Genomic DNA, 288,358 nt, shown 5'->3' on the forward strand with positions numbered 1-288,358 from the left:
TTCAGTAGGACAGACATATAGGGAGGGAAATTGGCAGACTTCATCACCAGATGAGCTGGAACTCTGATGCAACCAGCAGGAAGTGCTGCTTCACACTCAAGCCCACCTGACTCCATTTTAATACTTCATGCTAGGTGATTATTACTGAGTTAGATATTAGGGCTTGTACGTCTTAGTTAAACTTAGACACCATTGGACCCAGGCTGCAGTGGGGAAGAGTACTTTTAGTTAGTGGGGTCACCCATTCAAGATCCTGGCTGGACACTACAAATATCTTTGGTCTTCTGCTATAGATATGGTGGTTCCTAAATATCACCTTTACTTGCATCGTTTGTCACCTTTGTATCTAGAAGATCTACCACAGGTAAAACTGGAAGAAAGGCAGCTGGTTCAGAAACCATATTTTGAATGTGATAAGACATGAGGTGTCCTAATGTCGTCATGATGAGAATGGAAGGAACAGTGACGTTCTTCTCTGACATAGCACAGAATTATAGACGTGTAGGGCTGGGAGGGAATATGAAGCCATCCACTTTATACCCCCGTGCTGAGGCAGGACCATACCCACCTAGATTATTCCTAAAAGGTGTTTGGAAAATTTTAACAGGTTAAACAATGAGGGGGATTTCACAATCTCCTTTGGTAACTGTCAAGATTTCTTTCCCCACTTTGAACTTTAGAGTACAAAAGTGGGGACCTGCATGAACACTTCTAAGCTTAATTACTAGCTTAGATCTAGTACACTGCCACCAGCCAGAATTTAGTGTCTGGCACACTTTCTGTTCCCCCAAAACCTTCCCTGGGGAACACACATCCAAACCCCTTGGATCTTAAAACAAGGAGAAATTAACCATTCCCCCTCCTTTCCCCCCCTGGGTTGCCTTGAGAGGCTTCACACAGATCCAAACTCCTTGGATCTTAAAACAAGGAAAATCAGATTCTTAAAAAGAAAGCTTTTAATTAAGGAAAGAAAAAAGTAAAAATTATCTCTGTAAAATCAGGATGGAAAATGCTTTACAGGGTACTCAGATTTATATAGACCAGAGGGACCCCACCCCTAGCCTTAGATTCAAAGTTACAGCAAACAGAGGTACAAAGCCTTCCAGAAAAGAGAAACATTTACAAGTTGAGAAAAACAAACATAAGACTAGTCCGCCTTGCCTGGCTATTACTTACAATTTTGAACCGAGACTGATTCAGAAAGATTTGGAGAGCCTGGGTGTACGTCTGGTCCCTCTTAGTCCCAAGAGCGAATGACAAACAAAACAAAAAGCACAAACAAAGACTTCCCTCCACCAAGATTTGAAAGTATCTTGTCCCCCTATTGGTCCTCTGGTCAGGTGTCAGCCAGGTTTACTGAGCTTCTTAACCCTTTACAGGTAAAAGAGACATTAACCCTTAACCATCTGTTTATGACAGTAACCTATTTGAGTATGTATAGTTAACAAGTTTTTCCTAACATCTACCCTAAATCTCCCTTACCGCAGCTTAAGCCCATTACTTCTTGACCCACCTTCAATGAACATGATGAACAATTGATCACCATCTTCTTTATAACCACCCTTGCTGTTTGAAGACTAGCACAGCCCCGCTCAGGCTTCTCAAGACTAAAGCTGTTCAGTTTAACAGGTTTTTCTAAACCATTTATCATTTTTGTTGCTCTCTGCTGGACTCTCTCATTTGTCCCAATTTTAAAGTGTGGTGCTCAAAATGGACACAATACGCCAGTGGAGGCCTCATCAGTCCATGTCCAAAGTGCTGGGACAGGTCTAATGATCAAAGTGTCCAGTAAATTCAGGTTAGCTGCCCAATGGAGTGTTTCGTGGCACGGAGCATCTCAGCACTTGAGGAGTTTCCCAATCTATGTTCTGGAAATTACTGCTAAGATGTGGGCCAGATGGATAGCTAATGAGGCAGCACATTCCTGTAAGGAACTGGGAAAGGCAAAAGCAAATTCTTACACACTGGCTGAAAGCCAGGGAGAGAACTGACTGTGGTAGAGGTCTGGGTTATAAACTGGTGTGATAGCTCTCTTGGACAATGAAACATGAGCCTACAGGGGGTAGATGATATTACTGAGTAAAGTGCAAGAATCCCTCAAATTATTAAATCCCCTAAACACCACACTCTGCTGTGGGCTGGTCACTCTTGCCAATTACCTCCTAGCTCTCTAATCCTCCATTTATGGAAAAAACCGAGGCTGTTGCAAAGCAGCTTTGGTATATTCTAAACTTTTGAGCATTTTCAGGGTTAGCTGGAATAGAGACAGAAGGTGCCCGTTCATGACTTCCTGGTGATAAATGAATATCCAGGGCTCATGATTTTGGACCCATCAGCACCCTTTGTCACCACTAACTCTTAGAGGCTGGTGCCAAAGTGGTGGATCCTTGGCAGCATAGGGATTACAGCCCAGTAGCTCTATTCTTCTGAGGGAGTGGATCCAAAGAAGAGCACCGAGCAATTTTTCTGCCCTGGGAGTTCTCATACAGGCTTTTATTTTTATTACCTCCACTGTTCAACCTGCACATGAAGCAGCAAGTTGAGACAGAGGACTGGGTCAAGCTGCAGTGCTGCTATGGTACAGCTAACAACTCTACCTCCATTTAATTGGCTCTGAAAAGCAGGGACACCTAGTCCTCTTTTCCAACCTATGCCAGAGATTGGGGGATGAAAGGTAGTCAACTGAAGCGCATCGCAGCCAAGCCTGAAATAATAGCACTGAAGAGAGTTTGTGGGAAGCAGTAGGGGGAGTAAGTGGTGGACACTGAAGAAGTCAACAACGCCCATCTGGGAGCTGGCCACTTCCCATGCCCCAGCTTCAGATAAGAGGCCTTGTTTGAGTCTTCACTGCTTTTGGGTGCCTGAGCAGCAGCAATGGGCAAGGAACTCTTGGCAGGCAGGCCATGATTTCTGTTTCAATTTGTACTGACCACAGCCCTCTCAACATGTTTACATGTTACCCTTCAAAATACCCACATTTAGACATCCGACACAGAGCCTATTATACCTCCACTTAAGCAAAGGCAATGGGGTTCAGTTTGTTTCTGGCAAGTCACGGTGTGCTATTCCCTGGCCATTGAGCTCAAAGAAACCTTGGATTGCCTTAAAATTCAAGGGGCTGGAGGAAAGGTAAACTGACTTCTGTAACTCACTTTCCCTCTTTATCTATCTGCATCTCAGAGACCTTGCTGCAAGCAAATCCTAACCCAATCAATTTGCTCAGGCTGGGAAGCTGGGATGAACTGAGGTCTACAATTCTTTTCAGTTGCTGGCATTTAGCCATTTTTACTACCCTATGTAGCCTAGAGAGCGCAAGTGAGGAAAAATTTTGCACCTTTCAATCTTGTCTCTTTCTGTTTGCCAGCCACTAGTGTCTTCAATTTGAAGACTTCAATAACTTGGACATAGGTTAGGGGTTTGTTATAGAAGTGGATGGGTAGGGTTCTGTGGCCTGCTTTGTGCAGGAGGTCAGACTAGATGATCACATTGGTCCCTTCTGACCTTAAAGTCTATGAGTCTATGAGTCTAGCTCTTATTATGCATTCTTGGAAGGAGAGCAGTTTTGGCACCATTTGCCTGTTAGTTATTAAATAAAGACAGCAATCATGATATAAAGTATTGAAAGTTTATTTTCAAATAATTCAAGGATTTTAAAACTTTTTAAAATTTCTTTCAGGGTGAAAAACACTTACCCTACTGATCACTGAGCCAGGCTGTCAAACTAACTACGCAAAATCCCTTACTTAACTTTAGAACTCCAGACAGGTGGAGTGAGGTGATGTATTAGATTTATTTATTGATTGCAGGGGCAGATGTGGGGAATGCATGCACATATGCTGGAATAAAGAAAAGGAACCAAAAGTGTCTGCTTCCCAGGTGTAAAGTGATAATTTGGGACTATACCACTGACAGCATTTAGGGTGCTACATTAAAAAAAAAAAATGGAGATGACTGGAGAATTACCTTTTTCTGGACCAGTTTTAAACTTCTCCTGTAGTAAGACAATACTTAGAACATACAGGAGCCCGTTTCACATTAACAATCTCAATGCTTAAATTCCCCACAGAAAACTAGACATCGAAGTGGTCTAATCAGTGAGATAAAAGTAAATTGGCAGCTGTCTTGCATGTATTTGCTCAAGCTGGGAGAAGCACACAGCACTGCAGAGGGAGCTAATCAAGATTAATGAATGGACATTACAATTAATATTAAGTTCAGTGTTGGCAAATGCACATTGGAGGCAATAATTTGGGCTATTCACACACCTTACTATGCTAAATTAACTATCAGCTCAGGAAAGACACCTAGGTATTGAGGACAGCTCAATTGACCAGTTATCAATATGCAGCCCGAGGGCAAAAAAGAAACGTATGCATAAGGAATAGGCTAGATAATATGGAAAATGCTAGTCTATAACTCAGTAACAACCTCACCTGGAATACTGTGTTCAGTTCTGCTCACCCACTCAAAAAATAAAACCAAAGAACCCGCGAAGAAACAGGTGGTTGGTTCAGTGCTGGGTTCCAAGAATAATTAAGTACATGAAACAATTTCATATGAAGAAAGATTGAAAAGACAATGCGTGTTTGCCATAGAGAAGGGAACAGGCGATTGAGGTCACAGTTTAGCAGGATGCAGAAACAGACTGGACATTTGGATGGAATACAAGAATAGCTTTTTCACCCTTTAAATCAGACTTTTGGAAAGGATACAAACCCTCATGCTTCAAGGCTTAAACAAAACATCTAACTAATGGAGGTTAGCAAGAAACCTTCCCTGAGGGACTGGGTTTTCCCTTGACAGCCTACTGCAGGGCTTCTTGTATCTTCCTTTGAAGCAGCTGGTACTAGCCACTGTTAGGATACTGGACTAGATTGGCTAAGTGGTCTAATGCAGCATGTCAGCACCTCTGAACAAATTTATGAAAACAGGCTAGTACTGAACTGAAGGAAATAGGCGTAAATTTAATAAAAAATTTAAACCTGTTCTTGTTACACCTGGCTAGCCCAAGAACTTTACATTTATCAGCAGTAAAGTCATAAAATGTTCTTATACATATGGAAAATAGTAATAGTGCAGGGGAGTGGTGCATATTTACTATCTTCTATTTTACTTCCTCCTCCCACATCCAAAACAGTTTAATTTGGCCACAGTATGATTTAATTTGAAGCGAAATATGCTCACTACATCCTTAAAGGCCACACAGTAAGGATAATACTGTCTGAATAAAAAACAAGATTAAAGTATAGAAATCAAAATGTTACGTTCACTCCATCTTGAATATTTCTCAGTTCTTTCACTGGCTTTTACTGCTAATGTTTAGACTAGGTAGGCCTCTAGGTGGAAGGCCGTTGGAGACAATCTAGTTTTTCGTGGGGAGGAACAAGGACACAGCACTAGTTATATAATCATATGACCCTAGCAGTGTTGTTCTCTTATTCCATCCAGTTGTTTGTTAAATTTTAGGAGCTGCAAAGGGGTAAATAGTACGGTTAAAAAATAGTTTTAAAAAGTATGGATTGGATGAATGGATTATAAGGTGGACAGAAAGCTGGCTAGATTGTCGGGCTCAATGAGTAGTGATCAACGGCTTGATGTCTAGCTGGCAGCTGGTATCAAGCAGAGTGCCCCAGGGGTTGGTCCTGGGGCCGATTGTGTTTAACATCTTTATCTGGATGACGGGATGGATTGTACCCTCAGCAAGTTTGCAGATGACATTAAACTGGGGGAGGGGGTGTGTGTAGATATGCTGGAAGGTAGGGATAGGGTCCAGAGCGACCAACACAAATTGGAGGATTGGGCCAAAATAAATCTGATGAGGTTCAATAAGGACAAGTACAGTGTCCTGCACTTAGGACTGAAGAATCCCATGCAACACTACAGGCTAAGGAGTGACTGGCTAAGCAGCAGTTCTGTGGAAAAGGACCTAGGGATTAGTGGATGAGAAGTTAGATATGAGTCAGCAGTGTACCCTTGTTGCCAAGAAGGCTAACAGCATATTGGGCTACATTAGTAGGAGCAATGCCAGCAGATCGAGGGAAGTGATTATTCCCCTCTATTTGGCACTGGTGAGGTCACATCTGGAGGATAAAAAGTCTTGTACCTACTACTGTGCATTAAGGATTTAAAGTAGAATATAACAACTAATATATGCTAGCAGTGGCACAAATTACTGAAGCATTTATGGCTACCTACAACAGGTTCTCAAATGAAAAGTTGTTCATTTCTACATTATGTTCCTTTTAAAATTATAATTCAAACTCAAGTATGGACAGAGTAATTCTGAAGGCTACTTAATGATCACGCATTTTCCAAGTATGCTAGAAAAACATTCCACATATTCGCCACCTTTCCTTCAAGTTCAGACATGAGAAATGCTGAAGAAGGTGCACTACTGCATTACTATAGTCAAAGAGCTGATTTTAGATTTTGTTTCACACTAATTTAAAAATTCATGCTCTAGTTCAGGGATCAACCACCTCTGGCACGTGGCCTGCAAGGGTAAGCCCCGGCGGGCCAGGCCAAGCCCCGGCTGGGCTGTTTATCTGCCGCGTCCACAGGTTCGGCCAATCACAGCTCCTACTGGCTGTGATTCACCGTCCCAGCCAATGGGGGCTGCGGGAAGTGACACAGGCCAAGGAATGTGCTGGCTGCCCTTCCTGCAGCCCCCATTGGCCTGAAACAGAGAACCACAGCCGGTAGGAGCTGCTATCGGCCGAACCTGTGGATGCAGCAGGTAAACAGCCCAGCCTGGTCCACCAGGGGCCTTCCCTGGTGGGCCGCGTGCCAAAGGTTGCCAATTACTGCTCTAGTTATCACAAAAAATAAAGTTTTTCACAAACAAACCATCCAGGTTCAGACTGAAAGCATACTTTAAACTGTCACCAGGTGACACTTGTGGATGGGTGCATACCAAATATATGTAAGCATTATTCCAGTTTTACCAAAAAAACCTTATTGCATGACTGGATTCTGCAAGTTTCTGAACAGTGTTGCTATGTGCATTCTGGAACAGACAAGACATGGGTGTACTCCTACAGGCATATGTGGTCCTTCAACACAGGTCTTTTCTTAAATGTAAAATTAGAAAGTTTACCATACAGAAAACTGCTTCCTACCTTCTGAACTTTTGAGAAGAGTGCACCAAGAAAGCTTGCTGCAGCTCTATTTTACTCATATATGCAAAATAAAACTTTCTAAAGCAATAATGCAATTTAAGGGACCAAAAGTCCAGATTAAGTTTATGCAAGGAAAAAACCAAAGATATTGACAATTTCACATGTATTTTACAAAATTTTCATGACTTTACAATTACATAAACATGTGGCATGGGGTGTCTGGGTACAGAGGACTTTACCCCACCAGTAAGTCACTTTTGCTGGTTAACAATACAGAACAAATAATTCTGGGCATCAAAGAGGTCAGTTATCTCATGTGTAATTTTCAGAGAAGCTAACATACATACTGTCATTGGACAAGAGAGCTCAATAAACATGGACGTAAACGTATTTTTAATACAGTTTCTCAGAATTAGGGCTAATCTAGTAATGTGGACCTGATTTAATACAAGCAAAAGGAAGCTACTACTTTGACTTGGAAGTTAAGGAAATGCACATTACTACATCTAGGGAACAGTATCTAGAAATTGTAGGCCATGTGATTTCCTGTAAGTGAAAACCATTAAATGCAGTGTGCAAGTCATGATTGTTACAACCCTGTGCTGGAGTCATTTACAGACTGAAATACAAAAGGAATATGATGGAACGCAATATACTGCCAATACTTAAGATTGGAAAAGCACTACCCAACCACAGCACTTAACATGCTCAAAAGAAGGCTACGTTATTTCTGGTATTCTTTATTAAAAATACTGCTGTACACATGAAGAATGAAAACAGGATTAAAGATGGGTAACATATATTGGGATCATGACAGAACTTAACATACTGGTGCTTTTTAGGGGAAGCTGTTGACAACTGAATTACTGAAACAAGGGCCAGAAAAAATAAAAATACATAGGTACTCTCAACAAAACATTTACAGCGTAGTAAATACATAGACAGAATTTAAAACAGGTGCAAAAATTAAAATGACCAACATCACATGATTTCAAAAGGTTGTCCTTTCTGTGCTTTTAGCTGTAAAGATAGGAAGATCACAATTTCCCACATGGAAGGGTATGTCCTGGGTGGTTTTTGTTTTTTTAACTATACACATACAGCTCTTCTTCGGAATGGAAGAGATTATAACTTTAGGACAACCTTCTTAATGGAATTAAAATGTGGTAGAAGGGCTCTCCCCAAAAAACACCCAAGCAGACTTCAGACTGTTCAAATCATTCCCAAATATGGACCAACTGAAATAAATAGAAAACAAAGCTCAACAATTATTTCTTTTATGTATTACCTGACACCAAATGTTTTCTGGCTGACATTAGTTACTTATGAAAACTTATTAGCTGTCTACTTTTTTTTTTTTTTTAAACCAAGTCCTGAGGTTACTAGGGGCTGAAGCAAATTGACATTATGCAAATACATGTAAGTTTGCATTCTAGACTTGTCTCACAGAGGATGGTTTGCTGGTCTAGGAGGGATGAGAAATTCAAGCCTTACTTTACCCCTGCCTGAACTTTCACAATATATTGGTCCACAAATTAAATTTTCCAAAGGTTCCCAAACCCCACAACTGAACAGATGATCCCTTTTCATTTTCAAAGAAAACAATACTGGAAAAAACCTCAGCCCGCTTATAAATTAAGCATTTCATATTTCTTCTAGTATACAAGTACTTTTTTGTACAAAAGAATTACAATATGATTTGTCAAAAAACATATAAAAGACAGCTGCTCTTCCTCAAATACATGAGCTAATGATAAAAGACTGTTTTGCATGTTCACTTCTCAAAGTTCCTGTTCCTTTTACAAGAAAAAGAACAATATTGTGGCAATTGTCATCCTTTGAATATTAAACATTATGTTCCTTTTAAAATTCACTCAGAACAAATGCAACAATAATTGATTTTTAACTCAACAACTGATGCTACCAAATGCGGACAAAACCACATTTTCTAAAATATGTAAAGCATGTCCCTAGTCTTCAAAGCTTTCGATGTGAAGAGAGTTGCTTTTCTTGATGCAAGCCTCAAGGCGGAGAATCATTTTAAAGCTTATAAAAGTGGACAGAGAAATATTAAAAACTTCTCTGGAAACTACAAATATTGAGAATTATTAAAATTGATGCCAGTAACATCAGTTGCAAGTGCTTAGAGTCTGTCCTGACCTTTTGAGTTTCCACATTTTCTTCATAGTGAGCACCCAGTGCTATTAAAATATTCAGTGCTGGGAAAGGATAGATACAGTCTTCACTACTGCTTTACGAAAGGAAATTCCTACATATTTGGCAGTCTTCAATATCAAAGTGTAGGTGTTTATCTTTTACTATAAATCCCAGGAAAACCCAAGTTTGGAGAGACAACTGCATGTCCAAATATTAGAAAGTTAATTGAGGAGGAAAATTCCAGACTGAATTACTTCAGGAATATTCATGTGTTGAGTATTATCAAAAGTAATATTACTTTGGGCTAAGCAGTGACTGCAAAGGCACAGCAGATCATTATCCCTCCAGATTCAGGTTGTAAAACTTCAAAAGCTCTTGATGCCAGACAACTGCTGTGTTTAATCTTCTTAACAGTGTCTTTGTTTCTGTATCCAGTGTAGAGTACCATAACAAAGCTGTGGTTCAAAGAACAGAACTTTATACAAAAATTATACTGTAAATAACCTAAAGTAATACACTCCCGAAACTTCAGGCATTTAACACAATTTCTTTAAAAAAAATTCTGTTAAAAAAATTGCATAAATGTAAATGCAGCTGACTAGCAGGAAAACATACAAACAGTTTTTAAAGGCGCTGGTTGTGTTTAGAGCAAATCTGATATGCCCCTTAAATTATAGGTGTTTCAAAGGTTGCTATTTTGTCACGTTGCTTAGACAAGGCTTAAATGAGAAGGGATTTTATACATGTCAATTCACTGATACTTGATTTTTTTGTTTGTTTGTTAAATATGCATCTTCCGGTTGGTTTGTCAACTAACAGTGGGTGGCATACAGAGCTTGCATACAACACACTTTTACAGAGATTACAAACTAAACTCTAATTTATAGAGCACAATTTCTATGAAATTATTTCCCTGGTCCTTTATGCTATTCTGGGTGCAAATAATATCAAAACGAATAAATTGAGCAATATCCTCAGTGACAAAAATATATCCCAGAAATGTCCTTGCAAAGAGTTTCCCTTAATAAGTATACAATGTGGCAAAACATCAGAGATCAGAAGAGTCTTAAAAAAATTAAAATTAGTGCATATACAAGTGGAAAAAATAAAAGCAGGAACATCATGCACCTGATGTGTTCCTTAATCTAAAATAAATTCTTCACAGATAAAGCCTCCAATGGCAGCCATAGCTCTAGGATAAATGAAACATTCTTCCCTTCAAGTAACAGTGTACCTGACTGAAGTGCAAGCAGCTTTGCTCATCTCCTGTTTGTTTCCCAAATATGAAATGAGATGACAACAGTTCAGTTGTAGTGCAATTTGCTATTGGTTAAGTTCCTCAGCAATGTCCTGCATGCTTTCAGCAAATACTACAACTGACCATTTGCGGCTGCAATTAGTTCTTGAAAAGTATTTTCAAAGCAGCGTTTTAAATCGCTGTAAGTTACCACAAGTACACTCTTCTCGTCTCTGGAAATGAGGCTTATTTTTTCTGGCACACCAGCATCTAACTGTAACAAGAATGCAAAAGATAAAATGTGACAAATGGCAATACAATCATTTTCTTAAACACAAAAACAATCCGGTTTTTAGCAAGTGTGTGAGTATGAGTCACAGAAAGGGGAAGGTTTTTCACTTTCAGCATAGACAGCCTGTTGACTAATCACAGGTTTGAAAATGTTTAACTCAAATCTGACCCTGAATCAGATTCATGGTCAAGAACCATCAGTTAAAATAACATTGTAGAAGATGATGAGAACTTGGTCCAATCCTTCTGAAATACCATCCCCCCTTAAAAGAACCAAGCAAGCTAGGGAGGGATAATCTCTTTATAGACCTGAGCCACAGCATTGAATTTCTGTGCAAGTTACCTGACAGGTTCATCAAATGGAAAGTAAGGAGGGATGGATCTTTGACATTTTAAACAAAATTACATGAAGTATCAGCACCTGAGCAATTTTGGCTACCTATTCCTGTGCTCTGTAACAGCTGAAACTGACTTCCAAATTCAAACTGGCTAGTGACAGTGGGAACAAAATTAACTGGCTAAAATTTTTTGTAAGGTATCCTCCTTTTTCTTAGTCTAGAATGCAGACATCATCTAATCCTCATTGCTGACAGACAGTTAATACAGGCTGTCAGAAGAAAAACAAACCCCGCCCCCGCCCCCTCCAACATACATCTCAAGTTTTTCTTCTGATTGATTAAACTACCATTGAAGCAGCATGGAAAATAACTAACATCTTCAACTGGCTTCCACATAACTTGTGTCACTAATACTTGATATTTCTGCCAGCAAGTGGTGTAGAAATCTCTAGGGGAACTTTGTACATGGCAAGCGGTGTTCATTGATTTGTAACTTGCAGACTCTGCTAAGTACAATGGGTGCTGCTTTCTTTTGAAAAATAGTTTAAGGGATCTTCAACATTTGTTTTATACCTCAAATTCTCTTGTCCACAGACAGGCTTCACTGTCTGTATTATGGTATATAAAGCAACACTTTGGAAACATACCCCAGGGGATGATGGGAGTACTAGTAGATTTTTAGATAATATGGTGATGAGTGCTATGGAAACAGATAAATATACTGTTATGCCTGATTGAATAGAGGAAAAGGAGCACTAGGTTAGCCACTGAGTTCTTGTTTAATAGGGTGTTCGCAGGAGCAACACTGTAAGATAGAAAACATCTTGTAGAAAGAGGTGCAGCATACTGGTCTGAACTCATAGCAATAAAAGCTAGAACCTCCCAAATTCTAGACTCAGTGTTGTGTGAGGCTTCAGGCAAACTAATGCAGAGAGACTGATCAGTTTTCTGTTCCTGTAAAATGAGTATAACGCTGCCACCACCACCCCACAACACTTACCATAGGGTGTTATTAGGATTGATTTGCAAAAAACAGTTTGAAGACAAAGAGTACTAACTATAAATGCTATATATGATCTATCTATCTATTGTTCAGGTAAGTGCTGTACACACACACAATTTGAGTTATCCTACTGGATTTGAAACACTGCAGATAAACAACAAACAAAGCCATGCTATTGATCATGTACTTCACTACATGTGGCTTTCTTCCACTGGTCCTTAGGTAAACAGGTGCACAAAAATGTTGCACTCGGATATAAAAGTTCTTTCTCCTTACGATACTTGAATAAGTTTGAATCTAACAAGGACATTTCAAGAGCGAAGTATGAAAGCACAGATACCCCATTTTACTACGATCCGTTTTCCAACATGCTGCTTTCTGAAGTTTAAGTGGTTTTTTTTAGAGTGCCTTTACTGCCAAGATATTAAGGTCCTTCAGCCCTAGATAGTGATTCTTCGCATTATGGGTCCACAACCCTAGACCTAACCATTTGTTTTGAGGATAAGCTACAAAAGTTTCTAGCACACAATATTCTGCAATATATTCTTTCCCCTGACTTACAGAATTACATACCCCAAAAATCGCTGTAGCTCTTTACCTCCTGTTTGAGCATCAGCATACATTCCTTTAATTTTCACCTGGCCATTAGAACACACTCCCCTAATCTCCTTTACTTAGCCTCATCAATCCCTTTACATCAGGATTTAAAGGGACTGATAAAATGAAATTAAAAGTAAAAGGAGATTAAGGGAGTAACCCAGTGATCAGATAGGTGAAGAGCTACCAATAATTTAGTGGAAGTTTTGGCTGAGGTTAACTAGTAGTTGCTAGTATCTAAGGATCTGAGTATGGTCAAACTTCTCTGGAAAAGAAAGGTGGTTTTGGATTGCTAAGGTTTGGTAAAACATCTGCAAAGCTGAAGTACAAGCTACAGGGAAAAATTAAGTCTATGTTTTTTTTTTATTTCATTTATGGAGTAGGACAGAAAAATTTTCCTCTGCTGCCATTCATGAGAGTGCTCAACTAAAGTTTTGTCAATGATGCAGCTAAAATCTTAGAATACTGCAAGTGGCCTCTTTAAACCAGTTATGCACCCTACCACTGCTGAGCTGCTCTGGGGGCTGGAAAGGACTCTAGCATAATTTAGACAAGCCATGGTGTCTGGAATCCGTGCAGCACTGCATGCTATGGCACCCCTCCGGATACAACCCTTTCACCCCAGCCCTGCCCTTCCCTGGCAAACCCCCAACAGCAGGGTGTGTGAGGGCATCTTCAGGAGACAGCCTTATGGTGGTCTTCCACTGTGCTTGTGCCAGAAGAATCATACCTGGTTGATTACAAGACTTCTACGGTTCCTTTAGGCTATTCTTTAGCATGACAAAAAGGAGCATCTGTACAGAACTCTTCAATGAATTCCCATTTTAGTACTGCTAATTAAAATATCTATGAAAGGTTACACGCTAGTTTAGTGGATAATCTATTCTCATCCAGATTAGAAAAATATCAGATAAATCAACAGAATTAGCCTATCAGTGACGCATCCATTTTCTTTCAACAGTGGAACATCACAAGAAAGCTTCATCAAATCAAGCTTTAAAGAAAGAAAACAGATACAGGTTACCTTGTTAAGACATGAGATAATGTGACTGAGGTCAATCCAAGGAGTGCCTGCTTCTGTCACCTGATGGAAAAGATGATCCCGAAAGAGCTTCAGTAGATATCGGTCTCCAGTTTCTGACCAAGTTGGGTCTTTCTGAAATCTGGTGTAAAACGAAGCTTGACATTAACAATCAAGAGTTAAAGAGATACATATGCTCACTAACTCTTCAGAAAAATCACTGTCTACCTAAGCTTCGCTACGTAACAAACTTACTACCAAGTAGTAGTGTTTTCTTCCTATCACAAAGATATAAGAAGCTTTTTCCAGAGTTCCTCAACTAAAGTACCTGAAGTTAAATGTTTACTAAAAGCCTGCAGAAAAGGGATTGGGAGGAAAATCATCAAAGTTACCAGCCGAATGCTAAAAACTAGTTCTACTGTAACTTAAATCTGCAGTTACCTAACAGAATATTAACTGATTTTGAAAATACGCCAGTGAAAAGTACGTTGTTTCATATTAGCATCTGACAGATAATCAGCACAAAACTATGCCCATTCAAACTCTTTTGAAACATTTTACTATAATTACGTGTTGAGGTAAGCCATAGCTTTGTATATGTGCTCTCAAACATAATAAACTCCAAATACCATATACATGCTAAATATATGGTAAAGAAACACAAATATATATGTTGAGATAGGAATATTTTTCTTTTCTTTAAGTTAAAATTCTGATTACAATTGCCTCAAGGTGTCTTTACTTCTCACTTCTTCTAAGGCATAATTGGAGATAGGATTATTCAGATCATATCTGTGAGGGTAGAAATCTTGAATTATAAATTGGATTTTATACACTGTACTATGAAAAAAAGTATTGCATCTCTTACTCTGGTCTCTCATTGATTGTTCCCAATTTTGCTAGAAGCCTAAACAACCTTCCATTCTGCACCTCCTATAACACAAGAAATGTATGATTAGTTTAAATTTGGGAAGAAACACAAAACTTAAGACACTGATACATGCAAAAGCCTCAGTGCAGCAAAACTGATCTTGTGCAACAAAATTGCAAAGACCGATCAGATTAATTTTGATGAAGATGATTAATCTATTTCTAGAAAATGTAGACCAATACATGGAACTGCATACCCCAAAGTCATAGTGTTATTGATCTTTATACTTCATTTTCTTCCTTTGCAAATCTCCAGTTTGGCCAGCATCCAGGCCATGTTTCTACCCCAGCAGGGCTAGACCAGGGGTCGGCAACCTTTCAGAAGTGATGCGCCAAGTCTTCATTTATTCACTCTGATTTAAGGTTTTGCGTGCTAGTGATACATTTTAATGTTTTTAGAAGGTGTCCTTCTATAAGTCTATAATATATAACTAAAGTTGTTGTTGTATGTAAAATAAATAAGGTTTTTAAAATGTTTAAGAAGCTTCATTTAAAATTAAATTAAAATGCAGAGCCTCCTGGACTGGTGTCCAGGACCCAGGCAGTGTGAGTGCCACTGAAAATCAGCTCACATGCCGCCTTTGGCATGTGTGCCATAGGTTGCCTACCCCTGGGCTAGACTATCAGCTTCATTGCCTCATAGAGCACTAATGCAGACTCCAGCTATCCCATTTGTATAGGATACCATACGGTGGATACTTTTTTTAAACAGTATACTGGGTTTTAAGATGGAGCTGGAGCAGGGTCTGGACATCAGGACCATAAAAGAAGAAAATGCCTAATTTCTTAATTGCTTCATAACCAAGATAAAAGAGGAGGGGCATCTGGGCATTCAATTTAGATTGCTTTGTTTTCTTCTCACACTTTTTTGGGGTTTTTTTTTTTTTTTTTTTTTTTTTTGCTAGCCACTAGTACTATTACCATTAGTAAATAGTACATTTACCATGAGTGAAAGGTGTTTGGTAATACTGGTAAATCAGATTGCAGTTCAAATTCCTAATAAGTATCAGATCTAAGACCAGTTTAGACACAAAGCACATCTGTTCAAAAGGAAAACTATAAACAAGTGTGTATAACTGAAGTAGCTGAAATCCTGACACCATCCCAAACAAAGATAGCAACAAAATCAACACAAAGTATAGAATCACTTCAATTTGGGGTTTTTTATGACATATACACCTGATAATTCATTTCACACACTGCTTTCCATCCCCATGGAGTGTTTGAGAGAAAAAAATTGTTCTGACTGTATCCTAGTTTACAATACATTGTGGATACATGCATATTTTATTTAAGTAGAGGCTTTTCAAATCAGGCTTCCAGAAGGATAAAAGGTTCTAATAATATGCCATTATTAAGCATCTCAAGACCCAGTTACTGCCATCCAGACTCATATGGCGTAGCAGCTTACTCCACACACAATGCCACTGATTTCAGTAGGATTACTCTTGAAGTAATTTACTAGTCAAAACGAGTAAGGTTGGCAGAACCGGGTCCGAAATTTGGTAAATGAAGTCATACTGTAATACATTAGTGTGACAGCTTGATTTGAAAGACAAGAAGAAAAGGGACAACAAGATTTATACTCCTCAGTCTCCTGGAATACTGTGGAGCTGTTTGTATTGCTCCTGTAACTGTATTAATGCCTGATTATGAAGTGGCAGTGCAGCCTCCTACTATGTCCAGCTACAAGGTTTTGCATGCAAAATATATAAATTAAAAAAATAATAATGCTTAATGATTACATAGCACCTTTTATCTGTAGATTTCAAAATGCTTTACATAGGTGGTCAGTTTTATTATCCCCATTTTACAGATGAGGAAACCGAAGCACCCAGCAGGCCAGTGACAGCCAGGAATAAAATAAAATAAAACTAGGAGTCCTTGCGGCACCTTAAAGACTAAGAAATTTATTTGGGCATAAGCTCTCGTGGGCTAGAGCCCACTTCATCGGATGCTTGAAGTGAAAAATACAGGAGCAGGTATAAATACATGAAAGGATGGGGATTGCTTTACCAAGTGTGAGGTCGGTCTAATGAGATAAATCAATTAACAGCAGGATACCAAGGGAGGAAAAATAACTTCTGAAGTGGTAAGAGAGGCCCATTACAGACAGTTGACAAGAAGGTGTGAGTAACAGTAGGGATAAATTAGTATTGGGGAAATGAAGTTTAGGTTTTGTAACGACCCAACCACTCCTAGTCTTTATTTAGGCCTAATTTGATGGTGTCCAGTTCGCAAGTTAATTCCAATGAGAAACCGCAGAACTGGAGTCTGTTTTTGAAGTTTTTTTGTTGAAGAATTGCCACTTTTAGGTCTGTAATTGAGTGTCAAGAGAGGTTGACATGTTCTCCAACTGGTTTTTGAATGTTATAATTCATGACGTCTGATTTGTGTCCATTTATTCTTTTGCATAGAGGCTGTTCAGTTTGGCCAATGTACATGGCAGAGGGGCATTGCTGGCACATGATGGCATATATCACATTGGCAGATGTGCAGGTGAATGAGCTGTGGATGGTGTGGCTGATGTGATTAGGTCCTATGAGGGTGTCTCTTGAATAGATGTGTGTACAGAATTGGCAACGGGGTTTGAAGTAGGGTTTGGTTCTTGGGTTGGTGGTTTTGTTATGTGATGTGTAGTAGCTGGTGAGTATTCGCTTCAGATTGGGAGGCTGTCTGTAAGCAAGGACTAGCCTGTCTCCCAAGGTCTGTGAGAGTGAGGGATTGTCCTTCAGGATAGGTTGTAGATCCTTGATGATGCGCTGGAGCAGTTTTAGTTGGGGGCTATAGGTGACGGCTGGTGGCATTCTGTTACTTTCTTTGTTGGGCCTGTCTTGTAATAGGCGACTTCTCTGTACCCTTCTGGCTCTGTCAGTCTGTTTCTTCACTTCAGCAGGTGAGTACTGCAGTTTTAAGAACACTTGATAGAGATTCTGTAGGTGTTTGTCTCTGTCTGAGGGATTGGAGCAAATGAAGTTGTATCTTAGAGCTTGACTGTAGACAATGGATCGTGCGATGTGGTCTGAACGAAAGCTGGATGCATGCAGGTAAGTATAGCAGTCAGTAGGTTTCCGGTATAGGGTGGTTTTTATGTGACCATTGCTTATTAGCACTGTTGGGCCTAGGAAGTGGACCTCTTGTGTGGACTGGTCCAGGCGGAGGTTGATGGTAAGGCGGAAATTGTTGAAATCTTGGTGGAATTCCTCAAGGGCCTCCTTCCCATAGGTCCAGATGATGAAGATGTCATCAATGTAGCGCAAGTAGAGTAGGGGCATTAGGGGACGAGAGCTGAGGACGCATTGTCCTAAGTCAGCCATAAAAATGTTGGCATATTGAGGGACCATGCAGGTACCCATTGCAGTCCCGCTGACTTGAAGGTATATGTTGTCCTCAAATCTGAAATAGAACTCAGATCTCCTGAACCCTTTTTCGGTGCTCTTTCCACAAGGCCATACTGTCTCCTTTCAAAAATATCTGTATAGGCAGTGGGATTAAGGGAAACACGACAAAGTTGTGATTTAAGCCCTTAAAACCTTAATATCCCACTTTGACTGAAGGATTAGAGTTTGTCCATGTTTTGTCACATGACAGGGAAGACGCAAAAGCCTCCTACCATGCATCTTCGTCTGAATCTTGCTGGGAATTTGTAATCAAAGTAGGAAGAGTAAAATCCTCTCTACAGCAGTATTCTATAGTAATAGGAAAGTACACTTTTTCTGGAAGCTGTATAGCAGATAGTCAATCAAATTCAATCAAGACATGTATTGCTAAGTAGAACAGTATGAGCTACTAATTTTGTTGATGCGAGAGTGACCGCTGGTAGCTCTACTATTTTTCATTTGTTTTACAGGAATTAATACGGGGTAAGGAGAAAAGTAATGGAATCTGAATCTGAGGAATCAAACAAAGGTAGTATTTGCAGTTGTGCCAATTTCTAATACGAACTATTGAAAATGTTTTGATGTGCTGCAGATTGTATCTACTCAATCAGGAAAGGAATCTTCATTCTATAAGGTAAGGATTTAAATGCACAGAGAATACCTCTCAGCTTCTCCTAAGTCTGTTGGTTCAGCAGAATGATGGTGCTTCAGCTAAAGCCCACATCAAAATGCCATCATCATGCACTGACCAACTCCCAGAGAACTGACCACCAGGCTTTTAGGTTTACAATCAATTAGGCAGACCTCACACTCTGACTTGTTAAGACTACACAGCCAGCACCCGGGTCAGTCAAGTGCTTTCATTGTCCCCAAAGACATGAGTTACTGAGGGACTGTATTTATTTCAACATTAGAATTTCGTATTTAGCACTAAATTCTAGTTCTCAAAAAGTCAATGACAAAACTCAACAAGAGCTCAAGAACAGGATTCAACTTTATAGATTGTAGATCTACCCTCCGCAGGATACTTATGTTCAACCTTTTACCACTGAATGATTTACCTTTGCAAGGTCTTCCTCTATAACATCATTTCTCATTTGAGCAGCATCCAGTTGAGTATAGAATCGTGCACCAATCATAGGCATGATATCATTTACACTGCGAAGCCTATTTTGGTCAGTCAGCAAATACCTACCAACAAACCAAATAGATTAATTGAACATATCACATTTAAACAGAGATGCCACCATATTGTTTTAACCAGATCCTATTTTCTGCTTCAGATGCTATTTTGAGCACTAAACATGCAACTGGCTCTGAAGATGTCACTGTGTTTTCTTATATAAATGTCAAGCAGCAGAGAAAATGCTTGTTGTAACTTACCTATATGCTGTGCTTCCAGTCAATCATTGAGAGAAAGCACTCAGTAAGCTAAAGAGTACTCACATGGCAGTGCAGAAGTAGATCAATGCCAGAAAGGGCAGGATTAAAAGTAGGAGATATATGCAGATTGTAAATTTTCAAGTGATGTTTTTTCAAATGAGGAGCAGGGGGCAAATACTCCCATTTTTTCTCTCTCTAACTGTAAGGGTGGGTGAGGAAAATAGTGACTACATTTATGAACACAAAAAAACCAAATCTTATCTCTCTGGTCAGAAAGGCAGCAACCCTATTAATAAAAAACGGACAGTTTCAGGAACTAAAAAAAGTGTGCCTATACTTTTATAAAGAGGTAGAACACAAAAGTTAAGATCTTAATGCAAATCCAATTATTCATATGCTATTTCTCTGACTCTTGAAACAAGAATTTTATGATATTTTGGTCAGAACACCTTAAACACCACTTACTGAGGAAATATGGGAGTTCATATTTACTACATATACTCTAGAAAATATATAAAGCGGTCCCTGAATAGCAAGGGTAATAATGTATTTTGTCGGTTCCTTATACCTACTATGAAGACAATTCAGTACCACTTCTTAATGCTGTACTTTTAATTTGAAATTATCTTAAGACACTACAGAATTTAACGCTTATTTATGTCTGAAAATATGAACTATTCATTTGGTAACTTCAGCTATATATTATCTTGCATTTATGTTTTGCTACTAACAAATTTCCTTCAACTTAAAAAGCAGCAACAAAAACATGCTTCAATCCATGCTATGATACTGAACTTACAAAATCAGATTCTTCAGATCAGAGGAATAGTTGATTGTCACCAGTTCCATAGCTTTCTGCAAATTTTCTCTCTGAATTCCTGACAAAGAATTGCAAGCCAACGCCAACACAACTTTTCCTAGTGAGATCAGATCTGCTTGCTAACAGAAAAAAAAAAACAACTTTACTATGGCACTTTTTAAAAGTACTCGAAAGAGTTTTTTTTTTAAAATGAGTATCTAAAGTAAATGCTTTTTAAAGCCCACATTATCAATAGAATTTTTCAAAATATGTTTAGCGTGCACAAAACAGAAGTCTGTATTAGTAGCAACTGGTAGGAACTACATGCATCTTTATTAACACTTAACATTCAACTGCCTATTTCTATTTTGCAATTTAAATTTTAACAAAAGGAGAGTGACAGGGAAGAATTGTATCTCGAGAAGGGAAAGATCCATTCTTGTGGCGATCAGAAGCTTTGAAAGGAGTTGTCTTTTCTCCATCCACCCCCTTCCACATCCCACCCCAGCAGAGTGAATGAACTGGTGACAAATAGGATAAGTCTTCCAGCTATGACTTATTGGATGATTTACCAAGGATTATTTGTTATACCAAGAATATCCTCCGGTAAAGTATATTTTTTTTTAAATGAAGTAGTAAAACAGCAAGGCTATGGCATTTAGAGAGAAGGAGGTGCAAATACAATAATCTCATAACCCAAACCATCCACTGTCAGAATATCTGACACGTAAAATATAATAATGCAACGTTGTTGATTAACCCTAATCAAGCATGTGATACCATCTTTTGATCTCAGTTGCCAAAGAATATGGATTTATTTTTTTGTGTGGAAAGAAAGGGTTTGCAATAGCAAAACACTGAGCCTTTTAATCTTTGAGTAATTTCCTGTGAGAGGCTATGGGCCTAATGCCCGAAACTACTTAACAGGACAGGTTAGTGAGGTTAGTGTAAGAGTGGCATTTTATTCTGTGCAGGTTCTAACCATATAATCCTGTCACTTAACACCTTGATGAAAAGTAGCATCAAACAGAATTGTTCACATGACAGAAGTGCCACACACATATGCTGTCTAACAAGGCAGCATAAAAATAGTAAATTAAGACAAGGTAATGCTTTATCTGGCTTATGGGAGACCTTCAGGTATGTGTTTTATTCATTGCATTACAGCTGATTAAGAAGTTGTTGGCAGGTGTCAGTGATCTATCCGTCTGAACTGAGGACACTTCTAAATAATTAAATAGAGAATCTCCAGACAGAACACATTAGCTTTACAACACAGTGAGCATTAGTATACCTTAAACAACCTGAAAAGGATTATGACTTATACAAACAAAAAGGATTCAGTTGTTACTTATCTGTACAGAAACTGATGTTCTTCAAGATGTGTAGTCCATATACATATTCCACATTAGGTGAATGCACATCCAGTGAGCATGCAGAGACTTTTAGTCAGCAGCATTCACGGGGCACCATGTGCACCCTCACTTCCCTTGTGCGTCTTACAAGGGCATAACAGGGGAGTCATCTCACTGAGCCCAGTTCCGTCACCACTGTTTGACATCAGGACTCTGAAGTAACGGGGATGGTGGGTGGGATGTGAAATATGATATGAACTACACATCTCAAAGAACATCCATTAACATACAGGTAAGTAATTGCTTTCTTCAAGTGACAGCCCACATACATATTCCATATCAGGCACGCTCCCTAGCAGTAGCCCCTACAAGGAGTCTCTGTAAAAATTGATTTCAAGACAGATCTTCTAAGCCTTGTATCACCCACTGCCTGCCTATAGTAGCGCATAATGTTTTGTGAATGGATGGATGACCAAGTCACTGCTCTGTAAATGTTCCAAATAGGAAGGTGTGCTAAACAAGTCAGAGATGGACTGAGCTCTGGTGGGCTGGCCATGCACCTGTTGGGCTACTAGTTGATAGTATGATCTAATGTATTGAACGATACACTTAGAAATTCTCTGAGTAGAGATGGTTTGTCCTTTGAACCTCTACATAGACAAGAAAAAACCCAGACGATTTTTGGAAGAATTTTGTTCTGTCCAGGCAGAATAAAATACCTCTGCATACATTTAGAGCACACAGTCTCTGCTCCGATTTGCCCACGTGAGACTTGGGGAAGAATAAGTGGATGGTTTAATTAATGTGCAATTCAGACACTACCTCGGGAAGAAATCTGGGATGCAGTCTCAAAGACTTTGTCCTTATGACTGATGGTACAAGGTGCCCCGTCATCAATGTGTGCAGTTTCCCAACTCTCCTAGCAGATGAAATTGTCAAGAAGAAGGCCATTATCATTGAAAGGTAGTGCATAAAGTGCATACAGCCACTAGTTGAGTGGGTGTCCATAAACTTTGAAAAGGCCAAATTGAGATCTAAAGTTGGGGTTGATCTCTGACCAATAGGAATATCTTTAAAATACCTTTAAACTTTTTTTTTATCATCATAAGGTGAGAGAAAACTGGTCAATAGGGGGGTGGACTGCAGAAATGGCTGCAAGGTGAACCTGGAGTGAGCGCAGTGAGGGACCAGAGTTCTTCAGATGTACAGGGTAGTCAGAATCTCTTGTATTCCAGAGTGCATAGGAAAAGTCTGATGTCATAAGGCCCAACTGGTAAACCAGTCCATTTAGAGAGGTAGTGGGATCTAGTGCAATCTTCCTGCTATCAACAGGGTTGCTCAGGACTTCCTGTGAGCAGGCCAACTCCACCGGTATCAACCAGCAAGCATCCACATCATCAGGTGGAGGGAGTAATGGTTCTGATGCAAGACAGAAACCCAAATGCAGACTAGAAGGTTGGGGATCTAGGATAGGGGAACTGGGGAATAATGGTGAGGTTGTGGAGGTCCCTGAACCACATTTGCCTGGGCCTCAGTAGGGCTATTAGGATAACCCTGGATTTCTCTTGTTTGATCTTCCACGAAGTCTTTAGAAGCAGAAGGATGGGAAGGAATGCATACAATAGTCAGGGGAGGAGGAAGGCCTCTGCCTGGATGTGGTCTCCTCATGAACAAAATGAGGACACTTGTCCTCTGCAGTCACAAAGAGATCTGTGTGGGGAGTCCCCCAAAGGCAAAAGATGTCCTGAAGACTTCTGGAGTGACCACTGTCAGCCTGAACAGAATCTTCTGTCATAACTATCTGTCCTTATGTTATCAGCCCCCAGAAACAGGATTGCTGACAAGGTAATGTGCTGAATGGCAAAATCCCAGAGCTGAATGGCCTTTTTGTATAAGGTCAGGGATCTGGCCCCTCCTTGTTTGTTCAGATAAAAGACAGCTGCCACGTTTCCAAACCTGCATAGTCATGAATGTCTGGAAAGAAGGGCTATACGTGCTCTGTATACTGTCCTGAATTCTAAACCACTGATAAACAAAGCCCTTTCTGTAGGGGACCACAGACCTCAAACCATAAGGTTTGCCCATGTGTGTGGCCCATCCAAGCATTGGTAGTGATAATCTGAGGGTGGGTGGGTGAGTGGGAGCGAGATGAATGGAATGTCCCTCATACATTACACTGGTCCTTTCAACAATCCAGAAACTGGAGGTTTGTCAGGGAGACATGAATCAGTTTGTCTAGGTGGCGTCTTTTTGGAAGGCAAGCTCAGCAAAGTCATGTTTGAAGTGACCGGAACAAGAGCCTTGCATATAGAACAACAAATGTAGATGCTGCCATGAGACCCAGCAGCCAGGGGCATATCCTTATCCATGTGAGTGGGTGGAGACAGGATGTGAGAGCCAAGCTCTTGCATAGGCCAAAACCTATTGGATAGCAGTAGACTATCACTGTGTCCACACTGAGCCTGGCTCCGAAGGCTGGATGGGATTTAATTGTAGATTTTTTCTCGTTTGTTCACCTGAGATTGCAAGTGGATGCAGGAAAGCCAGCCCCTGATCAAAGATGGAAAGACTTGGATGCCAGTCCTTCTCAGATGAATTGCTACCACCACAAGCCAATTGGTGAAAACACAGGGCACTGTAGAAAGCTTGAAGGGCGAGACTTAGTATCTATAATTTTTGTGGTTTAACACAAACCTTAGTAAGTTCGTGTGAGCTAGATGAATTGCAATATGGAAGTACACATCCTTGAGGTTGAGGGCAGCATACCAGTCTTTCTGGTCCAGGGAAGGAATGATGGATGTGAGGGAGACCAGCTTGGGTGCGAGCTACTTGCTATAGGTGTTGAGAGCTCTGAAGTCTAGAACCCAACCATGACTTGTTGGATGCAAGAACATACCTTGAACAGAATCCCTTGCCCCTGTGCTGAAGGGGAACTTCTATAGCACCCAGAGGCAGAAGAGACTGAACTTCTTGTTTAAGCAGGATCTTGTGGGAGAGGAACTGGATAGCATAGCCTCTCTGGACCACCTCCAAAACAAATGGTCTCAGGTGATGTTGGACCAGGTCTGTTGGAAGTGAGCCAGACTGTTGTTCAGTGGAAGAAAGGGCAGAGAACACAAAGTAACTGGTATCCTGTCCTCAGGCACTGAGTCAAATGTGCTCCCTGGCCAGTGCCAATGCAGGGAGATGTGACTGAGATGTGACTGAGATGTGACCAGAATGTTTCCTCCTTAAAAACCACCATCTGTGCCCCTAGAGATCAGGTGGTCTGAATTGGAAAAAAGGGCGGACTTTGCTCTGGAAGTTGTGTGTGTCATATCCAAGGCAGTCTGCAGAACAGTTCTGGTCACCACTGGTTGGCTGGGTGGTAAGCCAACAGGTAACTTTTCACATTTTTAAGAGACAAGTTTTCCATGGAGTTCGGGGGGTGGGGGGGGGGGACTGGTGGGGAGAAGGAAAGGAAGTGGCCATTCTACAATTTTCTTTGTTGGAGGGAATGAGAGGTACAGGGTGACTGGGAATCCTAAACAAAATTGCCAACAACCCTTCTCTCATTTGTGTTGTATCCCTAAATTGTTGTTGGGTGCGCAGGCAAATGGAGACTTTACAGCCTCACCTGGTCAGAAGAGTGAAAATAAAATGAATATTGAACTTTACTAAGATGGAAACTCAGTCTTGGTGCTCTGAAGATGCAAAGTGGGGCAGAAGGGGTGCAAAGAGACAAGCTTCAGACTGCCTCTATTTATAACATCTCCTGCACTAAACACTTAAGAGCACTTTTCTGGATCAGCAATACAGTAGGAGCAGCTTGATGTTAACAAGGGTCTAAAAGAAATGCCAGGTCAGGCAACTCTTGCCTACTAACATCCTCAGGCTACTAAGCAATTAGTCATAAGTTGAAAGCAGTGCTTAGCATGGAAGGTCCACCAGACAAGGGTTTTTGGAAGAAACGCGATAGAGTCAGAATAAAAAGGGCTAAATAGATAATGGATTTTATTAGCCATTTCTTTTCTACTAACTGATTACAAAGAACACACAACAGGAGATATCCAGCTAAGAAGAAATAAGAAACAAGTTAATGAACACTGGTAAAGTACACTGAGAGCTGTTTACTCTATCACTAACAAAAAGCTGCTACATTTCTCAGTAGTTTTGAGCTTTAGCAAGGCAGAAACCAGCTTATTCAAACTTCCCATTTATTACCCTGTATGTATAAATAAGCAATTCTCTCAGTGACTAAGCTTGTTTAATGAAAATAAGCTAAGTCTAATTCCCTACTGTGGTCTTACACTACCAGTGCTGACAGGAGACAAAAATGCTCTGTAGACAGAGTAATCATCCCCAAGGGGGAGTTAGGGAAAGAAGTACTCCAAATAATTATGGTGCAGCACTCATTGACTCTAAAGGGAGTCTTCCTAACCCAGGAAGTATGTGTATAAATGTTGGAAATGGGGTTGTGGGAGAAGTCATCCTTGTTTAAATCCTGATGTAGTGAGCACATTTAAGGATGGTGGAGAGGAGAGGAGAGGAGACAGTGCACGTATAAATTTAAAAAAAATTTTTAAGCTATTTCGCCCTTAGCATACACACGTTTACTTCTGAACTATTCCAGCTATAACAGCATGAAAATGGAAAGCAGAAACAAAAAGTACAAAAGGAACCATTAATTGTTCATTGACCTCATTTTCTATTAAAACCCTACATGACACATGCGTCCAATTCTGCAGTAGCTTCATGTACACATCACATCCTAAATTTGTTTTCCAGTATTCACTCAAGTTTTCATACTAAATTTAAAAGATTTTTCCTTCTTTTAAAAAGGAATCCATTCCAACCAATTCTGATTTTTATGGTTTTGCAAAATAAGCTGACCTATGCTTTGCTTGTTGTCAATATACAAGTGCTATATTATTTCTGAAGTTTCAACAGTAACAAAATGACAGCTCATGTATACAAATCACAAATAAATGCACACAGCTTAGGGAGGAAAACATAGGCCAATACCAAAGATTGTTAAAAAATATATATACACTGAAACCTACAAATGTAAAATGTCTAGGCCTTAATAAAAATTAATGTTTCAAATGGAATTAAGAGTTGTTCCTGGCACGTATTATCTAATCTATTATAAAGCAAGTATGGCACTATAATCCTACCTGAAACTGAGCCATTAGTGCCAGTGGATTATTCTGACTGTTATCAAATGTTAAAACATCAAAGACTCCAACACAATTCACTCGTAACCTTTGAAACAAACAGGAAATAGGGAAGAGATTTGGTAAGATTTTATCTTTGATGGTTAGTTTTTTTCTGACATTTATCATATAAAATACAGGGTAAGATTTCAAAAAAGTCATCTAAGATCTCCTGCTGCCAATTAGCTTACTAAGATTTTTTTTTTTTAAATGAAAACAACATATGCTGCTGATAAAAGCTTTCTAGGTAAGAACTTAAGTGGATAGATCCACAAACATGCATGCCACTTACTGGATGATTTCAGAAGGCAAGATGTAAATCCTTCTAAACTTAATTTAGTAGAACTTGATTTCTAGCATCAAACCTTTACCACTTCATTAATCTTGGGCCAACATAAAACATTTTAGTCAAATTATTAAGTTGTTTCCCCATATCTGGCAGACGCATGTAATTAAAAGCTATCGTTGCACACAGATCTTAACAGTCAACAATCTAATTTGAAAAGGCTGTTCTCCATTACCTTGTTTTGCCCGTTACTAGAATCTTTGTTGGATCCATAACTCGACATGCTAATCCTGCTGTATGAATGGTCCTCAGTGCAGAGCTGAGCTGCACAATATATGCCCAAATAAGAGACTCTGGTAGTAACCCAGCATGCTGCCGGGGCAGAGGACCATCATGCTGACCTAAAAGCAAAATATTATAGTATCAATGAACAAACAAAATGCAGCCATCTTTAACTTCAAGAATAGTATGTAAAATTTAAGTGAATGTATTTTGAAATGAAGAATTGACCAACATACCTTAATTTCATTCTACTCTAAGGCTACGTCTACAGTACGAACTAGAAGTGTGATTCTCAACTTGTGCGCTAGCAGAAGTGTGTACGCATCTGAGCTAGCATGCTAAAAATAGTAGTGTAGCTGCTGTAGCACGGGCAGTGACAACACGGTAGCTGCCCAGAGTACAAACCCACTGTAACCCTGTGGGTACATACTTGAGTGGCTAGCCTGTGCTGCTGCTGCCCGTGTGTACAGGAGATGGGAACCCCACTCCTAGGTTGTAGCGTAGACATGTACGCTTACTGAAAAAGTACCACCAACATTTTAAATGGATAATTTTGAATGGTCAAAATAGATCTTTAAAAGGTGACAATTCCTTCAATAGATATTACAACTTTTGATTCAAATTCATGAAAATTAAGTCATTTTAAAAGTTAGGATGAAATTCAGTATGAAAAGACAATAGGTTTAAAAAACTGATTGTTGCAGTCTGATTGTTGATGCATCACAATACTCAAAAAGCAGAAACCAAAAACGTTCCAAAAAAAAAAAAAAGCATACACCACAATAACTACTGCTTATCTGCAATTAGTACCATTGTGCTCTTATGCTATACAGAGAATAGAAAGGAGTATAAATTAACCCTGCCCCCAATCCCAGAGTGTACAGACAAGACAAACAAGTTAACTTCAAATTCCATTAGGGAAATAAGAATGAAAGATTGTATGGTTCAACAGAATTGGAATGCTGAGCCTTATTACCCCAGATCATTTGTTTCATTGTGACCCAAGTCACTAGTAATTCAGTCATTACTACAGTATTAATGTTCAATGGGCCCTGTAAAAGCAACCTGATTTCAATCCATTTCCAAATCATAGCCCAAAAGCCACTCTCCTAGAACAGCAACATACACAGAGTGCAGATCTTAGTGGTTGATTTTAATGACTGACCTAAAATTACTACTAGAAATAGGGAGACTGATTTTTTGTAGAGAGGGGCAGGATGTTAATACTGAAGACACTCAGCAACTAAAAGATGTTGCTGTTTGTGAGGCATAAAGAAGGGCTACAGTGGAAACAATACTTCCAGAACAGGAATACTAGAACTAAATTTGACTATAAATCAGATTAGCTCTTTCAGACGTTTCACTAGGCCACATTAGTGCTTGTTTTGGGAATATCAGGGTCATCAATGTGGCTCTTCTTAGTAATGCCCGGATTCAAGAGTGCTCTTACATATGTGCCTCAATGCTGAGAAATTTACAAGTATCTTCATCCTTTTCCATATAAATGCCAATTTTCCCTGAGGAATGCATCAACATTTCTGGGAAATTGCTCAAGACTGTAGTTAACAGCCACTGTTGAAAAGTAAAAAAACACATTGCTGTAGATGATCCCAGATGCAATGTTACTGTTGGGGGGGGGGCGGGTTTATGGGAAGACCAGTGGGCTGCAAATGTGTCTTACTTTCATTTCTGTTAACATCTTTATCTTTAGTTCACTTTTGGTGGCGAAGGTTCCTTTGGTTCAGATTTTGAAGGACAAGCCACTTCCTCTTCTAACCCACAGAACTCTGGCACACCACATGGAGGCTCCTGATGATTTAATTTTAGAATTTATTGCCCTGCTGATGAATCAGTAATGTGAATCATCCTCCACAAACCTGTTTACACCAGTAGTCTTGCTTTGCACACATTTTTAAAATATCCCCTCTTCATCATTCATATCGATCACGGTTTCATGTCAGGGTGACAGGATGTTCCCTTATTGGGCAAGTCTCTGTCACTCACACATGCACTTTATTTCATTTTATACTCCTTTATATATGGTGAACTGCAGCAGATGTAATACGCATATGGCCCCTTTAAGACAGTGAGTATTACATCTATTTAAAAAACCAACACTAAAATCAAACGTAATTTTTGTTATATTCAAAGGAAAAGCACAGCCAAATGATTATCTTCTTGGAGAACTGCAGTTATTTACATCACTGTAGCACCTAGGAGCCCTAGACATGGGCCAGAAATCCATTGTGTGTGGTTCTATACAGAAACAAAACAGTCCCTGCTCCAAGGGGCTTACAATCTAAGTATCATAATGGGAGCAATATTTTCCTTTTGATACCCAAGCACAAAACACTAATGAAAGAGCACTCACCATATACTGAGAAAGTAAAAAAGATCAAGGAGAGATCACTCAACTAAAATACAAAACTTTATTTCTGCACTAGAAAGCTGGAGTTTTCTGTGCCAGCTAGCTACTTAAGCAGTTGCTGATCTGATAGGCTTGACAGGGCCCAGGCCAGGCCCCACGTGGGGCAGGGATGGAGCAACACACTTCCAGCTCCGCTCTGGTCCCAGATCAGCTCTGCCCTCAACCGCGTTCAGCCTCCAGTCCTCCTCTGCCTCCACGCCACATCTGCCCCCAACCCGAGCCCAGTTCTGGCATCATTCCTTCTCCGGTCCCAGCCCAGCTTCACTTCTAGCCCCAGCTCCTTCCCCAACCCTAGTTCCATCCCCAGTTCCGCCTTCAGCCCAAGCACTGCCACTGAAGAAGCTTAGGCTGTGCAGTAGTGGAGGGAGTTGTGGACAGACAGTGATAATGGAGGGGAGAGGGGCAGGGGAACACAACTGGAGAAGTTTGCTCACCACTGGCCCATGGTGAAAAGTTACTTTGAGTGTTTGAATTGTAAACCTCTGTAATTGTGTATTTCACCAAACAGGAAAAGCAGCATTAATTAAGGTAAAGGGCTCATCCAGTGTATAAGATGGCCCACAGAAGGCAAATGAGATATTGGGATAGCACTGAAAGAAAAAGCAGCAAAAAGTCCTGTGGCACCTTATAGACTAACAGATGTTTTGGAGCATGAGCTTTCGTGGGTGAATACCCACTTCGTCGGATGCATGTAGTGGAAATTTCCAGGGGCAGGTATATATATGCAGGCAAGTTAGAGATAACGAGGTTAGTTCAATCAGGGAGGATGAGGCCCTGTTCCAGCAGTTGAGGTGTGAAAACCAAGGGAGGAGAAACTGGTTGTGTAATTGGCAAGCCATTCACAGTCTTTGTTTAATCCTGAGCTGATGGTGTCAAATTGCAGATGAACTGAAGCTCCGCAGTTTCTCTTTGAAGTCTGGTCCTAAAGTTTTTTTGCTGCAGGATGGCCACCTTAAGGTCTGCTGTAGTGTGGCCAGGGAGGCTGAAGTGTTCTCCTACAGGTTTTTGTACATTGCCATTCCTAATATCTGATTTGTTGTTTTTCCACAATTTCTGCCTGTGCACGTTGGTAGAAGTATTCAACGTATAGGTCCAGATTGTCATTTCGACCCTCAGGAGGAGTCCATGTGGAGTTCTTCTTCTTGTGCTGTTGGTGAGAGGGTACCTATGTATCAGTGCGCTGTTCAGTGTTGTCCTGAAAGTATTCTTTGATTCAGAGACGGTGAAAGTAGGCTTCCAGATAGCCGCAGAACTGGATCATGTTGGTGGGGGTGGCAGGTCAGAAAGAGTCCCCGAGATAGGACAGACTTCTTCTGGGCTGAGTGTGTAGTTGGATAGATTGACGATATTGCTGGGTGGGTTAGGGGTGCCACGGTTATGGCCCCATGTGGCAGGTAGGAGTTTAGACAGCTTACAGTCCTTTTTCCTTTGTAGAGAGGTGAAGTGAGTAATGTAGATCTCCTGTCTTACTTTAGTAAAGTCTGTTTGTATGGAAGTTTGGTTATTAATGAGAGTCTCCAGGTTGGAGAGTTCTTTTTTGCTGTTTTCCTGTTTGCTGTATAGGATATACAAAAACCTGTAGGAGAACACTTCAACCTCCCTGGACACAGTATAGCAGGCCTTAAGGTGGCCATCCTGCAGCAAAAAAACTTCAGGAAGAGACTTCAAAGAGAAACTGCTGAGCTTCAGTTCATCTGCAAATTTGACATCATCAGCTCAGGATTAAACAAAGACTGTGAATGGCTTGCCAACTACACAACCAGTTTCTCCTCCCTTGGTTTTCACACCTCAACTGCTAGAACAGGGCCTCATCCTCCCTGACTGAACTAACCTCGTTATCTCTAGCTTGCTTGCATATATATTCCTGCCCTTGGAAATTTCCACTACATGCATCCGACCAAGTGGGTATTCACCCATGAAAGCTCATGCTCCAAAACGTCTGTTAGTCTATAAGGTGCCACAGGACTCTCTGCTGCTTTTACAGATCCAGACTAACACGGCTACCCCTCTGATACTTGACACTGAAAGAAAGAGTCCCTGTTGATTGCATTCCTAACTCCCTCCAGGAAGGAGAGACCTACACATGAACTCATCCCATCACTTTGGGCTCTCTAGCGGAGAGAATTAAAATCCATGACAAGGGGAAACTGAACCTCTTTTATGCTGTTTGGACTATTACCAGGGCTGGAGCTAAGAAACAAAAAGCAGAGATCCCCAGGGTCAACTTGGGTTAGTCTAAAAAGACATTTGGTGGACAGATTACTACACCTCTGTCACCTTTTGGAACCACAGACTGACTCTTTTGTGCTTGTACGTTGCCTGCTTTAACCTGTACGTAACTTCTTTTTTCTAGTTAATAAATCCTAAGTTAGCTTACCATAGGATTGGCTAGCAGCACTGCCTTTGGTGTGAGATCTAAACTACAAAATGATCTGAGGTAAGTGACTAGTCTCTTGGGACATGGGGCAAACTGAATATACACCTCTACCTTGATATAACGCTGTCCTCAGGAGCCAAAAAATCTTACCGCATTATAGGTGAAACCGCGTTATACTGAACTTTGCTATGATCTGCAGGAGTGCCCCCCTGGAGCACTGCTTTATTGCATTATATCCAAATTCATGTAATATCGAGTCGTGTTATATCGAGGTAGAGGTGTATTATGATTTTTGGTGTAAGTGACCATTTATCACTAAGTCTGTCTTGCCTGCATGGCAAGATAGCTCAAAATGCCCAAGGGAATTGTCTGTAACTCTAGGGTAAGACTGTTACAGTGATTCAGGAGTTCATATTTGTTACTGGATTGGTGAAATCTAACAACAGAACATACCACCAGTTTGGGGTGCTTTTTGACACTCTGCCCTCAGGCTGGCACTCACAGTTGTTAACCACTCCAGAGTGCAACCCCAGTGTGTATGATGTTGAGTAGATGCATCTGATTATGGCTTTGCAGTGTGGGGCCACTCACACCTGAGCTAGGTCTGACACCTGGGCGGGCTTAAATGGTGATCACTTGAGTAAACAGAGTTAAGCACTTAGCTTTTTGTCAATACATGCTTCTGGATCTTATTTAACTAGTTGTTTGAGAGGCGTACTACAATTCACAGCTTGAACAGGGACAATAAAAAAGAAAGTTCTCCCTTACTGTAAGGATGATGCACCTTCTGCCTATCTACAAAGGTCCTGTTGCACCCATTCTTCTCCCATCCCTCCCACTGTTCCCCACCACCCTGCAAGCTGAGTCTACATTCTGTAGTACTGTGATATGGATTTTCTGGAGCAGTTTCATTTAAATTTTAAAAAGTGAGTTTTTTAATGAATCCAATACAAAAGTACAATGGATACAGTAGCCCCTCTGCAACCAGTTATTCAATTCAGTTAATTTTACACTGTCCCTACCTTGCCAATCAATATACTGCAGAATTTTTGTACTGTTAACGAATAACTGCATTTCACAAAAGTTGTTAGCAATACGGAGGTTTCAGGAGATGGACAGAGAGTTGGGACTTCTGAACCCTGAACAGTCACAAAGGCAGTTCCGGATCGTGAACCAATCAAGTCAGCTAGATATTTCTGCTAAACAATCAGCAGCAGTGAAATAGTTAGTTTCCATCTAAAGTGGTATCTTTAGGTTTCAGCGTCAACTTGCTATTGCGACAAAAAGGTGCAGTTCATACCTCTCAAAACTATTAGTTTCTGCTTGTTTGTTGATACAGAAAGATTATATTCGCATCAACTTACAATGTTCAAGTTTTCAAGGTCCTCAATTGTGAGGACTAGAAACAGTTTAAAACAGACTACATTCTGGGGAACTATTCTGAGGCAGGGATGGGAGAGATATGGATTCAGTTCCAAATTATGTTCTTATAGCGTAAACAGATTCCTGCCTACAGGTCAAAAAGGGGTTTGTGTGTCTTTGCTGATAAAGGACTGTATGCAGAAAAGCAATCTGTAGCACTGAAAACTAATGTTCAGAGCCTTTGGAGGGGATTGTTAATAAGTATAGATAACTCAGAACTTTTTAATGCATTGATTGGAAGATTATATATATATATATATATATATATATATATGAATGAGAGAGAAGGCTTCTTGTCTGTTTTTTCTTCTAAAGTAGTATTAAACTAAAATCAATTGGAAAGAAATGCCATCCAATGCTGCCAAAAAATGTTATTTCTAATATTGCTGGGATTTACTTTAGCAAATGATTTAAAATATGCATAATTTTGGTGGAGTTTATTATTTACAACAATCTGATACTTAATTTGTATTCATTGATTATAATTCATTCAGGCAGAGTAACAGTTCAAGGTACTTTTGAGGCCAGGTTGCTACAGTAAGAGGAATTTCAGCTGGTGTAAAAAGAGATGTGAAAAATTTTCATGTCTTGTACTATTTCAATATATTAAGTAATATAATCACTAATAAAAAAAATGCTCTACCAGAAACTCCATAACAATAACTATCTCACAGAAAGATGACAAATTCCCTTCTTGGGAATGAAAACTGATACACAAAACAAGCATCAAGACTCAAAGAAACTGGAATTGTACAAATAAATGAATTCTAAACAAACAGAATGCTTTGTCTGTTGAAATATGTACATGCTTCATCTTTAAATCTTATCCACATTATAAAAGAACCTTAGATTATCACAGTATGCTACCAGAAACAGAAGATACTTTATGGAATAAAAGACACCACATGGAAAGAATTAAAAAAAAAAAAGGAAATAAAGTACAGGTGTTCAGTACATAAATAAACCATAGTTGTTCGTTTGTTTTTCCCCCCATCTGTCACGAGAAAGCTTTACACCACATCCCTTCCAAAAAAATTCTGGAACAGTAGTTGCAGATGACATGGCAAAATAAAAAAAGACTGACCACACAGACACCAGAAAGTGACATGTGAAACAGCTATGTAACCACAATTCTTTTCATTTAACTGTCAAAAACTAGCTTTGCTAACTGATAAGACAGAGACAAAGAAGGTTGCATACCTGAAACCAAATTCTCTTAATTCACTATTTCCACAGATTCACACCAAGTTGTGCATCACATTGTGGGGATTCTAAAGCTTTAAAACTAATAGCACCATTCAGGGCCTCATAGTGCAGCATGCTCTTTAGGAATTTATAGAAAGAAAATCTCAACTTCAAAATCCCCTGCTTCAAGGAATCTGTGAAGTGGCTGTTCAGAAGAGTTCGACAGTAAGGACTAGATGTTACAGATATTGAAAGCTGCTCTAGCAGTGGTAGAATTAATTTAAATACCTTCCTGAAAAACAACTTCAGTTTTGTTATAACAATACGCTACATAATTGTACAGAATACCTAGTTTCTGTTTAAAAAAAGATGATTACTGTTTTTCTTAACTGCTAGGCCTGCAAACTTGTTGCAGAATTGGAAAATCAAAGTGAGTTCTTTCCCTTTGGAACATCACCATCAGTCATGATGATTCTGCAAGTCACTTTTTAATTTCATACCTGAGAACTATATGAAAAGATAATGGGGACTATTTGATGATCATTTTGAATTGCATCTTTTAAAGACTTGCAGGTTTCATATGCTGAAGATCCACTAGGTCCTGATTTAGACAACTAAGTCAAATTTAAACATTTAAATTAATAACTCCAAAACTACCGGTTCCAGTTTCAACAAGCAGATGTAAAAAGAGCAAGTTTGGGAAGAATCTGTGGGTCTATTTACAGAATTGCTTTCAGAGCCAATTAGAGGCCACTTTGAGCTGTGAAATCCATAACCACTGATTTCTTTTCTAAAAAGTAACAGACTACGGCACGGCTTGCAATTCACAGAATGTGGATCTGTAGATACAGTATGAAGGAAAAAATATATCTAGGAATATTAAATGTGCAGAGATTTTAAATTTGTTTCCTGTTCTTACTAACCGTAGCTTTACCTTTTCAAAGCACCATGCAAATGTTATTGGTTCTCATAACCCCTTTTAAAGCAAGTAAGAATCCCCTTTTACCAAGGGGGACCTCTCAAATACAGAGATTAAGGGAGAGATTTTCAAAGGCACAATGATTTTAGATGGTAGTTAAAGCACCTGCTATCTGTGCCTTTGAAAATCTCACTGGTAAGTAATCTGCCATGTGCCACCCAATGATAAGAGTTGGGATTAGAGCTCAGGAGAGCCAGACTCCCAATCCCATATTCAATCCAGTAGCTGTTGTAGCCTATAATTGCCAGCTTTCATGCACTAAATAAGCACCCCGACTTTCATAGTAAGCCAAAAAACAAGCTAATCCCATTTCAAAACAAGGCCAAAACAAGCCAATCCCTAAAACCCCCAACACTCTATGTGACTAGATCCCCCCAGCGTGTATCTGGGGCTGTGGTGGGCCCGCTGTGCACCCCTCTCTTCCCCCACCCCAGCCCCTGCTTGTCCCTTGCCCCTGCCTGCCTGGAGCCGATCAAAAAAAAAAAAGGCAACAAACTACAAGCCAAACGAGGAACAAGCTACAAGCCAAAAACTAGCCAACAAGTAATTCACAAGACAATTAAGCCAAAAACAAGTCCAATTTCTGCGTTTTTTCCCCATGGGTTTGGCATGTCTGTTGTAGCCTCCTTACTCAAGTTTCTTGTGCATTTTCTTCCATTAGGAAAATAATCATTGCTCAACTGGTTCAGTCTATTATTTAAAATACTTCCTATACATTTATTTTCATGTAACACCTACAGTGTGCTAGGAATTTTACAAATAAACTAGGAAAAGAGAAGTAAAGATCCTTGTCTGGTGGTACTTACAATATAACTAATATCTGACTAACTAAAAAATGATGACGCTGAACTTAACTATTTCTCTGCCCAACTAACTTTACACCTCAGATATCTGAAATAGTTTCTAAAGTGACAGTTGAATGCATTTTCCTTACCCCATTTCCTTTTAGTAAAATAGGCATCAGCACTAGGGTCATTAAAGTGTCTGCTCATCATAGTCTCTCCTCCAGCATGAAAATCGTATGCAAACACAAGAGCTTAAAAATAAAAAGACTTATAAGTGACAACAATTAACAACACTAATACAGGGTTTCTCAGCCTATAACTCATGATCTAAAAGCGGGTTGCCGGAATGCATCAAAAGGTTGTGGGGCTGGCTGAACTCAGCTCCCCACTCAATATTGTGATCTGGTACACAGGGGCACAGAGCTGCTCAAGTTTGGCCCAGCTGCCCCTCTGTCATGACAATGGGGGGCCAACAAGACCAAATTTGAATGTGTGATGGCTGCGATTCCAGGCACCAGGTCACAACACCACTCACACAAATTTGTCCCTGCTGGCCCCTCACAGGGGAGACAGGCCAAACCTAAGCGGTGCTCTGGCTCCAGAAATCTTAATGTACACAGAGTATAGAGCTGAGCCCATGCAGCTATACGAGACAGTAGCTGTGAGGGAGCGGCAGGTGTCACATTCTCTGGTAACTACTGGCCCCTTGATGTACTCCCCCACCCCACAGGAAGGTGACTGCCTGTCTTCCATATCCCATCCTGGCCCCCATCCCAGACCCCCTGATGTACTCCTCCTCCCACTACCAGGCAAATCCCCCTGTCATACCACCCATCATGGTCACCAGCTACCCAGCACTTCCCCCACTGCACCACCAGCCCCTTCTGCCCCCAACTCCTTCCCTCAGATCCCCACTTTACCCCAGAGATGAAAAATCCCCACCTCACCCTTTTGCCCCACGTGTGGGGGCTGTGTCCCCAGACCCCTCTGTCCTCCCTCTGTCCAACACTGCACCCCACACCCCTCTGCTCCTCCAATTCCTTCTCCAGCACCCCTGAACCCTCAACCCCTTCTTCATTACACCTCAAGTCCCCAAATCCCCTTCCAACCCTGTATCCTCTGATACCATAGGTGGGGGGAGGGGGGATGTTTTTTGCAGGTGTCAGCTCACTGCCAATCCCCCAATTCCATTGTGGAGCATCTGGAATCTTAGCTCCGAGTCCCCACTCCCACCAGTGGAAGGGGGGTTACCACTGGATCTCGGGGAGTCTCGGGGATCTCTGTCTCATGACAGGCCATCAAGGGTTACAAATGGTCCTCAACCCAAAAAAGTAAGGACCACTGCCCTAATACTCTCAAAATTACCTCAACAGTTCAATTCCCAGAAACTTACAATGTTCTCCAAATGCTTTAGTGGTAAACACTTCACGCAGAGTTACGATATTTGAGTGTTGAATTTTTTTCCACATGTCAACCAATACCATGCACTTTGTGTTAACAAGACGGAAACCTGAGAAGAGAATAAAACCCACACAGTTTAATTACATCTATTCAATGATTTTAGGATCCATTAGATTTGTTTAAAAAACTTTGGTCTCTGTTCTGAAAGTACTGAGCTGCCACCAACAGAGGCACACCAATATAAAACTTTGCTTGCTCATTTCCAACACTATGGACTGTTATCTAGGCCAAACCCTGCTCTCTTATTCCAACAGAATGATTCATTTCAAAGCCAATTTAAGATTTATGCGTAGTATTATAGAAGTGCAAATGTTTTAGGCTTAAGTATAGGTAGCATTGAAGTTTAAAAAGATTACAACTTATTATTTCCCTCACCATGTATCCTCCGAAGGCAATATGGCAGATCATCTTTGCTATTTACAGCTTTGTAGCATGATGTAATGTACCCAAAGTTGCTTGTTTTCTGTATCCGATTGGGTGGTGGCAGTGGTTCTAAAGGGAAAAGGCTGTGGTAGCTGTCAACTTCTGTAGGGACTGCTAAAGCAGTTTATAGAAATATATTAGACACTAATTGCATTTGTAAAATAAATATTACAGTAGGAAAGAAAATTTGACTATTAAGATGTCAAACAATACTTTGTGTTGTGTCTCAGATACATGCAACAAAGTTAAAATTCATAATTCTATCTTTGGCACAAATATGGTTTCCTGTGAGATATTTTTGGATAACAGATATATGTGCTCTCTGAAAAACAGTCTTGCCATACTAAAAGTAAACAAGAGAAGTAAAAGCACTGTGTGCCATGAAGTACCAGCTTCATTCTAGCATTAAACCAATTCATCCATAAATAGTGGGGAGCTGTACATTGGCAGCTCTCCAACAAATTGGGATCATCTTTTGGTCTGCCTCAAAAATTTACTCTTTCTTGCAGCTACTGATAATGAAGATATGAAGGGACATGGATGACCCTCAGTACCCACACAAGCCTTGTGAATATAAAGCCCCCAGTCAACTCTTGACTTCGTTACAAGAACAGCAGAGAATAGCAAAGACAGTTTTCAGAATGAATACACTATTTTGTTTGAAGAGTGAGGGGAACTGGACAGCTTATAAGACATCTAGGAGGACAGTTGAGACTAAGAAACTAGGCTGTGTTTTACGTGTCATTTAATGTGCTAAAGCTTGTATTTTAGTCCCAACTTTGCACCTAGACAGGGCAAACTGAATAAAAACACGTTAGCTGACTGCGGTCAGTGATAAGTTTTTCAAAAGACTGACCACAATGAGCAACTGCACAACATCCCCAATCTACACTAGGTGCAAAATCTGCCAAAAATCATGTTAATTAGCATTTTAAAACACAATCTATCTTACTAGTCAAGACAGAGTCTTGGAAAAACAAAGTCTTCTAAACAAACCCACATTTACCAAGGCTTGTCTACATGGAGACTTAGTGAGTGGCAAGCCAGGCTGTGAATACTTAGCATACAAGCCTGCTGAGCACTAAGTGGCCATGTGGACTCTGCTATCATGCACTAAAAGTTCTGAAGTGAGCTTTGACGTACTCTTGTTTCAAATGGCAGTATCAAACTTTAGAGTGTAGTAGCAAGGGCCAGACATGCAGTTCATGTGGAGCAGGCTAGTATGCTGTGGATATACATCCTGGCTTGCTGTGCACTAAGTCTCCCTGTAGATAAGCCCTAACTAGTAAAGGCACTGAGTTTAAACAAGGTTTTACTCCCTCAACTCATCTTCCTCTGTTTAAATCATTTAGTGAAGTCAATTCTGTATGTATCTATGCAGGAGGAAAAACAAAAGGACAAGACAACAGGTCGATGGACTTCACAAGCACGGAGGACCACTGGGCTCAAGCAGAAGCTGGGGGAGGGCTTGCTAGGGAGAAAGTTCTTACTAAAAAGCAAATACCTTTGAGTAGTAACAAATATTATGGATGTTGGTTGAATGCCTTTATTTAGGAAGAATTTCTCAAAAGTGATCCCATGCAAAAAAGTTCCTCTAAAGTATCACAATAAATGCTTACTACTAAACGTGTGGAATTTTACTTGTTTTTCCTCATTAAAATACTGCCTTGGTCTGATTTTATACATACAAGCTCTTAGAACAGTTCACCTATTTCTTGGTAGTGAAGTGGCACTCTAAATATTCCTTCATCTAATGCCTCTCAAGATCTCTGAATACAAAGGAAAAGATTGCTCAAGAACCCCTACCATCAGCATAGGTAATGTCTACACTGAAGTGTTGCAGCTGTGCTGCTGTAGCATTTTAAGTGTAGTCATACCCGCAGTACCCAAAGCTGAAGCCTAGAAACATAGTCAAGTTGATGGGTTTAAAAGTCCTTCTCCTGATGATCTGCAAACATATTCACTTTTGAAAAAGTAGGCCTTAGCTGCTGTAGTCACCCAATAGAATGCGTGAAAGCAAACCATGTTTAGAGCCAACCATGCCACTAACTGGATACAAAAATCAGTTACAATGTGGATTGAGGACAGGATCTAAAAGTGAAATCTGCTCAGTGAAGTTAACTGCTTACTTTTTAAGCACAGATAAATGGTATTAAACAGAAAACCAGACTAAGTCAGCTAAAGAATTTTAAAATAAAGAAAATATGCAGAAGAAACGGTGAACAGTAGAGACCTTATGTTTGTAAAGTGCTTTGAAGGGGCAAAGTATTAAAACTATGACGACATCTGTTATTAACAGCTCTAGTATAATCAGACCAAGTCTTACACTTCATAAAAAATTAAATTCACGAACAGTTTTGCTAAAACATGCTGTTAATACATATTTATTTTTAACAAAGTTAGTAGTGCTATGCAATTGTGAGAGCAAACAAGACTTGCTTAGAATAACCACAGACAATTATGACTGACTTTCTAGTTACTTACCAGGGATATCTGCTTGATCAATTTGAGCCATTGTTATTAAATGTCGGTTGATCAGCTCCTGAGGAACAAATTATGTAGCCTTACAGTACAGAACATAATTTAGTTGATCATCTTTGCTAAATTTACAGCATAGTACCTAGGAAAGGTCAGGTTTCAACACTAGAATAGCTAGTTGACTTTTTAGGAGAACTCGCATCACCAGCTTGGAAAAATAAGGGGTTGAATCTATGGACTCTCCACCCAGATAAAACCTGCACAAAAGGGAGGCTGCTTCAGGACTACTGCTTCTCATCGGAAGGAGGTTACAATTGAGACTTTTTTTTTTTTTAAAGGAAAAGTTGCATGGATGAAAGCTGTAAAAGGAGCATGAAAAAAGCAGAGGCATGATACCAAGAGACACCATAACAAGTCGGAGCAACTCCAGGGGTGATCGCTATCCTGCCCCAGAAGACTAGCAGGTATGCTGAAAATGCTAAGGCAGTTAACTTTACACCTAAACTTCATAATACATTTAAATATACCAAAGGAATAGAACTACATACTCTGTATATAAAAACACAAAAACAAACCACATAAATGAACATTTTCTTGATTATACTTCCACTTCAGTTAGCTGTATTCTAATCAAATTTAAAATAAAACCCCAATGCCTCACAAAATGTTTAGCATGTACAGAAATTCCAAAAAGTTTCCAATAATACATTTCTCTTCAGGTAACCTTTCTTGATAAAAAGATGTGGCATGCAGAAGGCATTACAGTTACAAGTACTGTAATTTTGTTTTTTGTGGTATGTGTCACGTGATTACATTTTTAAGTCTGAAATGAAGAGAATTGTCTCAGTGGTTTTAATGTGCCTATTTCCCTTTTGTTGTTTGTAGTGGCTCAACTTTCTTAAAGACTATATGAAGATATTTAATCATTTCTACTTCAACGCTATGACAGCTTACCTGTCTGAGTTCGTCTGTCATGAAGAAGGAAGGTGCATTTGCTTTGGGCTGCATATAAGCAACATGAGGTGCAGTGGGAGGGTAAATGTGATAGCTTGGAAATACCTACAAGGGAAAAAAATAAGACTTATTTCCTTTAGAATTTGGAACATTTATCTGATTTTGATATGTGTTTATTCTGAGCATTTTTTGACCTGCGGACACAGTACGTGTGCTATGAATGAACTTCTTGCATTCTCTACATTTTTCTAACATGACATTCACAACCAATGCAACTTCAGATGATTTTTAAATGATCTAACACTAACTGTCCTTCTTTCCCATCCGTAAATGCAAATTTCTCTTTATCTTGCAGAAATGAAAGATGATTTTTCTTGGAGGTCAACAATTTTTTTTAAAATGCTTTCTTCTTGCTGTTGTGTGAAAAACCCCACACAAATGGAAACAAGCAAAACAGACATAAGTTTTCTCATCTCTTTCAGTTATAATCTTAGCTATTACTTGTAAGTTGTAACACTAATACGTCAGCTACTCAGACAATGTGATTTTTGAGTTGACAGTACCCTTTTAATTACCCATGGATTTTTCCTACCATCTTTCCTTATAATTCCTATACTTAGTTATAACTTTTAAATTAATGGAAATTTCATCAGGAAGTCTTGTGTACATATAACAGACCAGATTCAGTAAAACATAAGGCAACATAATTCTGAGTTGTCATCAGAACACTTCCTCTCTAGTCAACCTTTTACTAGAATTCTGCACAAAATTGTAAGTTCCAGTTTGCCATTTAATTACTCACATTATGCAACTATTTAGGGTCTTATGTGACCACCCCACCCATCATCACAGAATTTTAGCATCTACATGATAACTCAACTCAGTAACCTACTCCTAATTTCAATTTTTGATGAGTCCCAATACACTGCCTTTTTTGGGGGGGCGGGGGGGGAAGGGGGAAGGAACTTAACACGTTCAACACAGGAGTGCAGGAACAGAATACTCAGAAACAGCAAAGGAAAAAAAAAACTGCTCCATAGTGCTCTCACATCACTTGAGTAATACCCCTCAAAATTAAGATTTGGCAAGAGAAAGTATCCAAGTAACAGCTTCTGTGCCAAGTTTCAATAGAATACAAATTAGTAGCAAGATTAAACATCACTCAAACATCTTCATTTTATGAAAAAGCTAAGATAGGGTCAAAAAGGTTATGAGGGTATCAAAACCAAACATACCATTCCTGTGAGAGGGGCTGGAGTTGTATCAGTGTAGAAATATGTTGTTCCACCCACAGTTTCCTTCTGAATCACCTGGCCAGTAGATGGAGGCTGGGAGACAGCATTAGTAACAGGAGTAGAGGCACTAGTAGGCACCATATAATTTGCTGGGTTTGGAGTATGACTTCTTCTTCTAGGAGCAGGAGATGTGTGAGGAGTAATTTTAGGAGAGTGAAGAGGAGAAGATCCTGCAGACAGTGACATTCCTTAAGAAGACATAAGAAAATTTTCTTGAACAAATACCTGCTTTGTGGAAATGTAAAACTAACTCAAGGCTTGAAAAACCTACCTCATCTACTTGTTCAAGACAAAATGAAATTTTGGTAGGTCAGAAGGGCCAGAAAGCTGCAACTTCCTTCTGCAGGAAGGCATGGAGCAGAAAGGCATAAGCACCACTATTTCTTTATGAAGCATTAAGAGGACGATGTAGCAGTACAGATGGAGAAGATACATTTTTCCCAGGAAGAGGACAGACACAAAACAGTCTGAATCGTTGCTGCTTTTAAAAGGAGAGCAGGACAGTTGTGGTGGGGGACTGGAGAACATGTGGCCTAGATGTAGGTGGAGGAATTAAGATGGCACACGGAATACAATATGTCAAGAGGGAGATAGGACTGAAAGCAGAGTTTGTAGGGGCAGAACTGGTTTAGTTGTGTGCAGATAATATAGGAAATGAAAATGTGTCAATATATATTAGCACTAATTTTTACACAAGGTAGTCAAGTAAACAGGGAAGTTTTTCAATTTAAAGCAGTAAGCGCTTTAAAGAAGCTGCAGTAAGTGCCACCAAGACCCTACACCCCCTCCTGTACTCCCAACGCCCTGCCCCAACCCCGAGTCCCCTACCACACCACAAATCCCTTATCTGCAGCCCCATCCAGAGCCCATATCTTCAGCCAGAGCCTGCACCCCCCCTCCTGCACTCCAACACCCTCCGTTCCAGCCCAGAGCCCCTTCCTACACCCAAACCCCCTCATCCCCAGTCCCATCCCATAGCCTGCACCCTCAGCCGGAGCCCTCAACCGCATCCTGATCTCCAAGTCCTACAGACAAGTTTAGAATCTCAGGGCTGATGAGCACTTTAGTGCTGCAACTGGAACAGACAGGGGCACCCTATGTTACATTCATGCTTTAGTTAATGAGCAACTTCTCATTCAAGAATATTGCAGATAGATATACAAGACATGAATATTCCCTGTTCCCAAATATCTTTAAATTCATTAGGAATAACAAAAAATTTCATCCAAGATTACTTTGATATTTTGAGATAGTAGAGCATTTTCAGAAAGTATAGGAGTGAGTGCCAGCCTACAAAAATAATTTCAGAAGTTTGTTCTATTGTACCCAACTACCTCATTTATGAGAAAAACCCCTGGAGTTACAGACAGAACATACATCTGGGTGAGCAGGTTAAATACAAGAAAGGCTGGTATTAGAGTGTTCCCTTTAATCTCTCTCACTTTAGGAACACAGTTTCCCACACCAGAAACAACTTTAACCTTTCCTAACATGACTAAAGTAAGCCTTTCCAGACTTAAATATCCTCTCTGCAAAACTGTACCATAGTACCAGCTATATTTACCAATCCACATGACGAGCTACAAAAGTGAACATATATTCTACCACGTAAAATGCAGCCCATGTTTCAATTCTGTATAGCTGTCAAATATGTTAATAGATATACATTTAATTTTTTATCAGAAAGTCACCAAAAGTTACAAGACAGATTATGCTACGCTGTGGAATAATGTAAACTTTCTTGGGTTTTGAAAACAGCTAAAATTTCATCTGAAACAAGTGTATTCTGATGGTACTATTAAAAGCTATTTACTAAATTTGAACTCTAGCTTTGGTTCTAGTAAAGAATTTTTAGGCAGCTCAAAAGACATGCATAATAAATTAGGCCTATTTCTTTCTGTCAACAAAATTGGAAGATTTCCTCAGAAAAAAATTGATATTTCTTCTCTCTTTCACAAAAACTCTGAAAAAATCTTGTGACTCTCCCAAATTCCAAAACATGATTATCTTTAATATGTCATCTTACATATTTTTTCCACCATTGCTGAGGTAAAGTCTACCAGTTCATTGTCCTTAGGATATATAGGATGCAATGTGAGCCATATTAGATTTCTGGCATGGCACCATGCTTTATTGTGGCAATACATATTGTATTTTGTGTAATCAAAAATGGAAATTATAGATAGGTACTTCTGAATGATTAGATTCCGAATGGCTAAAGTTAATACTTTGAAGTATTCCTAAGAGGAGCTATATGAAACCTTCCATAGAGTCCTGATCTGTTTTTTTGCTCTTTAAGTATTTCAAAACAGAAAGAATAAACCCTGCCTAAATTGTACTAGTTTGTTCCAGAATGTGTGATTACAATTCAATTAACTCTTCCAGCACAAAGTATTATGCTATGAAGTTAACATCCATATTTATGCTGCAAAGAAAAGCAAAATTTCTCCACTAAAACAAGGAGCACCCACCAATACCTAAAGTGATTGAACAGTGGTTAAACAATTACTGCATATTATATTAAAAGACTATAATTTTAACAAGAGAGCAGATATGAAGGTTCTGTATTTTCTCCCACTTTAATGTGGAGAGGAGATAATGATTTCATAGGAAACAATATACCAAGTTAAATATGGAAGGAAACCCAATCAAATAATGGCCTACAAAATCAAAATGAATTTCATACAATTTATGTCCACTACACAATTCTTTAAACCAGGGAGAGATTTGAGTACGTCTCTTCTATCCTGTTTCAGTTATTTTATGCCATAAAATGTTTGACAATTATTTATTAATTAATTTATTACTGAGTGATCCAAAACTATACCAAAGTAATTGCTTCAAAGAGTTTACTGAAAGAGTACTAACGGAAATAAAGTGTGCAGTAGTAGATTGGAAAAATGGTTGCCACCACTTAATGAAATAATGTCTAAGACTGCTTTATATGGTGAAGTTTAATATAGAATATCTGTAAACAGCAAAAGTTACATTGTACTGTATATCTTGTTGGTTTGGGTATAAATATAGTCCAGGGTCTGTGTTAAAAGTATGCTATGAACATCTGTTGAAAGTTTCTCAAAACCATTCTCATGGGGCCAATAAAGCAATGTACCACCCAGCTGTGGTTATTGGTATAGTTTCATCCATTTTTCGAAGTTAACAAGATATATTTCCATTTGCAGTAGTCAAATTAATACATCTAATGTTTAGAAAGTTATGTTTATTTAGCAAAACAAAAAAGAGAGGAGGGAAGGGAAACGAGAAAGGGATGATTATCATTATACAATTTTGCATACTGTATTATGCTTACTAGTCAAAATCTGAAATGCGCATGAAGTTCTGCCTTGCACTTAGGTTTCAGGAATTTGACAGCTTGAAGGAATAAACTGGTGGTCAGAGTATCCAGCCTGGAAACTAGACTCACAGAAACTCTCTCATATCAAGCCCCCTTACTGGAGTGGTAGTCTATTTTGCCAATGCACATGTTGAGTGAAACAGTTGGAGATAGAAAGGGTTTTTTTAAAATCAGAATCCTGTGGCACCTTATAGACTAACAGACATTTTGGAGCATGAGCTTTCATGGGTGAATGCCCACTTCGTCGGATGCATGTAGTGGAAATTTCCAGGGGCAGGTATATATATGCTAGCAAGCAAGCTAGAGATAACGAGGTCAGTTCAATCAGGGAGGATGAGGCCCTGTTCTAGCAGTTGAGGTGTGAAAACGAAGGGAGGAGAAACTGGTTGTGTAATTGGCAAGCCATTCACAGTCTTTGTTTAATCCTGAACTGATGGTGTCAAATTTGCAGATGAACTGAAGCTCCGCAGTTTCTCTTTGAAGTCTGGTCCTGAAGTTTTTTTGCTGCAGGATGGCCACCTTAAGGTCTGCTATAGTGTGGCCAGGGAGGTTGAAGTGTTCTCCTACAGGTTTTTGTATATTATCATTCCTAATATCTGATTTGTCTCCATTTATCCTTTTCCGTAGAGACTGTCCAGTTTGGCCGATGTACATAGCAGAGGGGCATTGCTGGCATATGATGGCGTATATTACATTGGTGGACGTGCAGGTGAATGAACCGGTGATGGTGTGGCTGATCTGGTTAGGTCTTGTGATGGTGTCGCTGGTGTAGATATGTGGGCAGAGCTGGCATCGAGGTTTGTTGCATGGAATGGTTCCTGAGTTAGAGTTACTATGGTGCAGTGTGCAGTTACTGGTAAGAATATGCTTCAGTTTGGCAGGTTGTCTGTGGGCGAGGACTGGCCTGCCACCCAAGGCCTGTGAAAGTGTGGGATCATTCTCCAGGATGGGTTGTAGATCTCACACAAAAGGACTTCACTAAAATAAGACAGGAGATTTACATTACTCACTTCACTTCTCTACAAAGGAAAAAGGACTGTAAGCTGTCTAAACTCCTACCTGCCACATGGGGCCATAACCGTGGTACCCCTAACCCATCCAGCAATATCGTCAATCCATCCAACTACACACTCAGCCCAGAAGAAAAGTCTTCCTATCTCGGGGACTCTCTTTCTGACCTGCCACCCCTACCAACATGATCCAGTTTTGCGGTGATCTGGAAGCCTACTTTCGCCGTCTCTGACTCAAAGAATACTTTCAGGACAACACTGAACAGCGCACTGATACACAGTTACCCTCCCATCAACAGCACAAGAAGAAGAACTCCACATGGACTTCTCCTGAGGGTCGAAATGACAATCTGGACCTATACATTGAATACTTCCGCCAACGTGCACAGGCAGAAATTGTGGAAAAACAACATCGCTTGCCTCATAACCTAAGTCGTGCAGAATGCAATGCCATCCACAGCCTCAGAAACCACCCTGACATTATCAAAGAGGCTGACAAAGGAGGTGCTGTTGTCATCATGAACAGGTCTGACTACCAAAAGGAGGCCGCCAGACAACTCTCCAATACCAAATTCTATAGGCCACTTCCCTCAGATCCCACTGAGGAATACTCTAAGAAACTGCACCATCTACTCAGGATACTCCCTTCACTAACACTAGAACAAATCAACATACCCTTAGAGCCCAGACCAGGGTTATTCTATCTACTACCCAAGATCCACAAACCCGGAAATCCTGGACGCCCCATATATTGTCTCGGGCATTGGCACTCTCACTTAAGGACTGTCTGGTTATGTGGACTCTCTACTCAGACCCTATGCCACCAGCACTCCCAGCTATCTCCGTGACACCACTGATTTCCTGTGCATTGGTGACCTTCCAGAAAACACCATCCTAGCCACCATGGATGTAGAGGCTCTCTACACAAACATCCCACACACAGATGGAATACAAGCTGTCAGGAAAAGTATCCCTGATGATGCCACAGCACAAATGGTTCCTGAGCTGTGTGTCTTTATCCTCACACACAACTATTTCTCAGGGATCTACAACTCATCCTGGACAATGAACCCACACTTTCACATGCCTAGGGTGGCAGGCCAGTCCTCGCTCACAGACAACCTGAAGCATATTCTCACCAGTAACTGCACACCGCACCACAGTAACTGTAGCTCAGGAACCAATCCATGCAACAAACCTCAATGCCAACTCTGCCCACGTATCTACACCAGTGACACCATCACAGGACCTAACCAGATCAGCCACACCATCACCGGTTCATTCATCTGCACATCCACCAATGCAATATACACCATCATATGCCAGTAATGCCCCTCTGCTATGTACATCGGCCAGACTGGACAGTCTCTACGGAAAAGGATAAATGGAGACAAATCAGATATTAGGAATGGCAATATACAAAAACCTGTAGGAGAACACTTCAACCTCCCTGGTCACACCATAGCAAACCTTAAGGTGGCCATCCTGCAGCAAAAAAAACTTCAGGACCAGACTTCAAAGAGAAACTGCGGAGCTTCAGTTCATCTGCAAATTTGACATCATCAGCTCAGGATTAAACAAAGACTATGACTGGCTTGCCAACTACAAAACCAGTTTCTCCTCTCTTGGTTTTCACACCTCAACTGCTAGAACAGGGCCTCATCCTCCCTGATTGAACTAACCTCGTTATCTCTAACTTGCTTGCATATATATACCTGCCCCTGGAAATTTCCACTACATGCATCCGACCAAGTGGGTATTCACCCACGAAAGCTCATGCTCCAAAACGTCTGTTAGTCTATAATGTGACACAAGATTCTTTGCTGCTTTTACAGATCCAGATTAACACGGCTATCCCTCTGATACTTTAAAATCAGATATCAGAGGGATAGCCGTGTTAGTCTGGATCTGTAAAAGCAGCAAAGAATCCTGTGGCAGCTTATAGACTAACAGAGGTTTTGGAGCATGAGCTTTCGTAGGTGAATACCTACTTCATCAGATGCATATGACGAAGTAGGTATTCACCTACGAAAGCTCATGCTCCAAAACCTCTGTTAGTCTATAAGGTGTCACAGGATTCTTTGCTGCTTTTAAAATCAGAGTTTCTTTTTATCCTGCTGGAACAGCAGACTTGTTTGTTGCAAGAGACTTGCAAATCTACTTTTGGTTCTGTGGGTGATTCCAGTAGGCAAGGAGTGTCAAATATCCAGCACATCTGATGGATTTATAAGGCTTGCATTGTGAATTCAGATTTTACATCATCTAAACTTTCATTTTTTTTTAAATGTTTCCAGCCTTCATGGTAGCAAAGAAAATCATCCCAATGTAAGCAATGCAACTAATGTAGTGCTGTCAATGTGAGTCTGCAGACTGACTGAACCTAGGACTCAGGGGTGTGAACTCCCCTGGCCACCACTAACGTAACTGAGGTGTTAATTAAAAAAAACAACAAAAGAAAAAGGACACTAATGTCAACAACTAGTGAAATGGAAAAGAGGGTAGAAATAAAGCTCACTGGGAAAAGCAGACACCAAGAGGTGCTGCAAAAAAGGAAATGTGGAAGTAAAAGAGGAGAGGAAAAAACAATGACGTACAGAAACCAGTTTAGCATATCTTCCCATTAACTGATACTGAATGCAACAATTAAGGCACTGAATAAGCAATAAGACAGATTGTGGAGCCCCTGCTCCTGTAAGCAGAAGCACTGGCTTCGTTACACCTATTTACTGGGTAAGCGCTCATCTATGTGATTAGGGGGTTGCACAATCTATTTTTAAAGGTTTCATAAGTGCAATATTCTACTCTTGATCTTTACACAAACCTGCCACTGACCATATTAAGAAAATAGTAAAGCAATTTCCATCTCCTCTATGGGAGAGTTTAAAGGTCTGAGCCCTGTGAGTGATTAACTGGTAGTAGGAGCACCAAGATATGAACTTTGAAGAAGCTGCTGTCAAGCTGTTTTTTTCATTCTCAGTGGGAGAAACCAATTTTGTCTGATAACGGAGAAAGCTGGAAGAGAGCTTCCAATTTTCATCTCTGCCTCATAGTAGCCTCATCTTCTCGCACATTATGTTCAAATGCATCGGTAAAGTCTTCTGGTGAGGTACGCTCTCTCTCACAGCTTATCTTGCTTCATTATCAGTCACATTTGAAATATGATCCATGTATGCTTTGCTAACCTATACTTCTTGGTGAGAGATTTCAGAATGTATTGACTAGCGTAACTATTTGCAAACTGATCAGTGGTCCATTGGAAGTCTGCAAGGAGCTGACTGGCCACATGCCACTAGCCCTCCCCCTTATTTTCAGCTGCTAAGCCTCTTCCCTAGTATTTACAAGTACAGTACCTACACAGGATTTGTGAACTGGAGGGGAAGTAGGAGCTATCCATCACCTGAGGAGGTGGGAGTTAATATTCACATGGGAAATCAAAAAGTGCCTGTTACTGTTAAACTTTCACTTCTTATATTGTTTTACATTTTCCAAGTTTCATGGTAAGTGAAGAAAAGGGAAGTGACAGGAGCGAGGAAAAGCCAGCATACTTAAAACATATTCACAAATTGCTGAATTGTTGACAGTAATCTAAAAATGACTATTAAAATATTTAAATTTGTAGCCAAAAATTTAACATTGACTTTTATACAAAGTACTTGATTAAAAAGCTGGAATTCTGCAAGTATTAACTTCTACACCCACAACTACCTAGTATTAAAAGACAGTAGAGCACAATATTCAACTTTGCATGCTAGGGCCATGAAAAGTATGCCTTTATGGGCTTGTTTAATCAGATCTAGTATTAGTAGTTGTATAAGTTTCAAAGAATTGCTACCCAAGTTATATAGTTCAAATTAAGAGATATTTTCTTCATACACATTCTTGTCACACAGTTACTTTTGCTTTTTAATAAAAGGACTAGTTTTATACTACAACAGTAAAAAAAAGAGCAGGGAATGAAATATTGATTTTATCTTCCTTTTGTATTACAATTCACTTGCCTCTAGGCTCACAGACAATTCATGGGATGAGTGTTTTAAAGCTCTATTGTTCGCATTTAAATATTTTAATTAAAACAAAGTGTTTTTTGACTTTGAGGATTCATATGGATAAACTGGGACCAAAAAAACACATTAGTTTTAATGTATTCTTCATTTGAGACCTGGTCCTAAAACTCTCTGAAGTATATGGAAGTTTGCTAGTCAATGGGTGTAAGATTCAGCCTTTAATTAGTACTTCATAATAAAGCAGATGCAGTTTAGCTACAGCACGTGAACATTTTTTTAAGTGGTGCAATTGTTTTAAAGCACCACAAAGATTTTCCACCAATTTTCTTCCTCTCGTCCACAAATTTACACTGGCACTCACCATAACCACAGCCTAAAGCTAAAGAAACCCATTAGTGATGTCTCCAGCAATTGAGACATTCACATTTTTTTTTCCCAGAGATCAATCAAAAACACTGTATAAATTGTTAAAAGCTTCACCGGTATTCTAAATCACGGTGTTAGTTAAGGACATTAAATTAAAGAATGTTATAAAAGTTTTTTTAAAATAATTTGAAAAAAGTTTTTGCTACAGCAGCTTTAAATACAGAAGAGATTGATTTGTTTTTATCTTAAGGAATCCGGCGGCACCTTAAAGACGAACAGAATTATTTGGGCATAAGCTTTCGTGGGTAAAGATAAGTGGGTTTTTAACCCACAAAATAAATAAATCTGTTCGTCTTTAAGGCACCACCGGACTCCTTGTTGTTTTTGTGGATACAGACTAACACGGCTACCCCGATACTTTTTATCTATTTCCACAATGCCCATTACCACAGTAGCTAAATGAGTGCAAGGTAATTATATCTGCATGCACTAGGTTCCTAGTGAACTTTACAGTCTTCTGCTCTTCTTCCTTTCCTGCTATGAGATAGTTTTGCTTGAGATTATATAAAATTTTATTCTCTCTTTTCTTCTCCCTCACCTGTACCCTTCTGGTATGGTTGGTACGCTCTCAAACTGTAGGGTGTTGCATCATACCTTACAGGTGGTCAAAAGAGATTACTCTGACCTCCTTTCAGAGCTCAGCCCACAGTCAAACCCCTTCAGCTGAGAACACTTTCTCCTGTTGTCCCACACTGAGATTTGTGTAGACATACCCAAGCTAGCTTTTATCTAGATCGATCAAACAGTAGTATAGCTGCTGCACCATGGATGGCAGCATGGGCTAGCTGCATGAGTTATGTACCCATGGTCCTAAACACGGCTGTACTCAGGGGGCAAGTCTGTACCAATGTCCCTGCAGCTACACTGCTATTGTTACTCGATCAAAGCCTAACTCGGGTACACCTACGCAAGCTGCAAATCACCTCTCCTAAGTGCAGTATAAACATACTCTTAATCTTGGGCTCTGTACATTTCATTCTCTCAGAGGTGCTCAGTTGTCTTGGTGGGTCAAGGATGGAGATGCAGTTTCAACAGAACAGGCCTCTGCGAGCACATCACCTTTGTGTTCCCCCTGCTAGCACCCAACATGGTTCTGTTGTCAATTCAAGGTCCTGGTCCATTATCTATTTGATGGCTTTGAAGACCACTGGTCTTGAATAGTCAACAAAACCAGATTGGAAAACAGTGAAGGAATTGGAACATGGGGTGAGGTATTTGCAGAGGCCTGGCTCATTGAAAGGCAGGCTCCTGTATTCTGCATGAGCTGAAAGCCTCTATATTGTTTACACCTTCAGCTCCAGAAAGAGGAAGACGCAGGAATTTAGACTGGAGGTGACAAATGCATCAATCACTGGTCAGATTCTTGTCTGAGCAACATTATTTTAAGCAAGCCAGAGGTGAAAAAGACAGTTACTCACCTTTGTAACTGTTGTTCTTCGAGATGTGTTGCTCATATTGATTCCAATTAGGTGTGCGTGCGCCGCATGCACATTCGTCAGAAGATTTTTACCCTAGCAACACTCGGTGGGTCGGCTGGGCACCCCCTGGAGTGGCGCCACTATGGCGCCGGATATATACCCCTGTGGACCCAACCGCCCCTCAGTTCTTTCTTGCCGGCTACTCCGACAGTAGGGAAGGAGGGCGGGTTTGGAATGGATATGAGCAACACATTTCGAAGAACAACAGTTACAAAGGTGAGTAACCATCTTTTCTTCTTCAAGTGCTTGCTCATATCAATTCCAATTAGGTGATTCCCAAGCCTTACCTAGGCGGTGGGGTCAGAGTGAGATGTTGCAGAATGCAAAACTGCTGAGCCAAAGACTGCATCATCTCTGGACTGTTGAACTAGAGCATAATGTGAAGCAAAGGTGTGGACTGAAGACCAGGGAGCTGCGCGACTTATCTCCTGGATAGGTACACGAGCCAGGAAGGCGGCAGATGAAGCCTGAGCCTGGTAGAATGCGCGGTGATGTGGCTTGGGGAAATATGAGCCAAATCATATCAAGTGCGGATGCACGCCGTCACCCAAGATGAGATCCTCTGAGAGGAAACAGGTAGGCCTTTCATTCGGTCTGCAACTGCGACAAAGAGTTGGGGCGTTTTACGAAAGGGTTTTGTCCGCTCAATATAAAATGTGAGCACTCTACAGACGTCCAGGGAGTGCAATTGTTGCTCCCGTCGTCTTGAGTGTGGCTTCGGGAAGAAGACCAAGAGAAAGATGTCCTGGTTAACATGAAAGGCCAAAATCACCTTAGGGAGGAATGCTGGGTGTGGTCGCAACAGCACCTTGTCCCTGTGGAACACAGTGTACGGCGGATGCACCGTAAGAGCCCTAAGCTTGGAGACTCGTCTGGCTGATGTAATGGCTACAAGGAAAGCTGTCTTCCAAGACAGGTAGAGTAGTGAGCAGGTTGCTAACGGCTCGAATGGAGAAGAAGTAAGTCTGGTTAAAACCAGTTTGAGGTCCCAGGTAGGGGCTGGGCGGCGTACTTGGGGGGGTATAAGCACTCCAAGCCCTTGAAGAATCTCTAAACAATACGGTGTGAGAACACGGAATGGCCACCTTCCCCTGAGTGGAAGGTAGAGATGGCTGCCAAGTGTACCCTCAGTGACGATACTGCTAGGCCCTGCTGTTTGAGAGACCAGAGGTAGTCCAAAATAGAGGGAATCAAGACCTCCGTGGGAATAAGATTATGCGTTTCGCACCAGCAGGAGAAACGCTTCCACTTGACCAGATACGTTGACCGGGTGGAACGTTTCCTGCTACCCAGGAGAACTTGTCGTACTGATGCACAGCAACATAACTCTGACTGCTTTAGCCATGCAGCAGACACGCCATGAGATGAAGGGCCTGCAGGTCTGGGTGGCGAAGTCTGCCGTAGTCCTGAGTTATGAGGTCTGGCTGGAGTGGCAAGGTAATTGGTTGGTTATCAACAAGTCGAACAATGTGGTGTACCAGTGCTGCCTGGGCCACGTTGGAGTGATCATGATTAGGCACACTGTCCCTGAGGAGTTTTAGCAGGACCTTGTGAACCAGCAGGAACGGTGGGAAGGCATAGAGCAGCTGGCTCTTCCACGGCATCATGAAAGCGTCCGAGATCGATCCCGGGGAGAGACCTTGGAAGGAGCAGAACATCTGGCATTTCCTGTTCGCGCGGGAAGCGACCAGGTCTATGTGGGGAAATCCCCACTTCTGGAAAACAGAATGAATAATGTCCGGGCGGATCGATCATTCGTGAGACAGAAAGGACCTGCTGAGTCGATCCGCCAGAGTGTTCCGAACCCCTGGGAGAAAGGACGCTACCAGGTCTATCGAGTGGGCTATGCAAAAGTCCCAAAGTTGGATGGCCTTCTGACTAAGGGGGGAGGATCGTGTCCCTCCCTGCTTGTTTATGTAGTACATGGCTGTTGTGTTGTCTGTAAACACTGAGACACAACAGCCTTGTAAATGTTGCTGGAATGCCTGGCACGCCAGGCAGACTGCTCTCAGTTCTCGGACATTTACGTGTAATGCCAGCTCCTGAGATGACCAGAGGCCTTGAGTACGAAGGTGTCCGAGGTGAGCACCCCAGCCGAGAGATGACGCGTCCGTCATCAGGGACATTGAGGGTTGGGACGGATGGAACGGCAGCCCTGTACACACCGGGGAGGGAGTTAGCCACCAGTCTCGGGAGCCTAGAGTGCTCTGGGGAATGGTGACTACCATGTCTATTGGGTCCCTGCCCGGGCGGTATACAGATTTGAGCCAAGCTTGGAGAGGACGGAGGCGGAGTCTGGCGTATTTGGTTTATGAACGTGCAGGCAGCCATGTGACCCAGGAGACTGAGAAAAGTGCGAGCTGAGGTCGTCGGGAAATTCGGATGATTGTTGCCATCGCCTGAAACCATGGCTGTGGTAAGCAGGCCCTGGCTAGACTGGAGTCCAGGATAGCTCCTACAAAGTCTAATCTCTGCGTGGGAACCAGAGTGGATTTTTCTATATTGATCATCAGGCCTAGACGCGTGAATAGGTCCTTGACGATGTCCATATGCTGGGTGTCTTGTGTCTCAGAGGCCCCTCAGATGAGCCAATCGTCCAGATATGGAAAAATGTGTATCTGATGTCAGCGGAGATAGATGGCAACTACGGCCATACACTTTGTAAATACCCTTGGGGCTGCAGAAAGGTCAAACAGCAGGACCGTAAACTGGAAGTGCTGACGGTTGGCTACGAAGCGGAGGTACCTCCTGTGCAGAGGAAAAATGGCGATGTGAAAGTACGCGTCCTTCCTATCGAGGGCGGCATACCAGTCTCCAGGATCCATGGACGGGATAATGGTCCCCAGGGATACCATGTGGAACTTCAACTTTATCATAAACTGGTTGGGTCCTCTCAGGTCTAGGATAGGTCTGAGACCTCCCTTCGACTTGGGGATTAGGAAATAATGGGAGTAAAACCCCTTGCCCCTTTTGCCCTTTGGTACCTCCTCTATAGCTTCCATGGCGAGCAGCGTCCGCACCTCTTGCAAGAGGAATTGCTCATGAGAGGGGTCCCTGAAGAGGGACGGGGTTGGAGTGTGGGAGGGTGGGGCTGAAGTAAATTGGAGGTGGCACCCATACTCCACCGTGCGTGGGACCCAGCGATCTGAAGTTAACTGGGACCACGCCGGGAGGAAGTAGGAGAGACGGTTGGAGAAGGGAGGAGAAGGATCCTGGCCTGTAACTGGTACGCCCCCCTCGGGTGCACCTTCAAAAGTTCATCTTTGGTCCCGCTGGTGGTTTCGAGAGACCTTGATTTTGGCCCCCTTGGGGTCCTGACTGTCGTCTACGACCACCTCGGCTGTGCCGCCTACCAAAGTCCTGTCTTTGTCTAGGCGCAGACTACGGATGGTGAGGCTGAGGACGGAAAGGCCTGCGTTGGGTCACCGGCGTATGCATGCCGAGAGAGCGCATTATGACCCTGTTGTCCTTCAGGTTTTGCAGCCTGGGGTCAGTCTTTTCCGAGAAGAGACCTTTACTATCAAATGGCAAGTCCTGAATGGTATACTGCAGCTCCGGTGGGAGGCTTGAAACCTGAAGCCATGAGATGCGCCTCATGGCAACACCCGAGGCCAGAGTCCTGGCTGCTGAGTCGGATGCATCCAACGAGGCCTGGAGGGAAGTTCTGGCCACCTTTTTCCCTTCCTCCAAGAGGGCAGTGAACTCTTGGCGGGAGTCTTGAGGGAGTAGCTCCATAAACTTACCCACCGCCGCCCAGGTGTTATAATTATAGCGGCTAAGCAGGGCTTGTTGATTTGTCACCCGGAGTTATAGGGCACCTGCCGAGTACACTTTGCGGCCGAGTAAGTCCATTCGCCTAGCCTCCTTCGATTTCGGGGCTGGCGCCTGCTGGCCATGGCGTTCCCTCTCATTAACAGACTGGACAACTAGTGAGCAGGGAGGACAACTAGTGAGCAGGGAGGAGGATGGACATACAAGTACTAATACCCTTTAGAGGGCACCATGTATTTACGCTCGACTCCCCTGGCCGCAGGAGGGATAGAGGCTGGAGACTGCCATATAGTATCGGCATTGGCCTGGATGGTAGGGCCATTCTGGTGGGGGCATCCACAGACAGAATGTCCACTACCGGGTCCTCTACCTCCAGAACCTCCTCCACCTGGAGGTTCATATTGAGTGCTACCCTCCTCAGGAGGTCCTGATGGGCTCTCAGGTCGATTGGAGGAGGGCCCAACGAGGATGTTCCTGCCACCACTTCATTTGGAGAAGAGGAAGAGGAGATGCCGGGGATGAGCGGGTCCTGTGTGGCCTCTTGCTCCTGGGCGACCTCCTGCTCCAGTGGAACCTGGGAGTCCGGTGGGTGAACTGGGGCTTCCTCCATAGCAGTCGGAGGGGGATGGCTAACTGTTGCCTCTGGCACTCGGTGCTCTGATGGAACAGAGCAGGACAGAACTACTGGTACGCCTTGGGCCTGGTGGTAAGCCCAAGGTGTCCAGAATGACCACTGATGGGGGCCTTGGTCCTGGGCCTGGGTCTCTTGGAAGACTCTGGTGGGCACATCGGAATCGCGGTCCTGTGCATAAGAGCTGTCTGTGTGGGTGTCATAAACAGATAGCTAAGGGTTAATGTCTCTTTCACCTGAAGCACCTGACCAGAGGACCAATCAGGAAACTGGATTTTTTCAACTTTGGGTGGAGGGAATTGTGTGTCTGAGTCTTTTGTCTATCTGCCTGCTTTCTCTGAGCTTTGGAGAAGTAGTTTCTACTTTCTAGTCTTCTGTTTCTAAGTGTAAGGACAAAGAAATCAGATAGTAAGTTATATGGTTTCTTTTCTTTGGTATTTGCATGAATATAAGTGCTGGAGTGCTTTGATTTGTATTCTTTTGAATAAGGCTGTTTATTCAATATTCTTTTAAGCAATCGACCCTGTATTGTATCATCTTAATACAGAGAGACCATTTGTATGTATTTTTCTTTCTTTTTATATAAAGCTTTCTTTTAAGACCTGTTGGAGTTCTTCTTTACTTCAGGGAAATTAAGTCTGTACTCACCAGGGAATTGGTGGGAGGAAGAAATCAGGGGGGGGAGATCTGTGTGTGTTGGATTTGCTAGCCTGATTTTGCATTCCCCCTGGGGGAATAGGAAAGTACTTTTTGTTTCCAGGATTGGGAACAGAGAGGGAGATTCACTCTGTTTGGATTCACAGAGCTTGTGTCTGTGTATCTCTCCAGGAGCACCTGGAGGGGGGAAGGGAAAAAGGATTATTTCCCTTTGTTGTGAGACTCAAGGGATTTGGGTCTTGGGGTCCCCAGGGAAGGTTTTTCAGGGGGACCAGAGTGCCCCAAAACACTCTAATTTTTTGGGTGGTGGCAGCAAGTACCAGGTCCAAGCTGGTAACTAAGCTTGGAGGTTTTCATGCTAACCCCCATATTTTGGACGCTAAGGTCCAAATCTGGGACTAAGGTTATAACAGTGGGATGACACTGATGTGTGTCTGGATGGCCATGGAGGGGCTGAAAAGCCCTGGGCAGAGTCTCTGTCTCTAGTGAACCTTGCTCTACTCGGCATCGGGGACCGGTACTGGGAGGCATACTGGTACCGGGAACGAGATCGGGACCTGCGACCAGAACGTGCCGGGAGGTTGACTGAGATCTCGAGGCTCAACGTCGGGAGCGGCTATGGGAGTCACGATGCCTGGAGCGGTGCTGAGAGTAGCGGGCCGGCGAATGGGATACTGAACGGTGCCGCGAGTGCGACCAGTACCGAGGAGGAGAACAGTGCCGGGACTGCGAGCAGCGTCGGGAGTGGGAGCACTGACGAGACCTAGAATGTCTGCGGGACCGTGATTGTGAATGGTGCCGCTCTGCTGTGCCGACAGAGGATGGTCTTATCAAGGCAGGCTTGCCGATAGACTGTATTACCTGCACCGGTGGTGCCGGGGGTTGAGGCAGCGTCGACTCTGTCATGGCAATCAGATCCCTCGCCATTGAGAATGTCTCCAGCTTGGATGGAATAGTAAGCTCAACCACGGCTCGTGCCAGGGAGCTGACAGACACCGGACTCGACGGCCGTTGTGGGACCAGAATCGACGGTGCTGACGTCGTCAGTGCCGGGTGATCTGACTTAGACGAGCTCTCTGGCTGCAGTGCAGGTGGCATGGAAGCAGCAAGAGTCTTAGGCTCTCTCGACCTCGGGGAGAGGGAGTGGTGCCAAGTTGACTTCGGTGCCGGCGACGGTCGGTGCCGAGAGGCCTTGGCAGTACTGGTGCGGTCCGGTGCTGAGGAGGCGCTTCTGCCCGCCGATTGTCCAGCACTCGGTGCCGAAGGCGGAGGGGTAAGAGCCGCCTCCATGAGGAGCTGTTTTAGCCGAAAGTCCCGCTCCTTTTTTGTTCTCAGCTTAAAGGCCTTGCACATGCGACATTTATCTGCCAGGTGAGATCCCCCGAGGCACTTAAGACAAGAGTCGTGTGGATCTTGTCGGCATTGGCTTGTGACAGGCCGAGCACGGTTTGAAACCCGGTGAACTGGGCATGGGCCCCGGCACTAGGTGCGGGGAATGGGCTAATCCCCGAGCCCCTCTTAACTATAAACACTAACTATGAACAATAAGAATTAACTATAACTATATAATTTTGAACTATATACACAAAAATAACTAGAGAATTATGAGTAGCTAGGGAGATGGAGGTCAGTAAAACTGCACTCCACTGTTCCAACGACCGACACGGGTGGTAAAAAGGAAACGAGGGGCGGTTGGGTCAGCAGGGGTATATATCCGGAGCCATAGCGATGCCACTCCAGGGGGCGCCCAGCCGACCCACCGAGTGTTGCTAGGGTAAAAATCTTCCAATGAACGTGCACGCAGCGCGCGCACACCTCACTGGAATCGATATGAGCTAGCACTTCGAAGAAGAACAAGGAGATTTTCACCATTGATGCTATGTGGTTCATGTAGGCTTAGTGAAGAGTCAAAACAGGACTATGAGGTGTTGCACCACTTTGATAAGTTGAAAAAAGCCTTCAATGAAGGGGAGGATAACACCCTTGCTAATTCTTCAAAGCACTTCCTCTTTCTGACCAGCATCCCTTTGGTCTTGTCCAGAATGAGTCTGAACCAGCTGTTCTTCATCCAGCTACTGATCTCAGACATATTTGTGATGGCATTGGTTGCCTCTAGAAATGAGCTGTACAGCTGGGTGTCACAGACATACTGGAGGCAGTGGGGTCTGTGGCATATTACCAACTCTAAGTAGTCTCATGTAGACACTGAAAAGGAGGCCGGTCCAGGATATTTTCTTGTGAAACTCTAGAGGGGAGAGTTTAAGAAGAACAGCAGCTGCTCATCATCATTTTCTAGGTCCCATTGCAGAGCAGTAACTGGAACCATTGTAGTTCAGCAGTTTTCTCCAACTATAGCATGTAAGCAGGTCAACAGCATTTTGTGGCACTACATTTCAGCACCTGTGTTGAAAGTTGTAGAGATCAAGTAGTCTAGGTGCTAAGATGTAACCTGCATCCATTGTCATGAGTAGGTAACCTTAAAGCTCTATTAGTCTGGTCTCCATGGTGCACCCAGTACAGAAGTTGTGAAGCAGCCACGAGTTGAAAAATGTGCCCTGTTTGATTTTGGCTGTCACTACATTCTCAATGGTTTTGCTTAAAAATCAGTTGCAGAGGTTTTCTTCATCCAGTGTTGATTAAGACTGGGTAAACAAATGCAGATTTGAAGGGACATTTATACTATTTTGGGAATAAATTCTGACAAATGCCATATCTCAGATATGTTTTTCATTTACACTTCTTAACGCAAGGGAAATCTCAGAATCAAAAATTAAACAGGAGAAAGATCTATTTGGTCTTCTTTTTCCATCCTCAAGGGATGAGCAAATGCAGGACTGTTCCCTATAGAATGCTTTATCAGCTTTATTGTTCAGTGATTCAAATAATGGAGATTGCTCTATTTCTCTTGGGATACTATTTCAAAGTTTAACAGCAATCACTGCTAGTACATTTCCTCATCCCACCTGGAACACTCTTGCTTAATGTCTCTCAATACTCCTAATACCACCTCTCTGAATGATCTCAATGAATTATTACTTTTCAACATTTAAATCCTTCACATGCCTTTTGAAAAGTATTCTATTCCCCCAGACAACACATATACCACTTAGTTGCTTTTCAGTTAAGCTGTATATTTTTTAAAAAAATCCCTGACTAAAAAAGCCAGCCCATACACATTTAACTTTTGTTGCTTTTTTCCCTGAGTTCCCTCCAATTTGTCAGCATATTTCTTAGACTGAAGTGTCAAGGAACAGTTTGCAACATTTCAAATGAAGTTCCAACAGGACATAAAGAGACCACTTAGCACCTTAGTTTGTAACTTGTTTCTAAGTGTGCTACTCAGAAATCACTGCTTATTTTTATCAATTTCACAACAGAGTTCATTTTCTCTAACTTGGTGTCCAGTATGACTTAGGACAAAGATTTTCAAAAAATAGGAACCTAAAGTCAAGCTTCTATACTCTTCTTCAGGCTCTTACAAAAAAGTGACCAAATTTTCAGAGGTGAGAAGCAGAGAATGGACAATAGGAGCTGTTGACAGATAAGCACTTCTGATGCATCATGCCACTTAGAAATCTCAATAAGGAGGCTAAGTCTAATGTTGTATTTATATTTGAAAACTGTGGCCAGATCTTTTTCAGTACTAGTATCTGCTAAGTATCTATTATGGAATCGCTTTCCCAGATTTAGGCATAATCTGATTTCATGCTCTATCCACATTTCTAATTTCTCTGCCTTCAATACTATTGCTTCTCCCTTCAAATATTACTAAAAGATGTTAAAGAAGGACCATGAAGGATCCTGTGGCAACCCACTGGACAGTTCCCAAAGCAGATAATCATTTATTATATTTTGCTCAGTCTTCTCAGTAGTTTTCAATCCAGATGACAATGTTCATATGCATACCAAAAAGAGAGTTTTCCAGTCAGATTGCGTGGCACTTTATACCTTACTAAAGTTCACATATAATTACTGTATTATGTCATCCATCACCTATGTTAATTTGATCAACAAAAATATCAAAATTTTTCTCAACATGATTTGTTCTTTGCAAAGCTATGCTATTTAGTGCTTATTTTTCCATTATCGTCAGAACAGTTACAGACAGTTCTTCCATTATTTTACTACGGACTGAAGTTAGTCTTGCCAGATAGCAACTACCAAGACTGAGCATTACATACAACAGTTGCTCTTTTTGATTCCTCTAGTACCTCTCTAGTTCTCTATGACTTGTCAAAAGCAATTGTCAGGGGTTCAAGTATGTACATTAGCAAATACCCTTACAGCCCTGTCATGTATGTTATCCAGACTTGCTAATTTGTACATATTCAAAATGTCCAAGTCTTCCCATATGCGCTTTTTATCAAGAATTAGAAACTAGTAAGATCTCTTTGCTTTATCCAACTTTGGAAAACTAACGTGCGAATTGCTTGAAATTTTCTGACTTTTTATTTCTAGAACACCTTTGAATTCCAGGATTTGCATGGAACACATTTTTATAGGAGTTTTTAATACTGAAAATAATTGGAAACAGACCCCAAAATATGGGTTGCAAACTGAGATTATGCAATAGGACAAATAGCAGCAGCAGAATTAATTTTTAAAAAGGCAAGTGATTTTAAGTCTCTCTTTCTTTGGTGTTATAAAATAAGAATTTTCTTAAATCTTTAGCTTAAATCTAGGGGGTTGTCTACACTTACCAAATGATCGATGCTGCGGTGATCAATGCATTGGCAGTCTATTTAGCGGGTAGTGAAGACCTGCTAAATCGACCACCAATCACTCTCCTCTCGACTCCTGCACTCCACCTGATCGAGAAGACTAAGGCTCTCCCGTCGATGTCACATAGTGTGGACCCCGCAGTAAGCAGATATAAGCTACATTGATTTAAGTTACATTAGTCATGTAACTCAAATTACATAGCTTAGATCGACTTTTCCCTTTAGTGTAGACAAGGCCTAAGAGTCAATGTATTATTACATCCTCAATACCTACCCTAGAAATAAATAAAAAGCATTTATTGTATACAGTACACACTTGCTATAACAAGAGACCCACTGTGGGGGGAAGGAGAGGCAATAGCTCCTCCAGCCTGTCGCAGCAGTGGGGCTCATGGTGGGATCCAGGACTGGGTTCATTGTATCTAAAGGTTTGTTATTATGAAGGGCATTATAGCGAAGGTGTGCAGTAGCAGTAGTAGTAAATTAATTGGAAAATTATTTCAAAATATTGTACTATTATTGGTACTACGGATTTTAAATTAAGAGCTAAACCAGGAATATACTAAGCTTATATACACTGAAAACTTTACTCCTAGTTTTAAATGGGTTAAATTTGAAGTGTAGATTAATAATAAATAGCTGTACTGCAAATCGTTACTCCCAACTTACCTGGAGCTAGTCCAGCAGTAGCAGGACTTCCCATGGAGGGGTGAGAGAACAAGGCTTGAGAGAAGGCAGACATACTTGACTGAGACACATTATTCAGCCTGGAAGTTGATCCTCCTTTTGGAATAAACTCACTTGCAGTAGGATTTGGTGTCTGTTTAAAAATCAAATGCAGTAAGTTAATGTTTATTTCAAGTGTGAAGATATAGACAATACCTATTAAGCTCAAAAAACTTTCTAGCCAAGTATATAAGAGGGTATCAGACATTTTAAAGATTTGCATACAGCTTGTCTGAATAGAGATATATATATATAGAAAACAACTTTAAAATCTGTTTGTGCAGTGTAATCTTCTACCTTACATCTTAAGTAGCATTATTGTGCTAGCCTTATGAACATCTGAGTTATAAATTTATATAACACCTTTTCAAAAGATTTGTCAAAAATCTCTTCTAGTTTAGTATTATGGACCTTTCGAGAACTGAGACTTCGTAACACCGCTGCACAGACTGGCACTATTCTGAAGTGTTTTAGGGAACTTGACTGCTGAAAGTACCTCAGAACTGAGAAACAGTTTCAAATTTAAGTTGTAAAAACCACTTCTACTAAAGAAAGGTCATTTCTGTCTCTGTTTCAAACAAGTTAGTATGTTCCTTTTTTGGGGAGGTACAGCTTCCTTCTGTTTTAGGCCATTTCTACACAACCACTTATGTTGGCAAAACTTATATTGCTCAGAGGTGTGAAAAAACACACTGAGCGGCATAAGTTTTGCTGATGTAAGTGGTAGTGTGCACAGCGCTATATCAGTGGGAGAGCTTTTCCCACCAACATAGCTACTGCCTCTCATTGGGGTTGGTTTAATTATGTTGACAGAAAAGCTCTCTCCCATCGGTACAGAGCAGCTAAACAAGAGATCTTACAATAGCAGCTGTAAGGTCTCCAGCGCAGACATAGCACCTTTAACAAACTGCTAGGTGGTACACCATAGACCATTGGCTCTCAGATTTTTTTTTTTTTTTACTGGTAACCCCTTTCACACAGCAAACCTCTGAGTGCGACCCCCTTTATAAATTAAAAACATTTTTTTATATGTTTAACACCATTAAAAATGCTGGAGGCAAAGTGGGGTTTGGGATGGAGGCTGACAGCTTGCAACCCCCCGTGTAATAACCTTATGACCCCCTGAGGGGTCCTGACCCCCAGTTTGAGAACCCCTGCCATAGACAATATGATTAGACAGGTAACAGATGAACACCTTAAAATGAGTAAGGCATGTGAACACTTACTCTGTAAAACAATTAAAATTACTGGTTTTGAACTTGCATTTTAAAAAAGTATGTTTTTCATAGGAGAAAAAATATAAACTGGTTCTAGGTGGGCATAAAGTACATTAGAGGATATCCATCTAAAATAAACTTAAATGGACAGAAAACATGTGAAGTTAAGAGTAGGAAATAAAAATAAAAATGAACAAAATTCTACAAGTGGAGGTGTATAACCTGAAGATCATTAAGTGTTAGTTGGCAAATCAAAGGGAACTGCTGCAATTGCCTGAATAAAAGAGGTAAAAAGAGTGAAAAATCAGAAAGAATGCATTAGCAGTGGGACTTTGAATGGACGGCAGGCTGTCGACAAAACAATGGTTGACAAAAAAACAAAGCAAAAAATCCACACCCTCACAGCAATTAAACCAGGTATAGACCATACTTTTTAAGGTAGTTGAAATAAATTACAAGTTTTAAAATTTAGATTAGTTAAGTTACTAAGTTGTACACTTTTCCACAAAAGTGAAAAAAAACGAGTCAAAGAAATTAAGTTCTTCATTTCACACACATTAAAGGAAAGACATGACAACAAAGACTGACTCCAAAGAAAATTATTTGAAGACATTGTTTTAAATTCTTTTGGTATTAAAAATAAATTAAAAGAAATGTGCCTCCAATTAGACACTTCAGCCAAACACTATGGAATATAATATTTGAAACTTCTAGAAAGGAAGGTTAAATCTGGACATTGCAACAAGGTAGATGATACTCAAAAATTTAAAATTACAAAAAATAGTCCAACAGCCAGCAATGGATTTGGAATGGAGCTCCACTGCATTGCTACATTTCAGCACTACAACAAAGATAAATTCTTATAAAAAAAATAATCTGGTTGTTTTAGGTAGGAGTCAATTTGTGCATGTGTGTGAATATTAAATTTGAAACACAGAATAGAGAACTGTCCTATTTTAGTCACAACCAAAAGCGCAGACAGGAGAATTAAAATACCTGGACTCATAAGGGTATAAAGATGTTCATCTACGATGCTAAAGGAATTGCAAAGTCTGGGTAAGGAAAAAAAATCAAAATCTAAACCAAGACAGGAAAATAAAATGAAAGTTAATTATAACTGGCAATTTTAAATGCATTTAAACACAATGGGAAAGTACTAAACAAACACCTGCACATTTTAGGTAGAGGAATAACTGTAGAATGAAATGTGCTTTTGAACAGCCTGAAGTAAGATCAGGCAAACAGTTATGTGGTCAGTTAGATGAGGAGACTGGAGAAAGTGAAGAGAGGATGCACTGAGGGGAAACAGTTTTCAAATACAATACTACTACCATGAATTTATCAAGCAACATCATTCAAAGTGTCTAAAAACAGGTGAAAAACTTGTAGAATCAAATTAAATTGCATCTCAAAGAATCACATAGTCCATAGAAAAATAGTTTCTTACAGTTACAAGTAGATCAGGGGTCGGCAACTTCTGGCACGCGACTGGGCCGGGCCAGTTTGTTTACCTGCTGCATCAGCAGGTTCAGTCGATCACGGCTCCCACTGGCCGCAGTTCGCCATCTCAGGCCAATGGGGGCGGCGGGGAGCCGCGGTCAATGGGCCGCTATCGGTTGAACCTGCTGATGCAGCAGATAAACAAACTGGCCCGGCCCACCAGGGTCCTTAGCCTGGCGAGCCGCGTACCAGAGTTTGCTGACCCCTGAAGTAGACCATAAATGTCATGTCTACAATATTGTGATGAAAATTCTACCATGTCAAAACATTTTATGAAATTAAAACACCTATACTTCAGTGAACGAATGAACAAATGAACAAGCAAGCAAACACAATGCAGGCAAACCCAAAAATGAATCCAAGAAACTCTGATCAGCAAAAATTCCCTCCTGCTTCCTAAAAAGTGGGCAACTTCCAAAAACGCACAACTGATTAAAATTTAACTATCTCAACTCAAGTGGAAGTCCATTCCACTGTCTATAAAATCATACCACTATAAATTCCTAAATATATTCCACAAATTTAGGTACCCAAGTTCTGGTTTGTAGAACAGCCATCAGTAGGTTCAAACATTTTAAAATGAAATTCTACTCCGAATGTTCCCACTTGTCACTCTATACTTTGGTTTATCTAAATTAGGTGGCTACACCTGGATGCTATACTCCATATATTATCTAAACAGTACTTTACAATGAAACTGCAAAAAATACCCTTGATTTGACATTACATCTCTTGACGAACAGCAATATCCTATTGGCCTTTTTGGTCTCTCTCTCTCTCACACACACACACACACGCACATGCATACACGCACGCCTCTTCTATGCTGGTCAAGGAAGAGATTTGAGGATTTAAACATGCTTCCAATTTCTAACCCACTTGGCTCCATACCCATTGATCAGAAAAACAAGTAAGTTATAAACCATTATAATCAGAATTTGAACATAAAACATTCTACGCAGTCAAACAAGCAATATTTTCTAATAAATTTAATATAGCATGATCAGAAAAATCGGACGTTTAGTTCCCAAAGCATGCTTAATTGCCATGTTACACGAAAGTTTACGAAAGCTTAAGAACAGATGAATTTCTTGAATGTGTAAGATCACAGCTATAGTGCCACATTATATTAGTGTGATTTTTCTGCATCTGAGTTCCTTGTTACATGTGCATTTTTAATTTGTAATCACTTGAAATCAATTAAATTTCATTTCATTTTCTGGCTTTCTAGATATATGATCATGTTTAAAATAGGCAGCCACAGTATGTATAGTGTACACATTCAAAATAGGCAAGGAAGTGACATATCACTGTTACTTGTCTATAATTGCTATTCATTTAAGTGTTCTTTTCCAAACTTCACAAAATGCATTCAAACCCAACTATCAGGTATATGCCAATTTTGAATGCAAGATTAAGAAATCAGTTATTAATGCTCTAAATAAGTACCCAAGAAGGTTCTTATACCTGAAACAAACATCCTTGTCAAACTCTGGCAACACAAAACACCAAATGAAATTTTAAGAAACTTTTGATTCAGTTTGGCTCAATGATAAGCCCAAGTCAAGAGTTTTCAGCCCAAAAGGGGATGGGATTGCTTTAAATAGTCAGAAGGACAACAAGTGCATCATTACAGTTTTATAGGGATTAGTTTAACCCACCATACTGAAATAAGAATGGTTCCACTCTGAAGGGACCTTGACGATATGTGGAAATTGCACTGGTTTAATTTAAGGTGTGATTTTTAGAACTACTTAAACTGCAGAAAGGCTGAGAACATTTATTTTGGTTTAAGACAGGCTTGCTGCACCTTAGTTTAAGTCTCTTCCTAACTGAAAGTGAAGGGAGGGTTTATGTCTTTCTTAGATACAAAGAAAATTTACTTCATTCCAATCTGTTACACTTAGGATGCTCCACTGAAAACACTGTCCTTTTTTTGTGGTGATGTGCACAAACACAAAGAACTCAGTTTAACCCTCTGAATCCTGGTAGAGGGTGCAGGATTGGCAATTCAACATATTTGACACAAAGATCTCGGACACACAATACAGAAACTCAGTCATTTTTACAGTTTTCTGAGTGGAACTTAAACTTCTGTCAGAAAGCTTGGTAGAATAACATCCTTTAGATAGAGAGTAACCAACATGTATTTGGCGTTAACATGTTCAGAAAGAAAAAGAAAAGTATTTCCTAACCAGATTTCTGAGATACTTTTTTGAAAAATTTTAATAGGTTCTAAATTTCCTATAAGAGCTGTATAAGCAGAGTCACGCAGAGCTCATGTTCAGCTGCTTATCCACCACCACCATATTAAGAAACCTGATGGTAGAAGGGGGAGCACTTTATTGTTAGCTTCTCTCTTGAAAGTTTAAAGTTTTTAAATTAAGAAATAGCAGCACAAGGAATTTTACCAGTATCTAAAAACTTAGGTTTTTTTGATAATCATTAAAAAACAAACAAAACAAAACCCATAATCAGAAGAGAGGACAATGTTGTAAAGAGGAAGATTAAAGATGCTATCTTGCATCCACAAGATTACGACAGAGGTTTGCAAAGCATATTATTTTAGTATCTCTTTGCCTCAGATTAAACAAACTCAAGAATTGGGGCTAAAACTGCTAGTCAATCGAGTAAGAGTAACCTAGAAGCAATAAAAAGCAGTGTGACAATGGCAATTTCCTACAGATCCTTGGAAGACCTTATTGAATTAAGGTCAAGTATATTTGGGGTCCATTGTTTTAAATGAAGGGTTTATGTAGGATTGTGTACTACTCCCAGCGGGAGGGCTACCACAGCTCCTCCAGGAACTAAAAACAGTGGGTGCTGATTAACGTAAACCAGTCAGGTTATAGCCCCACCTCACAGATGCACCACCTCCTGGGGCAGCTCTCATATATTAGGTCAAATTGGATTCTCCACAAACCAACAGACATAGACAAGCCCTTTGGATAAAACAGCTTGATTTTCAACTAACCCAGGGCCTTCTTTCTGATACAGCAAACACATAGGACCTGCTGTCCCAGGAGGAGTCAAAATCCTTGCAAGTATCAGAGGGGTAGCTGTGTTAGTCTGGATCTGTAAAAGCAGCAAAGAATCCTGTGGCACCTTATAGACTAACAGACGTTTTGAAGCATGAGCTTTCGTGGGTGAATACCCACTTCATCGGATGCATGACATGCATCTGACGAAGTGGGTATTCACCCACGAAAGCTCATGCTCCAAAACATCTGTTAATCCTTGCAAAAAAGGGTTGGAAGGACTGACACCTACCGGACCCTTGAGTTGGGGGTAAGCTTTTCAGCATGTGTGTAGCTTCTTTTCTTGTTTTTAGTATATTTTCTCTCTTGTGCTTTCACCTTAAGAATAATTGTGCTTGCTTCAGAGATTTCAAGGCCAGAAGGAAACTCTGTGATCATTTAGTCCGTCCTCCTACATAGTACAGGCCATAGGACTACCCCAGAATAATTCCTAGAATGTATCTTTTAGAAAAGCATGCAATTTTCATTTAAAAATTACCAGTGATGGAGAAACCACCATGACACTTGATTAACTGTTCCAGCAGTTAAATACTCTCACTGTTAAAAATGTATGCCTGCTTCTAGTATGAATTTGTCTGGCTTCAACTTCCAGTCATTGAATTCTGTTATATCTTTCTCTGCTAGACTGAAGAGCTTATTATTAAATATTTGTTTTCCATGTAGCTACAGACTGTAAAACAAGTCATCCCTTAACCTTCTCTTAATTAAACTAAAGAGATTGAGCTCTTTCAGTCTAATCACTATAAGGCATGTTTTCTAATCCTTTACTCATTATCATGACTTTTCTCTGAACTCCCTCCAATTTCTCAACATCCTTCTTCAATTGTGAGCACCAGAACTGAACGCAGTACTAAACCAGCAGTTGCACCAATGCTGAAAAGAGATGAAATAACATCTCTTCTCCTACTCAAGATTCCACTCTTCATATCATAGGATCACATTAGCTCTTTTAGCCAGAGTCACACTGGGAACTCAATTTCTGCTACTGATCCACCTCCACCACCAAATTTTTTTCAGAGTCATTATTTTCCAGGATATAGTCCCCTACTTCATGAGCAGAGCCTATATTTGTTCCCAGATGTATACTTTTACATTTAGCTTTTACATTAAAACACACATTTGCTTCTGCCCAGCTTACCAAGCAATCCAGATCACTCTGAACAGCGACCTCTCTTCTCATTATTTACCACTCCCCCAATTTTTGTGTAATCAGCAAATGTTATCAGTGATGATTTTGTGTTTTCTTCCAGTCATTGATAAAAGTATTAAATAGCGTATGGCCAAGAACCAATCCCTGAAAAGATCCTCTGGTCAGGAGGGAAACAGAAGTGAGTCTCTGCACAAGCAAGGTGATGGCTGAGGAGCCAGGAGCCTACAGTGGATGTCCTTAATGGACCAGGGAGGAAGAAGAAGCAGGGGAGAGGGCATACAGATGCAGTTGCCCCGAACTGTGACAGGAAGGTAGAAGAAAAAAAATTTACAAAGCCATTTACTGAATATATTTGGAGAACATAACAGACTCAGACTTTAAGGCCTGAAGGGACCATCATGATCATCTACAGTGGATGTCACTGCTCAAACAGTATGGATAAAGTAACGGAACAGTGTGACTTTAAAAAAACCCTGAAGTTCTGAAATTTCAATCAAGCACCCAAAGTAAGCCAACACCACCATTTATTTACTATCAATAGAATAAGGGCCACATTTTCAGCTAGTGTAAGTCAGCATAGCCCCACTGACTTTAATAACTAATTGTTTAATCATACAACAAGCCACATGCCACACACCATTTCTGAAGGATTTTCATTTAGCAAATTTTCTACAGATTGCATGATGTGAAAACAGTGCTATTGAGTACGCTACAAACAGTAAAAGAACAGCACCCAAAAATAAAGCTGCTGATCAATAAGTAGATCAGCTACTAACAACCATCATTCTCTTCCCTTCTCCTCTCACCTTAGATGTGTCACAGTTTCAGTTCCCCTCATCCAAAGTATATTTAAGATATTGCCAACTTATTTTAAATCTGCTGAAGAAAATAATCTAGGTACTATCTGAATGCACCAGTTGTTTCTGTATTAAGTATTCTTGCCAATACTATTCCAGAATAAGCTGATTTCACCAAAAACAATTACCTCCAGATTGTTTATATCTGGCCTAAATCATAAAAGTAACAGAAGGTACAACATTAGTGAGCTTGATAATTAGGTTCTGCAAGACTCAGGGATTGTCTACATGAACATTTAGTTTGTGGCAAGCTGGGATGTGAATCTAACCCATGCTAGTTTGCTGCAGACTAACTGTCCGTGGGGACCTTGCTGACATGCATTAACAGTTAATTAATGAGCTTGGATCTAGTCCTCTTCAAAATGGAACTCAATCAAAGCGTATTGATGAACTGTAAATGCACATCAGCAGGGTCCATGTGGCCAGCTAGTGTGGTGTAGAGTCACACCCCGGTTTGATCTACCTTGGCTTGGTCTTGATCTTGATCTTCCACCTGCGCTTGTAGCCAGACAGAGCACCAGAGCATGGATGCTTCTACCCAGATACTGGTGAGGTTTTGCAAAGACTGTAACTTGCAATTTCCACTTACTGATATCTAGGCTTGGGGGGGCATCCAATGTGAAAGGTGCCTACTGGTGGAATCTCTCAGGCAGCAGGTGGGAGAGCTATAGGAGGAGGTGGCTAGGTTGAGGAGCATACATATCCATGAGCAATTCCTGGACAGTGTCCATGTGGAGACAGCTGACATAGCTGTCCCAGTTCACAGGACTGCCGACACACCACTGGTGGAGGAGGAGATGGCTCAGGGTGGACACTGGCAGCTGGTTACTTCTGTCAGTGGGCAGTGCTCCACCCCCGCTGCGAACCCTCCCGCCTTGGTAATAGGTAAACGTTATGCTCTTCTTGATACAGGAGAGAAGGAATCACCCCCTACAGTAAAGGAGGAGAAGCCTCGTACCCCTAAGGCTGGGAGGTCTGTTGCCACCACTGAAAATAGGAAATGTAGGGTGGTGGTGGTCGGAGACTCTCTGCTGAGGGGGACGGAGGCGCCCATCTGTCGCCCTGACATTTCATCTCGGGAGGTATGCTGCCTGCCAGGGGCCCCGTATCCAAAATGTTACAGAGGCATTGTCGAGGATTATCCGGCCTTCTGACTACTACGCCATGTTACTCATCCATGTGGGCACAAATGATACTGCGAGGTGTGACGCTGAGTGGATCAAGAGTGACTACAGGGCTCTGGGAGTACGGGTGAAGGAGTTTGGAGTGCAGGTGGTATTCTCTTCGATTCTTCCTGTCAAACGTAGGGGCTCAGGCAGAGATAGATGCATCATGGAGGTGAATGCCTGGCTGCGAAAATGGTGTCACCAGGAGGGCTTTGGCTTCCTCGACCACAGGATGCTATTCAAGGAAGGACTGCTAGGCAGAGATGGCGTTCACCTTTCGAGGAGGGGAAAGACCCTATTTGCACACAGACTGGCTAACCTAGTGAGGAGGGCTTTAAACTAGATTCGACGAGGACAGGTGAGCAAAGCCCACAGGTAAGTGGGGAACATGAAGACCTGGGAGATGGGTCAGAAACAAGAGGGAGCGTGGGCTATAATGGCAGAGAGAAAGGAGGGTCAGGGCAAAACTGGGAGGCAAGATCAAACCAGTATCTTAGATGCCTATATACAAATGCGAGAAGTATGGGTAATACGCAGAATGAACAGGAAGTGCTAATAAATAAGTACAACTATGACATTGTTGGCATCACTGAAACTTGGTGGGATAATACACATGATTGGAATGTTGGTGTGGATGAGTATAGTTTGCTCAGGAAGGATAGACAGGGGAAAAAGGGAGGAGGTGTTGCCTTATATATTAAAAATGTACACACTTGGACTGAGGTGGAGATGGACATAGGAGACAGAAGTGTTGAGAGTCTCTGGGTTAGGATAAAACGGGTAAAAAACAAGGGTGATGTCATGCTAGGAGTCTACTACAGGCCACCTAACCAGGTGGAAGAGGTAGATGAGGCTTTTTTAAAACAACTAACAAAATCATCCAAAGCCCAAGATTTGGTGGTGATGGGGGACTTCAACTATCCAGATATATGTTGGGAAAACAACACCGCGGGGCACAGACTATCCAATAAGTTCCTGGACTGCATTGCAGACAACTTTGTATTTCAGAAGGCTGAGAAAGCTACGAAGGGGGAAGCTGTTCTAGACTTGATTTTAACAAATAGGGAGGAACTCGTTGAGAATTTGAAAGTAGAAGGAAGCTTGGGTGAAAGTGATCATGAAATCATAGAGTTTGCAATTCTAAGGAAGGGTAGAAGGGAGTACAGCAAAATAGAGAGAATGGATTTCAGGAACGTGGATTTTGGTAAGCTCAGAGAGCTGATAGGTAAGGTCCCATGGGAATCAAGACTGAGGGGAAAAACAATTGAGGAGAGTTGGCAGTTTTTCAAAGGGACACTATTAAGGGCCCAAAAGCAAGCTATTCCGATGGGTAGGAAAGATAGAAAATGTGGCAAAAGACTACCGTGGCTTAACCAGGAGATCTTGCATAACCTACAAAATAAAAAGGAGTCATATAAAAAATGGAAACTAGGTCAGATTACAAAGGATGAATATAGGCAAAACAGAGGAATGCAGGGGCAAGATTAGAAAGGCAAAGGCACAAAATGAGCTCAAACTAGCTATGGGAATAAAGGGAAACGAGAAGACTTTTTATCAATACATTAGAAGCAAGAGGAAGATCAAGGACAGGGTAGGCCCACTGCTCAGTAAGGAGGGAGAAACAGTAACAGGAAACTTGGAAATGGCAGAGATGCTTAATGACTTCTTTGTTTCGGTCTTCACTGAGAAGTCTGAAGGAATGTCTAACACAGTGAATGCTTATGGGAAGGGGGTAGGTTTAGAAGATAAAATAAAAAAAGAGCAAGTTAAAAATCACTTAGAAAAGTTAGATGCCTGCAAGTCACCAGGGCCTGAAGAAATGCATTCTAGAATACTCAAGGAGTTAATAGAGGAGGTATCTGAGCCTCTAGCTATTATCTTTGGAAAGTCATGGGAGATGGGAGAGATTCCAGAAGACTGGAAAAGGGCAAATATAGTGCCCATCTATAAAAAGGGAAATAAGAACAACCCAGGAAACTACAGACCAGTTAGTTTAACTTCTGTGCCAGGGAAGATAATGGAGCAAGTAATTAAAGAAATCATCTGCAAACACTTGGAAGGTGGTAAGGTGATAGGGAATAGCCAGCATGGATTTGTAAAGAACAAATCGTGTCAAACCAATCTGACAACTTTCTTTGATAGGATAACGAGTCTTGTGGATAAGGGAGAAGCAGTGGATGTGGTATACCTAGACTTTAGTAAGGCATTTGATATGGTCTCGCATGATATCCTTATCGATAAACTAGGCAAATACAATTTAGATGGGGCTACTATAAGGTGGGTGCATAACTGGCTGGATAACCGTACTCAGAGAGTAGTTATTAATGGCTCCCAATCCTGCTGGAAAGGTATAACAAGTGGGGTTCCGCAGGGGTCTGTTTTGGGACCGGCTCTGTTCAATATCTTCATCAATGACTTAGATGTTGGCATAGAAAGTATGCTTATTAAGTTTGCGGACGATACCAAACTGGGAGGGATTGCAACTGCTTTGGAGGACAGGGTCAAAATTCAAAATGATTTGGACAAATTGGAGAAATGGTCTGAGGTAAACAGGATGGAGTTCAATAAAGACAAATGCAAAGTGCTCCACTTAGGAAGGAACAATCAGTTTCACACATACAGAATGGGAAGAGACTGTCTAGGAAGGAATATGGCAGAAAGAGATCTAGGGGTCATAGTGGACCACAAGCTAAATATGAGTCAACAGTGTGATACTGTTGCAAAAAAAGCAAACGTGATTCTGGGATGCATTAACAGGTGTGTTGTAAACAAGACATGAGAAGTTATTCTTCCGCTCTACTCTGCGCTAGTTAGGCCTCAACTGGAGTATTGTGTCCAGTTCTGGGCACCACATTTCAAGAAAGATGTGGAGAAATTGGAGAGGGTCCAGAGAAGAGCAACAGGAATGATTAAAGGTCTTGAGAACATGACCTATGAAGGAAGGCTGAAAGAATTGGGTTTATTTAGTTTGGAAAAGAGAAGACTGAGAGGGGACATGATAGCAGTTTTCAGGTATCTAAAAGGATGTCATCAGGAGGAGGGAGAAAACTTGTTCACCTTAGCCTCTAATGACAGAACAAGCAGCAATGGGCTTAAACTGCAGCAAGGGAGATTTAGGTTGGACATTAGGAAAAAGTTCCTAACTGTCAGGGTAGTTAAACACTGGAATAAATTGCCTAGGGAGATTGTAGAATCTCCATCTCTGGAGATATTTAAGAGTAGGTTAGATAAATGTCTATCAGGGATGGTCTAGACAGTATTTGGTCCTGCCATGAGGGCAGAGGACTGGACTCGTTGACCTCTCGAGGTCCCTTCCAGTCCTAGAGTCTATGAATAGGCTTTCAACACCTTCAGTAGTCATTAAATGCCCTCCCTAGTCACTACTGTTTAATCATCATCATCCTACACTACTTTCAGACCAGAAAAGCTATTTCTAAACTACATATCTTCAAAATATTGCTAAGGCACCAACTTTATTTGTGGATTATGGACATGCTAAATTAGGACACAGTCAACTTGAAATCTCAGTTTCAACGTGTTAATTTAAAGGTAATTTCAGGTACCAAACAATTACTACTGCCTATTTGTAATTTAACAGTTGGTTTCTAATTTTTAAGAATATTTTTTTCCTCTTTCCCTCTTGCATGAAAACAGAAAGAAGTTTAATATCGGTACTTTCAGAGTTACCTCCACAAAAACTCACTAGAGCCTCAACATACTTGAGGAACAATCTTGTTATAGAATTCAACCAAAGCTGAAATTCAGCTTCTCATGCTCCACCTAGGAGGCCCTACACAATTTTGCTCTCATCTACAGTCTGCTCATCATTTCATTTTCCTCTTTCCTACTCTATGCTTTTCACCATATAATTCCTTTTCTCATCTTCCTGCTCTGATTCATGTATTCTGCCCTCTACATCTGGAATAGCCTTCCCTTCCTCATCCACAAAGTCTCTTTCGCTCTCTCTCTCAAATCCCATGTCTCCAAGAAAGAATGCACATTGTAGAATGCTCAGCATCACGTCCTATTTGCCACATTAATAATGAACTGTTGCACTGGTCCTATGTGCAGTAAGGAACTTGGATATATGGAATACTGTTCCTCTGCCCTCCCAAGCCCCTTGCTGCAGTCCCAACCCATTGCCAATTTAAACTCAAAGACTTGGAGACACTAGTAGGATCAAAGAGCCTCATTCTTTTACAATTCAGGAGTGAAAAACTTAGAAGAGAAGGGTGGCAGGAAGGAGGCCTGAATATTTAGGGTTCTAGTCCACTGCCTCCCCCATAGGATTTCTAGCATTCTTACTCTAGAGCTGAGCAAATGGACCAGATGAAAGTCCCAAATTAAATTACAATGGAAAAGGAGCAGAGGTGGCAACTGCAGGAGCAGGAGGGAGAAAGAGTGGAGAAATGCCTTTCTTGCCTTTCCCTGTTGAGTCTGGAGATGCGAATTCTGCCATTCCATCTCTTCCTCTCACCTAGCAGGTGACCTCTAGTGAATTATGTGAGGTTTGCACCCCTACCAGTCACAAAACAGAGTGATATATTGAACAAAAGCCCAAGAGCTTCAGAGTTCTAATTCCAGCTCTACCACTGATTCACTGCATGCTTTAAGCAAGTCATTTAACCTTTAATCTTTCTAATTCAAATAAAAAAATAATACCTCAACACCGCTGTGAGGTAGAGGACTGTTCTCAGAGCAAATATTAATCGCAAGTGTTACGCACGTTCTAAGCAATAAGAATTACGACTATGGTTACCACCTCTGAAATACAAAAAAAGAGCCCCGCTCCCCAACAACCCACAACCACAAGGCAACTTAGTAACACTCGCCCCTTCAACAGCAACTTATAGTATCTAGCGAGAAAACACACAGATAAGATTGATAACATTATTTTCTTACTTAAACTGTGGAAGTGGGAACACTGCAGCATCTTTAGCTGGACACAAACTTTTAACATTAGATATTCGAGTGTATTGTAATGATAATGCAAATCTTTAGTCCCACATTAAAAAAAAGTCAGATTAAATTATTTTTCTGGCAACTGGCAAATCCATAAAAAACCAGCCAGGCTTGTTGAATACTGACCAGGTGGTAACTCTAGTTGCAACACAATAGTTAAGGTTAATATGACCATTCCATTCGAAGTACCTTTTTTCGGTTATAATATTATCAAGTTTATACAAGTCTTTAGTTCAAATGCCCATTGGAATGAATTCTTTTCAGAAAATAACCATGACTTTCAACACTGCGCTATCTCTCCTCTCAAAAATGTAGTTGATGGTAATTCGAGTGGTGCAAGACTATTAATACAATGTCGAATTTGACAATTTAAATGCACAAGACAGGCAGGAAATTAAGAAGATTCAAATAAAGTTAAATTGTTAAGTTTTCTGATTTTTGTGCATTTAACTTTTCTACTTTAATATCGTAGGCTTTTTTGCATTGAATATTAGATGTTTGCGATGGATATATCTAAACTTTTTCCATCAGAAATATTCCTCACTCAGGAATGTAAAGTATGGTGTCTTATTTTTAATAGACTTGCATTCTTTCTAATCTGTTATCTCCTCCACAAATTAGAACATTAAACAAAAAAAAACAAAAACAAAACCTCTGAATGGGAGTTGGGAGAGACAATAAAATGCCAGAGAGCACTTGTCCTGGAGACTGCTACACTTATTTTATTGTTTAAGTGTCTGGCCCAATTTCAACCCCTGCTTTTGCGTTACTGCTTTTAACATTTTTTAAAATGTAAAACAGAGCATCCGAAATACTGAAAAGTGACTAGTAAAAAGTAATTTTACCTGAAAATTGTTTTCTGTGACTCTGTTCCACCAAACCATATTGATGGGTACTCCTGTTTTACACCTGTCAGCCAGACAGCCAATAGCGTTCTTTGATTTTCGTGCCTTTGATCCCACCGGAACTATCCTCTCCTCCAGCATCCCCAGTCGATACTTCCTTGGCTACGAAAAAGAAGGAGAGAAACCAGGCCACTCCTAACATCCCTCAGTCTAGAGCTAAGCTAAAATAGGTAGAACATCTCAGGATGATTTCTGGATTGGTGGAATAGGAAACAATTTGCAAGTAAAATTTCTCTGAGACTGTTTCCCTTCAATCCCGACTACGAGGCTCTAACTAACAATGCCTTGGAAAGGAAAACAAAACAAAGGCAGAGGTAGAGTATCTGTAAGCAAACCGTTGCAACAGAAGTCAGCCACTGAAGTCTGTGCATACAGTTTGGTGAATTTCATAAAAATGAAATATTGTGTTTTGCAAAAAACTCTTCCGTTGACACTTCCCTATTTTTATCCAACAATGCAGACACTGTTGTGACAGAACAAGTGTGGAGGTTTTACAGAGAGACGCATGGTACCTTCCAACCTATATTCCTCTCTAGCACATACCTTCAACCACATCGTGATACTGAACTCTGACACTTCCCTTGGGAAGGGTCAAAGGCTTCCATCAATCAATAGGAAATCAGCTTTACAAAAAAACATTTAAAGGCAAAACAAATATTTAAGTTCAAGGCTGCCACAGCACTTTTTTTAAAAGCATGGGGCCTTAAAGGAAATTTCAAAACATAAAAGATAGTTTTGAAGCCATTTACAACAGAACTCAAGGAACTATACAAAAGGTCTTCCATCTGTCCAAATTAATATTCACAAGACTAATTCCAACTATCTTCCTAGATGAAGACAGACATGAAATACAATAATGGAAGAGTACATGAAATGGACTCCAGTGACTCAAGAAAGCAAACCACGCTTTTAAAAAAAGCAAATATGTAAAAAGGTGGTTGTGACTCAATAATAGAGATAACCCTAGTGCCCTGATTATGGAAAACCAGTAGATGACTCTAAAGCATTTAATTGTTATGAAAAGAGCTCTGGAAACTGAAGTCCTTTACTCAAAAAACAGGCAAAGCACAAGGGCACTGCAAACTTCCCCATGATGTTTACCAACGTATCCTAATCTAGAGAGCAAACACCAGCAGGGACAGTTCAGAGTTTAGACTTATTTAGAGCATGGCTTCTTTACTGCTGCTACAATCAACTGGGGACTAAATTTCCACACTTATGAGCGTGGGTTTTAGTGTGGCTGCTGGGCCACTAGGATCTGGATTGTGACCACCAATTACTTAAATCTTACACTGGTCACCAAGCAGTTCTAAAAACGACTTTCAGAACACTTCTAGTTTGGGTAATAGGCTGTTGCCTGAATGTGAAGAATGTTAGAAGTCTAGGATTTTGATAAGAACCTGCTGTCAACTTCCAAAATGATCAAAGGATGTTCTGCTATGGTAAAATCCTCATGACAATGAAAGGGAGGGAAAGAGCAGCTAATCTATTTTAGAATATTTTGCCCACATAGAATGAAGGATGTAAGCTTTTCAATAGTCTCCTCTCTAAAGCAGGCTTGCAGCAAGAGTCATTTTGCATTGAAATACCCAAATAGTTCTGAATATTTGTTACACAAAGAAATATGAAACAGTTTAGAATCAGACCAGCAAATCTGTTATACATGGTCCTATGTAATGACTCCACAGATAGGAGACACTGCATGGATATGGATCAACTCCCCTGGGTTCCTGTTGTTACTTCCTTCTATATTTGTAATATGAACTCTTAAACCCATGGAGAAAGTTGATCCTTATTCATAAAAAGTCTTCCTTTTGGGGTATCTACTGAACTAGGTATCAACTGGCAAATGTAGGAAGGTTTTACTGCGATCATGTATAGAGCAAGATAAAAAACTAAAAAAAACTTACTCACCTTCATGAAGAAACCTACTTAACTAGTCTCTCTAGGAAACTGAATGACTTGTAACTGGACATGCACGGTAAAGATTGTTCCTTGCAAGACAAAATGAGAACGTCATTGGAGGAGATTCTCCCTGTTCATGCAAACTCACCAACAGTGCAAGGTGAGTCTAACTAGACTTTCACAGAAGGCTGCAAAAGGAGCCTCTGTTTATGGGGGGTTCACCTGACAACTTATGAGTCACACTAGCCAGTCTAAACTCCTACAGAATTCAGCTGGCTTTTTGCTTGAATAATAATTCCAGGATTTGGCCTCCTCACATTCATGACTCTTGCTTCTGATAAAAATAGTTCAAGTTAAATAGTAGAAGATGAAGGATCCCAACTTTGACCTTTAAGTTATAAAGGTATAATGCTGTTTAAAGATCAAGTAATTTGAATCCTTGACATACAAAAAGAGAATAAGTGGCTTCTGCAATGTCTCTAGATGGAAATATATAAATTGTGTGATGACAGGACAACACAGTCTCCCCAACATTTTGAGTATGAGTTCATTACAGTAAGGCTAATGATAAGCCGCCCATTTGGAAGACTGGAAAGAGCAACATGTTTGAAATTCCGAAAAGGTATACTAAATACATTTTATATGTGAGGTCTTTTGGGTGAGGCAAAAAATGTCTTTTCTCTGCGTCAATGTTGAAAATTTTACTGTATTTTTCCATGATGGGCGTGTCTCAATGTCCTTGACCAAACTAGCATCCTGCCCTTCACTGCTATATCAAGTACTATGCCCCAACCATCCAATCTCCTCCGTGTTGAAGTTTACGTATGTTAACAAAAAGCTTATGGATCCTTCAGAACGAAAGGGGATCTATATTTATAAGTATGTTGAAAAGGGAAACTAAAACAAAAGAGAAACTGAGCCAAGCAGTTAAACCAGAGGGAGGCAGTTTCCTTTACAATTAGCTTCAGATTCCAGAGCAGTACAGTGAAACTGAATTCAGGCTTTATGAGGGGTCACAACCAAAAACAAAAACACACACAATAGCCAGTTGTATGCTACAAACAATATAGAATCCAGTCTGGACTGATAAGATACCCCTAATTCATAGCCTTCCTAACAAGACTCAGGAATTAAAAGACATCTGCATGTAACAATATTTAGATCTGACACTAGAGGTAAGATTTTCAAAAGCACCTAAGTGACTTAACAGCCTATATCAAGGTTCTCAAACTGGGGGTTGGGACCCCTCAGGGGATCACGTTATTACATGAGGGGTCGCAAGCTGCCAGCCTCCACCCCGAACCCCGCTCTGCATCCAGAATTTATAATGATGTTAAATACATCAAGTGTTTTTATTTTATAAGAAGGGTTGCACTCCGAGGCTTGCTATGCGAAAGGGGTCACCAGCACAAAAGTTTGAGAACCACTGGCCTATATCCAATTTTCAAGTGACTTGGCTTGTCTACATGGTAAGTTACTGAATGGCAGGCCAGGGTATGAATCTATAGCGCACAAGCTTGCTGTGCAATAATTCACTCCATGTAGGCATTTCAACAGCACAGTGGAAGTCCTGGAGTGTGGACTAGACCTTACGCATTCACTGCAGTGTAGCAGTGTACACATAGTCAGCATGCAGCAAGATGATGTGTGGTAAATTCATACCCTGGCTTGCCACGCCATACAGACATGCCTGAGTCACTCACTTTTTTTTACCCAAGAACCCGAACTTCTGCAATGCCAGACAGACATAAAAGCCCTGTCAACATTTTAATGAAAAGTTCTGAGTAACTTGCATCTAAATATCCCAAGTTTACCCTCAAACTATTCCATCAACGAAAGCGCACCCAGGTCAGGATGTACAACCGAGTATACAGGAAACTAGAAGAAAGGAAAAGGGAAAAAGGAATTTTTGCAGAGAGAGTTGGTAGGTAAGGTTAGTAAATCTACTGAATAGTCAGGACAGGAACACCAAGATTGCCATATTCTTGCTCTCTGTAATTTTATTTGCTACCACAGGTAGAGGATTATGCCTTGGATCGAAGGCAAGGACAAAAGCAGCCACTCATTAAGCTTCTAGGAAAACAAGGTTACTTGAGAATGTCTTCTATGGAAGTTATGACATCCTATGAAGAGATGATTTAACCTGCCCAATAAAGCTCATGAGCTACTTGATGAAAGGGCAATTCCCTTGGATGACTATAAAGATGACTGAAAGAAAAACTCCATAAGGAAAGAACTGCTCAGCAATAGACTTTTTGCATACTTAGACATCTGTATAATGTCTGTATGTTTTAGGAAGGCAACTGACATTTAAATACTGACTTAGTAAACAATCTTGAGAAGCAGAGAGTTCCTACTAAGAAATGTAGTCACATCAAAATACTCTGACAGATGAGCAATCTTGAATCACCATATGCTCTGGAAATGGTTCCTGATGCCAGCCCATCTGTTACTTTCTCCCCATTCATCCAATATAGAGTTCCAGAGAACTCTAGGAAGTCTATTAACTTGCCCATTTTATTCTACTAGATGGACGGCTTGCTGTAATTTGAAACCTGTAGGATACAACATGAAACTTGTCTAGATTTATCCCTGTGAGACAGAGAAAAAAACCTCACAAAGACTCAACAAGATCCAAGGTTTCCCTGTTCTAATAACTTTCATTCAATGATAGAATCTGCATTATCTTCAGTGCCTGAGGTTTTCAGTGTTGTCAGCAGGATTTGAACACTGGGAATTAAGCCACCATATTCCACAGAAGCAGCAAAGAGTCCCGTGGCACCTTATAGACTAACAGACGTACTGGAGCATGAGCTTTCGTGGGTGAATACCCACTTTGTCGGTATCATATTCCATAAGTAATTTTGGAAAATCTAAGCATAACACTTGCGTGTATGTGGAAAGATTTACTCATTTTCTGAAATGCATTTATTATACCACTGATGATAACTCGGCATTTTAGAGATGTAATACACTACATGTTCCCAGAATCCTACAATCTAATTCAGTCACGGAAACATTGGACTATGGTGGGTAGAGAAGATGGAGTACACAACAGTTATCAGTCAGTAGATAATACAGATTTTTGGACAGTATTGTATTTCAAGGAAAGTAGTTCAAATGTGTATTTTTGTTTTACCTAGTTACTTTTGAAGCATTATTTTTATACAAAACACTAGACTGGGAACAGATCATGCCTCAACAGAGATTGGGCAGAGATTAACGGTGGAGAGCTACTCAAGAAGAATTTGAAGATACTAAGCCATGTTAGTCTATTGGGACAGAACTAGCTTTTCCTACGTTGCCTCCTAAAAAGTGACCATTAAACACAAGGTGGCAACCCATAACCTGCTAGATTACACAAAAGCGCTCTGAACAACTCATTATCCCACAATCCATAAGACACCTCTTTCCCCCTCTCTTCAGGGTAGCCATAACCACTATGTTATTTTCATTCAATAAACCATGATGTGTTATCTGGATCAGAAGCACACACTTCAAATGAACATTACCGGTAACTAATATGTTCCACGTGGAGCTATAATTGAAGACTACTCAGTGGTAGAGTTGCTACAGAATGCATCATCCTCTTTGCTCTGCATGCCAACTATTAGGGGGATGTCTTCCCCAGCAGAGGCGTGCAAAGGCAAAGGCTCAAACAATTCGAGAGGTACCAGACATGGTACCACAGAGGCGCCTCAGCCCTTGTGTTTTTTTGTTTTTAACTTCTCACTCTTTTTTTCTGTCATGGAGCCCTAGCCTTCTCTGTAACTGCTTCCTTCACTTGCTCTCAACTGACCTTATAGAAGCATTCCTGAGCTCTGGCTTAGTTTCACCTGATATAGCTCCAAGTTTCACAGAGATATTATGACCTTTGACCTAATTTCTCAGTTTCACAGAAATATTAGCTAAACCTTTCACACACTCAGTCACGAAGAGCTTGGTGGGTGAATTCTTATGGTCAACAGTGATTTCCGCTATGAATACCTACATAAGAATGGCGCTCAAAAGTACAAGCTACAACAGGCCACTGAAAAAGGTCAGAAAAGTGCAGGTGGTCTATATAGTTTCTTGTAAAGTGAGATGTCTGACCATGTTCCCGGTTAACAATCATCGGATGTTTCTGCTACTTGCACTTCTGAATCGTCCTTAGCTAGTGAGGATGTTGATTTGGGTTTCTCAGGCTTGTCAAGTGCTGGAGTATCTGATTCTAGCACAGAGCTTGGTATTGAATTGTTGAACCCTAGAGTTTGAGTCTGGGACAGAAAGTTACCTGTTGGTTGTTAGTGCAACAGTTATGGATGTGGATGCTGAAAATGGTTTGATTATTGAAAGCGTGGGAAAGAATTTTGACTCTGACAAGGCAGATCTGGCTACTTAGCCACAAGTGACAGATTCTGTTGTTCACTATTTTTTGGTAGAAAATAATCTTGTTAATTTAAAACAAGAAAGGCAACTATTAAAATGGTGATTCTTTGCTAATACTCCTAATGTATGTTAATTGCCAGTGATCTTCATTAATGTACAGTTAGATGCTTGTCTCCTTGTTCCATTTTACTTGTTTGCTTTTTCAGCTAAATTCCTCATCTTCCTTTGGGAACCATAAAACTATGCACCCAAACTTTTTTCACTACAGCAAGTGAATGCCAGCACAAACATCTGAAGGAATATATGGAGGCAAATCACTTGCTGTATGGAACTTGCAGAACAGTTGGAAAAGGACTGCACAATTGTAAAAGGTATGCAAACGTGCTACAAGATGCAGAAGGGCATACGGCACAATACTCTGTCATTTCTTGGGTATTTGCAGAATTTAGGTGAGAGATGTTAAACTTTGAGAGGTTCAAGTGAGAAATTAGACAGTCTCTTGTAATGGTAATTTTTTTAAGATTTACTGGAATTGCTTGCAAGGTATGGATAGTGTGTTGCAAGATCATGTGAAAGGTATTAAAGCTGGTGCCACAAAGGTGATATACTGAAACTGAATTAAAAATGTATTTTAGTAGGATCACAAGAAAGGTATGGCAGGCTATTTTTTTACAAGATTAATAAACCTGATTACTTTTCTATTATGTTTTATTGCATTCCAGACCTCTCCTGAATGGAACAAATATCTCAGGTGTTTGTGTATGCTGAGGTTTTGAAAGAAAGAGCAAAAGGTTCTTGCAAATTTTGTAGATTTAATTGATATCCACACCAAAACCAGGGAGGATATTATTACGGAAGTTATTTAGAGGAGCTTAAAAAACAAAAAACCTGTTTAGATCCAGCTGATTAAAGGGGACAACGCAATAAGAACAGAGCTAACATGGCTGCAGCACACAAAGCCGTTCAAAATTGAATTCAGTGGGTAAATCAAAAAGAGTTTCATCCTACATGCTACCCGTTCACTGACTCTTGTTGGAGAAGCAGCTGCAACGATTGCTCCAAGTTGTTTCATTTTTCTGGAATTGTTCAAAGGATTGTATATTCTGTTTTCCATTTCTACTAGTGATTGGGATATGTAGAAAAAGCATATCAGTATTACATTAAAATGTGAAAGTACAATCTTATGCCAGTACTTAATTAGAAGCTGATAGCTTGCAAACAAACATTACAGAGAGGTTTGTTTTCTTGTTTTTGCTGAGATGCAGAATACTATCTGGTCAAAAATTAATGCTGTGAGCAAAAATTTTCAGAATTCAGACCTTGACATTAAAACAGCTAACCATTTACTTGGTGGCCTTCAAGATACTTTAACAGAATTATAGTCTCCTGGGTTTGTTTCATGTAAGGAAGCTGTTGATTCACAGGCTGAAACATTAGGAATATCCACACAGATCAAAGAGAAATGATCTCAAAGGGGAAAATAATGCTAGGTGAACTTGCAAAAGGATGAAAAGAAAGGTAATTAGATCTTGAAAGTTTTGAATGCAAGGTTTTCAACTATATTTTAGACAATATTAACAGAATTGGATGATAAGATGCGTAAGTACAAAGTGGGAGAAATGTTTGCTTTCTTTTAAAAGACGAGTAACTGAAAAGCAGCAGTGACAACCTGAAGAGCCATACTCAAAACTTAGCAAGCAGCTATTCTTGTGGATTTAAACCCTGAGAGTTTTGACAATGAAATGGAGCTCTGTCAGTTTTTGCAAGCAAATCTTTAAGGATGACTTGGAAACAAAAGCACACATTAAACTATTTAGTTACATTCTAAAAAGATCTTTAGATGAGAATATCCCTAACAGAAATAGCATTGCATATATTTTACTGGCAGCTAATCAAAGGAATTTCAGCAAGCTAAAATTAATCACTTAGAACATCGATGGGGCAAGAAAGGGTATGCAATCTGGTAATTATTTCTAGAGAGAAGTCAAGCAAGGTGGACAGACTGGGATCAGTTAATGAGATTGCTTTAGAGAAGACTAAGGAAGGTCCCCTTGTAAGAGTATGTAATGGTGATTTTAGGGGGCTTTTTGGTGGGAGGTGAGCTGGCAGTGGGAGGCAAGGATGCCTATATTTGAGTCTTCTAACTGGGCCCAGAATATCCCTGGCACAGCACTGTTTCCCAATCTCTTTCAGGTGAAATCCAAGTTGCTGATATGGATCCATACAACTATGATTTGGATCCTAGTTCTAAGAGCTCTCTCTCCCTTCATGTTCCACGAACGCCAGTTCAAATCAATGCACTCTTGCCTACCACCCCTATATCTGAACTTCTGAGGGCTGGAAACAGTGGTTTTCAGCAATGGGTTCTAGGTTCAGGAATTAATTGCCCTCAATGGGAAACCAGAAGAAGAATCGCTTGACCTTCAGTCCATGGGTCAGAACTCATCTCCTACAGAGGTGGTGTATGCTGAAATTTACAATGCTGTCACTACGGTTAAGACTGCATACAAGTTTCAATTCTATCCCCTACTTTAATTTGCTCATAACATTCTCAAATTTTCACCTTTTGAGATGAAATTTTCACTAGCTGAAAATGACTTGGGGAAAGTGATCAAAAATGGTTGAGTTATTTGAGGGCAAGTGAAACATAGTTCTTGTATTATAAAAAATTCTTGATACTTGCAGTTTGGTACAGAAATAACCATCATTTGAGGGATGTGCCTTTGAGTATTGCAGGAAAACTAGTTTTGATCTGAGTTATAAATGTGAATGTTGCATGCTGCTGAAATACGACATTTTGTATTTTGTTTTAATTCACAACATAGGAACACAGCACAGGCAGGTGTTGGTTGGTTGGTTGCACAGCAAAAAAGAGTCCCTGCAGACCTTGCAAGCACCAAAGTAGTAACAGAAGGCTGCTGCACTCTTAGATCAGTCTACGCTCAAAAGTTTAGCAACATGGTTACGTTACTTAGAGGTGTGGTTTTGTTTTGGGGTTTTTTGGAGACATAGCTATGCTGGCAAAAGCCTTACCGCAGATGCCGTGATACTGGCAAAAAAGTACCTTTTTGCTGGTCTTGCTGGCACAGCTCCATGAGCAAAACTTCAAATCTAAAACCTTGTCTACACTTCGAAGCAAAGAACCATGCTTAGAAATGCACCTTGGGGACTCCATAGTTGAGGGATGCAAAAAGTGCATTACTTAGCTGTAAAATTTCTTAAGTTTAAGGGCCTCTTATGATGTCTTACAGTGCATAGAACAGAACATTATGGTTGTGTGTAACCAAACAGTTCCAGATGATGGAATTTACACATATAAGAAAGTAAAGTTTAGAAGTCTAGGAAAGTGAAATTTGGGTTTTTCTTTTTAAAAACCCAAAGAATATTATATATAAAAATATTGAAAAAAGTTAAAGATGTATAATGAAGCACTCAAAATGCAGGGAATAATAAGGTCAAGGATTCATATGCAACCTTTACTCTGCCCCTTGTGCTCATGCATCATTATATAGTAGCTGTGTGATCACACTCTTCCTCAATAATGGCGTTCTTCCTGCCACTTTAGATATAAATGTAGTATCTTATATCACGTATGGAAGTCTAGAAAATCTCTCTCTATTCATGTTTCGTTACAGCCATACGAAGAGTTCATAGCAAGTCATTTTTACTGAACACACTACATATGTATTAGACCTAACTTAAGTATAACAGAGAAATCTTGCAAATACACAACAGCCACGTCAATGCTCACCAGAGTTAGCTTTGTAGTTAATTACCTCAGCCCTTGAATTGTAGCTATAGAAGACTGTGTGCCTGGTAGAAAAGATATGTAGGTGATGAGTGCTGACAAACCTATTAAATTATCCTTTTCCTAAGGTACATCTCACAGAAAGACTAAGTCAATGAAATACTCCAGTCATAAGATATACTGAATTTATTTAGGTATAAATAACAAAACAAGCAATAAGATGTTTTTTTAAAATCACTAGTTAAGATGAGAGCTAGAAGTTTGTTCTTTCAAATAGAATAAGCATTTTGCTCGGATGAACTTATACACATCATCAATTTCTGAAACTTTCTGTAAGTAAATGTAATTTTGAAAAAGTTTAGCTTCGTGAAATAATGTAGGGTGCCCACCTACCCATAAATCAAATTCAACCAGAACAAAAAAAAGTATTTAAGAACACACCACACTTACACAAAAAAGAAAGAAAATATCAAGTCATGTCTGTTAATTAGTAAATATCAATTCTGTGGAACTCTACTGAACACTGAAAACTGGATAACAGAGTTCCATAAAACTGTAAAAAGGAGACCAAATAGTATAGCAGTCTTGATACACACCTTGTAGTCAATAAGTCAGTTTCTCCATAGTAAAGAAAAACTTTATTCTAACTCTTTCTGTAGGAGGATAAACTTGTTTCCACATTTGTGCAATAACCTTCTTTACAGAAACAAGCAAGTGATTGCCTAACTGTTTAATAACAGTTTATTATTACAACAGTATGGTACAATTGCAGAACAAACGTCATGTTTGAAAGAAAAGTTTAGTCCAGTAATGATCTGAAGTTTTCTCTGTAGCCACAATCCTGAAAATTACGAGTGATGACACAAATGTGGGGTTGCTTGGTAATGGGTATTGATCTACCCCTAAATGTGGTTTATGTACTGGATTTCTGAGATGGTGTGTTAGAATGTCAGAGGGAAGTAGACAGTTTCAACACACTCCCACATAGTTAGATACAGTCATAAGACCAGAGAATGCAAACCATTAAGGCTGAATGGATTTAACTGCCTAAACAATGGAATATGGATGGGCAGGGGCAGCTCCAGGCACCAGCGCACCAAGTGCGTGCCCAGGGCGGCAAGCCGTGGGGGGGCACCTGCCAGTTGCTGTGAGGGCAGCAGGAGGTTGCCTTCAGCGGCATGCCTGCGGGAGGTCCGCTGGTCTTGCGGCTTCGGTGGTGGGTACACTGAAGACGTGGGACCGGCAGACCTCCCACAGGCACGCCACCGAATCCACATTATCAGCAGACCTCCTGCAGGCGCGCCACCAAAGGCTGCCTGACTGCCGTACTTGGGGTGGCAAAATACATAGAGCCGCACCTGTGGATAGGAACATTCTCCTAGAGTGACTTTTTTCCCCTTCTGGTTCAGCCTTGCTGGCTGACTTGGGGAAGACATCACATCCTTGAGGGGACCATTTGGGGACTGGTCCTGCTTTGAGCAGGGGGTTGGACTAGATGATCTCTTGAGGTCCCTTCCAACTCTAATAATCTATGATTCTATGATCTTATCCCTGTAACAAAGAACATTGAGCAACATGGTAACTGGTGTCAGAGACACAGAGGGAAGGGGAGTTGACTTCCTACAAGAATGCTGAAGAAGTGCTTTGCGTAGCTCAAAAGCCTGTTTCTTTCACCAACAGAGGCTGATCCAATAGAAGATATTACCTCATTCACCTTGCCACTACAAGAATGCAAGCTGGTTCTGTTCTTTTCCTGTAACTAGGGTGGCCACTCTCACATTCTCAGAATACAGGACATTCCAGTAGTTGTGGGAATGGAGTGGGCCTGCCCCTGTCCCTGTCAGCATGCGGGGTGCACAGGAGCCCACTGCCCTGCCCCCACCAGTGTGATATCGCATGCACCATGTGAGAGAGATCAGGCCGGAAGAGCTGCACAGTGTGCTCTTCAAAACGGCATCCCCTTGTCATCCCCCGGCATCCCCGGTTTTGTCTCTGTTCAGTTCAAAACCAGATGAGTGGCCTCCCTACCTGTAACTCAAGAAGGAAACATCTTACTTAGCTTGCAGAGAAGCACAAGATTAGAGGAGACTAAATATGCATGTAGGCTGTTTTGCAATCTCTCTCTCTAAAGTTTTGTTCCTACTGCTGAATAAAATATTTGGCTTTAAAGAAGTTGGTCCGTCTCATTGGTCACAGGTCTGTGAACTTTGCATGGTAATACATGGTTGAATACATGGGTATCCCAATCTAAAAGTGGAAAAACTGCAAAATTCCATCCCAAGTCAGGGAAGGACAAGAGCCCTCACACCTGGGGGAGCAGGAGACTCAGACAAGAATGGGAACAGAGGTGCAGCTAGACCTATAACCATGACAAGCATGTAGTCCCCCATGTCTGTATACTGTAAATTGAAGGATTAAGGCCTGTTTTAGTAGTAGCCAAAAGGAAGACGTTTCAATGCAGTACACTACATTTGTAATCGTGTGTCCTTTTCATTGCATTTTTCCAGCAAAAGAGGAAACACATTTTCATTAATTCTTGATAGTTTGTTGGGTAATACATAATATACACCTCTACCCCGTTATAACGCCACCCGATATAACACAAATTTGGTTATAACGTGGTAAAGCAGCACTCTGGGGGTGGGAGGGCTGTGCACTCCTGCAAATCAAATCAAGTTCGACAATGTGGTTTCACCTATAACACGGTAAGATTTTTTGGCTCCCGAGGACGGCATTATATCAAGGTAGAGGTATGTTCTTATTATCATCTTAACCTGAGTTAAGATATATGAGGGGTTCTAAATTAGCTATTACCAACCAAAAAAGATCTTGGAGTCACTGTGGATAATTCTCTGAAAACTTCTCTTCAACGTGCAGCAGCAGTCAAAAAGGCTAACAATATGACATGAATTATTAGGAAAGGGATAAAGAAATAATACAGAAAATATCATAATGCCACTTATGAATCTGTGGTGCACCCACAGCATCAACACTCTCTAGTTGTGGTTGCCCTGTCTCAAAAAAAGATATAGTGGAACTGGAAAAGGTTCAGGGAAGAGCAACAAAAATGACTAAAGGTATGGAACAGCTTCCATACAAGGAAAGACTAAAGATTAGAGCTGCTCAGCTCAGAGAAGAGACTAGGAGGAAGTAATAGAGGTCCATAAAATCCTGAATGGTGAGGAAAAAAAGTGACTAGAAAAGTGTTATTTACTGTTTCCCACAACATAAAAAGCTAGGGTCACCCAATAACATTATTAGGCAGCAGGCTTAATACAAACAAGAGGAAATACTTTCCCACAACTCACCTTGGAACTCATTGCCATGGGATGTGGTATTGACCAGAAGTATAAGTGGATTCAAAAAAAGAACGTATGCATAAAACTGGAACAATTCAGTGAAGGAACAGATCCATGACGACAGTTAACTAAGGGTAAATATAAAAAAATTGAACTATAGAAGAAATGCTACTTTATAGTATGTGATCTCAAAGACTACTGTAATACATATGCACAAGCTAGCAAAGCAAAGATTGCTTGTTGAAATTTCACTTTTGAGCGCTTAACAGACTTTTATGGAATTCTATTTAATTTCATATTAGTCAACTAATTTCTACAGTTTAAGAAGTGAGTTTACATGACAAAGAACAAAATGTGAGGAGTTTATTTTTTTTAGATGAAAAAAGATAAAAAGAGAGAATTCCCAGATGAGTGCTTGCTGCTGAACAACTCAATGCTACAAAGTGCTGGCCCCAATAAAGCAGAGGATGTAGGCATATATGATCATTAACCACATGATTAGTCCCTTAGTCCCATTTAAATACGACTGAAGTCACTGCTTCAAGTTAAGCATGTGCTTAAGTGTTTTGCTGGGTCGGAGCCAGAGTGTTCAGCACCCTGCAAGATGAGCCAATAACGGTTTCAAGGCAGTGTACACATACAAGTGGAAAGCTGTATAGACCACAGTAAGAAGAAAAAAGTGCCAAAAATACACTACTGCTGTCAGCAACTGTAGAAACATGGCATGAGCAGAACTAAAATGGAAATTAGGTCTGGTTCTGAGAGACAAATATTCCAGAGGAAATTTGGAATGGATTAGGCAAAGTTCAGCTCTTCATGCAAAGAATACTCTGTGTAATAGACTAGCTAAGCATGAAGTCTGGAAGATGCACCAAATTTAAATAAAGTTTGTTTCTGATTAATCTCAATCCGGATAACTTCTCCAATATCTTCCACTGTTCAGTCCAATTTGGAGAAAATCTTTTGTTCCTAACTTCCAGCTATCCAGGGCCAGTGAAGAGACATTCTGAAGGAATAGAACTCTCGATATACAGCTTGTGGTATATGTAGACAGACTAGTACAAGCAGCACTGAAACATCCCAAAAACATGGCCAAATGGAATCACAGGATGGTTCACTCATTCCAACCACTGTACCAACAGTTGTCGTCACATCAACAATTATCACTACTGCAGGGTATAGCTACACAGCAATAAAAAACCCACAGCACTGAGTCTCAGAGTTCAGGTCAACTGATTTGAGTTCGCAGGGCTCAGACTATGGAGCTAAAAATCACAATGTAGACATTTTGAGCTTGGGCTGGAGCCTGGGCTCTGAGACCCAACAGGATCTCTACATTGCAGGGTCTCTGCATTGCAATTTTATAGCCCCACAAACCCAAGTCAACTGACCTGGGCCAGCCACAGCCATGTCGCAGATCTTTTAGCACAATGCAGATGTACCCATAGAGATCTTCTCTAGTTCTGACTCAGATCAAGAACCATTCAAAAATGGAAATAAAACCAAGAAAATTATTGGGAACCATTGAGGACAGTTCAGTTCCAATGGGTTTGAAGGTATGAACAAATAAATAAAAAAAGCAAACAAACGGTATTTCCTGATCTTCCAGGCCGACTTGTGAGGATAAGCGGTAACCATAAGTCTGGATTGGTGGTAACAGTCTCAGAACCAGTTTACACAAAAATGTCACTGTGTTTTTCTTTAAACTTATAAAAGTGCCATCCCCTTAGCATCAGTGATTACAATAAATTATACCATACATATGTTATGAGCTATCAAAACAAATTACCAAAGGAACCAGAATAAATTCAAAGAGCTTTTCCAGGCTGAGATAAATAATAATTTATGCTAATTTAAAATATAATCTTTCTAAAAAGAAAGTATTTCAATACATTAATGTTGAGACAAAATGTAAAACTCCAAGGAATCCAAGTTCAGGATGACACTCCATCCTTAGCAAATGGTATTATGCATTTTGGAAGACAACAAAAGAGGTACAACAGCATTAAGTTAAGGACAGAGTGTTAATCTAATATTGAATATCCTGGCTCTTGTTATCATGCACCACAAATTTGTTATTTGTGTACTGTAGTTTGTAAGAGAAAACTGGATTTGCTATAAGAAATTTTCAAGTAGCTACCTAACTGCATTTAGGGTTATGACATTCAAGGAGGTTTGGGGTTGTCCAAACCTTCACATAGACTGCACCCACATAAATATTCAGCAAAATTGAATTTTTTCATTTTCAGTATTCTGTAAAATTTCTTAAATTTGTATTTAGATTTACTGTAACTTAAAATTGTAGTGCAGCATTCTAATAATTACTTGATTGGTGAAAGGAAAGACTTTACAGTTCCAAGTAAGTGTTTATCAAAGGCCATTTGAAGGTAATTTTTAGAATGTTAATGTAAAATTAAGAAGTTGGGTTAATTTTTAAAGCCAATCTATAGCTGTCTGATTACAGCTATTTAAAAACATTTAATGTTTTAAACTCCATTATTATAAGCACCTCAAATAGCCCCAAGCACACAAACCTATTATTTCCAAACACTGTCTGCCTACACAAAAAGCAAGGAAATTCATAGTTAAGGTTACCAAGTCCATCCTTAACTTACTTTGCTGTAACCAAGTATTGCAGTTCAAAAGTAGTATAGGATCACCCACTGTTCTGAGGACTCTGATAGGATCATATGATCAGCAATATCTAGGCACAATAAGATTTTTTTCAGATGGAATAAACTCTGAATTTCCTTGTCGAAGTCAGCTATTTAATAAATATTTCATAGAAACCTTTATGAATTCAATACTATTAAGACATCCCCTTTTGGAGAGGTAAGCTGCAAAGCTTTTATAAATAGTTGAGTATTTTAAGATTCCAAATTGCTAACTTTTAAACAAACTATCTGAAGAGCAATTTCTCCTTTACTCACTTACCAAGGCCCCATTCAGGGTGTTATATTTGTCTTCCAAGTCAGTGATAATGCAGGAAATGCTGGTTTTAGACAACTATTTTCAAGCTCTTTCAGGACAAGACAAAATAAAACCCTAAACTTGGGTTCTTGGCAAGTAAACACATGTTTTTCAAATAGCTGTGTTCAAACTGTAAGTGCATATGAACTTAAGGTCTACAAAAACCATTTAATATCCCAAATCAATGTACTTCAAACGGTCAAAAGCTCTGCAATTCACCTTACAAATGAACTATATGCTACACAAACCCCAATAATATGAACATATGTATTACAGAATATTAACAGTATTTAGAGAAAAAATCCATAGCTCTCTGCTTTTGTATTCTCTGCAGTCTGAAGTCAGAGGATAACTTTCTTCTGCATGAATTGGCATTAAAATGCAGCAGCTACAATGTATAATCAATTAGTAATATTTCAGAGGTTTCTATTTTGTATTCCAATTAACAGAAGTGCTAAATTAGTTGTAAAAGTGAATGATGAGTTAATTTGCATAAACCACTCTTTCTGTCGAAGACACCATTTTTGTGACTATGGGTTTAGAGCTGATTGTTCGTGGAAAAACAGGAACAAGCTAGGAACTTATAACAATTTCAAGTTTTGCTTTGTATTTGAAACATTACATTACCAGCCTGCACAAATGAGATTAATTATAGGTAGGCCAATTAAACAACACATAGCACTGTAGCCAGTTGGCCTTATAGTATACCTCTACATAATGATTCAGTCCTTTTTATTGTTGTGTGTACATTTTCATTCTCACCACTTTCGGCAAGTAGTGAAAAGTGCAAGATTATATGCAGCATTTAAAGAAAGTTGTTGGTACATGACAGCTGGCATTAAGGAATAGGACAATTCATATGCCAAACTATATCCAATATTAGGAAATAGACAATCTAACATTTTATTTCAAGGAACACTTATTTGGTGGGCCAATTATGGTAGTTTTCATTTCAATCCTTACCTGCAGGAACTATCCAAAAAAACCCACAACTTCTAGTACATGGTTAGAGCTACAGGAGAAAGCACAAGCATGCTGAAGTAGCGTGCTTGCAAGACAGTGCACCACTCATTTGGAGGAAATTAATGCTCATGTAGGTGGCTTGATATTAGGGAAAAGATGTGAAACTGGTCAGTGAAAGTAAATTTTGACTACTATCTGGGACAAGTTGGGTTGCCTTTCTAACAAACAGCTGCAGATCACATAGAATATATGGAGCTCTGGTGTAACCCTGGTTTACAGAAAAAATCTGTTTCCTAATTTTGTAGATGTTTACATTTTTTCAAACTAATGAATTCTGCAAGAATCACAGAAGTTCAGGACCCATCCTCCATTTGAAGATCTTATCACAGAGCCCTGAGGCTGTGAAGGTGCAAGAATGAACACCTGCAAGCCTCTCCTCTCAGCATCATAAAAACAATTTATTTTAAAGTTCAAGGGGCAGGTCCTTGACATCCATGTTTGAAGCATTCTTATAAACGCAGTCTGAAATATGTGCCTGGAATATTTCATATTAGCAGCAACAGGCTGGTCTGCAATAGCACATCTTAAAGATATCATCTAACTTCTTTATGTAATGAAATATAAAACAACAAAAGTGACACTAAAATAGCAATACCCATTTAAAACAATCTAATTTCTTGGGTTCTCTCTGTTCTACCCTCAATTGCTCTTTTGTCAGTTACAGATACGCCACCTTCTAGAGTTTGGGTGTTGCCTACCTTTCTCCTTTGAGATAAACTGAGGGCAGCAAAGTCATTAAATAAGGAAGAAGCTGGTGAAGTCAGTGGGTCTGTAAAAGAACGTCAGAAACATCATTACTACTATATTTTATCAGCATAAACTATTTAAAAAAATAAACTTCAAATAATTTTAAATGTAACTGGAAAAAAGGCAAATAAGGGTTTCTTAATCATCCAGAATTAAAGCTAATTTTAAAGTCATAACTGCTAAAAGCATAGCAGTTCATCAGATTGTGCACGGGTACATAATTAAAATAGCACTTTAGCAGAATTTTAAAAGTTACCCATTGCCAGTTTAAATAATTATGTGCTGTACTCCATACCACTTAATTCTACAAAGATTATGGATGTTATCTGTTTTGCCAACTTTTTATTTAGAAATTTAATCAGGACCCAGAGGCAGTCAAGATGAAGATTTTACAAGTAAATTATTATTTCTCCCTGTCCTTACACTTCACCTCCAGGTCATAAGTATCATAATCTGGAACTCAATCACTACAATCACCATTTAAAAAAGAAACTCCAGATTGAGCATAGATTAAAAATATGGATGTCTTCTAATTGCCTGGTGGATGACATCTGCTAACACACTAATGTTTAAAAATGTTTCTGTAAACACGAATCTCTTTGACCATGGTCAGTATGCCTTCAAAGTGCAGGTCTATTCTGAAATGTGCCTCAAAGAGAAATTTGCAGTTCCTTCTCAATAATTTCTTATCAAGTCTGTTAAATTTACATAGCCAGTCTAGCAAACCAAAAGTCAATCTGTTTTTTCCCCTCCTCATGTATTGCCACCAATAGTGGATATTTTACAGATAAAACTTAATCTCATTTACACCAGCAAAACTCCACTGTCTTGAACAATCAATTGTTTTCAATGGGAGCGTAGAAGTATAACTCAGGACAAAACATGTTCTGTAAAATAATTATTACTAGAAATGAAGTACAAGGAGGAAACAGCCACCTGACTTTCAAATCTCAGGTTGCATTTGCAGAATAAGTCCATGGTACCCTCACATCTTGAATGCTGCATACAGATATGGTCACCCCATCTCAAAAAAATATATACTGGAATTGGAAAAGTCTCAAAAAAGGGCAACAAAAATGATTAGGGGTATGGAACCACTTCCATATGAGGAGAGATTAAGAAAACTGGGACTTTTCAGCTTGGAAAAGAGACGACTAACAGGGGATTTTATAGACCTCAAAGATATTATGACTGGTGTGGAGAAAGTAAATAAGGTAGTGTTACATCTTCTCATAACACAAGAAGTAGGAGTCACCAAGTGGAATTAATAGGCAGCAGGTTTAAAACGAACAAAAGGAAATATTTCTTCACACAATGCAAAGTCAACCTGTGGAACTCCTTGCCAGAGGATGTTGTTAAGGCCAAGACTATAACAGAGTTCAAAAAAGAGCTAGATAAATTCATGGAGGGTAGGTCCTTCAGTGGCTATTAGCCAGGATGGGCAGGGATGGTGTCCCTAGCCTCTCTTTGCAGAAGCTGAGAACGAGCAACAGGGGATGGGTCACTTGACTCCTTGTTCTGTTCATTGCCCCTGGGGCACCTGGCATTGGCCACAGAAGACAGGATACTGGGTTAGATGAACCATTGGTCTGACCCAGTATGGTTGTTCTTATGACTAATCATTAAGATAAGTAAAATTAAAAAACCTGTAAACTGACAAGTGAATTTGCTATGGAATCTAACACAAACACAGAGCTCCACAACACCTCTTTTGTAATCCCTTTCAGAGGAGGGTCATGTTTAAATGCATGTTTCTGCAAATTGGAAGTGGGAGCCAATTCTTAAAGTTGTTAAATATTGAGATATGATTAAGAAGATGTGAAGAAATCTGAAGAAGTAACTAAAAAGACTATTGCGAGGTTCAGTATTCTCACTGGATTTAAACATTAAAATTGCTCAAGTTAAAAATATTTCCCTTAACTAACAGCATTTCAAACAACTTGGGATCTTCCAGACGTTGACATAACCAATAGTGATTTTTAAGCAGAAAATGCATTAGCAGCTTCATAACACAAAGATAGGCCTATAAAATATAGCCATTTTTTGTATGGATGGAAGTAATATGAAACAGGAAAGTGGGAAAAGGACAAGGTATTACTTAAAACATGCTGTGTAGAAATTTTAAATTCCAAGCTCCAAGTTATTGGGCATATGTCACAGAACTCAAGATCCAAAATTTATTAGATTTCTGTTAGTGCCACGTTCCTGTCCTCTGTTACCAGGAATTTTATATCAAATAGCCTGTTCTACTTTGGCTGCAGGGAAAAAAGTGAAAAACATGAGGTGATAAACTTACTTCAGTTTGTAAATAAAACAGACAAAAATGTGTGAATGTGTATGCACATATCTAAAATTTAAAAATTAAAAAAATTACATATGTAATTCCATTTCACTTTTTCCAACAATTCTTTTTAGTAAGAAGCATTAAAAAAGGATTATTGTATTGATGCTATATAAACAGTTCCTAAAGCTAACTATCAGGGCTTTATAGTAGACATCCAAATAAGTATTTTGCTTGATATAACTGAGCAGTAAGACAAATTTATAAGTTTTTCCCTTTAAAATGAAAGGCAAGCTGAGAGTTAGAAAGTTCACTAGTACTTTGGTTTGAAATATATAGTAATAAAAAAAATTGCACAACAAAAAGTCCTATCACCTCAAAATCAGACTAAAGGGAGGACTAACTCCCTTGAAACTATTTTTTTCCATAGGGATAGCTTTTGAACATACCTTTAAACATATTTCTTTAAAAGTTCTTACCATGGCCTGCATATTGCTTGGCACTGTCATTGAGAAGGCTAGGGGAACTGCTGCTATTTGTCATCCTCTGCAAAAAGTGAAAAACAAAATTGCATGAATAAAATGAAGCTATTAAGGCTGAAGACATTGAGCTAATATTAAAGACTTTATTAATACTAATTAGAAGATTAACATCCTGATGGCAAATGTCTCAGGGTAAGAAGAAGATATGTGCTTATTTCCAATCTAATAAATTGCTCTACACAGATTCTGATTGGTAGTGAACAAAAAACGTTGAGCAAATGAGAGAACAATTCTAATGAAAACCACACAGCACAAAACAATTGTATATTATAAACAGCATTATCTACATCAACTACTTAAGTTTAGGAAGCCCTATTGCACCTAAGGTTCTCCTCCTTTCTCCTATAGTTTTTCAAAATGTTAGAGAAGGCTGTAGCTTTTATTACTTGAAGATTCCTTAATGCTTCACTCCTAGGACAACTCCTCCTTTCACATTCTATGCCAGTATCACCATACGAGACTCTTCCCTTGTGGAGAACTGTCAAATTAGCATAGCATTTGGTGGCATCTTTTGAATGATGGAACCCAGAGAATTACCAAGCATAGTGAGGCTTTCAGGAAAACTATACAATTCCTGTAGCTGTGCAACATGTTGAAAGGCCAGCAATGGTTCTCTTCAACTCTTTCAGCTATTATCAGGCTGAACCCCACTGGTGTGCAGTAAGGGCAGGAATCTTGCTAAGCAAGAACTTCACCCAAACTCAGCTCTCTGGCCACATAGATCAATATTTTCAGAGTAGGGCCTAAAACGAAGGGAAGACAAATGGCATTTTGAGAGCTGCCTCCTTCCTGTACTGTTGTTAGAAATACATCTGCAATGTGAAAAGATTCTCACCACTTTCCATAAAACAACTGAAATTAGAAGTCCCTGCAGAACTTTAATACTCACTTCACCAAAAACATACAAATGCTTGAGTTATATTAAAGAAGAATGGAAGCAGGTTTTGTAAAATAAGTACAGTAGGACCTCAGAGTTACAAACACCTCAGGAATGGTAACTGAGTTGTTGGTAACTTTGAAATGTTCGTAACTGAACAAAATGTTATGGTTGTTTTTTCAAAAGTTTAAAACTGAACATTGATTTAATACAGCTCTGACATTTTACTATGAGGAAAAATGCTGCTTTCCCTTTTTTAGTAGTTTATGTTTAACACGATACTATACAGTATTTGTTTGGTTGTTTCGGGGGCGGGGGGGAGGGGTACTCTGGCTGCTGCCTGATTGCGTGTGGCTGACTGGTCAGTTCGTAACTCTGGTGCTCGTAACTCTGAAGTTCTACTGTAAGACAAAGTTTTTACAACTAACTTATGCGTATGATGCCATAAAAAGAAAGGACAAAACAAACACTAAATTATAGAGTACTTAGTAAAACCATTTAGGCACATTACCAGATAGCAACTTAAGATGTGACCCTCTCAATGAGCTCAGTCAGTTGCCATGCTAATCTCACTCAATTCCACCTACTGCATTCTGTTGGGATGCTACAGCATCAAACATTCTGTTGTCATGGGATCTATTATGTTACTACCCCTTCCTCCACTCCATCCCTATGAATCTCCACACACATATTCTCATAGCCTCTGTCAAGCTGTCTGGCAGTGGTTCAAGAGTAGAAGTACCCATCTCAGGGAAGAGGAACAAACCTCAAATTGGTTGTGACTTCTATACTTAGATTTCACCAACCAAATATCAAGTGTAAACTCCTCAGGCACTATAACAGTGTTAACATGGAATCACATCCAGTCCCCTCTCTGGTCTTGCCACACAGATAAGCCTGCTTTTGTCATAGACTGTCCCTTACATCATGAAACACAGCAATATTCAGGTTATTCCCCATCCCAACAGACCAGTCACTCTGATCAGGTCAACTGCACTTTAGATCTCGCACCAAAAACAAGGCTTGTAGCCAATGCTATAATCAACTATCTAAAGATTTATTAAATAGAAAGAGAAAGCACAAGAATCATTTACAAGGTTAAAGCAAATATACACAAACAAGTTACAGTCTTATGTTTCAAAGGGTAATAGAAGCTTCTATAATAAGCAAGCTCTAGCTGTCCTTTAGGGCAAACCCAGGCTAAGCAGCTGGAGATCCCTTGTTTATGCCTAGAAACCTGGCCCCCATAGTCCAAGCAGCAAATGAGATACAGTTCTTCCTTGTTAGGGGCTTTTATTCCCTTCCCCTCCTTCTCCTTTGAAGCTGCAGATTCAGCTGATGGGAGGAATTCACTTGCAAGACTCATCTTTACTGGGGAGTGGAGGGAGGAGAGAGAAGAGTAAACAACAGTCTTTTATCCTCTTTAATGTTCTACTCTAGTCCATCTGGTGTCAATGGACTTTCTTTGTCAGACAGGACATAACACCTTCTGCTGGAGACCAGCATTTTGCACTAGTTAAAGTCACTGTGTAAAATCACCAGACAGGATAGAGAAAGAAGCTTAAGATACACCTATTTAAATATTACTCTACAATATGGGATACAGATGTTATAAGTGAGGCTACATCTACAGTTGCAGATGTAGAGCACCGGGAATTAAACCAGTCCTCAAACAGCAGCAGGGAAAGCGCTGCTGTGTTCTCACACTGCACTCCTTGTGACTGTGGAGCATGCCCACATTAGCAGCTCTTGGAATGCCACAGAAAGCAGTGCATTGTAGTAGCTATCCCAGTGTGCAAGTGGCTGCAGTATGCTTTGAAAAAGGTTTGCAATGCCTAATGGGGCAAGCACAGCATCACATGATGCAGGTTTCCCAATCCCATTGTTCCATGGGCATCCTACTAGATTGCCAGCTACTTTTCAAATGAGGGGCTGGGGAGTGTGTTGTGTGCATGTGGGGGAAGACACTATTTTGGGGGTCACAGACTGTCAGCATGCTATCTTGTAAGTTCAGACAGCAGCAAGGGGAACCTGACACCAGCTGCGATCCCCCCACCACACTCGCGCACAAATGCCTGCCTCTGCAGCAGGAACATTCCACAGTAATGGTTTGCCTTGTGTCCTGAAGGAGATAAGCATGTGTGCCCTCAGAAAGGAGCTTTGAAAGGGGTTTCCTCATGCCTGGAGCCAAGTTCAAAACAATGACCATAGTGTCCACTTGACTTCAGGGGATTATGGGACATTTCTGGAGGCCAATCACAATGCAGTAATGCAAGACGTCATCTACACTGACACCTGAGCGTTCCAGCCTGGGCGCAGGAAGCTCTGTGCTTCTCGTGGAGGTGGATTACCAGGAGCGCTCCAGCTGCAGAGTCCAGACACTCTAAGTGCTTTGCCAGTGTGGACACGTCAGGAGTTATGGAGCTCAGTGCTGATTTAAAGCACTCTAACTTGCAAGTGTAGACAAGGCCTAATGCATGCAGCAACTCACAAGCATTCAAACACAGTATAACCTCTGAACACATTCTTATAATTCTAAGACCTTTTATTAATATTGCCTAATACTAATACACAGGTGAACCAGGCTGATTTCAGTTAGGTATTTGCCAGAATTCAATTGAGGCATGGAGACCTTGGCATGAGCTGGCATCTGGCCTACCAGTGTCACCACCTCTTCCAAGACCTTTGATTAAACAAGCTGCTGGTAATGATTTTGATTCTGTGGGTATATCATATTGCTGAAGCGCTGAAGTCCAACTCACAATAAAGGGTTATTAGTCAGTGACAGCCAACTGCTTACCATAGACTAATGTCCGTAATGAATTAATAAAATGTATTTATCACCACAATATCAGGCAAACTTTGCAGGCTTTGGACTAAGAGTTAACTTATTTCCCAAATACAGAAAATGCAACATGACACCTGTCCTACCTCCACCTCAAAAGCAACAACATTACAAGGACACAGATAGAGAAAATCTGACCAGTAATGTAACAGTTCAGACATTCTTACTTAACCACTTTTCAGCTTCACTCAAAATTGCTTTTAGCAAGTTGAGAAATACCACCTTTTCCTGTATTAGATGATCCTTCTAATTCTGTCTTAGCTAGTGTATATAATTCTAGTGTCTAAAGCACAATTCCTTCTACCATAAATTACTTTAGGTGTAGAAATGGGATTTATAATATCTAATAATACAGAATGCAAAAGCCAAATGCTGTAGAAAGAGCCAGATTTTTGTTTGATAGTGTATGCAATGTGGTACCTGGTACCACGCCTTGGCTTGGTCAATCCTTTTCTGCCACCTAATTCAACTGGTTAGTTTCAGCATCTTAGTTCTTGGAATTGGCTATGAACTGAACACAACAGCCATACTAGTCTTCTGGTAAGTAACAAAACAATATTGACTTCCTTCTTGAAGTGCACAACAGATGAGCCCCACTGATGGCTGAATTTCTGGATCAATCACCACTCTGGCATCTCCTTTAGATTCATCTCTCCTAATGGAATTGGGCCAGCGGTATGCCTCAAGGCTGATTGATTAAGCATCCACCTATGTAAGCCATATGAGGTGCACCCTGGCTTTGCTGAAACTCATTAATAGAATGCAAGATATCATCTGTACCCTCTGTGTGAACAAGCAGACAAAGGGATCAGGAAAAAAGCCAGAACAAGTTACATGACACAGATGTCAAGAATCCCATCATACTAAAGGAAATTTAAAAAAAAAATCTTGTCTGAAACTACTAGAGAGAGCAGAAATTTGGGGGAAAAAGGCAAATTGGTACTGATCTCCAAATGAGTAAAGAAACATGATCTTGGCAATGACGATCCCATCAATCTCTATTTCTTTCAGTCTGGCGATAAGTTCTGCTGTTAGACACAAGGCAAGAGTTCCCCCCACCACTTTTTAAGTAATGTCCAAGTTCCAGTTTAACCAGTTATGCTTCCCCTTGCCTTCCTACTTATCCAAACATAAGCTCTGTGTAAAAGAGGTTCTCAAGCTAGTATCTGAAACAGTCTAAGGTCCTTAGAAAGTCCATTTTACTTTTTCATTTTATATCAATTAATTTGGTCAATCTGTGCTAGAAGATAGCCATTTAGTTATGTGCATCTAGTTGCATTTCCGAGAATTACTCTCTTAAAAGGCCTCAAACATCAAGGTCATAATAAAGTCATATTCAGTCAAATCTACATCCATAGCACTTGCTGGGGTGGATAAAAGTTTAATTTAAAAAAACCCGCAAGTTTTAAGATTTTTTTTTTAATTTACATTTTAAAATTTCGACTGCTTAGCTCAAGATCCATTACTTACTAAGTCTGTCATGGAAATAAATTGATCCTCCTCCCACAAAAGAGTCAGTTCAAGATGTTGATGCATTATGCAATTCATAGCTTTGAAAGTGTCAGAGTAGGATTCACTGTGCAGTGTTGTTGTACCCAAGCTGGTCCCAGGATATTAGAGAGACAAGGTGGGTGAGGTAATATCTTTTATTGGACCAACTTCTGTTGGTGAGACACAAAAGCTTTCGAGCTTACACAGAGTTCTTCTTCAGGTCTGGGAAAGGGACCAGAGGCTATGTCTAAGCTACAGGGGCACTGATGCAGCTATGCCATTGTAATACTTCTGGTGAATACACTCTAAGATGACAGGAGAGAGCTCTCCGACTGGCTTAACTCCTACCTCTGCGAGAGGTGATAGCTATGTCGGCAGAAGCTCTCCCACCGACAGAGCTCTGTCTACCCTGGCGCTTAGGTCATTATAACTTATGTCGCTTGGGGAGTATGGATTATTCACAAACCTGAACACCACAAATTATACCAAAGTAATTTGTAGCATAGACATAGCCAGAGTATCACAACTAAATACAAGGTGGAACTGATTATTTAACATAATTTGTTAACACATATTTCGAGGGACCATTCAAGGTAAAGTGATCTGTTAGCATCTATCTAGTTATAGAGTGGAACAGAAGGGAAGGGAGCAGCTAAGATGGCTGTTAGTGGATTACAAACATAGTGCATGCACCAGAGCCTATTTTATTACATGGAATCAAATATTTTGCCTGCAGGGCCGATGTAACCATTTAGGCGGACTAGGCGGTTGCCTAGGATGCCGAGATTTGATGGTGCCAAAAAGCGCCCCCAAATTTTTTTTAAATGGTTGAGCAGCCGCTGCTGCTGGGACAGAGAGGGAGTCTGAGCTGCCGGCGGCAGCCGGCAGCCCAGGGGCGGGGTCCCCCGGGTCAGGGCGCCACGGTGGCAGCCCAGGGGCGGCGGTCCCCCGGGTCAGGGCGCCGTGGTGGCAGCCAGCAGTCCAGGGTGTCCGGAGGGGGTGGCAGGCAGCTCCCGTGGAGCTGCCGCAGTCATGCCTGCGGACAGTCGGCTGCTCACGCGGCTCCGGTGGACCTCCCGCTGACACCACTGCGGCAGCTCCACCGGAGCCGCGGGACCAGTGCATGGAGCGGCAAAATTGCCGTCCACTTAGGGCGCTCAAAACCCTAGCGCCGGTCCTGTTTGCCTGCTTAATACTAAGTTTCAATATATTCAGTTTGTGACATTTGGAAGAACTGACCAGGCCTTTGTAATTCAAAAGGCCTAAAAAATTTGCTTCAACAGGTTATATTCATCTACTGTCTGTTTTTTGTTCACTAGTGTAACAGGAAGATTAGCTTTCCTACTTTCTTGAGTCACAAGTCAATAACTGTTTCATATTCTCTTTCATACAAACTATATTCCAAAACACTTTTACAGAATTATTACTGAACTACAGTCTGGATTAGGCTGCTAAAGTACTGGGTAGTTGCCCAGTGACCCATTTTCTAGGACTGGCTAGAATGTCACTCTGTTCTCAGTCCCAGCAGAAAGGAGAGAGCATAGATGAGTATTCAGATATGGTAGAGTTGAGGAAGAGACAAACAAAGGGCAAAAAGCAGATTTGCAGACAAAAACCCAAGGTAAACAAGATAGGAGGTAAAACAAGGATGACAATGGAGCAAAATTAATTTCTCAAATTTAATGCTGCCCTCTATTACTGAAGGAGTGGCTACTTTTTACAAATCAAATTTACTACTTAATAAAAGTGCATCTAAGTGGCAGGGTAGTAACTTCTATTATTTCAGTCAGGGAACAGTATATCTGAGCAAAACAGTACTTATCTTATTTCCAGCCCTAAAAATGGTTGTGGAAAGAAAGACTGAAGTATCAATGCCCATGAAACTAAAGGTAAGAGTTGCTTGTATTTACTAAAGCATAAAAATGACAAATCAGAATTTCACTGCCTGAAAAAAACTATGCTTTGTTGCTCACACCTATCAATAAGCCTTGTCTTTTTACAAGTGATTTAAGTCCATGGATTTAGCAGCCTTGGTTTAAACACTCTGGACAACTGATCATCTGAGACCAATGCCAATTCAAGAGATCTGTACTACAGCCACATGCACTATTTCTTGGACTTAGTATTGTGCATGGACATGCACATGGTCTTTATTAAAGACTAAACTGTTTCTGGATTAAGAGTTGGGCTACTTGGTCACTCCCTTTGGTTCCTTTTATCAGAAAACTCACTTATAGAAAACTTACCCTAACACACACATGCTGAGACTCTACAAACAGGGGAACATAAGAGAAAATATTGAATAACTGAACAATTCTCGTCAAACTAGATTTAGGCAGTTAGCCTGGAAGAGGTTTGGATTTGCAGCACTGTATACACATACAACAGTTTCAGACTCCTATACATTTCATGATCCTCACCACAAAGAAGCTCATGCAGAAAGACAACTCTGTCAACACCAAAGTCAAATAAACAAAATCCCTGCCCCAATGCCACATGGAGGTCACTCAGTTCCACACATATCCCTAATCCCTTGCTGGCTATTTCAATACTCAATATTCCGTTGCTATGGTCCTGATGTGTCATAAAGAACTAGTTCAAAGTCAGACCAAAAACTGATGGCTGTTCTTTTTGCTTAAGTGATATGAGTAAGTTGCCTCTGTTCAAATCTAAAAGAAAAACTGTTGTCAGAGCAAGATCCATCATCACATGCAACATCCAGGGTCTTGTCTACACTGAGCTTTTTCTAAAAAATTCCTTATGTTGATGTTATACTGCTGATGAGAGCAGTAGCATAGTCCAACCAATGGTGTTCTTACTATCTTCCAACTTGCTCTGAGCACTCCCTCCAATGGAAGCTATTGGGCTCTCATTTTTGAATGGCAGACACTCATTTGGAAAAGTACAGATTTAATTTATTTTTAAATCTTCAACGTTAATCTAAGACTTATACACTGAAGAAAGTTTTTCAGAATAGTCACTGTGGTTATCTGAATATATAGCAATTAAATTACAAAAGCGGAATGTAAGTACCATTCAGAAAATCAGTATACTTTTACTGTTTCTTCGCTGTCAAGGAACAGCACAGCTCTGCCCCTACTTACATCTCATCTAAAGGGAAGGCAGTATGAAAGAAGGCACAGAGAGTCAGGTGCTGATGAAAGGGCAAGCAGCCAATCTGTAGAAGTGGAAGAATGAGGAAAAGCTGGCAACAGCAGCCACAGCACACTCTTGCAGCCTCTGGATACTAGTGAGGTCTTTAGACTCCCATTCCTCAGATTTTCACTGTGACATTCTTTCCCTTCTACTATCTGGCTGTTTATCCCAATCCTCTCCTCCCTTTTCCCTCACAGGATCTTTCTACTAGCCTCACCCTCATTGCTTTCTTTGGTATTTACCATTCTACCCTCCCTTCTTCTCTAGCCTTAATTTATTTTTTATCTATTTATCTAGATTTAAATTAATAAAGATGCCTATCCAAGGCTCTCTTTGCCCTAACATACAACATATACACAATTAAATTAAATCTCAGCAGTATTAAAATCAGTTCTGCAAGCACTCAGCCAATTACCCCTTCATCCCAGAAGCATACCCCTCCTGTACTCTGGCTTCATTTATCCTTATTAACCAGTTCTCTCCTGCGTTCCTTCTTCATGCCCACAATACATTTTTAAATATTATACACATACTACATTAAAACATGAAAATTGCAAAAGTCAAGCCCTCAAAAGTTAGGAAGTGACAGAAAAAACAGTTACATACCTGTTTGGTAATTCTTGTTCTTTGAGATGTGTTGCACATGTCCATTTCATTTTAGGTGTGTGCGCACGCCAGTGCACCAAAGCAGGAAAACTTTTCCCACATCAGTACCCATCCGGGCAGCACATACACCCTCTGCACGGACATGCTGCCGGCTTAGAGTGCAAAGGAGCAGAGTAGCACTGATGCCCCTCATTTCCTTCACACCAGAAGCCAGTATTTGCTGGGACTCCAATGTAGAGGGGAAGGAGAGGGAGTCGTGAAATGGACATGTTCTTCTAGACATTGCACATTTACCAGTTATGTAACCATATTTTCTTTGAATTCTTGAACATGTCCATTCCATTTTAGATGGCTCACAAGCAGTTCCACATGACAGAAGAGTGTCGGAGTCTACCTAAACAAGGCCTGCAACACCATTCTCCCAAATCTAATGGCATTTCTTGAGGCATTGGAGACAGTATAATGAGTGGTGAAGGTCTAAACACATGACCAAGTCGCAGCCCTGCAAATCTCAACTGATGGGAACACGAGCCAAGAAAGCAGCCAATGCTTGTGCTCTTGTAGAATGGGCTAGAACTCACTGAGATAGGGGAACTTTAGCAATATTGTAGCACAAATACAGGAGGAGATGCAGGAAGAAATCCTCTTTGAAGTGACAGGCTGCCCCTTCATCCTGTCAGCAAAGGAGACAAATAATTTAAGAGAAATTCTAAACTCCTTTGTCCTTGTCCCAAGAAAAGGCTTGTGCCCTCCAAAGTATGGATTTTTCTTTTCTTTTTTATCATTGGGGGCGGGGGGAGGCTTTGGAAGAAAAAAAAATATTGGTGAGCATATAGTCTGATTTAGATGAAGTTCCAACACTAGCTAAGTGAAAATTTTGGATGTGGATGCAAGCTCACTTTCTCTTTATAAAACACCATATAAGGATGGTCAGCCATGAAAGCCTGAATGAAGTTTTACTACCCTACTGGCCGAAGTAACAGCCACCAAGAATGCCAGAGAGACAGGAGAAAATGAGGACCCAGCTATAGTTTCAAGAGGGGGCTCCATTAAGTTGGAAAAAAAAATATTCAGATCCCATCATATTACTGGGTCCCTAATACTTGGGAAGAGCCTGTCCAAACCTTTCAAGAACCTAACAGTCATCTTCCTTCTACGGGAGGAGAGAACTTGGAGATACCTGAAGGTTCCTCTGTCAGCTAATTGACAGAATCCTTTTTCCTTTAGGTGAAGCAGGCAATCCAGAATAATATGAATAGGAGCCTGTGAAAGGGAGGTGGTATTCTGCTGGGACCAAACAGAGAACCTCTTTGTATCTTGAGATAAGTATATCTGGTGGAGGGTTTTCTGCTATTTAAAACGAACATTTTGCACTCCAACTTAACAGATCACTTCCTGGGGAGCTACCCACTGAACATCCAGCAGTCAGATGTAGACTGAGAAGGTTGGGATGCAGCATCTGACCATGGTTCTGTGAAACTATGTCCAAGCCAGAGACAGAGGTATGGAATTTTGAATAGAAAGGCTCAAGGGGTCCAAGAACTTATGCTAGCTGGCAAGACTGGTGGTGACATCCTGTCTGAGCCTGCTCAAAACTCTTGATGGAATAGGGATAGGAGAAAAAGTGTAATGAAGTTTCCTCTTCCAGGATAGTAGAAACACATCTGACATATCCCAGGCTGGGACTTGCCCTTGAACAGAACTGGGGATTCTTCCTGTTCTGTCAGGTGGTGAATAGGTTTATTCCTGGCATTCTGCAAATCTGAAAAATGGACTTTGCCATGTTCAGTCTGAGAAACCATTCGTGATCATTGCTGAATGATCTGCTGAGATAGTCTACTAGATATTTCAGAGACCCAGGAAAGTGAGATGCTTTGAGAGTAATCTCATTCCTGATTCAGAAAGACCAAAGGTTTATTGCCTCTTGGCAAACAGGGTCATACCTGGCACGTCCAGGTTTGTTTAGATGGAACATCACAGCTGTATTGTCCAGGAGCACCTGAGCAGAACCACCTTTGATATGGGGAAGAAACACTTCATCAGCCAGGTGAATAGCTCAAAGCTCTCAGACATTTATGTGAGGGAGAGAACTTGAGTCTGAAAGTCATCCATGACCGCGGTCACAGAGGGCAGAGTTGCGGCAAAAGAAACACTGCTGCATACACTGGCAGAGTCCATCCACCAGTCCAGGGATGACAAAATACTTGTGAATATTTGAGTCAGCATGCCCAGATAAGGATGGTAGATAGACAAATTCTCCACATGACTGAGGTGAAGTCTGGATACAGATTCTTCTAAGAACAAGCTGTCATGTGACCTAGAAGTTTCAGGTAATTCCTCATTGTTGTACAAGGATATGCCTGAAGTCTTTGTATAGGTCCCATATCACTTGAAATTCTAGCTTGAGGTAAGTATGTAATTGCTGTGGTTGAGCGGAGAACGGTTCCTATGAATTTGACTCTCAGGAGAGGGAGAACTGATCTGTCCTTGTTGATCAATAGATCCACTGACTGAAAAACGGACCAGATCTTCAATGGCCACTATTATTTGCTGTCTGAACAGATCTCAAAACAACCATTCATCCAGATATGGGTACGCCTGGACCTCTAGCTTCTTGAGATATGTTGCAACCACTGCCATGCACTTTGTGCAGACTCAAGGGGAGGACCATAAGCTTATAAAAACATCTGCTATGAGTTTTAAGAAGCTCCTGTGGCTCTGGTGAACAGTCACATGGAAGAAGGAATCATTTAAGCTGAGAGCAGTGAATGAGTCTTTTGGGTCGAGGAACAACAGATGCTAGGGTAACCATACAAAACTGTTCATGTATCTATGAAGATATTGCCTACCTTGGATGGTACCACATGAGGTGCCAGAGTTGACAACTCTACGTCGCCAGAATGTGATATAGGCGAGTTCCTAGTGGGACCTGGCTTACCCCTTGAAGATGAAGAGGGCTTTTTCTGTCTGGAAAAGGTCAAAGTGCTAGACATCTGCTGCTGTTTACATGATACTGAGACAGAGAAGAGTGTCATCTCTCTGAACCTCTTCTGCACAGGGATGCCACCAAGCCTGGTAGAATGTTCCAAGATGGAGTACAGTCCGAATTCCTGCATACTGAGCACCTGGGTTCCAAAACTGAGCACAAAGCTGCTTCCACCAGGATATCTTGACACTGAACTTCCCTCGACTTCTCAGTCCTGATCTTAACCCCTCTACAGAGAGGGCACTTATGTCTCTCATATTCTTCTCCCACACACTTTAAACAGAAGGAGTTAGGCTCTCTGACTTACAGATTAGTTACAGCCATAACAGCACTTAACCTACAAGGATTTAAGCATGGTCTCATACAGAAAAGCTCAAAGAACAAGAAGATAAAAATCAAGTCATCTTTTGCAAATGAGCACCATTAACTAAAACTGTAACAACTATACTAAAGTAACTATTTACAATTAAAAAACCCTCTAGAAAAATTTTCCTAAAGAGAGAACGAAAAAGAAGGTGAGAAGCTCACACATGCTGACTACTGACCATAGGATACGAGATGGAACTGGAGTGGGGGAAGGGCTGTTCTGACCCTTCATAGGCTTGGCTGGTACAAGTGTGCAGAGGGCACATGCACTGCCTCAATGGATACTGCTATGGGAAAAAGTTGTCTGGCTTCAGTGCACTAACACGTGCATACCTATGTGGAATGGACGTGTGCAAGAACTTAAAGAAGAATTTAGATAGCCTGTACAATCTTAACGTGCCCCTCTGGGGTGTATGCATTACAACAGGATCTTTAATTACAGGATCACATGCTAGTTTTTCCACAAGACCCCTGCCCCATTCAGTGTACAGGATGGGCCAGCTGTAGGGATGAATCAAGGCTGTGTAATGAAGGAGACTGCTGTCTTAGTACCCATTTCAGTTGCTGCAAAAGATGAAAGGTGTGTCATGAATGAGGCAGCAGACTGCAGGAAAAGAAAGAATGGTCTCATGGTAAAGAAGACTGAATGCTGCTTTGGAGGATAGGTTTCTATCACTGTCTCTACCACAGAGTTCCCATACAATGTAGTTAAGTTATTTCATCCAAACTTCTCAAAGGTGGTCACTAAACGCGTGTTTCCATTTTCTGACTTGGGACCCTGGTGTCTGATTCGCAGAAATGCTGAGCACTCTCAGCTGTAACTGAAGTCAGCTGGAAGCGTGCTTTGAACATGACGTGCTATATAATGCAAAAAACTCTGAAAAATCCAGTAGTAGGTTTCTCATATTAGTTCGCCACTTGTAAAATGGGATCAATACCCACAGGAGTGTTGTGCAAGTAAATTTATTAGTACTTCTGAAGCACTCTCATGCTACAGTGATGAGCTCCACAGAAAAGCCCATGAGCAAATTGTTTTCAGAACAAAGTTTGAATGGTGTGTGGTAAATAACGTCTGGGGGCCACACACTGAACATGATGAGTAAACAAAATATTGAACAGATGCTTATTAAGTGAGCGCCATCCATTCTGTACACTGAAGGAGACAGAATCTTGTGACCAGTAATTAAAAAACAGTATCACAATGCATATGCACAAGGGAACTAAGTTAAAGCACAGGCAACCTTAATTCTGATATTTCCTTACCAGTGAGTGCTTGACTTTTGCCCTCTTAATGTTCTTTTAACAGATTTGTGTATGAGAGAGTGTGTGAGTGAAAGTAATTTCCTAGGTTCTAAAAAAAGCAAACAAAAAAAATTCCATCATGTTTCATCATTCTCACTCTTGCATGGCTCACCGCAAGGGGTGGAACCTTTAGATAACACCACACAGACCTCTGCCACTTGAGCTAACAGAGTGACTGACAGCAGTAGTAGGCAGTCATCTTCAATGTGCACCAGCACTAAAGGGTTACGAGACACTGCCAGTGAGCTTCACAGACATTCACTGACAGCAGAAGAATGGTGAGTTTTAGTAGTCTTGGGTTCCATTCCAGGTTTAGAGGAAAGCATGCTCTAGTGATCACAGACTCTTCTGCTCTACCCCCTGCCATCTGTCCTTTTCCCAAGCCTGTCTCTTCCTCAACCCTCTCCTTTCCTCAGGCTTTTCTATCCACCTCCTTGCCCAGCAAGTCCTAGTCCCAGTTCCCTTATTCAGCCATTCCCAGTTCCCCTGGCTTCCAGTCGCAGGTGCCATAGTCCATGTCCCAATCTCACTCCCCAGGCTTCTTCTCCAATCTGTGTCATCATCCTGTTGTCCTAGTCTCTTTGCCTAGCCAGTCCCAGTTCTCTACCCATATTCCAGTTCCTCATCAGATCAGCCTCACCTCACCTTCTTGTCCTGCCCCCAGTTTCCCTATCTCCTCCTTCCCCTATCAGCCTCCAATCACAGTCTCCATGTCCCATCTACTCAATCTATCCCTACATGTCCAGCTCTCGTGCCCTCCATACACAAATCAAGCAGCTTCCTCCTCCATGTTTGGGCCCAGTAGAGGGCGGGGCTTCAGAGCACAGGAGAGAGTTCTCAGTTCTTGTACCCAACCTGAACCCAGCACAGTACGCAGCAGCCCAGAGCAGCAAATGCAAGGAAAGCCCCACACTGCACTGGGCCAGAGCATGCCCAGTGTGGATGGAATCTTCAGGAAATTTAACTACTAAAATCTAAAAAAAGTCTATACTGAGCACGTGAAAACTGCGATTTTCAAAGTCTTATAACTTGCTCAAATTTGGGCAGATTTTCACAGGGACAGCAAGAGATGCATCCTTGACACAATGGCCACCAGCCTACCAAATTTCAAATCCCTGCTCCAAAGCACAGGGGCAGTAAAGTTGTTAAAAGAAAAGGTTGCATGAATATATCCATAGCCTTGTTCTTGGAAACAGATGAAAATTTTTGGCAATCTTTTTAAAAAAAAGAAATCATCCTGAGGCAGACAAACAGCATGGAAAATTGCAGCCCAAATAGTTAAAATTTGGCAAAGTTATAAACAACTGAAAATTCACTCTTATAATGAGATGTGTCAGGCAACCTTAATAGGTGGGGCTGGTAGCTCCCCCTATAATTCTTGTGCATTTGTGTTCATATATTCCAGAGACATACACCTCTACCCCAATATAACACTGTCCCCGAGACCCAAAAAATCTTACCGCATTATAGGTGAAACTGCATTATATCGAACCTGCTTTAATCTGCCAGAGTGCGCAGCCCTGACACCCTGGAGCACTGCTTTACCACGTTATATCTGAATTCATGTTATATTGGGTTGCATTATATCAGGGTAGAGCTGTACTTTACAGACAAAACCTTCAGTTTATTGATTAAGTGCAACATCTTCCAATGCAAACCCTAAAACCAAGAAACACTTCTTAACAGTAAGCTTAATGTCCACAGAGCATGTTTTCAGCAATGAAACTCCCCATCTTCACAAGGAACTTTATTCTGACTCCAACAGATAAGAAAACACTATACACAACACTTTAAGGCTTTATGGGTTACTGTGCGAAAAATTAATTACAACCTTAGCAACATTACCAAATATTCAGCATTTGCATGGGCACCCAAGTTAAGTGCATGATGTGTTTCTTAAAGAAGTATGAAATTACAATAAAGGTTGTGTATTCTACAAGGAAAATGTTGCTGTTAAAGATCAGAGTCCAAAAAATGCAAAACTTTGCACTTATATTGCATAGTTCCATGTTTAACTCAGTGCTATCTAGCTCAAATTTCTTCAGAGTACAGGAAAATGATTTTCTAATTTCCAGCCCTGCCAACTCACCTTGAAATATGAGGTCAAGATGCCAATTTTCATCTCCTGCATGGCTGCCAGTATAAAAAAAATTCTACACAGCAAGTTATGCATCCTCCAACCCCATTTAAAATAAGCGATAGAACCTTTTTCATACCATACATGAAAAACAAGGCAGAAAGGGAACACCTAATTCTTTCCCACTCTTTGCTAATTATTTTTATATGCACCATACCTGACCTCAAAGGAGCCTTATGAGCTGGAGTTTCCTTGATATAAAATAAGAAAAAGCTGCTGGAAGGGCTTTCTCCATAAGAAAGCACTCGCTGCTTCCGGTCACCCAAAATCTGGATTTATTAGCTTTCCAAGAACATAGACAGACCATCTTCCCTCAGGTTTTTAAAGAGAGGATGGATTGGGGTTAAAGTACTTTATTTTATTATGAGATTATTACTGCATTTACTAGCAGACCCATACACTTATGCTTTGAAGTAAGATGAGCAGCCCTTTCTAACAGACTGTATTGTATGACTGTTACATTGTCTATGATAACATATAATGAACACCTATATTTGCTATAAAATAAAATCTATTCCAAAAAATTACATAGCAAATGGAGGTCACCTAATTAGTTTATATTCTTTGGGCAATGCCACATAGATAGAGTATGATAGATGTTCACCTGAGAGTTTACATAAGTCAGCATATTAGTACATTGTTACTTTAACAGTTCACACCGTTTCAGAGGCGTAAGGACATTAAAATGTATTTCAATTAAAAATATTTTATAGTTTTGAGTAAAAAGGCTGAAAGAAGTTAGACCAATTCAAATATGATAGACACAAATAAGGGGGCCCTAAAAAGAAACCTGGACAGTTAAAGTTAAGATTGCAGTATATTTTGAACACAAGTCTCAAGAGGATTTAAGGTGCAATATAAAATGAAATCAACAAAAGGAATAGATCTTTCATCCTGAAACAAAAAGTGCTAATAAAAATAATTACAACACAAAGGAATGAACAAGGTTGTTCTACTTTCACCGTTAGATGAAATGGGAAAGCCTAATGTACTCTGACGGGTACAAAAACAGTTATAGAAAGGCAAGTTAGTTTTCTGTTGCTCCTGCCACTTAACTGTTTTCAGTTCTTGGCACAATGTAACATGGCTGTCAGAGCTAGTGCAAATTGATACAATTTACTGCTAACATTACCTGCATCATGGGATATTTTGCTTCAGCAGGACTTCCAAATCCATTAACGCCAATGAAGCTGGTACTAAAGTAGGAATCTGTGAGACTAGCATCAGCTAAACCACCGCCATCTATTCCAGGAACTAAAAGAAAAAAAGGAAAAAAATTTCAGATGATTTTAGTTTAGCAAGTCTGTTTCTTGCCAATAATATATTTGTCTAAATTTAGACGTGCATTCCTAAGAGAAGCAACAAAGAAAACATATTTGTGCATATAATGAAAGGAGCAGTTAGGATGGAGGATGAGTGCAATATAAAATTATAACAGAGGTAGGCAGGGAGGAGGAGTTCAAACAATGTGGAAAGAGTAAGGAACAAGTGATAGTATCAGAATAGGAAGTAATGTGGCTGGAGCATCAGGAAAGGAAGAATTTTTTAAAAAGAAAGGAGAGTAAATGATCTTGCACACATAGTAAGAAGTTCTCAAAGTGTTCAATAATTTATTTCTCAAACAACTATTTTTCAAACAATGTATTCATTCCTCTTGATGGCAACATTCATAGCAAGTTAACAACTTAAAATGATGTGCGGGGAAGAACTCAAACATCTTACAGCACAGACACTATGTTGCCTAAAAGTTCTTCCAGGCTAAGAGCAAGCATGAAAGATTTAATTCCCAAGGCATATTTTCAGAAAGTTAAGTGTCTAGAAACAAGGGCTTATAATAAAAGTAATTCAACTGTACCTATATAAATTTGCTACTACAGTGCAACAAGGATTTTTAAGAATAAAAAAAAAAATAGTAATTTCATGAAGACCTAACACACACTAATTAAACAAAGAATCAAGATTTTATGGTTCTATGGAAGGTATGTTTCAGTAAAGAAACCCTCCACAAAGCATAAATGTGTGATGGCAAGGCACAGATCCAACTCAGAGGAAAGACCTGTACCACATCAGTGCAACTTGAACCTTGGTATCAGCTCCAGCCAGTAGCACGCTAACATGGCTTCCTAGGCATCGTTGTCAAACAGAATGAAATGGATCTCTGTACCAAGCTGAAGGACTGCAGTTGCTGGTATTCACACCCACAGGTGAGAATGTAGGGTTTTGAATGCCAAAGCAGGCTGCATGAGCTGGTTGGTAACTTCCCTGCTTCCAAACGAGAACAGATAGATAGCAGTAAAGTTTTTCCAGAAGAAACAAAGAAGGCATTAGAGTAGCAGCAGCACTCAATGGCACTAACCATCACCCAGCTGGCAACTGACAAGTTGCGCTTGCTCACACTTCAGCCTATATCCCCATTTGAGCCAGCCAACTTAAGTTAATAGCACCACTGCACTTGAATGTCAGGTTGTGTGTGAACACATGGGACAAGTTAAGGGGAACACTTGAGTTATTACAAGGTATCTTTGCAATGAAGACATGCCCTTAATTAAACACATGCTGTCATGACATTAGCATTTAGCTGGCTACTGAAGAGTTTTTCAGGAGAGGTGGACTACAGATGTTGGAGACCCCAACTACATGTCATCATCAAAAAGGACACGAAATTTTCTTCAAGTCAGTTTTGAATCTTAAATTTAAGGACTAAGGGAACAGGGAGGCAGAGCCATATCTGTACCTGCAGCACCTTCTTGGTCCTCTTCCACAACTCCAGAAGAACAGCCAAGAGGGAACTCTAATGAGGCCCCCCTTGCTAAAGCCCAGCATGGAACCAGAACTACTACTCCATCTGCAGTTTGGCCCTATTCTTACCCTACTCTCCCATAGCTGTGTAGGTTGGAAGTGTGAATTCAGAATAATGGAACAAGACTATACCATTCTGTAGACCTATTTTAACGAGAATATTGAAAACTGCAGAGCTGCCAAATACTGTTTCCATCCCCTGTTAGTCAGTATCCAACTTGGACTAGGAAGGGTCAGCTCGAAAGGTGGAGAAATATGCCCCTCTGGCTGACACCTTGAGAGCTAGGGTTACCAGGCTCAGACACATGCGCTGATCATCAGAACCCTGGGCGCATGGGACCCCAGTAACGAGCAAGTGTTGCAGAAATGCAGAATCGGTCAACGCTATGCTTGACTGATGTGGCAACTCATGGTGTCAGATGTCATCAGATGGTCAAGGGACATCTACACAGAACACATCATCAGACATCTGCAATACCAGGAAGGATGAGCTGGAGTGCCGATGAGAAGCACAGTGGAGAAAGTAACTGAAATACTCTTCTCATGGATTGTATTTTCCAAATGGACGACCTACCCTAAATTCTCAATTACTGAGGGACAATCTTCACTCATTGATATATATGCTTTCCACAACCAACTCTCTGTATAACTTTTCATGAGTGATGTATCCAAATACTTGGCTGCTAATATCTAAACTGTATTTTTAAGTTTACCCACTTAAATTTGGGTTATTGCTGATTATGCGCCTTATGTATCTTATGATTTAAAAACAAACTTTGTATTTGTGGATAATCTAAGAACTATATCCAGATGTACAGATATTCACCAAATTTTTTTTTCAAGATGGAAATTTGAGGCTCCGTTTAGTGACAATTAGTTGTTTTCATGTTATTTTTCATTCAAAATTGCTTAGGTTCACATTGTCTACTGCCCTGGAATCACGGGTGTTCTCTGCTTGAATTTCAGTCAGTATTGAAAACTGAGGTACTGCTGCAGTTTTATGCTACACTGTACAAGTTAAATCCATGTCCTTCCTGACTGGTGAAGGCTATTAGCAACTTTCAAAGTTTCAAGAACAGTCACCATTCCAAGACGCACTGTATAAACTCATCGGCATTTCTGCTGTTTCACACTACATTTCCTTCAGAACCCTCGGATTACATCCAATCCTAATGATTTACTGCAATGGAATGTCTCAGACTGCACCCTAAACTTCCTCAAATATTACAATCTGTTTAGGAATGCCACATGGATTTCTTGTGTGAAAAGGTATGCCTGGAATAATTTTTTACATTGTCCTTTATTACAAAGACTGGTTTTACACACTTGACTTCTCTGCTACATTATAGTTACAAGCAACATTCAAGATTACAAAAAACCTGGGAAATGTCAGAGAAAAAACCTTTTTTTCAGTTGGTTACTTTGTGCATTTGTTAGTATTTTTTGCTTAGACATACTTAGAGTATGTCTTCAAAGGGATAAAAGCCCTGTGGTAAGACCACGGCTGGCCCAGGTCAGCTGACTCAGGCTTGCGCTGCAGGCCTAAAAATTGCTGTGCAGACATTTAGGCTCAGGCTGCAGCCTGAGCTCTGGGACCCTCCACCTTCACAGAGACCCAGAACTCAGGCTCCAGTTCCAGTCCAATCGTCTACACAGCAATTTTTCAGCCCAAATAACACAGCCTTGCAAGCTCAAATCAGCTGACAAAAGTCAGCCATGGATTTTTTTAATTCCCGTCTAGAGCGCAATGATGAACAGTTTCTCATTCCCTACAAGACTGGTCACCTACATTGTTCCTCAACACTATAATCACCCATCCTGTTAAACATCTATATGCCACTGAGGAAAAGAATGAAATGTTGTAGTCCCACAAATCAACAATATGCAGATGACCCCCAAACTCTCTCACTCACTTCAATACTGATAGCACTGGCATAATGAAAATATTTTTAAGAGCTGTCCACCACAGCATCTCTCAGGGGGAGTAACTGAAAATGCCATGTCATTCTGTAGTTTGAGAGTTTTCCTGGACTCCTTGGTGCTTCCGGATATTCATAAGAGCTGTAGCTACTCCAGAATATTCTCTTATCTCTACCTGGAAGAAGTCCGAGCCTCTTTTGTAGAGTAATGATCTGGTCGGCTGTCCATGACTTCATAACTTCCTTGCTAGATTACTGCACCTCGCTGTACTACAGAGTAATTACACTGAGCTTTAAAAGATCCTAACCAGACCAAAGCACAATAACCCATGTCCCACACATCACCAGCCACTACGAGCACACGACTATGGTGCTCCACTAACTACACTGGCTCCCCACAAAGAAACATGCTGATTTCAAGGTGGTAGTCCTCATCCATACAGCCTTCCACTTCACTGTACCAAATTACTTAGTAGAACAACTCAACCTTCCTTAATCATGCTCCACAGGAATGATTCAATGAATGACCTCAAGGGTTAAACTCATTAGAGCAGAGAACAAGAGTTTTCCTAGTAATAGCTTGAGGCTATGGAATTCTATTCCAGAGGTGAACAGTGAACCCTGCCTTCAAAGCAAAACCCAAGATTCATTTCTTTAACATAGCCTTCCCCCATCAACAGCAATGACTAAGAAAAGATAGATAGAAAGGGACAACATGCAGATCAAATAGACATACATTAAAAGAAGAGCGAAAAATAGTTTCCAGACTCCTTTCTAGAAGCCAAGAGAAACAAAGCCCACTTAGTCGAACCATGTCTTCTATAAGATTATTTTTGGGGGGAAAACAGTTCCTACAGCAACGGGTGCTTGATAAGCATCTAAATAGATGAGGCAGTTGTCACTTGATCTATTTTCTGGAAGACCACAAATGCTCTTAACAGCTTTTTCTCTTATTTGACTTTGCTTTTGACAACTAACTATTCAGACAAGCTACAGATTTTTTCTCCCTCCTCTGAGAAAGGCCACAACTGTTAAAATTGCCTTTGTAACTGTGTGTCACTGCCAGCCTAAAGAAGGCTCTTGTGCTGGAAGTGGCTGGACTTCACCAAGGATAAACAGTGTTGAGTAACAGGAAAGTAGGTGTCTGAGATCCATGTGTAACAGGCCTGGGACACACCTTTGAACAGATTTTAGAGTCGCCACTTTCAATTTTTATTGACACACATTTATTGAACTACATTAGATTCTGCATTCAAATTGCCCATCTTGATCTTTTCTGTATAACTAAAATTCATAAGTATACTTTCAGATTGTTTAGCATTTAGTACCACTAAAATTGCATTTCCAGTACTGTTCTATTTCTCAAAAGTATACTTTTTAATTAGTTCAGATGAATTGTTTACTATTTTAGGGTGGTGGGAAAGTTCTGAAGTTGGATAAAGTTGTGTTATACGATAAATACATCAATTTGTCTTACGTTAACACTATTTATGCTTCAGGAAAGTGAGGTTAAACAGTCTCAAGATGATCTTACCCGGAAAGAACTAGTGATTTCCCCACAACAGTGAAAGAATCAGCTAAACTAGTTTGAGGAGCAAAGATGGATGTGGCAAGAAGGGGAATAGCAGACTGGGTTTCTCTTTCATGCAATGTCAGCAGAAATTTAGAATGATGAGCAAACTAAGATTTTAGCAAAATAAAGAAAGCAAACATTTAAGGCAAAACACAGATATAAAAAATAGGGCTGTCAATTAATCGTGTGAGTTAACTGTGATTAGCTCAAAAATTCATCATGATTAATCACAGTTTTAATCACACTATTAACAATAGAATACCAATTAAAATTATTAAATATTCTGATGTTTCTCATATATACTGTATTGTGTTGTAATTGAAATCAAATATTTGCACTGTAAAAATGATAAAAGAAATAGTATTTTTCAATTCACCTCATACAATCTGTAGTGCAAGCTCTTTGTCCTGAAAGTGCAACTTACAAACGTAGACCTTTTTTTTGGTTACTTAACTGCACTCAAAACAAAATAATGTAAAACTTCAGAGCCTACAAGTCCACTCAGTGCTACTTCTTGTTCAGCCAATCACTAAGACAAACAATGTTGTTTACATGTACAGGAGATAATACCGCCCTCTTGTTATTTACAATGTTACCAGAAATGAGAAGAGGCATTTGCATGGCACTTTTGTAGCCAGAATTGCAAGGTATTTACGTGCCAGATATTCTAAACATTCGTATGCCCCTTCCTGCTTCAGGCACCATTCCAGAGGATATGTTTCCATGCTGACATGCATTAAAAAAAATAATGTGTTAATTAAATCTGTAACTGAACTGCTTGGGGGACAATTGTATGTTCCCTGCTCTGTTTTACCCACATTCTACCATGTATTTCATGTCATAGCAGTCTTGGACGATGACCCAGCACATGTTTATTTTAAGAAGACTTTCACTGCAGATTTTACAAAATGCAAAGAAGGTACCAATGTGAGATTTCTAAAGATAGCTACAGCACTTGACCCCAAGGTTTAAGAATCTGAAGTGCCATCCAAAATCTGAGGTGGATGAGGAGTGGAGCGTGCTTTCAGAAGTCTTAAAAAGCAACACTGATGTGGAAACTACAGAACCTGAACCACCAAAAAAGGAAAATCAACCTTCTGCCGGTGGCATCTGACTTAGATAATGAAAATGAACATGTATCGCTCCACAGTGCTTTGGACAGTTATCAAGCAGTACCGGTCATCAGCATGGAACCATGTCCCCTGGAATGGTGGTTGACGCATGAGGGGACATATGAATCTTTAGTTACAACAGTGCCATGCGAACACCTGTTCTCACTTTCAGGTGACACTGTAAACAAGAATCAGGCAGCATTATCTCCTGCAAATGTGAACATACTTGTCTGTCTGAGCGACTGGCTGAACAAGAAGTAGAACTGAGTGGACTTGCAGGCTCTACAATTTTACAATATTTTTAATGTAGTTTTTTTTAACATAATTCTACATTTGTAAGTTCAGCTTTCACGATAAAGAGATTGCACTACAGTACTTGTATTAAGTGAATTGAAAAATAGTATTTTTTTTTTACAGTGCAAATACTTATAATCAAAAAATATAAAGTGAGCACTGAACACTTTGTATTCTGTGTTGTAACTGAAATCAATATATTTGAAAACGTAGAAAACATCCAAAACTATTTACATAAATGGAATTCTATTATTGTTTAACAGTGCAGTTGAACATGATTAATTTTTTTTAATCGTTTGATAGCCATAACAAAAAACAGAACATACTTTTAAGTGGCTTGGAGGATCCAAAACATACTTTTACTTTTGGCAAAGCTGGAAACAAGTGAAGGAAGGCAAATTTAGAAAGAACCATAGAACACATTTTTCTACTTTTACAAAGAAAACCATCAGGCAACTTCTTGCTTATGATAACACAGCAGTTAAACTTGATAACTGAAATAAAGAATAAAAAAGTCTTCTCTATGATACTTCTTCCACTGCCACAGCAGGAAACAGAGACTCTTGATTGCATGCACAGCAGGAGAACAAAGGACAGCAAAAGCTTTTTATTTTAAAAAGAGTAATGCCAATATTTTCAGTTACAAACGATTTAGTCACAACTTAGGTGTTTGGAAACCTCAGTGATGAGCCTGGTATAAATGCCTAGTCATATCAAACTTCGAGAAGAGTCAGTAAGTGACTTTCAGCTGGATAAATCACATGCAATGTTGGAAACTGAAGGGCAAGTCTAATATAAACACTAAAAGGTAATATGGTCAAATCTCCCTTTCTACTCCAGGATTACTGAAAGAAGTTGAGAGCAGCTCCAAGTACATCTGCTTAACAGGAAGTTCTGCTTTTCATGTGCTGCATAACTATGAAACAAGGCTTAAAACGGGACCTGAAAGCTAAGCCTAAAGAGTTGGGTTTGTGCCTTTTTTATGTAGTGTAAATGTGGTCTGAAACAAAGGTTTGGGAGAAGATTTTTCTGCTTGTTTTTAATCTTAAAAATAACAAGAATCTAAAATTTGGTCTTCCCTGGCTTTGCTCAAGGTCTCGTATATAGGGAGCTTTCTTATAGATTAATCAAAGGGACTGATGCGTTAAACTTTTAGTAGGACAACCTCTCTCTCCCGTGTTTACTATGTATTGGCATTAAGTAAGTGTTAAACATCTCTGTTTTTGAAGAATGGAATATTATTTTTGTTCCTAATGCTGTGCTGAAAAAATATCAGACTTCTGGAAAAGTAATATCCAGACTGAACCTCGTGTGTTGCCATCACTGCTTATAATCCTCAATTATAGCTATGTCTGCAATAAAAGGTGTGTTTTTACAATGAGATGGCTATCTAGATTCAAAATCCTGTTAGAGACAAGGAACAGGTAAATTTTAACCTCAATGCAGGCTAGTCAAAATTAACCCTCTCACCCCACCCTGCCCCCAAGGTTTTAACTCAATTAGCTACTGTGAGATAAAAACTACAGTGGCTTGTCTCCTCTTGAATTTTACAGAGATAAAAAAACAAATCTATTTTTTTGCAGCAGACACAAAGCTGCTGTGTGAGAGATGTCATTTAAAACTTAGGAAAACTGCTTCTGGCTTCATTAAAATATTATATTTGTAGGGCTTATATCTGACCTACTTTATTCTGTACTGACATTTCTTCTATCTAGAAATAACCACTTGGGTTAAAAATCAACATTTGTGAACTGTTTAATGGCTCTCAAGTACAAGTTATGTGCTTTATATTATGTGGTAAGTGATTCTATGTATTGTCACTACCACTGTTCTAATCTTTTAACTCTGATATCCCTTCTATGCCTGTTTTTAATATAGCATTTCTCAAGGCAAGACTAAAACTAATTGCCTTTATTACAAACACTCCAACTTAGTGATCAGAAATTTATTTGCAAACAGAAAGGGGAAAAACAGAAAATAAGCTAACTATACCCTACTACTACTAACAGGAGAGCTAATCTTCCTGTTCAATATTGTGAAATGTGCATACCATAAATGTGTCTAATCTAGACTGCAAGCTCCTTGGAGAACATGTAGTTTCTTCCTTTTTATTTTTCAAAACCAGTAACACCTCGGCACTAAAATGGTGATAACAGAATTACTCTCTCTCGGAACCCACACTCCACAGCAATTACTCAATCCTCACACCTTCAAAATATGTTCTCTCCAGGTGCTTTCCAAACACTGAGTCTCTTCAGGATATACTGCATCAAAATTCTGATGAAAAGAAAGTAACAGAGAACTATTAAGAATATACAAAATTTAAAGTGTGGGTATCTAAAGGTTAATTTTTTCTTTTCGGAGGGAAGACAGTAAAAATGTTCTGCTGCTTAAGATTACTGTTGGTATTTTCCTGTCCTTATGGCGAGGAGGGACAGCCATTAACCATACAGATTTGGTTCATATTTATGACATATAAGCACTCAAAACAGACAACCTGACTATGGCTTGTACAATCCATGACAAGGGCCTGTATTTCGTTTCCAAAAGTAAATTCTCAGCAAAGAATGTTCAGGAACAGAATGCTTTAACTTGGTGACTAAAATGATTTACTCTTCTCAAATCAGTGAAAGTACAAAGCAGCAAGATGACTTCGACATTCAGCCACACAAAAACAAAGGCAATGCGTTTAGTGCTCCTTTAACTCCTTATGAGTTGTACTATAATACACACACTAGGCAGCCTAGCCCATGTCATCAGCAGTGCAGGACGGTTTCCAACTCTACCTTTTCTAGCGTACGTCTTCACTGCTGACTGAGGCCACATCTGTGGGATCCAGGCTTGGTAACATGCTGTTTCCAAGCCCTCAGTTGAGTGTCCACGCTGCACTGTGAACCTGGGCTTACAATTGCTGGCCCTGGATCTCTCAGCCCTGCTAACAGTTCTATACAAGAGCCTTCTGACTCAGATCAGAACTGCGTCCAGACTGCAAAATGAAAGGGTTTGGACCTAAGTCGCAGAGGGATTTGGGTCCTGACCCCCCTCAACCACACACACACACAGCAAGGGTCCTAAGACTGGATCCTGAGTGCTTGTTGACCTGAGTCAGACTGTTGTGAGTGGACTGAAGAGAGGCTTGGGCTCAAAACTGAGGTAGAGTCCAGGCTAAGAGTGCAGTGTAGATGTACCCCTAGCATCATGATCTATTTTTGTATGTTGCAGGAAATGGAGATTCCACCACTTCCCTTGGAAGCCTGATCATCTCACTGCCCAGATGTTTCTCCTGATCAGCCTAAATTTTTCCCGCTTAATTTTAATCCCATTATACCAAGTTATAGTATCATATATAACTACAGAACTGGCTCTATCTTTGGTCCTCTCTTTCTTTGATTCCACTTTTTTCTTTGCATAGTGTCATACACTCACAGTTCTTAAAGCTACCATTCTCTACACTGATGATTCACAAGTCTACCAGTGTACTCCTTACTAGTCTCCATCCAATTCTGCATTTCTACCCACCTCTCTAGCATCTTATCTTAGAGATCTCACCATCGGCATCCACTAATATGGCCAAATCTTAACTCATCATTTATAGAAATCATAGAATATCAGGGTTGGAAAGGACCTCAAGGAGGTCATCTAGTCCAACCCCCTGTTCAAAGCAGGACCAATCCCCAGACAGATTTTTGCCCCATATCCCTAAGTGGCCCCCTCGAGGATTGAACTCACAACCCTGGGTTTAGCAGACCAGTGCTCAAACCACTGAGCTATCCCTCCCTCATCTCATAATTTCACTAAAAACTATATTTACTGCAAATTAGACACAATATGTAGACTGTTGGGTAAAACGAAATCTTAACCTTAATATGGTGCACTGCAATATAATGTCAGGTAAGAAGCAATATAAAAATAGTTTCAAAGGTAAAAATTACATATTTTAAATAACGCTCAGTTCTGTTACAATACATTAGAACAGTGGGTTTTCAACCAGCTGACCCTAGCTCCCTGCTCTCATCAGGGAATGGGAAGGTGAGAATACTGGGAGGCAGCTGGGCTTCCCATGGGGAGCTGCATGGGACTGAGAGCCCTAGCTTTCAACCCCCTAACACTGCCCCTCTTCAGTCAGTAGAGGTGCTCTGGTGAGGAGGCACATTACTGACAGAAGGAGGGTAGTATGGACCTAACATAGGTCCACTGAAGTCTATAATGTAGACATGGCCCTAGACATGGGAATAAGGGGAACTAGAGCTCAACAATCAACCTAATAGTAGAAGTAGCACTGTTCTCATGGCCAGCTCCTTGCATGTGCATACCTAACACCACAGAAGCATGGTGCTGCTGTCATGGCAGAGCTATGAAAGCAGATATAGCTCCCTATGTTTTTACTTTTGAGATACTCAACTATATTTAAACACAAGATGAAAGAAGGTTAAGAAAAATTTTAACTATTACAATATTTTATAGTAAAAAGCATCTAAAGGAGTTAGCAGATAATTTTAATAGTTCCTACACCACAATCTTTACTAGCATATAAAAATTACACACAAAAAAATTAAAAGAATATTATGGTCACAAAGTTAAGTGCTCAAAAGTTAGGAAATGCCAGAATTAAAGTTGCCATGACCCATGGATGTACGCATAGTGATAGTTTTTGAACATATGATCACATGCTATTTTTTCCATGAGACCTCTGCCTCCGTCAGTGCACAGGGTGACAGCTCCAGGGAATGAACCAGGGCTATGTAGACGAGACTGTCTGTAGGACCCCTGTTTCAGTTGTTGCAGAATGAAAGGTGTGTAGTAAATGAGGCAGGGAGAGAACGAATGGTCACATGGCTAAGACAGTTGAATGCTGCCCTGGAGAACTGGATTTATCCCTATATCAGAATTTCTAACAGTGAGCAAGCCACGCAAAACAAAATTTTCACAGGTGGTCACTAACTGTCCTTATGTTTGGATGCCCAGCTTGAGATTCTGGGGTCTGATTTGCAGAAGCGCCAAGTACTCACAGATGCAATTAACATCAGTGTGAGCTGTGTTTTGAACAAATAAAGCACTTATGAACTTCCCACCCGAAAAACGAGGTTTCTCAGATTAAGCACCCAAAATTAGTGGATGATTGTGACCTTGATCTCTCTACACCTCAGCTCCCCATTTGTGAAATGGGAATAATACTCCCTCACCTCACAGGGGTGTTGTGAAAATAAACAAACATTTGTCATGATATCAGATACTATAGGGATGAGTGAGGCAGAAAGGCCCATTAGGAAATTAATAATTCTGTATTCAGAGGAGAGTTTAAATAGTGTGTGTAATAAATAAGCTACTGAATAGCAGATCATTCAATTAGCACTGCCCATTCTGTGCTCTTATATTTGAACCAGGTGGCTTCCTCCTCCACACTGCCTGGGACTCAGCAGGAGAAGCAATGAGGGCATAGAAACAAGTCTGCCATCTCTCAGTTCCTGTGTCTGGGGCCACAGCAGCAGGGAGCTGCAACTACAAGGAAAGTCCTACTCCAGTGATCCCCAACCTTTTTCATCTGGCGGGCGCCAGACGACGAGCCATGGAGGATGGTGGCAGCGGACGAGCATCAGCCAAAATTCCACCGACAAGTGGCAACGTTAATAGGCATCACTGCCGAAATGCCGCCGACAAATAGCGCCATTCAGAGGCGTCACCACCAAAATACCGCTGAAAATCAGCAGCATTTCAGCAGCGACGCCTCTGGATGACACAAGTTATCTGCAGCATTTCAGAAAACGTTTGTCCACTATCCAGTACGCCGGCACACTTAGACGCCCCAGTGGGTGCAATGGCACCAACAGGCACCGTTTTGGGGACCCCTGTCCTACCCAGTCGCCACTGTCCCGGGCTGGAGCATGCTCAGTATACAAAATCTTTGGAGAATGTAGCTGGTAATTTCTCAAGTCCATACTGAATGTATGCACAGTGAAATTTTTAAAGGCTTATAACTTGGCATTTCTTCCCCCTCACAGGAACAGCAAAAGAGATATCTTTGACGCAAAGGAAACCCTTCTGCCAAATTTTAAATCCTGCTCCAAGCCAGGCCACACTAGTGCTTCTTAATGAAAGGATGTAAGAATTTTGTGGACATTGGAAAAAGAGTATATTTTTCTCCAAACTTTGTTCTGACAAATGGCTGACCCATTTTTGCTGAAACTTTCCCACAAAAAATTTCAAACTGAGGTGGTTACTGGCTTCAAAAATTTCAGTTCCACCAGTTAAAGTTTGGCAAAATTATAAGAAACTGAAAACACGGTCTTATATGGGAAAACGTTCGGCAATCTTAACCATAGATGGTGCTACCCTCTCCTCCTGTAAGAGTACATATGACAGTATTACATTCCTATGTTTGTCAATCTCACATTAACTACCTAGATAACACTGCTCAATGGAACAGGCTCACCATAGTAAATATGAGCAACCATGAAACTTGGCAAGTAGTTGTTATAATTTATTGTTAGATACAAAAACAACAAAGTTCATTAGCAGAGAGATCTAATACTCTCCACTAATGAACAAACTTGCTATCTGTCAGCTATATATCTACACCGTTCATCACTATCTGAATTTCAGAAAAGTACCATGAAAACATTTGATAGTTACAAGTCACTTCATGCAAATAAACTTTAAGCTTATGCCACAAACCCATAATGCAACCAAATGTAGTGTACTAATTTAAAAGGGCATGACAATCTTTTTTAAAAAAGCCTCCACAGCTAAGAAGATTTTGCTATGCTGAGTGCTGCTGCAACTACAGACCAAGTCACTTACAAAGCTAGTTTTCTGTAGTCTCAAGTGCATCACTGATAAGTGACAGTAACTCTGCTTAATATATGGAACTCAGGAACTTGCAATTCTCACTTTTTTGAGGGGGAGGAGGAAGAAAGGTGAGGAAGGCGACTTATTCTGAAACACTTAATAAAAAAAAAAAGGTAACGTCATCTAAGAATGAAGAGCTATACTATGAGTGTATCAGTTGTGAAATTTAAGATTCCCAACAAAAGAATCTCATTTAAAAATTGTCCCAACTTGACTACTCTACAAAGCTACTAGTGAAATAGTTTCTTCATACTAGTCTCTCTTCCAGGAGAACCCTTAAGCAAAAAGCTTTGAGTATCCTGTTTTGACTCAGATACAAAAAGCCTTTACCTGCTGCTGTATGCAGGTTCCGTTTTGCCTACATACTTTTGGATGTCCTGATGTCAGCCAGAAAGTATCTGAGTAAGCTTCTGTTAATTAAACTTTTTTTTTTCGAACAGATTCCAAGTATGAAAAACTGGGAACTGAGGCACCAAAGGAGATTAGGAGTTTTGTGCACCTACACATGCACCTGCAACATGGTGGTTTTGGGGGGACAGTATAAAGATGAAAAAGATATGAAAAGCAGCAGATCATTTCAAAGCATCTGTGAACAAATTAAACCAGTTTCCTTTTACATAGTGCCAAGCTACGCGCACTGAATCTCCCCAACCACCAACCTCAGCCATCACCATTATTGTTTAATATTTGCTTCTGGTACTACCCACAACATGCTAGGTGTTTTCCCACACATTCACATATCTCTGCCACCCACCAACCTCACTGCATACCTAACCAGTATCCAGGGAGGAGACCCTTTCTGGTATCCCCTACCATTCCCCTGCATACCTAACCAACATCCACAGCGGACACCCTCCCTGGTAACCTCCATCACCCCCCTGCATCCCTAACCACAATCCACGGAGGATACCCTCCCTGGCATCCCCAGCTCCACCCTGCATCCCTAACCAGCATTGAAGGGGACACCCTCCCTGGTATCCTCATTTCCTGCCTCTCTAGCCAGCACCCGCGGGATACACACGCGATCCTCCTCTCCATGTATCCGCGGGGGAGGGGGCGGGGGTGTCACCTTACCCAGCATCCCCAGCCCCTTTCCCCGCCCGGGGGCAGGACGGGCTGCCCGGCCCCGTCCCTGCCAGTCCCCACCAGCTGGGACTCGGCCGTTGTCTCCTCCCCTCGCCCGCACTCACTCGCCAGCCGCGGTCCATCCAGCCCCCCGCCGCCGCCGCCGCCGCCTCCTCCTCCTCCTCCTCCGCCGGCGCCGTGGCTGCCCCCCAGCTCGGCCTTCTTAGGCCCCACCGCCGCCGCCGCTCCGGGGGCTGCCCCGTGCGGGTAGCCGGGCCCGGCGGCGGGGACGCTGGGGCCGGGCAGGCCGAGCGGGAGCCCCCCGAGGGCGGGCGGGGGCCCGGGGCAGGCGGGGGCGGCGCCGGGCTCCTCATGCAGGAACTGGCACTCCTCCCCGTAGAAGCAGGTCTTGTCCTTGGCGTAGTAGCGGCAGAACTTCAGCTTCAGCCCCGCGCCGGGGGCCGGGCCCGGGACCCCCACCGCCCCGACCCCCGCCGGGGCCCCCGCCACCGGAGACGGGCCCGCCGGGGACGGGCAGGGGAGGCCGCCGCTGTTCATGGCAACGCCGCCAGCCTCAGCACCATGGGGAGGGGCCCGGGAGCCGCCGCCGTCACCCGGCGCTCCGACTCCGGAAGGGGGGAGCCGGGGGCGCGATTGTGCTTCTCTTAAAGGGGCCGCGCGGCTCAGCCCACCGGGGTGAGGAGCAGAGGCGGCTCGTCAATGGGCCCGGGCCAGGGCTTGTTTATTCCATTTTCCTCTTCCTGAGCGGACGCCCTGCTGCGCATGCGCGGGAGAAGGGTGTTCTGGGTAATCCAGGACGAGTGGGGCGCTGGGGGACCCAGGCAGAGGGTCCCGCGCAGGCCTAGCGTGGGCGGGGCGGGGGTAAGGGAGCGCGCGCCTCTCGTCAGTGGCATGTCCCCGCGCGTGGCATCCTGGCCGTGTCGTGCCTGCTGGAAACACCTCCCAGGAGGCCGCAGCCTGAGCTGCTGCCCTGGCCCCGCGCATTCCGCTGCCTCGGGGGGAACCATGTGAAAGCATCAGGGCCCTCGCAAGTGACGAGCTGCGCCTGGCTTGGCTCAGAGGCTGTTGTACTATTGGGTTTCCGGGAAGTGGGCTGGCGAAGCCTGCCCACCGCTGAAGGATTCCCCTCCCTACAGCCCAAGGGGAGGATCCACAGGACCACAGAACCCACTGATTACGGGGGACAAGTAATAAAAGAACAGGGACAGGAGTGTGGTCAAAGGGTCATAAGAAGGGAGCCTGATGGGGACACCGAGCAGAGAGCCCCGTACAGCACCCACTGCTCCTCCAAGGGGTCAAGGGAGCCAGCGGATGCCACCCAGAGGAACTCCGCCCGGATACGTAAATGGACTAAGGATCGGAAACAAGCCCGAGAGTCACCGGAGTCTCCATTGACCAACCTCCTCTCCCTGGTTGCGTTGATGGCCATTTTAGCCAGGGCGAGGAAGAGGTTGACCAGGAGGTCCCAGGACTTTGTGGGGCCACGGATAGGGAGTGCGTAGAGAAGGAGGTGAGGGGAAAAGTGCAGCCAGAAACATAATAGGACGATGAGGAGCTGGTATAGGGGCTGCAACCTGGCGCACTCTTAAGTAAACGTGCACCAGGGTCCCCCTCACGCCACAGAAGGGGCAGGTATCTGGGACGGGTAAACCGCGCCAAGTACACGCCCATGCTCACGGCCCCATGAAGGAGCCGCTAACTAATATCCCTGGCGGGCCTCGCGACCAGGGTGGAGTAGAGGCTGGCCCACCGGGGCTCCTCACCCTCCAGAGGTGGCAGGAGGTTCCGCCACTTTGTACTGGGGTGGGACACGAGGGTGAGGAAGTGAAAGGTGTGGAGCATGAGGGTGTTGAGCTGCTTCCTTGGCGCGGTTTGGAAACGGGCAGGCTGCAGGTCATGCAGCCGGCTTGCGGAGAAGGGGCAGGGGCCTCAGAGGCTATTACGCAGGGTTGTGTTCATGCCTCCTCCTTTGGTGCCTGCAAACCCCCCCGCACTCAGCAAAGAATAAGTAGCCATTGATCAGCACCAGGGTGCTCCTGCAAGGCAAACAAACAAATCAGGGAGGGGTTTGCAGTGTCAGGGAGGGGTGCTGCAGCCCAGCCCTCCCTCCTGTGGGTGAGTTCTCCGGCCTGTGTTGTTATCTGGGAGGTCAGACTAGATTATCATCCTCCACTACCTTTTAGCATAGTTTACTTGTAGCTAGGTAAATAATGTTTTAAAACACAGCGTCCTTCTGATGGTTTGTTAACACAACGTGAAATCCTGCCCTTGTTCAAGTAAATGGGAAACTCCCAGCTAACGTCACTGGAATTTTACCATTTACTTCAGTGGAGCCAGGATTTCACTCATCACCTTCAAACGTGGCACTGATTCAAAATGCATTTAGGGAAAAAAACTTTCTGTGATATCTCTGCTGTATTCTGTAGCTAAACCCACTTTCAAAATATGCAGACTTAAAGAAAGTGTACCATGTTAGCAGTTTTCTTCACTTGCATTCCACCAGGAGAGAGGCTGCCTTGGCCACACTTCCGCCTTTAAAATTATGAATATGTGAGTACTCGTACTGACCTCAAATGAGACAGGTGAGGTGAGGGCTGTAGAATTATTATCAAGTGACAGAAAATGAGGCATATTATGGTGATGGCAAGGTAATTCAACAAGAAAATCCAGGGTTTTCAATTTTCGATGATATGCGGGTATGGATAAATATTTGGTATGTTTATACAATATATGGTGTGAAGAAAAATATATCCTGAGGATAACTTTAAATGTATATATAGATTACATTATTTGTGTGCAGTGCAACCATGTCTGTCCCAGGATATTAGAGAGACAAGGAGGGTGAAGTAATATTTTTTATTGGACCAACTTCTGTTGGTGAGAGACAAGCTTTTGAGCCACACACAGGTCTGCATCTTGCCTTCCTCACCAACACATTGGTCCAATAAAAGATACTACCTCATCCACTTTGTCTTCCATTGTTATTTATAAACGTCTTGTACTATTGTCTGTTCTAACTCAGTAGGCTACCACATATTGTGTCATGATATCAATTTTTAATCAGAACTCCCCATTCAGCCGCAGCTCCAGGCACCAGCACACCAAGCGCCTGCCTGGGGCAGCAAGCTGCGGGAGGCGCCCTATTGGTCCCTGCGAGGGCGGCAGTCAGGCAGCCTTTGGCAGCTTGCCTGCAGGAGGTCTGCCAGTCCCGCAGATTCAGCTGCAATTTGGCGGCGGGTACACCGAAGCCACAGAACTGGCAGACATCCACAGGCAAGCCGTCGAAGGCAGCCTGCCTGCTGTGCTTGGCGCGGCAAAAAAGCTAGAGCCACTCCGTCCCCATTTTAACCAGTGGCCCTTTTTTAGTTTTGTAGACACTGTCCTAAAATTCTAATATATTCTTTTTAAAGGAGCTAATACAATGTGTATATAGCAATGAGAATATCTCATGTTCTTTCACTAATGTAACCCTCCTCCCATTCTTCCCCATTTCCTTACAGCCTAACCTTGCTGTGTTTTCTCTTATTTAAACTTAAATCTTCTGCCAGGGACCTGTCATTTCTTAATTACCTGAAAACACCATAGACAACTATGACATTATGTAAATACTAAATAATATTGTAAGGCTGTTTCTGCAATGTCTGTTCTCCTTTGTAGATGAAAGGTGGGGGTTTGGACACACCCTCATTTTGAGTTTCATGACAGGATTCGGGAAAGATTTCCAAAAGCATAACTGTAAATTTCATGCTGAAAAACAAACAACAAACTCCTTCTTCATGGATGTTTGAAAACTGACTTAAAATTAATGCAAAATAAGGGATTCTCCCTTTGGATGACTGAGACTGAGCAAACCTGCCATTTTAAAGGCGTGTTTAAAGACTCTAGGGATGAAGAATTTTGTTATGTGGGTTTTCAATGAGTCATTTGCAATCTCAAAAATTTTTAAAAGTCTTTCTGAGTCAGACTGTCTCCACAGTTTGTGACACAGTCCTTGCAATTATATATATAGCAGAAGAATAGCCGTATTTTTAAGGACCTTGAATATTATTTTGGTAAGAAAAACGTTTTCTGTGGAATTAAGATCCCTTTTTGTTTTGCTTAGACTCATTACGCCTCTACCCCGATACAACGTGACCCGATATAACATGAATTCGGATATAACGTGGTAAAGCAGTGCTCCGGGGGGGCGGGGCTGCACACTCTGGTGGATCAAAGCAAGTTCGATATAACGTGGTTTCACCTATAACGCAGTAAGATTTTTTGGCTCCCGAGGACAGCATAATGTCGAGGTAGAGGTGTATTATAAAAAACAGAAAATCGAACTGCAATCAAGATGCTTTGACAGTTTGTACGAAAAGAGATTTTCAAGAATGAGTGGGATTTTAAATGTCACATTGAAACAAATAAAAATACTCCCTCGTCACATAAAGACTTTAAAAACTTTTTTAAAAGGCTGTCTTAAAGTTAAACCTCAGACCACAGTTCTAGCAATTAGCATTATTGGTATTACTTTTTCAGGTGGTTGCAAACCAAGGGAGAGCAAATGAATTGCTTGGTTGAAGAGGTTGGTCAGAAAGATCCAGGCCCATCCTATCCAACCAGTCAGGGTTCTGTTATTTGCTTATTGTATGGTGATCAAGTCATAGTCACTGCAAATGTCCCTTTGTGGAATGCAACTGCAGCCACACCTGCTCTGTGAGATTTGCAACTCACTGGTGTCCATTAGAGTCCCCATTCAATGAATGACATCTGGGTTCAGCCCTTGCCTGGGTTAGCTCCCGCTACAACCAGTCATTGATCTGAGAACACCCCATAATGCCAGAGCACTGCCCATTCGCTGGTGAGGTATCTACATAGTGTACATCCATGGGGATGTTAGACCATGTCCAAATGAAAGGATAAAGTTGTCTGTTGGGCAGGGCCAGCTCTACAGTTTTTGCCGCCCCAAGCAGCGCACCGAATTGCCGCTGCGGACAGCGGGGGCAGTCCGTGTGCCCTTAGGGCGGCAGGCGCGTTTCTGAAGGGGCAGCAATTCGGCGGCAGCTTCTATATTTGGCTGAAGCCACCCCAGACAGCTAAACATAGAAGCTGCCGCCGAATTGCCACCACCGCGGAAACGTGCCTGCCACCCTAACAGTGCACGGACGGCAATTCGGAGCGCTGTTTGGGGGCAAAACAGCAGGGACTGCCGCCTGTTGCAGAATGCCACCCCAAGCACCAGCTTGGAATGCTGATGCATGGAGCCAGCCCTGCTGTTGGGGAGCAGTACAAGTTGGCTAACCCAGTTGTATTGGAGTGGGAGGTCATTCATTTTAACTAGCTTCTAGGGAATTTTCTGAGATTCCCCTCAGAAGCTGTGGGATTTCCAGTCTTATTAGGGGAAACCAACCTACCATTGTGCATCAGATCAGGACAGATGAAGATCCCCTCAACTGAGGGAGATTCTCTTGTTGTTCAGGAATATATAGAAGACAATCATGAACAGCATTACGCCATACAGTACTTTCAGCAAGACATCAAATTTCTAACAGGGCTGTAACTTTATGATTGAACCACAAAGAATGAGTAATGGAAATAACATCCTGAGTCAGACGTGTGACCTAGTGGGTTCTGGCAGATTTCACTTATACTGGAATCACTGGAGAAAATAGCTTTCTCCAGGCTCTTAAGGGTTTTTGCACCATGGCTTTTTGAATACATGGAGCTCCTGTGAGAAGGTTTGAGCTTGCAGAAGGATGTGCAAACATCTTTTACATCAAATGACTATCGACTACATGACAGTAGGTAGGTGGCTCTACCTTTTTAGCAGGTATTGAAACCTGACCAGGAGTTGCAGTTTAATTGCTACTAATTCTCTGGGGCAGTTGTGATTAATTAGATTCCATCCTGAATATAATGAGAGGTGGGATTAGCTAGAATTTATGACAGACAGACCTAATAGAAAGAATCTTAGGAGGGTAAGAACCCAAGGAGAAAGCTTAGACAGACCTACCAAACTTATGGAGAAGGTGCACATTGTGGATTCTGTTGTGTTATTTTGGATTTACAGTTTTGTTAATAAAGCCACGCTCCAGGAGGAGTGACGTTTTGATTCTACAGTGACAGTGTAGCTTTTTTTCAGTGCTGGGAAAAGACTCCAACCTCTTAAAACATTCTAGCAAATATTTTTGATTGGGTATTTCACATTGCTACATTGTTATCAATGTAAATGGCTTTGACATTTAGGGATCAATCTCTTATAGGCTCATGTAGTGACTTCACTGCCCAACATCTGACTGAAGCAGTGGAAGAGTGTTATTTTGTGAAAGGTCTGGTTAGAGAGTCTGATACCGTTTGCACACAGGCCATTTGGTATCTTTTTTTAATTAAGTACAAAATTACTACATCAGTATCCACCTGACTGAATACATCTACATCTGTGATTCAAAATCCTGACTACTCTATTCAATAAGAAGGGAAAGTCAATACAGAAAACAGAGCAATGACTGAAGTGTTAAAGACCTTTTTTGTATCAGTTTACACCAAAACAGTTAGCAGTGACTGGACGACTAACATAGTGAACATCAGTGTAAATGGGGTAAGATCTGAGGCTAAAATAGGGAAAGAACAAGTTAAGAATTAGGTGCCTTCAAGTCAATAGGGCCTGACAAAAATACACTGGGACCTGGCTGAAGAGATCTCTGAGCCATTAGCAATTGTCTTTGAGAATTTGTATCAGATGGTAGAGATAGTGGAGGACAGGAGAGGTCCCAGAGGACTGGAAAAGGGCAAATTAATTCCTGCTTATAAAAAGGGAAATTAGGACAACCCGGGAATCAGTCAGTTTAATGTTGGTACCCAGAAAGACAATGGAACAAATAATCAATTTGTAAGCACAAAGAATATAATAAGGTGATAAATAACAGTCAGCGTGGATTTGTCAAGAACAAATCATATCAAGCAAACCTAGTATCGTTCTTTGACAGGGTAACAAGACTTCTGGATGTGGGGAAGCAGTAGATGTGAGGTATCTTGACTTTAATAAGGTTTTTGATCCTGTCTCACCTGACCTTCTCATAAGCAAATTGGAGAAACAGCCTAGACCAGCGTTTCTCAAATGCAGCCATGGTGGCCACATGCGGCCACCAGGGGCTTTTATTACGGCCACAACCTCCTGGGTGGTGATTGAGAAGTGGTGGGAAGCAGTGGGCCACCAGCAGGAGTTGGTCCCTGCCCCCATTTGGAGCCACAAACACTGTAGGAGCAGGCAACCAGTGTGAGTTTCCCACCTTCCTAGGGCCGGTGTGGTTTGGGCTTTGGGCTTCATCTCTGGGGTGGTGGGCAGCAGGCTCTGGCCATGCAACGGTGGGCTTCATCCCCCAGCTGCAGGGCTTTGGACTCTAGCCCCAGGCTCATACCCTCTATGTCATCCCTGGTCTCTGCTGCCTTCTCCATCCCTCAGTCATGCAGCTGGACCCCGGGATCCAACCCCGGACTCATCCCCCACATTGCTCCGACCCTTGCTACCTCTTTCAGCCCCCCATTGCCCCTTACCCTCCTTACCCACCTCCCCATCGAGGGTTTAATGTGTCTCCCACCTTGCCAGGGATGAGTAAGTCTGCTGTGAAAAGTGATATTAACAAATATACAAATATGGCTTTTCACAGGAGCAGACTTACTAGTTAGCAGTTTTTTTTAAATCAACCAAAAAAAGCAAAACACGCAAAGCACCTTATTTGTGTTTCTATTCCGTTCACATCTAGTAAAGATTAGAGACAACTGTACATTCTTTTTATTATTTACTCTGCAAAAAAACCCTACATAAATAAATAACTATGATTTGGACATGGATATGTGCATATTTATTGTTTTTTTTCTAAAGTTAATTAAGTATTTAAGGAAAAATTATCAGAGCAGCCACCAAAAAATGTATTGTGAGAACCCCTGGCATAGATTAGCCTTCTATATGATGAGTGCACAACCAGCTGGAAAACAGAGAGTAGTTATCAATGGTTCACAGTCAAGTTGGAAGGACATATCAAGTGGGGTCCCACAGGGATCTGTCCTGGGTCCAGTTCTATGAATATCTTCATAAATGATTTGGATAATGGCTTAGAGCAATGGTTTTCAACCTGTCGTCCATGAAACCCTGAGGATCTGCAGACTATGTCTAAGGGCCTACAAAAGGTTGTCATTACCCACAGAACAGAGGTTTTCAACTATTGGGTTCCTGAGGGTCTGCAGATTGTCTAAGATTTCTAAAGGGGTCCACCCCTCCATTCAGTTTTTTTGGGGTCTGCAAATGAAAAAAGGTTTAAAACCACTGGCTTACAGAGTACAGTTATAAAGTTTGCAGATAATACCAAGCTGGGAGGGGTTGCAGTTGCTTTGAAGGACAGAATTAGAATTCAAATTGATCTTGAAAAACTGAAGAAATAGTCTAAAATAAATAGGAAGAAATTCAATAAGGACAAATGCAAAGTACTCCACTTAGGAAGGAATAATCAATTGCACACATACAAAATGGAAAATGACTGCCTAGGAAGGAGTACTGCAGAAAAGGATCTGGGGGTTACAGTGGGTCACAAACTAAATATGAGTCGACAATGTAATACAGTTGCAGAAAGAACAAACATCATTCTGGGATGTATTAGGACAGGTGTTGTAAGCAAGACATAAGAAGTAATTCTTCCACTCTATTCAGCACTAATAAGGCCTCAATTGGAGTACTCTGTCCAGTTCTGGGAACCACACTTCAGGCAAGATATGGACAAATTGGAGAAAGTCCAGAGAACAACAAATATGATTAAAGTTCTAGAAAACATGACCTACGAGGACAGACTGAAAAAACTGGATTTGTTTAGAGATGAATTTGTGTGTGTGTGTGTGTGGATGATGATAGTCTTCAAATATGTGAAAGGCTGTTATAAAAAGGAGCGTGGTAAATTGTTCTCCTTATCCAATGAGGATGGGACAAGAAGCAATGGAACAAATTACAGTCTTAGGAAGATTGTGGAAATCTCTGTCCTTGAAGGTATGGGATAGTCTAGATAATACTTTGTCCTGCTTCAGTGTACGGGACTGGACTAGATGACCTGTTGAGGTCCCTTCCAGTCCTACAGTTCTATGATTCTATGAATGTGTTGAGGTAGAGGAGGTGAACGCCATAAAACTTAGTTGTCAGAATTAAGGCTACATTTTAGTCACTGGTATTTTTAGTAAAAGTCACAGACAGGTCGTGGGCAATAAACAAAAATTCATGGCCCGTGACCTGTCCATGACTTTTACTAAAAATACCAGTGAATAAAACTTGGGGCGGGGGAGGGGGACGACTGCCTGGGGACCCTGCAGGTGCTGGAGGAGGATGACCCGGCTGCTTGAGTGGGGGCAGGCGATGGTGTGCAGCCCAGGACCCCCACTAGTGCTCGGGCGTGGAGTTGGCAGGGCCAGCAGGCTCCCTATATGGCTCCACGCCTCCCCCTCAGCAGCAGCAGAGTTTGGGTGTAGGCGGGGGTTGGGGCACGGGACAGAGTGAGGCGGGCTCTAGGCGGCACTTACCTGGGGGGCTCCCCGGAAGCAGCAGCATCACCCTTGCTTAGCTGCTAGGCGGAGGCGTGGCCAGGCAGCTCTACTACACACTGCCTCCCCCTGCAGGCACCGCCCCTGCAGCTCCCATTGGCCACAGTTCCCAGCCAATGGGAGCTGCGAAGCCAGTGCTCTAGGTAGAGGTAGCATGCAGACCTGCCTGACCATGCCTCTGCCTAGCATCTGAGTGAGGGGAATGTCACCGCTTATGGAGAGCTCCCAAGGTGAGTGCCACCCAGAGCTCTCCTCACCCATCCCGTGCCCTGTCCCACACCCAAACTCTGCTACTGGGGGCAGGGGCGTAGTGGCCCGAGACTGCCCCAGCAGCAGCCAGTGCGCCTGGTGCAGGGGCTGTCTGAGCTGCCCCTGAGCCAGGTGCACCGGCCGCTGCAGAAATCAGAGGTCATGGAAAGTCATGGAATCTGTGACCTCCGTGACAAACTCGTGGCCTTAGTCGTAATCCGTAGTGGTGTTCCTCAGTTTGCAATACCTTCTCTAAGTTCCCAGGAATCCTAGGTTTTTTTCCTGCCTTAGGGATCTTTTTCTTTCACACTCATCTGACTATCTCCCTCACTCCTTCAAATCTCTCCAGCTTCCCATTTCCCGTCACATCATGTTTAAACTGGTTTTCATTTCAACATCAGAAGCCAACATAACTGCCCCAGTCTGCATCTCCAAGCTAGTCTTTTTAACACATTGCTGGCTCTGCTTTGCCAGTGACATCAACCTCAATGCTCTGTTCACTCACTTCTGCAATTGTCTCTGTGAAATTTTCTATGCAATCCTCAATGTGTAAAAGGCCTTCCCAGTTCCGGTCCATCAAGCTACTACACTCTTTTCATTTAAATCCCTCCAAAAGGTTTGTTTTCCATGATGCCCATAAGAAATTATTCAACCAATACTAATAACAAAAATCCTAGTCATTGCTCCTGCTGGGTTTCATAGCACATACTAGCTACACTGAGTCTGTCTTGCTTAGACTGCAAGTTCTTTGGGGCAGGGATTGTCTGTATTTTGTGTCTTGTACAGTGCCAAACATCATCATAATAATAATAATAATAATAATTGGAGATATACCAATCTCCTAGAACTGAAAGGGACCCCGAAAGGTCATCAAGTCCAGCCCCTTGCCTTCACTAGCAGGACCAAGTGCTGATTTTGCCCCAGATCCCTAAGTGGCCCCCTCAAGGACTGAACTCACAACTTATTGCTACTGCTTTATAAATAATGAATAAAATAAGAATAAAATGAAGAATAATGAGACGTTCTGGAACTACACCACCTCCTCTCACTCCAACAATGAGTTATGATATGGGCGCCCTAGCTGAGGCAAGCAGCTTTATTTAGCCAAGCTCCACCTTTCCAGCCATTGCCAATGGACGGGGCAAATTACAGGAGTAATTGAGCTACAACATCAGATGCATATGTGGAGAAAGATATGGAGATGTGATTTAGAGACTAGAGCAAAGGACCAGGATAGGCTAACAGTGAGGGCCTTCCACTTTTAGATAGAATGACTCACTAACTCACTGTGAGAGTGGGCAAGTCAGGTGACCTTTTTTTGTACTCTAGACAAGCAAGCTGTAAAGCAAGCCATGGTAGGTCCTCACAGCTGCTGTATCTAAGTTTGAGCTTTCTTGTGGAGATTAATAGCTTCCTACACCCACCCACACAAACTGCTGCTTTATTCCTGTTCCAGCTCCACTTTCATTGGTAACAAATTTGTCTGTGATATTAGAAACAGAAACTTCTCATTAAGAGTCTTAAACTGAGCAAGTCAGCTGATAGATTCTGACTAACAAAGTCTTAACCATCTGGAAGGGGCAGCTCTCAGTTTTAAAGTTTTCTCCCCCTTGTGATGACAAATGTTGCTGCATATTTCAATGAGACATTTAGAATCTCACTCGGATTTTTGCTTTGAATCTTCCTCTTTCAAATTGTTATCACAGCTTGAATGATGCACCTCCCTAAAGATACCAACAAATTATGTGGACTTTCAGCCATAGACTGAGCAGCAGAAACTGCAGTTGCTTCAAAAATTGGATTGTAATTAAAAGTCAACTCTGTCCAACCTGCCCTGGTATATTTTTATCAACACTTATGAGCTAAGGATTCAGGGAACACAAGAGAGATAAATACAGTGGCACTAACATATCTAGTCTGGTTCACATAATGCAACTTCTGCAATGATCCTTGCAACAGAAGGAAGAGACTCTCTGTCCCTCAGAGAGGCCCCTTATTCCCCCTTTCACAGCCATTTCCTTTGGGTGCAGGTCTCAGTTATATACATTCTTGGGCCTTAAGCTTTTGAAGAAGTGGTTTCATGGTTTAAGGTTTGTGGTCACTGACGCGCACCCTTAAGAGAGGCACCTGCTGCGCTCAGTTTCACTCAGTTGGGTCTGGGGACTGCAGGCTCCAGTCAGGCAGGAGAATCTCTGGCACCAGCAACCATGAGACCACACCAAGCCAGCACCTGCACCAGCAGCAGCCCTCTTCAGCTGCTTGGTAAGGGCACACACAGTACAAAGCCTCCTTCAGTCCTCCCTTACTATTATCTGATTCTTTTCTTCTTTTTTTCTCTCACTTCTGCATCCCCACTCTCTCCCTCTGTCTATCCCCTCCTGCTTCTCTTCTCTTACCCCTTCCATGGCTCTTTCACTCAGTCTTTTCTGCCCATCTCCTTTGACCTCCCTCTCACTCTTTTCCCCTCCTTTCTTCTCTTCCTTGCATACTGTTCTCTCTCCGTCTCCTCTCCACCTTCACAATCTCCCCCTTCCCCATCCTCTTTCGGCTTTTACTCTCAGTGCACCCAGATTCATCGCATGTACAAGTAAGGAGTTCAGACTTAATGACAAAGTGGTTGTTTTCCAGTGTAAAGAATAGTAATGCAGGCTTGTTTGGATTGTTTTAAGCAATATGGGGCAATTTCTTAGCTAAACCTTATATGGAATACCATGGCAGAGTAAGATTTAATATTGCATTTGTGGGTTATTTGGTGGTGTTTTAGAGTAAATTATGTTGTTTTGTATTTCTGTTCTAGGGTGTAAATGGAAGAACACATCATATTAAAATGTAGCAACTTCTGCCTGATTCAGTGCTACTGCAAAGCTTTTAGCTTTTAAAGACTTGGTTTCCCATTTTAAAAAAAATATTCCAAATGTTTTAATGTTAGGAGAAACGCAGAACACATTTATTGTATGTGAGATGCTTCCAAGCTACTTTCCTTTGTCTCTGAAATAAATGTTCCTTGCTTGAGGTGAGCTTGATCTAGTTGTTACAAAATTCAGGAATGTCAATCAGGAGAGAGGTTTTTGTTTTTTTCCTGGCTCTGCCACAGCCCTGCTGTATGACTGGAAAAGTCATTTAATGATTTTGTTTCCCCAGTTGTATAAAGTGGATAATACAACTTATCTGCCTTCCAGAGCTGTTATTAGGTATGGTTCATTAATGTTTGTAAACCTATTTGAGATCTGCCAAGGGAAGGTACAATAGAAATGAAAAGGATTATTTTATGATCTCCTGCTGCAAATGATTCTAATGAAATGAGTACTAAGCAAAACCTGTCAGGCTTAGATTTTGGTGTATTTTCTTCTAGAAAAGCAAAGGATGCAAACACAGTACAGTAATCTTTGTGGAAACAGAGTTAGTGTAACATCCAATCTTGGGCTTTGTTAGTCTTACACAGTGCATTAAAAACTAACCATAGTGTTACTATTAATTATTATCTGTATTACTGTAACCCTACAGCCCTCCACTGGGATCAGGGCCTCATTGAGTTAGGTGCTGTACAAACAGATAGTGAGAGACATTCTGTGCCCCAAAGACAAGATGGACAAAGCGAGAGAGAATGGGAGTATTATTACCTCCATTGTGTACCATGGTTAATTGTGTAGATATATAATTTGTCAATTCAGAAGTACAACAAGATTTTCACTGGGGATTATTGTCTCCATGCATATACAAATATGGTGCTTTTTAAAAAAAATCATTTTTAGAGTAGGAATTATGACTTTAGTGAGTGATAATGAGCTTCTTAAAATTGAAGTAACCATTTCCTAAAACTTTCTAAAGGTTCTTCATTATTACTCAGAAGTTTGAACTGAAAACGAATAATGTAGCAGGTCCAGGTCTGGCAGACTTTATACATCTGATTTTAAAATGTCATCAGAAAACTGTATTTGCCCAACAAAGAAAAGTTATGTTAAATAACATTCAGAGATTCTCTAAAACTAAGATGATCAGGAAACTATAAAGTTAAGACTTCCACTCTATCTTTACCTCATATATCTGCATTTGCAGAAATCTCAGAACAGAGTGTCCTACGTTTGTTATTTGTTGCAATAACCAGGCAGCAAGACTTTGGAAAGGAATCCTGGGAGCATTATGAACCAGAACTTGTTTGGTTTATGACAATTAAAAGCTCCTCCCCTAATTGCTTTTCTGGCCATCCTAACCAGACACATGTGGTTAAAGGTAATATTATCTGGGGTGAAATTAGTTTCATTTGCACAAATCCAGGGAAGTGAAGTGCAGAGAGGTGGGGGAATAGGGCTGTTGTGCAGCTGCCCTCCCCACTTCATCCTGCAGTTTATGGGATGGAATCATTGCCTTTCTATGTCACTTGTGAATATGCATAATCACTGAACCTGAAACTGTCCAATGCCACCTTTCATGGCAGCCTATATGGGGCTGCCACTAAAATCTCTGCAACCACTATGGGTACAGAGACCCCATGTGGCTTTAGTAGTGGACCTCTCCATGCAGCCTCAATTGTGAGGAGCATGTAGTGCAGAGGGATTTGTGTTGGTTTGACTCACCAGAGTGAATTTCACCCTTAAGAAACAGTCCTGTTTCGTTTATATTTGCTACATTAATTTTTCATGACAGCTTTTCATGGGGTTTCCTGTAGTTTCAGGACAAATTAGAGGAATCAAGTCATGAGTTACTGATTTAGGTCCCAGTCTTGCAATGACGTTAATGGACATTTTGCATAAGAGCTGCAAGTTCAGGCCCTAAAAAGCTCCAGACTAGACAGCAGTTTCTCTGATTGCGCAAAAGCTGAAAGACAATAACACTGACATACATATCACGGAGCCTATAGAAAACAAAACTGAAGTGTGTAACATTCCTATGCAGGAGTACCAGAGAAGTCTGAGACTGGAGATTTCATTTCTATTTTTTAAACAGATAACAGAATTATTTGGGACCTAGATTTCTCCAGAATTTGTCAGTCTCACTGCAACGCAAAGATTACCTTCTTGTAAACCAATGGATAAAACACTCTAGAGTGTGTTCAGACATAGACCCATGCCACTGCCAGAAATGGTAAATCAGTAAACATCCAAGAGGCAGAATCATGTTTTATCCTGACTACACTCTCCTGAAGCATGTTAAACCTTTACGCAAGCCAAACAAATTCTTTGTACAAAACTAGTACATGCTCCGCTTACATGGTAAAACACAGTCGGATCTACTGGACCACAATGTATCATTGCTTTGTCATACATTATAAAATCTTTTTTGTATCAAAAATTTAAGAAATGTTATTTCTGAGATGAAGATTCCTGAAGATAAAAAGGATTATTTGGATTTTTGCAACTGACTAAAACTGAGCTTGGTCTATCCATGCTGTATTTCTTTTGAAGATAGACCCTAGCTTTTTTCATTTGGGGAAACCAAAGTTTGCCCAACTTTCAAGCAGATAAACATTTGGAAGATGTACTAATTCAGCATATACCTAGCTACCATAGACAGGCTCCTGTCCCTGGCCACTGTCATCCATTCTGGATCTGTGCTCATCAACAGTGGAGACCTTAATGGGAGGGATTACAGGTTCCCTGCACTGCTCCACTGAGTGAACTTTCTGCTACCAAAGTGAGATGGTATATCCAGGGCTGAATCAAGGCACAAGATTCATAAACTATCCTAGTTTACTCTTATTTAGGGTATGTAGAGATCTGTATGTATATGGAGAATATAACTTTCAAAAGAGCTGAATATAAAATAGCAAAAGCAGTATCATTTAGACCCATTCACTCAGTTACTGTTGTCTTCGCTGTCATTTTGCTCTGCCAAGTTGAAGCAACCAGTAACTAAGAAAACTCTCAAGGTCCCTTCCAGTCCTACAATCTATGAATCTATGAACTCTCCCCATGGAAATGTTCACTGAAAAATCCAGGGACATGAAAGTAACACTAACGTCAGAAATAATGAAATGGGGGAGTCAGGTTGTGGAAAAGAATTTCCAGAACCAAAAAAAAAAAAAGAAAAAAAGGAATAGCTGTAGAGGGTAACAAAGAAGACTAACTGGCTCACAAGACAGCAATGGAAGAGATCGAGGACTTCTCAGTTGAAGTGATCAAAACTATTATAATAATTAAGAGGAAAGCGGGACTCAGCAAAACTAGGTCACAGCCAAGAACATCTAGAATTGTATATCTGAGTGGGCAAGGAAAACCCAGCTTTTGATTCACTTTGCATTTAACACTGTTCCTCAGTTCCTTGACATATCCTCCCACGAAGATGCTATAGGAATCAAAATAGAAGCACAGTGCAAAATACTGGATATGGGACTGTTTGTCTCTGTAACCCTAAGATCTAACAGGGACATTATGTTTTGAAGGATAGAATCTTCTTTTTCCTGACATACTTCATGGAAGTCAAAAGGTTAAAAAAGACAGGATAGCTACTGTGTGGATGTCTTCCACCCAGTTCAGGTCCAACTAGGATAGTGAAGGAATATCTGTTGCCTATTCTAGGGCACATCCTTGGAAACCACACTGCTTAAAAAAGCAAACAACCTCCCCACCCACAAATTGACTTGTAAAGTAGAACAATAATTACGCTACTTTTTACAGTGTAGGTTTAATTGTTTAAGTAAGACTGTCTTGCTGTATGAGCCATAAGTATGTTTTGGACAAATACTTATTGGGTTACGGCATGTTCCTTTATGGTGTAAACACATTTAGTTTTACATTTATAAAAGTATTTTATAATTGTATTTTTTTTCACAGTTATCTGGCTCATTGCCGTATATGACATGCAGTGATACATTAGCACAAACCCTATAATTATTTTAAACATTTTATTGATTCATTTTTACCTCTTTTACACTTTTTTAGCAAAGCTCTTCTTAACTTGCTGACAGGCTTTTCCTCCCTCCAACAAACAGAACACAAGGAAACCAGCTGTAGTGGAAATTATTGTTTTAATTCAGAGGGGAAATGTATACGGTACTAGGGTGACAAAGAGTATCATTTCTTCAGTAACTGTCAGTGACACATACATTCTTGTGTTTTCGTTTCTCTATTTCATGGAAACTATTCTCTCTGGAGGCAAGTTATTATGGCCCAGACCCTGCAGCACTTCCTCCTGTGAGTACTTCATACTCACAAGAAGTTAGTAGCTCCATTAACATCAATGGAACTATTCTTGTAACAGGACTGAGCCCTCAGTGTGTAAACCTGATGGGTATTTTTGATATCCTTTTAAAAAACAATGCAAAAAATCTCATATTATCAGGTGAAGCTAGTGGGTTTATACAAATACTTTGGTTTTCACCTGAATAAATTGCATGGTTTTCATGGAATGGGCACAAGTTCACAAATCACTGTATATAGCCAAGAACCCTGATGGTCCAAAGTCACACGATGATTGGCTAGTTGGCTTTTTTTGATTATGTCTGTCACAGCCATTTACCAACTCCCAGTCCCATTTGGAACTTCAGCACACACACACGCACAGACACAAAATACTCTATGTCCCTGGATCAAGATGCAGTTAAGGGGCTGGTTATTATGGGGGACAAAAATAAGAAACCCGCGAGGATGGAAGATGAATGGAAGCAGTTATGGGAGTATGGAGAGTGAAGGTCTAAAGAAGAAAAAGTCTCTCTTTAAATCCTTCCACCAAATGGCAAGTTACTATTTCTTGTTTGCAGTGTTGTTGTAGCTGTGTCGGTCCCAGGATATTAGAGATAGAAGGTGGGTGAGGTAATATCTTTTACTGGACTATTTTTTGTTGGTGAAAGAGACAAAATTTTGAGCTATTTCAGCGCTGGTTGGTGGCCCTTTCCGTCACTTTTAACCTTCTTTCCAAATAGGGAACTTTTCAGCAGTCCAAATTAATGTGAATTTATAAATTAAAGTGAATTGAAAGTAGCTGTCAAGCCACAGAGTGCTCCTGGAAGAGCACTGACTGCAACAGGGCTGCATGCGGGCACAGGAGCCTACCTGCACAGAGCTCATGGCAGTATCGTGGCCCATGGGCCCAACATGTTCCCACTGTAGCCAAGAGAAGTTTTGCCATTTATTTAAATAGGAGTATGATACACACTCAGCTCCCACAAGCAAAATAACAGTATGGTAGTTTGAGAAATTTACTTTATAAAATTTAAGATGCAGAATCACAGGGACTGAAGGACAAATAACTTAGCAAGGTGAAAGGTAAATGAAAGTTTGGATAAAAAGAACATCAGATTGGAAATAAGGTGTACATTTTTAACAGTGAGGGTAATTAACCACTGGAATAATTGACCAAAGGTCGGCGTGGATTCTCTATCACAGGCAATTTTAAAATCCAGAATGGATGTTTTGCTAAAAGATCTGCTCCAGGAATTATTGTAGGGGAGTTCTATGGCCTGTGTTATACAGAAGGTCAGACTAGATGAGCACAATGATCCCTTCTAGCCTTGGAATCTATGTATTTGTCCAAGAGTTCTGAAAGAATTTAGGAAAGAAGTGGCTGAGCTGATCACAAATGCATACATTCTCTCATTAAAATCAGCTACTGTTACCAGAGCTATGGCAACTCCTATGTAGCTGGAAATATTAGAAAGAGAGGCAGAAAAATGGAAAGCTAATTAATATATACAAAATAATCCGAAACATAAATTCATTCAATGGGGAAAAGAAACCTGGACAGCATAAATGATGAAACAGGAATAGGAGTGACAAACAGCAAATTAGATACAAATTTGCAATGCAAGATGACAGCAAAAAAAGTCAGTAAGAGTTTGAGCTGCATATGCAGTGGTATCACATGAGAAACATTATTGATATTTGTGTCGTCATTATCCTTCTTGTCCCAGAGAGGGAAGCTGAAGCACAGAGAGGCAAAGCGACTTGCCCATGGATTCACAGTGAGTCAATGGCGGAGCAGACAAAAAATCCAGGTCTCCTGGCACACAGCCTGGTGTACCATTGAAGAAACAAATGTAGAAAGTGGGTGCCATGGACAGAGGAATATAATGCAAATCCCAAAATGGGATCACTTATCTAAAATCACTAAGTAACTATGAATCTGGCTATGATGAAGCTTATACATGACCATTAACCAGCCTCTTCTAACTAAGCAAGGTACAATAGTAAAAAGGAATAATTTTACTGAGAAATAAAAACTGATGAAATCTATACTCAGGGTGCGACAAATAGGTAAGGCTCAGTAGGTGGTGGTCAAACTCTTGGAAATGGTGACCAGGAAGAGGAGACTGATAATGAGTTAGGAGTGATGTGGTAGGATGCAGAGGTGAAGGAATACATTCCTCTTCCCCCACAGCTATTGCCTAGCTGATGATAGACAATGGAGAATGAGAAGAACTTTTAGGAAGATTGAAAACTGATTGGTGAGCAGAGCTTTGATGCACTTGTTACAGGTGTGACAGTCATCTTCTCTGGGCATATGTCAGGAGGAGGGCTGAAAATGGTGTTCCTGAAGTAGGCTGGATGGGAGCTGCTGCTTCTCCTTCATGCATTCTAAGAGATCTTTTAGATTTGGGCCTAGATGAAGGCACAATGGATTGGACAAACTGGAGATGTCTATTACCAGAACAGCCAAGAGAGATTTGTTATTTTGTGTTTTAGACTGATGTAGTATCTCTTCAAGAATGGGATAGTAAAGTCCAACAGAATAATAGGCAAGAAGATGAATGCACTTGCTGAATATTTATTGCTGCTGCACTTAGTTTGTTTGTCCTGGCTCCAAAAATAACATTTCTTGTTTCTTCAGAAATTAGTGCTAATCTGGAATTTTCTTTCAGCCTCGGAGATCCTTCCAAAAAGGGATAATACTTTAAGATTGATGACTTTGAATGAAAACAAGAGGATGTTTGAAATAGAGCTGTTATCCAAAAACACCAATGTGAAAGAGAAAATTAGGAGGAGGTCTGGTTTCCAGATTTTAAATCAATATTCTGATGATGTAATATTTATATTATTGTACTGTCCAGAGACCCTGTTGTTCAAGATGCTGCCCAGAAGAGTTTACAGTCGATGAGCATATCTACACAGTTTGTGCACCTATTTAACTAGTTTTTAGTTATTTGCATAGTCAGTAATTTTAGTTAATTTGGTGCATAAATTTTGCATAGACAAGGCTTAAGAAAACATTTACAAGTAATTTTTAAGAAAAATGGAATGCAAATCCTTAGCTTCCAATTAGAGAGAGAACTGGTTAAACTAGTTGTGAGCTGTGAAACTATCCATAAGGAATGCATATATATTCAATAAACATTGCTCTGTCTGAAGCAAATCCCATAAAGGAAATATGCAAAGGGAATTTGATTATAGGGCGTAAGGAATAGTTTGCATGTTGCATAAACAACTTAATTCAAAGAAGTCAAAGTTAGCATAGGGAAAAACATAATGGGTGAAATCCTGGACCCACTAAAACTGAGGGCAAAATTCCCATTCACTGTAAAGGGGCTAATGTGTCAGCCTGAGAGTAAGTGGGTGTATCTTTCGATGACTGTTGTGTCTGCTTTCTGTAGGGCTGAATTTAGCCCTTAGTGTGTAACACAGTCCACATAGGTTTTACTTGCATGCTAAAGGAGTGGAAAGATGTAAAATACACCAGATAAAAAGGGCACCATATTATTGGGTTTATTTTGGCACCCATTCAGGAAAGGGGGCTGGATTATATCTGTTCAGACTCCAAGATCAGCACTTCAGAAGCTTCAAAAGGGAGTTCATGCTTACCAGATCTAACATACTGTTCATGAAGATGAGATGCTTATCTAAGACTTTTATCATTTCTTGTCTTCACAATCTGAACCATCATTTGTTCTATCAAATTTGTGACTTGGATCCTCCTGTACAGAATTACATGTACACTAGCTTGTTTTCGGTATTTATTGTTTTATGTTTTGAACCTTGTTGCGTGTACAGATCTGTGACTGCAGTGAAACAGTCTGACATTGAACAGTATGGGCCAAAGCCTGCGGAGAATTCAATGGATAGGTTGGTGCAGGAAGAAGATGGAGGAAGGAAGTCTTCCTTCTGCCTCACTACCTCCAAGAAGCAGGGCAGGATTTCCACCTGGTGGTAAGAGGGGGTACTGCCACTAGTTCCACCAGTGCACCAAGGAATTGGGGAAGATTTTCAGCAAAAATGCTGTGGATGCAGACTGCTCCTTTTATGAAGCAGTAATCAGGTGCATCCTCCTGCCTCTCTCTCCCCACCACCAAAGGAACTGTGAGCTAATCTTCTCTGCAATTGGAGGATGGCTTTGCATATTAGTTGAGCTAGCCCTACTCCCTTGTTTTCCCTCTTCTTTGCCTCTCCCAGTAGTAAAGGGTGAAGTAGGGAAGTGAAGTGAAGCAGAGTGAAGTTTGCGTAGCCAAAGAGCTAGGAGATAGACCATACATTTTCTAGAAGCTGGGCATTATGTTTCAAGTATAATCTGAGTGTCTGGGGAAGGTCTCACAGAGATAAAATAGCGAGAGGCATCAGGAGCACTAAGAAGATGACAATGTATTGCCTAGTCTAGAATGAATGTTCCAAATAATATGTGTTATATGGAGACTGATGCCAATTGAAAAAAAGCCTAAGCAAATGCAAAGAACTATATTGATTGAAAGAAAATAAACGAAGTTTCAATACACTGTTTCTAGGAATGAAATTGCCAATCAGTCTTTTCTGTTTAATTCTATTTTTGTTCAGAACACAGCAGCCTATTTATTCAGTAGCATAGGCTCCTCAGATGATATCACCGCACACTCTGCTCTTTTCATGGGTTTCCTGTTACATCCTGATTCAGATTCAAAGTTTCAGTACTCATCTGCAAAGCTCTCCATGGGATCGTTCCAATTTACTTCAAGGACTACTTCACTCTATGGGCTTGTCTACATTTCAAAAGTTGATCATGTTTGAACATGATTGTCATCAATTGAGTTAAATGACGCAGGGTTGCCCATGACAGACTTGTCAGTGTACACCAGAAAAAATCATGCTCACTGTCATGTCAACTAATCATGATTAATTATCATGATTTAAACCCTGGTGCCAATACAGTGCTGAACATTATTTATCCTGGCCTACAGTGACCAGCAAAGTTGTGATCAGCAGCATCATACTCATGTCATCTGATTATTTACAATATTGTTCAAACACAATATAATTCTGTAATGTAGAAAAAATCCTAATATGAAGGTATCCTCTGTGACAGCTATATTCCTCTGGAACAATGGAACTATTTAAATAACATTACAGTGATGGGTGTGGCATAAGAACCAAGACAGATGGGTAGTTAAATGGATCTGAGAAGAAAATACAAAGGAACCACACACAAGCACGCCCATACATTGGAGGAGAGAGGTGGTGTTAGAGGTATATTGCCACTGGGGTAGCATGTGTGCAGAAATATTAATGAAGCTGTGCAGCTACACACTGGCTTGAGTTTAAGACAAGGGGGGCAATGGACACTTCCTCGCCACCCCTCTGGGTGGCTTGCACCTCAAGAGACAGTAGGAGAAGTCCCTGTGCTCAGAAAGCAGAGCCAATAATTGCACCTGGCCATTCTATAGGAGACCATATCAGAACTGCCAACTCAAAAGATCAAAAAGCATGAGCTGGACCACCTCATGAGATCAAAACTCATGAATCAGATCCCAGAAGATCATGAGATTGTCTGCACAAATTATTTTGGGGAAGTTCTATTGTCTGTGTGATTATCTAGTCCAGAGCTCGGCAACCTCTGGCACTCGGCTCACCAGGGTAAGCACCCTGGTGGGCTGGGCTAGTTTGTTTACCTGCCACGTCTGCAGGTTCAGCTGATCGCGGCTCCCACTGGCCGTGGTTCACCGTCCCAGGCCAATGAAGGTGGCAGGAAGCCATGGTCAGCACATCCGTCGCCCGCACCACTTCCCGCCGCCCCCATTGGCCTGAGATGGTGAACCACGGCCAGTGGGAGCCGCGGTCCGCCGAACCTGCTGATACAACAGGTAAACAAACTGGCCTGTTCCGTCAGGGTGCTTACCCTGGCGAGCCGCATGCCAGAGGTCGCTGACCCCTGATCTAGTATGACCTGTAGTACAACAGTCCTTTCTGGCCTTGGAATCTATGAATAATTGGGTCATCAGTATAGCCAACTTTGATAGGATATGTGGTATTTTTCTTAACACCTCAGCCTGACTCCTGATTTTTGAATGTTTGAGGTTGCCAGTACCGTGTCATTACTGGAAAAGTCTGAAACTTCACACCCATGTATTTTCACTGCAGACCTATTAGTTTTCCCAGTAACTAGATTGCAACTAAGCTGCAGGAGTCTTTGCCTCCCACATATACTGCCATTAAGTGTGCTACTAGACCAAAGATTTCTTTTGACCATTTCTTGTAACCACCTTCCTCTAACTTCTCTGCTTCTGTACTCTTTATGGGGGCAGGCTGTGCTGGAAAGAATGTTTAGTGTAATTCCACTCAATAGATAGGCTTATGCAGGCAGCCTTGAAAGATTGTCTGCATTACTAAGAGGATCCATATTAATCTACATACAGCAAAACTACATTTTAAAATGTTACTTAGGTTGCAAGGTCAAGCACTGAAAAGTTAGAAAATGCCAGATATAGGGTTGCCCATGCAGCCTTAATTCCGCCCCCTTGTGCATTCACCCTGTGCGCTGAATGGGGCAAGGGTCCTGTGGAAAAAATAGTATGTGGTCATGACTGTACCATAGTGTAGCTGCAACAGAGTTCTTTTCTTTTCTTATATCTGCACCTTTTCCCCTGCTACAGCTGGTTGGGCAGCTCCCAGGTGTCCCCAGTAAAGTGACTGCTGCTGCTCTGGCAGTGATGTAAGCCTGGCACTTTGGAATGTTTGTGTGTTCAGTTATTGTTTTGGCAAGCTGCCAAATTTTTCCTGAAGGACACAAATAAGAGATGGGAAAGGGCAATTTTTAACAGTTTGTGTCTCAGCAAAAGATAAATAGAATTTCATGGGACAAAGAAAAGGCACTTTGTTAACCTGAGGGCATTTCCCTTGCTGACTACCAAACCTGTTGCAAACAATGGCAGTATTAGAGCTTCTCAAAAAAAGGGTCACATAAAAACATAAGAAAGGCCATACGGGTCAGACCAATGGCCCATCTAGCTCGTATCCTGTCTTCAGACAGTGGCCAATGTTAGGTGCTTCAGAGGGAATGAACAGACCAGGGCAATTATTGATTGATCCATCCCCTGTTGTCCACTCTGAGCTTCCGACAGTCCAATGCTAGGGACACCCAGAGCATGAGGTTGCATCCCTAGTCTAGTAAAGCATTTGATACGGTCTAGTAAGGCATTTGATACGGTTTCGCATGATATTCTTATAGATAAACTAGGAAAGTACAATTTAGATGGGGCTGCTATAAGGTGGGTGCATAACTGGCTCGATAACCGTACTCAGAGAGTAGTTATTAATGGAACCCTATCCTGCTGGAAAGGTATAACAAGTGGGGTTACGCAGGGGTCTGTTTTGGGACCGGCTCTGTTCAATATCTTCATCAACGATTTAGATGTTGGCATAGAAAGTACGCTTATTAAGTTTACGGACGATACCAAACTGGGAGAGATTGAAACTGCTTTGGAGGACAGGGTCAAAATTCAAAATGATCTGGACAAATTGGAGAAATGGCCTGAGGTAAACAAGATGAAGTTCAATAAAGATAAATGCAAAGTGCTCCACTTAGGAAGGAACAATCAGTTTCACACATACAGAATGGGAAGAAACTGTCTCGGAAGGAGTATGGCAGAAAGAGATCTAGGGGTCATAGTAGACCACAAGCTTAATCTGAGTCAACAGTGTGACACTGTTGCAAAAAAAGCAAACGTGATTCTGGGATGCATTAACAGGTGTGTTGTAAACAAGACACGAGAAGTCATTCTTCCGCTTTACTCTGCGCTGGTTAGGCCTCAACTGGAGTATTGTATCCAGTTCTGGGCACCGCATTTCAAGAAAGATGTGGAGAAATTGGAGAGGGTCCAGAGAAGAGCAACAAGAATGATTAAAGGTCTTGAGAACATGACCTATGAAGGAAGGCTGAAGGAATTGGGTTTGTTTAGTTTGGAAAAGAGAAGACTGAGAGGGGACATGATAGCAGTTTTCAGGTATCTAAAAGGGTGTCATCAGGAGGAGGGAGAAAACTTGTTCACCTTAGCCTCCAACGATAGAACAAGAAGCAATGGCTTAAACTGCAGCAAGGGAGATTTAGGTTGGACATTAGGAAAAAGTTCCTAACTGTCAGGGTAGTTAAACACTGGAATAGATTGCCTAGGGAAGTTGTGGAATCTCCATCTCTGGAGATATTTAAGAGTAGGTTAGATAAATGTCTATCAGGGATGGTCTAGACAGTATTTGGTCCTGCCATGAGGGCAGGGGACTGGACTCGATGACCTCTCGAGGTCCCTTCCAGTCCTAGAGTCTATGAGTCTATGATCATCTTGGCTAACAGCCATTGATGGACGTATCCTCCATGAAATTACCTAGTTCTTTTTTTAAATCAGTTATAGTTTTGGCCTTCACAACATTCCCTGACAATGTGTTCCTCAGTTTGACTATGTGAAGAAGTACTTCCTTTTGTTTGATGTAAACCCACTTCTTATTAGTTTCATTAGGTGACCCCTGGTTCTTGTGTTATATAAAGGAGTAAATAGCACTTCCTTATTCACTTTCTCCACATCATTCATCATTTTACAGATCTCTATCATATCCCCTTTTTGTTATCTCTTTTCTAAACTGAACAGCCCCAATCTTATTAATCCTTCTTTATATGGAAGCTGTTCCATACCCTCAATCATTTTTGTTGTCCTTCTCTGTACCTATTCCACGTCTAAGATACCTTTTTGAGATGTGTTGACCAGAACTGCATGCAGTATGCCAGGTGTGGGTGTACTATGGATTTAGATAGTGGCATTATGCTATTTACTATCTTATTAACTATCCATTTCCTAATGGCTCCTAACATTCTGTTTGCTTTTTTGACTGCCACCGCACATTGAGTGGATGTTTTCAGAGAACTATCCACAATGATTCCAAGATCTTTTTCGTGAATGGTAACAGCTAATTTAGACTCCATCATTTTGTAGGTATATTGTTGGAGTTATGTTTTCCAATGTACATTACTTTGCATTTATCAATATTGAATTTCATCTGCCATTTTGTTACCCAGTCACCCAGTTTTGTCAGGTCCCTCTAACTCCTTGCAATCTGTTTTGTACTTAAATATCCTGAGTAATTTTGTATCATCTTCAGATTTTGCCACTTCATTATTTACCCATTTTCCAGATCATTTAGGAATATGTTAAATAGGACTGGTCCCAGTTCAGATCCCTGGGGGACACCACTATTTACCTTTCTCCATTCTGAAAACTGACCATTTATTCCTGCCCTTTGTTTCCTGTCTTTTAAGCAGTTACTGATCCATAAGAGAACCTTCCCTCTTATCCCAAGACAGCTTACTTTGCTTAAGAGCATTTGGTGAGGGACCTTGTCAAAGGCTTTCTCAAAGTACACTAGATCCACTGAATTACCCTTCTCCATATGTTTGTTGAGCCTCTCAAAGAATTCTAGTAGCTTGGTGAGGCATGATTTCCCTTTACAAAAGCCGTGTTGACTCTTCCACAACCAATCGCATTCATCTATTTATCTAATAATTCTGTTCTTTACTATAATTTCAACCAGTTTGCCTAGTACTGAAGTTAGTTTTACTGGCCTGTAATTGCCAGGATCATCTCTGGAACCTTTTTTATAAATTGGTATAATGTTAGCTATCCTCCAGTCATCTGGTATAGAAGCTGATTTAAGTGATAGTTTATGCGCCACAGTTCGTAGTTCTGCAATTTTATATTTTAGTTCTTTCAGAACTCTTGGGTGAATACCATCTACTCCTAGTAAGAAACCTTTATAATGGAAAATATTAGATAATTTAAATATAGGAGTCACCACCACCATCACCTATAATATCATACTGAAAACAGCAAAAACAATCACTGCAGGCTAGCAACTGATAAAGAAGGTAGAATAGAGAAGTCTTGTGTCCTAACACCTTGAATAATATTTTATGGTCAGTGAACCAGAAACAGTGTGCTATTCCTGAAATTCACATTCAGTGAGTACTCATGTAATATTATTATTCCTAACATTAAACTTAAGGCTGCTTTATCTGTGTATGACATCTCAGTTTTTGTCAGGTGGCATAGTGCTTAGGCCCCGGGATTCGAAGTGCCAGATGACCATCTGTGAGATCATTTCAGAGGCATTATTGTATATCTAAGCAAGATCTGATGTCACTTTATAATCCACAATCTCTGTTTTAGTTACATATAAACATAAGGTGCATTCCTCTCACTGTGAATAGGAATGTTAGTGTGAATGATGAATCCTCTGTAACTTGAAGTCTTTAAACCATGATTTGAGGTCTTCAGTAACTCAGCCAGAGGTTAGGGGTCTATTTCAGGAGTCGAGGTGGGTGAGGTTCTGTGGCCTGCAATGTGCGGGAAGTCAGACTAAATGATCACGATGTTCCCTTCTGACCTATGAGTCTATGAAGCTATTACCCCTTCATTCTCTAGAAAGCTTGAGTTTCGAGGCTGTTCTTTCTGGATATAACACTGGTGTAGTTTGCAAACTTCAGAACTACTTTGTCTGGGAATATAATAATTTTGCCTCTGTTACTTTAGCTAAACCCGCTCCTGGTTTGAAAATAAAATCTAACATATAATTCTAGTGGATCAGCAATCTGCTTAATGCTTAACTAGCAGAAAAGTAGCTTCTCAATTCAATATCTGCCCCAAAAAGCAGGGTCTTTGCCCTGGATATTAGCAGTTAAATTTGCTACCTGTTACTTGCCTTTTAGCAGCATTTTTCCAGGTATCAGAGGGTAGCCGTGTTAGTCTGGATCTGATTTTCCAGGTATGTACTTTCAGAACCATATTGCAGGATTGCAATTTAAATGTTGGGTGAAATCCTGACCCCACTGAAATCAATGAAAGTTTTACCATGGACTTCAATGAGACTAGGATTTCAGAGAGTATGCAGAGGTCTTCCAGGGGATACATCAACTCCTCTAGATATTTGCCTAGTATTTGCCTAGTTTTACAACAGGCTACATAAAAAGCACTAGTGCAGTCAGTACAAACTAAAATTTCATACAGACGATGACTTGTTTGTACTGCTCCATATACTAAGCACTGAAATGTAAGTACAATATTTATATTCCAATAGATTTATTTTATAATTGTATGGTAAAAACAAGAAAGGATGCCATTTTTCAGTAATAGTGTGCTGTGAACGCTTTTGTATTTTTATGTCTGGTTTTGTAAGCAAGTAGTTTTTAAGTGAGGTGAAACTTGGGGTACGCAAGACAAATCAGACTCCTAAAAGGAGCACATAGTCTAGAAAAGTTGAGAACCACTGATCTAAACTGTCTTTAACTATCAGCAATTTTGGTGGCTTCATCACCTGCCTTGATATTCTGTTTCACTGCTCAGTTATTCTTGCTGTGACTGCATTTTCCTAATATCTAGCCTAAATTTTTCCTTCTTTAACTTCAGACTCTTGCTTCAAATCCAACCACCTTAAGAATCAATTTAAACAATGTGGCAGAGGCTTTTTAAATGTTTTGAAAGAAGAGTCCCATGATGTTATTTTGGGATCCCATGCTTATTTATACAGTTGAGGGCCAGCTTGAGGAGCTTGTCAAAATCACACACAGATCACTCCTCTGAGTTAGTTCCTTATTCTTACTTCTCTTTTTCTTTTTTCTGTGCATGCTTAGGTCTTGGGTTACTGTATTACACCTATAGGGCTAGAGTGTGCTTTTTTTAAGCCATGGCCCTGCATGAGGCTAGTGTGGAGCCACACCACACCATCCAGAGCACAAAAGAGATTGTACTTCACAGCCAGCAGAATCTTTCCGGTGCTGCTCCTTGGGCACATGGAGAATATAATTTGCTCGATCCATTGGGATGTTAACCCTTAGTGCCGTTGCCAGACTCCACGGGCCACTGTGAGGTTGGGGAGGGGAAATCCAGGACCTTACCTCCTTCTTGTTATTCTCTGCCTCTTTTCCAGCATCCTGCTCCACAGGAAAAGCAGAAGCAATGGTCCCTTTGCTCCCCAGAATCCAGGGAGCACAGGGACAGCTACTGGGAGTGTCTGTGTAAGTGGGGGAAGCTTTTTATTCTCCCATCTGCCTTGGCATGGTTGCCCAGAGGTTGCTCACAAACTGGGACATAATGTTGCTTATGATCATTTTATCCTATCTTTAAGATTATAAGTAAAAATGTAAATCATAAAGAGTAAGGAAATTCCTCACTTTCTATGTAGGGCTAAGTACTGCCATGGCAAGTGCAGCAGGAATGAGAATTGCCGGGCAGGATTCTATGGGTGAGCTAGGAGTGGGATGAGGACATGTGTGGGGCTGCACTTTGCTGCAGGAGCAGGAGCACCCTGGGTTCCTGAGTGAGAGATGAATCATCTTGGTGACAACAGGCAAGTTGAAACATTAGCTGGCAGCTAAGAGATTCTGACCTGATGCTGCTGAGGCATTCGGAGCATGACCCTTTAAGAGATTCTGATGCATAAGAAAACTAGAAGATGTGGCACATGGTTTGTAATGGGTTTTTTATTTTACATTTATTTTTATTCTAAAGCACTCTCCAAGATCCATAGGAGGCAGTCAGACAGTCATCCAGTCTGCAAGTATAAACTCAGATTGTGCAAGTGCACGTATGTACATGGACTTTTGCCTCCTTTTTTGTAAAAATATCTCTCTATATATGTTTTCTTGCATTCTATTTTCATTAAAATCATGTTTATCCCCATCTCCATGCAGAAACATGACTGTATCTGTTTTCCAATTTGGTTTTGCAGTTCTTGCTATTACAGCAATGACTTTCACTTCTGCAATAAGCCAACATATATCAGAGATTACGTGCATGTTAATCAACCAGCAGAGTAAAGATTCAAGAACGCTGGAGTCATCAGTATTTCTAGAGGTAAGCTAACAGTGAATGAATAGCCAACCACAAAAAAAAAAAATTAGCCTCATTCAAGATTAGGAAAAATATTAGTAGAGAAGGAAGCTTTAAAATCCATGCTGAGTTTAATATTTTTGAACTAGAAATAAGAGAAATATCTAAAACGGAACATTTGATCAATACTATGAGACTGTCTCACATAATTTGGCCTGAATTATTCACCTCTGAGTATATTTTGAAATGTATAAAGAAAAGGAAGTGTATGATTAGAAAGACAAATAATTTGGACATGGACTACGGCATCAAAGATGGATGTGTGGATGAAAAATCAATTTTCCCTTCCAGTGATGAGTTATTGGAGGGCTTGAAGGTCAACAACAGACCCTGTGCAACTGAAACCTGTTATTTCTTTTAGAGACTTAATTACAGAGACAATCCTATACAATCTTTTAATTCTTGGACAAATAAATGGATAGTTCTACACACCCAGAAGTAAATTAAGAAGGTCCATGATTTTCCAGTGCTGGCTACCAAAAACGGAACACTCAAAATTGCAGCAACATGTTCTTCTGAATGCAAGAACATGAAGAATGTCCACCTCCTCTTGTCACAGAAAAATCAGATAGCACACATTTTTATGAAGATTACCAAGAGTTTCTATGGGATGGCAATCCCATTTCTGTAATTGTATGTTCTCATCTGTATAATGGTGCTTTCTACAATATTCCACTGGTATTCATGTTCTGCTGCTTATGTCACATACTTTTCCATATCAGTCAGCTAATTGTTAATGTGATAATCTGATTTAGTAAGTTCAAGTTTTGTAGAGCTAGACTGTGCCATTTTATTTCGCTGAGCAGAATGAGGGAGTTTCTCTAGCTATTCCCCATTGGCAAATGGGTAGGGAAGTGAAAGAGATGGGCAGGCATTTGGATGGAAACTTGGCTATTCCCCCTGTTCCCCTCCATCCCTCACTGGGAAGAGTAACTGGCCAGGCACAATGGAAGGAAATAACATGCACCCTTTCATGTGCTGCAGTGAGTTATTTACTTTCACACATACCCACACCTCACCCCAAGCCAAGCAGAAAGAAATCTTGGGGCTGCTCTTAGAATGGAGTAGTTACATGCCACCCTTTTACTCAGGCTGAGCCTAAAGGCTCAACTATTCTTCACTGGCTTTCAGAACCAGCATAGAATATTGATTTTTCCATTTGAGGTTCTCCTTTAGCCAGTATTTAATTTGTGCCAGGGCTTGCCGGGACTAAGTCCCGGCACCTCTAGGCTTGGCAGTTCATAGCCCTGGCACCTCTGGGCTTGGCAGTTCATAGCCCTGGCACCTCTGGGCTTGCTGCATCAGTGATGAATGTAAAAAAAATTGCTTGAGCCCTGATACCTAATTGCTTGAGCCTCAGGACCTCTTTCACTATAAATTAAGCACTGCCTTTACTGATAGACAAAAGTGAGTAAATGCATGATAAGGAAGGTTATGGTGTCTATAGTCTGTTCCGTGGTACAGTACAAAGCGTGGAACAGAACTCCAGCAATATACAGAATGACGCACGCATGGTGCTAAGAGTTTTCCTTGCCTTGGGTTTGCAGTAGAGGCCTGAAGGTAAAGGATGGTCTTGCAGTTCTTTTATCCATGGAAATACCTAAAGGTAGGTGAAATCTGGAGTGAAAGCTTGAGTGAAGTGTGATCTTAGGCCTGGGCTGCGCTACAAGGTTAGGTCAAAGTAAGCCCCTTGTGTTGACCTAGTTGTTGTGCATGTGTCTACACTTTGTCTCCCACCTATATAAGTGCCACATTACAGCAATGCAGTAACAACACCTTCCCCAGAAGCACTGAGCCATGGTTGATGTACTGAGGATGGTGTAGCACGAATGTAGACACTGTGTTACCTATGTGGATCCTAACAGTCCCCAGTAGTTTTCCCACGCTGCCCGACACTGACCACTCCGGTCACGATTGTGAACTTTACTGCCCCGGGGTCATGGAGACCATAAGGCCCCCTGCCTTTAAAACCCTGTGAATTTTTTTAATGCTTTCTCCTGATTGTCCAGCACGGTGAGCACACCTAGTAGCTCTCCACTGTTGTGTGCGACTGCCCAGCTGGCCATGCTGGCTACACATGTCAGACGTGCTCCTGCCTAGAGTAGACAGGAGATATTGGATTTCCTGGGCCTGTGGGAAAAAGAGGCTGTGCAAAGACTGGGATATATGTGAGCAGATTGCATGGGGGATGCTGGAGAAGAGGTATGACAGGGATCAGCAGCAGTGCCACTTGAAAGCCAAGGAACTGTGTCAGGCATATCAGAAGTCCAGGGAGACCAACAGTCAATCTAGTGCCGAGTCACAGACCTACCACTTTTACAAAGAGCTGCATGCTATACTTGGCGGAGACCCCGCTACTGCCCCACTCACCACCATGAATACCTTCAAGAAGTCCAAGTCACAGGCCCCTGGCATGAACAGTGAGGAATGGAGGAGGTGGAGGAGGAAGAGGAGGATGGGGGATGTGCAACTGGGGAGTTCAGCTATGCTGAGTGCCAGGACCTGTTTGAGACTCTACCGCAATCCAGTCAGTCCTAGAAGTCGAGCTTGGGCGAGCCTGATGCAGGGGCAGATCCTCGGGTAGGTGTGTACATTTATTTCCCATTACAGTGGTGGTACCCACAACTTAACAGGACACAGCTATTGACTTTTCATGAATTTACTTGTACTAGAAAAGGTAGCGGTACAACTCAGAGAGGCAGCACATGACTCTTGCATTTGGGGAGGCTGGGCACAAGTGCCAGAAGCTCCCTAGAAGTGGGAGGGGCCACTGGCACCTGAACTGAAGCCCCACTCACCACTCCGTCCCGAGCGGTGACCACACTCCACCCCTGCTTTGCTCTGATGCCCTGCTCGGCCTCTTCCCCAGAGTCCCTGCCCCTGTTCCGCCTCTTCCTGCCCCTGTTCCACCTCTTCCTGCCCCCGTTCCGCCTCTTCCCTCAGGGCCCTGCCCCCACTCTGCCTCTTCCCCAAAGTTCCCCTTCCCCTGCCTGCTGCTTGCTCCTCTCCAGCCCCTCCCTGAGTTTCCTGCCGCTTTCTCCTTTCTGCCCTCTCTATCTGCTTTTTATTCCCCTCCAGAGTTAACCAAGGGGGCAGTGTATGTGCATGCGGAGCAGTTTGTTTAGGTACAGAGAGATGGCCCTTGCATTCTCCTGAGAGATCTCGATTAAACTTTCATGGAGGTATTCTCAGTCCTCTACCAAAGGTTTCTAGGGTTGGCAGCCTTATTTCTTCCTCCCCAATAAGACGCTTTCCCACACCAGTCAGCGATAACTTCAGCAGGCACCATTGCAATACACAGGCTAGCAGAAAATGGGCAGCAAATGCTCTCTGTACCTTTGTTACCCTCTGGGGTGAGATATCAGTCAAAATCACCACCGCCTGTGGAAAATGGCGGCAGTATTCAGTGCCAGTGCCCTATACTCATAGTTTCATGGAACCAAGCAATTTCCTCTTCATTTCCCTCACCCTTGGTGGACCCTTGTGCTGTGCAAAAGCAATCCCAAGCAGAAGTGTTAATAAGCCTGTTCTATTTAAAGCTTTAGAGGAGCAAGGGAAGGGAGTTCTGAATCTTAAATTTCACTTTACATTGTGACTGTACTGACTGTGTTACCTCTTTTATCTGCAGCTCCTGCCATTGCCAATGTGGCTTTGAGGAATTCCCCCCACACACCTGCAGAATGATTGAGCCAGATAAGGAGAAAGAAGAGGACATGGGATGACATGTTCAGTGAAGTCCTGCAAGCCAGTGCTGCATCACACTGTGAGCAAAAGGCCTGGAGGGTGAACATGGCAGACATGCTGAGGAAGGAAAACGTGGACAGGAGAAAGGCCCAGGAGTCCCAGCAGGAAAAGGAGAGGGAGATGCACGAGGATATAATGGGGCTTCTCCAGCAGCAAAGGCAGATGCTGCAGACTCTTGTGTTCAAAAGAAGTTCAAAAATCACAGGCTCAACTCCCTTTGCGGCCCATGAAAAGCTCCATTACAGCACCTCCCTACAGCCCCCTCCACATTCCATGTGGCTTCGCGGACTGCTGCCCTATCCATACCACTCCATCTAGCGGGGCATGAAGGACAACCACCACTTCACATACACTGACCTGTGAAAGCCACAGTTGCTGTATGTGTTGGTAAAATGGACATGAATGTTCATTCCTTTCTTAAGCTCTGTTCCATTATTTTATGAAGTTTTTAATGTATTTGCTTTTACATTGCACAGATTATTCTTTTCCCTGGTTTTGTTACTGAATAAAATTCTATTATCTGGAAAATAATTCATCCTTATTAGTGCTCAACATATGCTGCAGAGCACCCAGCAGTTTTGAAAGCATCCACTTCCTTATTACTGTACAGTGTGACCCGACTCATAGGATCAGTAATAAACACAGTGTACTAATCAGTATACTGTCAAATTAATAGGTGCATTGTCAGTGTTATATTCACAGATGTACATCAAGCACCACACCATTCCTAACAGGCCCCAGAACATAAGGCCAGGTAGAGCACAGTACACCACAATGTATTACTGTGGCTCACTGTTAAAGTGCTCTTTCAAAGCCACCCTGATCTATATAACTCCATGTTGAGCTCTTCTAATAGCCCTCATGGCTGTTCCACCTCTGCCCTCAACTCTGACGGCAACTTTTCCCCTTTTGCTTCATAAATATTATGCAGGTCACATCAGGCAGCTATAGTCATTGGGATGTTTCTTCCACTGAGATCCAATCTTGTGAGTAAACAACACTAGTGTCCCTTCAGTCTACCAAAAGCTCATTCAATTGTCATTCTGCACCTGCTGAGCTGGTAGTTGAATTGTTCTTTGGTGCTGTCAATGTGGCCATTGTACGTCTTCATGAACCAGAGGAGAGAGGTGCAGGCTGGATCCCCCGGGATCACTATTTGCATTTCAATATTGCCAGTGGTAATCTGTTGGTTGGAAAAGAAAGTCCCTGCTTGTAGCTTCCTAAATAGTCCTGTGTTCTTAAAGATGCAAGCATCATGCACCTTCTCTGACCAGCCAGCACGGATGTCAGTGAAGCATCCTTGGTGATCCACCAGTGCTTACATAACCATAGAAAAGTAGCCCTTTCTGCTTAAGTATTCTGTGGCAAGGTGGTCTGGTGCCAAAAATACATGTCGAATACATGGGAACCCCATTACTACAAATCCATCCACTACGTTTTGAACATTGCCAAGAGTCACAGTCCTGCATAGCAGAAGAAGTTTGAATGACCCTCCACACTTGCATGACAATGGCCCCCATAGTGAATTTTCCAACTCAAAATGATTTTCCACTGACCAGTAGCAATCTGGCACTGCAAGTTTCCACAGTGTGATCACCACTCGCTTCTCCACTGCCAGTGCAACTCTCATTCAGGTGTTCCTATGCTGGAGGGCTGGGGCGAGCTTGGCACACAGATCCGGGAATGTAGCCTTGCACATCCGCAAGTTCTGCAGCCACTGCTCATTAATTAAAACCTGCATCATGATGCGATCCCACCAGTCAGTGCTCATTTCTTGGGCCCAGAAGCCAAGATTCCACAATCTGCAGCTACTCCACAGGCACCACCAATAACCTTGAACTGGCTCTCGCTCTCTGGCCTCCAAGAAATCATCATGTTCCATGCTGATTCAGTTCTTCTTACGGCTCTGCAAACACTGAAGGATCATGCATCTTGTGCTTGCAGTGCTTATGACAGTACTGCAGAGCTGTGCAGGCTCCATGCTTCCATCAGAGATGAAGGACACTGAGGAGGGCCATGCAGGTTCATTGGACTTTTAAAAAAAGACACACAATATATGGGATATAGATGACATTATGGGATGCAGACAGTTGCATGCTGGAAATTTGACCCTTTGCTCCCAGTCAGCCTTGCACAGCTCATTTCTGCTCTTCCATGCAGTGCCAAAACATCCCAAAAGAGTGCACTGGATGGTGGCGGTTTGCCCACTGGGATACGTGCTCCTGGTGCACTGCACTGTCCATCCACACAAGCACTCCTGGGGAATAGCTCAGCACTTATGCAAGGATCCAAGTGTTTTGCACACACACGTGATAAGCTCTGGCAGCTGTATGCCAATGTGACTTGCATCAACCAAAGCTTGTAGTGTAGACATAGCCTTAATCATTAGGAGAAAGTAGCACATTACTGACTGAACTGATACTAACTATGCTGTCAGCCCAGAAAGCAAAACTTGTTAGTATAACGCAAATCTTCCTGCATTTGTTCATTCAGTAGAATTAAACATATTTGACGAGCTAAATTGAAGAGGGAAACAAGAATGAAAGTATAGTATTAAGATTAGTTTTGTTTATAATTACTATGCATATATATGTGTTATCAGTAGACATAGGCATATTTTTAATAGAGTGAAGTGTTTTAATAGGTGAGCTTCCTTTTTAAATGTTTAAATCTAAAAAATCGAGTTACCACCATGATACATAGCAATCTGTTTTATTGCAATGCAGATGCCTAGTATTTCAGAAGATCTTGGTTGTGATTTGAGTTCTCAAAGCACAGAGAATGTTTATGAAACAGCAAAAAGTGTGGAAGTTGACGTGTTTGGAGACATTGAATTAAAAGTGATCATGAATATTTCAGAGACCATTTCATGCCTTTGGGTCTTCAAAGAGAACCAAGCTGGCTGCAAACTCTCACTGGACTCAGAAAACCGGTAGGTAAAGGGCTGTACTGAATCAAAAAACCTAAACGAGATACTTTCATTAGAGAATGCAAATTGGATATTTTCCATATGAGAAAGTTTATTTATTATTTCTTTTCACATTACTTGTTATATTCCTAAACCTATCTATCTTAATTATTATCATCACTAAACTGCATATTGCTAATTGCTGTTTATACAAATATGCACTAGGAAAGCAATGAACACTGGCTTTATAGTTTACAATATAGTGATTCTTTGCATTTGTATACCATGTTATATCTGAGGATGGCAACAGACTTTACAAACATTCATCAATTCAAGCGTCACATGCTCAGGTCAAGGAAACCATGGCACAAAAAGGTTAATGCAATGCCTTGCCCAAGGTTACACTGCAGATCGGTATCAGAGCCTAGAATACCACCCTAATTCTCTTGACTGTGTTCTAGCCACAAGTCCATACTTCCACCCAGAGAGCTGAGAATAGCTGGGGTAGCACCAGAGGCCTAGTGTAGATGATTCCCTTGCAGGGTGAAACCCATGGGATGGCCTTTTGGTGAGGAAATCTCCATGGCAATCCTGTTGCATGGGCCCCGATTCAGGAAAGTATTTGAGCACATTCTAGTCTATCCCTATTCAGAACAGTAGTTAAGCAGAACTTTGAATCGCACTTGGAACGAGTGCTTAAGTGTTGTCCTGAATAGGGATGATTGCATGAATCAGGGCCATTGTCTATGAAAGTACTTTGGAGACTGAATGTACTGCATGTGTGTTAAGTACCACTAGCCTAGAATTCTGTTTGCATGGGTTAATGTAATGACAGTGTATTCTTCAGCCCACTACCCTCTGTCTCAGGGGTTCTCAACCTTTTACGTTCTGAGCCTCCTCCCTTCACCCCCAACATGCTATATAAACTCCACGGCCACCTGTGCCTGCATATAAAAGCCAGGGCCTGCTTTAGGGGGTAGAAAGCAGGGAAACTGCATGAGGCCCCACTCCCCAGCCCCCCCGCCCACCCTGAAACTAAGCTGCTCAGGCTTCAGCTTTAGCCCCAGGTGGCAGGGCTTAGGGCAGCGTGGCTTTGGCTTTCTGCTCTGGACCCCAGTGGCTCTAATACCAACCCCGCTTGGTGGACCCCCTGAAACTTGCTCAAGTGGTCCTCCAGGGGGCCTCAAACCACTGGCTCAGAACTGCTGCTCTATCTGACGTGAATGTTCTCTAATGTATTTTCTGTTTTACAGATATGTTATTTCACTGGCCTTTTCAAAAATAAAAGAAACTCAAGCTGGAAAATACACCCTTGCAGTTCAAAGTGAAAACAGTAACTACACAATAATGTTTACAATTCTCGTAAAGAGTAAGTATGTGTCAAAGACAGGGAATCAGTCTGACCACAGCTTGTGAAGGGGGAGGCTGTACATGACCAAACCCTCTCTAAGCAGTGAAACTCTGTCAATTCCACACTCCATGAGACTTCTCCCTTCCTCAATTGTCTCTCCTCCCTCTCTTTCAGTTCTTGTATTGTGGGCTATTTTTCTTGTCACTTATTTCATGTATGGCTGCCTCATTTCCCTTGGTCCATTGTGAAGGTTAAAAAGGTTCTGAGTCACTATGTGTTGTTAAAGATGACATGAAAAAGATTGTTTTTAAATGGGGTTTGTGCTCATTTCTCATTCTTTGTAATGTATTATGTACACACACACACACACACACACACACGCGCACACAGACATGCACACGCACAAACCCAAAACAAACTATATTAAAAGAACATTATTAAGATTGCAAAATCAAGCACTCAAAAGTTAGGAAATGCCAGTTTGAAAGTTATCTGTATAACCTTCATTTGCTGCTCTTGTGCAAATGCATTACGGTACAGTCTTAATTACATGATCCCCTGCCTCATTCAGTGCCCAGGATGGATGGTGTTCACTTAATGAACAGCTATTCAGTATTTGCTATCCTCATTGTAAAAGTGGTCCCATGCTTTATTTATACTATTCAAATGCTGTTCTGAATTTAGAATTACTAATTTCCTCATGGGCTTTTCTGTCTTGCTCATCACTATAGTATCTGAGAGAGTAACAAATGTTAATTTATTTTCACAACACCCCAGTGAAGTGGGGGATCATTATCCCCATTTCACAGGTGGGGAACTGAGGCACAGAAAGATCAAGATCAAAAACATCCACTAATTTTGGGTGCCTAATTTGAGAAACCTACAACCTGATTTTTCAGAGTTCTTAACATTACATAGTGCTTTACATGTTCAAAACACAACTCCCACTGATTTCACTTGTAGCTGTGAGCGCTCCACACTTTGCAAGATCTCAGGCTGGGCACCCAGAAACACACAATTAGTGACCACCTGTGAAAAGTTTGGTTTAAGTGACTTGCCCTAGTCTCAACAGGCTCCTTGTCTCAATCACCCTACTCCCTGGGTGGGCTCTTGACCCACTTTATATTCAGATTAGATTCTTTCCTCCTCTGTGCTTCCTGGGTGCCAGCAGAGGGATCACTGAGAGAACCAAAGAGACAGGTTCCCTACTCTCATTTTCAGTACCCTGAGCACCTGGCAGGAGCCATTACAGGGAAGGAATGGCTTCACCCCTGTAACCCTGGCTTGCAGCATGCTCAATCACTCTGTGAGAGTGGTCCATGTGTACTCACAAGGAGCTGTGAGAGGCTGAAGCTCAGTGAAGATAGAATCTTCGGAGATTTTATCGGTAAACTCTAGTCTCCACTGAGCTTGTGGGAACTGAGATTTTTCATAGGGTTAAAACTTGTCCAAATGTGGGTAGATTTTCACAGGAGTAGCAAAAGGCACATCCCTGGCAAACTTGCCAAATTTCAAGGCCAGGCTTCCAAGCATCAGGGCACTAGAGCTTTTTTTAAAAAAGTCACTTTTTTTTTTAAATGGACAAAACAGTGTATATTTCCCTAGCCTCGTTCTTAGAAATGACTGAACTGTTTGGGATTAAATTAAAACATCAGCCTGGAGCAGAATTGTCCCATTGGCATAAAAAACTCTCCTGTCAACATAGCCCTGCGTGCACTAGCACTTATGTCTGTGTAGCTTATGTTGAAAAATGACAGGGTGGAATAGTCACACCCCTGAGCGACACAAGTTTTGCCAACATAGGTAGTAGTGTAGCAGCCTTATAAGCAACCGGGTCTTTAAGATAGCTAAAGTATGAATCAGGAGCAACTGTCAGTCTTCTTATCAGAAATTTTAACTTCATAATCACAGTTGAATTTCAAACAAAATCAGTGTTTTCAGTTTTAAGTGAAGTCATCTTCAGTCTTGGTGCAATAAACTTTCAAGCATAGTCCAAATTGGGAAGCTGGCAGGCTCAGGGGATTGGTAATGGTTTATGGAACTTTACATCTCTATGTTACAGATTTTATGGTGGTGAAGTCATTAATGACTTTTCCATTGTGTATATGAAATGAATTGGTTAGAAGTAGCACTCCTGCATGCTGTCTCTGTAGATTCTTCAAGGATTTAATGCAAATAGATTCAGAAGCTGATTTTCAGAGGTATGAGAACTCATAACTCCAGTTGAAGTAAATGAAAGCTACAGGTGTTTGACTCCTCTGAAAATCAGGCCCTAGGTTACCCTCTGATTCCTACAGGCAGTTCCTTGAAGTTAGGGAGATGACACATTTACCAGGTCAAGGTTGAAGAGCTTATACAAAGAGGACCTTAGACAAACAGTTATTTACTTTCCTCAAGCATTAAAATCACTTGAAAAAAAAAGTATAACAAACAAAATGACATAATATATTGTGAACTGAGCAAAACAATTTGGACTAATGTTGTTAACAGCCTAAATATGAGGTATGGCACAGCTCAAATATCCAAAGACCAAATTTTGTTCTTGAATGCCTGCGCATTACTGTAATTGAAGTTATTGCTGTTGTTGGGAGTATGAGTATCTGAGGGTAGATTTTTTGCCTTCTGGTTTCATCTTGTACGTTGTTTATACGTAATACAATCAGCCTTCTCATTCTAACACCTGCTGTCATTTTTCTGTCATAACAAGAAATGTTGATTGGCTACTGCTTACATATATGTCTAAATCAGTGTTGGATTCTTACCTCAGGAAGTCTGTCAAGATTATTTAAAGTGACTGACTGGTTTGGTTTATGAATCTATAACTCAGACATAAAATATGTATAGAAAAAGAATGAGGAGTACTTGTGGCACCTTAGAGACTAACAAATTTATTTGGGCATAAGCTTTCATGGGCTAAAATCCACTTCATCAGATACATGGAGTGGAAAATACAATAGGAAGATATATGTATATATATATATACACATACAGAGAACAAGAAAAGATGGGGGTTCCCATACCAACTCTAATGAGACAAATCAATTAAAGTGTGTTATTATCAGGAGGAGTATTAAAAAACTTTTGTAGTGGTAATCAGGATGGCCTATTTCAAATAGTTGACAAGAAGGTGTGAGTAACAGTAGGGGAAAAATAGCATGGGGAAATAGTTTTTACTTTGTATAATGACCCATCCACTCCCAGTCTTTATTTAGGCCTAATTTGATGGTGTCCAGTTTGCAAATTAATTCCAGTTCTGCAGTTTCTCATTGGAGTCTGGTTTTGAAGTTTTTTTGTTGAAGAATTGCCACTTTTAGGTCTGTAATTGAGTGTCCAGGGAGGCTGAAGTGTTCTCCGATTGGTTTTTGAATGTTATAATTCTTGACGTCTGATTTGTGTCCATTTATTCTTTTGCATAGACACTGTCTGGTTTTGCCAATGTACATGGCCGAGGGGCATTGCTGGCACATGATGGTATATATCACATTGGTAGATGTGCAGGTGAACAAGCCCCTGAAGGTGTGGCTGATGTGATTACGTCCTATGATGGTGTTCCTTGAATAGATATGTGGACAGAGTTGGCAGCAGGGTTTGTTGCAAGGATAGGTTCCTGGGTTAGTGTTTTTGTTGTGTCGTGTGTGATTGCTGGTATTTGCATCAGGGAGGCTGTTTGTAAGCGAGGACTGGCCTGTCTCCCAAGGTCTGTGAGAGTGAGGGATCATCCTTTAGGACAGGTTGTAAATCCTTGATGATGTACTGGAGAGGTTTTAGTTGGAGGCTAAAGGTGATGGCTAGTGGCATTCTGTTACTTTCTTTGTTGGGCCTGTCCTATAGTAGGTGACTTATGGGTACCCTTCTGGCTTTGTCAGTCTGTTTCTTCACATCAGCAGGTCGGTATTGTAGTTTTAAGAACGCTTGATAGAGATCCTGTAGGTGTTTTGTCTCTGTCTGAGGGATTGGAGCAAATGAAGTTGTATCTTAGAGCTTGGCTGTAGACAGTGGATCATGTGATGTGGTCTGGATGAAAGCTGGAGGCATGTAGGTAAGTATAGCAGTCAATTGGTTTCTGGTATGAGGTGGTGTTTATGTGACCATCTCTTATTAGCACTGCAGTGTCCAGGAAGTGGATCTCTTGTGTGGACTGGTCTAGGCTGAGGTTGATGGTGGGATGGAAATTGTTGAAATCCTGGTAGAATTCTTAAAGGGCTTCTTTTCTATGGGTCCAGATGATGAAGATGTCATCAATATAGCACAAGAAGAGTAGGGGCGTTAGGGGATGAGAGCTAAGGAAGCGTTGTTCTTAGTCAGCTATAAAAATGTTGGCATACTGTGGAGCCATGCGGGTACCCATAGCAGTGCTGCTGACTTGAAGGTATACATTGTCCCCAAGGGTGAAATAGTTGTGGGTGAGGACAAAGTTTTGCTGTGACATTATTGGGGATACTGTTCCTGATGGCTTGTAATCCATCTTTGTGTGGAATGTTGGTGTAGAGGGCTTCTACATCCATAGTGGCCAGGATGGTGTTTTCTGGAAGATCACCAATAGATTGTACTTTCCTCAGGAAGTCAGTGATGTCTCGAAGATAGCTGGGAGTGCTGGTAGCGTAGGGCCTGAGGAGAGAGTCAATATAGCCAGACAATCCTTCTGTCAGGGTGCCAATACCTGAGATGATAGGGTGTCCAGGATTTCCAGGTTTATGGATCTTAGGAAGCAGATAGAATACCCCTGGTCGGGATTCCAGGGGTATGTCTGTGTAGATTTGTTCCTGTGCTTGTTCAGGGAGTTTCTTGAGCAAATAGTGTAGTTTCTTTTGTTAACCATCAGTGGGTTCACAAGTGTTAAAAGTGTCCTACACTTAGAAAGATGGATAATGATGTTTCCCAAATATTGCAGCATGTCTGAAAATATTTGCATTACTTTGAATAGGTAAACCAAGGAAGCCCTATTTCGTAAAAAGTGAAAACTTGGGCATTATAAACTGCACATCTGAAAGCTACCCTACACCAGATATCGAATGGTTATTTTGCAGAACACCTGATGACAGGTATGGTGCATATAATGCTACCTTTTTTTGTTTAATGAATTTTAAGGTGCAAGTCTTGATGTCTTCCTAAGCCAACAGACATTATACAGCATGATGTACTTATTTTTGATGTGATTGAACCTGAACAACTGAAGGAGAACTGTGGAGTCAAATTTTCAAAGGAGAATGTAATGAATGCTCCCATAAAATTTCACACACTCACAGTGTCCTCAAAAAACTACATGCAAAAATTGAGTGCATATGAGTGCAATGGGTGAATTCATATTTTTATATGAGCTGCAGTGTATTCTTGGAAAATTGGGCCAATGTATACCTTTGGAAACTTTAGGCACCCTAGTCTGAAAATTTTGGCCCTAGTCCAAGCATTTTCACTTGACATAGCTAATGAGTTAAATATATTTCTAACCCCATAGCCCTCTATTTTCCATTTCCCTAAAACCTAGCTATTTTGAGAATGAATGGGGGTTAAAGGTGGGAAGGACGTCATTAGAAATTTTCTATCTAAGTTTGCCTTTCCTTGTAGCTTTGTTTTGTGTATGATAAGTCGTTCTACTGGCAACATGAATATGTTCCAAGAAACATAGCAGATCATGAATAAGTAAATTCAACATTCAGTATGTTGTCATACAGAGTGCATATGTAACAGTGTGGATCTCTGTCCCGCTCGAGTGTCTGGACCACACAGGGATTTATGAGTCTTCAGCAGCCTTCAGACTACCAGTACTATGTCTTCTAGCTCAAGTAGTAGAGGCTCATAGTCCAATATCCTGGGTTCAGTGCTGTCCCAGAGATGTAGGGTGAAATCCTGGGCTCATTGAGTTTTGCCATTAACTTCAAAGGAGCCAGAATTCCACTCATAAAATTACAAATGTTTACACCTACCAGTATAAGCATGAATAGTGTATTCAGGTAATATCAACTCATTCTGTTTATAATTTCCCTAGCTCCATTGCCCTTGTGTTTTGTTTTATAATCTCCACATTTTCTAGTTCCTTTTATTCAACTACAAAATATGCCAGTTTCCTTACAATTGTTCATATTCATTAAATAAATGTTTGTGTAATTACAGTTGCATCAATACAAATCGTAAAGACAGTAAAAGAAATAGGAAAGTAAATGAAGTCCAGGAGGTGCCACTTGGATATTCAGCAAATAAGTTATTTCAGACAGACATATGGTGCTGCGCAACTAATGAGCTGGGCAGAGAATGCACCAAGCTGTATACAATAGGTAACATAATTAAAGATTTATTTAAATAGGGGCCTAATCATGCCATTGATGTTAATTGCAACTATTCATTTCAGTAAGGTTTGCGAGACGGGGCAGTAAATTTGTCATCACTGGAATAAATATGTTTAGAGGTACATTACTAGGCAAAACTAATGTAATGTTGCTATATTTCTGTCTCATATTTATCTCCTAAGTTCTAACGCTTATTTATAGTTAGGGGCCCTACCAAATTCACAGTCCATTTTGGTCAATCTCATGGTCATAGGATTTTAAAAATAATAAATTTCACGACTTCAGCTATTTAAATCTCAGATTTCACAGTATTGTAATTGTAGGAGTCCTGACTCAAAAAGGAGTTGTGGGGTGGTCACAAGGTTATTGTAGGGGGGTTGCGGTACTGCTACCCTTACTTCTGCGCTGCTGCTGGCGGCAGTGCTCCCTTCAGAGCTGGGCAGCTGGAGAGCAATGGCTGCTGGCAGTGAGCCCAGCTCTGAAGACAGAGCCATCGCCAACAGCAGCGCAGAAGTAAGGATGGCCTGGTATGGTGTTCCCACCCTTTCTCTGCACTGCTGCTGGAGGGGCCAGGTGCTCAGAGCTGGGCACCTGGCCAACAGCCACTGTTCTCTGGCCACCCAGCTCTGAAGGCAGCACAGAAGTAAGGGTGGCAATACCACGACCCCCCTAAACATGGGCGGCGAGTATAATAGACCAGGGCACACTGCCACCAGACACCTGATTGCAGGTTTGGCAGGAGAAGTTTTTGCTTTATTATGCCCCATGCAGGTTCCGGGGCAGCTGAGGAGGCGGTATGTGCTATTCAGCTTCCTGGCTTCATCAGTAATCTCCCTGGACTCCAGAGAGATTACTGATAAAGTCAGGAAGCTAAGTAGCAGATACCACCTCCTCAGGCACCCTGCATGGGGCATAATGAAAGCACAGGTTCTTCTTCAGAAAGAGATGCTGTGGTTTTTTCCAGGTGGCTTGGGGTCTGGGGAGGAGACAGGAGGTGCAGCTGCAGCCGGCCCAGGGCTCCTCCAGGCAAGTGGGGGAGAGGGAACGATTTGGGCCTCATCTGGGGGGGGCCTCAGGGCTCTTCCAGGCAGGTTGGGGTGGGGCATGTAGCTCCAGTCATGGGAGGGGACAGGGGGTCTTGTGGCTCTAGCTGCAAGGGATGGGGGGCTTGGGGCTCCGGCCGGAAGGGCATAGGCAGAAGGGGTGGAGCTGAGGGCTAGCCTCCCTGAAGGGGGGCTCCATCTGCTACTCATGCCCCTAAAATAACCTTGCAAACCCCTTGCAATTCCCTTTTGGGTCAGGACCCCCAATTTGAGAAACGCTGGTCTCCCCTGTGACATCTATATAATATAGGTAAAAGCACACAAAAAAACAGATTTCATGGGGAGAGACAAGATTTCACGGTCACTGATGTGTTTTTCATGGCTATGAATTTGGTAGGGCCCTATTCATCATACATTTAAAAACAAATTGTTGTGTTATTTTACATTTCATAAGTAACTGCTATTTTTTCAATAATAAAATACTTAAAAAAATTTTTTTGTAATACTGATATTCAGGTTTTTTTTAATAAACTTACTTTGATTAGCTTTATTCTGTGCTGAATTGCACCCTGTGTGAATACACAGTTATTGCTGGATTTGAAAGTCAGGACAGAATTTGGTTTTATTTATTTGAATGTTAGATTATTATAATTCATTTTAATGTTAGTTATAAATCTGGAAAAATAGTCTATCATCTTTACAAATACAATAATAGATGCAAAACTATGGATGCTTACAAATGTGAAAATGGGCTGTGGGAGGGAAGGAAACGTTTAAATAAATAATTTTCCCCATAGTAAAATATAATTTCATTTGTTGTTTCCCTGGTGTGTTTTCATTTTGCAGATCTAAATGAAAAACTTGGAGGATCTTTACCAGAACTCCTTCTTAAAGTTGGGGAGCCATTACTGATAAGATGTAGAGCTTTTTATGAAAACTATAAATTCAGATTGAAATGGCATTTTGAAAACAGAGAATTACAACAGGTAATAAAACAGGATTCTTTTCACGTAAGTAATAATGAACAGTACCACACAATATTAAATATAAACCTTTATTAAAAACTAGGAGCGCTGGTTTGAAGAAACAGACTATCAACAAGACTCCTCTATGGTACGGATTCTCTATGCATTTGCCTCATCAATGGGAACAAGTGATAATGGACATTACACCTGTTCTTCCACAGAACATCCAAATAAAACAACTTTGGTTACAGTCTTAGGTAATTCAGATTCATGTTAACTTTGTGTCATATTTTTTCTTTAGTCATTCAGCTGTTTGGTTGCATGTGTATACACTATGTTTACAATTACAAAAAATCCTGTTTCTACTTAAAGTTGAAATTGGAGATAAGCCAGAACTGGATTATCCATATCCCTGCAGGTACCCCACAGTCACACCTGCTCCCAGGTTATTTGCATTACTCCTCAAGGACAGTAGTTCTGGGAGTGACACCATATGGCAAGGTGACGACTCACTGGTGCGGCGCCTCCTGCTGGTCGTCTTGGGAATTAGTTCTTCCAGCCCAGAGTGCCCTCTACAGGCCGAGTGTCTCACCTGCCGCTGGCCCCATCTCCCTCCCAGACCCCGATGCCCTTTGCCCAGGGGTTCTGCCCACCACAGTACCCTCTTGCTCTGGATGTCCCCCCCCCAGGGGAACCCCCAACTCCCTATCCCCACCTTGCCTCAGTGGCTACTGCCAGTCTCCATTTAGCCCCCACTCACTGGGGCAGATGGCAGTCTGTAAACCACTCATCATCAGCAAGGGGAGTTGGACCAGCTGCCTATTCCTGGGCTGCCCCTCTGCTGCCCTAGTACCCTTTTGTGGGCCCTTAACTCAGCCTGCAGCCTGGGGCTTAGCTTGGCTGGAGCTCCCCAGCTCCCTCTGCCCTTCCCCAGCACTGCTCCACCCTAGGTACCCTCCTCAGCTTCCCAGGCAGCCAAGTCCTTCTCTCTCTAGAGAGCTAGAGAGAGTGTGTGTCTGTCTCTGGCCCTCAGCCCTCTTATAGGGCCAGCTGTGGGCTTATTGAGGTGTGGTCATACCTGTGGCTGCTTCCCCCAATCAGCCTAGCATTTCTCCACCCCAGCCCTCTCCAGGGCTGCTTTAACCCCCTCAGGGCAGGAGTGGGGTGACCACCTCACTACACACCACCATAACATTAATTTGCAGTTTAGCCTACACACTGTTATCATCCTTTCAGTATTATTTCCAGAAACAAAATAATTCAAGATGGCAACTGCAACCATTTCAAAGGGAGGCTGGGGATGTAAAATATTGGACCTATCTAGAGGATTTCCAGATACCCAAAGTTTCCTATAATTAAAAATTTCTGTGCAGGTTTCACCAATCATCCTTTAGAATTATCCTGTTGACCTTCTAACAAATACAGGAGATAAATTTTAAATTAAAATTCAGGTTGTCCAGTTAAAATTAAAAAAGTCAGAATATGCAAAAGTTGAGGTTTCTAAATCAACAGTAACTTGGTCACATTGTATTTATGCAATATTTTATTCCTGTTTTTCTTGTTAAATATGTAGCTTAAAATTTAATAATTTGTGCTAGCAAATATACATAACATATACATAATATACATTTTGCCCATAGTCTGTAAACATTATAAAGTGCTTTTAAGTGATGCTCTACCAACATCAGGTCATTTTATTGAGCTGAATGGTGGCTTTCGCATGAGCCCACAGTAAGGAGCAGTGCATTGTTGTGGTCACTCTGGAGAAGCCCAGGGTGAAACTGTGACCCAGAGAGAGTGAGTCCCTATTGCTTTGGGGAGGGAGTAAAGTGAGCTGGGTCTTTACCACCCACTGCCTGTCCCTTTTTGCTCCCCCATACAAGGGAGGGACATGTCATGTATGTGGACCCTGCTCTCCCTCTCGCAATGCTACTCATGATGCAAAGAGCCGGCTCAGGGGCCCTCATATCCCCTTATATTCTGCCCCAGAGGACTATCCAGTTATCATTTATTTTACATACTAGTTGCTCTAATACATAACTTAGTTTACTCAAATTCGTATCAAGTGTAACCTACATGCACAGGAATGAAATCCAGTTGTTCCAAGCATACAGTGGTGAACCCATCAACCCATTAACAAAGGCATGAGGTTGATGGCTTTCCCTCATAGAGCCCTGCTCAAAGGGAGTGACTACAGAATGAAAATTATGGGTAAAATGATTTGTGAAAGAGTAAATCTGAGAAAGAACTGAACCTTCTTTATAGATTAATAAACATGTCCCAGTTATGTCACAGAAAACAAATACTAACTTTCAGGTAAAATCCAAATTTTCTTCTTATTAAATTAACTACAATGTGATTATGACTACCTAGCCATGCTATAACTGGCCAAAGTGTTGCACTAGGGGGCTTAGGGCTGTGTCCACTGCAATTAAAAACCTTCAGCGCTGATAGGTTTCAGAGCCCTGCTCAATTGACTTGGGCTTGCAGAACTCGGGCTGCAGGGCTAAAACTAGCAGTGTAAACATTTCCATTGGGGCTGGAGCCCACAATCTGAAACCTGACGAGGGAGGAAGCCTTGGAGCATGGGATTCAACCTGAGCGGGAATGTCTACATGGCAATTTTTAGCCGCGTAGCCTGAGCCCCACAAGCCCAAGTCAATTGAGCTCTGAGACTCACTGCTGCAGGTTTTTCGTTGCAGTGTAGAAATACCCTTAGATACTTCAGTAATGGACACCATGGAAAGCCCTACAGTAGAACTAGATGCTGCTAGTAAAACTGGATGGTATTTTTTTTTTACCTAAACATTTTTCAGCAGAAAAATGCAGATTTGGCAACACTGAAACATTTTGTGGGTTCCTATTGATTCTGCCAATTTCTTTCAAGCCTCGAAAATAAAACTAAAATAAATAAATCAAATTCAGGAAAACCTGAAATGTTTCAGTTTGAGGTTTTCAAAATGAAATGTGTGTATTTTCCTATTGAAAATGACTTGTTTTGAAATTTTCTTTAATTTTATTTTAAAAAATTAAAATGTAAAAATAATGCTTGAAATTGAAACAAAACATTTTGGTTTAGGGAGGAAAAATGTTATGCTTGACCTAACACAATTTTTTTTTTTACATTTCAGTTTGCCAAAACTATTGAAAAATTGTATTCATGGTTCAATTTGAAATTTATTTTATTTCTTATTTTCTGAAATTGCTAGTGAATCAAAAAAAAATCCACCATTTGCCCAGCTCTAGCTGCTAGGTTATTGCTTGGCCTAGTTAACTCCCACCTTCAGAGTGTTATAGGTGAATATCTTTAACTCCTAGTACTGTGCACATAGAATTAGACAATTTAAAAAAAAAAGGAAGAAAAGAAAAGCCAAGGCAATGCAAAGGTCCAACAACGTCAGCCCATTCAGTTTGTGTGGCTTCCAAAGAGGCTTGTATGCCTTCAGGCCAATGCAAAAACCATAATCATTTCAAAATTAGTAATTTCAAAAGTTAGCAACTAATCCCAAATGCCATCATCAGCAATCCTTGCCCCCAAAATGGAGATACTATAACAAATGAAACAAGCCTATGATCCTGAGAAATAAGGAGTCATTCAAATGGGAGTTCTCAATTTCTGAAATGCTCACATTCAGCTTCAGTCTTTTACTGAGCAGAACATTTTCCTATCTCATGGTAACTAAATACAATAGACTGGCCACACTGTTGTACTCAACGTTTCTGAATAAAGGAAGCAGAAATTCAAACCCAGCCTCTGAAGCTGCTGCTTATAGTTGAGATGAGTCCCTCTCATCTTCTCCAAGGCTGGGGGATGGCCTAGAAAGACTGCATCCTTGGATCCCAAATTTTAACTATGGAGATTTTTAAAATGTAATGTTCCTATTCTTCACGCTGGAGCATCTCAACCCTGACTAATTCAATTTGTAGATGAATGAGGTGGATAGATTTCCTTCCTGGTAGTCTCAAAGTAGATCTGTGCAGTATTAATGTAGGAAGAAAATACTTCAGCCAAAAAGCATAAATTGCTCTCTCTCTCTCTCTGCTCCTTTTCAAGTATGCCCGCTAATCTCACCTTTTTAATTTTAGCTTTATTCTCAGATTGTCAAGTGTGGCAGAGAGGTTTTTAAACACAGCAGAAACCAGGCCATTAACCACAGCTGCAGAGTTCTTCATATCTGTTATTCTCACATCCAGTTTCAGGGTGTTACCTGACATTTTGTTTTATCAGCATTGGATAAAGAATTCTGCGCATTATCCAGTCTTGTTCCAGGAGAGATGAGCTATTTTAAAATAAATGGTTTAAGCTGCTGAATACCAGGTTCAAAGGTAAAAATAATTACAGAAACAAAAAAAGATCATATTCAGACTTAAGCGTTTCAACTTGACTCCCATGGCCCCTAAATAATTAGTCTTAATACATTTTGAATAGAAATCCAAAAACTGCCACATGTAAATAGAAGAAGGAATGGCTGTGAAGATCAGATCACTCACTCCTGCACTCCTTTCTTTCAGCTGTAAGAGGAAAAACTGTTTTGTTTAAGCTGTTTTATAGAGAAATGGTGTCACTTCATTTCAAGGTACTTGTGGACAGTATGGAATTAGCTGTTAGATCCAATCTATTTGGATGGTGCTCACAGCATAACTTCACATGACTTTCCACCTGGAAAGATGAAGAATACTCTCCTTGGTCCCATTTGTACAGCCAAGCCCAAGATGTTTATAGCTCACAAAAACTGGAGAATTCACACACAAAAGGAAACATTTCTTGTTTTAAAGCATTGTCCTTTTTTATGGTTTATGTGGGAATTTCCACCATATTATTTGCTAAATGAGGACTTCAGATAGAGAAAACTGTGCTTTACGGAGCATGTGGATTTGGCCAGAAGAAAACCATTTAAAAAGAAAAGCCCAAACCAGCACTATTTACTACAATTCACGTGTTTTGGGGTTTTTTGTCTTTCTTTATGGACCTGATCCTAAGCCACTGGCAAGGCTTCCATTGATTTCCGTGAACTTTGGAGCAGGCCCTGTGAGACATAGATTTTTTTTAAAATTGATCATTTTAATACATTTTAAGGTTACTTTTCTATTTTTCATTATATATATAAAATGAACAAACAAAGAAGTAGATATATATTTTGTTTTGTCTTTTCAAAGTTAACAAGATAAGAAATGACAGCAGCCATCAAGAGATGCTTACACTGGCAGTGATGTATTTCATTATATTTTATAAATCTTACGTTATTAACATTTGGAATAAGTATTTACAATTGAGTGAAGTAAATTTACACAGGATGATCACTGTAGTCAATTCAAAATGACTTGCGGGGCAGAAAGATGGATGAATTCCTGTATTTTTAAAGATCTTCAAGTCTATTAACCGAGCCAATCAGATTGGTTCATTCAAAGACAGAGCATTTACACATAGACTGGAATGGAACATCAGGACAAAACCTGCATGTTATCACCCAGTATTACACCTGATCTTTTTGTAGATAAACAGAATGGTCACTAGTGATTTTATGACCAATGCACTTATAACTTGCAATAATAAATGAGAAAAAAATGTGCACATTTTCAAATTCCTTAATTAAATAGCAGCTTTTATAACAGAATTTTAATATTTTGTTCACAGAAAAGGGATTTATAAATGTAACTGACTCAAGAGAAGATTTTGAGATTGATCTGTTGGAAAAGTTTTGTTTTGAAATTAAACTTAAAGCATATCCACCAATTAGATGTATATGGATTTTTTCCCAAAAATCATTTCCTTGTGAGCAAAGATACAATGCAGATGGATACAGGTACTTAACTATTCTGAATATGTGTCTGTTATAATTTGTACAAATACTTATTTTATATTTTGTCTTTAAAAAAATGGAAATATTTGTTCATTTTTTTTTCTTTTAACATGTAGAGTATGGTTTTCGTTTTTAAGTTAAATGTTATTTTTAAATATAAATAGATTGATATAGTGGTAAAGCAGTGTTACCAAAGTGTTCTGTAATGTTATTCGAGTCTTCCAGAGCAACTCATGTAAATATCTCATGTTATACATTTGATTAGTCTTGTGTGTTATAACAAATACTTTCCTAAATTATTCACATAACATACCTCTTTCAATTATTTTGTTATATCCTCGGAAAACTCAGTTTCTTGATCTTAGACATTATTCTCCTTTTATGAACCCATTCCAATCATCCATGACTGAATTATAACCTTCTAGGTGTTTCCTTAGTCTTATTGCATTCTTAGCTCATGTTCCCAGTATCTTTCAGGCTTCTAAAGTCAAGCTTATTGGCACATAGTTTCCTAGACCTTTAGTAGATCCCTTAGGCCTTGTCTACATTAGAGAAATTTTACTAGCTGTCCAATTCACAGATTTTTTCCATGTTACAAAAGAAGTTTTAAAAAAAATGTGTTAACTATTTTTTCTGCTACGTCCTATAATAAAGCTCTGGCATGGATTCTGTCTAGTCCTAAAGATGTATCCATTCTCCAGCCTAATTTCTTGATATCATTATTTAATTCCTTCTGAGTTTCTTTTCAACTTTGCAAACTAAAGTCATACAGCATTCTAACCTCTAATTTTGTGAAAAGTCAGGCAAAAAGTTAACATTTTATCAATGTTAACTAGTCTTGTCTATGCCTGGCCTGTGCCAGGTCTGTGGACATAATGCTCCTGTGCTGATGTCTTGTTCCTCATAGTCTTAAAACATTTAATTCTTTGCTTAAAACTCTGTTGCAATCTTGCTTTCACTTTTTAGCTTTGCTTTCTTTATCGTTTTGTTACACTTCACTTTAGTCTTAAGTCTTTTTGGTCCTATTTTGGTCCTATGCATCCGACAAAGTGGGTATTCACCCATGAAAGCTCATGCTCCAATACGTCTGTTAGTCTATAACAGGAGTCGGCAACCTTTCAAAAGTGCTGTGCTGAATCTTCATTTATTCACTCTGATTTAAGGTTTCGTGTGCCAGTAATACATTTTAACCTTTTTAGAAGGTCTGTTTCTATAAGTCTATAATATAAAACTAAACTATTGTTGTATGTAAAGTAAATAAGGTTTTTAAAATGTTTAAGAAGATTCATTTAAAATTAAATTAAAACGCAGAGCCCCCCGGACCGGTGGCCAGAACCCAGGCAGTGTGAGTGCCACTGAAAATCAGCTCGCGTGCCATAGGTTGCCTACCCCTGGTCTATAAGGTGCCACAGGACTCTTTGCTGCTTTTATTGGTCCTATTTTGTAACAGACTTGCCTATTCCTCTGAATCAGATTGGTTATTTGGAGTCAGACCTTCACATAGTACAGAGACAGCACAGATCAGCCTGGTAAATGACCTTCTCCTGGCAATGGAGGCAAGAGATCTGTCTTTGTTGATAACATTCTTTTTGTCAGCAGACTTTGGTAGAGTTGATTACTGGGTCTTGGTGACTAATCTGCAGTCCGTGGTGTGAGTAGGATGATCTGTTCTTCAGTGGATAAGATCATTTCTGGAGATGAGTTCGCTGAAGGTAGTCATGACCATTTACTCATCCTTGTCCAAGAGATACCACTTACAAGCTGATAATACTCAGCTTATTTACTTTCCAACTATTGCAGACTGTCTCCTAGCTGTTTGATTGTCTGGCAGACAATTGTGTTTGGAGGACAGACAGTTGATTCAACCCAGATAAAGAGTAAAGTGATGCTGATGGGCCAAAAATAGTATTTTTGAGGAACTCTGAGATGATTTAGGTAATTGTGATGTACAGGAGGGTGGGGGCACCACTAGATATCAGGAATATAGAAGTCACACTAGATTGCTTTTTCAGCATGGCAATGCATGTTACTATCATACTCCAGAGTGGTGAGCACCAACTCTAAGTTCTGTGAAAAGCCCGCCCTTTTCTGCCTATTGCAGGCCTGGCTTTGCTTGTTCACACCATAGTCACTTCAGGCAAAATTCTTGTAAATGAGTCCTAGACAAGCTGCATCAGTTACAGGACATAGCTGCCCAGGTGCTCTATGCATAGAACCCAGAGAATAAGTTTTGTTTAAATGTTGTTTTTAAAAAGTTTTCATTTACAGCATCCCAGATAGTCACACTTAGTGCTTTAGATTTTCAAATCACTGTACAGATTTCAGCCAACACAGTGCCCCTGTAAGAAGGCAGGTAGTTAAGTATTATTATTGTACCCATTTTGCAGATGGGTTCAATGGACAGAAATGTAAATAAATTAAAAAAATAAATATGCAATCACATTCTATAGCACCCTGTTTGATTTGTTTTTTTTCAGCTTTGCATGAATTCATGGTTTATGGTTGAGTAATCATATCTCCCATCACTTCTACTTTGTTCCTTTCATATCCTTTTTATTGATTTTATTTCCTTTTTTGATTTCTGTTATATCCTTATCAAGTTGTTCCTCCTTACTGCATTTTATAATGAATTTGTACTATGAACTTTGCCCCTTCACATTTAATTTCATGCTATAAAAAAATTGGCACCATCTTTAGTTCCTCTAAGTGCTAAGAGCAACAACAGGTTCTTTCAGACTTTCCATTTTCTGTTCTCTCTTTATAAAACAGACCATATCTCTGTGCTTAGCACACTGCTGCTTTTCACTTCCTTACCATGGGTGAATCAATTCCATGAAGGCAAATGCTCTCATGTACTTCTTGTTCTCTCACCTTTCCTTGTGCTTACATGCAGACACCCAAGAAATGATCTTGAAAGGCTCTTCTTATGTCTTTCCCATGGCGAGTGATTCTTGATGCATTGACATTTGGGTGCCCAACTGGAGACATTCTAAAGAGGGCTTGATTTTTAGAAAGTGCTGAGCACCTAGACATCTCATGAACAAGTCTGTTTTTCTTGCTACCATCTATAATGTCTTGAAGGTGTCCCAGTTGAGCACTCTACAACTGAGGCACTCAAAATCAATAATCATGAATGGAAATCTTGGCCTCAGTCCACATGTAAAATAACACTTCTCTTCAATGTGAATTTTCTTGCTTTAGAACCACATATGGATGGGCTGGCTTCATAACTCTGTGTTATGTGTCTTGTTTAATAAAAGCTACTTAGTTCCCCCCTTCCCCCCAGGTTTCTTTTTCAGGGTTGACTTTTTCTTTCTCCTGTACATCTACGGTACCTCCTGATTCTGACTGTTTCTTCTCTTCTGACATAGATTTTCGTCAGATGCTTGCCCTCTTTACCCCTATTCACTGACTAAAATTCTTCTAGCCAAAAAACCTTATTCCCTTAAATTGGGACATCTGTACCTTAGATCAGGGGTTCTCAACCTTTTTCTTTCTGAGCCCCCCCCCCCCCACACATGCTATAAAAACTACATGGCCCACCTGTGCCACAGTAACTGGTTTTCTGCATCTAAAAGCCAGGGCCGGTATTAAGGGGTAACAAGCAGGCCAGTTGCCCAGGGCCCCATGCCACAGGGGGCACCATGAAGCTAAGTTGCTCGGGCTTCTGCTTCAGCCCCAGGTGGCAGGCCCCAGAGCCCCGCGCTTCACCTCCATGGCAGTGGGACTTCGGCTTTCTGCTCTGAACCGCAGCAAGCCTAATACTGGCCCTGAAACCTGCTCATGGCCCCCCGGGGGGCCCCAGACCTCTGGTTGAGAACCACTGCCCTAGAGCACCAGTAATTATATGCAAGGAGCATCTCCCTTAAGTACTCTTCTAACACTGATGAACCAACAAAAGTTCCATCTCAAATCTGACAACAATCCAGACAAAAATAAAACAATCAAATGAACAAGTTTGGGAATCACTCCCATTTCCTTTCATTACAGCACATAGAGAATATAATTATGTCTGGAGACTTGTCTTACATTTCTTTATCCAGAAAATTTTTGTTTTGGATTCTTTGTTAACGACTTGATTTTTTAAAAAATATTTGAATCTTGACTACATGTAATCTGTAAATGTGCTTAAGCATTTCCCCCCTTTTCTCAACAGCATTTCTTCAAGGTTCTGTGATCATAAGTATCAATCAGGGGAGTACGTATTCTATGCAGAAAATGATGATACATATGTGAATAAAACAATGATGTTGTATGTGAAGCGTAAGTAAAAAAACGCACAGGTTTCATGAAATCTATGGGTGAGAAATCCTGACCTCTTTGGAATCAGTCAGTGGAATTTTTGCCATTGACTTCAGTGAGGCCAGGAATTCACCCAATAGGTTGTTTCTTTCCTACTCCTCTTTCATCCTACCAAAGAAAAAAAGTAACAATTTATCACCTTGTAGATCAGGAATTTTTCGGATAGTAAGAGTGAACTATAACTAGTTGTCAGATATATTAGACAATACAAAAAAGCAAACTGTTTTTACGAGGAAAAAAAGGTTGAGTAAGTGGGAATTTTGAGATTTAACCAATAGTAAGGCTGCTTGCTAATGTCTTCTGTTTCCTAGCGTTTCCCATCTAACTATGGTTTTATTTGTGCATCTCATAAATAAGTGTGTTTTTCTTTCTACCACTTATTTGGGAGATATTTTTTGACTTGCATATTGCAGATTTTGGAGTACATCTATATTGCAATTGGAGGTGTGATTACAGCTCAGGTAGGCATACCTGTGCTAGCCAGCACAGTTAAAAAGAGCAATGAAGACACAGTGGCAGGGACCCCGGCTTTTCACAACTACTTTTAGCCAGGCTAGCTAGGTCAAAGCTAGCGTGGGTAGGCCTACTTGAGCTGCACGCACGCCTCTGACTGCAGTGTAGACCTACCTCAGGTAGTTTGAGTCCCAGTGATATATTGAAAACTAGATACCTGTCCTGAAAATATTACTGCAATGATAGATGTCATCAAAATGGGAAAGGTTTAAAAAAGCAGGAGGGGGGAAATAATGTAAGCTCCTGTCAGAATTTTTTCACACTCATCATGTAGCAGCTGCTGTCATGTGCTTCTGATATGTCAACACTGCCTCGTAGTTTGGACTACAGGGGTGTGAATAGCAAGGCATGCCAAAGTGCTGCCCTGGTAACTCCCCCATGTAGAGGTGTGGGTGTGAACTAAAAGGTTCCTAGTTCTGATTAATGTAATCCTGTTTAAAGAGGACTGTGGTAATGTGAACTAGGAACTTTTTAGTTTGCACCCACAGCATCCACATAGGTGCTACAGCGCAGCACCTTGGTACACACTGCTATTCACACCCCATAGTCCAATCTGTGAGGCAGTGTAGACATAGCCTCACCGTTTCTTGTTTCATTCTCGCTGAGCACTCTCTAGGCCTTGTTCACCTGTATCCTACGCCTGTTTTGCACCAATAGAGCTCCACTGATTTCAATAGAAGTACTCCTGATTTACACCAATGTGACAGAAGAATCAGGTCCTATGTTACTGGATTGTTAATTAGAAATCCCCAAGCCCTATAAAACCTAGCAGAAAATACCGAAGAAATCTCAGCCATCAAATATGATCAGGAAACAGTCTCTTACAAAGAATTCCTATCTCTAGTGTGCCACCAACAACATGGACAAAAATAGAGCAAGAAAATGAAAACTTCCTAAGAAAACTACAGTGGGCAGGCACCAACTGAAATACAGTTACATTACTTCAAAAAGGCAAAATAGTCTTAATCCATGAGAGTGGGATAGAATGAGATGAGAAAATTCACTCATTAGGTATAACTTGCCATACTCTGCTTGTGGCTTCTTGATGCCATTCACGAGTTCACTAAATTCATCCCAGAACCCTGTGATGAGGTGTATAACCCTGCCCTAGAACTAACGATGTTAAAGAGCAACTCTGGGTTCAGATGACCCTGCCCAGCCTCACCTGCAGAGCATGCTCCAGATGGAGATGGAGTTTAAAAGAAAGTCACACAGCTTAGAAGGGGACTGACAAGGCAGGGAGCTCCTGAGAAGCAGGGCCACCCAGAGGGGCAGGCAAGTGGGGCAATTTGCCCCAAGCCCCGGACCCCGCAGAGCGGGGTCCTTTATTTGCTCCAGGCCCCCATGAGAGTTTTTCAGGGCCCCTGGAGCGGGGTCCTTCATTTGCTCTGGGAGCCCCAGCAAACTCTTGGGCCTGGGCCCCCAAAGCTTCTTCCGCTCCGGGTCTTCGGTGGTAATTCAGCGGCGGGGGGGGGTCCTTCCACTCCGGGACCCACTGCCGAAGTGCCAGGTCTTCGACGGTGGGGGTCCCCCACTGCGGGTCATTGGGGCACTTCGGTGGCGGGTCCCAGAGCGGAAGGACCCCCTGCCACCAAATTACTGCCGAACCAGGGGCCCCCCACTGCCGAAGACCCCAGACTCCCTGAATCCTCTGGGTGGCCCTGCTGAGAAGGGATGCTGCAAAGCCATTCTTGGAAAAGGGGTGCCTACTGGTTGCACCCAGACAGACAGGAGGGGCAGTTAGTACCATTTTTCCATGTCCAATTTGCTACAGACTGCAAAACTCGGCCAATAGAGTCAGGGCTAGGAAGTGGACCAAGGAGGGCAGTGTTAAGGTGGTCTTGGGTGCCATATCCCAGTAGAGGAGGGTCTGGGCTCCCCTACCCTACTGCCCTCTGCATTAAGAAGGGACTTACCCTGTGATACTTCCAACAAGCGCTGACCATCACAAACCCATGAACATTTAGTACCTGTTAGTGCTACACTATCATGTGTTATGTGTTGCATCCAGTATTTTTTGTTGAAAAAATCTCAGCTTTGCTAAATGTTAGTATAGGCAAGTCTCATCTTACATGGGGGTTAGCGTATAAAGTGAAAACCGTGTATAGTGAAACACTCATTGAAATGAACTGCAGGCGGAATTGCCTGCACTACAGATGCAGTTGTTATATTGTTGTTGTTCTTTTTTTTTCCTGTTTTTGCCGACCGCGCAAAGCTGAATTTGCACATGTTAAATGCACTTAAGATGCGACTTGCCTGTAATATCACGTCATTGCTTTACATTAACTATCAACAAAAGAAATGCTCTTCAGTGGGAGTCAGGCAATCAGAATTTGCCTCTTCATGTGCAGCATAGTTTGGAGGAATGATTGTGTTGCGGTTGGGAGTCAGGAAGTTCTGAGTTTTAATCTTAGCTCTGCCACTGATTCACTATGAGATCTTGGGTCAATCACTTCACTTCCCTGTCTCCATTATAATACTTTATACATACCTAAGTAGATTTTGATCACTTTGGGTGTGGTGTAACCACAGGTGCTGGAACTAGGGGTGCTGGGGGTACTGCTGCACTCCCTGGCTTGAAGTGGTTTCCATTATATACAGGGTTTACAGTTTGATTCAGTGGCTCTCAGCACCCCCCACTATACAAATTGTTCCAGCACCCTGGGTGTAACCCTATAGACATAACTGTATTATTGACTAAAGTATTATATTAAAAAAAAATTGTGATATGTTTGTTACAGGGAAACCTGAAGTAACAATACAGTCAACATCAAAAGATATTTCTTGCTACTCTGATAGTTACCCTGCACCATCTTGGACCTGGAAGAAATGCCCAGGACCCGATTCTTCTAAGTAAATAAAGACATTTTCTACCCTTTTTTTTTAATTTCTATGTTCTTATTTGTGATGTTTCTTTGGCTAAATAAAGACTAGCCGGTGACTAGTATACTGTAAGATGAACTTTGGGATACATGTAAAATAATAGTCTGGTACAGGGATGAATCAGACTAAATTAGAGTTTTTCCTTGACTTTAATAGAAGCAACATCAGGCCCATAAGCATGTGTATCTGAAGCTCTTTACGTTGAAATAAACAAAACTGTGTCTAGAGCAATAGTTAGACATTAATTTAATTGCACAGTGTCCCAGTATGACTATTAGATTCCATATAAGCTTTCCTTGGTGCATTTAGTGGTCCTAATTAATCAAAGTATCAGCACCAGTGGATTTGCCAGGAAATACATCAAAGTGTCAAGATATTCTTTTGGTTTATCTAGCCATTTCAGTACCCGGAAGTGCACTGAGTATCTGATCTAATGCTCAAGGAAGTCAATGAGTCAATCAATTTACTGCAATGGAGATTGAATCAGGCTCTAAAACTTCAAGGTACAGGGTGTTTCTTGCACTGTGTCGACATTGCATTACTCATTCTAAAAAGCTCGTTCAAAAGATAATCCTACATTCAAATTAAGATACCAGGTCAAATATATTAATGGAATGTTATGAATGATATTTTAAATATTTTACAAAGTTGTTAAATATTATGATAAATTTTCTATCCTTGCATCCAAATCCACTTCTTTCTCTGAGTCTAATTGTACAGAAATCAAAAGGAGAGGAAAACACATAACTAGTAAATTTAAAATATTTCTTAAAGTAGCTTTTAATATATAAAATGCTCATTGTCTTGGGAACATGTAGGTCTAGAAAAACTCTTGTGTGTGCCATTAAAATGTGGCAATCTCCTCTTTCCTTTGGAATAAAATTCCTCTTTCTAAATATTAGTCTTAAATTTTGCTTCTCATTTGGGACTGAATGTTTTCCATTCTAAGCCTTAATCAAGTGTAAATTTGAGGAGGAAACTGTATGCATTAGAGGAAAGATAAACATTTTTATGGCAGGTTAATCTTTTTAAATGGCAGCTATTTTGAAGCTTCTGAGAACTCTGGAGGGTTTGAAGTAGCCCCAGCGGAAATGGGTTAGTGGGCAGAGTGATGGAGAAACAGTCAAAAGGAAACCCAGATGGAAGGCTGGAAGAAGAACCTGGATAATATCCCTTGAATTTATTTATTTTATTTATTTATTTAGAGTCATAGAGCCAGCTCCTCAGTGGACGTAAACGCGCATAGATCCACTGGAAGCAACAGAGTTATGCTGATTTGCACCAGATCAGGATATGACCATAATATACAAAAAAAACCTATCCTTGGCTCTAGGTACCTTTACCAAAATTAAAAATCAAATAAAAAAAAACCCAGCATCTACTCCCAACCCCCACAATAATAATAACTTAAGAACATAAGAACGACCATACTGGGTCAGACCAATGGTCCATCTAGCCCAGTATCCTGTCTTTCTGACAGTGGCTCATGCCAGATGCCTCTAGGATGACCAGATGTCCCGATTGTATAGAGACAGTCCCAATTTTTTGGGATTGTTTCTTATATAGGCTCCTATTACTCCCCACCCCCATCCCGATTTTTCACATTTGCTGTCGGGTCACCCTAGGTGCCCCAGAGGGAATGAACAGAACAGGTAATCATCAAATGATCCATCTCCTCTCACTCATTCCCAGCTTCTGGCAAACAGATACTAGGGACGCCATTCCTGCCCATTCTGGCTAATAGCCCTTGATGGACCTACCCTCCATGAACTTATCTAGTTCTTTTTTGAACCCTGTCAGTGTCTTGGCCTTCACTACATCCTCTGGCAAGGAGTTCCACAGGTTGACTGTGCTTTGTGTGAAGAAATACTTCCTTTTGTTTGTTTTAAGCTGTTGCCTGTTAATTTCATGTGGTGGCCCCTCGTTCTTGTGCTATGAGAAGGAGTAATTAACCCGTCTTTATTTACTTTCTCCACACCAGTCGTGAATTTATAGACCTCTATCATATCCCCCCTTAGTCATCCTTTTCCAAACTGAAAAGTCCTGGTCTTATTAATCTCTTCTCATATGAAAGTTGTTTCATACCCCTAATCATTTTTGTTGCCCTTTTTGTATCTTTTCCAATTCCAATATATCCTTTCTGAGATGGAACGACCAGATCTGCACCCAGTATTCAGGATATGGGTGTACCATGGATTTATAGAGCAGCAATATACTTTCTGTCTTATTATCTATCCCTTTCCTAATGATTCTGTTCGCTTTTTTGACTGCCGCTGCACGTTGAGTGGATGTTTTCAAAGACTATCCACAATGACTCCAAGATCTCTTTCTTGAGTGGTAACAGCTAATTTAGACTCCATCATTTTATATGTGTAGCTGGGATTATGTTTTCCAAGGTGCATTACTTTGCATTGATCAACATTGAATTTCATCAGCCATTTTGTTGCCTAGTCACCCAGTTTAGTGAGATCACTTTGTAACTCTTCGTAGTCTGCCTTGGACTTTATCTAATCTAATCTAATCTAATCTAATCTAATCTAATCTATCTATCTGTCTAATGTATAATATATGTAGATGTATATATCATCATGTATAATAATATAATGAAAATCAAGCCCAGCAATACTCTCCTCTCTAGTACAAACATCAGCCACCTCTCATGATTTGGCCTCCCCAAAACCCTGTGCAAGCTGTAACAATCATAACTGGACCTCATTTCTTTTTAGCTGTACAGAAGAAATCACAGAAGGGATTTGGAGTGACACACATGAGAGGAAAACCTTTGGGTCCTGGCATTCCAGCAGCATTTTAGATATACAAGATACAGTGATAGGCTTTTCTATTGAGTGCTGTGCAAACAATTCTGTTGGCTCATCCTGTGCGAAGAGATTCGTTACCCAACAAGGTACTGTACCGCTACTGAGACAGTGCAGGCTATCTCAAGTTAATTAAAGACTACAAAGAGAAAACTATGTCATCATCTGTATTGTTGGTTTACATTTGAATATTCTTTGCAAATAAAATATAGGATTCCACACAAACTATGAGTGGAATCGTGGGTAAAATGTGTGTCTCTTCTGGCATGATCTTTTTCTTAAGTTCAGTGATATGGTGTTTGGGACCAAATCTAGCAGTCTCAAAGCAGACTACTCTTCCATTAAAGTCAGCTGCAGAATTACACCCTGTGAATCTAGAGGCCTGCTTTTTATTCCTATGAGTAAGCTATACCTGGAAATTAAGTTACAAATTGATGTGCAGCCTCTTTTGCTTATGGAAATATCTGAGATCCTCCTTTTATGTTTGATTGCAAAGAAGAAGCAATGTGGCTATCAGGTCATGTTCTGTTCGGATGTTTTGAGACTAAAGATTTACTGCCCATAGATATTGCATGAGAAGAAAATTTGAGCTACAGAAAATAACATGCAGTATTATTTAGAAAGAGGGCAAATATTTAATTCATTCAGTTTGAACCTAAAGATTTCCTTTGTCTTGAAGAGACAAGCTGTTGTCTTAATTCAGTAAACATATTGACCACAAGTGATAGATATTACCCGGTACCATTTCACATACACACTATACAGTGTCATAAAGGATATTAAAGTTGCTCAGTTTTGACCTTCAGAAGACATATTGCAGCTATAGTAAAAAAAGAAGTAGACAGAGAAGAAAGAGTAGAAGGTAGCAGAGTCAGCCTGCTTTTGTGAGAGAAGGTCGCACACTTTCACCTTGAGTGTCTTAAAATCATAAAAATGTAACAAGGAAAAGGCAGGGAATTCTGATTTTAATACCATTAGTTATTGAGTCATTTTAATTTGTCTTTCTGGCACCCAGCCTGGTAGTGATGTACACTGATTAGTGGTGTACATAGGCGGGAATGTCTCTGAGAACATGTGTAGAATACATTTAAGTATTATGAACCCAGTCTAATGTCTAATATTTTGAATTTAATGAACAATGAATTTATGTAAGCGTGTGTCAAACATAATTAGCTTACACTGGAGTAAACTGTATAGATGGCACACACTGTATGCTGGTGTTAATTTTCTGAATGGGCAAGGATGTATTTATCTGTATGATGAAAAATTAGACCCGGTAATTCTGGCATTATGGTGTTAACTAGGCAACAGCAGAGCAATACTCTAAGCAGGTTTGGTGTAATTGGTCTTCAGTTAACTGGCGGGTCTTTATATTATATTTGCATTGAGGCAGGGATTATGCAGTTAACCTTGGAATGACTTCTTATTTGTTTGGCTGCTTGTCTTTAGATTCCCAGGGATCTGGGCAACATGCCATAATGGCATCTGGTTGAACAATGATGTCAAAGAGGTTAAAGAGTCATATAACTTTCACTTTGGGAATGAAAATAAGTTTCAGACTTACCCAGTTTATAAGTATTGCCCATCTTGTTTTGTTATGAATACAATTCATTGACAGTGCTAATTGAAGCCCTAACCCAAAGACATTTGAAGTCAATGGGGTTACTTCCATTAAACTCCTCTTCCTGCAGTAGAATCAACAAGAGGGGGCTAAAAGGAGGAAATATTTATGACAAGGGGCTCCTGTCTGTTCATTCCACTTTGGGCTGTCAGTCTGTCCCATGTGGAATGGATCATGGTGCCCACCAGGGATCCAAAGCAGATCAGGTGCATCTATGTGGAGATCTTTTGCCTTCACTCTGGCTCCATGTCTCCAGCATTTCCTTTTCTACCTGGCAGCATAGCTACATTACCAGGGACTGCCCAGGCTGCAGCTGTCCCTGGAGCCTCATTAAAGGTATCTTCCCATTACAAACATGACAAGCTCTGCGGTCTAAAGGGGAAACAATGTATATTCTCCTGGCGCCACCCTCACCCAAATCTGGGTCACCCAGACCCTGCCCCTCCCTCTGCATAAATCTTTGCACCTTGGATCATCTCTACTCCAGAGGCAACTGAACCCGCCTTCATATGGGAGTTGGTTGATCCACATACAGAGGATCTTATTCATGTACTGAGGTTTGAAGGGCATGATCTGGCTCCCTGAGAGATGTTGACCACCTATAATTCCCATTTACAATTCTCAGACTCAGGCCAATAGGGAATGGAAAATAGTGGAGATAATACGAACAGGACAGATTTGACTCTGTTCCTCATAACCTAACATTATATTCCAGTTCTGATTCGTTGTTTAGTAATATGTATCTTTTTAAATTACAGAAGCTGTTTTTTCCCTCCAAGATAATGTTTCATTCTATGCAACCACTGGATTTTGCCTTCCATTTTTAGCTGTTTTGCTTATATTTATTTTTCATAAATACAAAAAGGTAAAAGCAAAAAACTTAAATGAATGCTCTCCACTCCCCTCTCTTGGAAATCTATTTCTCTCTTGGACTAATACAATTTTTCCATTTCTGAAGCAATTTAGATATGAAAGCCAAATGCAAATGATACAGATAGTTGGTCCTTCGGATAATGAGTACATCTACATTGATTTCAGTGAATTTGAATATGATCTCAAATGGGAGTTTCCAAGAGAAAATCTGGAATTTGGTGAGCAATCTGCTATGTAAACCATGAAGTCATCGTATTAGTTTGCATTGCACTAAACTAGAAATCACCTTAACTCATTTTGTTTCATAGGGCAAGCACTTGGCTCTGGTGCCTTTGGAAAAGTGGTGAATGCGACAGCTTATGGAATTAGTAAAACAGGAGTTTCAGTCCAAGTTGCAGTCAAAATGCTAAAAGGTACAGTAAATCACAGAGAGATACTGATCTCACAAGCAGTGATGTATCGTTTGTGTTTCAAGGTAGAAACAGCACCAGAAGCCCCTCAAAATCAATTCCCTTAGCAATTGCACCTCACAGTCCTTTTATACTTCAATAATTACTTAGCTCTAAAAGTTATTCCTTTTGCATATTCTTATTGCTGCATTTTGTAGTTTATTCCATGTATTAACTAAATTCTAGAGTGTGTCTCTAAGGCACAACCAATAGTATGGGAAAGGATAGAACTCTACCACTCCTGGGAGGCACTGGGAGGCATGCCCCCTCAAGGGAAGGACTCCTGGGCCTCGCACATGGCAGAGGTTGCATACCTGCTACAGCATCCTTTCATGGGATACATCTTTCTCTTCCCAGTGTGTCTGGCCAGCTCTGGTGACTTGGGCATGGGGATTTGGAGGAAGCCTAGCTAATAGCACTGTTGTGGACCTGCTACTCACGAATGCTATCTTAGTCCACGTTACCCAGCTGGGTCTTGTCTTCCCTGCTCTGCAGGCCATTTAGTTTCTCAGCTGTTCCACAGCTGGAAAGAACTTGCCCCATCAAACCATTGGGATGTGGTAAGGTCCTGTCTCCTGTGATATGGTCACCCAGTACCCCAACTGCCATATATGGCATTCAGAGGTGGAAATATGGACTCCATCCAGCAGTCATGTAGTGTCATCCCTGAGAGGGCTTCCCACAAGGCCAGTCCTAAGAGGGTTTCCCGCCTCCGAATTCTAGAAGGGCTCTCCTGTTGGAGAAACCAGCTCTGCCATGCAGTTCGGCCCCCTTCATGCTGTGGTAGGGCAAAGTTTTAGCTCTAGTAACTTTTTTAAAGTTCTTTCTATATTTGATTGATATAGAGAGTGTGCTTCCTGTTCATGAGGTAAAGTGACATTATTTTGGGCTAAATGAACTCTGATGCAAAGGAGATGTTTATTAGCACAGGGTACCATTTTTACTGAGGGAACAGAAAACACCTTCATTTTGTTGTTATACTGAAATATACTTTCCATTTTCTCACCCTTACTCTCTGATTGGCTACTATGGGTTCTTCATCTCCATGGACTACAGAACAGACATGACTGCCTCAGTTTCTTACCCATCCAATACTTCCCTCTCTCTTGCATAATGAGGAGTTATTAGTTCCTCTCTCTTCAACTAAGAGTAATTAAATTAATAAAGTAAATTTTATTTATTAACTAGAATTAGATGAAGTAAGTTTGCATAATGATTCTACATTTATTGAAAAACAGATATAAAGTCATTATTGAAATTATTGTACACTAATTGGCTAATGGCCTTTATTAGCCAATTGGAATACAATTATTTGTACACTTTATGGTGGATGAGAAATCATAGACATAGACTCCCTCAGCCAATCAGAATGCAGAGAATTGCATAAGTGAGAAATAAGTTATGAGTCAGTAGTCGTGCTGCTTCTCTATATTATGACTGAGACAATTCCATATCATTTTAAGTTGCAAGCTATGGTTTCCCTCAAAACTGCATGATCCAGTTTTGAATCAGGAGAGACAATAGGGAAAAATTATGGGCCAAATTCTGCTCACAGTTACAACTGTTTAAATGCAAAGTAGGTCTACTGAACACGTTTCAATTTTATAGCAATATAAACTTAAAAAGGAATTTGGTTCTATATCTGTCTCTCTGTCTCATATTTAAAGCAAATTCTGGCTACTTGTCAGAACCTGCCAACCGTTCTTTATTTTGTCATTTTCATAATGTTTTTCAAGACCACAAAATCATCTCACAAAGCTTGTAGCTGGAACACAAACACACAAAGAGAAAGAGAGAGAGAGAGAGAGAGAGTTCCAGCTGTGATATATAGCAGATAGAATATCTATTTATCTGAAAGTATTTCTCTTTAGAACAATTGTCTACCCAGTCACAGCTTTATATCAGTGAGATTAATGTAAAAGGAAAGCTTTGCATGCTGCACAGAAACTAAACTTTTTAAGTTTCAAACTCTACCCTGTAAATATTTTTCTAAGTTTGTGTTGCTGTTGTATTTACAGAAAAATCTGACCCTTCTGAAGAAGATGCTCTAATGTCAGAGCTCAAAATGATGACTCATATTGGAAGCCATGAAAACATTGTGAATCTGTTAGGGGCTTGCACCACATCAGGTAATAAACACCACATTGAAATATACTAACCTAAATCAATGTAAAGGAGACTTCTGAATGGAATACAAATACCTCAAAAATTGGCCATTAGCAGCAATATGAAACATCTGTGAATCCTGATAAATCCCAAATCCCATGGTTTGTTTGTTTTTCCAATGTTGTGCTATGCAGTGGCCCAGATGCAGAAAATAAAGTGAGGGCAAAACAAAAAAGAAGCTAAGGGCTTGTCTGCACAGAAAAATGGTACTACTTTAACTATACTGGTATAGTTGGTATAATTAAAATAGCACAGCCCACCTGCTGTGGATGCAGGTACTGGGATGAATGTGTCTATACTGGAACAGTTAATTTCTGTGAGGAAAAGGAAATAAGGAATACTGGCATAAGGTACCTTTATATCAATATAACTGTGTCCACACTGGGGGTTGTACCTATTTATTTTTTGCAGTAGAAAATCACCAAAATAGTTACAATGATACAAAAACTGTTTGAAGACCAACACTAAGGGGCAAAGAAGACTGGGCAGCCTGACGGATTGAAAGGAAAGGAAAGGAAGTGAAGATGGGTTAAAAAATTAAATGAAAATAAGAGCAAGCCCTGCTAGCCCAAGTCTGTCAGCCCAGGTCAAGAGGCTTGCTCCCAAGTGCTGTGTAAATATACTCAAAATGCCCCACCAATGACTATGCCCACATATGTCGGCACCTTCGTTCTAGATTGTCTTAGAACAGAGTTGATTGCTAGAGTGTATGGACAAAATAATAAAACACTATGAATGAAAGTGGCTTAAATCAAACAACAGTAACTCAGTTTGTCATAACAAAAAATACTGTTATGCAGGCCCCAACCTTAATGACAGCATGTGGGTAAAGCAATATGAAAAGCTGCCGATTAGAAGGGCTTTTCTCTCTAGCAAGCAGTTTGAGGGAGGAGTATATATGTCCAAAGTCCCAGGAAGTCTCTCACACTCTCAGAGGAAGGGGTCTGGGCTTTAGGGGAAAACCACGTTCTTTGTCAAACCCACCCCCCAAAAGCCATTATGTCATTTCCCAAAAGCAGTTGGACTCTATCTCATCTTTTGTGCCTACTCCATCTAGTGTGGATGATAAGCTACATCTTCATGGATAGCACCTTCCAGTTCTGTACACTAAGGGTCAGATTTTTAAAGGTGCCTAAAACTCATTGATGCCTAAAACTGAGGTGCCTAAAACTCATTTATTTCAATGTGTGTTAGGTGCCTACGTGCCTTTGAAAATCCCACTAGGTGCCTAAATACCTTTACAAATCCGGCCTTTTGTCACTAGTGCTAGCGCTCCTCTGGTAACATTTTTGGGAGGGATCTTTATTCCCCTTTAGTGATCCCCAATCCACCTTTGATGATACACATTTGGCAATATCAGCCAGGCAAATTTTCTGAAATGTTTGCCTCATATCCATCAGTACCAGTTATTTATATGGAAACTATATAAGGTTCAGGCATTTAATATAGACCATACATTGGGAGAAAATGAGGGTTCTTTAGGGCTTCACCAAGGAGGCACTCCTTCCCCCTAGAAAGATTGCTTCAGTACATCCTGTACCAGGACAGTAATAGATATTCTTTCCATAAACTATCTCAGGACCAGTTTACTTGATTTTTGAATACTGTTGCTATGGTGACCTGCTGAACTACTTAAGGAACAAAAGAGAAATATTTCACAGGACATGGACAGATATCTTCAAACAGCACAATTTCAGCTTTTACCACAATTTCCATTTGGATCGAAACTCCAGGTAAAATGTTCAGTAACAGTCTGAACTATAAGTAACCTATTATCTGTCAAGCGCTTGCACTGATACAGCTCCCTGCAAGCACATGTCCTGGAACGCTTTGCAAAGAAAACTGCTGTAAATTGGCATAATTCCTTTGAAGAACTGAGGATTGGGGCCAGTATGTAAATTAACAAATCTAGCTTAAGGAGTGAATTGAAGAGTGTCCTTTAACAAAGAACACCATTGAATTCTAGGCTCATCACACTCCAGTCTTTGGTTCTCTGCAGGAAGAAACCTATCGGGAATTGGCTAAAAAATGGTCCTATTTTTGCTGCAGTTCTTCCGATTGCACTGCAAGCATCATGAAACCCCTTCTGTGGATTTCGGCATCTTAAAGGGTCGTGCTAGATGTATAATAAGTAATAATTCAGTGCCAAAGGTTGTAATGGCAGCAGCTGATGCCCTTTTAGTTACAAAACAGTTCACATTTTAGATTATTATTTTATTTGAAATATGCAACTTTTTTAAATATGCCCCCTACTCCAGACAGGGGACAACATTAAAAAATGGATTATATATTTCATTGTGTAGAATGGATGACTTTGGAGGAATGCAACTAAGGCAAGACTCAGATTTGACCTCTGGATCAAACGGGATTACATTATATTCGGAGGAAGGTGAGAAATTAAGCATTTTCTTCTGAGTAACAATTGTAAAAAACAAATTTGCTTAGTTTGTATTAGAAATGTGTATAGAAATAAGAGAAATCAATAGATCTAGATTATAGTAAAAATGTAGGGACAGATTTTTATGTATGTATGTATGTATTTATTTATTTATTTGGAGTGGGAACAGCAATTCCATACATGGTTGGAAAGACGGAAACATTTCGATGGCAGATTGATTTTTTTTTTAAGGCCTGTTTTAGAGATTTAGAATATTGGAATTTGGCCTCATGAATGTGAGAAAGTTGCATGGGTTTAACTAAAGGTGTGAAAACTGACTTAGAATCATAGAATATCAGGGTTGGAAGCGACCTCAGGAGGTCATCTAGTCCAACCCCCTGCTCAAAGCAGGACCAACTCCAATTAAATCATCCCAGCCAGGGCTTTGTCAAGCCAGGCCTCAAAAACCTCTAAGGATGAAGATTCCACCACACCCCTAGGTAACCCATTCCAGTGCTTCACCACCCTCCTAGTGAAATAGTGTTTCCTAATATCCAACCTAAACCTCCCCCACTGCAACTTGATACCATTGCTTCTTGTTCTGTCATCTGCTACCACTGAGAACAGCCTAGCTCCATCCTCCTTCAAACCCCACTTCAGGTAGTTGAAGTCTGCTATCAAATCTCCTCTCATTCTGTTCTTATGCAGACTACATAATCCCAGTTCCCTCAGCTTCTCCTCATAAGTCATTTGTCCCAGCCCCCTAATCATTTTCATTGTCCTCCACCGGACTCTCTCCAGTTTGTCCACATCCCTTGTCATGGGGGGGCCAAAACTGGATGCAGTACTCCAGGTGTGGCCTCACCAGTGCCGAATAGAGGGGAATAATCATGTCCCTTGATCTGCTGGCAATGCTCCTACTAATACAGCCCAATATTCCATTAGCCTTCTTGGCAACAGGGGCACACTGCTGACTCATATCCAGCTTCTCATCCACTGTAATCCCCAGGTCCTTTCGTGCAGGAAACTTACATAAACTGCGGCAAAAGACTGGGTTGCCACACTTATTTGAGTTCATTTTTAAGTTGATTAGGAATCAGTTAAAACTAATCAGAAGTAAGCCACACTTTAACCAAAAGAAGAGAGTCCACCAAGGGTATTGCACTGTCTTAACTAAATTGGTTAAAAAATGTACTTAATTTAATTGAGTGCAGCCTTCTCCTATAGACAAGTCCTGTAGTTCCAGCAGAGATGGACTAGTTGGTAGAGAACAGGTAAGATGGTTATAGATGTAAGAAAAATGCATCTTATCATATAAGCTGCACAGCTATCACATCAGTATCGCGTCTGTAAATGTAAGTGTGTGTGCATGAGAGAGAGAGAGAGAAAGAGGATCTCATAATTTTGCCAATAACAATAAAAGTAAAGTCACAAATTGTATTTTATGTGTATTAGTTTAGTTATAGTTTTGACTGAAGCCTTGGCTCTTGATCTGCTCTTATCGAAGTCCAGAGGAATTTGCTAGTATAAGGACTAAGCCAATGTTTAGTAAGGATCTCAGGATTTTGCTTACAATTATTTTATGTATTTATAAGCAGTAATAGAAATAATAACAATAAAAGTGGTACTGGACTTTGAAGACATTTACTCTTGACACCTTCCCCTTATCTGTGTGAGAAGAATAAGTGCACAATGCACTGATTATGCTTCTTGATACTGTATCAGACAAGCCAATTGTAATGATTTATTGAGATAAATGAAGGGATTAAGCTACAGAAACTTTGCTTTACTTTACTTCCAAATGAGTGTGTGCACCCAGAGGTTTAGTGCACTTGAACTCCTGCACTTCAGCTTCACACCTTCAGTTAATTTATCTTCACTTTCCCAAGTGTCCTCAGGTAGTCACAAGCCCAAGTTCTGCTTATGTTTTACAGAAGAAATTAAATATATCAATAGAAGGGTATATGAAGAGGAGGACTTCAATATGCTCACCTTTGAAGATCTTCTCTGCTTCTCATATCAAGTTGCCAAAGGAATGGAGTTTCTTGAATCAAAATCGGTATGTTTAACCTATGAACAATGTTTAGAGTGTAAAGAATAGAAAGATAGATCAAATTAACAGCAGGCTGTCTGAAATAGAAAACTGTGAAGTAACAGGTTTAAACCATATCTTTATTACAGATTTTAAAATAACCATAATAAAATACTCCTAGATTGTGCCTTAAGGCTTGACTGTGTGTAAACCAGGTCTGATGCATATGTGACCAGAGGCGGATTACTGTTTTGTGGGGCCCTGGACTAGAGCAAGTGAGGGCCCCTCCGCACCACTTTTGCCTGCAGTCTCCTCAGCCCTCCTTCCCAGCCCTCTTGCCAGGGAGCAGGGTGAGGGTGTGGGGCACAGGGGCTCCTGTTTTTCAGGCTGGGGACCCTGGGCACGGGCCCCATAGGCCTGTACCTTAATCAGCCACTGATCTCCAATAAGATTAAGTAGAGTTTAAAGGGCTATGTCCTCCTTTCTAAGGAAGATTGGAAATGCCTCATGCTTCTGTCACAAGGCAGAGTTTGCCTTAGTGGAAGGGGTCAGGGGTTCAGCTTCTTAAACCCATGGGTTCTTGGTGAGCCATACAGAACTCCTGGGAGATCTGCTGGAGCAACAAGGACCTTTGTGCTGAGGACCTAAGCCTACTCATTGTTCCCCAGCCGCTAGGGCACCTTGAGGATGTCAGCCAACCACTTCTATAGAAGCCATGTTGCTCGAGGTTCCCTGATTACTTCTGACTATAAAACCAAACCTTAGGTTGTGTCTGTGTCTCCACAGCATAGAGAATGAACCTATCCACATTACTACAGATTGGGTCTGTGGGGAGTAGTGTATTATGCCGTGGAGAATAGCTAGCTTCCAACCCCCATCCCTTATCACAGTCTCCTCTCCCACTCCCAACCCAGATATACTGGCTTCAGTTCCTTCTGCTTGCCGAAGTGAAGAGGGGAGTGGGTGGGCTCTAGCTGTCAAACAGAAAACGTCTGTGACTCAAGCTATGTATTAGCATTCTGGTGCCCTTTGGAGGTTTAGCTTTATCCAGTGTATAATCAAACTCTATTTCTGCTGTTGTTTTTTTCCCCTCTGAAATGATAGTTGCTGAGGAGAGAATTAAATAAGCCACTCACCTCTCTAATCTCAGCCTCATTATCTCCCATTCCTCATAATAAGCAGGTAATATTATTCCATAAACAGCTAGTAACTATGACATTAGTTCTGACATCCTGTTTTCCATTGTGCATATTAGCATTGCAAAACCAAGCTATTTCACTTTTTCATTAATGCAGGTAAAGTTGTTTGAGCAGGGAAAGGTGCAAGATTTTGCAGATAAAGCCAAGAACAATGAATAACAACTTCCATCTGTTGTAAAACAATGCACAACCCTAACCCGTTCTTCCTTTGCAGTGCATTCACAGAGACCTGGCTGCCAGGAATGTATTAGTGACCTGTGGAAAAGTAGTGAAAATATGTGACTTTGGCCTAGCTAGAGATATAATGAATGACTCTAACTACGTCATCAGAGGCAACGTAAGTTCATGCCTACTTTACATTTTTCACATAATTGTAAAAACTATAAGCTGATAAATGCATATACAGTGGGATAGTTATACTAGCTGGTAGTTATACATGTAGCTGGACATACAGGAGAGTAACCTCACTGTGTCACTGAAAAAGTTTTCTTGCCTTGGCAAATGAAAATAGTAGATTTGGTATTAGCCTACTCAGATTTGGTCTGGACCCTGCAAATGTTTGTATAGTAATCTAAACATTAGTTAACTTAAGAATATGACACTGTGGGCCAGATACTCGGATGGTGCAAAGCAGAATAGCTCCAGAGAAGTCACTGTATCTAAGTCAATATGGTATAACCAGCACTTTATAAAACTCACTCAGTTTCATATACTAGAGAAGGGTGAGGGAAGCAAGATCTTAGAAAAAAATGCAGGCTGAGTCATGGCTGATTTCTACATGAGCTCCGGAGTTGGAATTTTTTGGTGTGTATGAGTTTGGCGGAGGGGGAGGGATAATTAGAGCTTGCTTTGTTAATTAATGTATTATTTTAGACTAATGTAAAGGCTTGGAGAGGCTTTTGAGGACAAGGATGAGTAAGGATAGAAAACGAAAGTTCTATGGCCACACTTAAGAATTCTTTGGGACACCCAGGGTGGTTCCTTTGATCTGTGTGAGAATGAGGACTTGGATGAGGTTTCCCAGGTGTGACAAAGTAGGGTTTTATTCATCTTGTTACTTTGCATGTGAGTCTTACTGTCCTATACTAAAATTGTATGTACCTCCATTTCCCTGTGTACTGCACCAATATTTCGATGGTGGGAATTAGATGTGTGATTTTTGCTGAGGCCCTCAGGGCAGGTGACGCTGCCCAGCGGTCTGTATGTATGCTATGATGGTACCTTCATAACCTGAGACCCAGGAGGGGTATGTGACCAGGTGACACCTTTTACCCTGGAAGTGAGACGGAGGAGGAGGAGGAGCAAGGGGTGTGTTGGAGGTCTGATCCCCGGAAGCAGGCAGTCTGCTTGGGGGACTGGAAGACAGGGAGTCCAGGCCGTCTGGCCCAGGACTCCCCAAGATGGACTTGGTTGAAAGTCACTGATTTCTGTGATAGCAAGCTCTGTTCTATGCTGTGTTCCTGTCAACTAATAAACCATTCTGTTCTACATGCTGGCTGAGAGTCACTGCTGATTGCAAGAGTTGGGGTGCAGGGCCCTCTGGCTTCCCCAGGAGCCCCACCTGGGGGGACTTGTTGTGGGAAGCACACAGGGAGGAAGGGGATGCTGAATGCTCCGAGGTCAGATCCAGGAAAGTCGAAGCTGTGTAAGCTTCTTGCCCTGATGACAATACGTTCAGAGAGCGAAGGCATGCTGCACCAGAGTCCTGACTGGCTTTGTATGGAGTATTCCAGAGCATAGCCCCGGTGACTGCAGGCATGAATGATGCCAAGTAAACCACTCACAGAACTTTGTTGATCAGCTCTTTATTTATATAAAGCTAGATTGTAACCTTACAACCTGCCCTAAGAGAGGGGCAGAACACAGCTGCAGTAGCCCAGGAGCAGGCCAGAGAACAAACTGTGTCAGAGACTCACAGCTCCTCTCCTGATTCCCGATTGCTCTGGGGCTGGAGCAAGTTACTTCACCCCAGTCCACATGTGTGCTCCGCTGGCTACTCAGGTCAGTGAATAGGCTGTCAAACCAGAGCTCCTCCCACTTCTTGTCTTCTCCACTCCCCATCCCTGTCAACTTGCTCATAGTGAGTAGCCCCATCTCTCCTCCTCATGGCCAGTATCATATTCTAAGCAAGATCAAGGAGAGTAAGAGGGGGCCTTAATCTCCTGCATACCAAAGTAAGGACTCTGACAATGTAGCCCATGGAAGGCAAACAATCTTAGAACCTGTCAGACAGTAACCTGACCTACAGCTTGATGAGCTGTTTGCAGAAGCTATTTAAAATGAGGCTATTTTTCTGTCTGCAGTCAGACTTTGATTGTACGTCAGCAGTGAGTGATCTAAGGAGTTGGCTATACTGTGTGTAGAAAATACTAATCAAGCTCCTTTTCTGTCTCTTTGTACAGGCTCGGTTACCAGTCAAATGGATGGCTCCTGAAAGCTTATTTGACAGGATATACACAATTAAGAGTGATGTCTGGTCTTATGGAATATTACTGTGGGAAATATTCTCTCTCGGTATGTTCTATATCACAACAGAAGAGCACCACTTTTCCTTAGCCTCCTGTATGCTAATATTTCCACAATATTTCTCATAGGTGTGAATCCTTACCCTGGAATTCAGGTTGATTCAAACTTCTATAAACTCATTCAAAATGGATTTAAAATGGATCAGCCATTTTATGCTACAGAAGAAATGTAAGTGTAAATTCTGGATACTACGTAGGGATTAATTAATTGTTAATCAAGTAATTATTTTTCCTAATGCTATCTTTATATTTATTCCACTTGTTTGCTCTCTACCCTGCCTACCAGAGATATTCCAGGCAAAATCACGTCTTTCTCTAAGGCTGGTGAAGGATATTTGTTAACGTAGCTTTTGTCTAGAAGCAGAAATTATTATTGTGTCATGATCAGCAATGAACTTTGTATTTGTTTGAAAAGACCAGTTTACTACCTGTTTTCAATTGGTCCTTACATTCTCAGAAAACTTCCTCTTGGGCTGGTATTCCAGAATTTTCAGCTCCATTCATGCAGGAGGGTTTATTTTCTATAGCAAGGGTTACACAAAATCAATTTTATATACTAAATAAAGCTCTCATGAACTTTCTCTTCTTTTTTTTACTGAACCCAGCTGTGTCCAATTCAATTCCAGGGATATATCAGCGCCTTTAGAAGAGGAGAGTGATAACACAAAAGGGTTTGGGTGGGAGCAGGAAACAGGAGATGCAGGGGCATTGTAACTCTTGTGCTTCTCAGCATGAACATTACAATCAACATGGAGTCTGATGTGGATATTCAAATTCCGTGGAGGTTATACCCAGCAAACACCTGTGTCTGTGTGTGCTCTGCCAAAGGGGAGGAGTCCTAGGGGACAAAAATGGAGAGAGGGGAGAAGGCAGAGGGCTGCAAGACATTGAGCATGAACGAAAGGAAAGGATTTTGGTTTCTCTGGGCTCCCCATTGCAGTCCTTTTGACATTTACCAGGACAGCCTGTAGACATGCTGATATCCATGAGGCCAGGTACACGTATTGCAAAGCTATGGGCATTGCAGTGTCTTCAGGCTCTGCCTGTAGATATTGTAATGCCTGGGAAGTTGCACATATACATTACAATGTTTGTGAGTCCAGCAGGGATTTCTGTGGAACTTATAAACCCCACAAGCATTTATGTTGGCCGTATAAATTCTCAAGGGACTTCTGCAGAGATTATAAACATTGCATGGACTCCTGTGAAGACTCTGTGTGGACTTCATATAAATTCCACAAAGACTTTTGCAGGATTATGCTCCATAAAGATCCCTACGGAGATTATATGACTATGACGTTCAGTTAAAGTGGGGGCAGGATCAGCCCCATAGACACAGTCTGCCATTTCTTAGGAGGGAAATGTTCTCCTACTAGTCTCAATGTGGAGGGTAGACCTATTGAATCATGTTAACATTGCTAAGATCTCACATGATAAGTGATATGTAATGTGATAAGTAACTAACAACCCCGGGTGAAATCCTGGCCCCTGTGAAGTCCACCAGGGGATTTGACATTGACTTCAAGGGGTGAACTACAGAGGTTAATGTATGCATTCTCATTCTTTTTATTTATCTTTCTGAACAAATAAATCAAACCTGAATTCTTTATCAATATCTTTCTGATACTCCATAATACAGTCTGTTGATCTTTGGCATTTCTGTAATGCAGTTACCATAGTATTTAACCATTGATACATTTTCTTTGGAAACTGTCACATATTTCTTCTTTTGTTCCTGCAGATACTTTGTAATGCAGTCCTGTTGGGCTCTGGACTCTAGGAAAAGACCTTTCTTTTCACAGCTGCGTTCCCTTTTAGCACGGCAGCTGGCTGATGCAGAAGGAGCGGTATGCAATCATGCAAATACAAAAAATGCTCTGTTTTGCAGTTCTGTGTTTTAAATGTATCTTTAGAGTCCATAATAAGGTACTTGGAACTGATGGCTCCTATTGCTGACCCACTTCATTAGAAAGGATCCCCAGGGACACCCCATCATGTCATGGAGCTGGTTTCTTCCCCTAGCTAAGCCATTCACAGAGGACTGAGCTGAGACAGAAGAGGAATCCTTTTTGCAGAATTTATTGTGTTGCTCTAATAAACCACCTGGGACATAGGGACTTCCTTTTTCCTGCCTGTTTCTCCAGTCCAATGCAGGAAGGTCACTAACTGTCTCTCTGTGCCCACAGAAACTAGTTCCCCTTTTGTAAAAACTAATGCAGCTGGCTTTGTGGTCTACTGGCAATGCTGATGGCTGCTGTATGTGGGGATCTGAATTGGGATATATTGCAGGGTCTGTCAGTGGCTGGGAGTGCTGTGGGTGCAACATGGTTGAGTCCTGGAGGAAGGAGAGCCTAATGTCACTCTCAAAGGACCCCCTCTGCCAGTACAACTAATGTTGATAGGGTCTGGAGGGAGCAATAGGCCACCCTCTTTAGATGGAGATATGTTATCCTAATGCTGACAAATAGGAATATGGAGGATCCTAAAGGAGCTTATTTTACCTGCCAGAAAAGTGATCCCAGTGAAAAGATGAACTATAATGCCTTTCAAAGCCATAGGTTCCCAGCTGGCTTCCTGCTCTTAGCAGGCCAAACAAATTTCCAGGATGGAGTGTCCTTATGCTGATTATAAATTAACCTTGCTGCTTCTGCCTTAAGCCTTCCTGCAACAGTGGGCTGACAGTAGTCATAAATTTAACCAAAAAGAGTCCCTTCTCCTTTTGTAGCTCTCAATCAACTCATTGAGCATGCTCAGTAGAGTGCACCTACTGTCATCACTAAGGGATGAACTGTACAAAGGGGCTGGGGTTTGTATGTTGCATGTGAGCTTTTGAAGGAAGGTTTCATTGAAGTCCAGAGACAAAATTCCACTGTTGAACTAAAAAAGACGTTTTTTGCCCTTGCACCTTTTATCAGCTGAGATATTTTCCTCCTGGGGAAGAATTTCCCACAGGGGCTGAATGTTTATTGCTCCTATTCCACATTTTTGCTGAAAAATAGCCTGGATGCACTCTCACAATCAGAATTCAGATGGCAGCAATGTACCAAACTGTTACAGACCATGTAGCATATTTTCTGGCTGCTATTAGCAAGCCCTAAATGTGTTGTTGCTGCCCCAGTATTTTCTTGATGTTTTTGTTCTTATACACGTGACAAATGCTACTCATGTCACTTACGGCACTTCGGGAAGGTGCTCAGATTCTACAGCGATGAAGGCACTATGAGAACTTGAACAGAATGATAGATAACCAGTGTGATACTAGTTGCTAGGAAACTGTGTGCAATAGATAACACTGTTATAAATGATCATTACTAGAGATTAAACATAAAGAATTACATATAATCACTAATCCGTTTCAGTGTTCATACCATCTGAATCTCCAGTGCACTCATCTTATGAGGTCATGTGTGCTACTAGGGCTGTTGTAGCAGGGATCCTCTCCCTGTGTGTGTATTGAGCGAAGTTACGGAGGTGGTGACTCAAAGGGCAACCCCCTTCTGCCTTCCACCAAAGCAATGCGGATGTGGGGCGAGAGGTCAGTCATGACCCAGTCCCCCTCCATTGAAAGCAGGGGTCTTTGGAAGATCACTTATGAGCTGACTTCACCCCTCCAGAGATGCAGGCGGTGCTGTGAGGGTAGATCTGGCCTCAGTTCTTCACAGGTGCCAGGGTTAAAGGTAAAGAAGAGCCAGTAATAACAAATAAATGTACACCTGGCCTGTGAGACAAGATGGGTGAGGAAATATATTTAATTAGATCAGCTTCTGTTGGTGAGAGAGATCAGCTTTCAAGCTTCTCTCTCTGATATCCTGGGATCAACATGGCTTCCACAATGCTGCCTATGCTTGACCTGTTTATTGAGTGCAACTATGAGGCCAAGTTCTGTCTTATTCATGTGGCCTCATTGAAAAATCTGAAGGGAAAGCATGTAGTAGGGGCTCGATCCTGCAACTCAATCTAGAGTTGAGCTTTCTAGCTCCGATCCAGCAAAATACATCAGCACATGCTTAACTTTAAACATGTGACTAGTCCTGTTGAAGCCAATGGGACTATTCAGATGCTTAAAATTAATCACCTCCTGATTTCTGCATTGAGGCCAAAGCGCTCAGCACCTTGTGGAACTGAATCTTTGTTATGGTGCATGGCAGATCTCCAGCCCAGCCTAGCTCTCCTGAACAGTCATTGAGGATCTATTCCGCCTAACCTCCAAAACAAAAGTCAGGAAGGTATGTAATGGGTCATAGTCACGGAGGCCAAGGACACAGTCCATGTGTTTGTGCAAGGGAATACCCAAACCCAGCTCTTAGAGACAGCCCCTTGAAATATTGAATTGTATTCCTAGGTCTCTGCATTCCAGGAGACTGATTTTCTTCAAGTTACTCACGTCAATAGGACTTAAGGACATCCGTAAGCGCATGCTTCTTTGTCTTGCTGAATTTGGGGCTAAACGCACCTGTTTGTCAGATGGGGACCAGATCACTTTCTTCACAGGATTTGAATTTGACCTGTTGGCTTGGAAAATGGATTTTTATCCCTCAAACAATTTAATATTATTTAAAGCAAAATGTTCAAGATGCTGGCAGCTAAGCTGCATCCGCTAAAACATGAGCACGCATCCTTTTTCATGCACAAAATTCACGTGTGGCTTTATTATAACTTGTCCCTTAGTAACAGCAGTAAATTAGTAAATGCAGTTGCACACATTTGGCAGGCACAACTTAGACAACTAGTTTTGAAAATATGGTCTTAGATGGTTATTACCTTTACAAGAGAGTGCTTAGCAAAGATTTACTCTCCTGTACTGTGGCTGCAGTGCATTCAGCTTTACAGCTGGTATTCATTATTGTATTACTTGCTATTTTGCTAATATAGTTACACTGAATTTAGATATGAAAATTCAGTATTATGAAGAAAAACTGGATGCTAATGTACTCTGTTGTGTTTAGAGCAAACAATAATTTATATGACTTACTTTCCCTTCCTAATATATAGGTCTATCAAAATATGGAGAGCAATATTTCTACACACCCTTCCAATTCCAAAACCAGACCACCCGTGAGCAGGAAAAATGAATGTCTTCCATCCACTATTGCATCCCAGGATGAAGATTCTCAGATAAAAAAATAATCCAGTTTTTGGACTTTACCTAGAAATTCATATAAGCTCTGTATATGATTAATGTTTTATGTCACCACTATAAGTAAACAGATTATTAGCTGCTGCTATATTAGCATTTCTTACAGGCAATTCCATCATCTCATACCATGAAGGGAACTTTTATTCAAAATCATTATTTTAAGTCCAGAAAATGCATTTACCACAAGCCAGAAGCAGTATGTATTTTTAATCAATGACTTTTTGATGCATCTACAACTGAAAACCTTCCAGTAACAGCTTTATGGAAGCTGTATTTAATCAAGACAATACATTCAAACTACTGTAAGCTGCATTGTAAGCAAACACGAAAATCTTAAGGCATTTTCAAACTTGCGAGCTTTAAAGTCAGGTACCTAAATCCTGGCGCTCTGAATTTTCAGAAGTGCTTCTTACACACAGCTCCCATTGAAGTTAATGAGGCTTGAGAGTACACAGCACCTTTGCAAATCGAGCCACTTGATTTAAAGACCTAACTATAAGCACCTGTGTTTGAAAATGTTGGCCATTATTGCCAAGAACCTAATATGTTTTTGAGTATTTCTGATCATTTGATTATGAATCTTTTCATTCCTTTACATTTCCTGTTAGATGTACAGCTTGAGTTCTTGTACGTCTGCCAGATGGACACACTTCATTTTTAATTAGATTATTCTTGGTCCTAATTTAGGGGCATAATCTCATCTCTATGATTCAGCAACCATTCAACTCCCATGAGTTTTAATGAGAGTTACATGTATGAATCCCACTGCACTGAGATGAGAATATATCTCTCTATCTCCTTTCCTGCTTTCCTATGAGAAAAATCCCTGAGGTGATTGTTCTTCATATAGATTTGGAGATATATTATTTTCCTGTTGATGATATGGGATGTGTTGGCACAACTTCTAGGAATGCTAACCAGAGATGTGTGCATAACTCCCAATGAATCAAGAAAAGAATATGCTTTTTTAACTATTTTTCTCTTTCTGCCCTACAGGAATTGCTAACCATGTTCAGCACTTTCTTTGGTAGCTTCAGTAGGTGTACCATTATTTTGATTAAATGTTACCCCATGAATTACGCTGCTATTTACTAACAAACTCCTGACAATGATTAATAAATCTGTTCTTGTACAGCAATAATGCATTGCATATCTCAGTTGACATTTATTACTGAATTATCAGATCACAATGTGTTATACCAGATATGAAATCCTGCCTTTGAAATGCAAGTGTAGCAATAAACTTTTTTCAAATATATTTTTCTTTTGTTTCTAGAAAAAGCAAACATGCTTGGTGTATTTCAAAAGGTTTTTTTCCCCCCAATATATGGAAAAATGAATAATTTCAAAATACTCAGAAAAGGGACTACACTGTTTAGCATGGTTGAACACATGTCTTAAAAGCAGATGAAAAAAAAGGGGTAGTGATCCATCCACAGATAGAGGGGGCCATTTGGATAGGTTTTTGGCCATTGTGATTTGTAGAGCTCTATGGGATGAACTGTACATGTAGTGCATGCCATTCATGTTACCTGCTGCATATAGCACACACATGGGTATAAATATTTTGGGTAGGATTGTGCCCGGCACTGAAGATAGGATAATTGGAACCTCCCTTACAAATCTTGCATGGGCTACCTGGATCTTGGCTCTGGGCACACAGCGATAAGTTGGTGTTGTGTATTTGCTATTCCCACCTCCAGAGTGTGAAGAATGGCTGGAGCAGGGCAGAGCTGGAGTAAGGGGGCTTCGAAAGGGAATAATGATTCTTAGAGCCAGAATTCCCTCCCTGGATGTTCCTGGTTCAGCACAGCAAAGTGCCGGCCTATTCACAGACTTGTGCAAAACCACCCTTTTAAATGGCTGCTTTACAATTTTCTTTCTCTCGCTCTTAAAAAAAAAACAAAAACCAAAAAAAACCCTTGGTGTTAAACATGTTGGGTGTTATACAGCAAACATGTAGATGCACAACAGTGACCAGAGAAGATTTATCACATAAGTGTCACAACACTGCTATCTGATACGGAGAAAGGTACTAGTCACACGTACTGTGTGCAGCTAAAATGTTCTTTGAATAATTCCTAATGCCTCTCAGGGCTTCTGGGATGAGGAGGGAGTAATATATGATTTTGTTTCTAGTGCGTTTCACCCCAGAAGAGAATAGAATGGCAAAGAAATTTCTCCTTAATAAGGGATAACAAAATAAAGTGCTGGGGCTGAGAGGTAAACTGGTCCAACAGTTAGGACACCAGCCTAGCACCTAGGAGATCACGGTTCAATTTCCTGCTCTTCCACAGCTGTCCTGTGTGACCTGTGCTAGTGGCTTGTAGCCTCTCTGTGCCTCAGTTTCCCATGTGTTAAATAAGGATGTCACTTCCCTACCTCACAAAGGTGTTAGGAGGATGAATACATTAAGGATTGTGAGGCTCTCGGCTACTGCTGTGAAGGGGTATATAAGTACCTAAAATGGCTAAGTTGTATACAGGATGGGCTTTATATCTTGAAATAAGGATCAGTGGCACTGCCCAGAGGATTATAGGACATCAATAAAGAGTATGGAACCATCTTTCTAGTGAAAGTCCCTGATAGAAGGATGAGAGAGAGAGAGAGAGAGAGACTGCTGAAAACTTCAGAAGAATCATTAAACTAAGAAACATTTAAATAGTAGTGATCCTGCCACAGCCAAAGAATGATAACAAAGGTTTAAAAATTAATTGGATCTGTTATCATAAAAAGCATCATATGCTCCCCCCAGGTTTAAAAAACCGTTATGAAACAGAGAACAAAATAGGAAATATAACAAACCAAAGTGCAAGATACACTCAACACTACCCCCAACCTTCATGACTGAGGCACCTAGTTGCTGCTGTGATCCAATTGATTTGTTTTCATTTTTCTGCTGCGGGGCAGTACCAAGTGACCTTGGTCAAATTAGCCAGACTTTTGCCTACTTTTGTAAACAGTTGTAAAATCATCATCAACAAGAGAAGGTCCCCTTATCCCTCAAATATGTATATCTCCCTTTTTGACATAACCATGAAGAGAAAAGTAATGACACCTATACCAAAGGAAAGGCAATTCAGAATCTACAGCAAGCCTAAAATGATGGGCTAAATGCATAGCTTGTGAATGTTAAAATACTGTCAACTATTATGAAGTGTCCGTGAGGAGTCGCAGTTAATTACAATTACACTTTTATTGGACGCTAGGGTTGAAGAGGAAAAGCCAGGCCAACCCCCAGACATTGTTTTAAAGTTGGACACTAGGTGGCGCCCTAAGATCACTTTTTTAGTTTTTCTGTCCCGGGTTAGCCCTGCACTATTGTATAGTCCTAGTCATGTATATATGATTTTTAAAGCTTTTGCGTATCTAAAGTTTTGTACAAACATAACAGTTAATTCTCACAAAATCCTGGCACCCTGCTCCACCTATCCCTATCCAAGTAAGGTCCATTGGCCTCAATAATCAATATTAACATTTTAAAATCCTGTCACTGCAATAAAAGAAAAAAAGAACCATTTTAAATAGCTCTGCCTTGGAGCTTTTTGTCCAAATTCAGCATGGCTACTTAATGTGATAGTCGAGATGGCCCATTTGCTTCACCCTCTTTGCTATGATTAATTGTTATGGGACAGTCACAATTATACCTATCTCAGGCGTAACTCTGGACAGTATTTGGCACTATAGGTTTATTTTTCAGCTAAGTTTTCTACACAGAGCCAGCGTTGTCTGAGTGGTGTGGACAGTGGATTGGGGGACTGGAACTCCCAGGGTCTGGGTTTATTTCTCTGCAGAGGTGAGAACTTGAGCAGGTCACTTACACAATCTGTTTGCCCAGTTTCTCCAGAGGCTAAACAAGGGCTGAGAATTCTTTCTTACTTGTTTTGCCAGGGCTTTCCTCTCCCCTTACAGGATATAAGTAACTCTTGTTGGAGTTAGATGCACACGAAGTGCAGGATCGAGCTCATTACCTTACAAAAGGCATTTTCAAATTGTCATACTTTGGGATCTAAAACCATATGTTACTGAGGGCTAAGGCCCTGCTTTGTCTGATTGTAGAGTTCAGACAACTTAGCCTGGGGAGGGCAGCATGGGCCAGAGACAGAACCCACCCCTTGGATGAATCACATCTAAGGTTAGTTGTGCCCCTAACTCTTCCTGGGGCCTTGGGTAAGAGTCTCTGCCTCAGTTCAACAGATGTGTAAAATGGGGAAATAACCGCTTTACGCACCTCCCAGGTGTGCTGGTGCCCAGGTGGGCACATTATCTCAGATGATAGAACTGCCTGGAAATCCAGGGTTTAGAGAAGGAATCAGAGGTCTGATCCTGCTCCCATTGGTGTCAATGGGAAAGTATCTTTTGGTTCCAGTGGAAGCAGGTTTGGGCCCCAAAAGAAGGTTTTGAGTTTGTTTGTTTTCATCTTCATGTAGTCCACAAGGAAGGAAAGAAAGAAAGAAAGAAAGAAAGAAAGAAAGAAAGAAAGAAAGGAAGGAAGTCTTGGGAGCAGAGACGAAGCATGGAAAATTTCATCCTGTAAGAAGATTTTGGATAATTATGAGCCAGTTAAATCAGGAGGTTGTACTTTAAACATGTTACTACTTTGGCTATAGCATCCACTACTAGCTACTACTATAATTCTTAGTGAGCCTGAGCCTGCTCCCATTAAAGTTAAATAGGAATTCAGATACTGTCTTCATAGGAATAATTCTGGTACTAGTAGTGGTTCTAGTTATTATTCATACAGCACCTGGGCAGTGCAATGGTGTTTAAATGACAAATAAAATCACTATCTTAAACAAGCCCCGGTCCTACAAACCTTTACTCAAGCCAGCAATCCATACTCAAGGGAGTAGTTTTATTCCTTCCCTTAGAATAAGGAGTTGTAGAACTGGGTCTTTAGAAGGGGCGCTGGAACAAATTGTATAGTGGAGGTGCAGAGAGCCATTGAACCAAACTGTTAACCCTGTATGTAATAGAAACCACTTCGAGCGAACGCCTAGTTCCAGCACCTATGGTCTTTAGTTGGACATAGAGGGAGATGCTGTCACACGAGATGCAGTTGCAGAGAAGGCGCTGCAAAGTCTCTTGCTGTGGAAGATAGTGTAGAAAATAAAGACACTTGTAATTAACTAAGGCGTAACGATTCAATTCCCCCGAGGGAAGGCTACCCTGGGAATGTGCAGCGGATAATGCTCTAGATGTTTTACAGCTGGAATTTCACGTTTTCCTGAGGAATGGAGTCAATATAAAGCCACTAGCAAAATTATCCTGCGCGCCAGGCACCAGCGAGCCTATGTCGCAGGGGAGTCGGGCTTCATTAAGAGCTGTATTGTCAGCTCTGTCTCTAGTCTTTGTAAAGCCGTGTACTAGGGATGAACAGCACCATGGTAATACAGAATACTGCATTGTGCCCAGAGGCCGGGGTTCGGGTCCCCTGATCGTGGCTGCTGTGCTAGCACACAGGGAGATCGTGGCTGCTGTGCTAGCACACAGTCCGACACGCTGGCTGTCAGTGGAGAAATGCCGGTGTACGGCGGAGGTCAGACAGTGGAGAATCAGTATTGTGCTGTTTTCCCGGGGAGCTGGGCGCCCGGGAAGGCGCTGTGACGGGAGAAGTCTGGGGGTATTTACCTCTGAAACGGCCAGAATTCAAACTCGGACTCACTAGCGCAAGAAATCAGGGTGGAGTAGTGGTCTTTCCACGCCTCGACGCCTGTGCCAGGCTGGATCGGGCCCCAGGCAGCGGGCGGGGAAGGGGGATGGAGTGTCCCTTTGCATGGAGGTTCAGACGGTCTGGGCAGCGGGGCACTGGTCTGCAGACGAAAGGCGGGTGGGCGACCCTGGGAGCTAGTCACTGCTGTACTGAATTGTTCTGCAATCGCTAGCAAGAGGCTTGAGGGCCCAGCTTGTCCTGCATTTCACAAGCCCCTCTTTTGGGATGTGAAACTGACTTGCTGTCCTTTCGCTCCCTTTTCCAAACTGCCACAGGGAAGCGCAGTTCATTTCATTCTCGCCAGGTCCCTGCAGTTTCACCTGACCACACTAGTCTTAGCCCAGACCAAGAGCCAGATTCGGCCCGGTTGGAGCTGGGCTCTGCACCAGAGGAGTCAATGGGGTTTCAATGGGAGCGGGCCTTCGAATCCTGGTGTAAATCCGAAAGGATTCCACTGAAGTCGATCTAATTAGGGGGCAAAGTGACGCCTTATTAAGCCGAAGGTGGAGCAGCGGCGAGAGATGTCTGATTAACAGCGATGACAGTCTGGCTTTAGAGCTAGATTCACGGGCAGTGCCTTCCTATTGGGGAGCAAACCCGCTGACTGATGTTTTCGCCTCCTCCAGGTTCCTATTCACTCACAGCGAGGCTAGGAGAAGACATTTTTCATCTTCCCCGAGCGGGCAGCCCACTTGGCCACACCTGGCTAAAGAGAAGTTATTTATTGCGTAACCTGGCAAATTCGCTCCAGAAGCGGGCATCTCAGATAGCCCCACATTTTACTGGGGGGCCGGAACGAGCCAAATATTGGCATGTGGGCTGACTGGAGAAAAGGGGGGGAGGTGAACTTCTCTGTAAGGACAATGAAAAGCCGATGGCATAGCTTATGCTGTCACTGTGCGTGAGTTTAGCGAAGCGAAAGGCAGCCCCATTCTTATGGGGTATTTCGTGTGCACGCGTTTGACCCCGAGTCCACTGCGAGCAAACGCTCGCCTTCTGCTCCGCTCCTAGCGGCGTGTATTTAAACAGCCCTAAACCCAAGGATAAAAGTGTTGGCTTATTCTGCAGCGTAATCTACATCAAAGCCCCGGGGGCAGCCAGCTTGAAAAGCTCCAAGATGTTATTTCAGCCCCTTATCATGTCTGTGCTTTAGGGGGAGCCATAAATTCCACAGGTCGGACTAGCCCACGGTTCCTCCTTTTCTTCCCTGGCTGGGCCACCGAGGGCTTTAAAACAGTTATTTTTACCTCGCAAACAAAGCCGGGAGGAGAGGGGGGCAGAGTGGAGCATCTCCGAGAGAGTTCCGGGGATGGGCCCCCTGTCCCCACCAGTCCCCTTTGTGGCTGTGAATACATGATTCCACCACAGCCCCGGAACCCAGCTATCGGATCGCGTGGTGACGGCCAGGAGCCTAGGTCTCTAGCTACCCGGCGAGCAGCCTGCCGGGTTTCACACACAGGGATCGCAGCCATCGGCAGGTAAGGAGAGGGTCTTGAGCCGACCTCCTGACTTGGAGGCGCTGTGGAGCGGGAGTCCCAGCCAGAGCAGAGCCCCAAGCCCAAGGCCGACCCGCCTGCATGTCTAGCAAGCAGATCAGTTCGGCTTCCCCTCCCTCCCCGCCGCCAGAATGAGGGGCGAGAGCCAGATCCTCCCTTGGGCTGAGGGGGCTCGGCGCTGCAAACCAGCCTCCCCTTGGCTGAGATCACGCCCCAGCTCGTCAGTGGAAATTTCAGAGCCGGCCCCTGGGATCTATTCCCAAAAGCTCTGGGGAGGTGACAAGCCCTGGGCCCGCGCACTGCAGGGGACAGAGGCAAGGAGAGTCCCCCGCCCCATCGGCTTAATTCCATCGCTGACGGAGCCCCCGGCCTCCCCACAGCCGCATTTCAGACTGGCGAAAGGTGGTGCGGGGCAGAGCTGTTCGGTACTGTCAGGCTCCGTCCAGCCAGCTTCCCAGTGTGAACAGAGCTCACTCTCCGAACACACTCGGAGCCAACGGCCGCTTCTGTAGTCGGTGCTCCCCAGCCCCAGGCACAGAGCAGGATTTGCTAACAACATTTTGTTTTACTTCTACATGCAGGAGAGAAGAGAGTGGCTTGTTGGTCCCGTCAGTTCAAGCGGGTGTCAGGCTGCGGGTTAACTGAAAAAAGACAAGTGAAAAGAGACGGTGCTTTATTCCGTTTTGCTTTTCCCAAATCCTGTATTTTTGGCTTGAACCCTTTGGCTGTGCAGTGCAAAGACCAGTTGTCATCTCTTATAACAACAGACATGTACGGTGATAGTCAAGTTGGTTCCAGTGCGAACAACTTTGCCCTGAGGAGGAGACATAGCAAGAAGTCTGACAGTGAAGACGCTGCACAACCAAGAGAAGCAAACGAGGGTTTCGTCCCACCCGCAATCAGCGTTTTGCAACTTTTAGGTCAAATCGTTTGTCCAACCTCGCACTTGAAAGGCTCTGAAGAGAAAAAGGCTTTGCCCGTGGGCCCGATCCTGCCCCGTGCTAAGCGCGCTGGGCTCCCCGGGTTCTGCTCAGCACCTCACTCGATCTAGTCATTAATAAACTCGGAACTCGCTCAGCCTGCGGGAGCGGGAGGGAAATCGTAATAAATAATTAGGCTTCAATTTTAATGATGCTTCAATTTTGTCCTAGGGGAACGCGGCATTGAAACCACGCGGAATGTCTCTTTGACAGGAGCGAAAAGTTTTAAAGGAGGGTTTTTTGAGATGTGTGCATTGGTGTGTGTGGTTGTGTCGCTTGCTCACAGTGGTGTATGTGAGTAAAGAGGGGGGAGGGGATGCGCACTGGGAGTTATAAGCCAACACAGACCCCACATCAAGGTACTCACTGGAGTACAGTTTAGGTTATTTGTGGTAAAGCCCCGTAGCCATGTACTCCCGATTTCCTTGCCTTGAAGCATGTAGCAAACTAGAGGCGGTCCCAATAATAAAGAACCTTATTTAGACAATGAACAGCATGGCCAGGACTTGACAATGAAAACTTTATATTAAAATACATACAAATTGCCTTGCCCGCCTTCGTGTCTATTTGTTGTACTGTGGTGTTGCTTTGGGAAGCCCGGGGGGAAGGAGGGAGTCGTTCTGGATTACATTTATTTCCAATGTGCAGGCATACAAGCACTGTACAATCTGTAGGTGTATTACACGATTGTTAAAACCCGCTCCCGATTTGCCTCCCAACAAAGACAAATGCAACGCAGTGTAATGGTGGGATATAAGAAGAGATGTAAAAATACAAGCGACTCCTCTGATCACATAGGAATGATACCGCACCATCCCAATCGGGATGTCCCATAAATAGCAACCGCTGGGCTCTGCTCACACCTGGGGTTTGTTTTCAGCGTGGAGAGCTCTCATGCTGGGCTAGGGTGACTGGGACATCCCAGGTAACTCAAACAAGATCCCGCAGCTGGTTGTGCTTCATTTCTGCACTGGAATGATGTTGATTAAAGCCCAGTGCAAGCTAACATGAGAGGCCGGGTCTGAGCAGCCCCTGGCAGCCAGGGGTCCTGTATTTCGCCCCTCGGTGGTTTCAGATACTGATCAAATAAAATCAGACAGGACCAAATAGGCAGCAAGCGCCGAAAGACTAAGCTGAGAGGAGTTGGGCAGCTGCAAGTCTACTCGCTCGGGTTAGAGAGACTCGGGTGTGTTTGATTAACTCTTTTCCGCTGGCAAGGTGTGCACGTCGCTGTAAGCGAAGAGCCAAAGGGAAAAGCAGAGGGGTGTGTGTGTGGGGGAGGGGGTTTGCAGGTGCGGGCCCGATCCTGAAAGATGTTGCAAAGAGTCCTGGGAGATGAGGGAGATCACCGCGCAGGACTGAGGGTAGCCTGCTGTCCCCCCTCCCCCCGTGCCATTGCAGTCCCCGTGAGTGCTAGTGAGAGATCACATTCAGCCCTGCACTGGTTTACACCAGGACTGAATTTGGCCCAGGCTGTGTAACCGAATTTAGCTCCCGAAATCCTCTCAGTCTTTTTGTCTCCGGTTTCATGTTTGGCATCGGGCTGTTGCGGCTCCATTCGCTGAGCAGCCCAGTTCACGGAAGAGAGGAGGTGGTTCGAACGGATCAGTAACACGTTTGCGCCCGACTGAGGCCACATGGTCCAGTGAGCCGAGAAGACCTTGGGTCCTGAGGCAAGATGGGACACTGACTCCCTGTCACCTGAGGCACTAACGTGACTTCTTTGTACCGTGGTCAAACCTGCTGCAGGACCTGGCAAATGCGGGATTTTAACGAGAACGGACCTGAGCCTACAAACCCTCATGCGTTCGCCTAATCCCTACTCACGCAAGTAGCCCCCATACAGTCAGGCGGACTGCTCGCCTCAGACGGAGTCCCTTGCGTTGGCAAGGCTTGAATCCCAGTTTGCAGCTATTCCGATGCAATGCAACCATTAATAAAACCACGAACCCAAAATAACTACAACGTGACCATTACCAGCTGTTCGTGCCCGGTATATTACTTCTCGCAAGAGTTATGGGTACTCCCACTTGCTGTTCCTCCGCTCTATACGTGGTCGCGGTTTTGACCCGTTCACACAATAGACTCCTCTCTGTTGGTGGATGATGGGTCCCTAACGAGTCCTCTGGAGCTGCTGAATGCGGTTGTTGGCAGTGATGTGTGGATTAAAGCGATAGCTCAGCGGCCTACCCCTGGATTTTATTCTGAGAGGCAAACACAAGATAAAATAAAACCACACAAAAATGCCTTTGAATAACCTGGCTATGAAATTCCCCCAAGAGCAAGAAATTGTAAAGGTTTCCATTTGCCCCGAACTCGCCTTGTCTGACTAACAGCTGTTTGCCCCCTAAACCCAGGTGCTGGCTGGATTCAGCACATTGATCCCTCATAACTAGACCATATCTTATGTACTGATTAAAGTCATACCCTGGGCTTTATTTTAAGCGTCACAGTGTGTGCGTTTTCCCTTAGGCCTTCCCAAGCCGGGAGAAGGCCACGAGGTTTTAGCACTGTGTCCCATCCACAGTGACTTTGTATTACCTGTCCCGCTTTACAGCACCACAGGAGCCACAGCCAGTATTCCTCTCTCTCTCCTGAGCGGGTGTGCAGATCGCCGCCTTCCCTCCACCGGCTGAGCACAGTTCTGCCAGCCCCCTTCCCCCAAACACCAAAGCCGAGGCACAAACTGGAGCCAAAGCATCTGTGCTCCAGGGAAGCGCGTGTTGTCGGTGCTTTGGGGAAGAAATCTGCTTCCCTTGTAGACCGCGTGCGTCCCCGCAGAGCGCAAGGGCCAGGGGCGCTTGTGCATTTTGGATCCAATATGTTCAGAGTTTTGTCAGTTTAATGACCCTGTTTTCGGTTTATTGCTTCATCAAATTCGCATACTCCTAGATGTGCTTTGTTAGTGCTTATCGGGAGAGGAGATTACGCTGAAGGATACAGCCTTTTCCAGAGGTCTGTTTAAGCCTTTGGCATTAGGAGCGCTGGGCTTTTAAAGAATTCTCCAACCCGCTTTTCTATCTTTCATGTTGGCACGGTGTCATCAAACTGACACCAGGGAAACAAATCAGCCCCCGAGCCAGTGGATTTCGTGAGCTCAGCACGTTCATATTACAGCTGTACAATATTGCAGCACATAAAATACCAGCCGTATTTTAAGCTGTGTATGTTATAGGGACGGTTTCCACATAGAGTCTGTGTGCTTGCTAGGTACAGACAATGCATAGAGGCACTGCGTGGGGACAGAGTGCACCAAGCAAGCTCGCTAATAAAGGGGATGTATTTCAGCTCATAAAAAAGATTTCGAACACGGTGTGCATCAGATCTGAACTCCACTGTTCACAGTCCCTGGCGTCGCTCCACCATTAAAGAAAATGACTAAAAAATGAATCCAGCTGTTGAACAACTTTCTGGCGCGCTGAAGGAGGACATTCCATGCAAAATAAAATTTGAGAGCTAAAATGATCCAAACCTCTTCTTCAGAAACATTACACTTCACCACACACTGCCAGGGCTTAGTGACAAGCCTTTCGAATCGAGCTAGTTCTGAACAGTTACCCCTGGCAAAAATAATTTCTATAATTAATACTGGGGTCCACCCTTCAGTTTTCATTGCTGAAATCCAGGGGAGTTTTGCCTGGATCCGGCCCATATTAACTAGAAATATTAAATGCGAATTGAATTTCCCTGAGCGCTCTGCATGACATGAAATTTCAAGCGACGGTTCGCATAATTCTCAGCACTGTGATATGGAGTTCTGATCATAAGATATTTCTGCCGCGATCACTGGATTCTCCCCTGGGGCCGCCCAGAATGACTGAAGGTGGCTTGTGAAGTGGATTTTGAGAAGGGTCAGTGCTGAGTTGTCAAACTTCTGTGAAACAGGGTGGAAAGGGAAAAGTTTCCATCGTATGCAGTTATCTCTGTGAGTAAAAGACTTCGTTGCTGTGTATATAAAGAGATGCAAATATTCAGCATTTTCTACATTGTTCCCGGTCAAGGTGACAAGTTAAAGCATAAAAGCGCTGAATGGATGGCGCCTCTTCAAAGAACGAATTGTATATGAGATGTGTTGTGAGGCGAATGAAGAATTCTCGTAGCTAAGTAACATTTTCATAGCTGCTTGGTGGGCGCTAGGAGTTTGATTGGGTTTGCAAGGCGCTTTAAAATGGCAGTTCACTGGGCGAAAAAAATAATTTGGTGAGCGCTGCAAATCACCAAAACCATTCTCATGTTTATCCTCGCATCTATGGTGTCATTGCGAGGCACTACTTCGCTTGAATTTAGTTTCAATTGATCAAAAGGAATTAACCAAAATGAATGAAATAAATTAAATTCATCCCCCAGTTTTCCAGAATGGTAACTGAATTAGGAGTGACAAAGATTTAGTTTGAAGTTTGCGTTTAAGGAGTATTTCATAGCAAACTTTCACTCGATTACAATAACTTCTCTCCTTTCAATCTAAACTATCAAATAGGGGCTAAAAGATATTTTAGATCGGCAGAGGGCTTTCCGCCCCCCCCTTCACTGTTCGGCATTGATTATATTTCTTTTTCAACAATAATATCTAGCAATTAGATTAATATTTGTTAAGACAATTCTCTTGATTTTGTGCGACCTCTCGGTCTTTAGGCTATTCGGCAGGCGTATCCGAAAATTCGCAGTTTTTTTGATTCTGAAAACGTTTTCAGCAAAGTGTATACCACACGGTAATATTGTTATATATAAAGGAGAACTAAAACACGATAGAGCAAAACGAAAAAGGAGCCACTTATCAACATTTAGGGGAAACAAAACTTGATGTGTTTGGTAAGAAACAAAGGAGATCCAAGTGCATTGCTTCGGGACTGAACATTCTGTATACACACATAAGAGTCTTGTCGATATCACTTTTTCCTCTGTTCGTCATCCAGTAGCCTGTGGAAAAGTTATTCTAAACTAACAGCTCTAAGAAGTGAAATGTCTCTATCTATATATCTCCTTAAAAGTGCTGCCTTTCTAACATTTAAAACAAAAGCAAAAATTTGAACAAGGGCTGTTCTGTAACGTGCTGCCTATAGATAGTCCATGACACACGGTTCCCATATTCCCACCCTGGCTCTGAGAAGTCTCTCTCTCTCGCTCTCTCTCTCTTTTGCAAGTCTCTTCATTTAGCTCTTTGAACCTGTGATTGGAGGTTAAAGTGCACCAGGTTGCAATGGAAGGAGGAAGCTCTTAAACAATAAAGGCTTGAATATTTAGCTGTGATCAGGTCGCTGCCCTCTCCTTATCTTTTTAAATGCAAATCTTCTTTTGGGGTAGTAGCTATATACCCAGCGCCTCTCCACGTCACCTGCCTTTGGTGTGTCTGTGCCATTACTAATAGAGCCTTGTAAACAATCGTTAATCATGTAAGTGCTGCCGGCCAATGGGTTCGGATCGCTAGTGGGAGAGAGAGAGACGGCTCTACAGAGGCAACCAGGGGGACAGTCCCCCAGCTGCCCCCCCCCGGACCAGAAGGGGAGCCCATCCCCAAGGAAGAGAAGAGCAGCTCCAGAGCCCCAAGCAGCATGTGGAGAGTTGCTGCCCGGCTCTCGCCATCATGTACGTGAGCTACCTATTGGATAAGGAGGGGCCCATGTACTCCAGCTCCGTGCGCCACTCGGGGGGGCTCAATCTGGCGGCGCAGAACTTTGTCAGCGCCCCGCAATACCCGGACTACGGAGGATACCATGTGGCCGCGGCCGGGGTGAACCTGGACAGCGCCCAGTCCCCGGGCCCCTCGTGGCCCTCTCCCTACGGCGCTCCGCTGCGGGATGACTGGAACGGCTACGGGCAGGGGGGCCCTGCCACTGCGGCGGCCAGCGCGGTGCATGGGCTGAACGGCGGCTCCCCCGCTGCGGCCCTGGCTTACAGCCCGGCTGACTATCACCACCACCACCACCACCCGGGCCCGGCGCCCCACGCCGCCTCCGGGGTCATGCAGCAGCTCAACCTGGGCGCCCCGGCCGCAGAACAGCTCTCCCCTGGCGGCCAGCGGCGGAATCTGTGCGAGTGGATGAGGAAGCCGACACAGCCCGCCCTGGGCGGCCAGGGTAAGCGGCGGAGCGCCGGGAGCCTGGGCGAGCAAAGGCCTGGGGCCTCGGAGAACCCGGCAGAGCGCTGGGACCCGGAGCCAGCTGCCCACCCACCAGGGCCCTGGACCGGAGCCCAGCTCAGGGAGGGTCCTGCATTGCAGCAGAGCCCTGCAGGCCTGGGCTCTGGCTAGCCGCAAAGCGCTGGGGCCCTGCGCACCGGAGCTCTGCACTGGAGCCTAGCTCAGGGCAGTCTAGGAAGTAGCAGAGCTCGAGGACCCTTGTAACCAGCCTGGGCCTTGCTGGACCCAGAGCCGCCAAGGAAACCGTCGCTCTCCGGGGACTGAACAGCTCTGCGCACCGCTCGGGCTGCACGGTGGGGGCTGTGGAGGTTAACACTAGGCAGTTGTTTCGCTAGTAATTTCTCAGCCTGGCTGCTTTTCGGTTCGGGGAGTGGAGGGAACCTCCCGTAGGAAAACCCAGTAGGAAACAGGGCCCAAACTTTCCGGTGGTAGGAGGGAAAGGGCCCCCAGACAGCTGAGTTCTCTTTGGAGCCACTGGCTCGCGTTCAGATCAGAGCAGCCTGGGTGTTACTAGAGAGAGGTTTGTGCCATACACGCGTGGAAGTGATTTGCAGGGACATTTGATAATGCCGAGAAGCTCACTCGTTTTGGAGCCTGCTACAGGCATGCGGGCCCAGGCCCAGGCATTTCACTGGAGTGGCCTCACTTCTGATATATATATTTTGAAGAAAATAAGAAAGCAGCAGCTAAAAAATGAGGCTCTTCCCCAAAAGGAAACATTCTATTTCGATTGTTTTAATATTGAACAAAAATACTGAAGTGGGTAGAAAAATTCTTCAAATAACTGGTCGTATTCTCGCCAGCACTTGAATTACAGAGCCTTGTGGGGAGAGTTTGTAGGAACAAGCAGAGTCACTTTGGGGCTTGGGAATCGTGTTACCGAGCTGCGGGTACAGAGAGAAATGTGGGCCTTTGTGAGAAATTAGCTTAACGTGAAATCGTAGGCAGCAAAGACCGAGCCCTGCTGGGGATAGGGTTGCGGTAGGATTTTAGCGCACTGCGGGTTGACAGACCGACCCCACAGAGCTCTGGAACCCCTGTTTCAAGGGGTCTTTTGGATCGCTGAGCCGTGGGACAGTCTTGCGGGGGGTGTCTTTTCCTACACGATCCAAGTTTCGCAGCGGCCGGGAGAGCCTGTGTTGACCGATTTCCCGACGAATTTAGTTTAATTTTATCCCCGTAGAGAGCGCGCTGGTTGTCCCCGGGCTTCAGTGCGAGTAGCCCAGGTTATAGGCACGTCAAGGATTTTTATAACCAATTACAGTCATATAAATCATTGGCCGGTGTCGCTTTGCATTCGTTTCTGAGTCATTGGGCGCATACCTCTATTAACGTCTTGGTGAGCTTTAGGTCTTCACGCCGACCTGCTGCTCCCTCGCTGGGAAATGGGCGAAGGCGGTTCTGGGTCCTGGAGTTGTCAGGGTTCGGGCTGGCTCTGGAATTCCCATCCCACCGAGCTGGGGCTGCAACTTATCCGGGGGGCAAGTTTCCTCCGGGAAGGCGAAACGGATCTGTGCGTCTTTTCCTCCTCGCCTTGGAGAGAGGAGCGCGGATCGGAAGATGTTACGGGTAGGGCGGAGTGTCTCAAGCCCGATTTTGAAATTTCCCCCCTTCCTCCCTCTCGTGGGGGAAGGAGGCTTGGAGGGGAGCTGAATGTCAGCTGAGAACGGTCCGTGATGTCCTGCACTAAGGTGCCAAAGAGGTGGCCAGGCGCCGTTCTCAGTTGTGATGTTAATGTCTCCCGGGTTCCTGCAGACTAGTCAGGAGCTCCTGTTCTCTGCAGACCCTCATCTGTCATGAGCCTTTAAACACATCTTGCTTTGATATACACCTTCCATGCTATTGTCCCTTTTACTGGCCGGAAAGAGGGTGGCAACTTTCGCAGTAAATAATGAATTCTGGCATTCCTCTCTCATCCCCCAGCTTCCCCAGACAACGTGGGGGGCGATTGGGGTTGACCAGTTCCCCCAAACCAAAGGGCATCGAGTCAGCGCACTACATGGGCACGCAAACGACCAGCTCAAATGCGAGGGAATCTGCAGGCCGCTGAGCATCCTGCCCAGTGGCCAGCAATCCAGGAATGGAAGCTGTCCGATTTTCCCACAATTCCGTCCCGTTCCCACCGTTTTCCTTTGGGAAAGGGTGGTTGGTCACTTGGGGGGGATGTTTCCATTCAAATGCTGCCTTTGGAGCCAGTGTTTATGTTAATCTGCCGGCCAGGGGATGAAAGCGCCTGCCGCCATTTGCTCAGTAGTGGTAATTCAAACAGAATGGAGCTGTTATTAAGGCATTGAGAAGGTCTTTCTTTGATAAGATCTCCTTGTCCGGCATTGTTTGCGATTGTGTTCCTCATTCAGCGGCTCTGGGGAGTTTTCTCTGATCAGACTTGTATCTTTGCAGGGCGCTTTTGTTGTGGTTTGCAGAGAGTTTACCTGAACAAAGTCAGCCTGCCGGGCATTACATACCTAGGGGCAGAACCTCCCGACTCTTCAGATCTTTCTGATGAACAAGAAAGCTGGAGATATAACCAGTTAAACAAGAAACAATAAGAAGCAAAGGGAGATCAATTGATTTGGCAATGTACATACATGCTTCGCATTAAAAAAAACTCAGATGTGTCAAACTTGGCATTTTTGAGCACTGATATGTTCTGCCTCCATTCCAGTGTCAGGCTTGTCGGTTCTCGTCTGCAAAAATAAATGAATCCGAGTAAAGGTACGGATTCAACATAACAATCGCAGATCGTCTGCACTACCATCATTTGCTGAGGGACATCAAAAATCAGGGGGGAAATCAGAGTAATGCCCAAGAAGTTTACTTGTGAGAATCTAAGACTTCTGCTGCTGTAGCAAATAACCCCGGACAACGCGTGCCTACATTAATCGGGGGTTATTACCAGTAGGGATGAACAGGAACAGCGGCATTTCAGAACCATGTTCCTTGGAGAAATATAAAAAATTAAGGTGCATTTCAAAATCTTTGATATCTGGGCTGCCCCGGGCCGGGGAATATTGTGCGTGCGTTTGGTTCTTGATGACATTCGCGCCATTTTTTTCCCTAGCCTGAAAAAAATGGGTTATCTGCAAATCTTTCTCGAGCCCGGTCACGCTCTTTGTTAAGTCCCCGTTTAGGGACTGAAATGATTAACGGGGTCCCGATCCTATACTCCTTGCCCATGAAGGGTTTGGGCTGGGTGAAGAGTAGCTGAGCCCCAGTCCCAGATCAGGTGACGGAAAGAATGGATCGGGGGAAAGGGTTGCCGTTAAATGTGCCTGATCAGTTGTCATGGATTTCTCCTCTCTAGTTAAAACCAGGACAAAAGATAAGTACCGCGTGGTGTACACGGACCACCAGCGGCTGGAACTGGAGAAGGAGTTTCATTACAGCCGGTATATAACAATCAGGAGGAAAGCAGAACTGGCCGCTACTCTGGGATTGTCAGAGAGACAGGTGTGTCCCTTGAGAGTTCCCTTCGCTTTATTTCCGAAGTACCCACATACTCTTTAGTCGTGTCCATCCCCCCACGCCCCCACGCGCTTTGTCACGGTGCCACTGGCCCAAGAGATCATGCAAACGTGGTCGTGGGGTCGCGGGCGTAGTAGAAGAATGGCTGGCACCAATCGCTGGGGAAGGCCTAGGAAGGGCGATAAATATCGAGGCGCTGTCTGCTATTGCAAGGAGAGTGGGTGTTTTCCTAGGTCATGGGGTATGTGACCATGTTTGAAACGTCTCTCCTGTTTCCAGTACTGGTGTGTGCGAAGGAGACACAGACCGACAGACAGGCGTGCCTGCTTTCTAACCCGACAAACTCCAAAGTGGCACATCTGAGAGTGAGATGTCCTGCCCACTTGTGCGTCTGTTCGCTCTCAGCGTGCTCTGAGCTGACGGCTGAGATGTGCATGTTAGCCCCACCTTAGAAAGTCCCTGGCGTCAGGAGTTGGGGATCGGGCCCACTCCCCAGTGAAAGGTTCTGCAGGAGAGTGCGCACGGCGGGACTCTGGCTTGCATTACACGGGGCTATTCCCTGCGTGTTGCGGCAGAGCCGGGCGCAGATGGCTGGGCTGATTGCGGAGAAACCCCTACGGTGCCCTCTCCAGCTGCCCAACCCTGCTCGCCTGGTCATTCTGGAGCCGCTCCGCTCTCTGATCTGACCATCTCTTTCTCTCGCTCTTTTATCCCCGCCAGGTGAAAATCTGGTTCCAGAACAGGCGAGCGAAAGAAAGAAAGATCAACAAGAAGAAATTGCAGCAATCTCAGCCCGGCGCGGTGCATAGCGGCTCGCAAGCGTTGAGCCCAGTCTCCTCCCTCCAGGGATCAACGGGTCCTGGCCCAGCTGGAGGCGTCCTGGGAGCTGCTGGGGTCTTAGCGCCATCAGTGACCCAGTGACCGCAGCCAGAGACTGAGTCGGGGGCCGGGGGGCTTCTGCCCTCCTTGGTGAACAGGAGCCCGACATTCACAGAACCCACCGTGGAAAAGGTTACTGGTCACCCAATGAAACGGACAGAGCCCAGGCTTTTCCCGTCTGTGCACTACAATGGCCGCATTGACCTTCCTCAACCACACTCCAGCCGTTCGCTTTTTGTACAAAGTGTACAGTGTGTCTGTTTCCGTGGGCGGGGATGTTCATGATCTTGTGTGTTTTTTACACTGGCGTTTGCAATGCAGTAAATCCCACTATAGCCGAGAGCTGAACCGCAATAGTCTGTAAGTTCTCCTGCTCGGAATCTCGGGGATCGGTGCGCATGTTTTCATTACACAGGCTGGGCTAGCCATGAATTTTAATAGCCAAATGTAAAGCACATTTGTCTTTCCCAACCATAAACCTTCAAAATGACCATCTCGCCTTACAGCGCGGGGAAGGTAAGACAAGACACTGCTTAAATGTTCCGAAGGGAATTGCTTCATGTTAGCCACCTGTAAAGGAGCTCATAAATCTGGTGCTGGTAATCACCCAGCCCGGTTTATTAGCGTTCTGCACTGCCGTGGGCTCTCCAGCCGAAACTGCAACTAGCTACACTTGTAGGCGCGAGGATCGCTGCCTGTGTGATATTATTGCCAAGGGAGCTCGGATAAGAGAGTTGAGAAATGCACCCAGTGTAATGTTCTGTTGTTTAAATTATGCCATTCTCTTCTCCCTAACCCAACAGCTTCATACACACAGGGACCTTCCTGGTTTCCCAGGCTTTATCCAAGCTTCATTATAGGGCTGAAAATGAAAAGAAAGACCCCAGGGGAACCCCCTGAGTCCTAGGAAGGTTCTTCAACAAGCTGCCTGGAACACAGACATTTGGGGGTTGACACGTTTCAATCTTCGTATTAAATGGATGAGAAAGACCAAAATATGGATTTTTCCCCAGATCTGGACACAGACAAGAGCAGGGGGGAAAATCTCTGGTCAAGCTTCAGTTTGGTTTTCACTGTTTTATTGTAGATTTACTCAACTCCTTATCCAAAATCTGGAAGATTAGTCTTTGAAACACACACAGACCAAATCTTTCCAGCCAGGTCAGAAACTCCATGTCTTATTGCACCTGCCAGGGGATAGGGACAGCTAGTCAGTCTATACTCAGCGGGGCATTGGCAATATGCTTTACCGGGGATTTGCAGTTACCAGTGCCCCATGAGGGTGAAATTGATTTGACATTTCAGACCTGTTACTGCCCATGTTAACACCTGAGCTCCTGCCTCCTGCCCCAACACCTTTGGCCAAAGACAGCATTGGTGAGGATTTGTTCATGGTGCAATTTTTATTCCATCAATACCAATAATCAAAGGGGGAAATAGTCTATTAAATGCTCCCTGCTATTTTTATGTATAACCTTTCCATGCTGGAGCAGTTTTAAATACACTAATTGCCCCGTGTCATTTTAGAAAGGCTATTAATAAAACGAGTGGGTTTTTTTGCGGGGCGAGGGGGGGCTGTTTTATTACCGACCTTGTTTTTAACCACGTGTTAGGGCTAGGACAGCCGTCTGCTAAAAACGGAGAGGTTGTATAAGTGTTTGTGTAGCTTCGGTGTGATTCCACGCAGTGGGGGGTTGAAGATGTGTTAGAAATTAAGGGTCTTCCAAAAAGGGGAGTCTAGTGCTGCTGCAGGCTCATGCCCGAAGAGGGAGAAGCCGACTTCATGTGCCAAGCATGTGAAATCAACACGGGGCTTCCCCCTGGGCTCTGCCCTGGTTTTAAAGCCCTCGTCTCTTTTGTTAGTTGCTTCCAATATAATTTGATGAGCAGAGGTTTTGTTTTTGTTTGTTTGTTGTCTCGGTTGCAGAATTCCTGTTCTAGTGTATTTTGAAAAGGCAGCATTCACCGAAATCTGGCGGCTAACAGTGTGTGTCTCCGCAGATGTATACGAATGAGTGTGTGTGTGACTGAGCCAGGCGTGGGTCGCTGTTCGGTGGGATGCGGTTTTTATAAAGGTGTGTGCAGCAGCTGCGGTATTTGAAGACCTCGCAGGGTGCTTGGAATACGGAGCTGGTCCTATCCATCGAAAACCTAATTTTATACCACTAAAAGCGCAGCTCCAGGGACTAGCCGCTAGACCCCGAAGCTGAGAGAGTGAGTCCGTGGGGAGGCGTGTGTGCTAGGAGTCTCTCTTTGTGCTGTTAAAAGAAACAACCAGGGGGGAAAGGCTGGCCCGTGTGCTGGCCTTGGGACGCGGTCAACCCGGCAACACGGGATCATCCTGAGCAGTCAGGACCGTCTCACCCCCAACACTAAAACGCTCCACTCCTGCAGCGCTTCTTCATCCCTGCGAGACAAGAGTTGTACCTTGGACTGCAGGATCCGGTCCCAATGAAAACCAAAGCCAGCCCTTCTCTCCCTGCCCCAGCCCGAGCCCGCAGCCCTCCCCAGCCTGGCAGGAGGATGCGGGCTGACCTGGCCTGGAATGCCTGTGCCCAGCCCTCGCGAGGCGCGGGGGGAAAAGACTCTGGCTCCGAGGGCGCAGCCTTTGCAAGGTTGCCCTCTGGTGCTGCAGGGGCCGCGCCCGCACGCCATTGATCCTCGTGCTCTGCCGGGGAGCTGGCGGCTGCTGCTGCTGCCTCAGTTGCTATGCGTTGCTGTGTAACGCCTGTCAATAAACCTTGTTTGGATTGTGGAGCAGAGCGCAAGGTTTGTTTGCTTAGTGGTTAGAGGTTCAAAAGTCGGCATTGTCCTACTGCGAACGATCCCAAGTTCTTTCTCCCTCAGGAGCACTGGCTGCAGGGGAGGGGGGAGGCATGTCAGTGTCTTGACTCTGGGAACATTTATTTGCTTCCCGGGATAATTAATGGCAGAGCAAGAAAGATGACCACTGAGTTATGAAAGGCCATCAATAAGGAAATTAAACACAACGGATCTATGGGTGCAATACGCGCCATTCACTGTGGTTTTGCTGGCATTTTTCCATTCTGCAGCAGCTAGGCTGGGGCGTCTCTGCTTGCAGGGCTGGCGAAGCCGTGGGATTCCCATTGCTAGAGGCCAGGGAAGGAAATGAAATAATACATAAGGTGGCAATTAGGAAAGCTTCCCTCTAGTGGAATCTGTTGAATATAGTCTCCCAAGGAATACGCTGGGCGCCTCATGTTTTACCACATTTAGCTGTGGTCTGCACAGGATTTTTAAAACAGCTGGACGAGCGTCCTTTTTGAAGTTTGTTTTTCTGTTTGGTTTTGTCTGCTAAGTATCAGGAATATCGGCTCTTCCTGTGTTTTCCAGAGGTCTTGTTGGAGAAATCAGAAAATGGTTACATATTTCCTCTTAACTGAAGCGGGGGTGGGGGTGGGGGTTAATCTTTAAAAAATAATTCGTTTCTCCAACATGATAATTAAACGTAAGAATGGAATAAGTGTAGACAAAGCCAGAGTTTTAAACAGCCTGACTACAAATCTGCTTCCTTCTTGGTTACTCGGCGTTCACTTTCTTGACTCGGTATAGCATTATGTCACTCCTTCTCTAGTTGTCAGGGAATCTTTCCAAACAAAACAAAGCACAAAAAGTACCAAATTTCCTACCTCAATTTAAAATATTTGTAGTTGGGGGGGGGAAATCTTTCAGATCTTCCTGGTCCCTATGCATCATAAAGGAGAATAAGAAGGCACATGCTTTGTTTGTTTCTTTTGTTCATTTCAGGTGACTTTTGAAACTAGCCAACACAAAGCCCTGGCAAATACGCTGCAGCGTGAACCTCCCTCATTTGTCCCTGGCAGCTAGATTATTATTTTAACTGTTTTCTTCTCCCCATTTTTTACTCTGATGATTCTAGGATTCTGCTGATAGGTGGTAAATGAATATTGCTGCTTATATGGCACCTACCAGATAAGGTTCTCAAAGCGCATGATAAACATTAATGAATGTATCCTCACAGCACCCCTGTGCGGTATGGCAGCACAATTACCTCCCTTGTCCAGGTGGAGAAAAGGAGACACACGGAGCTTAGATGAATTTCTCAGGAAACAGAGCAGGGTATAGACCCCAGATCTCCAAGCCCTCTGTCTTAATCCGAAGGCTGCCCTTTGCTCCCTTTTGCCATGACAGCAGGAATAGGCTGAGGGACTTCCCTCTGCCCCTACCCCCTTCACCCAGGCCTTTCCCCATGCTATGTTCCCTAGCAGCAGCTGCCAGCCAGGAAAATGGGAACGGTACCAGCAAGCTCGCCATATGTAGCTCGAATCAGCATTCCCGCAATCACTTCCCGAGCAGGGCAGACATCCAACTGTTCTGTAAGTCATCGCCCATTTTGCTCGAGTTTTCAGCCTCTCGCTGGCTAAATCCACCCCACATTTCTCTAGCGGCGAGCATATTCTATAGATCAGCGTGGTTTGTGTAGTCGGCCTGTTATCTCGGCACTTTGCACCTGAAGGATGGAAATAACAGGCTATACACAAACGGTAGTTGATAAATCCCACTCCAGGAAAACTACCGCAAACAAGGGGAAACCATGACAAAACGATCCCCTCTGCTTTATAAACATACAATTGCCTCGCTCTGGGTACCTTAGTTCCATTCATGGCTGATTCGCTGAATCAATGACTAGAAACAAGTATCTCAACCGGAGACTAGAAGCCAGATCCCGCCCTGTGGAAATCAATGGGAGTTTTGCTAGGGACTTCGACTGGAGCAGGACAAGGCCCCAGGTACACGAATGAAGAGCTGAAAGTGGCCATATCTCTATCTACACGTACACGGCAATGGGTGATATTAAAAAGGAAGGTGCCAGTGAGCTCTATGGCCTAGTGCAGTGTCATTGACACCCACATTGCTGTACCGAACCAATGCTTTATGATCAAATGTAATGCCAAAGGGCCATCTATCTACCTGAGTTCACATGTGATAATGACAGATATTAAAGTGAGCTCCATGAGTGATTTAGAGCAGTTCACAGCTGGATGTTTGTATTGGTTGCAAGCAGAAGTTGAAGCCTGAACAGCTAAGAAATCAGGCACAAAATGAACCCGGGGGCAGGCACTATCTAGCCAGCCTATGCTGAGGACTACATCGATAAGGAAAGGACTGGAGGCAGACGGAAAATGCAAAGTACAAGAGATAGGGGCGATGCGGACATGATCAAAGGGAATGGCACTGTCAGATCCAAAGGAAAACGTTTCTTTACCAAGTACAAAAGACAGGGTACGAAGTAATACACAGCCTGCATTACTGCAGGGAAATAAAGGAGAACAAATAGACAACATTAAAACAGCAAATACTGTTGCAGAGACAGGAGAGTTAAGCCCAGAGACCCTTTCCACTTTAACGCCCTTATCCGAGGTGTAGCCCTGTTAGTCTCTATCCACAAAAACAACGAGGAGTCCGGTGGCACCTTGAAGACTAACAGATTTATTTGGGCATAAGCTTTCGTGGGTAACCCCCCCTCGCCCCACATCTTCAGAGGCATGGAGTGAAAATTACAGATGCAGGCATTGTTACACTGACACACGAAGAGAAGGGAGGTATATTTATGCCTGCATCTGTAATTTTCGCTCCTTGCGTCTGAAGAAGTGGGGTTCTTTTTTACCCATAAAAGCTTATGCCCAAATAAATCTGTCACCGGACTCCTCGCTGTTAACGCCCTTAGTCACCCAAGTGTTCTTTGATGTCAGTGCCCACTGTAAACTCTTGTAGCTTTGCCTTTGGGCTAAGTCCCGCTCCTTTTCCTTGTCCCATTGACTCCTCTAGCGCTCGGTACATTATGAAACTGGAATCTGTTTGCGACAGAACTCAGAATTCTGTAAGGAAAGCAGCGTTCCTTTAATCATGGGACTCTAGACAATAGCACTTTCTAGAGCCTGAGTCGTTTAGTTGTCAGTTCACAGCTCTAGAAGCCAAAACCAAACCACTTAAGGTCTAATCCTGACGGTGTTACCAACTCGTTCTTCTAATAGGCAAGTCACTTAAGAGTCCCTCGATTTAAAAATTGGACAATTTTGCCTTCTTCCCCCAGGGGTTATCGGTAGTAACTCATGTTTGCACACAGCCTATAGAATGGCTAAATATAATTAGCCATGCTTAGATTCATCTCCTACAATTTCATTTCAAGACTGTTATGAATGGCTGTCTGGTGACACAGCAAACCATCCTCTAACTGAGATGTATTTGCATGCCGCAGCTCTGTTGGTTTACATGCTCTAAAAGTTGCTTTCAGTTATGTATAAAGTCATTTCACTGTCATAAAATACGTAAAACAGCCTCAGGAGACAGCTTGGTTGATAAAATTCGCTGCTAGCTGTCAAAGCATTATTGCTTTATGGGTTTAAAAGCCCCTACAATTTAGTTTTTTAAATTTACAAAATTGAAGATTAAAACAGGGAATTTACATTCATTCTTTTGCTGTGGGTTTAAAAATCAGTCCCAATTAGCTATAGGGGAGAACTAATGATTTGACTTTAAAAGTACGTTGACTGCTTTAGAACTCCGGGATTGCAGTAATAGAAGGATGTTTTCTACGGCCGAGTGTATGAAATGCAACATATGCTTATAATATTTGCTAATTTCTAGAAACACATTTCACGCTCTTTAAAGATCACAGCGAATTCCTGCTGAAGTCAGTGGGAGCTGGGGGCTCTGAAGGGAATTACTGACAGAGGACTTCATGCAATGACAGACTCTCGCTGACTTCAATCGGTAGCCATGTGATTCAGAACCGAAAGCAGCTCTCTTTTATCAGCTAGTTATTTGTTTTCCATGGATCATCTTCCTAGTCCCGGTAATCACATGTCACTATTAATAATAATATCATACACGGCGTCCCATGCCCTCCTGTAATTCCCAGTCATTCTCCAGCCTATCTGATCCCACCTGGGTTCCCCCACTTTCTCACACGTTGTAAATAGAAGAGAACCACGACGACGCGGGCAGACTCTGTGCTGCAATAATCATGACCTAGCGAGCTAGCAAGAGATGGATCCGAGTTACTGGACTGGAGGAGACATAGAAAAAAGAACAGTGTTTTCCCTCATATATACAGTATTATGGCTTGCAGTACGGAAACAATCGCCTGTAAACGACCACTACAGACTGCACCATGCGGTGATTACAAGCACGTGTCTGTTACGTGCAAAACATCTCAACCGCCAAGAACCCACAATCCTCTCCCACGTCGCACCAGTTTCCCATTATAGGCAAACTTCTTAATCTTGTTACCCACAATTCCCCTCTCATCCCCCCTCCCACAACCGAGATCGCACGAATCTTCATGTTCTTTCTTCTAAATATTAGGGGTCACACACTGTGATCTCATGGCCATATTACGCCATGAATTTTCAAGCAGAAGTCCCCATTATAGTCAATGCCATGGGAACGTCTACTGAAAAACTGGTGACAAGAAAAGGCCTTCAGTCACACCGGTGTAAATCCGGAATGGGTTTATCAAAGGTGAGCTAGGACCACAATTTGCCTCCGGAGTAGCAGGCGATGTGTCTCGCTGTCGGGGGGCAGCACTGACTGCAGCTTCAGCTCTTCTTTCCGTGGTTTATTACTCGGGATCTTTTAGCACACTTACTGCTTTTTCTAACAATGTACAGTTATGAACATTTTGAAGACTTGCTAAAGTCCTTTATGGGTTAGGGGTGAAAATCTTCTCAATTTCACACAACGTGCGTGTGAAGAAGTGGGTTTTCACCCACGAAAGCTCACGCTCCAATAGGTCTGTAAGTCTCTAAGGTGCCACAGGACTTTTTGTCAATTTCAGACAACTTTTTGGTGCGTTTGGGCTTCCTGGTTTTGAGAAGCAGGCAATAGAGATCGTCTGTATGGACCAAAAATAAACTCTAACTCTGACTTCTCACTTCAGAACAATAAGCTAATCACATACTTTAGATACTAAGAGGACAAATAATAGCAATCAAATGCATAGAACAAGCAGAATCAGGAGCTTTTTCTCTAGGTCTGGTAGGATCAGATATTTCCCCTCAACATTTTATCCGGATTTAGTTTTCCTTAGCTGACACCCGAGTGTAGTTTGTGGTTGTACTTAGCACACCGGCAATAATCATAATAATTAATAATACATTCTCCAGTGCCTAGGAGCCCTAGTTATGTGCTAGGGACTGTAACAACGAAAATCTATTTTAATGAATATTCTTAGACCTTGACCCTGTCTTTCTTCTAACACTGCTACACTGGCTCAGAACAAATAAGCCTGGGCCTGGAATACATGTGTTGCTTAGACCAGGTTTGTGGCTGAGTAGCTTCACATCCCCACCTTGTGCTCTTCAGCTTTTTTCGAAGGGTTTAACCCGCAAACTCTTTCCGTAATCAGTCACAAGGGTGCGTAGTTACGCGTTTGTTAGAGCTATGAGCTTCCCTCCAAGGGACGTAAGAAACACACAAGTTTCTATAAAGCCAAAACTCTCCCTGTTATTCGCAGGAACTCGCCGTTACCATAATCAGTGATTAGTCCGGGGTGTTTTCCTGCTCTGGGTTGGTCATTTTCGAAGAGCGGCACTGTTGGCAAGTGGCCAGTAGATGGCAGTATTGGCCCTGACACTGGACTGGGGAAAGGCTTTTCCCAGGAATCTCCCCAGTTACTTTTCTGCCTCAGCTGCTCCTCGGTTCACAATCCCCACAAACAGGTTCTAGCCAAATAGCGCCTCTTGCAGCCCCATGTGACAAAGTAAATGGTTCCCTTCCCCCACCTCTCACACTGGGCGCTGGGCGGAAGGAATCAGTGAGAAGGCCGTGGGAGCACAGGCACAGCGAGTGCCAGTAGAGGTGAGAGCTAATATTAATTAGCAACATTAACACCTTTCCGCCACCTTCCCGGACGATCTGCCCCCTTCACACGAGCTCATGGCGATGAAGAGCGATGGGGACGGCAAGCCGCTGCCTTTGTTTAACAGGAAGACGCTCCCGCGCCGGGACACTTCTAGGCGTTACCCGTGGCAATCGAAAAGAGCCAGTGCCCCTAGTACTTCCCAGAGTAGGAAGCTGATCTGCCCTTCTGCTCCGCTAGCAAAAGGGCGAGTAAACACGTGCCCGCTACTGGTGCTGGGATCTTGGGCCCAGATTTGGCGGGTTCTGTTCCGTGATCATCAGGCAACGCCCCTGGGAACCTGTGAACAAAATTTATTCCCGCAAAGAACCAAGTTCCCCTGCGCGCCCCCCACTTATCTGCCAACTACTTAACCCTTCTTTTCCCCCATTGACTCCTTCGTGCGCCTTTTTACATTTCTGGCGATCTCACAACAATTCACACTCTTCCTCATTCTTTAAAAAGCGAAATTCGAACCTCCTGAAAACGGAGGGTAATTGCCCTAGTAAACCGACCTAGCCATTTCCCCCTGTGGAGTGTCTTGGGACTGGTTGTTTGTTAATTTTGTTCGGATTTGGAAACACCCAAGTGTACTTTGTATTTTTTTGTTTTTGAATTTTTTTTTGTATTTTTAGCTCGCACACCAGCAAGTTCATAGTTCAATTAATATTCATATATCTTCAACATATTTATTTAATCTCACGGGAATATATTGCTTCAGGTGAAAATCTTGCATGAAATCTGTTGAGATGGAGGCAAATTCGGAAAACCTTGTATCTTAATATTACATTTTCCTCGTGTTGCCTTTAGTTGTAAGGGGTCAATATAATAAACATATACTGCAAAGTATGCTGGTAGAAGGGGACTGTCGTATCCTTACCAAGTAATCTGGGCCAAATTAACCCATGGCGTAACTCTACTGGAGCAGAATTCTCTGTGCCTTACCACCTGGACACTCGTTTACAGGTGTATACAATGCTACCAAATTATGCTGAACAGGTGGAATAGCCTGACCTTATTCTGGCAGAAGTCAATGGCAAAACCCTCATTGTCTTCAGTGGGAAGAGGATCAGGCCCTAAGTTTTGAGGGTTGGACTTTTCAACCTTAATCATGTTTTAACAGTCAGTGTGTGTGTGTGTGTGTGTGTGTATTTTCCTAGAGTTTAATAAAAAGCAAACTGAAACACCAGAAATTCCATTATGTGGCATCATATTGACAGTCACCAGGCTAGGAACATTTTAGAGCCTCTGCACAGACCTCTGAGCTAATGGAATAATTAATAGAAATAGTAGGTTGTTGTGGTGTATTGAGGACTGAGAAGTTTCCTGGTTCTGCTTGCAGGCTGAGGGGCTGAGAAGCAGAGCATGCAATCAGAGTAAGTCTGGGTGAGTTAAGATTTCTCTTTCTCTGTTTTGGGCTCTTGTGTATTATTTTTCTGAATTCTAAGAAATAAAATAATGTTCGACCTCAACCTTTTATATTTTTCTCTAAGTTCTCTGTGTGTATGAGGTGAACATAACATTTGTCATCTCTGTGGACAAGCACTGGAGGGATATGGGATGCACACTTTGCCAGTAGGTTTCACAGATACTCACTTACAGCAAAGGAATAATAGGGTCAGTTCCAGGCTGGGGAGGGGACTGTGTTCCAAGGAGAACAGACTCTTCTGTCCTTGCTTACCAAATGTGACTCCATCTGATCTGACACCCTCTGACCTGTTCTTGTCCCAGTCCCATTTTTATCAGGCTTCTCATCCCACTCCCAATCTCTTTAACCTGTAAATTCTAATCTCACCCCTTTACACTACCAGTCCCAGTCTTCTTGCCCATACATTCACAATCCTCCCCCTAACTCTTGTCCCTAGTCTCCTTGCCCAGCCAATTTAAATTTCCCCCCTCCTGTCTGCTCATCTGATCTGTCTGTGCCTCTCACAAACCCTGATTTCCAGTCAGCCCACATTTCCACTGCCCAAATTCCTCCTTTCCATTGCCTCTCAGTCCCAATATCCCTCCCCCGGCTCCTTATACAAGCTCAGTATCCCTCCGGATCCCTATCCCAGTCTTTTTGCCCACCACTCCCAGTTCTCCCCTCACAGCTCAGCTCTGTGTGATATCCATCTCCCCTCTCACCTCCTTTTCTCCATCCACTCATTCTCAATCCCGGTCTCCTTGCCCAGCCATTCCCAGTATCCAACTGGCTGTCAGTCAGTCTCCTTGGTCAGCCATTCCCAGTATCCGCCTGGCTGTCAGTCAGTCTCCTTGGCCAGACCATCTTACTCTTCCAGCCAGCACCCAGGCCCAGTATCCTACCTCTGCAAGTCCCTATTTCCTTCTCCTGAGCAGCCAGCTTCCTGTCCCAGTCTCTCACCCTTCCCTCAACCCTTGGCCCAGTCTTTTGTCCTCTCTCCCTCTCCTCTCCCATTCCTGCAGCTCCAGCTTTTGTTCGCTGTGTTCAGATCAGGCAGCTTCTTTCTCCTTGTTGTCTAGGCCCAGCAAGGATATCATTGAGAGTACAGGACTGAGCATCTCCTTGCTCTCAGTCCAAGTACCCAGCGCAGAGCTGCAAACCCAGGGAAAGTGCTTCTCAGCCCTGGGCACTGGAGCATGCCCAGTGTGAATGAAACATTCAGGGAATTTAACTGCTAATATCCAAGATGTCTCTACCAAGCGTGTACAAACTGATTTTTCAAAGGTATGTAACATGGCCAAATTTGGGCAGATTTCCACAGGGATGGGAACTGGCGTGTCCCTGACACAAACGCCATCCTTCTGCCAAACTACAAATGCCCATTCCAAATCAAGGGGGTAATAGAGCTTCTCAAAGAAAAGGTCACCAGAATTTTTGAATAGGGCCAAAACAATGTGGTTTTCCCTTGCCTCTTTCTCAGAAATGGCAATATTGATTCAGCTAATATTTTCCCAAGCTATTCAGCCTGAGGCAGACACCTGGCATAGAAAATATTAGCCCAAGCAGACAAAAATTGGCAGTTATAAGAAACTGAAAACCGGTTCTTATAATGGGAAGTGTCAGGCAACCTTAGTAATAGCACTACTATCTGTAATATAATACAATAACAGTGGAACGTCATTGACAGAAAAGCAGAATGAACTTCATAATTTCACATCATCAGTGAATATAACTAATGTGCTGTTTGCCACATCCTCTGGATCACCAATAAAGGTGTTAAATAAAACTATACTTAACACCTATGGCCATGATCCTACAAAATACTTAAACTTGTACTTAACTTTAAGGAGCCAATGAGACTGCTCGTTTGCTTAAAATGAAGCAAGTGCTGGGCTGAGGCTGGACAAACATCTGTTACCCCAGTGGATATTTATTCAGCCTCTACCCTCACACAGTCTTTCTGATGGTTTCCAATGCCTATAGCCAAACTAAACAGAATTATTTTTCAAGTAAGATATGAAGGGGGACTATATCAGAGTCTGTACGAACATCTAGCTATATTACATCTACTATGCTGTGCTAACCCACTCCTTCTCTGACTTAAGTCAATGGGGCTTTTGCCACTGACTTCCCTAAGGGAAGAATCAACCTTGATTTTGTAGTTCATTAAAATGAAACGACAGGGGTCAGTGTAGGGCTGCATGTAATAGCCCCATGTTGTTCCTGCCCTCTAGTCATACCTCCTCATCCCCTACATGCTGCCAGAGAGGTGTATAGGGATCAGGGCGAGCCCAGAGCCCAGTATCTGCTGTGCTAATTTCTGTGACCTAATAGCAGAGCTGCACAGAATTCTGCAGAAAGCTGGGCCTTCTGGATGAATGTTAACTGACAGGGAAATCAATGGGGAACTGTCCATTGGGCTGAACCGGCGATTAGGGAAAGGCACCAGAGATGAAAATAGAGCTAAACATGGATTATTCCTTTGCACTGCAGTGGAGTGGAGCACTCAGCGGAAAGGCCATGGCCTCACTGGGCCCATCAGAGGTTTACTCTGCACTAATGGGGATAAGACTGGGTTAAGTCTGTGCTACAAGTGCCTGCTTTGGTACTAGAGCAAGCACCTTCCTCTAACACACTGATCTTCCCAGGACATGTTCTTGTTGGACACACAGTTCAGCCCAAGTTCCTTTGTGTAGAGATCAGACCTTTACCCAGGCGCAAAATTTCACCCTTGTAGTTTCCGCCAGCGGAGTTCTGCTCTGGGATGGATCAGAAGCCCTCTCCTCCTCCCCATGGACCTCAGCTCTGCTTCAGGCTCTTTCTGCCACCCCCGGGCCCAACACTGTTCTTTTCAGTGGTTCCCTTCTTGCTAGCACCTAAGCCCTACTGATGGGAAGCAGTTTAGCTGCTGCTGCAGACTGCCAGCCCACCCCCACAGCTCACTGTAGACCAAGCCCAGGTGATCACAGTGTTGCTGTCTGTGCTCCCTCACTAGTCGCAGAATGAGCTCCCCCTCTTTGTCTCCTATTATATCTTTTTAAGGCAGCAGCATGGGAGCAGCTTCTGAAAATCCCCAGGCCTGCTCCCTAGGGAGAAGTTATAGAACATTACACATGGGGGTGGGGGAGTGGCAGGCAAAATGGCAGCTGAGCAAGGTGAAGATGGCAGTTAACTGGATAGGGAGGTGTAAATGGGGGTTATGTTCATCTTACAAGCCACATAAATGATGTGGCCATTTTCCTGGCTGCCTAGTTACGTTATGCGCAAGGCAATGGTGGGTTCTCCATGGGGTCGAATTCCCTGCTTGGAAGTCTTGTGCATCCCCTTTCCCCAGCTTGTCCCTCCTGCCCTGCCCTTGTGCCCTTTCCATGCTAGGGACACAGTCTTTTCTCTTCAGGCACAGACAATGCCTCTAAACTGGGAACCACTTTCTTTCGCTGGGCAATCTTGCTGCCCTTCCAGGCTCTGATACAACTGGCACAATCTGGTCCATGGAGTGAACTAGAAAAGCTAAGTAACATTTTTACTGTGCCTCCCCCTTATCTGGAGTTACGTCACCCCCATGCAGTCTTAACCAAATATTGAATCACCTCTGGAGGTGCTGGAAGGTGAAAAGGAAACTGCAAGAAAGAGGGCATTCTGGCTGGAAGACAAGCTTTCATCGGTTAAAACAGAAACCTATGGGAAGAATGGAGAAAGGTGTCTTGGGGAAGAAGGTATCTGAAAGGCTGGAGGCACAGGTGAGAGCTAGGAGGAAAGCCATCTTCTCAGCAACCTCTCGATCAGGAGAAGTAAGGTGTATTCACCTAGAGAGATCAGAGTTAAATGGACTCATTTTTAAAATGGGAATCTTCATCCGAATGCTGCATGATCTACAGCTCCATGCCTGTGTCACTGTTTCAGAGACTTTTGCCTTTCCTAAGAGTAGGTTTTGCACCTTGGGAAAGTCAAGAACCAACACTTCATTGCCACCCGTTGCAGTCTCAAGCTTGCTCAGGTTGCAGGCAGCGTCGTCCAGTGAACTGGGCTCTGAACCTGGTGTCAGGAGATCTCCATTCTATGCCTGACTCTAAGACTGGCTCACTGCGAGTTCTTGGGCAGGTCCATTCTGTGCTTCTTTTAAACGTGGGGCTAATAATTCTTACCCACCTTTGCTAAAAGCTTTGAGATCTGCGGATGAGAGGCCAGTATAAGCACAATATAATGAATTAGTGTTATTGTAACACTCCTAACAGTGATACAAGAGCATGAGCACCAACCTCAGGGCAGACAGTTAAGAACCAGGGCACAAATCCAAATTGGATGTGAGTTCTACTCCTAACTAACCAGCTGCTCCAAGTGTAAACTCCTCAGGCATTTTAACAGCCTGAGTATGGAGTCACAGACAGTCCCCTGGGTACTCCGGTCTATCTTGCCCTCCAGGTGAGTGTATCTCTGATATAGATGGCTTCTTACACCAAGAATCACAGCAATGTTCAGGTTACTCCGTATCCCAAAGGACCAGTCACTTGCCGCAGGTCAATTGTGCTTTAGGTTCTACAACAAAGAGAACACTTGTAGCCCATACCACAGTAAACTAGACGAAGATTTATTAAATAGGAAAAGGGAATCAGAGAGTTATTTACAAGCTCAAAGCAAGCAAAGGTAGACACACAAATGAGTTGCTGTCTCAGGTTTCAGATGATAACATAGGCTTCAATAATCAGCAAGCTCTATTTGTCCTTTAGGGCTAACCCAGGCTAAGTAGCTGGGGATCTCTTGCTTATGCCTAGAAATACCTTGCCCCCACCAGAGTCCAAGCAGTGCAGAGAGCCTTAGTTATTTGGTTTGGGGTTTTATCCCCCTTCTCCATATGCTCTGAGCTGAAAACTCAGCTGATCAGAGGAGTCCACTTGCATGACTCCTCTTCAGGGAGAGGAGAGCAGAACAATAAGGGTCATTAGTCCTTTTGTTGACAGTTCCTCACTCCAGATGTGCGGAGTTTCCAGTTGTAAGACACACCCATCTGGTATCGATGGGTATCCTCTTTCATAAAGGGTGAACAATTTTTTAGAAGAGCAGCTCTTAATACTAATCAATGCCTCTCTCCTGTCTGCTGATTCATATGGTCACAGAGTGTGGCTCATAGTACAACCACTCAGATATTACATTACAACTTGAAACACACATATTACTAGTGAGATTAATGCATGCAGCAACTCACAAGCATGCAATAGAGCAGGGATTTGGCACATGGCTCACCAGGGTAAGCCCCCTGGTGGGGCAGGCCAGTTTGTTTACCTGCTGTGTCCGTAAGTTCAGCCGATCACGGCTCCCACTGGCTGCGGTTCACCATCAAAGGCTAATGGGGCTACAAGAAGCGTTGTGGGATGAGGGATGTGCTGGCTGCCACTTCCTGCTGCCCTCATTGTCCTGGGGCAGTGAACTGTAGCCAGTGGGAGCCACGACTGGCTGAACCTGCTGATGCGGCAGGTAAACAAACCGGCCCACCCTGCCAGGGGGCTTACCCTGGCGAGCCACGTGCCAGAGGTTGTCGATCCCTGCAATAGAGTCTAAACACTAAACATTTTCTTATAATTCTAATACTTATTTTATCACTATTAACCTCGAAGTGAGCCAGACAGATTCCAGCTATGTATCTGTTAGTGTCCAGCTGAGGCATGGGGACTTTTGCATGAGCTGGACCCTGACCTGTGAGCGTCACAGCTATTATTCCATCTCATCAAATTACCTTTATTCAATGCTGCAGAAAAAGTTTAAAATAAACTGCCAATGTTTCAAGGAATATTCCTTTCTACTGCCAATTTAGATGACTTGAGGAGTAAATCATGCTAGTTAAGCTTCTACCCTAAGATACTCTTGGCTCCTAATAATTTTATTCTTGAACCCTAATATAAACCATACCAATATCCATGAGGAACAAAAATTCATCTGGAGATTTACCCTAAACTTTTTTTTTTCAGTTTCCAGGAGTGGTCAGTGTCTTCCTGGTGCTTGCTTAAAATAGGCTGAAAAAAGCCCATCTTTTGGACAGTGTTATTTTTCTAGCACTGACGACTCACTCAGTGCTTTAGTCCAGCACAGTCACCAGGGCTGGCTTAGACTTGCTGGGGCCCAGGGCCCGCACCAAAGCCCAAGACCCACCGAAGCTGAAGCCTGAGCCCCACCACCTGGCACTGAAGCCCGAGGCAGCGGGGCTCAGTGCTCTAGTCTACAAGACATAAATACAGATCATCCTTCCTCCCTGCCGTGAGGAGCTGAGGTTTTATTTTCTTTTAAGGTGCTTACCAGGTGCAACATTGTCACTCTGTGTCCTCAGCCACCTAAGGAGCTCAGAATCAGCAGGGCATTTGCTTTGGCAAAGATCCAATCTAAAATCTCTAGGGAGAAAGGGCCTGAAGCAACCGTGTTCCATGACTTCCTAAATCTGAGTGTAGTGGCCAGTCCATTCCCGGTATGAAAATGAAACAAAAGAAACCACTGTTTGCCGTTGGTTTTAAAAGTGGAACGTTTTAAATGTACTTTATCTTACAGTGTCCTGAGATTCCTCTATGTACAATCTGCTGGGCTTAGTTGTCACAGGCCTTACTGGCATTACCCAATGTAATGACACTGAAAGTTAGTGAAGTTACATCACCATGAGAGACTTGGAAAATACAGTGGTGACAGAGAGTGGTTATTTATTTTACTAGACCAAACTGCATGCCTGTTTGCAATATATTAATATAGTAATTAAATAACAACCGCATAAGTTAGCACTTACGGGCCTGATCTTAGTAACCCAACTAACATGAACACAAGAGTGCATGTTTCAATGGAAGTAGATTCACCCATATCTCACACTGATCATGCTTTGGAGTCAGTCCTGTTTCTAACACTGAAAGCTCTTCAGGCTAGGCACCATGTCTGCTTCCATATGTATGCTTGTAGCACAATTGTTTATAGAGACGTCACCTAGGCCATCATTACCAAACATGGGGGCTCATGTTTAGTGCCCCTCAAGTGAGTCTCTCTCTTTCTCAGCCCTCTCTCTAGCTTGCACCTTGGGCCACACCAACCCCTAGTTGTCCTCAGGATCAAGGCGGGGAAGAAAGACGGCATGATGCCACTGAACGGAACTCAGATACATTTGGAGAGCAAACCCTGTGTTCCCAGAATCTGATGCATTAGCAAAGTGGTTCAACTATATCAGAAAAAAAGACATTTTAAATTCATACCTGTGACATTATCTGTCTATTTATCTGTCTACCCATCAGCACAGTATCTAAGAGTGAAAGGTAGCTGGCTCTACATGTGCTCTAGAGGAAGAAGAGAATACAACAAATCCTTTCCCACAGCACCCCTGTGCAAAAGCAGCTAAAATTAGGATGCAAGTGCTTGAGGACGCAAGAAAGAGGAGTGGGGGGATTAGTCCTACCAGCAGTACCTACCAAACAGCCAGGGCTTTGTCACGTCCTTGCACACTATGTGCCCTGGCAAATGCCAGCTGGTGAGGAAAAGCAGGCAATGGCTTTTGAAATGTGTATCATGATCTGCTCCTTACTGGGCTCATCTGGAGCCTGATGGAGAAATAACATTTCCCGTCACAGCTGCTGGAGGGGCTGAATCCTACTCCTGCACAGGCCCTCAAGACAATAATCTGGCCAGGAATCTTGCTTGGTTTATATTAAAAAGAATCCAAAACCAACATGCATGTGGCATTTGGAGGGCACTTCCTTCCAACAGATGGCTCAGTAGCAGAGGCAAAGGAACCAAGTGTTGTCCAATAAGCAAATCTAAATGCACCACAAAAACTATTCCCCTGTTCCCCGAAAATGTTTTAAATCAGATTTAGACAACAGAGTTTTCATATTTTTATTCACAGAATTTAAGCAGAGGGAATGTTCTTACTTGTGGTTTCATGGCAACCAAAGGTGTGCTAGGTGCAAAGGCAGTATGTCCCGCTTCTGCTTTCTGTGTGCAGCGACATGCCAGTCCACCAGAAGTGTAGCAGCTGTGTAACACTCTAACCCAAAGAGCCGAAAACAGACCCTTAGCCAGGGTGGGTGCTGGGCTGCTTGCATTACATTCCCCAGTGTACGGTAGCATGGGGAACAGGTCTTCCCCACATAGAGCCCAATCCTGCTTCTGTTTCAGTCAGTGGTAGTTTCCCCATTAGCGTCTGTCAGAAGAGACCGAAATAAAAAGTGCGCCACCAGTATGTGTTTCTTTATGCTGATAAACACTTTGTTCTTTAAAAATAAAATAGGATCTGGGTCTCCTTTCACTCACACTGGTGTAAATCCGGAGTACCTCCACTGAAGTTAGTGGTGTAAAACCTGCGTCACTGAGGGAAGATTCAGGACTACATACTACAGTTTATACATGCAGGTGAAATAGCTAGACATAAAACTACCCCAGCTTTGGGATGAAATTTGAGCAGTGCGTGACAATACTGCACTACAGTATAGGATAGAATTCGACTGAAAATGCGAGGAGAATTTAAGCAACAAAATACAATATAATCATATAATCATACTTCGCCACAGCAACTTTCTATGTTAACATACCATAAATTCTTCTTAATATGAGAAAAGCACCATAGCTTGGAAACTCCTTTTGATGTAGGTCCTATTACATCCTAGTGATTTTTAAGCCGAACAGCTATCTCATCTATTTGGATGAGTTTTGTTTAAAATCTATGGCAAGCTCTTGCCCGTTGACTATAGTTTTACTGATCACTGGAATAGGGAATTGTAGGTTTGGGCGCTAAGTTCTTCTTACAACTCGCATTAAAACTTCCCATAAATATTAACATTTCTTTACGATTGAATGCAAATATTAATGTAAGGAAACAGACTAGACTAGAATAGAATAGTGCTTCAGTTCCGAGGTTGTCTCTTTGTGTTTTGGGGACCCCCTTTGCACGAATATAAAGTATAATATACAGTACTATATTCTTGGGAGGTGCCATGCCCTAGGGATAGAGCGGTGGATTAGCAGTCAGGAAATCAGTTCAGCTTTACCGTTGTGTGATTTTAAGCAAGTGACTTCTTCCTTCAGAGTCTCTTCCCCATCTGCTTTGCTTAGATTGTAAATTCTTTGGGACAGGGACTGCCTCACTTTGTATGTTCGCAGTGACAGGCCCAGCACAATGGGCTCCCAGACTCATTTGGGGCTGCTAGGCTGTGGCGCTGATGACCCTGAGAGTCATTTGCGAGGCTCGCCCCCTTGCCCTGATTTTTGCCGAGGAAAGGGTACAGTCAGGCACGGATCCCCTGGTATGGAGCTCGACCCCTGCACAGGGGACCCGGGAACCCACTGAGCTCCGGCGCTCCCTGCTGGAGCAGATTGGCGAGTTGAGGGGGGTTGGCTCTATCGTGGCTACGTCTTCTCTTTGCTTGGGGGCGAGGCGCAGCGGCTGCCTTGATTTCTCTGCTTGTATTTCGGCCGAGAGCCCTAATGCTCGGCGCCCCTGCCCCCGCACCTTGCTGAGAAATGAACAGACATAAACCAATCCATGCGCGAGGCTTTCTGTCTCCCATCCAGCGCTAATTAACCTGCGCTGGGTCCCGGGCAGCCACGCGAGCCTCTTGCCGGCGTCAGTCGGGCCGGACCGGGAGATCCAGACTCCGCCTAACCACCGCGCTCTGCGCTCCTTTTCCGCTTCGCCTGCCCCGCTGCGCTCCGAGTGCCCGCGCAGCCCGGAGATGCCGCTTTGGGTTAGCGGCAAGGGCTTTCTCCCGCAGCCCCCCCCGCGAGCTGCTGGGCCCTGGGCCTGAGCCCAGCGTGTGTCTCTCCCGTCAGCCAGCCCCGTGGTGGCGATCCCCGCTCTGCCCATTCCTTGGCCGGCACTGCTGGCCGCTCCACACTGGGCTGCCCCTTGCTCCTGGTCTCCAGCCAGCCCTGCCGCTGCAGGGAGGGGGGATCAATCCACCCTCCGCCCCCCACGCCGCCAGGCTGCCGGGGGTAATGCAAGCCTGGGAGGGGGAATCAATCCAGGCCAGCCTGAGACTCCCGCCCTGGCGCTGGAGCTGAGCTCAGATTATCCCCCGAGGGGTTGCAAGCGCCCCGGGAAAGCCGGGTGCACTGGTGTAGATCCGCGGGTAAGCGCACATTTCTAGATCGGCAGGAGGCTGTTCGATGCCCCTCCTACCTTCCTGCGTCAGTCCCAGGGACCCTATTAACTGGGTGCGGATCTCCCGATCCAGCCCGACTGACTCAGACAAGGCGCGCGCGTGTCTGCCTGGGACCCGGCGCAGGGCGTCCAATTGATTCGCTGAGAAGCGTCCAGAGAAGAGGGAAGCTGCAGTGACTCGAATCCGATTTACTGGCTCAGCCAAATAAGGCGTTTACACTGTCGGCCCGGAAGGGTCTCCCGATCAGGGCCGTCCTTAGGCATAGGCAACATAGGCAGCTGCGTAGGGCACCTGAAAATTTGGGGCACCACTGGGTCTTAGTGTCCACCCTCTTGTTTTCCTATCCCTGTTCTGACCCTTCCTGCAGGCTCCCACAGATGGCTGTTCTAGCCTGGTGAGTCTTCCTTGGGAGGGAATCTAGTAGTTAAAAGTGAAAAAACCTCCAGCCTGCCGGACCTATTAGCACAACATTGAAACTGTTTGAAGAGACATTCAAGGGGTAATAAAGCCATTTAACAGGCATTTGCCAACCCCAAGGTATATACTGACAGGTTTCAGAGTGGTAGTTCTGTTAGTCTGTATCAGCAAAAACAAGGACGAGTCCTTGTGTCACCTCAAAGACTAACAAATTATTTGGGCATAAGCTTTTGTGAACTAGAACCCATTTCATCAGATGTCCACGAAAGCTTATGCCCAAATAAATTTTTATACTGTCAGTTTCTGACTTTACTGACAAAAACAGTTGTGCATTAATGTAATATTTACACAGAACATGTCAGTCTACAGGACCTTAGTTTAAAATTTGCTTTAAAAATATTTCATTAGTGAGCTGGTGAAGATTATAAAATCACATTTCTAAAAAATGCTTGCATAGAGTTTTAGATGCACAATCATCTTTAGCCTTAAATGTGTGGATCTTCACACATAGTTTTGTAAATAAATCCTTCAAAAGACCTCCCTTATCTAAAATACACATTTTAATTACTATAGTTAAAAAAAAAGTGCTTCCAAGTCTTCCTGTCCTTTCTGTCCATCCCTTCACCACCTCTCCCCCCACTCCCCACTGAAGAGAGCCCTTAAAGGGACAACAGTCCTTCCCTTCCAGATAGCTGGACAAAGAGTTCCCTTTCTTTACTTCTGACTATCCGACAAACTAGTTTTAAAAGAACCCTCCAGCAAAATCAGTACCTTAGGCCACGTCTACACTACAGCATAAAATCGAAATTATTAAAACCGCTTTTATAAAACTGGTTTTATAAAATCGATTTTATGCATCCACACTAGGCACATTAATTCAGTGGTGTGCGTCCATGGTCCTAGGCTACCATCGATTTCTGGAGCAGTGCACTCTGGGTAGCTCAGTAAAAGAATGAGACCAATAACTTCAATTTCCGTCCACACTAACCCTAAATCGATATAGTAATATTGATTTTAGGGTTACTCCTCTCTTTGGGGAGGAGTACAGAAATCAATTTTAAGAGCCCTTAAAATCGATTTAAAGTGCCTTGTAGTGTGGACGGCTACAGCGTTAAATCGATTTAACGCTGTAGTGTGGACCAGGCCTTAGTAAGACAAAATCCTTGTTATACCTAAAATCTTTGGAAACATATTTTTTTAAAGTTGGTGAAATTTCATAACCATGTCTCTTGTTATGGAGATCACACAAAGTAAATTACTGTTCCCTTTTTCTAAAAGCAATGAACATTGTTATGAACACACTAAATCTCTCTGATTAATTTAAAAGAATGTCTTTGTTTCAGTGAGTTAAATATGTAGTAATCTGGAATGCTGGCTTAAGATTTGAGTACATTTAAAATATAAATTCAACTTAGAAATACTGATGAAGAAAATGTAAAACAGAGAAGAGCTGCATCATTATATGTAATGTTGTATTCAGCAGGACAGCTGACTCACCCTTACTATGAAGTTTTTGCAAATAAATCTCTGACAAACTTCAGGGCATATCAAAAAACCTGTGACTGACATTTTTTATTCTCAAATTTTAGTGCTTTTAATTAGGTACTTTCTTCATGTCCATTCTGCATGAGGGAGAGTGCCTGGAAGTCTCTGCGGGGAACTGTGACTCTCCGCCACCATGAGACAGGCGGGGCATCTCATTATCCTTTGCTGTCAAGTCCCTCCTCCCCCTCCCCCACCAGGCTGTGAGCTTGGGCTGCCATCCGGCATAGGGGCACCAGTTTAATAATATTGCCTAGGGCCCCATAAATCCTAAGGACGGCCCTGCTCCCGATTGCTGCTTCTAGTTGCGTAGTTTCGTTCTTATTTCACCGCCCTATGCCTGGCCCCTTTGCGTTATTCTCGCTCTCTTCTCATTGCTGGTATGAAATACAACAGCCAAGCCACACTGAACCAGGAACAAAGTCCGCAGAGACACCCAAAGGAGCCCAACATCTTCCAGGGAAGAAGGGCAGGAACATTACCAAGGGATGCTCTGGTTGGTCAGAGTCACAGCGGCTGGACCTCAAATCCTGAGCCCAGCCTGGTCCCACAACGAGTCATTTCACATAATTAGTGAAGTGTATTAGTGCTTTCCAGAGCTGAAAAATCAGAGCCAAGTCTCGAAGCTCTGGGGCTTAGGGAGCTGCCGATACGGAGCTGTTCCGACAAAGCTGAAAAGAAAATCTGGTCCATGGCTGAGCGCCTGAGTGTTAAGAACATTCACATAACAGGTAATAATCAAGAAATTCAGGCTGACATTTGAATAAACTTGCGTTCTACTGGGCATTACTACTTGATGCCTCTATTTACAGATATTTTATTGGCTACATCACTGGTTCTTTCTTTCTTTGGTCAAAGGCTTGAAACTAAACTTTGCATTGATTTCAGGATTTATCCAGCAGCGCATGGAAAGAAGAGTCGATTGCTGCTCCGTGTCTAGCTAATAATAATGGAGTGGGTATTTTGGTAGCCTGCCCCCAGTATCTGAATGTCTCAGTTTGCCTGCACAGAAGATTTTAAATGACAGATCTCATCTATTAATATAGAGTCGTTGGGACCCGAGCCTGCAGTTTGTATGCAGGTGAAAAGCCTATTAACTAACTGCGAAACGACTGTTAACATGAACCGATCAGTTATGCTGCTTATTTACTTAATTTAATTTCCCCCCTTTTAGGTGGGTAGCTGCTGAAATATCACGTTCCTTTCCCACCAAGTGCCTGTTCTGCGGTTGTTGGGATACCGAGGAGTTTCCCGTAATGGGCAAATAGAGTCAGGAGGCGCAACAAAAAAGCTCGGTTTCAGTCGCAGATAGAGACGGGCTACTCAGGCCTGGGCTTCTGACACCCAGCTGCTGATCACTGGTGCAACCAGTGCCCTGCGCGCTCGGACGCGCCAAACACTAGATTGCAACGAAGGGGCGCCCAAACCCATCTCCCCAAACGCGCCTTTTACCCCGTGGCTGCCGTGAGCGCCACGTGTCTAAGGAAATACAAAATTTCGCCCCCCCCCTACACATTTTGCTCAATTTACACAGACCTAAATTCTGCCTGTGCTAGTACAGGCGCGGGAAAAAGAATATACACCGAGCTCTCCCCCTATGCCTGTGCGTATGCAAGGCTAATGCACGAGGGAACTGGCTTCATTTCGCACAACGGTTTGTGGGTGATGCGACAAGCGCAGCCCCGGCAGCCTAACACCAGTGCAGCAGGAGCCTAGATGGAGGCAGGGATCTCTCATTGCCAACTTTGGACCAAACAAGACAACCCGATCTATGCTGTAATCTTTTCTCCTTGCTGATCAGGGTGGCGATGCAGTTTGCAACCGCTCCCTGCCTGCAGGCGTGTCCCAATTCGCATCTGGTTTTCTTGCTGGTTTCAATTAGACTGGTGCTGTAAGCCAGTGGTTCTCCGCCAGGGGTACGTGTACCCCTGGGGGCAAGCAGAGCTCTTCCAGGAGGTACATCAACTCCTCTAGATATGTGCCTAGTTTTACACCAACCTACACAAAAAGCCCTAGCGAAGTCAGTACAAACTAACATTTCATACCCACACTGACTTGTTTGTGCTGCTCTATAGACTATACACTGAGATGTAAGTACGATATTTATAGCCCAATTGATTTGTGTTATAATTACATGGTAAAAAGGAGAAAGTCATCAGTTTTTCAGTAATAGAGAGCGGGGACATTTTTGTATTTTTATATCTGATTTTTAAATAGCTTTTAAGTGAGAAGAAACTTGGTAGGCAAGACAAATCAGACTCCTGGAAGGGTACCTAGTCTGGAAAGGCTGAGAGCTTTTGAGTTACTTTTTTGTTCATCTCAGACACATTGTTTCTTAAGAAAACAAACAACCACACGAAAAGTCTTTTCCAACGCAAAAACCCCTCCGCATATTCTACGCATAGCGAGATCTTTCTTCAGGGACTTGGGGGTGGTGGTGGAGGATTTGGCTGGGAAATACGGAACAGACTGATATTGTCGCTATGAAATTTTCTACTCACACGCCTTCTGGACAGACCGTATGCACACAACCCCCAGAAAGCTTTTACATGTCCTCCGATAAGAAACAAGAATAACAAAGAAAAGAAAAACTCCATCAAAGCACGGATAGTGCCAATATAGTTCATTTGAAAACCTGATGGCATAACACGGCCCTGAATTGTGTGGAGGGCTATTGAAAGGCAATTGGTGATGCTAGTGCATTAAAATAAGAATACCGCTTGTTCTAATGATCACTTGCCCCCTCAGTCTCTTCTCCTGTCTTCCATTCAGTGCGAACTCTCTCTTCGCTCGAGGAGAGGAGTCGGTTCGCCCTGTCCTTGCTGAAAGTAAAACAGCCCAGAGCGCCATCCTCCTTGTTGACTTGGAGCTCGCTTACGTTCAGTTTAATTTTGTTTTTAATTAAATCTCAGCATCTCCACGGGCAAGGTCCAGATCCTGCACTCAGTGGGCGTCCCAAGTTTGTAGTGCTGGAGGTCCGGGTGCTAGCGGGTGTAAATCTCAGGGGGTGCTAATTCCAAAGCCCCGCAGGTTTAACATGCGCTACGGAATGTTTTCCATGCTCCCCCGCGGGGTGTGCGAGGCAGCTGCAAAGCAGGCGCCACTGACATACACGGCACACTCCCCAAAGCCTCCTGCGTGCAATCATTTTTCTGAAGACACAGACAGAATTGGTTACTCAAAACTTAGCTTTCTCCTTAAGCCCACCTATAGATGATAGAGAGACAAGTATTTCGACACACATCATCCGGCCGAGAGAACATGCTCTAGCGAGCTAGCTAGCCAAGGGAAGTTTTGAGTCATCAGCCCCGTGTCTCCAGGAAAACACAAGTGCACCCTGCAGAAAGTGTGGGTAATTTTTCTCAAAGGGGGAAAAATCCAGTTTAGAAGAAAGCGAGTGACCAATGTTTCGTGTGCCTCTTGCGGAAAACCACCGTCACTGTAGCTGTCGGGCCGGATATCAGAAGGGAGAATCCCCCACAACTCCAGATGAAGTCAGTGGGAGCTCGCGGGGCTCAGCACCTTTGAAGAACCGGGCCCACTATATATTTTCAGTTTCAACAACTGCATCAAAACTGAACGAGAGATCGTGGCTTCCCCCTGCGGCCCCCAGATCTCCATTGCCTGGAGTTTGTGCAGCGCAGTACTCATCGCTTACTACTTTGATGCACGGGATAGTTAAGGGCGGAAAACTGCGCCTGTCTTTATTTCCGCAGTGTTCCTCCAGTGGGGACAGCTATTTCTACAACCTCCGCGCCGTGCTTTAAGGTTGGCTGCAGCAGGACCGAGAACGGGCCTCGGGAAGCTGCCCCCCACGATCAACTTCGCCCGGAGCAAGGAGGGCTCCTGTGACCGGAATCCCAGCCAGGCTGCCCCGCCCCCGCCGCCCCTTGCAGAAGAGGACATTTTCTTTGTTAAAGGCAGGATCTTGCACAGGTGCTAAGAAAGTAGAGCGAGGACCCCCACCCCCACAAACCACACCGAGCCTTTCTCTGCTACAGCCAAACACCTTTAATGTTTCCACAAGAACACCGGTGTAACTATACAGCACAGGGGCTCCCCGGGGGCGCGTGGCAAGGGTCCACCTGACCCAGAGGCTTCGCACCCCTGGCCCCTCTCCTTTAACTCTTACCCCTCCACGTGGCGCCTGCCAAGGCCAGGGGGGGGTCCTTTCACCGAGCGTCCTGCTGCCTTCGCGGGGTGGTGCTAGAGGGTTGGGGGGAGGCAGCGAGGCTGGAGGGGAGCAGCTCTCTGGAGGCGGCCGAGGCCAGGTTCCCTGCGTGGCATTGCTGGAGCTCCTCTTTCCCCGGCAGCTCCCCAGAGGACACCACACAGTCTTGTTCAACGTCATTGCTGTTTCCTCCACCGCCCCCTGCTCCCCTCTTTTTATCCTCTTCCTTCTTCCATTTCATCCTCCGGTTCTGGAACCAGATCTTTATGTGTCTCTCTGTCAAGTTCAGCATGACAGCCAGCTCCACGCGGCGGGGCCTGGAGATGTACTTGTTAAAAAGGAACTCCTTCTCCAACTCCAGGAGCTGCGCTCTCGTGTAGGCGGTCCTCGTCCTCTTATTCTCCTCTTGTTCGACCACGTAGGAGCCACCTAAAGAGAAGGGAGAGTTAAAAACTACCCGCCAGGGACTAGGACCCAGAGCTACGCTGAAAAGGCAATAGAATCTTCTTGTTCAGAATACAACCGGGTTGGGGCGAGGGAAGAGGCAGGTTTCCCCCCAGGCTTTCCCTTTCACTCACAGATGAGCAGTTTAATGGATCGGGGATTCTCTTTCGAGATCCACACAACACTGAAATCAAGGGCGTGTGGGCGTATTTGGTTTTTAATAAAACAGACTGAGCCCAAACCCCGGCACAAATCCTTGTCTGCATCTCCACAGGTTTACAAATCCAGCCCAAGAAATTGACAAGGGGGGGTATGGATTCTGCCCTTAAAGAATGAAACTAACAAGGAAAAGGCATTCCAGGGCCGAGGTGGATTTTTAAAAGCGTTTCTTTAAAAACATCGGCACAGAGCGTAGACACTAGTCCGAAGCTGCTCCGCTTGTTACCTGTAAATCCGTGTTAGTAACAAAACGCTCGCTGTATGGTATGGACACCGAGTAAAATCCCCGGGCCATGCTGTATCATCAGTGTTTGAGTGCAAGTCCCCAGTTGAAATCAAGGTCCCAAAACTGACGAAATGATATGGCCTCTTGGGGGAAAAAATAACAGCCGGTGCATTTGTGACCATGGCTGATGGTTATTGGCATAGGGCGATTTGTAAACTTCATGCTTTTCAAAAATCGGAGCTGCCTTTGAGTGACAAAACCACCTGTTTTTGTTTTTGTTTTTTGTAAATTAAAACTCCCAAACACCTCAGGCCGCCTCTCGCCCAGCGCACAGACTTTCGGAGACTCTGCCACGCCGCTATCACGGCTACTGTACGAAAGTGAGCTTCCCTCGCCACTGCCAGCAGGAACCCCGGAGTTTATAATTCGGGTGCAAAAGTTTAAACCTTTTTTTTAACTTCTAGGCCCGGTCTAATTTAGAGGCTCCTCCTTCTTTCCTGGAGCACCCAAACTCCACTGCAGTCAATGGCTTCTGGCTATTTTCAGTTCACAGGAGTGCAAAAATTATTGTTGCTCTAGCTCAAAACCTCAACATCACTTTTGACTTCACAAAAAGAAAGGCGGCTTCCTGGAAAGAGACGTTTTCCTTAATCAGCCGGGAATTTGCAACGGATTAGTCCTAATCCAGCCATCATCCCAGTCATTTTACAAAGGTAAATACAATTCCCCAAATGCTGGAACTGAAAAAAGAAAAGTGTCTGTTGTATCCACAGAGACAATGTTCCACAGGGATATTTGAAGAGTCTCGTTAAAAAAACACAAACAAACAAAAACGAAACAAATAAGAACACTGGATCCTGCAGTCCTTACTCAGGCAGACCTGGCCAGTGACCTGAAACAGAGCGCACAGCCGGATCGGGCCCTAAAGCCTATTGCAACTAACTAATCGGAATGCAGGCTTCCTAGCATAATAACAGCTGTGAATAAACCTATGTGTCTGGTGGCACAATTCATGTGCAAAACCCATCCGGGCAGTCCTATAACAGATTGCTAGTTCCCAGCCAGCTCTCCCTTCCTCTGGGTGTTTGCTGGACGATGAGTATTGTATGTGGGTGTTCTCAGGTTAAACACGCTTCAGACAGGTAGTACCGTTTAATTAATTAATTTTTGTTGTTTTAAGCAAATAGCCTTCACAACACACAAGATCTTTAGGCATGAAAAGGGAAAAGCTACTGTCTGAACGATTATTAATTATTATTATTATATACCTGGGGGGGAGCACTAATACCCATTTAAATAACATGAGCCGTTCGGTTTATCCTGCCACTCATCGTTAAAGGTCCATTTTTTAAATTATTATTATTTTCCCATTATTATAAAACCAAAACCGAATTGCATGTAGAAAAAAAATATTGTCCGGCTGAGCGAAACTCAAAGGAGCGCGGACGTTTAGAGAGAATGTGTCCTTAATCCGTCCTTTTGCCTAGGTATTACAATACCTCTGTAAAGAAAAACAAGAAGATTTTTTGGACACTGCTGCAAATACCGAAGCGTAAGTGAGTGTCCCCTACGAACCCTGCCTCGGTTGAAGGCGGTGCCATAACTCGGAGAGCAGGGCCTGGTGGGTTTTAGGAATCATGTTTCTACATAGGCAAAGCCCCCGACGGGAACTCAAGAGCAAGTTTGCAGGAGAAATATGAGGGCAAGGCTCAGTTTTGCTTTCGTGGACTTCCTAAATTCTCATGAAAAACCGCTTCACAAAATGAGGGTCCTTCCGCACTGACATTAGGAACCTCGGGGGTTATAATTCTTGTGCACAAGTTTAAACCTTTTTTTAAAACCACTAGACTCGGTCTAATTTAGAGACTCCTCCTTTCCTCGAGCACCCCAAACTCCACTGCAGTCAACGGCTACTGGCTATTTTCAGTTCATGGAACTGCAAAAATATATTGTTGTTATAATAACTCCAAACCTCATATTCACTTTCGACTTCACAAAAAGAAAGGCAGATCCCTGGAAAGAGACGTTTTCCTTAATCGGCCGGTAATTTGCAAGGGTTTTGTCCTAATGCCATTGACTGCTATCGGAAAAGGCTCAAGCCCCAGTTGTTTACGGTTATTTGTATGTAAAATATTTTTGATCCCATATTTGCTTTAACCAGTCTATGTTAACGTGTAACAAGGTGACGCTGTAGATTTCCCCAGAATCCTTGCATCGCTAAGAATCGGGCCAGTTTGTAGGAGATACCACTGCCAATAACCAGCTACGCCATTAATACAAATGTACTTAATTCCAGATATTTCTTAAGGAAGCTGCTATTTCTCAATATAAGCACTCATTCATTCATACAAATATACGTCAATAGTATATGCAATGTGCATATACATGCGTATATTCGTAAATTTACATAGAATACATACTCTATGCAAATTACATAAACATGTGTACATAACATGTGAGTATATATGTATATACGTGTGTATATATTATACATGTGTGTGTTTACATTGTGTGTGTGTATATATATATATATATTTCAAACATATGTTCTGAACAAGCTTTTATGTCAGAAGCTACTTAGATTAATTGAAAAAGTCAGTATGGGAGAGTCTGTTAATGATTTTTAGGTTTCAAGGATCTCTCCCTATATTAAACTACGAGAAAAGAGGACACATATCTGGTTTCTTTCTATTTGTTAAACGCATGTGAAATGGCTATGATTTTACCCCAGATCAAAGCCCCTTCGAATATATTTGCCCTTTAAATGGGGGAAAGGAAAGACGTCCATTTCCTGCAGTGGTTTCTTCTCTTTTCAGATTGTCAGGGTAAGGAGCAAAGAACACAGTTTGATTCTTGTTTTCAATTTAACGTAATTACCAGGATATTTCACCATTATTTCAATATTTCCCTACCTTTTCAACTGTCTGTTTGAACACAACCATTAATGTAATATTTGCTGTAGAGGTGTGACAAAGAGTGCACAAGGCACAGGGCAAGATAACATTGTGCAGCGAGAGACAGAAATATTGTTCTACAACGGAACTTTCTGTCCAGAGAGAGTTTCTTCCTCTTGGTGGCAGGCAGCTAATTCAATTTGTGTATTGTGTCCCCTACCCAGGTTTAAAAGGTTTCCACAGAAAGGCATAATAAGTAAGGCTAAAACAATAGCATACAGACGAAAATTGAACGGCCAGGTAGGCGGGGTTGTGGCGTTATTTATTACAAAATTTAGCGTTTAATATTACTTTCAAAATGTCTTTTATTTTACTCTGTATATTGTAAGGGCATTTCAGGCAGCAGCTTGGCTGTGAGCTCTGCAGGACATTCTGGGCTATCTGGTTTTTACACAGTGAAATCAACGCGGGGCTCTCAAAGCGATGGCACAACGTGACCTTTTCTAATCTGACTGCGAGTAACTCTGGGCATTTCCACTGGAAGTTGTCCATTTCCCATCCGGCGCTCCCTCTGCCCTGAGAGCACTGATACAAGTGGCAAAAACTGCATTTTCCGGATCAGATCCTGAAGTTAATGGTACAGCTCTCAGGGCGAACTCCTGGCCTTACTGTAGTCAAAAGGCAAAGCTCCCATTAATTTCAATAGGGCCAGGATTTCACCTTCACTGTCTACACACGGAGGAAGATGGGGGGCCCTTGTGTTTCCCTCTGCCCTTCTGCTAGGCATGGATCTCCGCCTCGCAATCTTTGCACACCCCGTTGACTGCCAGGAGAGTTTGGGTCTGGTTACCACGGGACAGTGTCGCAACAAATTGAATATTTCCCAGTGACCGCATGGAATTTACAGCTAACAAACTGGCAGTGAGATCAGTACAAAAGCACCTGGTCAGGTGAGTTGAAACAGCAGCACCCTGTGTGTTTAGCTTAGATAAGTATCAACTTCAGCCTGATACTTAGTGCTAATTAGTTAATTAGTTTAATTAGTTAATATTTGTTCAGTGGTTTGCAACAGTAAAGAACTACATAAGGACTAAGTATAATTCCAATCGCTTTGCCTTCACCCAGTAGAAAACTGAAGGCAGTTGAGATTTATTCCTGAGCTTTTCTTTCTTACTGATTTGAAATGCGATGGCTTCATTAAAGGTATCATAACTGGGTACATATTTCTGGATACAGGGTTCAGATTTATATTATACAAGAGTTGCCAGACTATACTATACATATAGGTTTGAAATAGAAAACGGACTCGTAGATCTCAGGACATTGAAATACATCCCCATTTAAAACTGGTGCTGTTGCTAATGCCAAACTGACCCCAACACTTCCTAAAACAGGAATTTTGTGGAAGTGGAAGAGAAGAAACATTTACAGGATAAATCTTGCGAGCCTGGCTTACTTCATAGTGAAACAGCTAACAAATGATAGGGAATTTCCCTAAAGTAATCACACACGGGGCTATCCCAAAAGTAAGCTTCATTTAATAACCCGAAGGGGAATGATTAGTGATGACAAGGTTTCCTTGACATTGTACAAGACAGAAGGAGAGGAAGCAACAGCAGCAGCAGAAGAAGGCGACTATCTTACCGGTCCATTGTCCCTTCCAGGCGTGAGATTTGGTGGATTTCATCCATGGGAAAGGCAACTGAACTCTAGGTTCCTCTAAAACCCCAGTGTCAGTCCCATCTGCAAAAGGAATAGCTTCCTGGTGGGGATGAGGAAGCTGAGGGTGATGAGGGTGGTGGTGATGATGGTGATGAAGATGGGAGACCCCTGGATCCTCTGTAATGGGGGGTACCTCGTAGGGTGAAATGTCTGGCGGGCTGCCTTGTTCCAGCGCACCTAAAGCACTAGAGTAGGGTGTCTGCTGCTGTCTGCCCATGTAGAGGCAGGCTGGGGGGTTCTGGTTATAATCCTGTGCCTGGGATCTCTGAAACGCACACGAATCCTTGTAGAGCTGGGTCGATGCATAATACTGTTCTTCAGTGTTCATGGCTAGAAGGGGACCTTAGCTAGTGAAACATCAGCTGCTCCCACTCCGGGCAGATTGTACGTCTGCTTTGACAGGTCCGCTTCACCTGCTGGAACTGACGATGAAACAGAGACGGGGCCGTCCGAGGGTTGCCTCCCCATAGGCTCCACTTCTCCCCACGTGCGCCTGCCTCAGCTCCCCATTGGGCGGTGCGTTTCCCATAAGAAGAAGCCCTCGGTGGGTGGGTGAGCTTGTTTCGCTTTCCTCGGAGGGCTGGAAGCGCCGGTTCTGCGGCAGGCGTCTTCACAGTGCTGACACGTAGCGCATCACACCGGGGCATGTGTTCTGGGTGTGAAAGGGAGTGGGAATTAAGCACCCCTGGTTGGGGGGAGGGGAGGTGTTTTAGGCTCTGTTACTCACATTGCGCAATGCATCGCCGCGGTTTCTGCATCTGCCGTGTGTACAGAAAGAGAGAAGTAGGGGGTGGGGGCAGAGAGAGGCCGGGTCTATATTACAGGTTTCAAGATAGTGCAGGTGGCTGTGCTTTCACTAAAGTTTGTCTAGGCTCAATCAACAAAAAGTGCCCAGGATTGTTGAATTTTAAGCCTCTAACTTGGGAAACCCTATCTCCGTGTGTGAGTTAGATTAGGAAGGCCACTCGCTGCTTATCACGTTGTCACTTACTTCGACGTGAGACTTAAGAATTCAAGTGATAACGAAAACGAATCCTTTCTCAAAGCACATTGACTAGCCTCGGGTTCATTGCCTTCCACAAACCGGGGAAGTCAGATCTCTGCTTTTTCAAGTGACTCTGTATATCTCTATGTAACTGTTTCTGTCTAGGCACACAGACACATCTATCAGCAAAACCACACAGGCATCACATAAACACACACGGATATAGATATTCTCTCACACAATTAGATATGCGCAATTTATTAACACAACATACACAATATCACAGCCCTCTTCCCCAAATATCGAGGAAAATGTTGTCAGTAGGTATGTAAATTTGCTTGAAAAGTTGGGTAGACATTCTGTGTCCTTTTCATGTTCACTCCTTATTGTTGTGTGTTGTGTTAATATTTCACAACCTCTTTGCAAGGGGTGAATCCTAACGTCCTTTTTTTTCTTTTGGTTGCAGTGCTATTCAAATTGCAAAATGCCTTTGTATGTACTTGTGTGTATATGGATGTGGTAGACCTATGTGAGAATGTAGGCACACAGATGTGGATAGACAGAAGTAGGGGTGTGTGTTGTAGACACAGGAGTGTGTACATGTGTACGTTCCTTAGGGAAAAAGACCACCTGTGTGTAGTAATCTTGTGGCAGACAAGTAGTGAAAAGAGGCAAAGATTTGCCTTCTCTGCAATCTTTCCCTGCCCTGGAGTGAATACAGACATTGCTGGGTATTTGCTCCGGAAGACCACAATGCTATCAATATAGCGACCGATAGCGAACGCATTGATTCCCGACAGGGTAGTTTGGGAGACTTCTCTGCAGCTTGACTGAGACGTGTTGACCCTTGGAGATAATGTACTCTAAGCTGGTGCTGGTTGACTTGGTGACGAGGCTATGAGGAGGCGGAGAGCTACCGAAGAGGACAAAGATCATTTCCCTACCTGCTCGTGTTCTCGAGCGGACACACACACACGCACGCGCGCGCGCCTTACCTTGCACTCCTTGTCTCGTGGTGCGTTTCTGCAAAGCGATCTCCATGCAATCGCTGCCTTGACTCCCCTGTTGTGGTTTGGTTCTAACACCAATCGCTGGGGGGGGGGGCAAGGTGGGGAGCGCAAAGCTGAACATTCCATCCTGTCCCTATCTCCCGGCGGGCCCACGGCGAAGGGGGCAGAGCTGAGGGCCCCGAGATGAGAGACACATTCTGGGTCCATAGGTCTGCCTTTTGGAGGGGGAGGGGGGCTAACAACTGCCCAGGGACCTGGCAAAGAGCTTGCCTGTTATCAGCTGTTCTGTGCGTGGCAGACAACGGAAACCAATGCCACGGAGCCGAAAGGGGCTGAGCAGATTGCTCAAATGCAGAGTTCCCGGGGATCATAAAACCTCCCAGTCCATTACATTTAAAATGAGTTTCCGCTATGAATCCATTCGCGTACCCCCCTCCCGCCCCGCTTAAAAAGCACACTGCGCATTTGATTCAATATTGAGCCATTAAGCAATTGCTTTCCCAAGTCATTTAACAGCAGCTCTTATGGATAAATAAACAGAAAAGGCTGTAAACCAATTACAGTGCGGAGAGTGAAAAAAGGATTTTATTAGCGGGAATTACTGATAGACACGGCTGCTACTTTGGCTCCTCTCCTCCCACTCCAGCTTCTCCCCCAGCAAGAAACCCCGGGCGCTATTTTAGAGCGGAACGCAAGAAGCAAGCTGCGGGCTTTGAGTTGTCCACACCGAGTGGCATTATGATTAGTCTCGAAAGAAACGTCTCCTCCGGTGGGTCTCTTCCTTGGCGGGTTTAGGTAGAAGCGGGATTGTCTGGTGTGAAAAACCCAAGTTTCTGAACCACTTAATGTCGCACTTTTAGGGCCAGGATCTGCGAACACTTACCCAGGTGGGTACAACTTTAGTAAAAGGGAGTTGCTCTGTTGCAGTTCGCAGCAGGCTGCTCACCAACTGCGGGACCAGAGCCTTGGCGTCTGACAGAAGTGGCTATTCACCCAGGAAAGCTCATGCTCCAATACATCTGTTAGTCTCTAAGGTGCCACAGGACTCTTTGCTGCTTTTACAGATCCAGACTAACAGGCCACCCCTCTGATACTTGCTGGGTTTGGCAGCTTTGGACTTGTAGTTCCCAGGATTGAGCTGAAAACAGAAATTTCAGCAACCCCCCCTTTGCTGAGCTCATGCTCTGATAGCCAGCTGTCTCCCAGCAGCAGGCCATAGTGTGCCACTGGCTTTTAAGCAGAGCTCCGCTCCTCAGTGATGGCAATGGCCAGGGCAGACTGGTGCATCTTCGCCTCAAGTAATTGCAGGCAAAGGTGGCTTCTCGCACGTAAACAAACTTCTGCGTCAGCTCCTATCTCCACGATCGTTAATGGAGTTTTACCTTTGATTTCAGCGGGAACATGAGGATGGTCCCTTTGCGAAGTCACTTCTAAACACACACGCCCTTCCCCAGATACCAGTCCTCTTTCTGGGCTTTTTTCCGGAGGCCCATCGCGGTGGTAGCTGCGCAGAATGGCCGTTTCTGTGCAGCGCTGACGAACAGCCCTGACTCTGTGAACGCCCAGTGATGGTTTCACTTGGGCCATTCTGCCTGGAGGTTAGTGCGCAGAGCAAGCGAGGCCACGCGCACCGCCACAGTGGCGCACCAGAAGGAGAAGGCTGACAAGTCAAGCCAGGGCAATAAAACCCAAAGCAAATGGATTCATCGCCAGGTAGTGCCATTAACCGCCGGTGTCTTAATGCGATACTCCCCCTGCAACGAGCATTTCTAAACAGAACAAACAACCTCCCTTAAAAGTAAATGAATTCCATATAATTTACAGCTAATTCTCCTTAATTCTGCCTTCATGAGCAGGCGATAAGGGAATGTTGCGCTGGTTAACAACAGCCCAGCAAACTGAAGCTCAGGAAAAGGTCCCAGTTTTAATTCCAGCTGCGGTATCCTGGCCCTGTCTGACTCCGGTGGAAGCCCACGGCAAAGCTTTCGCTGATTTCAAGCAGGATCACGTCGCTGATCCTAGCACTTTGGCAATCGCAATCATCCCTCTGTTCTTCCGAGTCCCAGAGTGAAAAGGAGAAGGGAGATGAGCTAGGCGGTTTAAAGGGTGAGTGTAGATACCCTCCTGCCAGGGAAACAGAGACATTTCCTTAGCGTCCCATGATCAGAGGCTGGGAGGTTCTAATAAGACCCGTGGCTCTAGAATGAAGCACATTTGAGGAGGAGCAGAACCTCTGAGTCACTTGGGCTCTGGACAAATCTCACAGAAACAGCTGTTCAGACGAGGATCTGAGGGCGCGCTCCGGAAGCATATTGTACACTCACGCTGCATCCAGAACTCCCGTTGAAATGAATGAGAAACCTAGATTGATGAGAAATAATGTAGAATATTGACTAGCTTAGCAAAGATAAGGTTAAGGTGAGTTGATCTCCTACAATTATCTAAGTACGGGGAATGTATCTAATACTAGGGGGCTCTTAATTTAGCAGCTAAAAGCAGAGCAAGATCCAGTGCTTGGAAGCTGAAGCCGAGGGAGGGAGAATCAAACCTGAAATAAGTGGCACATTAGACCTGAATTAACCACTGGTGCGGATTACTGAAGGATGTGGTAACTTCTCCCTCACTTGGAGTCTTTCCACCAAGACTGGGTGTCTTTCAAAAAGATATGATGTAGTGCGACTAGAAGTTATGGGCTTCACCTCAGACAGGGACCTTTCTGGCTACAAAATGTAGCTCTGAGCACTTCAGTAAAAGCCATACACAGTTTGGGCACATGTATGAGTTAAACACTCGCCAGGTTTGGCGGAAGAGTGGGTATGGAAACCTGACATTTAAATTATGTACTACCTTTGATCCGTGTGCATGGCTCCCATAAACATCAAATGGAGTGCCAGCACAGACTGAGAACAACGCAGAGATCCAGGCTGTATATTATTGTGGCAAATAAGAGTATACCGCTTTGAGGAACCATCATTTTCTATGTATCCTTACTCACATGAAATTTGCTGTAAGGACCTCTTAGTAAGACACTGTTCTCTATTCCAAGACAAACAAATAAAACAAAATAACTAAATTAAAATTCAGTCAGGGTAAAGAGTATGCATCAGTATCTTAAAGCTAAAAAAAATTACATAATTATATAATTATCTCAAAGTCAAGCTTTACAAACTCAGAACTTCAGGTATACTTAAAAATAATGCGAACACGTGACGTCATGCAAGAATCAATGATTATAATTAAGGCACTTTTGTGGTGCCATATGGAATTAAACTGGAAGTTTCCACACACACACAATTGATTTCCCCGCTTCAGGGGGTCACTACAGGACAGAGCTAAGGGTGATTTTAACAATATATTTCAATAGCTTAACACGTTTGATCTTCTTTTTAAATTTAACCTTAATGTAATGGGGTGCTTAGCACGTTTTAAAATCAGGCCACATGCTTAGGGTTGGGATTTTAAAGATAGAGAAGTAACACAGGAGCACCAAAAATGAATGAATAAATAAATACATAAAACCAACATAAGCACCAAATCCTATTGAAATTTAATGGCACTTCTGAAAACCTAATCCTAGATGCTTGAATTTGCATTTAGGAACTTAATATGAGGCATTGGCTTTTGAAAATCTTGTCCATGTCCCCCAAGTAACGTTCTGATATCTATTAGTTCAAGCTATCAATAAACTGATTCCTTGAAATGTAAACTGTTCTGAACACAATTATTTTATTTCTAGAAAATGTAACAGAAGCAATCTTTGTCTTTCAATGCAAATTACGTGTGATTTTGTAAATCAGTTCGTTCCCCTTTAAGTTACAGACTTACTATTTATTATTTTTATTATTTCCTCTCATTTTTCTGACTACCATCATAGAGGTGTAAATTAGCAAGATTGGGGTTTTAATGATCCCTAGTTACAGTGATGTGATTGGGTTGCTTTATGTTCATTAATATCCTAGGGCTCGGTGAACTCTCCTTAAATATCTGGTGGTGTTACTGTTTACATTTTGGCTGGAAAAAAAATCAAATATGTCCGGAGCAGATTAAAAATAATCCCCTTCCCCTCTCCCATCTGTGTTCAAACCAATGCAGGGAAATTGTGGTAGAGAGTCAAAGCCCAAGGAGTGGGAGGAGGAAAGGATGGCTGGGAAATGGAGCTTTTCCAGGAATTGATTTTTAAAATCCCCACACTGCTATATCTAGAAGAAATGTAACCTCTCACAAAGCTGGTTAATTATCAATGACCATGTGAAAACAAAGCTGTCTTACCCTCTCAGAGCTGTGATAAAAAACTAGAGCTTGAAGCACTCCAGCTGCCTTAAAGTAATACTGGATCATCAACATTAGAGGAGTTTTCTGGTCTTCATCAACCTTCTATATACACCACACACTCTATTATTTTAATTTGGTCTTTCAGGTAGATCTAGATACAGGTCCAGATCCTGAGCTGGGTTTGATGCAGTTTCTGTGTGCTAACTGGGTTTAAGATTGGTTGACAGTAGCTTAGGGATCATTACCAGTTGGCACGGGGGCTGGGGCAGCAGCTGCAGGGTAGGTAGCTTCCCTGTTTCTCCTGCACCGAGCATATCTCAAGACAGGAGAGAATTTGGCCCATATTCTTTCTACTTTCCTTGGTCTCTTCCTCTCCATCCCTCCTTACTTCTCTCTATGCCGTTATCATTATTTAACCCCTAATTGGTGGTGGTAAGTATATTGAGACACACCAGGTAAATAGTGTTGTATTACGTTGTAAGCAGAGATGAGTGGATATGATGAAACAGTTCTGTGACTTTTTATTGAATTCTTAAACAATTTCACTTTGCTGGGTTCACAAGCCTTTTCGTGTTCTGTTCCCACAAATATCCTATCAAATGAAAAGCCTTGCAAAAGTGTTAATGAGAACTGCAGATTTTAAATAAAATCTGTAAATTGGGGATAATACTTTCACTTTCTGTCAGATGTATGAAGAGTGTAAGCTCTTTGGGGGAGACTGTCTCTTTAAATGTGTTTTTACACTGCTGAACACAATGGGACCCTGCTCTTGGTAAAGGTCTTTAAGCACAACTGTAATACAAGTGTCCTGGTAGAATCCCCTATAACTGAGTTTGCCTGACCCTTCCCATTATAAGACCCTGTTTTCAGTTGCTTATAACTTTTCTAAACTGAAATTTTCCATGCTGGGTGCCTGCCTGCTTTCTTGGGAAAGCTTCATCTAAAAGTTTTTGAGAACAAAAAGCTAATAAAATATTTGTTTTGCCCACTTTTTTAAATGCTCAGAACCATTTAATTGAGAAGCACTAGCTCATCCACGCTTTGGAGTGGGAACTTGAAATTTGGCAGGGATTCACCCTGGTGTCAAGAAGGTGCCTTTTGATGTTCTGCGAAAAATTATCCAAATTTGGCCAAGTTATGAGCCTCTGAAAAACTGCAGTTTGCACGTGATCTATAGAGTCTTGTTAAGAATTCAGCTACTAAATTCTCCAGTGTGCTTCCACACTGAGCATGCTACAACCCAGAATTGCAGGTGATGACCTGGACTTCCCTGCAATTGTATATGAGAGCCACTGTGCTGCCAGACACAGGAAATGAGAGCAGGGAGACTGTCTGTCCTGTGCTCTTAATGCTTGTTCTGCCGGAACTCAAGTAGCATGGGAGAAGTTGCCTGATCTGAATGCACATGATGAGCCAGACCTGGGGGGATGATGGAGGGAGTAGAGAGATACAATGAGTTTGTAGGGATGGGGGAAAAACTGAGATTGGTTGTTGGCTGACTGTCTTGAGACTGGAACTGGCTGAGCAAGGAGCCTGGCATGCGGAATTAATTGGGACAAAAGCAAGCTGAGTGGGAAGACAGGACTGGAAGCTGGAAGGGTTTGTAAGGAGAGAAATGAAGCCAAGGTGGTGACAGTGATGAGTCAGAGTGGGACTGGAAGTTGCTGGGGCAGGGAGTGACTGAGACAGGTGGGTGGGCAAGGAGATAGCGGCTGGGATGAGGAGTTGGGTGGGGGAGGAAGGACTGTGACAGGCAGAAGGAGAGGAGTAGCGAGCGCCCTCCGTACCTTCCGACCGGAGGGGGCCCCCGCAAGGAAGGGGGCCCCTAAAAGTGGCAAAAAAAAGTAAGGTATAACTAGGTAAGTTACATTTATTGACGCTATTGCACAATCCATGTCGGTTTTACTGACAAAACTGTGAAGTCATTATGATACATCATAATGCTATTGGCTACATCAGTTGTCTGTCGGTCAGTTTCGAATTTTAGTTGGACCCATTCAAAGAATGTGTATTTGCGTTCATAATGGCGGTCAGCGGATAAATGTTATTAATTTAGTTGTTTAGTTTTTTATCGTTTCCAATGCAGAAGTGTGCTTTGTGATATCTAAGAGAATGTATAAGAGCGGAGCTAGTAAACGAAAGGCAGCAAAAGATGCCGAGAAGGAATTTGAGAAAATTCCAAAGTTGTCAACGTATTTTGCGCTGCAATCCAACGTACAGGTACAGGCACATGAAACGGACAGCGCTAGCAGCGACAAATCGTACCCAGAAGTATCCAGAAGTGCTTCAAGTGAGGTCGAAGGTGAAGCCAGTTGTTCTACCAAACAAACTGTGACAGATATTCCAGCTGCTGCCGGGAAAGAAGTATCTGAATCTAAACCACTGACTGATGATCCAGGAGATTGGCCGTCTATAATATTGGACAGGCAAGTGTGTGACATTGTTGCACGTGGCCCACCGCAGCAGAATGAAAGTTACGAATTTCCATTTAACGAGGAAAGACGGAGGTTCACAAGTACTCATTTCTATCGAACCATGGCAAATGGCAAGAAAATAAGACATTCATGGTTAATATACTCAGTTCAGAAAGATGCCATTTTTTGTTTTGTTGTAAATTATTTGGCACTGGCGACATACCGCTACGTCGTGGAACATCTGCTTGGAAAGCACTGTCAAAAAGACTTCAGCAGCATGAAACAGGCAAAGGTCATCAAGACTGTATGGTGAAATGGTTTGACCTTTGGTCAGGCATAGTAAACCGTACATCTATTGACCAACTTGAATTGCAGGCTTTTCTGAAAGAAAGAGATTTCTGGAGAAATGTTGTCAAACGCATGGTTGATGTCGTTATTTTCTTGTCCGAAAGAAACTTGGCATTTCGAGGAAGTAATGAAAAGCTCGGCGATCCTTCGAATGGCAACTTTTTGAGACTGTTTGAATTGCTTGCAAATTGATACTGTCCTCAGTGAACTTTTACAGAGGATTAAGAAGGCAGAGACACATGTTCAGTACCTCAGTTCACAGATCCAAAACGAGCTGATTCAACTTGTTGCCAGTAACATTCAAGAGGCCAACATAGCGCAGCTTAAAAAAGCAAAATATTATTCAGTTATTTTGGACTGTACTCCCGACACGTCACATGAAGAACAGATGTCTGTGGTGTTATGCTTTGTTGAATGCAACGGTGAAGATGGTGTCAATATTCGTGAAGCGTTTGTTGGTTTTCTTAATGTTCATGATACAACTGGCGAGGGCTTATTGGAAGCGTTTCTTGAAAAGGCAAACAACTTAGGAATAGACATTGCTGACATGAGAGGCCAAGCTTATGATGACAGCGCAAATATGAGAGGAAAGAATAAAGGAGTTCAAGCCCGCATGCTAGAAATAAATGACCGTGCCTTGTATGTACCATGTGGAGCTCACACCTGGAATCTTGTGATCTCAGACACGGCAAAGTCATCGAAATATGCCGTTGAGTTTTTTGGTCTGATTAACAGAATATATGTTATCTTTTCTTCTTCACCTTCACGTTGGGATACACTTCAAGAACATATGCCAATATCTGTTAAAGGGTTATCGGACACTCGTTGGGAGTCGAGAATTGATGCTGTGAAGCCATTGCGTTATCACCTTGAAAAATTGTGCAAAGCTTTGTCATCTTTGCGAGAATATGCGCTCGAAAAGAAAGATGGCAATACAGCAACAGAAGCCGGTGCGCTTTTAGACCATGTTACTATGTGGCCTTTTGTTCTGACCATGTACACGTAGTACGATATACTATTTCACGTCAATAAAACCAGCAAATTAATTCAGTCACCAGATGTGTCAATTGACGTACTGCAGGCAGAAGTTGGTGCTACAATGAAGTTTTTGGAAGACTATCGAAATACAAGATATAACTCTGTGGTCACAAATGCACGTGAAATAGCAGAGCATATGGGTATTGAGCAGGTGTTTCCAGAAACCAGGGTGCGATGTAAGAAGAGAATGTTTGATTATGAATGTGCTGATGATTCGAGTCATCTTTCTGCCGAAGAAACATTCAAATCGCAATTCTTTCTTGTTCTCACTGATCAGGCCATATCTTCTGTTTTGTCGCGATTTGACCAACTCGTGGAGTGGTATAAGTTGTTTGGATTTCTGTACAACGCTAACAGCCTGAAGCAGTGTCACAGAGAAAATGAACTGGAGAATCACAGCAAAAATTTTGAAAGAAAAATGGGAGACATTGATGCCAACGAACTCATAATGGAATTGAATCATTTTATTTATGTCATCGAGAAAGAGAGAGGACTTGTCACGGCAAACAATTTTTTAACGTACATATACAAGAACAGCCTTCAGGAGATATATCTGAATCTTTGCATTTGCATCAGAATTCTGACCACACCAGTTACTGTCGCTGGTGCTGAAAGGAGCTTCAGCAGAATGAAACTGATCAAGAATATCCTGCGCTCAACCATGACAGATGACAGGCTTTCTGCGCTTGCAGTTATCTCAGTCGAAAACAAGATTGCCAGATCTCTGGACTATGACGCATTGATTAACCAATTTGCGGAGAACAAGGCTCAAAAGAAGCGCTTTGCGTAAATACGGAATACATGTACACTGTAGGCCTATTTATACATAATATGAACCCTGTATATTGTATAAAATAAATACCACATTCCAGTTTCTGCATTGTAAGGGGCCCCGGACATATTTTCGGAGGGGGCCACGTTCTTTGTTGCTACGGCCCTGAAGGAGATGATGGCAGAATTTGAGGGAACACGGAAGACGGGTCTGGGACTAGTACAGAACACTTGCCTTTAGAGCTCAGTATGTAACTCAAGATTCCTGAGTCTCACCATTCCACTGCTGTCAGCAAATGTCTGTGAAAGCCACAGCCAAAGTATGTGTCTCATCCTCTGTTAGTGACTGCTCCACAGAAAGGATGAGAATCTGCTACCACTGTCAGTTAGTCCACTAGCTGAAATGGCAGTGGACAGGGCAGTGGATCTAAAGTTTCCTTCTGAGAAACCATGGGGGAATATTTAAGAATCCATATGGTTAAAGTTCTGGCTTTATTCAGTTTGCTTTTCAAAAACCTAGGAAATTACATACACACAAATGTGTCAAAAGAACATGATTACAGTTGTAAAATCAAGTTATCAAAAGTTAGGAAATATCAGAATTAAGTTTGCTTGTGCAGTCTTAACTCAACCCCTTGCACATGTGCATTATGGTACAGTCTAATTAATTACATAATCATGAACTATTTTTTTCCACAGGACCCTTGCCTCATTTAGTGCACAGGATGGACAGCTGCTATCTGGATGAGCATCATAGAAAAGTCCATGAGGAAATTAATGATGCTGCTTTCAAACCAGGGTTTGAATGCGTTTCAATCTAATATTTTCAGGGCTGGGTCATTGGTCTATATTTATTTATGTATTACATTAATACTGCAGTGCTGCCTACAAGGACTCTAGTGCATGAGTACTAACCTCAAGGCAGACAGTTACAATCAGGAAACAAACCGCAAATTGGATGTGAGTTCTATACTAAGATTTCACCAATCAATTATCAAGAGTAACCTCCTCAGGCACTATCACCACCTAAACATGGAGTCACAGACAGTCCCCTTGGGTACTCTGATGTATCTTGCCACCGAAGTGAGCATAACTTTGTGAGAGATGGTCCCTGACACATGGAATCACAACAATGTTCAGGTTACTCCCAGTCCCAAAGGTCCAATCACTTGCCCCAGGTCAGTTGCACCATAGGTTCCACATCAAAGACAACATTTTTAACCAATCCTGTAATAAACTATATGAAGTTTTATTTAATAGGAAAAGGAAATTAGAGAGTTATTTGAGGTTAAAGCAAGCAAATAGACACATAAATTAGTTACAGCTTAGGTTTCAAATGGTAATATAGGTTTCTATAATCAGCAAGCTCTATTTGTCCTTTAGGACTAACCCAGGCTAAGCAGCTGGGGATCTTTCGCTTATGCCGAGAAATACCTTCCCCCTCTCCCCTCCTACCCCGAGTTCAAGCAATGTAGAAATAATCAGTTCCTTCTTGTTAGGGGTTTTATTCTTGTCCTGCTATGTGCTCTGAGCTGCAAGCTCAGCTGATGGCAGGAATACACTTGCATGACTCATCTTCTCAGGAAGACGTGCGGAACAACAAAAGTGTTTTGTCGTCTTATTGATGGTACACAGAGAAATTCCAGTTGCAGTGTCCCACAATAGTCTGTCTTGGTATCAATGGACCTTTCCTTTTGGGATGGGGGTAATGCCTTCTGTTGAAGATCAGACCTTTGCCCTTATTAAATTCTCTCTCCTGTCTTGCTGATTGACAAAGTCACAAGACTCCCAATAGAACCTCTTAAATATGGCTTATAGATGTTATAAGTGAGATGAGGGCATGCAGCAACTCACACTCATGCAATAAAGTTTAACCACCAAACACATTTTTTATAATTCTAATACCTAATGCACAGGTGAGCCAGACTGGTTCCAGCTATGTATCTGTCAGTGTTCAGCTGAGACATGGGACCTTGGCATGAGCTGGCACCTGGTCTGCTTGTATCATAAATACATCTTAAAGAAGTGACTATCCCAAGTTTTACTTGCCTTTGCCATGATTTAAAAATACAGTCCCATAACAAACCAAACAAAATCAACATCTTCTTATCCTTATGAAACCAGAATGCACTTTGCATACACATGCGTTGGAGGTAGTTCATTACCATGCCTAGCTGGTAGCTCTGCCAACTCACCATTCCCTTAAACACACACACCAGTTTTACATGGTCTTGCATGATCGTTTTAACATGCATTGACTGTCTAAATCTTGAGAATGATCTTGTGTATCTAAATGCCATCTAATGTATCAAATGACAAGGACAAAGGAATTGATTGAATATCCTGTTCAGAGTGTCTAGAAGGCTGAGAAATGCTGTTTCCTCAAAATTGTCAGGGAAACTCCACCCAGTAATCATTAACGAGGTCCAAGCTTTGGGAAATAACTGGAGGTTTTGAGCAAGGCAGTCAAAGAACATTCAATGCAATTCCGCAGGCTGATTAGCTCTGTTTAGTCAAAAAGTCAGATGGGAAGAGTCTTTTCTGACCTATTACAAATGTTTTACAATTCTGGACACACACTGCCTATTCTTAGAATCACACATCTTGACTGCAAGAGGGTGGAATGGGTAAGTGTTATTTGGTGAAGGCTGCACACAAGGTGCAATAATTGCTCGCAATGGATTATGCTTTGAGTAATAAGACAGGTAGCCAGGAAAATATGGAAAGACCATGGAAATAAGAAATTCCTGTCTAGTCAGTTTCAATTCCTTTGAATGTATAAAACTCGTTGTCCTTATGTGTAGATGCCTGACAAATAGAAATACCTGCTGGAACAGAAATAACGTAATAGAGCTAAGTAACAGATAAACATTCGAGTGGTAGTGGTTATCTAGATAACGGAATCTGCTATGCTCTACACAGCTTTGAAGTGGGAGTAGGTCAAAGAACGCTAAGGAGCTTTCAGTGCATGGCAGCAGGGTCCATACGGACACATAGTGTTCAGCAGGCCAGTGTTGGGTAGAGCAACAGCGCAGCTTGCCTAGGCTAAGTGCTTGTGTAGGCAAGCCCCTAGTTCAGTGTCCTATCCACTAGACCAGGCTGCCTTTACCTCAGTGAAAATCAGGGAATCTCCAACTCAGTAACTGAATAATATAAATTTTAGCAGCTGAATTCAACCTCTTTAATGAAGTGAACCTCAAATGAAATCATCCCCTCTAGTGCTTAATTCATCTGTGCCCTGGCAGTTCGTGTGATCAGCTAATTTACTGAGGAGCCAGGCACAAGTGCAAGACTGGGTAAGAAAGCAATTAGCGGTTTATTTCCTTTGCGCATTGGCAGAGACACCTGTGTACAAGGAAGTTCTGGCAGTGGCACCATGCTAAAAAGCTTTCACATAAAATTATATAGCCAGACAAACAACATAAAAAGCCAGATTGCCTAATAAACAAATAAAATCTCAGCAATTTGTTTGAAATCACCCCACTTAGACTCCTGAAGCTTGAAACTGCTGTGTGTTTTTCCCCATTAAATTGTTAGGATGCTCTGTGCATAAATTGTTATAAATTCAGGCATGTTTGTGTTGTTTTAACAGCCTAGATGGGTCTAACTCTTTACCTTGGATGATGCATTAGATTTGTATAAAACTGGAACTTGCCTCTAGGGTGCTGTTTAATGTTGCAGCCACACAACCTTGCTTTGTGATCTCAGTAATTTTCACAAGCTAAGCGGGCCTTGGGTAGATCAGGAAGTTGATGCAGAAATGCTACGGGTGATTCAGTAGAAGGCACTTCTTTCTTTAAGTCAGGAATAAGCCAATACCCAGCATGTTCTCCTGGCACACTTTCCCAGGTCAGGTATAAAGCTAAGGTCATGACAATTCTTCATCAAAAAAAATTGCATGTCACTTCTCATAAGAGATGAAGTATCAGCTCTAGTTGTCTGGGCCAAACAATGGTTTGAGTACTTTCATTTCACCTGCTTAAATCCCCCCTGCAGGTTAAGCCATGGCAGTATTGGAACAAATCCATGCCCAGCTAGGACTCCACAGGTGTCACTGTGACACATGCCATGGTTATGAGGAATTTCACAGTGACAGCAGCCAAAGAACTCTGAGGCTTCTGCTCTCATGCACAGGCCACTCCCACTTGTGGTAAAGAGGATCCCCGTGGTGTATGTGCAAACCCACTGTTTGCAGGTTCTGCCCTCTGTTACATTTGTGTGACCCCAGCATCTCCAGTGGTGTTTTGGAAGCACAACTCAGGGTGGGATTTGGCCCCACAACTGGAATTCAGGGTCAGATTCTCTCTTACATGGGCTATTCCCACTTCAGCTGAGTTGTAGAATTGCTGAGTTGTTGAGCTTACCACCCATGGAAGAAGCCAGGGTTTCACCACCTTAACCCTCAGAAAGCCTGCGACCTATGTGGAGCTCAAATGTTCTGCTGGAAGACAGAAACAGAGAGAGCCTGGTAATAGATAGCCTCTGTGTGTAGAGATGATGCTATGCCCAGACCCCATAGGGCACTGAATTTCTAGGGCTGCCACCAGCCTCGCTGGACCTTCATCTTCCGATATTAGCTGGGAGTGCACCATTGCAGCTCAGCACCTTCTCTCCACCAGCACAGTTTGGGATGGGGTTGGGAGCTGATCCTTTAAGGACAGCAGCAGCCAGATGCTACCAGCTCGTCGAGACATCAGCGTGGCTCTGGATTGGCTTCTCTCAACCCCAGCACAGCATTTGAGTGACCTGCTCCTCTAAGATCATTCCTCCCACCCGCAACCAGGCTCAGTGCCTGGGAACCACTTTATCAACAGAGCTCCCATAGGCTGGCCATCCCCCTGCCCTTCAAGCTTTCAGCAGGGGAGGCCTAGGAAGCCAAATGCAGCATCAATGTAGTGCTTTTAGCGTAGACCAGCCCTTTGCTGCTGGGAGCTGCACAAGCAAGGAGGGTCTGCTCCCGCCTTTCCACTCCACCTGTGAGACGTGTATCAGCTCTTTTTGTCAAGCTGCCTGCAGCGACTCCAGGGCATGAGTACCAACTTCAGGGCAGACTGTGGAGAAGCAGGCCCCAAACCCCAAACCGGCTGTGAATTCTGTACTTAGATTTCACCAATTAGTTATCAAGCGTGAACTCCTCAGTCTCTATCACAACCTAAACATGGAGTCATAGACAGTCCCTTTGGGCACTCTGATCTGTCTTGCCCCACAGATAAGCTTCCCTTTGTTATCCCTTACTCCATGAATCACAGCAATATTCAGGTTACTCCCAGTCCCAATGGACCAGTCACTTACCACAGGTCAATTGCACTTTAGATGTCACATCAAAGACAACGTTTGTAGCCATCCCTATAACAAACTATCGGAAGATTTATTAAACAAAAAAGGAAACTAGAGAGTCATTTATGAAGTTAAAGCAGGTCAACATACCCACACAAATGAGTTACAATCTTAAGTTTCACAAAGTAATAGAAACTTCTGTAATCAGCAAGTTCTGTTTGTCCTTTAGGGCTAAGCCCCACTACGTGTGTGACTTCTGTGGGATGCTCTTACTTATGCCTAGTAAAACCTTGTTCCCAGAGTCCAAGCAGCATAGAGACATCATTTCTCCTTGTTAAGAGGTTTTATTCTCCTCCTCCCATGTGCTCTGAGCTGCAAACTCAGTTGATGGGAGATATCCTCTTGCATCACTCATCTTTCATGAGGTGGGGGAGGAGGGCAGAGAGACAAAGTCTTTTGTCCTCTTTAATGTTCCACTCCAGTCTGTCTGGTGTTGATATATCTTTCCTGCTGGGCAGGACGTAACACCTTCATTTGCAGATTGGCACTTCACACTAGTCAATGTCTCTCTCCTGTCTGGTGATTTGCATAGTGACACCTGTTTAAATATTACCCTACAATGTGGTATGCTGATGTTATAAGTGAGATTAGTGCACGCAGCAACTCACAAGCATTCAGTACAGTCTAAACACCAAACACACTAACACCAGAACAAATCAACATACCCTATGAGCCCCGACCAGGGTTATTCTGTCTACTACCCAAGATCCACAAACCCAGAAATCCTGGACGCCCCATCATCTCGGGCATTGGCACTCTCACTGAAGGACTGTCTGGATATGTGGACTTTCTGCTCAGACCCTATGCCACCAGCACTCCCAGCTATCTCCATGACACCACTGATTTCTTGAGAAAACTACAATGCATTGGTGACCTTCCAGAAAACACCATCCTAGCCACCATGGATGTAGAGGCTCTCTACACAAACATCCCACACACTGATGGAATACAAGCTGTCAGGAACAGTATCCCTGATGATGCCACAGCACAACTGGTTGCTGAGTTCTGTGCCTTTATCCTCACACACAACTATTTCAAATTTGATGACAATATATACCTTCAGATCAGTGGCACAGCTGTGGCACCCGCATGGCCCCACAATATGCCAACATTTTTATGGTCGACCTGGAACAACGCTTCCTCAGCTCTCGTCCACTCACGCCCCTTCTCTACCTACACTACATTGATGACATCTTCATCATCTGGACCCACGGGAAGGAGACTTTGGAAAAATTCCATCACAATTTCAACAGCTTTCACCCCACCATCAACCTCAGCCTGGACCAATCTACATGGGAGGTACATCTCCTAGACACCACTGTGCAAATAAGTGATGGTCACATTAACACCACCCTACACCGAAAACCTACCAATCGCTATGCCTACCTTCATGCCTCTAGCTTCCATCCCGGGCACACCACATGATCCATTCTCTACAGACAAGCACTGAGGTACAACCTCATCTGCTCCAACCCCTCAGACAGAGACCAACACCTACAAAATCTTCACCAAGCATTCTCAAGACTACAATACCCACACAAGGAAATAAGGAAACGATCTACAGAGCCAGACGTGTACCCAGAAGCCTCCTACTACAAGACAAACCCAAAAAAGAAACCAACAGAACTCTACTGGCCATCACATACAGTCCCCAGCTAAAACCTCTCCAACGGATCATCAGGGATCTACAACACATCCTGGACAATGATCCATCACTTTCACAGGCCTTGGGTGGCAGACCAGTCCTCGCCCACAGACAACCTGCCAACCTGAAGCATATTCTTACCAGTAACTGCACAGCGCACCATAGTAACTCTAGCTCAGGAACCAATCCATGCAACAAACCTTGATGCCAACTCTGCCCACATATCTACACCAGAGACACCATCACAGGACCTAACCAAATCAGCCACACCATCACAGGTTCATTCACCTGCACGTCCACCAATGTAATACACGCCATTATATGCCAACAATGCCCCTCTGCTATATACATTGGCCAAACCAGACAGTCTCTATGGAAAAGGATAAATGGACACAAATCAGATATTAGGAATGGAATGGCAATATACAAAAACCTGTAGGAGAAAACTTCAATCTCCCTGGCCACACAATAGCAGATTTAAAGGTAGCCATCCTGCAGCAAAAAAAACTTCAGAACCAGACTTCAAAGAGAAACTGCTGAGCTCCAGTTCATCTGCAAATTTGACACCATCAGCTCAAGATTAAACAAAGACTGTGAATGGCTTGCCAGCTACAAAAGCAGTTTCTCCTCCCTTGGTTTTCACACCTCAACTGCTAGAACAGGGCCTCATCCACCCTGATTGAACTAACCTCATTATCGCTAGCCTGCTTCTTGCTTGCATATATATACCTGACCCTGGAAATTTCCACTACATGCACCTGACAAAGTGGGTATTCACCCACAAAAGCTCATGCTCCAATATGTCTGTTAGTCTATAAGGTGCCACAGGACTCTTTGCTGCTTTTACAAACACATTCTTATAAGTCTAATACTTAGTGTAACAACACTAACATACAGGTGAGCCAGACTGATTCCAGGAGATATTTGTCAGTGTTCAGTGAGACCTGGGGACCTTGGCTTGAAGGAGGACGGGGCCTGCCAGCGTCACACTGTTCTTCTCCCATTTTCACTGCCTCAGACTACAGGCCCAGCGGTACTGCCTGTCCTAGTTAGCTTGTAAAAGCAGCAAAGAATCCTGTGGCACCTTATAGACTAACAGACGTTTAGGAGCATGAGTTTTCATGGGTGAATACCCACTTCGTTGGTTGCATCCAACGAAGTGGGTATTCACCCACGAAAGCTCATGCTCCTAAACATCTGTTAGTCTATAAGGTGCCACAGGATTCTTTGCTGCTTTTACAGATCCAGACTAGCACAGCTACCTCTCTGATATGAGTTAGTTTGGACACTAACGGTACTTGTTCTGAAAATGCCTTGTTTAAAACCATACATATCAGACAAGTTAGTATATGTTCCTCCTCACTGCTAAGAAGGTCACAGCCTGATTCTCATATTGAGCCATGCTAAAAGCTTCCATGCGTTCTCTGGGCTCTTGCTGCCTTTGGTAAGAGCATGCTCATAGTGGTATTACATTTGTTTTTGGAACGGAAAGCTCATCAGACTTTTTAAGGCTTGCATCATGGTTCTTTTTTTCCTCTTTCCACAATGAGGGCAAATAGTTTATAAATATTTCAGCATCACTCCCATCCACCACAATGAGTGAATGAGCTGACCACTGTGGGTAGGGTTTTCAAAAGCAACTCAGCACCGGCTTCATTCTGCTCTAAACGAAATCAACGGCAAAACTCCCATTCACTTCAAGGGGAGCAGACCCAGGCCAACGACTAGTGCTTTTGACATTTGCCTGAGAATGTGGTTGACTTCTCTGAAAATCAGAACATAGATAATGTTATTGCATTGATATATTGAACGGGGACAAAAACATTCTTCTCCCATTTTTGAAATTTTCATTTCCACTTCAGTGTTGTGCCCAGCTCTAGAATCTAGGGAAGGGCTCCTCCCACTTACGTCATTCTGTTTATCAGGCTGAAAGTTTTATGGAGGACTGAACCTTGGCATTTTCTTTACCTCTTAGTCATGCTAGTTCATGGCACAGCAACTTTTGACACCATATCATGTGACGAAGGTAAAGAATCAGAGAAAGAGCGGTTTTCTTTTAACACTGAACAAGGAACTTTCTTAAAATGGTATTTTCCCAAAAACTACATTGTCTCTCTGTGCTTCACTGTAGAGCTTCTATCTAGAATCTTGGCCAGCTCCCTTCTGCCAGATTTCCTACTACAGATTGAAAAATACAGTACATATATCATCACAAGCCAGACAAAGGCTGGGAATCACTGATGTAAGTGAAAATGTTACTGTTAAACTGTGGAAAAAACACATAATGAAATGGTAAGGGATACATTGTGTTAGGTGAGCTAAAAAATAGACTTGGAAAGCTTGCTACCATTGCTGGCAATAATGTTCAAAGATTGCATGTTAAGCTCACAATAATGTGTACGCGTGCAATGAATAGCAATAGTTTTAGAAGATTGTTTTCAGTAAGGGGTTGCCTTGTCTAATTGTCTAATTGCTGAGCCTTCACGTCCCCAGTTTCGTGCCTCGGACACCGAGAATGAAACAAAATTCATTGGATAAATAATGAATTTATAGGCTCAGTGCTTAGTCATGTGAGCGGTTCAACTGACGCCAATGGAATTACTGAGGAGAGTGATACACAGTGTGAGTAAGGATTGCAGCATTTGGCGCGACAGGAGAAAAAGCCCAGTCAGATCTGACCCTCAAATTCCACTGATGCTATTTGTAAATCAGGACAAAGACATTCACAGTTACATTTAATAAAAGGTAAATAAAACAAAACCTTACTTGCCATTTAGTTGAAAGAATACACCCGGACTGGCAAATACGCTATTAAGTGAATTGTGTCGCCTGGGCACCAACTGATTTATTGTCCCTCAGTTTTCATTTATAAAACTGACAAAGTCTTGGCTGATAAATACTGATATATGTTAAATTCAGCTGGCTTATGATAAAAGTTGCTTGCCAATCGGCGACAGCTGGCCGCCTCAGCAAACACACCATGTAGCTACCTTCACCTCAGAGGAATGTTAATTGTTATTTGATATAATAAAGTATGTTTAAGGTCCAAAGGAAAAAAGTAAGAAGGTTAAACTCAATAAATACGTAACACTACCAGGGCACAATGCCTATAACTTAATATTTGCTACCAAATACGTGTAGGAGTGATACCTTCTTCAACCTAGCTGGCCAGGCCAGTGCTAAAGGTTGCATATAGCAGAGGTCAGATAACTCTCTCCTAACGATACATCAACACTGACAGCAAACCATTGTTACACTATCGCTCAGCAGATTATGAAAGGAAAGATGGGCTTGTGGTGAAGGCATTAGACGGGGACTCAGGTGATCTGGGCTGGGTTTCCAAATGGGCTAGAGGTTTCCTGTGTGCCCTTGGGCATCGTATCTTAATTTTTCTGTGCCTTGGTTCTGCCTATGTAAAATGTGATACTTCCTTCATCAGTGTACTTAGAGTATAGGATCTTTGGGGCAGGGACAGTCTATTATATGTTTGTACAGCAACTGACACATTGAGGTCCTGATCTTGCTTGTGGCCTCTATTCTAGCACAGATAAATAAACAAATAAACAATAACAAATAAAATAACAAAAAAGAAACACTCTAACCTGATTACTTCACGAAAGAGAGAGCCTTTAACTCACATGTAGTGCCACTGGATTCAGAATCTGTCCCTAGATTTGCTTCCATTATTGCTGTACTATATTTCAGCGGGACTGTTCTGGGAAATGCCTTTCTGCCAGCTTGCTCTGAATGCCTCATAATTTGCACACACAGTGAGCATCAGCACTGGGGAAATACCACATCATTATTATGTAACTGTACAGCTACATATGTAGAGCCCTGCGCGGATACAAAGTTTGTACCTGCATCTGATCCGCACCCCGCAAAAATGATTTGTGGATATGAAGAGGATATCTGTGGATTTGCAGGGCTCTACACATATGCTATAGGTGAGCTGGGGGAAATCTCTATTTGAACAATGATTTGAATGGTTTGGACTAAATATTAAATAACTAGGCAGCAATGAAAATGTTCTACCCCAGAGCATTCTGGTGAGATTTTTCTATATTTATTGATGCACAAATCCGTCCCTTTTCTCCTTCTCTGAGGAGCTGTAGGGACTGAACGGCAGTGGGAATGGTGTTCCACTCTACAATGGCAAGGGGAGACAGTTTGTGCAGAAGCAAAGCTAGACATTTAGAGCAAATCCTGATCCTACTACATGCTGGGGAGTGAGTGTTTGCAATATGCCAACTCCAGAGCAAATAGGAGGGCCCTACTCTGGTCCTTAGCAGCCATGGAGCTGGATGGGTGTGGTGAAGAGTGTACTCTGCCTTGTGGAAAAAAGTGGCAGAGTTCACTCTCTGGAGCTCCAGGAATAATTCTTAGGGTGTGTCTACACTTAAACCACTCCAGTTAAGCTTCTGTAGCCCTACCTATGCCCTAAGTGTAGACCCTACCTATGCTGAGGGGAGGTAATCCACCTACACTGATGGTGTAGGGAATCCACCTCCCTGAGAGGTAGTAGCTAGATCAATAGAAGAATTATTTGGTTGACCTAATGCTATCTGCACTGAAGGTTAGGTCAGTATACTACATCTCTCAGAGATGTGGATTTTTCACTCCGTGAAAGAAGTGCACAAGATATAACTGTCTCCTTAATGAAAAAGCAATCTCCTTTCATTTTTTTCTTTTTTCTTTTTGCAGATTGTTTCTCTTATTTAGGAGTGACACATTTAGGCCACAATGCTGCAAAGATTTACGTATGCTTTTAGCTCTATGCATGCATACTAGTCTTTGCAGTATTGTGGCCTTAATCTCTATTTCAGAAAATTCAGGCATGTCTTTAAATTCCACAAATACAATGAGACATGGTTTGAGATGTTAACTCTGTCTAGGCCTGGTCTACATCCAAATAATACATTGAGCTAGCTACGTTACTCAGGACTGGGGGAAAAAATGCACTCTGTGAGATGTAGTTAGGTCTAGCCACCAACTCTCAAAGAGATTAGGATGACCATATGTCCTGATTTTATAGGGACAGTCCCGATTTTGGGGTCTTTCATATATAGGCTCCTATTACCCCTGACCCCCTGTCCCAATTTTTCACACTTGCTGTATGGTCACCCTAAAACAAGTAGATTACCTACATTAATGGAAAAAGTTGATGTAGCAGCCGTGTTAGTCTGTATCCGCAAAAAGGACAGGAGTACTTGTGACACCTTAGAGACTAACAAATTTATTTGAGCATAAGCTTTCATGGGCTACAGCCCACTTCATCGATGGGCTGTAGCCCATGAAAGCTTATGTTCAACTAAATGTGTTAGTCTCTAAGGTGCCACAAGTACTCCTGTTCGTTTTTTCAGTTGATGTAGAAAGTTTCTACACTACAGCAGTACAGACATACTCCTGGTGTAGAACTTGTTCAGAGGATTGAGCTATCAGAGGAAAGTCAATTCTCCAATATGTTTTATGAGCCAAAGAAACGAAAGAAGAGTCTCTTCCATCTAGATTGGCTGTTCTTCTAATATCCACTAAGTAAAGAGCCTTCATTTGTTTTTTATTGGATTTTGCTATAGTTAAAATGTGACAGTTTCACTATCTTCCCTAAATCAAAACAGGTGTAGGAATTTCCAGAGCACTGAGGAAGTTATGGAAAGCTTTAAGGTAGATGTTCATGCATCATAGATGGCTTTGGTGGCATTTCCATTTATTTCACCAGCTGTGTCCACGAAATAAGTCAAACACAAAAATGGTTGACCAGATTTTGCTCTGAGTTATTCTAATGTACATCTAAAGTAACTCTACTGAAGTTGATAGAATTGTTCTGGATTTGCATGATCAGAGTAAGATTTGGCCCTTAGTATATAGTCCAGCAATACTGGAGGTCTTGATATATTCATTTAATAGAATTGCAGTTCAGTTTTGCTTTTATTGTATTACTCTAGTTGTAACAGCTAGTTAATTTTATTTGATTTACTTTATTTAAGTTCTTTAGGTGATTTGTATTTTTTCAGAATTCATGTGTCTTTACCTAGAAGTGCTCCAGATAACTTTATAAGTTGTCATATTTACTCTGTATTTAGATAAGAAGAGTTTAATGTGTACTTTTCATAGACATTACTTTACTGGAATCTATTAGCCTATGAAAAGTACACATTAAACAGTACACAGAACAGTACACAGAATTTAAGATGTTCCATATGTGAGTCTAAAGTTGTAGAAACTTTGTGTTATATTATTCAGTATTAACTGAGAAATAATGTGTCATCACGTAAGTAAGTAATGCGTCAATGCATATGCACTGGGGGCCAGAGTTAAAGTAATTCCTGACTTCTGAGAGTTCAAAGTTTAAGGTTCTCTTAACATAGCCTTTATGGGGAAATTTCATAGGTGGTGGGTTTTTTGTTTTTGTTTTTCAAAAAATCAGGAAAAAGTTAATTCCATAATGTGGAATTACAATTTTTGCTCAACATCAGAACGACTTGTCCCACGCACCCAATGAGGGAATCCCTCTCATGAGAATCTTAGGAACAGTGCAGCTTTTACCTTCTGAGATACACACTGAATGAGGCAAGGGCTCCAAGTAAAGTTAGGAATTCTGGGCTCTTGCCCCATTTATTGCACACCCACTGGCCTCATCCCCTCAAAGACTCGTGCACAGGTTTAATTCTATGCACTGGGAGGGATTCCAATGTCTCACCTCACAGTGCATAAGGTTAAGCACAGACTTAAGTTTTTGCTGGATCAAGGCTGTACATAGGTTTAAATTGGAGCCACCAGATATTCAGCACTTTTGAAAATGAGGCCACTTTTTAAAGTGTTTAAATATGGATTTAGGAGCCTAATTTTAGGAATACGGTTTTGAATCTGGGCTTTTGTCTCCAGGGAGTGCTTAAATGGGCAACTTTACTTCTCTCTCAACACAATTTCTGGAAAGAGAAAAGATAGAGCAAACAAATGCAATAATATTGAATAATTTGTCTGGATACTACTGGCAGATTCTATCACATGTGCCTTACAGAAACTCCAAGTACTGAGGAGTACACAGGTAGATTATAATAATACCTGGCTCTTATATGGTGCTTTTCATAATAGATCTCAAAGCACTTTACAAAGGGAGGCCAGTATCATTTCTCCCAGTTTACAGATGGGGAAAGCGAGGCACATGGTGGTGAAATGAATTGTCCAAGGTCACCCAGTAGGCCTGTGGCAGAAACAATAAATGTAACTCACATTTCCTGAGTCCCAGTCCAGTGCTTTATCCACTAGGATGTACTGCCTGCTCTATACAGCTAGTTTAGACTTATGAGGTAAATCTGTTTCCAATAGTGTGTTTATCCATCTGGTCATTACTTTCCAGCATTGATATACATACCAGCAAGTCTACTACCTGTTATAACAAATGCTTACAGTACAAGTATAATCTATTGGTAAAAAAGGAGAAATGATCTTTATTCTTGCTCATTTGCATGTTCTCAGTCAAGTCTGTGATATAAGAACATAACCAGTGTTAGAAATACTGTTTTAATTATTTCAATAGAAGATGTTTGTTATATGTTGGGTTTCTTATTTAGGCTGCAATTTGGCTAAATGTATTGCTTGGCTTTAAAGCTAGATACCAAAGCACACAAAACACTAGAAAAGACTATAAGAGTTTGACTGTATCAAGCATTAACCTAAAACTCCAACTGCCTACTGTTGTTTGTCTGCCTGTGAGAGTATTCTAATTCCAATCCACTTCAGATCCATGCTCGCATTAGGGGTAATACTCTTGAAAGAAGCTGCAAAACACCAGGAGATTCTGTGGACATCCTGCTTGCAAAATCTGATAATTTATATCTGTCCATTTATCTCAGGTACTAATATGGTGCCCATAGAATCATGGAAATATAGGTCTGGAAGGGACCTCGAGAAGTCATCAAGTCCAACCCACTACACTAAGGCAGGACCAAGTAAATCTATCCCATCCCTGATAAGTG

General features: G+C 42.3%; 4 protein-coding genes across 9 annotated transcripts; 2 read left to right on the top strand and 2 right to left on the bottom strand.

Moving 5' to 3' along the window:
• Positions 1–7,842: 7,842 nt before the first annotated feature.
• On the bottom strand, positions 7,843–131,784 carry PAN3 (poly(A) specific ribonuclease subunit PAN3). Of its 6 annotated transcripts, none has more exons than XM_050937180.1 (19): positions 131,116–131,784; positions 116,515–116,636; positions 99,554–99,620; positions 96,745–96,815; positions 78,674–78,835; positions 63,882–64,032; positions 43,100–43,329; positions 41,865–41,969; positions 40,917–40,974; positions 38,385–38,546; positions 37,942–38,058; positions 36,698–36,799; positions 27,326–27,491; positions 26,766–26,853; positions 20,255–20,394; positions 19,134–19,263; positions 14,631–14,695; positions 13,766–13,904; positions 7,843–10,786 (listed from the first exon to the last, which is right to left on the bottom strand). In XM_050937180.1, exons 1-19 carry the CDS (start codon positions 131,546–131,548, stop codon positions 10,646–10,648), a joined length of 2,649 nt encoding a protein of 882 aa, XP_050793137.1. In that variant the 5' UTR covers positions 131,549–131,784; the 3' UTR covers positions 7,843–10,645. The 6 variants fall into 6 exon arrangements, with proteins under 6 accessions (XP_050793137.1, XP_050793136.1, XP_050793135.1 ...); XM_050937179.1 differs by having other exon boundaries at positions 38,385–38,543; positions 43,100–43,347; positions 131,116–131,783; XM_050937178.1 differs by having other exon boundaries at positions 43,100–43,347; positions 131,116–131,783.
• Positions 131,785–142,983: 11,199 nt separating this feature from the next.
• On the top strand, positions 142,984–213,103 carry FLT3 (fms related receptor tyrosine kinase 3). The gene is made up of 24 exons (XM_050937361.1): positions 142,984–143,080; positions 160,696–160,820; positions 167,327–167,532; positions 168,762–168,877; positions 173,784–173,901; positions 174,971–175,131; positions 177,033–177,172; positions 177,255–177,408; positions 182,787–182,955; positions 187,109–187,215; positions 190,509–190,620; positions 193,377–193,555; positions 195,846–195,952; positions 196,046–196,178; positions 196,269–196,373; positions 198,428–198,538; positions 200,155–200,308; positions 200,879–200,964; positions 202,887–203,011; positions 204,398–204,520; positions 206,586–206,697; positions 206,778–206,877; positions 208,450–208,555; positions 211,701–213,103. Exons 1-24 carry the CDS (start codon positions 143,026–143,028, stop codon positions 211,833–211,835), a joined length of 3,039 nt encoding a protein of 1,012 aa, XP_050793318.1. The 5' UTR covers positions 142,984–143,025; the 3' UTR covers positions 211,836–213,103.
• A 12,512-nt stretch (positions 213,104–225,615) lies between these two features.
• On the top strand, positions 225,616–230,556 carry CDX2 (caudal type homeobox 2). The gene is made up of 3 exons (XM_050937329.1): positions 225,616–226,108; positions 229,475–229,620; positions 230,356–230,556. The coding sequence occupies exons 1-3, from the start codon at positions 225,616–225,618 to the stop codon at positions 230,554–230,556; spliced, it is 840 nt and encodes a 279-aa protein (XP_050793286.1).
• A 26,499-nt stretch (positions 230,557–257,055) lies between these two features.
• On the bottom strand, positions 257,056–262,923 carry PDX1 (pancreatic and duodenal homeobox 1). The gene is made up of 2 exons (XM_050937328.1): positions 262,482–262,923; positions 257,056–257,483 (listed from the first exon to the last, which is right to left on the bottom strand). Exons 1-2 carry the CDS (start codon positions 262,885–262,887, stop codon positions 257,056–257,058), a joined length of 834 nt encoding a protein of 277 aa, XP_050793285.1. The 5' UTR covers positions 262,888–262,923.
• Between the last annotated feature and the right edge of the window lie 25,435 nt (positions 262,924–288,358).

The sequence above is a fragment of the Gopherus flavomarginatus genome, chromosome 1 (assembly GCF_025201925.1).
Source record: "Gopherus flavomarginatus isolate rGopFla2 chromosome 1, rGopFla2.mat.asm, whole genome shotgun sequence".
Lineage (NCBI taxonomy): Eukaryota > Metazoa > Chordata > Testudines > Testudinidae > Gopherus > Gopherus flavomarginatus.

What these genes read in the sequence shown, in the direction of transcription:
- PAN3 (XM_050937178.1), bottom strand. Translation starts at nt 131,548, where the DNA reads ATGAACAGCGGCGGCCTCCCCTGCCCGTCCCCGGCGGGCCCGTCTCCG. An exon ending in TCACAGAAAACAATTTTCAG is followed by an intron (nt 64,033 to 78,673) that starts GTAAAATTACTT and finishes ATTTTTAAACAG; the next exon opens with ACACCAAATCCTACTGCAAG. An exon ending in TGACAGACGAACTCAGACAG is followed by an intron (nt 40,975 to 41,864) that starts GTAAGCTGTCAT and finishes TTTGTTCCTCAG; the next exon opens with GAGCTGATCAACCGACATTT.
- FLT3 (XM_050937361.1), top strand. Translation starts at nt 143,026, where the DNA reads ATGAGACCACACCAAGCCAGCACCTGCACCAGCAGCAGCCCTCTTCAG. An exon ending in TGCAGAACACCTGATGACAG is followed by an intron (nt 173,902 to 174,970) that starts GTATGGTGCATA and finishes GTGTAATTACAG; the next exon opens with TTGCATCAATACAAATCGTA. An exon ending in AAAACAGAGAATTACAACAG is followed by an intron (nt 177,173 to 177,254) that starts GTAATAAAACAG and finishes ATTAAAAACTAG; the next exon opens with GAGCGCTGGTTTGAAGAAAC.
- CDX2 (XM_050937329.1), top strand. Translation starts at nt 225,616, where the DNA reads ATGTACGTGAGCTACCTATTGGATAAGGAGGGGCCCATGTACTCCAGC. An exon ending in GCCCGCCCTGGGCGGCCAGG is followed by an intron (nt 226,109 to 229,474) that starts GTAAGCGGCGGA and finishes TCTCCTCTCTAG; the next exon opens with TTAAAACCAGGACAAAAGAT. An exon ending in TGGGATTGTCAGAGAGACAG is followed by an intron (nt 229,621 to 230,355) that starts GTGTGTCCCTTG and finishes TATCCCCGCCAG; the next exon opens with GTGAAAATCTGGTTCCAGAA.
- PDX1 (XM_050937328.1), bottom strand. Translation starts at nt 262,887, where the DNA reads ATGAACACTGAAGAACAGTATTATGCATCGACCCAGCTCTACAAGGAT. An exon ending in CTGGAAGGGACAATGGACCG is followed by an intron (nt 257,484 to 262,481) that starts GTAAGATAGTCG and finishes CCTTCTCTTTAG; the next exon opens with GTGGCTCCTACGTGGTCGAA.